At 41.4% G+C, this 285,804-nt stretch overlaps 5 protein-coding genes and 2 long non-coding RNA genes across 8 annotated transcripts in view; 2 read left to right on the plus strand and 5 right to left on the minus strand.

Annotated features, from left to right (window-relative positions):
• Positions 1-28,169: 28,169 nt before the first annotated feature.
• c1qtnf6a (C1q and TNF related 6a) lies at positions 28,170-36,679 on the plus strand. Its single transcript, XM_034190213.1, has 3 exons — positions 28,170-28,474; positions 30,002-30,199; positions 35,172-36,679. Exons 2-3 carry the CDS (start codon positions 30,010-30,012, stop codon positions 35,717-35,719), a joined length of 738 nt encoding a protein of 245 aa, XP_034046104.1. The 5' UTR covers positions 28,170-28,474; positions 30,002-30,009; the 3' UTR covers positions 35,720-36,679.
• An 18,414-nt stretch (positions 36,680-55,093) lies between these two features.
• chst12a (carbohydrate (chondroitin 4) sulfotransferase 12a) lies at positions 55,094-82,305 on the minus strand. Its single transcript, XM_034191042.1, has 5 exons — positions 82,200-82,305; positions 61,823-62,536; positions 61,392-61,544; positions 59,586-59,765; positions 55,094-55,857 (listed from the first exon to the last, which is right to left on the minus strand). Exons 2-5 carry the CDS (start codon positions 62,186-62,188, stop codon positions 55,309-55,311), a joined length of 1,248 nt encoding a protein of 415 aa, XP_034046933.1. The 5' UTR covers positions 62,189-62,536; positions 82,200-82,305; the 3' UTR covers positions 55,094-55,308.
• Positions 82,306-99,936: 17,631 nt separating this feature from the next.
• card11 (caspase recruitment domain family, member 11) lies at positions 99,937-191,804 on the minus strand. The gene is made up of 43 exons (XM_034191349.1): positions 191,582-191,804; positions 155,912-156,120; positions 155,566-155,703; positions 152,889-153,065; positions 151,065-151,213; positions 147,778-147,957; positions 147,462-147,608; positions 143,150-143,275; positions 142,822-143,016; positions 142,502-142,657; positions 142,337-142,406; positions 142,058-142,227; positions 141,841-141,947; positions 141,026-141,066; positions 140,769-140,886; positions 140,445-140,646; positions 138,497-138,623; positions 138,177-138,420; positions 137,363-137,447; positions 136,903-136,998; positions 136,342-136,456; positions 134,335-134,511; positions 133,531-133,652; positions 128,758-128,873; positions 126,657-126,860; positions 116,672-116,828; positions 116,344-116,538; positions 116,026-116,181; positions 115,861-115,930; positions 115,582-115,751; positions 115,365-115,471; positions 114,551-114,591; positions 114,294-114,411; positions 113,970-114,171; positions 112,022-112,148; positions 111,702-111,945; positions 110,887-110,971; positions 110,427-110,522; positions 109,866-109,980; positions 107,853-108,029; positions 107,049-107,170; positions 102,255-102,370; positions 99,937-100,354 (listed from the first exon to the last, which is right to left on the minus strand). The coding sequence occupies exons 2-43, from the start codon at positions 156,108-156,110 to the stop codon at positions 100,150-100,152; spliced, it is 5,964 nt and encodes a 1,987-aa protein (XP_034047240.1). The 5' UTR covers positions 156,111-156,120; positions 191,582-191,804; the 3' UTR covers positions 99,937-100,149.
• A 10,297-nt stretch (positions 191,805-202,101) lies between these two features.
• On the plus strand, positions 202,102-242,184 carry ap5z1 (adaptor related protein complex 5 subunit zeta 1). 2 transcript variants are annotated; one of them, XM_034190864.1, is made up of 18 exons: positions 202,102-202,251; positions 220,425-220,562; positions 221,471-221,651; positions 227,207-227,357; positions 228,356-228,468; positions 228,720-228,885; positions 230,480-230,527; positions 231,518-231,658; positions 231,742-231,779; positions 232,835-232,997; positions 233,491-233,669; positions 235,368-235,510; positions 235,607-235,725; positions 237,467-237,594; positions 240,338-240,435; positions 241,293-241,425; positions 241,573-241,787; positions 241,893-242,184. In XM_034190864.1, exons 1-18 carry the CDS (start codon positions 202,211-202,213, stop codon positions 242,143-242,145), a joined length of 2,448 nt encoding a protein of 815 aa, XP_034046755.1. In that variant the 5' UTR covers positions 202,102-202,210; the 3' UTR covers positions 242,146-242,184. The 2 variants fall into 2 exon arrangements, with proteins under 2 accessions (XP_034046755.1, XP_034046756.1); XM_034190865.1 differs by lacking the exon at positions 230,480-230,527.
• On the minus strand, positions 205,633-222,211 carry LOC117528262. The gene is made up of 3 exons (XR_004565717.1): positions 221,953-222,211; positions 211,902-211,911; positions 205,633-205,643 (listed from the first exon to the last, which is right to left on the minus strand). It is a non-coding gene; the product is annotated as an uncharacterized LOC117528262 (long non-coding RNA).
• Positions 242,185-244,492: 2,308 nt separating the features above from the next.
• Positions 244,493-245,487, minus strand: LOC117528263. Its single transcript, XR_004565718.1, has 2 exons — positions 245,265-245,487; positions 244,493-245,109 (listed from the first exon to the last, which is right to left on the minus strand). It is a non-coding gene; the product is annotated as an uncharacterized LOC117528263 (long non-coding RNA).
• A 547-nt stretch (positions 245,488-246,034) lies between these two features.
• Positions 246,035-285,804, minus strand: part of mmd2a (monocyte to macrophage differentiation-associated 2a) — a 42,030-nt gene continuing 2,260 nt past the window's right edge. The window contains exons 2-7 of the mRNA XM_034190867.1: positions 267,686-267,767; positions 259,233-259,393; positions 259,038-259,112; positions 258,855-258,956; positions 258,656-258,725; positions 246,035-247,147 (exon numbers count right to left, since the gene is read on the minus strand). Coding sequence (XP_034046758.1) covers positions 246,947-247,147; positions 258,656-258,725; positions 258,855-258,956; positions 259,038-259,112; positions 259,233-259,393; positions 267,686-267,767 — 691 coding nt within the window. The 3' untranslated portion in view covers positions 246,035-246,946. The remainder of the gene's footprint in view (positions 247,148-258,655; positions 258,726-258,854; positions 258,957-259,037; positions 259,113-259,232; positions 259,394-267,685; positions 267,768-285,804) is intronic.

Raw genomic sequence — 285,804 nt, forward strand, 5'->3', positions numbered from 1 at the left:
CAAAAGAAACATCTCATCACTTGTGTGCTATTACTCGTTGAGTTGTTCATTAGTGATTGATTGCACTGGTCAACACGATTTTTCTTGCATGGAGTTTTTCAGTGGATTTGGGGTAATTTGGGGGCACTGAATCTGAATCTGGTGTTAGTGTTTGCCAGTCCCATCACATTTTTGAGATATGAAAACATATGTCTCGTATCAAACATTGAAGCAAAAGCTGCAGTCTTGCACACCTCTTTAGTGCCTATAAACGATATTACGTCTCTTGTTCACATTTTGTGAAACTGGTTTAAAAACTATGCTTTTGAAGCTGCATTTGTGCATCAGTCGTGTCAAACTCATGAGTGAATGAGCAACTTTTGCATAATCCATTAATACTGAACATGCAGATTGCAAAAAACGTGATGTGATAGAGGACATCTGAGCTCAGATTCAGATTCAGCACCTCAAAATTACCCTAAATCAGTTCTCAAAGTCCATGTAAGAAACAAAACAAACAAACCATTGACCAGTGTTATTACCCCGTGGTTATCTTTGTGGAATCATGGCTTTGGGCTGCAAACCTACAAAATAATCAGGTTTTTATTAAGCTAAAAAAGACTGACACTTTCTCTAAAATATTTTGGTACAGTACTTTCTTTAACAAACAGACAAAGCTGTAATTCCGCATTCCTGAATTTAAAACAATTCTCTTACTGACAACTAATTAATTAAAAGCACCAAAAACTACATTACATTCATATGACAATCTTTCATTTAAATGTAGGTCATCACAAAATTAGACACAAACTCTATGTCAAGATATGAAATTCAAAGTCGAAAAGGATATTTTGAGTCATGAAACAAGAACAATTTGATTTTGAGTAGTGAATCATGTCAGATTACAGAGGACTTAATGAGTTCTTAAGAAGTGTGAAATGTAGTTTTTTTTTTACATATTAATAATTACATACATTATAGAGAATGTAGTACATCAGTTTTAAATCAGTAACAAGGTAATTAGTTAATAAGTACATTTATTAAAGTTAAAGCAAAATTATTTAAATGCTGCTGACAGCTGTTGGGGACAAAAGCTGCAGTTTATTTAAAGCTGTAAAATTCTTTAATAGAAGTTTTATTGCTTTAGTCACGTTTGCTATTTTTGTGTTTGTTTATTTTCTATAAATTCAGCATACAATGGTACTTTGGTATTTTTTATGGTTAATGATACTTTTGGATGGTAAAATTTGAAATTATCTGACTTTTGTTGTATGAGATTTCAAACCAATAAAATCACATTTTATAGCCAAAAAGAAGAAGAAGAAAAGGTTTTTAAAAAAGGAAGTTGATGTCGCTCAAATTGATACTCAGTGTGTTTTTGCATATTTGTTCATGGATTGTATACATTTTTATTGTGTGCACAGCAGTCAGTTAGTTTGAATAAAGCACTGCTTGCAGCCACTGTGTCTTTGCGTTGTATAATACCTCTTTATCTTTGAGTTCACTTGATTTTGTCTGTGGTCACAGTTGCAGTTGTTCTCACTGTTGCTGTTGGTCTGTATCATTACTTTGGGCTTGGATGATGAAGGAAGTTGCATGCTTCAGGTCACGTTAAGTGACGAGAGCCAAAGATGATGAACACAAAAATGGTAGAGAAGCTTGAATGTTCGACTGGACTGGGTTGCTTGACGCGAGGACGTTTCGCTTCAAATCGCATAAGCTTCCTCAGCTAAAATTCTTGCTCTGGTAGTCTGACTTCTGTCTTGACTCTTGTAGAGAAGAATAACAGAAGCCACAAAAGCTGGAGTTTTAAACCTAACCAGACCCCTCCTACTGAGAGGCAGACTGCTATAGGCTAGTGACTAAACAATAGCTCTAATTAGCACCTATTGTGCTCTAGTTAGCACCCTCCTAATGACAGGGCAGCTGTCCCTCCTAATGATGGGACGGACGCCTCTCCTGACGCCTCTCCTGATGCCTCTTCTGACGCCTCTCCTGACGGCTCCCCTGACGACTCTCCTGATGACGTGAATGACTCATTACCATGAACAAGAGACTGAAACTGCTTTGACTTGAGTACCCCATTGTAAACAGGGGACAAAGTGTGTCTCAGACAAAAATGGGGAATCCCAAATGTAGAATCCTGAATGGTGGAGAAAGCGAAAGTGACATGCAGGCCGGGAATCCCACACTTGAAAGGGAATGATGACATACAACCCCAGTTCCAATGAAGTTGGGACATTGTGCAAAATGTAAATAAAAACAGAATACAATTATTTGCAAATCCTCTTCAACCTATATTCAATTGAATACACCATAAAGACAAGATATTTAATGTTCAAACTGATAAACTTGATTGTTTTTGTGCAAATATTTGCTCATTTTGAAATGGATGCCTGCAACACGTTTCAAAAAAGGTATGTTTACCACTGTTACATCACCTTTCCTTCTAACAACACTCAATAAGTGTTTGGGAACTGAGGACACTCAGTTTAATTGTTGAATCTTTGTAGGTGGAATTCTCTCCCATTCTTGCTTGATGTACGACTTCAGTTGTTCAACAATCCGGGGTCTCCGTTGTTGTATTTTGCGCTTCATAATGCTCCACACATTTTCAATGGGCGACAAGTCTGGACTGCAGGCAGGCCAATCTATAGTACCAGCACTCTTTTACTATGAAGCCACGCTGTTGTAACATGTGCAGAATGTGGCTTGGCATTGTCTTGATGAAATAAGCAGAATACAACGTCCCTGAAAAAGACGTTGCTTGGATGGCAGCATGTGTTGCTCCAAAACCTGGATGTACCTTTCAGCATTGATGATGCCATCACAGATGTGTAAGTTGCCCATGTCATGGGCACTAACACACCCCATACCATCACAGATGCTGGTTTTTGAACTTAGCGCTGGTAACAATCTGGATAGTCTTTTTCCTCTTTTGTCCAGAGGACAAGACGTCCATGATTTCCAAAAACAATTTGAAATGTGGACTCATCAGACCACAGCACACTTTTCCACTTTGTGTCTGTCCATTTCAAATGAGTTTGGGCACAGAGAAGGCGGCGGCGTTTCTGGATGTTGTTGATGTATGGCTTTCGCTTTGCATGGTAGAGTTTTAACCTGCACTTGTAGATGTAGCAATGAACTGTGTTAACTGACAATGGTTTTCTGAAGTGTTCCAGAGTCCACACAGTAAGATCCTTTACACAATGATGTTGGTTTTTAATGCAGTGCCACCTGAGGGATCGAAGGTCACAGGCATTCAATGTTGGTTTTTGGCCTTGCTGCTTACAATGTAGAAAGTTCTCCAGATTCTCTGAAACCTCTGATTATATTATGAACTGTAGATGATGGAATCCCTAAATTCCTTACAATTGAACATTGAGAAACATTGTTCTTAAACTGTTGGACTATTTTTTCATGCAGTTGTTCACAAAGTGGTGATCCTCGGCTCATCTTTGCTTATGAACGGCTGAGCCTTTTGGGGATGCTCCTTTTATACCCAATCATGACACTCACAATTAGTGTCCTCAGTTCCCAAACGCTTATTGAGTGTTGTTAGAAGGAAAGCTGATGTAACACAGTGGTAAACATACCACTATCGCAGCTTTTTTGAAACTTGTTGCAGGCATCCATTTCAAAATGAGCAAATATTTGCAGAAAACAATAAAGATTATCAGTTTGAACATTAAATATCTTGACTTGTGGTGTATTCAATTGAATATAAGTTGAAGAGGATTTGCAAATCATTGTATTCTGTTTTTATTCACATTTCACACAACGTCCAAACTTCATTGGAACTGGGGTTGTACATGCAGAAATTGCAGCGTTGTAAACATTGTGAATTAGCGCCTGAAAAGAAGGGCCTTTATTGTCATTGTACATACATGAATACATATAGTGAAATGTGTCCTCTGCATTTAACCCATTCTGATTACAGTTAAACACAATCCAACAAATGGGAGCAGTGGGTTGCCACAGATCACCGCCCGGGGACCAGCTGCCTTTAGAGAAACAAGCAGAACTGAATGTGCATGTTTTTGAATGTGGGACCTTGATTATAATGACGTTAACTCTTGACCTTTGACCTTCCCTGTGGCACCTGCAGCGTTGTGAACAATGCCTTTAGGAGCCATAAAGATATTGTGTTTTTGTGCTTGATGATGTTTGACTCCAGTGCCCTCAGTTTTGACCAAAATAACTGAAAAATAGAGTGATGCTTTGCTTTGAAAGTGTGGATATAAGTACTTTATTCTGAGAATAGCCAGCACTGATTTTATTAACATCCTGGTGTGAATAAGGTATCACCACATGTGTAGAACTCAAAAAGAATGATAGGTTGAGACATCATGGAGCGGTCCGAAATTTTCATCTTAGGTGCATGTCCACTGTGAGAGACATAATCTAAAAAAAAAAAAAAAAAAAAAAAAAAAAAAAAAAAAAAAAATCCAGAAATCACAATGTATGATTTTTTTTAAAAATAATTTATTTGTATGTTACTGCTGCAAATAAGTATTTGAACACCTACCAACCAGCAAGAATTATGGCTCACACAGACCTGTTAATTTTTCTTTAAGAAGCCCTCTTATTCTCCACTCTTTACCTGTATTAATTGCACCTGTTTGAACTTGTTACCTGTATAAAAGACACCTGTTCACACATTCAATCAATCACACTCCAACCTGTCCACCATAGCCAAGACCAAAGAGCTGTCTAAAGACACCAGGGACAAAACTGTAGACCTGCACAAGGCTGGGATGGACTACAGGACAACAGGCAAGCAGCTGGGTAGAAGACAACAACTGTTATGATTATTTATTAGAAAGTGGAAGAAACACAAGATGACTGTCAATCTCCCTCGGTCTGGGATTCCATGCAAGATCTCATTTTGTGGGGTAAGGATGATTCTGAGAAAGCTCAGAACTACACAGGAGGACCTGGTCAATGACCTGAAGAAAGCTGGGACCACAGTCACAAAGATTACAGGGCAGCAAGGTCTCCCTGTTCAAGCCAGCACATGTCCAGGCCCGTTTGAAGTTCACCAGTGACCATCTGGATGATCCAGAGGAGGCATGGGAGAAGGTCATGTGGTCAGATGAGACCAGAATAGAGCTTTTTGGAATCAACTCCATTTACCATGTTTAGAGGATGAGAACAACCCCAAGAAAACCATCCCAACCGTGAAGCATGGGGGTGGAAACATCATACTCTGGGGGTGCGCTTCTGCAAAGAGGACAGGACAACTGCACCATATTGAAGGGAGGATGGACGGGGTCATGTATTGCGATATTTTGGCAAACAACCTCCTTCCCTCAGTAAGAGCACTGAAGATGGGTCATGGCTGGGTCTTCCAGCATGACAATGACCCCAAACACAGCCAGGGCAACTAAGGAGGGGCTCCGTAAGAAGCAATCCAAGGTCCTGGAGTGGCCTGGCCAGTCTCCAGATCTGAACTTGATAGAAAATCTTTGGAGGGAGCTGAAACTCCAAACCTGAAAGATTTGGAGAAGATCTGTATGGAGGAGTGGACCAAAATCCCTGCTGCAGTGTGTGCAGACCTGGTGAAAAACTACAGGAAACGTTTGACCTCTGTAATTGCAAACAAAGGCTACTGTACCAAATATTAACATTGATTTTCACAGGTGTTCAAATACTTATTTGCAGCAGTAATGTTGTGAAAGTGTAGTGACACGGACCCACAACAGGGGGTGGTAATGAACGGACAATGGATAAAGCCAAAAGTAACAATTTAATGTTGTGAATTGCACAACGGAATACAGACAATTGCAGTTGAGGAGTACAGTCAATCATACACAAGGTGACGTGTGGGCAGGCTCGAGGATAGAAGACGTCTGTCCAGAGAAGAGCCGGATCCCACACGGCTTCCACCGCCAACGGATCTAAAGAACACCGGAGCCGCCAAGTCCTGGATCCCAGGTGGCCACCGTCTCCAGCTGTCAGACCTGGTACTGCTGGCAGAAACAGAAACAGTTAATGGTGGGTGCGTGGATACACACCCAGTAATCTCTCCGTACTCAGTTCCTCCGGGAGGGAGAACCTCCACCTCCAGAAACAGATTCACCCGTGCAGCTCCTGTCAGTCACTTCCCTGGAAGGAGTGAGAGGCGAAGAAGTCGCAACTCCCACTATCCGCCAATCCAGCTACAGACTGTATCCACAGGATGACGGCTGCACACAGAACAATGTTTAGTAAATCACAGCAGAGAAGGTTACCTGAGTGGTAGCTGATTTCTTGGCGGGGAGGTGGAGTCCGGCCTTTATGGTGGTGGTGATGTGGATGAGTGATGGCTGTCACTCCCGGTTGCTATGACGCCCTCTCGTGCTTGAAGCCCGCACTTCAAGTAGGGCGCCATCTGGTGGTGATGGGCCAGCAGTATCTCCTCTTCAGCGGCCCACACAACAGGACCCGCCCTCAATGGGCGCCTCCTGGCGCCCGACCAGGCTTGTCCGGGTGCCGCCGGTAGAAGTCGGCCAGGAGGGCCGGGTCCAGGATGAAGCTCCTCTTCACCCAGGAGCGTTCTTCAGGTCCATACCCCTCCCAGTCCACCAAATACTGGAACCCCCGGCCCTTCCGACGGACGTCCAGGAGCCAGCGTACGGTCCAAGCCGGCTCCCCGTCAATGATGCGGGCAGGAGGTGGCGCCGGTCCGGGGGTACAGAGGGGTGAAACGTGATGAGGTTTGATGCGTGACACATGAAAAACTGGGTGGATCCGCAGCGAAGCTGGCAGCTTCAGCTTCACTGCGGCTGGACTGAGGATTTTGAGTATGGTGAAAGGTCCAATGTATCTGTCCTTCAACTTCTGGGATTCCACTTGCAGGGGAATGTCTTTTGTGGAAAGCCAAACCTCCTGCCCAGGCTGATACGTAGGGGCCGGGGAACGCCGGCAGTCTGCATGGTTCTTGGCCCTCATCCGGGCTTTGAGCAGGGCAGAGTGGGCTGGAAGCCACACCCGATGGCACCTTCTCGGATGGGCCTGGACTGAGGGCACCCCGACCTCTCCCTCCACCAGTGGGAACAATGGGGGCTGGTACCCCAAACACACCTCAAACGGGGAGAGGCCGGTAGCAGACGATACTTGGCTATTATGAGCGTACTCGATCCAGGCCAGATGGTTACTCCAGGCCGTCGGGTGCGCGGAGGTCACGCAGCGGAGGGCCTGCTCCAATTCCTGGTTCGCCTGCTCTGCCTGTCCGTTCGTCTGAGGATGGTACCCGGACGAGAGACTCACGGTGGCCCCCAGTTCCCTGCAGAAACCCCTCCAGACCTGAAAGGAGAACTGAGGACCACGGTCTGAGACAATATCCGATGGAATTCCATGCAGACGCACGACGTGGTGGACCAGGAAGTCTGCAGTCTCCTGGGCCGTCGGGAGCTTCGGGAGGGCCACGAAGTGGGCTGCCTTGGAGAACCGGTCCACTATCGTGACGATGGTAGTCATGCCCTGGGACGGCGGGAGGCCCGTGACAAAGTCCAGGCCGATGTGAGACCAGGGGCGATGAGGCATGGGCAGAGGCTGGAGGAGGCCTTGGGCCTTGTGGTGGTCGGCTTTGCCCCTGGCACAGGTGGTGCAGGCCTGGACATACTCCCGGACATCGGCTTCCATAGACGCCCACCAGAAGCGCTGCCGGACCACTGCCACGGTCCTTCGCACCCCTGGATGACAGGAGAGCTTGGAACCATAACAGAAGTCTAGGACCGCAGCCCTGGCCTCTGGTGGGACGTACAACTTGTCCTTCGGACCTGTCCCCGGGTCCGGGCTCCCGGATGGTCTTCTCCACGTTCCAGGTGAGGGTGGCCACGACAGTGGACTCGGGGATGATGGTTTCCGTCGGGTCTGACAGCTCGGTCTTGACCTCCTCTTCGTGCACCGGTACAGGGCGTCAGATCGTTGGTTCTTCGTCCCGGGGTGGTAGGTGATCCGACATTCAAAATGCCCAAAGAACAGTGATAAGCGGGCTTGCCTGGGGTTCAGACGCCTGGTGGTCCGAATGTACTCCAGGTTCCGATGGTCCGTGAAAATCGTAAATAGTACCGATGCTCCCTCCAACAGGTGTCTCCACTCCTCAAGAGCCTCCTTCACCGCAAGAAGTTCCCGATTGCCGACATCATAGTTCCTTTCAGCCGGGGTCAACCTGCGGGAAAAGTAGGCACATGGATGGAGAACCTTGTCGGACTCCCCGTTCTGGGATAGCACGGCTCCTATCCCTGAGTCAGAGGTGTCCACTTCAACTATAAACTGGCGATTGGGATCGGGCTGCACCAGAACTGGTGCAGTCGAGAACCGGCGTTTCAACTCCCTAAACGCGGCTTCGCACCAATCCGACCAGGTGAAGGGGACTTTTGTGGAGGTCAGGGCTGTCAGGGGGCTAACTACCTGACTGTAGCCCTTGATGAACCTCCGGTAGAAATTTGCAAAACCGAGGAACTGTTGCAGTTTCCTACGGCTTGTTGGTTGGGGCCAATCTCTCACCGCTGCAACCTTGGCCGGATCAGGGGCGACGGAGTTGGAGGAGATTATGAACCCCAGGAAGGACAAAGAAGAGCGGTGGAACTCGCACTTCTCGCCCTTCACAAACAGCCGGTTCTCCAACAACCGCTGCAGGACCTGACGTACATGCTTGACATGGGTCTCAGGATCCGGAGAAAAGATGAGTATATCGTCCAGATATACGAAGACAAACCGATGCAGGAAGTCCCGCAAGACGTCATTAATCAACGCTTGAAACGTCGCAGGTGCATTGGTGAGGCCGAACGGCATGACCAGGTACTCAAAGTGACTTAACGGGGTGTTAAATGCCGTCTTCCACTCGTCTCCCTCCCGGATCCGAACCAGGTGTTAAGCATTCTTAAGATCCAATTTTGTGAAAATTTGGGCTCCATGCAAGGGCGTGAACACTGAATCCAACAGAGGTAACGGGTATTGGTTGCGAACCGTGATCTCGTTCAGCCCTCTGTAATCAATGCATGGACGTAGTCCGCCGTCCTTCTTGCCCACAAAAAAGAAACCAGCACCCATCGGGGAGGTGGAGTTCCGGATCAACCCGGCAGCTAATGAGTCCCGGATGTAGGTCTCCATTGATTCGCGTTCCAGACGTGAGAGGTTGTACAGCCTGCTGGATGGGTACTCAGCGCCTGGTATCAAATCAATGGCACAATCGTACGGACGGTGCGGGGGCAGCGTGAGTGCCAGATCCTTGCTGAAGACGTCAGCAAGGTCATGGTACTCGGCTGGCACCGCGTCCAGATTGGGGGGGACTAAAACCTCCTCCTTAGCCGTCACACCGGGTGGAACCGAGGATCCTAAACATTCCTGGTGGCAGGTTTCGCTCCACTGCGTCACAACCCCAGATGGCCAATCAATCCGGGGATTGTGCTGTAACACCCATGGAAAACCCAAAATCACTTGGGAGGTAGAAGGTGTTACATAAAACACAATCTCCTCCCTGTGATTTCCAGACACAACCATTGTCACTGGCTGTGTCTGATGTGTGATTAGTGGAAGAAGGGTGCCATCTAGTGCCCGTACTGACAATGGTGACGGTAAGGCCACTAGAGGGAGCCCAACCTCCTTTGCCCATCTGCTATCCAGCAGATTCCCCTCTGACCCCGTGTCCACCAGTGCTGGGGCGTGAAGGGTTAGATCCCCACTCAGGATCGTAACTGGGATGCGTGCAGATCGTTGGGGTTTCCCCGCGTGAGTATTATGACCCACCCTTAGCCCAGTCTCTAAGGACGTGTGCTGCTGTTTTGACCGTTTGGGGCAGTTTTTCTGCGTGTGCTCGGTTGAGCTGCAGAGAAAACACTCCCCACGGACCAGCCTCCTTTGTCTCTGATCTGATCTTATTTTGGTCCTGCTCGTTTCCCTAACAACGGCAGCAGGGGGAGCTGTCGTCACGTGGAGTACCTTGGCTGTGGAGCGTGGGGAAGACGGCTCCCTTTCGGACACGGGAGGAAGAGGGACGGCTTGTGCCTGACCACGCCCTTCGTCTCGCTCCCGTCGGTGTTCTGTTAATCAGTTGTCTAACTGTATAACCAGGTCGATAAGCCCGTCTAAATCCCGCGGCTCGTCCTTCGCCACCAGGTGCTCCTTAAGGACCAGAGACAGTCCGTTTACGAAGGCGACGCGGAGAGCAACAGCATTCCAGCCGGCTCGTGCTGCCGCGATGCGGAAGTCGACTGCATGCTTAGCTGCGCTCCGGCACCCCTGTCTTATCGACAGCAGCACGCTTGAAGCAGTCTCGCCTCTATGAGGTGGTCGAACACCTGTCTGAACTCCCTCACAAACCCAGTATATGTCGTTAGGAGTCGTGAATTCTGCTCCCAGAGCGCCGTAGCCCAGGCGCGTGCCTCTCCTCGAAGCAAATTTATTACGTAAGCCACCCGGCTGGCGTCTGACTCATACATGACGGGACGCTGTGAAAAGACGAGCGAGCACTGCATTAAGAAGTCCGCGCATGTCTCGACACAGCCTCCGTATGGCTCCGGAGGGCTTATGTAAGCTTCAGGGGATGGTGGGGGGGGGTCGTTGAACAACCAGCGGAATGTCTGTTTCAGGCCTCCGGTCAGCAGGAGGAGGTGCTGCAGCAGCGCCCTGAGCACGCGCTTCCACCTGGGCGGTGAAATCCTCCATCCTCCGATTGAGAATAACATTCTGCTCAGTGACTAAGTCCAACCGAGCAGTGAAAGCGGTTAAGATTTGCTGCAGCTCACCTAACACGCCTCCTGCTGACGCCTGTTCACCTCGCTCTTCCATTGGCTGTTCAAGCGATGGTTGACGCCCCTCGGGATCCATGACGCTGGCCGAGAAATCCTGTTGTGAAAGTGTAGTGACACGGACCCACAACAGGGGGCGGTAATGAACAAACAATGGATAAAGCCAAAAGTAACAATTTAATGTTGTGAATTGCACAATGGAATACAGACAATTGCAGTTGAGGAGTACAGTCAATCATACACAAGGTGACGTGTGGGCAGGTTCGAGGATAGAAGACGTCTGTCCAGAGAAGAGCCGGATCCCACACGGCTTCCACCGCCAACGGATCTGAAGAACACCGGAGCCGCCAAGTCCTGGGTCCCAGGTGGCCACCGTCTCCAGCTGTCAGACCTGGTACTGCTGGCAGAAACAGAAACAGTTAATGGTGGGTGCGTGGATACACACCCAGTAATCTCTCCGTACTCAGTTCCTCCGGGAGGGAGAACCTCCACCTCCAGAAACAGATTCACCCGTGCAGCTCCTGTCAGTCACTTCCCTGGAAGGAGTGAGAGGCGAAGAAGTCACAACTCCCACTATTCGCCAATCCAGCTACAGACTGTATCCACAGGATGACGGCTGCACACAGAACAATGTTTAGTAAATCACAGCAGAGAAGGTTACCTGAGTGGTAGCTGATTTCTTGGCGGGGAGGTGGAGTTGCAGTCCGGCCTTTATGGTGGTGGTGATGTGGATGAGTGACAGCTGGTGCTGATGACGAGTGACGGCTGTCACTCCCGGTTGCTATGACGCCCTCTCGTACTTGAAGCCCGCACTTCAAGCAGGGCGCCATCTGGTGGTGGTGGGCCAGCAGTACCTCCTCTTCAGCGGCCCACACAACAAGTAACATACAAATAAATTATTAAAAAATCATACATTATGATTTCTGGATTTTTTTTTTTAGATTATGTCTCTCACAGTGGACATGCACCTAAGATGAAAATTTCAGACCCCTCCATGATTTCTAAGTGGGAGAACTTGTAAAACCACAGGGTGTTCAAATAATTATTTTCCTCACTGTATGTCAGAAGGTGGGGGGACATACCATATTCTGTCCCCCCTGGTTGAAAACGTGGGGGGACATGTCCCCCCTATCCCCCACCAAATTGTGCCCATGGCTTTTACTACTACTACTACACTACTACTACTAGTACAGCAGTTTCAAACCAAGTGATACAGAGAGTGTCACATATTCAATAAAATAAAAACAAGCACATGTATAAAACAGAGTTTAAAGCAATCATTAAAATACAAATATACAGAGTATGCAATACAATAATTTAATATTAACCAGTACAGCCTTTAGAACATCATACAATTTAATTACAGTTCCATGATTACAAACCAAGACAAGAATAAATTAATGAATACACCAATTGTACAACTAACTGTATAAGTTTTGCTTCCAGATACAAAAGATTTTGAAACCACAACCTTGAAAAATATTACACAGCTTTCCAACAGGTTATGCATACCAAAACATTATTTAATCATAAAAAACCCTCTTTCAGTCATTGAAACGGTTTTGTACTTGTCACTTTAAATGGAAAGGAACTGCTGCTGCTGCTAGCCACACCCATTTGTCAATAGAGACTACATTAATCCAGTGGGTGTGTCTCACTGTGAGCACAGACTGCCTCAGTGGGTGTGTCTCAAAACCAAGCAAGACTCTAGCTATAGACACCCGTGACATATGTCAAGACATCTAAAACAAGCCGTTTCACATCTGAATTTAATTTATAGCTGGATTCTTTCTGCATGCACACACAAATTACTCTGGGACTTTGAGGATGTTTAACATAAACCCCACTATATTTACATGTACAATATTGACAAAACCACATGTTGCACAGTAGAGCACCTTTAAATTGCCAGGACACCTTTTTACAAAGGTCACCTTTAAAAAAGTAACATGCATGAAGCAGTAATTCTGTTCATGTGTAAAACTGATTTAATCTAATGTTTATTAAATGTCTGCACAAGTCACTGAGGTCAGTAATAAATGTTGATGCTGCTCTCTCTCTCTACACACACACACACACACACACACACACACACACACACACACACACACACACACACACACACACACACACACACACACACACACACACACACACACAGAGACCACATTTCCGTTCTGCTCACACCAAACAAAATAAACGTTCTGGTAGAAATGGGTCACCTTTTGACTTCCTGTGTCGTAGTGGAATTGGGGCTGGTTGTGGCAGAATGTGACAGAAATTCTGAATTGTGTGTGTGTGTGTGTGTGTGTGTGTGTGTCTGCACAGGTCTGACAGTTTACATGTCCTGTCAGGTGGTCCCACTGCTGTGTGTGTGTGTGTGTGTGTGTGTGTGTGTGTGTGTGTGTGTGTGTGTGTGTGTGTGTGTGTGTGTGTGTGTGTGTGTGTGTGTGTGTATTAAAATGTGGCTTGACATTTAAAATCAACACAAACACTGACATCCGCTCACCTCATAGAGAATTATTTAACTGTGTCACAAAGCAGAGCAGGTATGAAGATGAAATAGTTCTTCACTGCAAACAAACAGCACTGGAGTCTGAATTAACTTACCAATCAAAAACAATCATGTTCTGGGGGGCAAAAAAACCCAATAAAACAACAACAACAAAAATTTTATTTTTTAAATTTGCATCTTTTCAGGTCACCTTAAAAAGCATAGAGAGTTATACTCGGACGCATGCGCGCCTGATTTTTTCCTCCTCTTTGTGACCTACAACCCCTGGCAAAAATTATGGAATCACCGGCCTCAGAGGATGTTCATTCAGTTGTTTAATTTTGTAGAAAAAAAACAGATCACAGACATGACACAAAACTAAAGTCATTTCAAATGGCAACTTTCTGGCTTTAAGAAACACTATAAGAAATCAAGAAAAAAAGATTGTGGCAGTCAGTAACGGTTACTTTTTTAGACCAAGCAGAGGAAAAAAATATGGAATCACTCAATTCTGAGGAAAAAATTATGGAATCACCCTGTAAATTTTCATCCCCCAAATTAACACCTGCATCAAATCAGATCTGCTCATTGACATTGACCCTATGTGTCTTTTTGCAAGGAATGTTTTTGCAGTTTTTGCTCTATGGCAAGATGCATTATCATCTTGAAAAATGATTTCATCATCCCCAAACATCCTTTCAATTGTCCAAAATATCAATATAAACTTGTGCATTTATTGATGATGTAATGACAGCCATCTCCCCAGTGCCTTACCTGACATGCAGCCCCATATCATCAATGACTGTGGAAATTTACATGTTCTCTTCAGGCAGTCATCTTTATAAGTCTCATTGGAAAGGCACCAAACAAAAGTTCCAGCATCATCACCTTGCCCAATGCAGATTCAAGATTCATCACTGAATATGACTTTCATCCAGTCATCCACAGTCCACGATTGCTTTTCCTTAGCCCATTGTAACCTTGTTTTTTTTCTGTTTAGGTGTTAATGATGGCTTTCATTTAGCTTTTCTGTATGTAAATCCCATTTCCTTTAGGCGGTTTCTTACAGTTCGGTCACAGATGTTGACTCCAGTTTCCTCCCATTCGTTCCTCATTTGTTTTGTTGTGCATTTTCGATTTTTGAGACATATTGCTTTAAGTTTTCGTCTTGACGCTTTGTCTTCCTTGGTCTACCAGTATGTTTGCCTTTAACAACCTTCCCATGTTGTTTGTATTTGGTCCAGAGTTTAGACACAGTTGACTGTGAACAACCAACATCTTTTGCAACATTGCGTGATGATTTACTCTCTTTTAAGAGTTTGATAATCCTCTCCTTTGTTTCAATTGACATCTCTCGTGTTGGAGCCATGATTCATGTCAGTCCACTTGGTGCAACAGCTCTCCAAGGTGTGTTCACTCCTTTTTAGATGCAGACTAACGAGCAGATCTGACATGATGCAGGTGTTAGTTTTGGGGATGAAAATTTACAGGGTGATTCCATAATTTTTTCCTCAGAATTGAGTGATTCCATATTTTTTTCCTCTGCTTGGTCTAAAAACGTAACCGTTACTGACTGCCACAATCTTTTTTTCTTGATTTCTTATAGTGTTTCTTAAAGCCAGAAAGTTGCCATTTGAAATGACTTTAGTTTTGTGTCATGTCTGTGATCTGCTTTTTTTCTACAAAATTAAACAACTGAATGAACATCCTCCGAGGCCGGTGATTCCATAATTTTTGCCAGGGGTTGTAAATGAGACATTCAGTCTGTTTCACTGGGTCATGTGTTGCAAATCCTTTAAAAAATAACATACTGAACAGACACAAAGGAAAAAAAAAAAAGACAAAAAGGCAACAGAGGGCTGATGCATACCCTGCATGCACTGCACGCATATGTGATGGACAGTTCATGTTGGTAGTACATACATGCTTTTGAGTGTGCAGTGTTTTGATTACAAAAAACCTGTGGTGAAAATTTCCTTCTTAGAATTCTCCAACTTTTTGTTGAAAGGCAGCACAATATCCTATGTTTATTATTCTCTCATTTATAGCAGAGAAGATGGTAACCTCAAAGAGAACAAGATATTAGGAACATTGTATTTTTGAACAAACAATATTACCTTTTATGGATCCATTGTGATTTCATCATAACACTGCTGATACTAATCAATAAATTTGCAGATCAATATAACCTTTAGATTATCTCTCTAACCACAATGGTTGCCAAGATACAGCAGAAAATCTGTTATCCACACAATGCTTTTGTTGACTTTGACCTTGCTCTCCAAAAGTTCATCTTGACACATCTGCCCAAGTAATAATCACACCAAATTTGGTGAAAATCTGTCCTGCTGGAGTTTAGTTATCTTGGTCTCACACACACACACAGGACAGATTAAAATACCCGGCTTCATTGCCGTATCTAGCCAGTCTATGGTGCACAATCTACCATACAACATTTATTTCAGGCATGCACATTAGAAACCACGAGTTTTTACTCTGTTGTACGTCAACAAGTTTGGACAATGTGATGCCGTAGGAATCCTTGTTTGTGTAAGTTGTCCCCTGTTCTGATCTATCAAATCTCTCTCTCTCTCTCTTTCACACACACACACACACACACACACACACACACACACACACACACACACACACACACACACACACACACACACACACACACACACACACACACACACACACGAGAGAGAGAACATTGTGTAAATTCTGTTGAAAAACCACATAGCTTGTTTTTTCTCTAAAGTGGACTGGGAGGAAGTGGGGTTGGGCTAAATGTGTGTTTTACCCTCTTTATGTGGAGTAGAAACAGAAAACCAGACCGTTGCAGTCTGGAGTGGTGGAGACAGAGCAGAACTCGAAACCACCTCAGCAGCCAAACCATGGTGAAAGTGATCATACCAAAGCAATGATCACAAGCAGACTGGAGCTGTGTGAAATTATTTCTGCCTTTACTCTGAGTGATGCTGAATAATCTGGACAAACGGTGATGAATACCACCATGGAAACTTTGTGTTGGGTTCAGAATGTCTGGGAGAACCCCCTGCTGGTCACAAGTAGTCATAATACTAAATTTTGAACAAAATCTTTCCCCTCCAGAGTGGAGGCAGAGTATCTGACTTTCTGTTCAGTTCTGGTGTTCCTCAAAAATGTGTTCTGGGTCCTACTGTCGGTGGTCTCTGTTTTGGATTTGCCTTTCCTGATGGATCTGATGGAGAAATGCGGCAGGGGTGGGGTTTGAACCAGGAACCTTTTGCATTGAAACCAAGTGCACTAACCACTTGGCCACACCGCTTAATTGGATTATTTAAAAAAATGTAAATTTGCCAGACAGTGAGACAAAAGAAATTCTTGTCACGATTTTGGCCGGCTCTGGGCTTCAATCCTCATTTTTCCTCTTTCTTTTACTCTCCGTCTGCCCCAGCTCTGTTTTATTAGCCATGGTCAAGTGCTGTTCTAGTTGTTCAGCCAGGTTGGGTTTTCATTGTTTTTCATTTAGCTTTCATCTGTATGTTTTCTGTTATACTTTTATATCGGGTTTTGCTTTCTGGTAATTAGTCTGTTCCTGTTTAATTCTGCTTTTGCACTGATCAGTTCTAGTTGCTTCTGTATTTATGCTCATGTTTGATTTTGGTTCCTGTTGTATTACATTCTGACCCTGATTTCCTTTTTGCTCGGTTCCGTTTTTGCTGTTTGTTCCACTCTGCTCCTCCCATCATGTCTTCATTCCTGGTCTCACGCCCAGTTGCTTCTGTTCACTCCACGCCCTGCATCTGATATTATGTTTTTTCTCTCACTTTGATGCAGTCTGTTTTGTTTCTGCTCACTTCACATCACTGCACCTGCCCCGTATCTTTCACTCACACTCTTGCCACCTGCTCATGTGTCTTTGTCTTTTACATCACTCCACTCAGTTTCCCTTCCTTCACTATCTTGCACAGTGTTTACTCTTTAGCCAGAAGCCACACCCCTTCTAGATTGTTCCTCACGTGCACCTCGTTTACACCACCTGTCCCTCACTTCTCACTGATTAACCCACAAGTATTTAAGCCTCCACAGTCTCACGGCTCACTGCCAGATTGTAGTCTTGTACTCTTTCCAGCGCCCTTCATTGTCCTGATTTTGTCTTGCTGTGTTACGGACCCTGCTCTGTTGTCTTCGACCATGTCTCTTGCCTCATCCCGGGTGTCGGTGTTTGCTCGTGCTTCTGAATCCTGCTCGTGCTTGACTGCATCTCAGCCTGACCCTTCTTGTACCTCTACCTCGCTGACTGATTACATGTGTACCGAACCTGATGCTGAAATAAAGACCACGCTTTCTCTTACACCCAAGTCCAGTCTGGGAGTCTGTATTGCGAGTCCAACCGCTCCTGACGCCAGGCTGCCGCCCGGCATGACAATACAATCTGGCCAGATTATGGACTCCGCAGACTTCATTCCTGCCATGGACACTGCTGCTGAACTCCCAGACATTGAGGAGATTAAGAGGATTTTTTCGGACCTCTCATTTTTCTTCGTCTGTTTTCGTGACTGTTCCATTCCAGGTGAGAAACTCGATTACCTTGACCAGGCCAGGGATCTTGTGAATTCGAATTCCTGGCTGTTTGACTACTTTCCAGAGCTTGTGAGCCTGGACAGTGTATTCAGTGAACAGAAGCGTCCAGATTGGATGAAGCATCCGGAGGCCTATCTGCCATCCGAGGACGACGAAACCGACTGGACGGACGTGGAAGAAGAAGATTGTGAGTTTGAGCAGGAAGTCCTACAGAATATGGCAACTTCCTTATTCAACATACAGGACTTATTTTTTGAGTATCAGGACTGCTACAGTAAGCAGGACAAAAAGCGCATTTTTTCGGCACTCGACAAGATCTTTTTAGCTGCACCAGAGCTGCTAACCAGATTCCCAGAGCTGAGAGACATAAAGGAAATGTTTGAGCAGGGTGAGGCCCCTTTGTGCATTGAGGACTCCATGGACGTTTTGTTCGAGTCTGAGCTCACCGCCACCTGTAACACGGAGCCGCGCGTCATAACACTTTCAGACACTGCTCTCGCTCCAGCCGGGTACGACACTACACCAGAGAAGGCTGCTTACCTGCTGCCCTTTGTTCCAGAAATACAGTCAGAAGATCCAGCCACACTCCAGATTCCCCCAAAGCCAGCACCACGGAAATTCCATGCAGTGCGCGAGGCCTCGCGGCAGGTTCTGGTTGAGCAGTACGTCCCGGTCGACGGTTCCACAGCGCAGCCACTCCACATTACGCCGGTCCCAGTGCCTCGAAGGATGAAAGCACCACAGCTCGACTCACGAGCTCCAGCTCCAGCATTGCCCGAACCCTTCTTTGCGATTACTCCTTCAGGTTCGGCTGATCACTCGCCACTGAGGTCGCAAATTGAGCCATCGGGAGAGGTCATATCATCATGGAGCTCGGAGGAGCCCAAGTCTGGTGAGCAAGTTAAGCCGCCTTCTGGGTGTCCGGCCTCGGTCACGGCGTGCGGCCCGCCGCTTGAAGAGGAAACAGTCACGGCGCGTTCCGCGTCGTCTTGTTGTCCGATCGGAACACTCGCAGTGGCGCCAGCTGACTCCGTCTCTGCGTTCACTACGATCGTCTTGTCTTTACCTTCGTCATCTATCTGCACCGCCTCTACGTCATCAGAAAGCGACACAGCCTCAGCGTACCCCGCTGTGAGGTTGCTGGAGATGCTGCTGGAGATGCCGCTCCGTCCTGCAGCTCCTGAGATCTCCTTTGAATCATCACCGGTGGTCACCGGTGGCTCCACGCGCCCAGCTCCACGGTCAACAGCGGCAACTAGGAGGGTGAATCCCACGCACACGCAGCCAAACAGGGCCGCCATTCCTGATCTTCATGTGTCTGCTTCAGCACCAGACCTGACCACTACCACAGAGAACCGCTACCGTGGGACGGTTAGTGACTTTTCTTTTTCCATCTGGTTTATGTTACTGTGTTTACTTGCCTGTGACTTCATCAGAAACCTGTTAAAGATACCGCGGCTGACTCTGAAAAGGTTTCCACGTGAAACGGCAAAATGTCTGTTTGACTTACTACATCAGAGTCTGAGAAGTGCTTCATGTAAGCTGCTGATGCAATTAATGTTTTTCATGGGTGTTGTAACGAGCCCCTGTATTTCGTTCTGGGGGCTCACTCAGGGGAAGGGTCATTATTTTAGGAGAGAAATGGTTTTCCAGATACGCTCATTTACTGGGAAGATTTCTTCCTCCCTGCTTTGTTCTCTGTCGTACAATTACATAATTGACTCTGTGTCTTTTTGGATGAAGCAATTTATCGTCTCCTGGAAGTTTTTTGTTGATGCACTCTGTGGCATTCTGACGGCCTGGTTAAGTACTCTACGGCGCATATTGCATTACTGGTTCTCGGTCTTCGTTGACTGGCTTGTTGTCTGGATTCGGAATTTGGAGCCGGGTTGCATATTTCCTGTTAATGGGATTTTTGGGGTGATGTGGGCATTAAACGCACTGTGCTTTTGGGTAGAGCACCTGATTGCCTCGTTTCAACTCTGTCTGGGTGTCCTCTATTACACTCGGATGAAACAAGTTAAGCTCCCATTGAGTACAGTAAGTCTCCGGGTCCCATTTCCAGTTGGATCGATTGATGTCTGGAATGGCATTCTGGAGGGTAATGATGATTCTCTTACTCGTTGGGTTTATGTCAGTTCTGGGGTTCTATTTCTGTATCTGTCTCTGTGGCTTTCCTGTTTTGTATGCTCCGCCTTTACACGTCTGATTCTTTCCCTGTGGGGTTCCCGGGGTTGCAGCCTTACACCTCCTCGTACAAACTTCTCTGACTCCGCCTTAGAGGCCAGTGTTCCCACTAGTCGGCTCCCGCATTCAAGTACTGGTGTTGGTAAGCCTCGTGGCTGCCCCCCGGACCTGGTCTTCCACCATCCTCCCGGCTTATTTAGATGCCAAGTTGTACCGGGTGTCCAGCCACATGCTGGCATTTTTTGTTCTGTTTGTCAGCTAGGGGTTCCCTTCCCCCCTTTTGGTCATGTTGTCCATCATTCTTGGGGTTCACGGTCTTTGGATTGGCCTCTCGCCTCTTTTTGCCCCCGTCCGGGGTCCCCCGCCTCCCTCCCTTTGTCGGGGTTCCAGTGGTCCCTTTCTGCGGCCGCCGGGGTCGCCCGCTTAGCGGGGGGGTTCTGCCACAATTTTGGCCGGCTCTGGGCTTCGATCCTCATTTTTCCTCTTTCATTTACTCTCCGTCTGCCCCAGCTCTGTTTTATTAGCCATGGTCAAGTGCTGTTCTAGTTGTTCAGCCAGGTTGGGTTTTCATTGTTTTTCATTTAGCTTTCATCTGTATGTTTTCTGTTATACTTTTATATCGGGTTTTGCTTTCTGGTAATTAGTCTGTTCCTGTTTAATTCTGCTTTTGTACTGATCAGTTCTAGTTGCTTCTGTATTTATGCTCATGTTTGATTTTGGTTCCTGTTGTATTACATTCTGACCCTGATTTCCTTTTTGCTCGGTTCCGTTTTTGCTGTTTGTTCCACTCTGCACCTCCCATCATGTCTTCATTCCTGGTCTCACGCCCAGTTGCTTCTGTTCACTCCACGCCCTGCATCTGATATTATGTTTTTTTCCTCACTTTGATGCAGTCTGTTTTGTTTCTGCTCACTTCACATCACTGCACCTGCACCGTATCTTTCACTCACACTCTTGCCACCTGCTCATGTGTCTTTGTCTTTTACATCACTCCACTCAGTTTCCCTTCCTTCACTATCTTGCACAGTGTTTACTCTTTAGCCAGAAGCCACACCCCTTCTAGATTGTTCCTCATGTGCACCTCATTTACACCACCTGTCCCTCACTTCTCACTGATTAACCCACAAGTATTTAAGCCTCCACAGTCTCATGGCTCACTGCCAGATTGTAGTCTTGTACTCTTTCCAGCGCCCTTCATTGTCCTGGTTTTGTCTTGCTGTGTTACGGACCCTGCTCTGTTGTCTTCGACCATGTCTCTTGCCTCATCCCGGTTGTTGGTGTTTGCTCGTGCTTCTGAATTCTGCTCGTGCTTGACTGCGTCTCAGCCTGACCCTTCTTGTACCTCTACCTCGCTGACTGATTACATGTGTACCGAACCTGATGCTGAAATAAAGACCACGCTTTCTCTTACACCCAGGTCCAGTCTGGGAGTCTGTATTGCGGGTCCAACCGCTCCTGACGCCAGGCTGCCGCCCGGCATGACAATTCTGTTTAGAAAAAAGATGCATCAAGATGCATTGATGGTTGTTTTATAATGAACACATTCATGAACTAATGATCCAAGATCTGCTGTAGCGACTCCGCGTTAGTGCACTTGGTTTCAGTGCAGATGGTTTCCAGTTCAAACTCCACCCCTGCCACATTTGATGTAATGTGAATGTGCGTAAGGAAGGGCATCCAGTGTAGAATTTGTGCCAAATCAACATGCAGATCCAAACTGGATCTGCTGTGGCAACCTTGAGTGAAAACAAGGGGAACAGCTGAAAAGTTTTACTTTTTATGAATAAAGGCAGACTAAATTCAATGAAAATATTCAATTGATAATTGCTAGTAAATGTTACTTGAGTTATTCTTTTAGGTAAACTAATGCATGCAAGTAAAAGTTACTTCAGAATTCTCCTTGTAAAATTTATTTGGAATTTCTGAGTGGAAAAACTTGCCTAGGTTTTTTCAAGTAAATATCACTCCAAATTTTTTTCATTGTAGGGTCATGGAGTCTTGGCATAGAAAGTCTCATTGACCTTGACTTTGAGGGCAAAGCTGTGATCTTTGTGCAATGAATAAAATTGTAAAGAGTTGGACCATCTGAGTTTGTAGTTGAAAGTCTGGATCTTATCTTTGATCAAACCTTTCAATGACATCCTGGACTCTGCCATCAGAAGTGTCTCTGTTTGTGGTGAAAGTGTCAAACCTGCTGAAAGACTGAGTTTTCCCAGCCATGACACTCGCACTATCATCACACTGCCTTCACTCAGACTGGCAATTGCTTTGTTGCATCGCTCACACATAAACTTCTCATTAATTGTGGAGCTGCCTGGCCAGCAGCATATTGGCCACTTGTCCCTTGTTGCTGTAAAACACCCACCCTGATTGAAAATGAATGGCAGCTGGTCACTTTGCCTCTGTCTCTTGTAGCTAACTTGAAAGTAGGGTTACTGTGTAGTTGTGAGACTTGGATGCTAACCAGTGACTGAAGGTGACTGCTGGATGTCTTTGGTACTTGGTCTCTTTGGAGGATTCTTGTGTACTGCTGGAATGGCTGCGTCAAATGGATGGTTAGTTAGGGAGACTAATGTGAGGCATGCTACTTGTATTGTAAGTTAAGGCCTTTTTATGCTTTTACTGCTCTGTAAGTCCATGGTCATGCAATCACTTCAAAGAGTCAAATATGCAAAACTATATTCACTGTTAAATAAATATAACTAAATGGAATGGGACTGTGCAAAAACAGGTGATTGGAGTACAGATGTACAGTACCTTTCAGTGCAGGGATGACAAATCTGTACTTTGTGATAGTGAGGCAGGCAGGCAGAGTAAGTGGGGGTCTCTGGGTTTTGGTCCTGATGGACCTCAGCCTCCTGCCAGAGGGGAGGGTGACAAAAAGTTTGTGACCTGGGTGAGATGGATCGGCCACAATCTTCCTTGCTCACCTCAGGGCCCTGGAGGCATACAGGTCCTGTAGGGATGGCAGACTGCACTTGATCACCTTCTCTGCTGCATGGATGATACGCTGCAGTCTGCTCCTGTCCTTAGCAGTGGCAGCGAACACAATGTTGGACTCAGTGATGGCAGTTTTGTGACAGTTTTTCTGCAAATTCTAACATATTTTAGCATTGATTAATTAGCTACAATAAAGTTGAACAACAACTCAGAAAATTTGATAATCAATCAACTCAAATAACTAATGTAAAAAAAATGCAGCTGTTTTAAAAAATCGTATAGAATTAACATGCAATTATATCCATGTGGCAGCTTGCAATATTGTAATATTTTAAAAGGAATCGGTGTTTCTAATGCTCTACAAAGTAGTAAAATTACAACCCCAATTACAATGAAGTTGGGACGTTGGGAAAATGTAAACAAAAACAGAATACAATGATATGTAAATCCTCTTCATTGAATACACCACAAAGACAAGATATTTAATGTTCAAACTGATAAACTTTATTGTTTTTGTGCAAATATTTGTTCATTTTGAAATAGATACCTGCAACATGCATCAAAAAAGCTGGTACAGTGGTATGTTTACCATTGTGTTACATCACCTTTCCTTCTAACAACACTCAATAAACGTTTGGCAACTGAGGACACTAATTGTTGAAGCTTTGTAGGTGGAATTCTTTCCCATTCTTGCTTATGTACGACTTCAGTTGTTGAACAGTCTGGGGTCTCCGTTGTATTTTGCGCTTCATAATGTGCCATACATTTTCAATGGGCGACAGGTCTGGACTGCAGGCAGGCCAGTCTAGTACCCGCACTCTTTCACTATGAAGCCACGCTGTTGTAACACGTGCAGAATGTGGCTTGGCATTGTCTTGCTGAAATAAGCAGGGACGTCCCTGAAAAAGACGTTGCTTGGATGGCAGCATGTGTTGCTCAAAAATCTGGATGTACCTTTCAGCATTGATGTTGCCATCACAGATGTGTAAAGTTGTCCATGCCGTGGGCACTAACACACCCCCATACCATCACAGATGCTGGCTTTTGAACTTTGCGCTGGTAACAATCTGGATGGTCTTTTTCCTCTTTTGTCCAGAGGACACGACTTCCATGATTTCCAAAAACAATTTGAAATGTGGACTCATCAGACTTTGCGTCTGTCCATTTCAAATGAGCTCGGGCCCAGAGAAGGCGGCAGTGTTTCTGGATGTTATTGATGTATGGCTTTCACTTTGCATGGTAGAGTTTTAATTTGCACTTGTAGATGTAGCGATGAACTGTGTTAACTGACAATGGTTTTCTGAAGTGTTCCTGCAGCCCACGCGGTAAGATCCTTTACACAATGATGTCTGCAGTGCCACCTGAGGGATTGAAGGTCATGCGCATTCAATGTTGGTTTTCAGCCTTGCCTCTTACATTTCAAACGTTCTCCAGATTTTCTGAATCTTCTGATTATATTATGGACTGTAGATGATGGAAACCCTAAATTCCTTGCAATTGAACATTGAGAAACATTGTTCTTAAACTGTTGGACTATTTTTTCATGCAGTTGTTCACAAAGTGGTGATCCTCGCCCCATCTTTGCTTGTGAATGGCTGAGACTTTTGGGGATGCTCCTTTTTATAACCAATCATGACACTCACCTGTTTCCAATTATACTCAACAAAAATATAAACGCAACACTTTTGGTTTTGCTCCCATTTTGTATGAGACGAACTCAAAGATCTAAAACTTTTTCCACATACACAATATCATCATTTCCCTCAAATATTGTTCACAAACCAGTCTAAATCTGTGATAGTGAGCACTTCTCCTTCACTGAGATATCCATCCACCTCACATGTGTGCCATATCCAGATGCTGATTAGACACCATGATTAGTGCACAGGTGTGCTTAGACTGCCCACAATAAAAGGCCACTCCTGAAAGGGGCAGTTTTGTTTTTTTGGGGGGGGGGGGGGGGGGGGGATACCAGTCAGTATCTGGTGTGACCACCATTTGCCTCATGCAGTGCAACACATCTCCTTTGCCATCCATGAAGAGAACACCTCTCCAATGTGCCACACGCCAGCAAATGTGAGCATTTGCCCACTCAAGTCGGTTACGACGACGAACTGGAGTCAGGTCGAGACCCCGATGAGGACGACGAGCATGCAGATGAGCTTCCCTGAGATGGTTTCTGACAGTTTGTGCAGAAATTCTTTGGTTATGCAAACCGATTGTTTCAGCAGCTGTCCGAGTGGCTGGTCTCAGACGATCTTGGAGGTGAACATGCTGGATGTGGAGGTCCTGGGCTGGTGTGGTTACACGTGGTCTGCGGTTGTGAGGCTGGTTGGATGTACTGCCAAATTCTCTGAAACGCCTTTGGAGACGGCTTATGGTAGAGAAATGAACATTCAATACACGAGCAACAGCTCTGGTTGACATTCCTGCTGTCAGCAAGCCAACTGCACGCTCCCTCAAATCTTGCGACATCTGTGGCATTGTGCTGTGTGATAAAACTGCACCTTTCAGAGTGGCCTTTTATTGTGGGCAGTCTAAGGCACACCTGTGCACTAATCATGGTGTCTAATCAGCATCTTGATATGGCACACCTGTGAGGTGGGATGGATTACCTCTGCAAAGGAGAAGTGCTCACTATCACAGATTTAGACTGGTTTGTGAACAATATTTGAGGGAAATGGTGATATTGTGTATGTGGAAAAAGTTTTAGATCTTTGAGTTCATCTCATACAAAATGGGAGCAAAACCAAAAGTGTTGCATTTATATTTTTGTTGAGTGTAGGTGTTCTTTGAGCATTCATCACCTTTCCCAGTCTTTTGTTGCCCCGTCCCAACTTTTTTGAAACGTGTTGCAGGCATCCATTTCAAAATTAGCAAATATTTGCACAAAAACAATAAAGTTTATCAGTTTGAACATTAAATATCTTGTCTTTGTGGTGTATTCAATTGAATATAGGTTGAAGAGGATTTGCAAATCATTGTATTCTATTTTTATTTACATTTTTCACAACGTCCAAACTTCATTGGAATTGGGGTTGTAGGTTTGATTGTCTGGTGGACACTTTAAACATTTCTGCAGCACAATTAAATCACCAAAACATTTATCAGTTAGAAATGTGAGATCGTTTGATGGGAGGTGTGTTCAGATTTTCCCAGAAATCTCTGCTCAACATTTACTTTTAGCTTTCATTTGACTGATTCAGCATGTTATATTATGAACTGTGCATTTTGGCTGTCAGCACACAGTGGTCAAAGGGCATACTTATTAACATGCTTTCAAGATTATACTGAGTGACAACCTGCAGAGTGACCAATGCTCTTAAAACAAGAAAATTACAAGCTTCAGGGAGACAGCTGTGGTTTTAAGGTTGTGCACTGAGGAATGAAGAGCAGATGGTAAATGTCCACAGGATGACACAATCAACTCTTATCAGGTGGGTTCAGATGAGCCTTAGTGCAACTTACACTGGAAAGAAAAGTACAGGAATAACATTCTGAACCAAGGCAGTAATGTTCAACATCTGTGCTCGTGTTACACATGTGCATGAAGAATGGCTCGGATCGACCCCTGATGTTCTGTGACAGAAAAGCACGTCTTCTAACAGCAATAAAGTTTCTAAAGTGCATTTTCTGCAGACAACAAGGATGATTAATAACATGTTTAAAGCTAAATTATAGGAATTATAGGCAGAATAGAAAAGAACCCAACAGCTTTGTCTAGTTTAATCATCTAAAAATATATAAAAGCCAGATGTATGTGAAAGCATATCCACCTATAACTGTCCTGATGCTTAGCAACAGTTTACTGTGGCAACCCCTCCCACACAAATACATCCCCACCCTTCCTTCCTTCCTTCTTTCCTTCCTATCTGTCTATCCTCGTCCAAATGGTTAGCAAACATTAGCTCAGATGGTAACTTGATAAAAGTATTGCTCAGCAGTGTTGCCAGTTACTTTGAAAAGTTACTTTATTAGTTACTTTTTAGTTACTTTATACAGTTACCTTGTACAGTTTCTTCATTAGCAGCTGCCAACAACTTGTAACTAATACATAATGTAACTAATAAGGTAACTAGTAATCTGACTTGGTTATTCTTAAGATTGAGTAATCAGCAAACAGTGTTGCCACACTTTGAAAAGTTACTTTATTAGTTACGTTTTTAGTTACTTTATACAGTCACTTTATTAGCAGCTGCCAACAACTTGTAACTAATATGCAATGTAACTAATAATGTAACTAGTAATCTTACTTGGTTACTCTTGAGTAATCAGCAAAGTAACTAATAGTTAATAGTTAGTTGTGGTTAATCTTAAAAATAACCACATTAGATTACTAGTTACTTTATTAGTTACTTTTTAGTTACTTTATACAGTCACTTTACTTTGCTGATTACTCAATCTTAAAAATAACCACATTAGATTACTAGTTACTTTATTAGTTACATTCAGTAGCTGCCGATAACTTGTCCTCAGCTACTAATGAAGTAACTGTATGAAGTAATTGTAAAATGTAACTGGAAAAAGTAACTAATAAAGTAACTGTGAAAACACTGTTGATCCGTCAAGATCAAAGGTCAGTGAGAGAAATTAAAAGCGGTTTTAATGTGGCTCAATTCCATCACTGATGCTTTTGATGGTTTTAATCAATGCCAACTACAGCACTGGTTGCCGAGCACCCAGTCACATAATAAGCATACCGGGATGGGCAAATTTCCAAATACTTATGGACTTGATTTTATATCATAGCAGAGTGGAGTAGGGGGAGTTGCCTAGCAACTGTACTGTCAAGTTGAAGCAATCACATCTATCTATGAGATCTGACACCCGGGCAGCATCCAGGTACCCTGCTAGTGTATTTCTGATGGTGAAAAGTGGTTGCACATATGAGATATTTTGCAGCTTGTCCCTATTTTAATTACATTTAATGTGCCTAAAATGTGCCTAAAATGCGTTCACAATGCTATATAATTGTCCAAAAAGATCACTGTTTCTTACATATTCTTTATTCATACATTTTTTTTTTTAGATCTTTCTCTGTAGTCTTCAATCTAAAGTTAGCAATTTTTGAGTTAAAGTAAGGTTGGAGACACATCTGTGTCTCATATAAAAAAACACATGAAACTTTATGTTGTGTTTTTGCACATTACTGGGCCTGTTTCTTTGCAGCTGCACAAAATGAGAGCCAGCAGCAGTGCAGGAATTCAGCCCAGCGGAAAAGCACAACCCTAAGAGGGAATAAGGTGCAGCTTCCTTCATGTTACTGCACCAAACTGGATCACAACATTCTGCAAAAAGGCTTTTCCGAATTACACTTTGTCCCTTTTCTGCTTTGGATAAGTTCTTTTTTTGCAGTAATCGGAGCACCTGCGGATTTTAAGCAGCTATTACATTTTCATACTGGACTGTGAAGCAGACAGTTGTTGCCGGATTTCAAAAAGGATCTGAGGGAAGAGGTCCAACACTATTTTTTTTCTTTGCTGTGTATAAAAACCAACCCATCGCTCAAACAGATTGACTCAGGAATTTTCTATCCTCAGTGGACTGCAGCAGTAAGACGTAAAAAAAGGTGAGATTTATTCAACTACAATCTAGGATTTGTGCACAAACCCTCCCAGACAGTGTGTTTACTGTCTGATCATTTTAGCAGCCACAGAGGAGGGCGGAAGTTATGTGATCGTCCGTGTCTATTTATCTGCTGTTTACGGATGCTAAAAGTCAAACATTCATGGATTACTTTGAAGGAAGGAAGAGTTGAGCTTCTTATCATCTGTCTTCCGTTTCCTGAGAAGTCGCTCTTTAAAGGGGTTGTATTGTGCACAATTCTTTTCCTCTCCTGTACTTTTTCCAGTCACATGTGGTAAGGACTCTAAATATCCCCAAAGTTCCACAGTTTTGTGATTGTGCATGTAGAACCAATCCTGCCATAAGTAAAATTTCAGTCTGGAACAGGTGGTTTTAAACTTCTGTGACATATGTAACAAAATTCTATATCTGGACCCCTGTTTATCAACAGTGATGATAAGCCAGTGTAGTTCTGTAACACACACACACACACATGCACACACACACACACACACACACACACACACACACACACACACACACACACACACACACACACACACACACACACACACACACACACACACACACACACACACACACACATTCTCTCTAGGACAGAGATAGAGGTGGGTAGGATTATTACCTCTGCCCATGTTGCGTTCAGTTTTCTTTATGACATAATGAAACCATAATGTTGGTATTTAATGAAAGTAACAAATAGTATTTTTGAATGTTGCAATGACCATTGTATCACTTTAGTATCCGATGTTGCAGACTGAACGGTCCCCCCTAAAAATCGGACGATTTTGCATCTGCATGTGTCATTAGCTGCGGTTCACAGATTAAAACCTCGTTTCTGCTTCAAACTGCACTCCAGTCATCATCTATCTCAGTGACATATATCTGAAGCTTTAGTACAACAATCATTTGCACATAAATTCAGCATTATTTCATCATAAAAGGCGGGAGAAAGCGATCAGAGTGCTACGGCTAAATGAGCTGCAAGCTGATGCGTTTGCCGTGCATCAGCCATTTCAAAGCGTCACGGAATTTCGCAGAGTTTCTGCTTAAAATGGCCTCGTTTCTGCTTAAAACTGACTTTAGAATGATTTAAGAGGTTTTACCTTGTCAACTGATGGTTAATAATCCCGTTAATCCATTTGATCGCTTTGAGTGAAAATACTCTGTATTAGACGAGCAGCAGAGCTCCAAAATGACACATGCACAGATGCAAAAGGCGGACCAATTTTTAGAGAAGGACCGTTCAGTCTGCGACACCGGCATTAACTTGACTTTTTAAATTTTGAGCACGTTTAACATTCCAGCATTCTTATTTGTAATAATCTCTTTTATGTGTTCGGCATAGCCTCACATTTACACTTCTCTGCTTTGAATCACACTGAGTCAAGCAGAAGGAAATCAGTGATGGATCCATCTGGTCTCACCAATGGGAATGACACCAAAGAGCTAAAACCTCTGAAGCTTTGAGGGGTTCTCTGATCATGTGAATCATTTGCTCTTGCTGCAGGCACAGCTATGTTGGTTATACTTCTCCTCCTCTTCCTCTTCTCCCTGGTGGCCATGGTACCTCCCCCCACTGCTCCTCCTGTTGCCTGCAGACGCTGCTGTGATCATTTGGAGTCAAGCGAGGACACGGCAGCTCCCAGAGGAGGGTTCAGCCGTGCAACTGAGGTCCACACTTACATCAATATGACCATCCTCAAAGGTGCCAGTACACACAGTGCAATTACACCGAACTGCACTCCAGGTCAAATATGGCACAACAACAGAACTGAAAGAGTATTGTGGGAATTTCTCACTAAATAGGGAAGAAAAACCTTCAATATTTACAGAGTTCCTTGTGGTACCAGTTCAGGCTCTGTTGTGTGGGCCGCTGAAGAGGAGGTACTGCTGGCCCGCTACCAAAGGGCGCCCTGCCTGAAGTGCGGGCTTCAGGCACGAGAGAGCGCTGCCGCCTCACAGGAACAGCCGGGAGTGACAGCTGTCACTCATCAACTACGATAGCTGTCACCGATCACCAGGTCATCACCCACACTACAAAAGCCGGACGACATCTCCACCTCGTCGCCGAGATATCGTCTACCTACGAGGTAAAACTCTCAGCCGTATTGTGCCGAACGCACGTAATCTGTGTTTGAAACTTTTGCAGACTTACCTGTTGATTACTCTCAGCCGGAGCTGGGGTTTGCGGATTGTGGAGGAGTCGACGCTATTCACTCCTCACACCAAACCTGATAAGTACTTCTTCAGGCTCTGCACGTACTGTGTACTTGTTTCGAAGGTGGAGGTGTCTTTCCTACCTTAACAGAAACCATTGTTCTAAGCTGACTGTTTACTGGGTGTGTTTTCACACCCTCATTATATCTGTTCCTCTGCTTCCTGCCAGCAGTACCAGATCCGACAGTCGGAGACGGTGACCACCTGGGGGGACTCACGACTTGGCGGCTCCAGTATCCTTCGGGTTCGGTGGCGGTGGAAATCATGTGGGTTCCGGTTCTTCTCGGGACGGACGTCTCCTATCCTCGAGCCTGCCCACTCGTCACCTTGTATATTTTGATTGTAATCCAAATTCTGTGTTTGTCTGTATTCTCGTTGTGCACGTTTCACAACAGTAAAAGTGTTGTATTTTGGCTCATCTATTGTCCGTTCATTTACGCCCCCTGTTGTGGGTCCATGTCATTACACTTTCCCAACAGGCTCAGTTATGCAGAAACAATTATTAACAAATTGTAACAAATAATGTTAAAATAATGTGCATTCAAGTTGCATTTAAAATACTCAAGCAGCCATCTATTGTAGTTCATTAGAATCAAAGCAATCTGGATTTCCTTTGAGCAGACCAGTATTACAGCTTCGTTGTTGTAGTATCCATGGGTATTGTGAAGGCACTTGCACAATCCCCTTGGATGAAGCCACTGTAATCAAGCTGATATTCCTCAAAATAAAAAATACTTAAAATATATATATATATTTTAAATTAATGAAGTATATAAAATATCCTAAATAACAATCGCTAACTATTTTAATAGGTTTATTTCGTTATAGTATTTATGAAATATCAGTTGATAAAATATAGCTTTATGATCACAGCCAATAAATTTAGCTAGAATCTGTTGAATCATTAGTCTTTGTGTGTGTATGTGAGAAATCCAGTTGCAGTTTATAATTGGTAAATGCTGTCATTGCGTTGCAACACTGTTTCCTCATTTTAGTAATGTTATGGTCTTTATCATTTATTACAACAAAAATCTACCCTGTACTCATAAACCAGCCCTCATGAGATACAAGAAAAAATAGGGTTGATAAATCATACACTTTTCCTATCAATTTTACTGCCCTGGAAACTGTGGCACTAAAATCGGGGCAATACAAATCTTAAAACAGGGTGATACAAAAAAAGACTTTGAGAATGCCAGTCTTTGTATCAGGAGCCCCATTTCTCGGTCACACCAATGACACACCCCATTTTGTGTTACCCTGGTGACAAGTGCAGGATCCCGAACTGGCTATATACACCAGAGATATGGATGCACAATATGCACTACATGGTGCATATGAATACAATAACATGTTTTTGGAGGGCGGTATGCATTTTCAGAGTCCCTCCGTCCATGCTCAGTTGCCCAGAATGACCGATATTCGCCCGAGTTAGACGAGGAATCACATTAACAATATTTAATGTCATTTCAAAACGCACGACACCCAACAAACCTGTACATAAAAAGTTGGCTCACTTTAACTTTTGTCGTGTTGGCTGGTACCGCGCTGCTCTCCAAATTCGGCAGGGCATCCTCATCAAGCTGGCTGCTTTGGCTGCTGTTCATTGTCATACTATCCATGATAAAATCATCCAGAATATCCATATTGGGTCCAACACACACTTCTCGCCTTTTCATGTTATCATCTGCAGACAGTTCTTGGGTTGCGCATGATATGACATCATCACAGGTACTGACAGGCAGCGTAAATGTAAATCTATGCTACCAGCCCAGCAACACCTCAGGAAGTGATAATAATGCACGATATGGATGTGTAATTTGCACCACCTGGTGTATATTACGCATCCATATCACGCAATATGCACCACCCGAGGCAGCCATATTGCATTTTGGCATGGTGTGGGCAGTTTATGCGGTAAGAAACTTCAAAATATTGCTAGTTTGGATCAAATATTTTGCAGTGAAATCTGACTTTATCAGAAGGCTTTTCGAATTTGACCCGGTTAAAGCAGAGGCAGTCATATTGCATTTAAAATTATACATTAAATTTGTGTAGATGAGGGTGGTGCAAATAGGAGTGCACTAAATGTTAAATTTACATGTCAGTGGTGTACATAGGTTTTGCTGCAGGCTATTGATACAGCATCCAGATAATTTCATTTAACCAAGATGTCTGATCAAGATGAGAGAGTTTTAGCCTCCCCAGCAGGTAGAATTATACAACTTGAGTCTCATATTGAAGTTGAGACACCAAGAAGTTCGTGAAGAGGACACTCATGACTTTATAGAAAGACAAGAACATTCCATAATTTACATACAGTGAGGAAAATAAGTATTTGAACACCCTGCGATTTTGCAAGTTCTCCCACTTAGAAATCATGGAGGGGTCTGAAATTTTCATCTTAGGTGCATGTCCATTGTGAGAGACATAATCTAAAAAAATAAAAAAAATTTAAAAAAATCCGGAAATCACAATGTATGATTTTTTTTAAATAATTTATTTGTATGTTACTGCTGGAAATAAGTATTTCAACACCTGTGAAAATCAATGATAATATTTGGTACAGTAGCCTTTGTTTGCAATTACAGAGGTCAAACATTTCCTGTAGTTTTTCACCAGGTTTGCTCACACTGCAGCAGGGATTTTGGTCCACTCCTCCATACAGATCTTCTCCAGATCTTTCAGGTTTGGAGTTTCAGCTCCCTCCAAAGATTTTCTATTGAGTTCAGGTCTGGAGACTGGCCAGGCCACTCCAGGACCTTGAAATGCTTCTTATGGAGCCCTTCCTTAGTTGCCCTGGCTGTGTGTTTGGGGTCACTGTCATGCTGAAAGACCCAGCCATGATCCATCTTCAATGCTCTCACTGAGGGAAGGAAGTTGTTTGCCAAAATCTCGCAATACATGACCCGTCCATCCTCCCTTCAATACAGTGCAGTCGTCCTGTCCCCTTTGCAGAAGAGCACCCCCAGAGTATGATGTTTCCACCCCCATGCTTCACAGTTGGGATGGTTTTCTTGGGGTTGTTCTCATCCTCTAAACATGGTAAGTGGAGCTGATTCCAAAAAGCTCTATTCTGGTCTCATCTGACCACATGACCTTCTCCCATGCCTCCTCTGGATCATCCAGATGGTCACTGGTGAACTTCAAACGGGCCTGGACAAGTGCTGGCTTGAGCAGGGGGACCTTGTTGCCCTGCAGGATTTTAAACCATGACAGCATCATGTGTTACTAATGTAATCTTTGTGACTGTGGTCCCAGCTCTCTTCAGGTCATTGACTAGGTCCTCCTGTGTAGTTTTGAGCTTTCTCAGAATCATCCTTACCCCACAAAGTGAGATCTTACATGGAATCCCAGACCGAGGGAGACTGACAGTCATCTTGTGTTTCTTCCACTTTCTAATAAATGATCATAACAGTTGTTGTCTTCTACCCAGCTGCTTGCCTGTTGTCCTGTAGTCCATCCCAGCCTTGTGCAGGTCTACAGTTTTGTCCCTGGTGTCCTTAGACAGCTCTTTGGTCTTGGCTATGGTGGACAGGTTGGCGTGTGATTGATTGAGTGTGTGAACAGGTGTCTTTTATACAGGTAACAAGTTCAAACAGGTGCAATTAAGACAGGTAAAGAGTGCAGAATAAGAGGGTTTCTTAAAGAAAAATTAACAGGTCTGTGTGAGCCAGAATTCTTGCTGATTGGTAGGGGGGTCAAATACTTATTTGCAGCAGTAACATACAAATAAATTATTAAAAAAATCATACATTGTGATTTAAGGATTTTTTTTTAGATTATGTCTCTCACAGTGGACATGCACCTAAGATGAAAATTTCAGGCGCCTCCGTGATTTCTAAGTGGGAGAACTTGCAAAATCGCAGGGTGTTCAAATACTTATTTTCCTCACTGTATTTACATGATTTACCTGTTATTCGTTCTACATGATTCATGTGTATGATTATTCTTTAACTATTTTGATGATTATATAGATCAAATCTCCTGTATTATGCTATTTATTATTAGCACAAGTGTTGAATGAACGTTGTTGGTGTAGTGAGTAAATGAGTTGTTATTAAATGGTGTTGACGATAATAATATGGCTCTTGTTTATTTTTGTTGTAATATGTGATAAATATCTTATTACATGTCTATCATGCCCTGTATCATGCCCTGATGTATCTGTTACTCCTGCAGAGATATCAGTATTGCCAAACACCTCTGCCATCTGACATTAGATTTTTGAGTTCTTGTGGACATAATCCAACAGACCATTCAACCTCTGTCCCTGTTGATTAGTTAAAATCATTTTGCATTTCACTGAAAAAGTAGGAAACAGTATTTTTTTTTTAGTGATCGTGTCCCAGCTTATAGAATAACAGATTATTCTTTCACCTTTTGCTCTTTTGTCTTATGTCAGTGAGCCTATACATGTATTTTTTTTTAACTATCTCATGTTAAATCACATCTCCCAGGTGACAAAGGAGATCGTGGTGAGAGGGGTACGCCAGGCAAAACTGGACAGGAAGGGTTTTCAGGCCCCAGGGGGCCCACTGGCTCCAAAGGCACTAAGGGTGAGGTAGGAATTCCAGGCGACTCCTGCAAAGTCCAGCATTCTGCCTTTTCCGTCGGCCGCCGCAAGTCCCTTCACAGCCTGGAGTACTACCAGGTGCTAGTGTTCGACACAGTGTTCGTCAACCTTCATGATCACTTTGACATGTTCAAGGGGAGATTCCTGTGTCACATCCCAGGTATCTACTTCTTCAACGTCAACATACACACGTGGAATTTCAAGGAGACCTATATGCACATCATGCAAAATGACTTGGAGCAGGCGATCTTGTACGCCCAGCCCAGTGACCGCTCCATCATGCAGAGTCAGAGCGTGATGCTGGAGCTGAGGGTGAGCGATGAGGTGTGGATCCGCCTGTACAAGAGGGAGAGGGAGAACGCCATCTACAGCGATGACATAGATGTCTACATCACCTTCAATGGATACCTCATCAAAGCCAGCATGGAGTGAAGCTGATTTCAAGAAGGATGTTTAGATCTACACACACACACAAATTCAAAGTTGGCTTTTACGGGAATCGAACATTTTAACAATACCTCTGAGAAAAAAATATTATGTACTGCTCAGTTTTTCTTAATTAAGCAAAATATACTGTAGTAGTAGTAGTAGTAGTAGTGGTAGTAGTAGCAGTGGTAGTAGTGGTAGTAGTAATAATAACAACAACAACAATAATAATAATAACAAAAAATTGCTGTCTAATATTTCTGAATAAATATAAATAAAAATTGACATTTCAACTTAAAAACTGCTCTTTATTATATGCCATAAAACTAGAGTTATTTAGATTGTCTCCTGCAGTTTATAATAAAATAGTTGCATTTAATTACATTATTGAGTATTATTATTGAGGGCAACTCATAATACGTGTCTAGCAAAAATAAATAAATAAATAAATAATCTAATCAAATCTGACAGGTGCCTCACATGTCTACACTGTACTATACTTGTTTCCCCAGTTGAAAAGAGTCAGAATTTGTGAGTGTATATTGATGGGTGTCATCGAGCTTTCAGCATGCCTGCAGACAATAATAAAAAATGACATTGGAGCAATTTAATTAAACTAGAGCAAGTTTTCTACAAACCAAAGTGTCCTTGAGCCAGACACTGAACCCTGAAAAACCCCTCAACAACCAACTTGGCACAAACATACAAAATATATACAGTATATAGTCCACGGGCCAAGCAGGTTTTCGGTACCACTTAATGAGACTAAACAACATTTATAATCCAGCCTCAGTGTGTCATGGCCTACTCAAAAATGTATGATATCATGCCAGGGTGGTAGCTATAACCACGTAGAGGTCTATGAAGGGTTACACAGAGGTCAAGATTTAAAAATGCTCCAATCATATTGAAAACTATACCACATTATTTGTCTGAACATTAAGATCCCAAAAAGGTGTAATTTGGACTATCTATGACTAAATGTTATGGCGTTATGGGGTAAAAACAGCAAGAACGGTGATAAAAGACGGTTTCAGTTTGTACAGGGGTCAAAATTTAAAGTTACTTAAATTTTTGTAAAAAATGATGCAAATTACTGGTTGAGTTAACAGGGTTTTAAAAAGGAATAGTTTGCCATGCTTAGTTATCACGTTATGGGATTGGATGAATGTTGATGAGTTCAATGGTACAAATATTTCGGATGGCGCTGGTGGTGGTGGAAGCTCTTCTTTTCTTCTTATTTTTCTTTCGGTATTGCCACAGCAGAAGCATGCAATGGTACCAAACGTATGGAACCAAATTGCACTCTAAATGGAACCAAACTGCACTCTAAATGCGACAATGGGACGAATAATCCATGTCATGTGACATACAAAGCACCAATCAAATGACAAGGATCCACTCAGCCATTGTATGAAATCCAATGGACGTCGACATTGTTTGACCTTTACTTTGGAGACCAAACATTCAGCACAGTCAAAATTACTCCATTTTTAGCCCAAACTGTAAGCCCAATCTTTATGTTCAGACAAATAATGTGGTATAATTTTCAACATGATTGGAGCATATTTATATTTTGACCTCTGTGTAACCCCTCATTGACCCCTACCTGGCTATAACTACCACTATTGGCTATTATACATTTTTGGGTAGGCCATGGTACACTGAGGTTGGATTCTAAGTGTCATTTAGTCCCCTTACTGGTTAGGTCAATATTGATGACTGGCTCATGGACTAATATACAAATGATTAATTTGTATCTGCATGAAGAGTGGAAACTTTCTTATTCTTAATTAAATAAAACTACAACATACAACACAGTGCAATACAACATACATTTTCAGGATTTGCTTTTACTTGAAATACCTCTACTGACTGGGTTAGTTTTTCCACATGCAGGTTAGGTGAACTGGTGAATCCAAATTGGCCACATGTGTGAGTGTGACTGAGTTTGTCTATATGTGTCGACCCTCTCACAGACTGGCGGCCTGTCCAGAATGTACCCCGTTTCTTGCCCAGTGACTACTGACATTGGCTCCGGCATAGAAAATGAATGAATGAAAACAGATGAGATTCAGGTCATTAACTATTGACACTGCAATGGTGGACAGTAGCTTTAGGTGCTAAAACTGAAACTTTGTTTTGTTTTGATTGCAATTAAACAACTGTAAAACGACATATTTATTAAGAACCACATTTCATCCACTATAATTTCATATCTAAGATTAAACAATAAAACTGCAAAGAGAAATAAAGTACTTGAAGGTTTAAGGCTAAATAGTTAGCCGCAGGTGCTAACCCTCTCTGATTTCTTTTCAGTATTTTGTAAACATCAAGCTAAATGTGAATGAAATTTGCATTGCGTACAGAATGAAAACTGGGCTCTGATTATTTTAGCAAACATTAGTGACATCTGGAGTATGCCACAAAGAATTGGTAATAAATTACTTTTTGTGTGCTTAACTATAGCAATATGGTTTTTAAAACTCATTCGTTTTCACATGGTAATTATTTGCCGTCTTACTGTGCATTTTTGTTCTTCACATTTGCTAACGTTGAGTATTATTTTACATAATCCTCCATCTATACGTTGTCTTCTGATTTATCATATTGATGTAATGTTTACTGTGTCATTATATCACATCCTCTGTATGTGATTTTTGATGTGTTTGTTTATGAGTAATGGATGACACTATTAAATTGTTTTTGTAAAGACAGTCTTTGGCACTGGGAGTAAATTATTATATTTTAGTAATAATCCTGGCCAGATCATAACTCTGTGGGAAGAGCTAGTTGTTCTCCCAACCAAAAGGTCACGGGATGAAATCCCACCTACCCCTAATGCTAAACTCAAAATGGTTCTGTCCTGGTTATGGTGTTAATCTGCATCCAGCACTGTGATAGTATGAGCAGTTGTACCACTATAAAGACATACAGCTATCTGTAAACCACCAAGGTGGCGACTGGTGTGGTGTTTAAATCTCATCCTGTAGGGATGTGGGAATATAGAGTGCAGGTTGATCAGGATCCCAGAACTGTATTTTTACCAAAAGGTCAGGTCAGGCCTGGGAACATTCCTCATCCACTGCACTAGGAAATCAATCAATCAATCAATTTTATTTATATAGCGCCAAATCACAACAAACAGTTGCCCCAAGGTGCCTTATATTGTAAGGCAAAGCCATACAATAATTACGTAAAAACCCCAACGGTCAAAACGACCCCCTGTGTGCAAGCACTTGGCGACAGTGGGAAGGAAAAACTCCCTTTTAACAGGAAGAAACCTCCAGCAGAACCAGGCTCAGGGAGGGGCAGTCTTCTGCTGGGACTGGTTGGGGCTGAGGGAGAGAACCAGGAAAAAGACATGCTGTGGAGGGGAGCAGAGATCAATCACTAATGATTAAATGCAGAGTGGTGCATACAGAGCAAAAAGAGAAAGAAACACTAAGTGCATCATGGGAACCCCCCAGCAGTCTAAGTCTATAGCAGCATAACTAAGGGATGGTTCAGGGTCACCTGATCCAGCCCTAACTATAAGCTTTAGCAAAAAGGAAAGTTTTAAGCCTAATCTTAAAAGTAGAGAGGGTGTCTGTCTCCCTGATCTGAATTGGGAGCTGGTTCCACAGGAGAGGAGCCTGAAAGCTGAAGGCTCTGCCTCCCATTCTACTCTTACAAACCCTAGGAACTACAAGTAAGCCTGCAGTCTGAGAGCGAAGCGCTCTATTGGGGTGATATGGTACTATGAGGTCCCTAAGATAAGATGGGACCTGATTATTCAAACCTTATAAGTAAGAAGAAGAATTTTAAATTCTATTCTAGAATTAACAGGAAGCCAATGAAGAGAGGCCAATATGGGTGAGATATGCTCTCTCCTTCTAGTCCCCGTTAGTACTCTAGCTGCAGCATTTTGAATTAACTGAAGGCTTTTCAGGGAACTTTTAGGACAACCTGATAATAATGAATTACAATAGTCCAGCCTAGAGGAAATAAATGCATGAATTAGTTTTTCAGCATCACTCTGAGACAAGACCTTTCTAATTTTAGAGATATTGCGTAAATGCGAAAAAGCAGTCCTACATATTTGTTTAATATGCGCTTTGAATGACATATCCTGATCAAAAATCAGGTACAAATGTGGGTACTAACTGTCAGCCACCCAGACAAGTCCATCCCCACCTTCTGAAAGGAGACATCTATGGACCATCTGGTATTTGTCACAGCCAGTTGACACATGAGTGTTCTCTTGGATTTTTCAAATCCCTAAACACCTTTTGTTTTGTTTACCTTTGTGCTGGATCATGCTTAAAGAAAAACACCACATGGAAATAATGTAAGGGCCCCTTCACACATTAGGTCTCTCTCTTCTAAGTCCCTGTTAGTAAATGATATAATAATTGATCAACATATTGATTTATTCTGCCTTACAGAAACCTGGTAACAGCAGGATGAATATGTTAGTTTAAATGAGTCAACACCCCCGAGTCACACTAACTGCCATAATGCTCGTAGCATGGGCCGAGGCGGAGGATTAGCAGCAATCTTCCATTCCAGCTTATTAATTAATCAAAAACCCAGACAGAGCTTTAATTCATTTGAAAGCTTGACTCTTAGTCTTGTCAATCCAAATCGGAAGTCCCAAAAACCAGTTTTATTTGTTATTATCTATCGTCCACCTGGTCGTTACTGTGAGTTTCTCTGTGAATTTTCAGACCTTTGTCTTAGTGCTTAGCTCAGATAAGATAATTATAGTGGGCAATTTTAACATCCACACAGATGCTGAGAATGACAGCCTCAACACTGCATTTAATCTATTATTAGACTCAATTGGCTTTGCTCAAAATGTAAATGAGTCCACCCACCACTTTAATCATATCTTAGATCTTGTTCTGACTTATGGTATGGAAATTGAAGACTTAACAGTATTCCCTGAAAACTCCCTTCTGTCTGATCATTTCTTAATAACATTTACATTTACTCTGATAGACTACCCAGCAGTGGGGAATAAGTTTCATTACACTAGAAGTCTTTCAGAAAGCACTGTAACTAGGTTTAAGGATATGATTCCTTCTTTATCTTCTCTAATGCCATATACCAACACAGTGCAGAGTAGCTACCTGAACTCTGTAAGTGAGATAGAGTATCTCGTCAATAGTTTTACATCCTCATTGAAGACAACTTTGGATGCTGTAGCTCCTCTGAAAAAGAGAGCTTTAAATCAGAAGTGCCTGACTCTGTGGTATAACTCACAAACTCGCAGCTTAAAGCAGATAACCCGTAAGTTGGAGAGGAAATGGCGTCTCACTAATTTAGAAGATCTTCACTTAGCCTGGAAAAAGAGTCTGTTGCTCTATAAAAAAGCCCACCGTAAAGCTAGGACATCTTACTACTCATCACTAATTGAAGAAAATAAGAACAACCCCAGGTTTCTTTTCAGCACTGTAGCCAGGCTGACAAAGAGTCAGAGCTCTATTGAGCCGAGTATTCCTTTAACTGTAACTAGTAATGACTTCATGACTTTCTTTGCTAATAAAATTTTAACTATTAGAGAAAAAATTACTCATAACCATCCCAAAGACATATTGTTATCTTTGGCTGCTTTCAGTGATGCCGGTATTTGGTTAGACTCTTTCTCTCCGATTGTTCTGTCTGAGTTATTTTCATTAGTTACTTCATCCAAACCATCAACATGTCTATTAGACCCCATTCCTACCAGGCTGCTCAAGGAAGCCCTACCATTATTTAATGCTTCGATCTTAAATATGATCAATCTATCTTTATTAGTTGGCTATGTACCACAGGATTTTAAGGTGGCAGTAATTAAACCATTACTTAAAAAGCCATCACTTGACCCAGCTATCTTAGCTAATTATAGGCCAATCTCCAACCTTCCTTTTCTCTCAAAAATTCTTGAAAGGGTAGTTGTAAAACAGCTAACTGATCATCTGCAGAGGAATGGTCTATTTGAAGAGTTTCAGTCAGGTTTTAGAATTCATCATAGTACAGAAACAGCATTAGTGAAGGTTACAAATGATCTTCTTATGGCCTCAGACAGTGGACTCATCTCTGTGCTTGTTCTGTTAGACCTCAGTGCTGCTTTTGATACTGTTGACCATAAAATTTTATTACAGAGATTAGAGCATGCCATAGGTATTAAAGGCACTGCGCTGCGGTGGTTTGAATCATATTTATCTAATAGATTACAATTTGTTCATGTAAATGGGGAATCTTCTTCACAGACTAAGGTTAATTATGGAGTTCCACAAGGTTCTGTGCTAGGACCAATTTTATTCACTTTATACATGCTTCCCTTAGGCAGTATTATTAGACGGCATTGCTTAAATTTTCATTGTTACGCAGATGATACCCAGCTTTATCTATCCATGAAGCCAGAGGACACATACCAATTAGCTAAACTGCAGGATTGTCTTACAGACATAAAGACATGGATGACCTCTAATTTCCTGCTTTTAAACTCAGATAAAACTGAAGTTATTGTACTTGGCCCCACAAATCTTAGAAACATGGTGTCTAACCAGATCCTTACTCTGGATGGCATTACCCTGACCTCTAGTAATACTGTGAGAAATCTTGGAGTCATTTTTGATCAGGATATGTCATTCAATGCGCATATTAAACAAATATGTAGGACTGCTTTTCTGCATTTACGCAATATCTCTAAAATTAGAAAGGTCTTGTCTCAGAGTGATGCTGAAAAACTAATTCATGCATTTATTTCCTCTAGGCTGGACTATTGTAATTCATTATTATCAGGTTGTCCTAAAAGTATCCTGAAAAGCCTTCAGTTAATTCAAAATGCTGCAGCTAGAGTACTAACGGGGACTAGAAGGAGAGAACATATCTCACCCATATTGGCCTCTCTTCATTGGCTTCCTGTTAATTCTAGAATAGAATTTAAAATTCTTCTTCTTACTTATAAGGTTTTGAATAATGGTCCCATCTTATCTTAGGGACCTCATAGTACCATATCACCCCAATAGAGCGCTTCGCTCTCAGACTGCAAGCATACTTGTAGTTCCTAGGGTTTGTAAGAGTAGAATGGGAGGCAGAGCCTTCAGCTTTCAGGCTCCTCTCCTGTGGAACCAGCTCCCAATTCAGATCAGGGAGATAGACACCCTCTCTACTTTTACGATTAGGCTTAAAACTTTCCTTTTTGCTAAAGCTTATAGTTAGGGCTGGATCAGGAGACCCTGAACTATCCCTTAGTTATGCTGCTATAGACTTAGACTGCTGGGGGGTTCCCATGATTTTCTTTCTCCTTTTGCTCTGTATGCACCACTCTGCATTTAATCATTAGTGATTGATCTCTGCTCCCCTCCACAGCATGTCTTTTTCCTGGTTCTCTCCCTCAGCCCCAACCAGTCCCAGCAGAAGACTGCCCCTCCCTGAGCCTGGTTCTGCTGGAGGTTTCTTCTTGTTAAAAGGGAGTTTTTCCTTCCCACTGTCGCCAAGTGCTTGCTCACAGGGGGTCGTTTTGACCGTTGGGGTTTTTACATAATTATTGTATGGCCTTGCCTTACAATATAAAGCGCCTTGGGGCAACTGTTTGTTGTGATTTGGCACTATATAAATAAAATTGATTGAAATTGATTGATAGTGCGAAGTTTGGACGAAGTGCACACTTAGTGCGCATGACGCAGGAATCGTGTGCAAACCGTGTAATGTTGTCCCTGGGTCATCTACAGAGGAACAGAACAGCTCATATTTGTATTGATTGCTTGATAAATGCGGTGTTTTTATATGGTGTATGATTTTAATTTTTTTTTTTTGTAATACTTCCATGTCCTTCCTGATATGAGGCAGATTTCCACAACTTTCAAAGAACAGCTCTGTAGCTCAGTGGTAAAGTTGCTGACTGGTAATCAGAGATCTTGAAAGGTGAGTTCACGTCCAGTGGGTGGTGTGTTTTTCTATTTTTTTATTCCACATAAGCAGCGCAATGTGGTTCCACAGGTACCGGCTGTTTTTTTTTTTTTTTATTTATACCACATAAGCGGCATGATGTGGTTCCACAGGTACCGGCTAGTTTTATTTTTTTATTTATACCACAGTGGCACCATGTGGTGCACCTGGCACTGTTCCTGCTCGAAAGACATAGGCAAGTGCACAAACTCTCGCACCGGGTTTGTGCACGCCTGCCCGTTGGTGTGATGTTTTGTGCGCTGTTTCGTGCTATTTTGCCATTTTTGTCCAAACTTTGCACTATGTGTAAAAGGGCCATAACTGATGTTCCCTCGTGATGAAAGTAGCATACATCTTCTGAATCTTCCTAAATATCCATTAGATTGTCAAAGCGTAATTCCAGTGGTACCCAAGGATTCTCTAGAAAAGTTTTTGTTCTCTATAAGGCAAGGTCAGGTTGGGCCAATTGTTTAGAAATGGCTCCAAAAGACCTTCCCAACTTGTGTGAATCTAAAATTCACCGTGTTAGATCTTCATGGAGTTCCTTGGACTTTCCCATCGTTCTGAGTATTGGTCAGGTCAATGAGTGCTGTCAAACACATCCTTTTTATATGGACAAAGAGAAAATACCAGTTGTATTCAATCATGATCACTAAGAGTTAATAGTAATAAGCTTTGGCCTTGTCATGTTAAGACATCATGGGACCTTCAGTAGCACTTCCTAAAAGATTTAAGTGAATGTATGTATATATTTGAACCTGTATGCATCATTTTTACCCACTGTGGATTAGAGAAGATCCAGAATTTCAAACTGGTGTACCCAGTTCTTGATTTTTAACGTCATTAATGTTTGCTGCTCAATCATTCCGCCCTGACAATAGGACAGTTCAAAGACATCATTAGAAGCCCAAAATTACACAACATTCATGCCCATGATGAGTGTATGTAAACGTCCGACCTCAACTGAATGCCTAAAGTTGGACGTCAGCAAACTGCATGAGAGGATCCTGACTACAAATTTCTGTGGAAATGGCCCTCCCCCCTCCTAGAGGCATCATACTGTGTTACTGTGACACATGGAAGTGGCACAAAATTAATTAAATAAAGTCCATTTAAGACCAATGATTTACACAAATACCTCTCCCATCATGCCTGGAAACGTTTATTTCTTTTGCACAAAGACCAGATGATGCGTGACATCAAACAGTACGACAAAAGACATATAACATTCACTGCATTAATATTTTGTATGTTCTCCCTTAACAAGAAGCAGCAGTTTGGTCAACCTGCAGATTCTGCTGTGAATTTGTCAAATATACACATTCTAAAAATAATATTGCCACAAAAATAGATTTTCATTGTCATTGTGTGCCTCCGTTTAAGTTACAAATATGTAACACATCAAAATGTAAAGGCTTGCTTCTCATGTTTGGCACTGCAGTTTCAATAAACCTTTTACAAAAAAAGAAGAAAAGAAAGTATAACATTTATTTTGCATTTACAAAAGCAGTAATGTACGTTTTATTCATTCAATAAATAAACTTTCTTTTTGCCTTACAATATTATTCCCTCTTCCATCATCAACTTGGGTAACAAAAGTACACAGATGTTGACATTAACAGTAATATGACAAAAATATAAAAAATAAAACCGTGTGAGTTTTCAGTTGACAGCCGTTTTTTAAAAGCACATATCCATTTGTTTGTGTATATAGTTACTTACATTGCAAAATACTGAGTGATGTCACGGTTTGCTACATAATTCCATTCTGTCAAAGCGTGATTGAAAGAAATCAGTATAATTTTTTGTTGCTTAAAATGCCTCAGACATATACAAAAAACAAAAAAAGAAAAAACATACCCAAAAAGACAGACAACATAGTCAGTGGTGTAAACGTGGACATCTTGTAGCAGTGGTTCTCAAACTTATTGTTTGGTGCCCTCTTTTGGATGCTGAGAAACAGCCAGCACACCTTCCCAAACTCAAAATTAATCATTCAGTAAAAGATAGTTACATTTTCAGGCATTCAAGCAGAAACGGCTGCTTCATTAGGTCACACTCCAGTTTATTAACAGTGCAAAATTGGAAAGATGAGTTTCAGAAGGGTAAAGAGGTTTTTTTTAATACTACAACCCCTGGCAAAAATTATGGAATCATCAGCCTTGGAGGATGTTCATTCAGTTGTTTAATTTTGTAGAAAAAAAAAAAGCAGATCACAGACATGACACAAAACTAAAGTCATTTCAAATGGCAACTTTCTGGCAGGAAAAAAAATTGTGGCAGTCAATAACGGTTACTTTTTTAGACCAAGCAGAGGGAAAAAAAATATGGACTCACTCAATTCTGAGGAATAAATTATGGAATCACCCTGTAATATTTTCATCCCCAAAACTAACACCTGCATCAAATCAGATCTGCTCGTTAGTCTGCATCTAAAAACGAGTGATCACACCTTGGAGAGCTGTTGCACCAAGTGGACTGACATGAATCATGGCTCCAACACGAGAGATATCAATTGAAACAAAGGAGAGGATTATCAAACTCTTAAAAGAGGGTAAATCATCACGCAATATGGCAAAAGATGTTGGTTGTTCACAGTCAGCTGTGTCTAAACTCTGGACCAAACAACATGGGAAGGTTGTTAAAGGCAAACATACTGGTAGACCAAGGAAGACATCAAAGCGTCAAGACAGAAAACTTAAAGCAATATGTCTCAAAAATCGAAAATGCACAACAAAACAAATGAACGAATGGGAGGAAACTGGAGTCAACGTCTGTGACCGAACTGTAAGAAACCGCCTAAAGGAAATGGGATTTACATACAGAAAAACTAAATGAAAGCCATCATTAACACCTAAACAGAAAAATACAAGGTTACAATGGGCTAAGGAAAAGCAATCGTGGACTGTGGATGACTGGATGAAAGTCATATTCAGTGATGAATCTCGAATCTGCATTGGGCAAGGTGATGATGCTGGAACTTTTGTTTGGTGCTGTTCCAATGAGATTTCTAAAGATGACTGCCTGAAGAGAACATGTAAATTTCCACAGTCATTGATGATATGGGGCTGCATGTCAGGTAAAGGCACTGGGGAGATGGCTGTGATTACATCATCAATAAATGCACAAGTTTACGTTGATATTTTGGACACTTTTCTTATCCCATCAATTGAAAGGATGTTTGGGGATGATGAAATCATTTTTCAAGATGATAATGCATCTTGCCATAGAGCAAAAACTGTGAAAACTTTCCTTGCAAAAAGACACATAGGGTCAATGTCATGGCCTGCAAATAGTCCGGATCTTAATCCAATTGAAAATCTTTGGTGGAAGTTGAAGAAAATGGTCCATGACAAGGCTCCAACCTGCAAAGCTGATCTGGCAACAGCAATCAGAGAAAGTTGGAGCCAGATTGATGAAGAGTACTGTTTGTCACTCATTAAGTCCATGCCTCAGAGACTGCAGGCTGTTATAAAAGCCAGAGGTGGTGCAACAAAATACTAGTGATGTGTTGGAGCGTTCTTTTGTTTTTCATGATGCCATAATTTTTCCTCAGAATTGAGTATTTCCATATTTTTTTCCCTCTGCTTGGTCTATAAAAGTAACCGTTACTGACTGCCACAATTTTTTTCCCCTGATTTCTTATAGTGTTTCTTAAAGCCAGAAAGTTGCCATTTGGAATGACTTTGGTTTTGTGTCATGTCTGTGATCTGCTTTTTTTCTACAAAATTAAACAACTGAATGAACATCCTCCGAGGCCGGTGATTCCATAATTTTTGCCAGGGGTTGTAGCTGCTGGATTCAACTAAGTGAGGTATCAAGGCCAAATACCAAGTAAAGCTGACATGGGGGTTTATTTCATCAGGACAATGCCCCAGCTCACAAATCAGTGTTTGCTAGGATTGTAACGTCCAACTGCTTAGGCAAAGTTAAAAAAAAAAAAAAAAAAAAAAAAATTTTTTTATCTCTGACCATGCCCAAAAAGTCACATCGTGGCTGTTTTAAATTTATTTTTAGATTTCCTGCTCAGGCTTGCACAGCGATGTCCACAGTTATCTATTGCTCTGGATCTCAAAGTTAGTGTCCTTGGAATTGCTCTCTCCTTGAAAAGACATGGAACAATTTGGAACAATGCTTTCATTGACCCCCCCCCCCCACAAAAAAAAGCCCAATTACCCTCAGATGAGATTTAATAGTATTTTTAAATTTGCCTGAACCACCTACCACACTACTGATTTGTCACCATCTGACATCATCTGTTCCTCCCAACAGCGCCATGGCTAACCTGTGAAACGTTTAGGTGACCCTTGCAGTCACATCTTCCAGGGTCTGCTTTGGCTGCCATTTTATCAGTGAATTACAAATCATGGTGATTATCAAGAATCCTGAAAACTGTACTAATATTAACTGCCATTTGCTCCCCCCCCCACCTTTCATTTCCTTGCAGATATTTGCCAAAGGTGTATTAAATTTAGTCAAATTCTGAAGAAGAATTGAATGTTAGTTCTTTTTCAGCTACTCTAGATATTTGTTCCAGAAAGTCATCCAGGGCCCGCTCCCGAAAGGTTTGCGACCACTGGGAGAGACTATCCCCACAGTTTGAGAACCACTGTGTTAGGTATTAAGAATTAAAATTGTGGCATGAACCACGCCAATGACATCACATACAGTCCAAAGCACAAAGTTGCCCTATGTGGCAACGCATGAACATTGTGCTCAAAGCAAACCACTGCACAAAACTACCTTAAAAAGTATATAAAAAGAGAAAAAAAAACAAAAAAAAAAACGCAAACCTCAGTTAAATCAGCCTGATCTGTTGTTCCCATTTCCCAAATAATTATACAAGGTAAGCAAGGCCCAACAGAGTGGACAGTGTATCAAATATACCGTAGTGTGGCTTTATACAGATGACACTGTGTTGTTTGAGTAAAAATCAAGTCCTTCTACAAAAATACTTTTTTTTTTTTTGCTGTGTAAACATTTGCAACCAAAGGCACTATCTTTTCTTCCCACATAGTCTGTAACCACAATATAAATAACCACAAGCTAGTGGTGATCAAAGTTTAATTCAGACAACAGACTCACGTTGCTTCAACTTTTAAAAGTTGTTTGTCCTGTGCAAATGCCACCATAAATACCCAAGTTGAGGAGTGATGATTCGTCAAAATAGTAGCATTTTACACAATCAAAAACACTTTGTTGGCTTTGTGTAATGTGCTCCGCTTCTTATCATAAAACACTCATCAAGATGTTTCTAACGCTTAAAAAATAAAGTTCATCCTATATAAGTTGGCAACAACAAGAACTACACACTAGTATCTGTCAGTACGTTGCAATGTTAACAACTGTAGTTTCTGTGCCGAAAGACAAAGATAATCAAGTGTGATGCCCCGTTATTGTACACTGGCATGTGTAAACAGAAAAACATTCCCTTTGAAAAATCATTAAAATATGCATAAGGTCAATATTCATATGCACATACAGTAACTGAGATCAAATAATAAAAACAAGTGTGAAATCAAATCTGTTTACAGAGCTGAGACTAAAGGGAGCTACTGCGCTTTGTGTAAATCCCAATAAATCATCTACTTCGCTATAACAAATTAAGCAAGCCGCTGAAATGTTCTTTTAAATAATTCTACAGTTATCGTATAATGCACATTTCAATGTGAAAACTGGAAAAACGTGGATTTTATGTTAAACAACATAAAACATGTCATCCAAGTCAGTGCATGAGGTATAAACACTCTAGCTAAATCGTTTCACAGAGATGTTCAACAGAAAAATCCCTTTCATGCTTCCACATTGCACTGACATAACACAAATCCAAAAAAATAAATAACTACAACTCGAGCACAACTGCATGTAAAGACTAAATCTACTAGTTACATAAAACTTACAAAGAAGTCTTCCATATCTTGTGCATCCACACGCATTCTGGGACATCATAATCGTGCAGATTTTTGTTCTCCGTGACATCACCTCAGCATATCTCTGCTACAAATCCTGTTTGACAGTCACAGGTTTGGGCATGGCATGACATCAAGGTCAGCGTGCAGGAACACCTGACGTGGAGGTTTCAGTTTATGGCTACAGTGACGTGAGAGCATCTTCCAGTTATTGTGTCGCCGCCTTCTTTTGCACGACCCAGCGGCACCACTTGAATTAGTGTGCTTCTCATGACATCAGCAGAAGATATAGTTTTTGCCTTGTGTTTTTGTTTAAGGGACTGCACAAATACTTTGTTGTCCAGGTTCTACAATACTTGGCAGACAGTTTATTAGCAATAGAAAGATGAAACCATTATGTTTCGGTAACGATCCACGTGTTAACGATCATCTTCATTAAACGGAATCAAATTTATCTTATGCCATCTCAAGTAATACAGGGTATCATAAATGCAAGCCCCCCCCCCCCAACACATACACACACTATAGATTAGAGCCTGTCCAATTATGTTGGCCGATTTGAGTTTTTCACGAACGTATTGCACTGATGTTATTTTTGCCAAAATGAAAATATTTCACCAAATAATGCAGAAAAACACTTTGGGTGTTTGGAAATTGTGTCAATACATCATACATACTGATGACCCCTTGGTCACATTAGCAACAACAATGGTAACATGACCACCAGCCATTCATCTTCAATCAGAGTGTGTGTCTTCACTTGTCTTCAATAAGAGACAAGTGCAGGGCCAAAATAGGCAAGAAGTCTATTTTATGCATGCTGAGTTATGCGACACAGCGACTGGTAATCTTAGTATAGGCTGGTTTTTGGTTACATTTATAATTATTTGTAACTAAATTGATGTTTAAACTGTAAAACATCAAGTCTCAATTACATTTCTTTGTCATAAGGGTTTGATTTAAAAAAAAAAAAGACTTTTTTCTGTGTATATCAGCAGATACACAGTATTCACAACGTTTGACTTTATCCACATTTTAAGTTACAGCTTTGTTCCAAAATGGATGAAATTTTTTTTTCCCCTCAAACGTCTACACACAATATCCCATAAGGACAATGTAAACTTTTTTTTTTTTTTTTTTTTTAGAATTTTTGCAAACAACTAAGAAATCACATGTAAGTATTTATAAAGTTCAAAATTGAGCTCAGGTGCATGCAGTTTCTACAGTTTCTACTGATCGTCCTTGAGATGTTTCTACAGCTTAACTGGAATCCAACTGGGGTAAATTCAGTTGATTGGGAACACACCTGTCTACATATAAGTTCCCATAGTTGACAGTGCATGTCAGAACACAAACCAAGCATGAAGTCAAAGAAATTGTCTGTTGGCCTTCAAGACAGGATTGTCTCGAGGCACAAACCTGGGGAAGGGTACAGAAACATTTCTGCTGCTTTGAAGGTCCCAAATAGCACAGTGGCCTCCATCATCCATAAATGGAAGAAGTTCGGATTCACCGGGACTCTTACTAGAGCTGGCCACCCATCTAAACTGAGCAACCAGGGGAGAAGGGCCTTAGTCAGGGTGACCAAGAACCCGATGGTCACTCTGTCAGAGCTCCAGCATTCCTCTGTGGACAGAGGAGAACCTTCCAGAAGGACATCCATCTCTGCAGCAATCCACTAATCAGGCCTGGTGGTAGCAGCATCGTGCTGTGGGGATGTTTTTCGGTTACAGGAACTGGGAGACTAGTCAGGATTGAGGGAAAGATGAATGCAACAATGTACAGAGACATCCTGGATGATATCTGCTCCAGAGTGCTCTTGACCTCAGACTGGGACGATGGTTCATCTTTCAGCAGGACAGTGACCCTAAGCACACAGCCAAGATATCAAAGGAGTGGCTTCAGGACAACTCTGTGAATGTCCTTGAGTGTCCCAGCCAGAGCCCAGACCTGAATCTGATTTTAATATCTCTGGAGAGATCTGAAAATGGCTCTGCACTGATGCTCCCCATCCAAGGGTGATTCTTAGACTACGGGCACTTATGTCCTTTGATCATATTGTATGAAAAACAGAAAAAAGGGGACATTTCACACTTTTATAGTTATCTTTACAATGAAAGTGTGTTAAGAAATTTGTTCTAGTAGTCTATGATGACTTTTTCACCTTTTTTCAGCATCATTATATGCAAATATTGCCGTTTTGTGCTTGTCCCACACCCAGACTTTTGATCTTCAATGATAAAAATGAATGGTAAAGAAATGTTTTTTCTAATGTTTTAAAATATCTCTGAATAAAATATCAGTAAAATAAAACATAATTGGGGTATTCAATGTCATACAACTGTTGTGATTTTTTTTAAACAAAATGTAGTTGTCCCACACTATTGCCGTAATTTCCATCACAACACTGTAATGTCCCTTTAAACAGTTTGTATGAAAGATTGTTTGGGTAGTTTCTATGGAGATAAACAGTAACATCAGAGCACATGTATATAGCACCAAATCACAACAAACAGTTGCCCCAAGGCGCTTCATATTGTAAGGCAATGGTGTGGTGGAAATTACATTTACAAGGCCAATAGTGCCCGTAGTTAAAGAATCACCCCCAACCTGATGGAGCTAGAAAGGTGCAGCAAAGAAGAATGGGCAAAACTGTCCAAAGATAGGAGCACCAAGCTTGTGGCATCATATTCAAGAAGAGTTGAGGCTGTATTTGCTGCCATAGGTGTATCACCAAAGTATTGAGCAAAGGGTGTGAATACTTAGGTACATGTGATTTCTTAGTTTTGTTTTTAATAAAAAAAAAAATAAATTTTCAAGCTGTCATTATAAGGTGTTTTGAGTAGGATTTTGAGAGAGAAAAATTAATTTAATCCATTTTGGATTAAGGCTATAACATAAAATGTGGAAAAAGTGAAGCACTGCGAATACTTTGTGGATACAATGTATCAGTACCAGAAATTTTAATTTCCTAATATCGGTATGCTCCCTCCCCAAAGAAAATTATTCCCTGTACATTCCTTTCTGAGGTGTTTGTGTGTCCTTCAAGAAGATGTGGCCATTAATCTGTAACGTACTGGGCAAGATTATCACAGAGGCGTTATCAGAATTTTACAGCAGTATTAAGAATATGCAAGTGTTTTTAAAAGGTGTGAATTTCTTTTCTGCTGTTGCAAAAAAAGTTAAACAATTTTGAGTTGCCACGCTTGTTTTGAAGTATTGGGTGGAAGTTCCATTTTTGGACATTATTCTGAATTAACTGAAAGTGCAAAAACAGGACGATGTGACTTAAAAGATGCCATCACTCCACCCAGCAGATCTTTATTTTTATCTTTTTGTGAAAGATCTTTTATTTTTAGTCTGACATGAAAGTAACCCACATCAAAAAGGTTGGTGACCACTGTTTTAAATGACAGGCAGCTACTTCTGCTGGCCACACCCCCTCACCTACTCTCCCTTCAACAGAGAGAGAATCTTTTCCATACAAATAAAAGCCATTTCAGGCTTAAATTTTGCTCTTGGAAGAGGAATTTACAAGTGTAAAAATCTTTTAAGTGTTATTTTTCAAATTTTAATATGACACCATATTTAAGTTTTCAAAGAATTTGACAAATCAGTTTTGGACAATACGACCTCTTTCCAAAGAAAATACTTCTCTATCCACTCCACCTTGAAGCTGTGTAACTGGTGAAGCAAAAGCTTCACTATGTGCAATTTCACTGTGTAGAGTGTCACCCCTTCAGAACTGCCATGAGTGTCTTGGTGGCTTTCCTCACTAGTGTCTGAAAACTACTCACTCGAGACAGCTTTAGTACCAAACAGCACAAAGCTGTTTGTATTTCTTAATGATTGTTTGAAATGATGTTCAAGACATATTTAGTGACTCGGAAATGTTCATGTATTCATTGCCTGCCTTGTCTAAGGAAACCTGGCTGGAAAAGTGATGATTTACTGTAATTAAAGGTTATCAACTTTATTTCACTATATTAAAGCTTTTGTTATACGTTTTGGACACTAATAAAGCTACAGTGTGAAGAATTTCATGCGATCTAGTGGTGAGGTGCCAGATTGCATGGTGACATTGCCCATCATGATTTTGTTTCCTGTTCACATTTTTGCTTTTAACATTTCTGCATGATCCTCCACTCCACAAACATGAGGGTTCTCAAACTTGTTAGCCTGCATGAGTAACCAGCAGTGTATAGGGGAGCAACCGCCGACTCCTTAGGTTTTCTGATTGCACTGGACCAAGCATGTCCCTTTAGGGCTATAGTATTAACAACAAGCAACACGGCGGCCTGCATAAGGGGACCCACTCACATGTAAATATGAAGGGCTCATTCTAAGCTTGAAAACATTGATTAGTTAATTATACACCAATGAAGACATAGGTAAGAATGTTCTATTCCTTAAGCTCCCCTCAATCCTACACACTGTGGCTTTAAGACAGAGCAAATGATACTTCCTTGGCTTTGAGGGGGGGAAAAAAAATTAAAAATCTGCATTGCACATAATTATGCAAAATTGGTTTGTCTGCATGGGTAGCATGGTGACTTAGTGGTTAGCACTGTTGCCTCACAGCAAGAAGGTCATGGAATCGATTTCCACCTGTAGGGTAGCAGGTAACTGAAACAATCCTGCAAATGGTGACAGAAGCAAAACATTTGGGACAAATACTCCTTAGACATTACTCTTTTGAAGAAGAAAAAAAAAAAAAAAACGATTGGCCATTTGAATTTTCAATAGAGAGCCAGGTAGGAATCAATTGAAGAACTACACAGGGGTCAAAATTAAAAGATGCTCCAATCATATTGAAAATTACACCACATTATTTGTCTGAGCATAAAGATTCCAAAAAGGTATAGTTTGGACAATCTGTGATTGAATGATATAGTTATGAGGTAAAAATAACAAAAATGGTGACAAAGGTCAATTTCAGTTTCTTCAGGGGATCAAAAGTTACAATTACTCCAATTTTGGTAAAATGTGGTGCAAATTATTGGTTGAAATAATAGGATTAATAAATGGTATAGTTTTGACTGTTGAATGTTTGGTCTCTAAAGTAAAGGTCAAACAATGTCGACGTGTGACATGCTACCCTGTTACATGATAACTAATCATGACACATGGTTCAAAATATTCCTTTTTAAAACCCTATTAATTCAACCAATAATTTGCATCACTTTTTACCAAACGTAGAGCCATTTTAACTTTTGACCCCTGTACAAACTGATAGACCTTTGTCACTATTCTTGCTGTTTTTAACCACATAACTCCGTAACATTCAGTCACATAGTATTTTTTAATTTTGACCCCTGTGTAATTCTTCAATTGACCTGTACATGGCTGCTTACTGAAAACTCAAGTGGCCAATTGTTTTTTCAAAAGAGTGATGTCTAAAGAGTATTTGTCCCAAATTTGTTGCGTCTATCACCATTTGCAGGATTGTTTCTGGACTTAAAATTCAGCGGCGTCACTAATTCAGAGAAAGACTGTAGATGACAGTGCTCAAATGTAAATTTATGTGATAAACATTTTTAAAACTAGCCTGGGCTTTTCATCTTGGTGATTGATGAATTTGATTAGCAAAACAAAAAAGGTGAGTCACCTCAGTGTGTGATGAGTTAATCATTTCTACAATCAGTGTAGGGCAGTCAAAACTGGAGTGTGCATCTGAAAATCCTACATTCAGGGGAGGCGTTGCTATGGTGTCATTTTATGATTTTTTTTTTCCCCCTTCTTCCTCTTTTTTGTTGCTGGGTCAGTTCATTCATTGAGGATCGAGTCGGGTTTCTCATAGCCAAACAGCCTAAAGTCCGGTTCATACAGCTTGTAGAGTTCCCGCCGGGCTTCAACAGGCACTGTGCTGAACCAATCCACCTCCCAGCTGCTGGTCGTAAGGTTCCTCTGTGAGGTAGGAAACTCTACCACGTTGTCCACCCGCAGTTGGCGCAGCAGGTGCTCGGCGTCTTCCTCAGCCGTCTCCAAGTGGCCCACAAAATCATACTGAATCTGGCAAGGATGGCAAAGTCGGTACACCTGCCGCCAGTGCTCGTTAAAGGGCATCTCCTTCTCAGTCTGCGGGTCCAGTAGGTACTGGATGAAGTGGGAGAAGGAGGGATGGATGCCCACAGCAAATGCCTCATCCACAGCTGCAGGGGGTGTGGGCTGGTTGGCATAGCGACGCAGCATGACTTGTGCAAAACGGCGATAGAAGTCCTCATTGCGCAATTCAAACTTATTCCGGTATGCAGAGATGAGACGCACGAATGGATCCCTCACAAAAAGGAATTTTGTGTACTTCTTCAGCTTCACCTTCAGGAGATTGGGGAGAAAAAAAAAAAATTAATAAATTATATATTATGGCATGTACAGTATGATAAATAACTGAAAAGATGAAAATAATACACATTCTTTTAAACACTGATTAATGAACATTATAATAGCAAGTGGCCTCTGTGTGCGTGTATGGGTTTGATCACAGATCAAGTTGGAAGAGCTGCCATTTGCCGTTTAGTATGCGCATGGGTGGGCGAATAAAATGTTACCACTTTTTGATTGTACACAAGTTTTTGAAATGAGAACTTATTCAAAAATTTTATTTACAGACTTGTAACAGAAGCATCAAATTAATATCTGATACCAAAGGTTTCCCACTTTGTCTCTTGTTTTCCGCACAGTTCAATAATTGATGACATGTTCAAACCACGCTCCTCTTCTTTGGATTACAGCTGCAACACGCGCATTTAAGTTTGTGATGACATTGCCACACATCTCAAGAGGGATTCTATGAATTTTTTTCCTTTTCAGGAATTGATACTCCTGAAAATGAAAACTTTGCTATTTTGGAAATTGTACAAATTAAAAAAGTGGTAACATTTTATTGGCCCACCTTGTATTTTGGATCAAGGATGAACGCCAGCACAACAGAACGTTGATAGGACGAATAGTTTTGGAGGAACTATGGATATTAGCGAACAACACTGAACAAAGGACGTTTCTAATGACATTGTGGATTTACATGCCAGTCCAGCAGGGGGCGGAAAATCATCTTGGTATTAAAAGCGTTATCTAAAGTAACCTATAGATGACCAGCATAACCGAAAACAAAAAACTCTGCCCAAGATGTGCAGAACAAAGAAGGAATGAAACAACTAAAGACTACATTATAAGAAACAGAAAACAAAACTAGAAACAAAAACATAACACAATGGAAAAAACAACTGGACAGAAACTACAACTTAATGCACTACATGACTAAGGTATAATAAACAGAAAACAAAACCAGAGACTACAAAATACTGAACAGAAAATAAATGATGAACTAAGAACAAAAACTAATGACTACAATATTGAACCATAAAAGGGGAAACAAGCGAAACAACACCACCCTGGGGCTGAAACCTGCCACATTGTGGCCCATTTGGGGAAAAAAAAATCAAAAGCAAATGACAACATGCAAGTAATAGTAAAATAATAGATAATAGTGTGTATATGGTACAAGAACCTAAACAATTTATAAATACATTAAGACAGTAAATTAACATAAAAAAATGACGTAATTAACAGGCGAAAAAAAGGGTTGAGTTCTTCTAAAAACTTTTGAGGTCCAAGTTTCTAAAAACATTCTGGAGTCACAGTCCATTCTAACTTATTATAGAAACTTTGCATAATTTATTACCACCCTTGAAAAATGTCAGCTACCTATTTTATAAACACTATCCAATCTACAGCCTGTGGATGTTCATGGGCAATGTGCTACTAATTTCATCTAAGAATGAAATCTCACGGCAAAATTTATCTAAGAATTTTTTTAATTAAGTCCACAAACTCAAATTTGCAAACATAGAAATTATAAAACACAAACTTTTGGAAAACAGTGACCATATATGGCATCACTTTCATAGGTGTTTTTACCATGTACATGATTTTTTATTTTAACTGTACAATCAGACTGTCAAACCATGGTGCCAGTGCCATATCTGATGATACTTTCTAGCACAGCAGAATAAAATATTAGCAAGATGGAGTGCTCAGACCAAACAGACTGAGTCTGTGAAGGAAATGCAACCTGTGAGCCAACCTCCCACACAAGAAGTGCACGTAGGCGCTCCATCTTAAACTACTGCCCCTCTGAACACCCAAATATTTAAAAGTGTCCACCTGCTCAATCGCCTTATCATTAATAATTATTGGGTCATGGACCATCACCTCTCTACAGTCAAATATTAATTTCCTTGGCTTGTTTACATAAACAATAATAAGTGACTGGCAAGTTGAAATTGTTCAGTGGTGTGATAGTTCTTGAGAAACTGGCAGAATAACCTTACATTTATGTGCCTTTGTCTATTTTCATTTTACACTGGCGGTAATGCATGGAGTAGTGTTTCCAAAAGTGTGGGCTGCTGTGAGGTACTGCAGGTGTGCCCTCAGAAGTCAGTAAAAACAAACAAAAAAAAATGGTTTGTATTAAAAAATTAGCCAAAAATATTTACCATTTTAAAAATGCAATCACAACCAATAAAAAACAAAAATCATGGGATTTAAATGATGTTTTATTCATCATTTATATGACCCAGTTCATCATACATGTCTTATACCCCCGTCACACATAGCCAGAATCACGCAGAATGGTGTCGGAATTATGAATCGGCGCACATCCGTTCAGTTTTAAAACGCTGACACCCATCTGCGGAAATCGATACAGTTGGTCAAAATCGGCCTGCGGCTCCAAGTGTAATGGACATGTTCAAAACCCTCCAGCCGCCGTCGAGATGGGACACCTATCTGACGGCGATCCATGTGTAATCTGACGACCATCTGACTGCAGTTTATATATTCCGATGGTGGCAAAACGGGATCAGAAACGATTTGAGCACATATGAGGGAACCTCGAGATGGATGGCATTGCAAATCCTGCTGGTATAACCTGCACGTGCCACATATAATAACGTCCACCCCCGGAGCACAAAGGAACTGTTGAAATGTATGTGGCATGCTTCTTCATGATAATAATTCATGTTCAGTGAACGTGAATGCACGCTACACACTTGCGTGCACGGGCACGTGAGGAACACAGCGCTCCAGTCCCGTGTTTGCCATCCAGACATTGGACAGTCTGCAGCGCCTTTTATGGCCGTCTGAGTCATCCAACTGTTGTCCACATGTGGTTTGGATGCCATCGTGCAGGTGTGGACGAGGTACTCCGGATGCATTCCAACAGGGCTGGCCACGCCTCTTTTCTTCACAACTGCATTGGATTACGGCAATATTTGCCGTATCAGACATGGTTCCTCCACATTTTGCCGTGTATGATGGGGGCTTTAATCTTAGTCTCGTGTCAATCAAAATTGTGTTTCAGTGTTTTGTTTGCAGACTTCAAAGTGGGCTGTGACATTGTTAAGTTTGAGAATGGCTGGTGTAGAGCACTTACTGTGTAAAAAATGCACCTGATTACACACATTTTTGAATTTACAAATAGTTCAACTCAAAATCATAACTAATGGTAAAAGCTTCTTATTTTTACCTTCCCCTATGTACAAGTGAGTGCTGATAAAAGTGACGGTGCGGTCACCATTTGTCCACTTTAAATGTCTACATATCTTGTAGCAAATTTGCTACTGCGCTATACTATCTGAACTTTCCTGACCATGCTTAGTAAAATTAACAACAAAAAAAGAACTGTCTGCTTGACAGAAGGTCAGATTAGATTTTCCCTCCTTTCTTTTCAGCCACAAAAATAATTCCAACCTGAGCAGATTACATCAAACTGCCCAACAAAGTCTGTAAAGAGTTACAGCTATAAATAACCATTAATATTACAGAACATATCTGAGCTGACCACACCTCCTCTCCCACTTTGCAGCTTTTTCCACACAGCAGCCGGCAACAATATCAAACCGATGTAGGTGAGAAGTGCTGCACATGAGGAAGCAGCAGCTTCATGAGGCCCAAGATGTGTAACATTCCTTAAATATATAAACAAACAGCATATTTTAAACACACCCTGCAATGTCTTCTGTCAGCGTATGATGTAAACAAACCTTCATGAGGTGCCTCGCAAACTTGCCATAGCGTTTCCAGAACTTGTTGAATGTAAAGTGCATGCTGCTGTTGTGCACTAGGTCTCTGGGGATGGACAGCGGGTCTCTCTGAGGAACACCATCCTGCAGCAGGCTCTCACTTAGAACTATCATGATCCGCTTCCAGTTACTGCACGCCACCTGAAGGACAGTTACCAATGATATGGTCACAAACATAACACTAATAATATGTAATAATGTTAATAGTGAAATGATCATATATGAGACAAACACATCTTTATAAATCTAGCTTGATTTGGTGGTAGATTCTCCCTTTGGCATGAATTTGAAGAAATCTGAGATGCTCACTGTCACGGACATATAGAAAAAAGTGACTCTTAATAACTTTCAATTCAATTTCAATTTATTTCATTTATATAGTGCCAAATCACAACAACGTTTCACACAAGTAAGGTCTAATCATACCAACCCTTAGAGCAAGCACGCAGGTGACAGTGGTAAGGACAAACTCCTTCTAATGATTTGAGGAAGAAACCTCAAACAGACCAGACTCAAAGGTGTGACCCTCTGCTTGGGCCAACACAGTTGACAATAGAAATATACAGGAAATTTTGAGAGTCCATGCTGGTGTACAGGACGGGAGGCCTGCAGAAGAAGACACCCACTCCCATCTCTGGATGGAGCCACACCTCAAACAGAGAGAGAAAAAACAGAATGAGGTGGCAGAAAGACAACAAATACAGTATAATTTGTCAGCATTAAGCAACAAGAAACTTCACTAAAAGACCCACAGATGTAAAGCAATAAAATCTATTTTTTTTTTTCATTTATTTACCATATTTTCCAGAGCACAAGTCAAACTGGATTATAAACTGTGCCTGTCCAAAAATACATTGTGAGGGGAGGGACCTGTATATAAGTCACCCTAGAGTGTAAGTGGCACCTTTGTTCCATATGTGGAACTCACTTTGTAACAACATTTCTTTGGGGTGAGTTCAACAATGGACATAAATTTAATGTAGCACATGTGCACACCACAGCATGTGCTGTTACTTAACATAAGGACTTTCAATTTCCAAAAATAAGCAAGATAGACATAAGTGTGCAATGGACAGCATACTGTATGTTATTTGATGCAGTTTGGACAAAAGAAATAGTCACTGATCGCTGTCCCACAGTGTTGGAAGCAACAATAAAAACGTGACTCCATCTCTTTTAATCAGCTCTTTAATTTGGGATTTTTTTGTATGGTTGTACTGTATTTCCTTTATTCACAAACTTTTAAAAACAAAGTACTTTCATAACTGGTGTTTATCTTTTTTTAGTGCTTTGATTCCTGGTTAAGTCCTACATAAATAATTATTATGAATGAATGAGTGATTTTTTTTTTGCATGTAATTTGCAATGGAAAATGTCATATACTGTGAAAAAAACTTGAATAACTATACTCCAGAAAATATGGTAAATTAGGTTATGCTGTAGAGTGTTTTACGCACACACAATTTTTATTATTTGATGCCATACAAGTAAAAGCATTAAATGTCCAATACCGCCACTCTATTTTGTTTTTAATGGCACATACAGTCCTAAAATCCCTCTGATCCTCAGATAAGAGAAATACACAAATATAAAATGTGCTAAAGGAAAGGGCCATAATGATGTAAAAAAAAAAATCACACAGTACGAGTGAGGATCAAAGCCTGGAAAACCCTTTAATGTGTCAAACTGCTGTCACAACTGCATCTTGTTAAATCTCAATGAAGCCAACAGTTTCCAACATGGCTTTAAAAAGGTGTGTTTGTGTACCTTCGGCACGTAGCAGTAGATAATACCATGTCTGTCATCCACAATAAGATGATCTAGCTCCTTGTTAGGAATGTCATCAAAGGAACGGTTTTTCCCAGGAAACGACACACTGTCATTGGCACAAACCTCCTGAAGCAACCTCCGGCGCTGCTCCTGGTCACACCATGTGGTATAGCACAGGAAACCATTTTTTAGCAGTGCAAATAATGATTTCAACAGCTGGCATTCTTACTTGCAATGCAAACAAGTGTATGTTAAAAGTTAAAGGCGAAAAAAGATATATTTGCAATACTAACAACAAGTTATCACAAAAACCTGCAATAAAATCTTGTACAGTTAATTAATGTGTAATTAGAATGTCAACACCCGATCTACAATGCTTACAAACAAACAGTTGTGTAACTACAAGACGTATTGATGCAGAATTTAACCTGTCTATCACGGAGCTCCGCTCCCACAGGTGTCAGGTGAATCTTCCACTCCCGCCGTGGCACGTAGCGCTCTTCTGTTCGATCCGACTGGTTACTTGTTTCGACGGGGACAGGGTCTGTGGGCTCGCCAGTTCCAGGCTCTAAGAACTGGTTAACGAAGGCATCGATGTCAGACAGGAAGGATGGGGTTCGGGAGGTTTGGGTTCGTGGCTGTGGAGGCGGGTGGGGGGTTTTGGGACCTGGTGAGACTGGAGTGTGTAAATAGAGGTGAGAGGCCCCGACGTCGTCCCAGTAGATGATGATCAGGAGGATCATGAAAGCTGAGCCCAGGATTACAAAAATGCGGAACATCCTGGACGTTCCCATAGTGAACACCTGGTGCCGTTTGCTACCGGATCACCATAGCAACAGGGTGTCTCTACAACATCACCATGGCAGCGGATTGAAGAAGCTACCTGGATCTTTTTATGGGATCAGCACGGCAACAGACTGAAGTTACAGAGGTCTTACTACAAGGTCACCATGGTAACAGTTTCAAGGTCCAGGAGTGTCTCTCACCATGGTGACACATAGAAAGTTATCGCAGCGTGGGTAGGATTTGGGTTATCATGATGCTGATGCATTGCAGGAGTGTAACTGACCAACTGTGGATTAACTCTCACCTCTGCACCATGACTGCCGCACCCTGCAGCCAGCATGCACACAGATACCAGCCTGAGGGAGGACAGAGAGAAAAAAAAAAGAAAAAAAAAAAAGGATTTTAATATGTCCCACAACTCTCTTTTTCTAAAATGTTACAATGTGCATGATTTAGTCATTTTGCATGAAGCACATATGCAGAAAGAAAGAAATGTTCATCTTCCACAACTACACGGGAAGCATACAGAGTATTAAAGTGCTCATATCCACTTTTTAACCTAGTGGTACATATATTTGGGGGTTGATGATAAACATCCTCAAAGTCCCGCAGTTCTATGATTGTGAATGCAGAAACTACCTTGATATCAGCTAAATTTAAGTCTGAAATGCCTCATTTTAGATCAATCAATCAATTCAATCAATTTTATTTATATAGCGCCAAATCACAACAAACAGTTGCCCCAAGGCGCTTTATATTGTAAGGCAAGGCCATACAATAATTACGTAAAAACCCCAAAGGTCAAAACGACCCCCTGTGAGCAAGCACTTGGCGACAGTGGGAAGGAAAAACTCCCTTTTAACAGGAAGAAACCTCCAGCAGAACCAGGCTCAGGGAGGGGCAGTCTTCTGCTGGGACTGGTTGGGGCTGAGGGAGAGAACCAGGAAAAAGACATGCTGTGGAGGGGAGCAGAGATCAATCACTAATGATTAAATGCAGAGTGGTGCATACAGAGCAAAAAGAGAAAGAAACACTCAGTGCATCATGGGAACCCCCCAGCAGTCTAAGTCTATAGCAGCATAACTAAGGGATGGTTCAGGGTCACCTGATCCAGCCCTAACTATAAGCTTTAGCGAAAAGGAAAGTTTTAAGCCTAATCTTAAAAGTAGAGAGGGTGTCTGTCTCCCTGATCCAAATTGGGAGCTGGTTCCACAGGAGAGGAGCCTGAAAGGTGAAGGCTCTGCCTCCCATTCTACTCTTACAAACCCTAGGAACTACAAGTAAGCCTGCAGTCTGAGAGCGAAGCGCTCTATTGGGGTGATATGGTACTATGAGGTCCCTAAGATAAGATGGGACCTGATTATTCAAAACCTTATAAGTAAGAAGAATCAGCAGAAATATCAGTTCAGAAGAAACCCAGAAGAAGAAGCCCACTGTTGTAAGCACAGTATAAAAAGCAAAAGCACAAGTTTCCAATTGTGAACCAGTATGATCGTATGAACAAACAGGTACATATATCTGTTACACCTCTTACTACAGTTGGACATGCTGACTTTGTTTTTATCTTGCAGGAAAAGTTAAACATTCTTGTGAGAGCGTTGCACCGATCTCTGATCTTAGAGTTTGAAGTGGAGTCTGATATCAGTATCAGCGAGCTGGGGGAGGTGTGTGTGGATTGGGAGGTCTGGGCGGCTTTGCTTGAGCTGCTGCCCCCACGACCCGACTCTAGATAAAGCGGAAGAAAATGGATGGATGGATTTCCATTATTATGAAAACTTATTTTCACTAATAAAATTGAATAATAACTGTTGAAAGCGGTGTCATTACATTGTTTGTCCAGCAGAAGGTGATCTGATGGCATGGTTTACAATGTGGTCGAGCATGGCTGAGACCCCCATCACCCCTTGGTTATATTATCTACAAAAGACTTAGCAAAAGCAACTAGCTGCTGTTAATTTTCAATTAGAGTGGGCATTTTACAGCAACGAGATTCAAGTGATCACTGTGCCACCAGCTAGGTGGGGCCAAAATACACAAAAAGTCTATTTTTTGCCCAGGTTGAGTGATGTGACAGAGTGGCATACATTGGCTGATATTATATATATATTTTAAATGGTAAATGGACTGCATTTATATAGCGCTTTTCCATCTGCATCAGACGCTCAAAGCGCTTTACAATTATGCCTCACATTCACCCCGATGTCAGGGTGCTGCCATACAAGGCGCTCACTCATTATGTATATAATCTATTACTTTAAAAATTGATTTTCAATTTATGTAATAATTTAAACTTTTACTCCCCTACAACATATGAAATCCTGTTCGCCATGACAACAAGAAATAGGGGTCTGTGGTTAGTGTGAAATGTTACACGTACTGTACAAGTGAAAGATGCCTTCTATTTGAAGGCAAAAGGGCAAGTTGCAGATCCTTTCCATTTAAAGCAAGAAACAGGTTATTTAAAACATCACCTTACTATCTGCAGTATTTTTGGTTACACGCTGTTTGCAAATTTAAATATTAAGCCACCTGATGACCTGTAATAGAGTTCTGAAAATGTGTATAATACAGCCCACTTAAAAATCAACCATTAAGTACAACTCATTTAAAGTCTTGCCCTTATTTTCTCATAACTTTTTCAGGCAGGTCATCTTAGGCATGATACAACTAACATGTTGCAAAAGTAATACATTTTTTACAAGCCTAAATAAAATGAGCATTTTAAAATTTAATTATTTTGGATGAACTTTCTTGTCGTTTTACAAGAACATTGTGTTGATCAACTCATTCATTTGATTATTATTCTGTTGTAAGTATCAGTAATCAAATTTTCATTCAAATAAAATTATCTAACCTCTTCATGCACAAACTAGGGTGCTAAAGACTTCTGCAGACTACTGTAGGTGTAAAGATGCAAGCACCTGTAAATGCAAGCAAACAAATTCAAGAACTTTTAGGAAAAGCCATTTGAAGTGAACAAAAGAGGAGTCAGCCTTATTTTGCTGTTCTGTTCACCTCTGACATCAACTCGAGGTGAGCTGGATGCTTAATGAGGCTTTGTTTTTGGCACAGCTGTTCAATGAATTTGTCCTCACCTCTTGATGTCTGCTGTGACTTCCGTTTCCAGCTGCTAAACTAAAAATGGTTGGAATATATCCGTCTTATTGGGGGCTCTGCACAGCTTATTACACAAGCATCGCTGCTGTCCACCTTATAAGCTTCCTACAGACGCTGCAGAAAATTACCCAACACAGTTGTACTTTCCACTGAAATATGTAAGCAAACGCAAATATTTTACACACCTCAACTCGACACCCTCAGCACGCATAAAAACCATAATGAAGCTTTCTGTGCTTGAACGATGCACAAAGAAATACTTTTTGGAGTGCTGCAAGAACAACTGACAGTTTAAGTCAAATATGAAGCATCTCTGGACTGCAAAGCATCACAGTTCTCCATATCACTAGCCTACATTCTTTTTAATTCTTGGTTTAAAAGTCTCAGGGTATCACTTTTCCATTCCAACAGAATTCTAAATTTGGAGCACTTGCGCAACAGTCTTCACATGATTTCCTTTTTCCTGAAGCAAAGCGAAGAGAAATGAAATGGAAAGCCTTCATTCCACTTGCAGCGGGTGCAGGCTGCACTCCTCTTCCTCAGAGTCAGATTAGGAATGCTGTGATTCCAACCACAAATGGGTCAGGATAGCTAATCTGGCCCTGTTTACACACTGAAGTGCCCTGAAACCCAAAATCACTGTCCGTGTCTGCAGGTGGTCCCCAGCCTGCAGGGTTGGTGGCAGAAGCTGCTGTAAAAACCACATGAGGGTAGTAGTTCTTACCTTATCACAATTCGGCACAAACATGCAGATCTGCATTTATCTTTTTGACACTTGTGAAAACCATATGACGAGTAAACCATGATAGTCCATGGAGACTTTGCTGTTACTCCAAAACACCACCAAATGACAGCTTAGACCAGCAGAGTCAGAAAATTTTTCCTCATCTGAGCAAGTCTGCAAATGTAATTTAAAAAATAAATAAATAAAATAAAAAAACAACAAAATAAGTGAATACTACTAAAAACCCAAACAAATATTCATTAAATGAATATGTCCAAACTTCAAAGATCCCACTGGTTACAGTATCTGCCATATTGGGACAGACTGATGTTTATCACATAGGGAGGGTGCAACTCCGGAGTGCACTTGATTTTTATACACTGTATTCGTGAATATTTCAGAGCCGGTTCCATGTGGCAATTTTTTTTTCTAGGTTGGTTCCCTGCAAAAATGTAAAATTTTACCAAGTGCGCATATATTAGGGGTGTCGGGGGGGAAATCGATTCACGTCCAAATCGCAATTCTTATTTATTACGATTCTGAATCGATCCAAAATGTCCAAGAATCGATTTTTAAAAAGCATTTTTTTTTAAACATTTTCTTGCTTACTCGCTGTGTGTACTGTTTGTCAGGCAACAGCTTCCGTACTACAGTGTCCCTGCGAGGGGGGTGGTCCGGTGTGCTTCAAACACTTGTGAGCTGCAGGGTTCAGTGGCTGTAGCTTAGCATGGCGGACGAAGAGCTAATTCAGCCAGCACCGTCTTTGCAGAAGGCAAATGTTTGAGCGCATTTTGGATTTTATTATTTGCTGTGTAAGAAGGAGCTTGACATGACTTATGCAGTGTGCAAAATGAAAGTCAAGTACTTGGGAAACACTTCAAATCCGCAAGCCCACATGCTACGTCATCACCCGGAGCTAAAAGATGGGAGCAGCGGTATCTGCCGACTACTGACCAGAGCTTCGCTAAACTACCAGCCAACTCCGAACGAGCAAAGCAGATAAGCAAATTTACATCTAGAATCACTTGATTAACCTTGTAAAGCTGGATTTTCTTAAACATAAACATTTTTTAAGTAATATACCTATTTCTCAGAGCTCTTTGAATCGAAAATCGATTCTGAATCGAATAGTCACCCCAAGAATCGGAATCAAATTGAATCGTGAGTTGTTGAACGATTCACATCCCTAGCATACATATATATACATAAGGTCTGTTAATAAAGTCTTAGCTTTATTGTCATTTCTACAATACATCACAGACATATTGAGAACTGAAATACCTGATCTCTGGACTCCCTGACCTCACAAAAGAAGGTATTAAAGAAATATAATAACAAAGTATAAGTATCAAGTGTAGAAATATAATAAAGTATAAGTATTCAAGTGTAGAATTGTAAATACTTGTAGTGCAAAGTGGCAGGACAACATTCAGCAGTAATGGATATGTGCAAATTCCATGACCAGAGCAAGACTATATACAGTTGTTGATCATTGTGCAGAGAGTACTGTATGTATAAAGTGCAATATCTTCACAGCAGCTTAGGTTAGGGAGGTTAGGGAATAGACGGGAGTGGAAAGTGAAACAGCCCAGTTTGTGTTTATGTGTGAGTGGAGGGCAACAAGGGGAAAGGGGGCAAAGCAGGGAGGGAGTTGAGTGACCTGACAGCCGTCTCTCAGCCGGCTGGTCTTGGCCTGGAGACTGCGCAGTCTCCTCCCCGACGGCAGCAGGCTGAAGAGACTATGTAATGGATGAGTGGGGTCACTTACGATCTTAGTGGCTTTCCGGGTGAGGCGGGTGTTGTACAGTTCTTGGAGGGGTGGGAGAGAGGTGCCCATGATCTTCTCCGCTGCTCTCACGATGCGTTGAAGGGACCTACGGCAAGTCGCTGTGCAGGCGCCGTACCACACCGTGATGCAGCATGACAGGACACTCTCAATCGTACCCCTGTAGAACATGCGCATGATGTGTGGTGTTGCTCCGACTCTTCGAAGCTTGCGGAGAAAGTAGAGGCGTTGATGAGCCCTCTTGGCCAGTGATGCGGTGTTAGTGGTCCAGGAGAGATCCTCCGACACATGCACACCCAGGAACTTGGTGCTGCTCACCCTCTCCACAGCAGCACCATCGATGGTCAGAGGGGAATGTTGGGTGTGCACTCTCCTGAAGTCCACAACAATCTCCTTCGTCTTCTCCACATTCAAAAGGAGATTGTTGTTCTCGCACCACATGGTCAGCCGGCTGATCTCGCTCCTGTAGTGGGTCTCGTCGTTGTTCCTGATGAGACCCACCACGGTTGTGTCATCCGCAAACTTGACGATGAGATTTGAGCTGTGAAGTGGTGTGCAGTCGTGGGTCGGCAGTGTGAAGAGGAGGGGGCTCAACACACATCCCTGGGGGGCCCCCGTGTTCAGAGTGATGGTGTGGGATGTGTTGCTGCCGACCCGCACTGCCTGAGGTCTCCCGGTCAGGAAGTCCAGCAGCCAGTTGCACAGTGAGGTGTTCAGACCCAGTTGATCGAGTTTGATGACCAGCTGCTGAGGGATGATGGTGTTGAATGCTGAACTGAAATCAATGAACAGCATCCTAACATATGAGTCTTTATTGTCCAAGTGTGTGAGGACTGGATGGAGGACAGCACTGATGGCATCCTCTGTTGAGCGGTTGGACCGGTATGCAAACTGGAAAGGGTCTAGGGAGGGGGGGGGAGTGCAGACTTGATGTGTTTCATGACTAACCGTTCGAAGCACTTCATGATGATGGAGGTGAGTGCGACAGGACGGTAGTCGTTGAAGCTAGATGGTGTGGACTTCTTCGGCACCGGGATGATGACGGTGGCTTTGAGGCACGTGGGAACGACCGACTGGCGCAACGAGGTGTTAAAGATGTCCGAAAAGACATCTGCGAGTTCCTCCGCGCAATCCCTCAGTATGCGGCCAGCAATGTTGTCGGGACCAGATGCTTTCCGGGCATTGATCCTGCTGAATGTTCTCCTCACACTGTCTGCAGTCAGTGTGATCACCTGGTCACCCAGAGGGGGGGGGGACTTGTGCGCCGGTGTGGTGTTAAGGGCCTCAAAGCGGGCGAAGAAGTTATTAAGGTCATTCAGCAGGGAGGTGGAGTTGCCGCAGGTCTGTGGCGGTGGCTTGCAGTCGGTCAAAGACTGCAGTCCTTGCCACATGTTACGTGCATCCCTGCTGTCACTGAAGCGGTGGGCTATTCTCCTGAAGTACTCCTTCTTCGCCATCCTGACGCCACGTGACAGGTTGGCTCTAGCTGTCCTCAGGCCAACTTGATCTCTCGCTTTGAAGGCCACATTCCAGGCCTTCAAAAGCCTGTAGACTTCACCTGTCAGCCACGGCTTCTGGTTGGCTCGGATGGTGATGGTCTTTAAGACTGTTACATCGTCCACACATTTGGAGATGTACGCTGTAACCGAGTCTGTGTACTCCTGGAGGTCGATGGTGGTGGAGTTGTGTAGGGCAGCTTGCTTGAACACCGCCCAGTCTGTGGTGTTGAAGCAATCCTGGAGTGCCTCTACAGCTCCCTCTGGCCACACTCTGACCTGCTTCCGAACTGGTTTAACTACTTTCACCCGTGGTCTGTAAGCAGGCAGCAGCATGATGGTGATGTGGTCAGAGGCGCCAAGGTGGGGAAGGGGTAAAGCTTTGTAGGCTCCTCTCTGGAAGGTGTAAACGTGGTCCAGAGTGTTGTTGCCCCGAGTTGGAAAGTCTATGTGTTGTTGTAGTTTGGGAAACACTGTCTTGGGGTTAGCCTGATTGAAATCCCCAGCCAAGATGAGGAAGGCATCTGGGTGGGCTGTCTGCTGCTCACTAATGTGGTGGTGCAGTTCATTCAGTGCCTCCTTCCTGGTGTTATTGTTGGAGCTAGGGGGAATGTACACCGCAGCTATCATTACGGCACTGAATTCCCTCGGTAGGTAGAATGGCCGACACTTCACGATCATAAGCTCCACAAGCGGCAAGCAGAGTTTAGTAACCACCGCAACGTCCCGACACCAAGCGTCATTGATGTAAACACAGAGCCCCCCCCCCCCCCCTCGCGTTTTACCTCCTTCGATGAGGGCTCTGTCCGCCCGGTAGCAGGTTAGCCGCTCGAGCTGAATGGCGTGGTCCGCTACGTTGTTGTTAAGCCAAGTTTCCGTGAACACAAAAACACAACAGTCTCTCACACTCCTCTGGGTATTCCTCAGGAGCCGTATGTGGTCCAGTTTGTTGTCCAGGGAGCGAACGTTAGCCAGCACGATGGTGGGGATCGCCGGCTTATGTGGGCTAGCTGCTAACCTCGCTCGGATGCCTCCGCGCTTCCCCCTCTTCTGTTTCCTCTCACGCCGCTTGTGGCGCCTCCACTCTGGGTGAGGTGTAGGGGTGGGGAGTCGGTGATAGTCTGAGCCTCCGTAGCAGACCATAGCTCCATAGTGTTTCCGTGACCGCTGGGTGTAGATTGGAGATAAATGACGAGATCCTGAGTAGGAACTCACGGCTGTATGTATGCCTCAGATGGTGTGAGACACGACCCAGTGAAGTTGACGACGAAGACAAACAAAAACAAGGAAAAACTCCTGTGGTCTCGGGAGAGAGAGAAGCCGCAGCGTATGCACGCGCCGCCATCTTGGACTATTTGATCTATTTGAAGTATAGGTCGTTTTTATTTTTTTCAAAAACTATATGGATTTCATTCATATGTTTTTACGTCAGACATGCTTGAACCCTCGTGCGCATGCATGAGCTTTTTCACGCCTGTCTGTGACGTCATTCACCTTTGAGCACTCCTTGTGGGAGGAGTCGTCCAGCCCCTCGTCGCAATTCCTTTGTCTGAGAAGTTACTGAGAGACTGGCGCTTTGTTTGATCAAAATTTTTTCTAAACCCGTGAGACACATCGAAGTGGACACGGTTCGAAAAATTAAGCTGGTTTTCAGTGAAAATTTTAACGGCTGATGAGAGATTTTGAGGTGATACTGTCGCTTTAAGGACTTCCCACGGAGCGAGACGTCATGCAGCGCTCTCAGGCGCCATCGTCAGCCTGTTTCAAGCTGAAAACCTCCACATTTCAGGCTCTATTGATCCAGGACGTCGTGAGAGAACAGAGAAGTTTCAGAAGAGGTCGGTTTCAGCATTTTATCCGGATATTCCACTGTTAAAGGAGATTTTTTTTAATGAAAGACGTGCGGACGGATTGCAGCATCGGCTCGCAGCCGCCGCGATGCTCCGCCACAGGAAAAACACCTCTGTTGGAAGCCTTAAGGACAAGTTGGAACATGTCCAGCTGTTAAACAAGTTCTCATATACTCACTCCACTGAAAGCCATCAAAAGCCGCCTGGATTTTACAAATGGTTATCAACATGGAGGTGTTTTTCCTGTGCCGCCGCACCGCACCGGCTGCATCCCGACGCGCGGACCCGTCCGCACGTCTTTCATTAAAAAAAAAAAAAAAAAAATTTCCTTTAACAGTGGAATATCCGGATAAAATGCTGAAACCGACTTCTTCTGAAACTTCTCTGTTCTCTCACGACGTCCTGGATCAATAGAGCCTGAAATGTGGAGGTTTTCAGCTTGAAACAGGCTGACGACGGCGCCTGAGAGCGCTGCATGACGTCTCGCTCCGTGGGAAGTCCTTAAAGCGACAGTATCACCTCAAAATCTCTCATCAGCCATTAAAATTTTCACCGAAAACCAGCTTAATTTTTCGAACCGTGTCCACTTCGATGTGTCTCACAGGTTTAAAAAAAATTTTGATCAAAGCGCCAGTCTCTCAGCAACTTCTCAGACAAAGGAATTCCGACGAGGGGCTGGACGACTCCTCCCACAAGGAGTGCTCACAGGCGAATGACGTCACCGACAGGCGTGGAAAAACTCACGCATGCGCACGAGGGTTCAAGCATGTCTGACGTAAAAACATATGAAATCCATATAGTTTTTGAAAAAAATAAAAAGGACCTATACTTTGACAGCCCTCATATATATACACACACACACACACACACACACACACACACACACACACACACACACACAGTGAGGAAAATAAGTATTTGAACACCCTACGATTTTGCAAGTTCTCCCACTTAGAAATCATGGAGGGGTCTGAAATTTTCATCTTAGGTGCATGTCCACTGCGAGAGACAATCTTAAAAAAAAAAAAAAAAAAAAAAAAAAAAAAATTCAGGAAAACAATATATGATTTTTTTTAAATAATTTGTATGTTACTGCTACAAATAAATATTTGATCACCTACCAACCAGCAAGAATTCTGGCTCAAACAGACCTGTTAATTTTCTTTAAGAAGCCCTCTTATTCTCCACTCTTTACCTGTATTAACTGCACCTGTTTGAACTTGTTACCTGTATAAAAAAAACACCTGTTCACACACTAAATCACACTCCAACCTATCCACCATAGCCTAGACCAAAGAGCTGTCTAAGGACACCAGGAACAAAACTGTAGACCTGCACAAGGCTGGGATGGACTACAGTACAACAGGCAAGCGGCTGTTGTAGAAAACAACAACTGTTATGATTATTTATTAGAAAGTGGAAGAAACACAAGATGACTGTCAATCTTCTTCGGTCTGGGATTCCATGCAAGATCTCACTTTGTGGGCTAAGGATGATTCTGAGAAAGCTCAGAACTACACAGTAGGACCTAGTCAATGACCTGAAGAGAGCTGGGACCACAGTCACAAAGATTACATAAGTAACACATGATGCTGTCATGGTTTAAAATCCTGCAGGGCAGTAAGGTCCCCCTGCTCAAGCCAGCACATGTCCAGGCCCATTTGAAGTTCACCAGTGACCATCTGGATGATCCAGAGGAGGCATGGGAGAAGGTCATGTGGTCAGATGAGACCAGAATAGAGCTTTTTGGAATCAACTCCATTTACCATGTTTAGAGGATGAGAACAACCCCAAGAAAACCATCCCAACCATGAAGCATGGGGGTGGAAACATCATACTCTGGGGGTGCTCTTCTGCAAAGGGGACAGGACGACTGCACCGTATTGAAGGGCGGATGGATGGGGTCATGTATTGTGAGACTTTGGCAAACAACCTCCTTCCCTCAGTAAGAGCATTAAAGATGGGTCATGGCTAGGTCTTCCAGCATGACAGTGACCCCAAACACACAGCCAGGGCAACTAAGGAGGGGCTCTGTAAGAAGCATTTCAAGGTCCTGGAGTGACCTGGCCAGTCTCCAGACCTGAACTCAATAGAAAATATTTGGAGGGAGCAAAAACTCCAAACCTGAAAGATTTGGAGAAGATCTGTATGGAGGAGTGGACCAAAATCCCTGCTGCAGTGTGTGAAAACCTGGTGAAAAACTACATGAAACATTTGACCTCTAATCACAAACAAAGGCTACTGTACCAAATATTAACACTGATTTTCACAGGTGTTGAAATACTTATTTGCAGCAGTAACATACAAATAAACTATAAAAAAAAGTCATACATTGTGATTTCCGGATGTTTTTTTAGATTATGTCTCTCACAGTGGACCACCTAAGTGGACCTGCACCCATCGCAGGGTGTTCAAATGCTTATTTTCCACTAATATATACACATACATTATATATATATATATATATATATATATATATATATATATATATATATATATATATATATATACACACTCAACAAAAATATAAACGCAACACTTTTGGTTTTGCTCCCATTTTGTATGAGATGAACTCAAAGATCTAAAACTTTTTCCACATACACAATATCACCATTTCCCTCAAATATTGTTCACAAACCAGTCTAAATCTGTGATAGTGAGCACTTCTCCTTTGCTGAGATAATCCATCCCAACTCACAGGTGTGCCATATCAAGATGCTGATTAGACACCATGATTAGTGCACAGGTGTGCCTTAGACTGCCCACAATAAAAGGCCACTCTGAAAGGTGCAGTTTTATCACACAGCACAATGCCACAGATGTCGCAAGATTTGAGGGAGCGTGCATTTGGCATGCTGACAGCAGGAATGTCAACCAGAACTGTTGCTCGTGTATTGAATGTTCATTTCTCTACCATAATCCATCTCCAAAGGCGTTTCAGAGAATTTGGCAGTACATCCAACCAGCCTCACAACCGCAGACCACGTGTAACCACACCAGCCCAGGACCTCCACATCCAGCATGTTAACCTCCAAGATCGTCTGAGACCAGCCACTCGGGCAGCTGCTGAAACAATCGGTTTGCATAACAAAAGAATTTCTGCACAAACTGTCAGAAACCGTCTCAGGGAAGCTCATCTGCATGCTTGTCGTCCTCATCGGGGTCTCGACCTGATTCCAGTTCATCGTCGCAACCGACTTGAGTGGGCAAATGCTCACATTCGCTGGCGTTTGGCACGTTGGAGAGGTGTTCTCTTCATGGATGATGAGAAGGAGATGTGTTGCACTGCATGAGGCAAATGGTGGTCACACCAGATACTGACTGGTATCCCCCCCAGTAAAACAAAACTGCACCTTTCAGAGTGGCCTTTTATTGTGGGCAGTCTAAGGCACATCTGTGCACTAATCATGGTGTCTAATCAGCATCTTGATATGGCACACCTGTGAGGTGGGATGGATTATCTCAGCAAAGGAGAAGTGCTCACTATCACAGATTTAGACTGGTTTGTGAACAATATTTGAGGGAAATGGTGATATTGTGTATGTGGAAAAAGTTTTAGATCTTTGAGTTCATCTCATACAAAATGGGAGCAAAACCAAAAGTGTTGCATTTATATTTTTGTTGAGTATATATATACACACACATACACATACATACACACACGAGGTCTGTGATGAAAAAAGCGGTCCTTTATTTTTTCAAAAAAAATAAATGGATTTGATTCATATGTTTTATGTCAGACATGCTTGAACCCTCGTGCACATGCGTGAGTTTTTTCACGCGTGTTGGTGACATCATTCGCCTGTGGGCAGGCCTTGAGTGAGGAGTGCTCCGCCCGTCGGAATCTTTGTCTGAATAGCCGCTGCGGACGGCGCGCGTTGCTTTATCAACATTTTTTCTGGACCTGTGAGGGATATCCGAGTGGACACTATTCGAGAAATTAAGCTGGTTTACTGTGAAAAGTTTAACGGCTGATGAGAGATTATGGGGTGTTTCTGTCGCTGTAAGGACTTCCCACAGAGCAGGACGTCGTGCAGCGCTTCCAGGCGCCGTCGTCGGCCTGTTTCGACCTGAAAACATCCTAATTTAAGGCTTAATTCACCCAGGACGTCGTGAGAGAACAGAGAAGATTCAGAAGAGGCCGGCATGAGGACTTTATGCGGACATTCCACTGTTTAAGGACATTTTTTAATGAAAGACGTGCGCGCAGATTCGCCGAGTCGTCACGGAAACGACTCGGCGAATCTGTGTGCGCCGCGACAGGAAAAACACCTCCGTGTTGAAAACCATTTGTAAAATTCAGGCGGCTTTTGATGGCTTTCAACAAGTGAGTAACTGAGAAATTGTTTAACAGCTTGGGCATGTTCCAACTTGCCCGTTAAGGTTTCCAGCAGAGGTGTTTTTCCTGTCGCGACCCCCCACGGTCGGGTCCGGCCCGACATGCGACTCTGCCCGCACGTTCTTTCATTACAAAATGTCCGTTAACAATGGAATGTCCGAATAAACTCCTCATGCCGACTTCTTCTGAAAGTTCTCTGATGACTTACTGGGTCAACAGAGCCTGAAATGTGGAAGTTTTCAACTTGAAACGGCGAGACGCTGCCGCCTCGAAGCGCAGATCGCCGTCAGGCGCCGTGGGCCGTCCTTACGGCGAAACTACCAGACCACAATCTCTCATCAGCCGTTAAAATTTTTACCGAAAACCAGCTGAATTTATCAAATGGTGTCCACTCAGTTGTGCCTTACAGTTTTTGAAAAAATTTTTATCAAACAAAGCAGCAGTCTCTGAGCCATTCCTAAACAATAAAAAAACGACGAGAGGGTGGGCGACTCCTCACTCAAAGACTGCCCACAGGCGAATGACATAACCGACAGGCGTGAAAAAACTCTTGCATGCCCATGAGGGTTCAAGCATGTCTGATGTAATCACGTGATTCAAATCCATATGGTTTTTGAAAAAAATAATAAGGTCTGTTACTTTTATCACAGACCTTGTATATATATATATATATATATATATATATATTTTTTTTTTTTTTTTATTTTTTTTTTTCTTTCCCCCCCACAATTTCTCGGATAGTCACACGACTGAAAAGCCACCGAAAGCTGTCTGAATCTTCCAAATGGTGGAAGGAGATTTTTTTTAATGAAAGACGTGCGGACGGATTGGCGCGTCGGCTTGCAGCCGGCGCAGCACGCCCGCCACAGGAAAAACACCTCCTCCACCACCTCCGATGCACCAATCCATCCGCACGTCTTTCGTTAAAAAAAAAAATCTCAGTGGAATGTCCGGATAAACTGCTGATTCTGACCTCTTTTGAAAGTTCTGTTCTCTCACGACGTCCTGGGTCAACAGAGGTTTAAATTTGGAGGTTTTCAGCTTGAAACAGGATGACAACGTCGCCTCGGAGCGCTGCGCGACGTCCCGCTCCGTGGGAAGTCCTTACAGCGATAGAAACAATCCAAAATCTCTCAGCCGTTAAAATTTTCACCGAAAACCAGCTTAATTTGTCGAATGGTATCCACATCGGATGTGCCTCACAGTTTTTGAAAAAAAATTTGATGAAGCACAGCGCTAGTCTTTCAGGAACTTCTCAGACAATGAAAATCCGACGAGGGGGCTGGACCACTTCTCCCACAAGGCGTACTCACAGGCGAATGACGTCACCGACAGGAGTGGAAAAACTCACGCATGCGCATGAAGGTTCAAGCTTGGCTGATGTAAAAACATATGAATCAAATCCATATAGTTTTTAAAAAAAATAAAAAAAGGTAGGATACTTTTCTAATAGACCTCGTAATGAATGTTTTTACATTCATATTGAAATATTCGGTGAAAGCTGGAACATTTCATTCAACGAGGCGAATAAAATATTTGTACCACTGAACTCAAACATTCATTATTTCTATTATATATATACACGAGGGCTGTCAATAAAGTAAGGGTCCTTTTTATTTTTTTCAAAAACTATATGGATTTCATTCATATGTTTTTACGTCAGACATGCTTGAACCCTCGTGCGCATGCGTGAGTTTTTCCACGCCTGTCGATGACGTCATTCGCCTGTGAGCACTCCTTGTGGGAGGAGTCGTCCAGCCCCTCGTCGGAATTCCTTTGTCTGAGAAGTTGCTGAGAGACTGGCGCATTGTTTGATCAAACTTTTTTCTAAACCTGTGAGACACATCGAAGTGGACACGGTTCGAAAAATTAAGCTGGTTTTCAGTGAAAATTTTAACGGCTGATGAGAGACTGAGGTGATTCTGTCGCTTTAAGGACGTCCCACGGTGCGAGACGTCGCTCAGCGCTCTCAGGCGCCGTCGTCAGCCTGTTCAAGCTGAAAACCTCCACATTTCAGGCTCTATTGATCCAGGACGTCGTGAGAGAACAGAGAAGTTTCAGAAGAAGTCGGTTTCAGCATTTTATCCGGATATTCCACTGTTAAAGGAGATTTTTTTAATGAAAGACGTGCGGACGGGTCCGCGCGTCGGGACGCAGCAGACGCGACGCCCTGCCACAGGAAAAACACCTCTGTTGAAAGCCTTAAGGACAAGTTGGAACATGTCCTGCCTGTTAAACAATTTCTCATATACTCACTCCACTGAAAGCCATCAAAAGCCGCCTGGATTTTACAAATGGTTATCAACACGGAGGTGTTTTTCCTGTGCCGCCGCACCGTGTCGGCTGCGTCCCGACGCGCGGATCCGTCTGCACGTCTTTCATTAAAAAAATCTCCTTTAACAGTGGAATATCCGGATAAAATGCTGAAACCGACTTCTTCTGAAACTTCTCTTTTCTCTCACGACGTCCTGGATCAACAGAGCCTGAAATGTGGAGGTTTTCAGCTTGAAACAGGCTGACGACGGCGTCTGAGAGCGCTGAGCGACGTCTCGCACCGTGGGAAGTCCTTAAAGCGACAGAATCACCTCAAAATCTCTCATCAGCCGTTAAAATTTTCACTGAAAACCAGCTTAATTTTTTGAACCGTGTCCACTTCGATGTGTCTCACAGGTTTAGAAAAAATTTTGATCAAACAACGCGCCAGTCTCTCAGCAACTTCTCAGACAAAGGAATTCCGACGAGGGGCTGGACAACTCCTCCCACAAGGAGTGCTCACAGGCGAATGACGTCACCGACAGGCGTGGAAAAACTCACGCATGCGCACGAGCGTTCAAGCATGTCTGACGTAAAAACTTATGAATGAAATCCATATAGTTTTTGAAAAAAAAAAAGGACCCTTACTTTATTGACAGCCCTCGTACACACATACATACTTCAAAAATTCAAACATAAAAATGTTAAATATTTTTTGTCAGTTATTTCAGAAGGTGAAAGTTTCAAGTATTCTAGACTCATTACATGTAAACTAAAAGGTGTAAAGTAATTTTTTTTTTTTTAGAGAGATGCCAGCTGGCATTCTCAGACCAGCAAAGAGATATAATCCCTCCATCATGTCCTGGGGGTCTTCCCTTCTCATTTGGACGTGCCTAGAAAACCTCTCTAGGGAGATCACCGTGTTGCAGCCCCACCAGATGCCTGATTCACCTAAACTGGCCTGCTTTCGACATGAAGGAGCACCAGCTCTAGTCAGAGTCCCTGCTGAATAGTCAAGCTTCTCACCCTGTTCCTGGGTGCCCAGATAGCACCCAACAGAGGAACCTCATTTCTGATGATTGTATCATGAACTTGTTCTTTCAGTATATAGCCAAAGCTCACGACCACAGGTGAGGATAGGAGTGAAAATCAACTGGTAAATCAAGAGCCTCGCGTTCTGGCCTCAGCTCCTTCTTCACTGCAACAATCTGGTACACCGTCCACGGGACATCAGATGCTGTCACAGTCTATTCGTTGATCTCATTCTCCATTTTACCCCCAATTGTGAACAACACCTCAAGATACTTGAATTCTTCCAACTGGGACAAAACCTCTCCCTTGTCCCATCAACCTTTTCCTGACAGATTTGGAGGTGCCGATCCTCATCTCAGATGTTCATACTCTGCCTCAAACCTGACCAAACACCTGAAATTTTAAATGAAGCAATTTTTCAGCTGGCATTTAATGTTTCAAAATGCTCAAAACATAAAATAAAGTTTCAGAAAACATTTAGGCCCCATGTAGCATGATGACCGGCGACAGAGTGGACAAGAGACAGTTTTCCCAAATAAAAACATTTTTTATTTTTCTTCTTTTCCCATTTTCTAAAAGTGCAAATATTTACAGTGCATCCCAAAATGGCCATCAAGAAACAAATGAGCAAGAGTGCCAGACTATATCTATCAAAGACTCTGGGCCACTACTTACATATACGTTCACTGAGACACAACCTTCCCCTCCGACACTCCTCTCACAACTGAGGCTCTGAGCCCTTTACAGAGTAACAGCCCCTCCCACAGGTAAACTCCATTCACAAAATAAATCAATCAACTAAATAACAATAACAACCCAAAGAAATACAAACAAAATATATAAACACCCAACACCATTTCCTTTAACCAAAAACCCCTTCTAAGCATAATAAAATAGAATATGAACATCACCAGATAAAACACCCCTGTCTAAAATAGTTTACTCCGCCCAACCCCTGTATTTACACTGAATGGAACGTTCACTCTGTTTGCCCCAAACAAGGAAGCACCTGCATGCCAGCAACCTTGGTGAGTAAGCCTAAACTGTTACAGAAATGTTTTAAAGATCATTAAAACAGATGAACTTTGGTAATGAGTAACGGTATAAGATGCGCGCTTTGAAACGCGGTGGAAATAAACACATTGCAACATATGAAATGCCAGTAGGCCTTTCCCTGCACTCTTAGTCACAATACTAGGTAAAGGTTATGGCAAATGGTGATTACTGACAGTGAAAAATGAACCAGGAAAATGAAAACAATACATACAGATGGATGAAAAGTGAAACACAGTCGGCGTCAGTGCAGCATAGTTGTTAAATGCCGGCTAATTGCTGCCTACACGCCATTGACTGCGTAAGCGTCACAGCTCAGTCTGTGACAATAAAAAACATAAAAAACACAGTTTATCATCGCCGTCTGCATGCCGAAAGCTAATTGCATCAATTAATTTTTTATTTTGGCTAATTTTATTGATGGTGATACAGATGGCGCAAGAACCAGCACGTCCTTGAGGTGGCAAGTGTGATTTGGCTGAAGACGGCCGAAGTTTACCAAGCTGAACCTGGTACTTAGCGCTTGTCATCACTGACAACTACAGACGCGAAGACGATGCAGTTTCTCATGATACAGATGGTCGACAACGCCAATAAGCTGAAGCCATGGTACGGAGTGAGTGTTCCCCCCTCAGCAACCATGAGCGATATTTACAGCCAGTATTAGGGGTGCCAGGGAGGGGAAGAAGAGAAAAAAAAAAAAAAAAAAAAAATCAATTCACGTTGGAATCGCGATTCTTATTTATTAAGATTCTGAATGGATCCAAAATGTTCAAGAATCGATTTTTAAAAAGCAATTTTTTTTAAACATTTTCTTGCTTACTTGCTGCGTGTACTGTTTGTCAGGCAACGGCCTCCGTACTACAGCGTCCCCGCAAGGGGAGGGTCCGGCGTGCTTCAAACATTCGTGAGTTGCAGCTTAGTATGGCGGATGAAGAGCTATTTCAGCCAGCTCCGTCTTTGCTGAAGGCAAATGTTTGAGCGCATTCTGGATTTTATTATTTGCTGCGTAAGAAGGAGCTTGACATGATTTATGCAGTGTGCAAAATCTGCAAAATGAAAATCAAGTACTTTGGAAACACTTCAAATCCTCGAGCCCACATGCGACACCATCAACCGGAGCTAAAAGAAGCGGACCTGACTACTGACCAGTGCTTCGCTAAACTGCCAGCCAACTCTGAACGAGCAAAGCAGATAAGTAAATTTACATCTTTAGAATCACTTGATTAACCTTGTAAAGCTGCATTTTCTTAAACATAAACATTTTTTAAGTAATATAACTATTTCTCAGAGCTCTTTCAATCAAAAATCGATTCTGAATCGAATCGTCACCCCAAGAATTGGAATCGAATTGAATCGTGAGTTGTTGTAAGATTCACATCCTGAGCCAGTATGCATGTGGTATACTGGACAACGGAGGTGGCTTTGGTTCATACAACGGTTGCAAGGTGAGTTTTTTTCCTCATTTGATTCTTCTACTATGGCGACTCATTAAAGCCAAAAAGTTGTTGGGCCACTTGGTCAGGCCTGCGAGTTTTTTTTTTGTTTGTTTTTTTTGGCGGATACTTGTGGCATTATGGACATATTTTTGTGGATTTTAATCGTCATACTTCTAAATGAAACTTCCCTTTAGCGGAAAGGGGAAGTTTCATTTCCCTGCCTCAAAATTTTATTGTATTGTTTGTTCTCTATATGTAAGAAAAAATAAAAATCCGCCTGTCCTTATCACTTTTTTTCTGGGATAATACACTAATGTTTTTTTTTAATGGGGCCTTAACTCAAAACACTACTACAATGCTCCCCGCCCCATACACACACACACACACACACACACACAAACGTGATTTCGTGGCTACGCCCCTGTCAGAAAGTAGCATCAGAATCTTAGAAAAGAGGGGAAAGTCCACCACTTCTTATGGGGACTCTGCCAAAATTACGTATGAAAGCAAACTTTATTTTTAAACTATGAGGCTGAAAGATCCCCCCTGTCTGTTATGATGTATCGGTGCGGTTTTGGCTGACTTTGGCTGCTGTTTGAAAGCAGCGGGCTCCCGGCGGACAGACATCACAGCGTCCAGCTCCGGACACAATGTGGCCTTTGACGGCGGGCAGCGGAGACCGTCTGCGCCTAGCCGGCACATGGCTCGGCTCCTTAATTAAAGCCTGGCCATATTCGGCAGAGAAAACGAGCAGCTTCATACACGGAGCGCTGTTATCCACACAGCAGCGGTGCAAAGGTGTCAAAAGAGCAGCCGCGCATTTTTTTTTTTTGTTTGTTTGTTTGTTTTAAGCTGCTGCTGAGAAGCGACGTGGCTGTCGACACCTCCTCCTAACAACAAGAGACAGACAGAATGAAAACATGCTCTCACCTCCTATTTTCTGCCCTCCAGCTCCCTTCTCCGCGTCAGCCGCGTCCCCTCTGCGCGATGGAAAATACAAGCAGGATTTTCCTCTTTTTCCTCTCTCTCGCTTTCTGGGAACGAAAACATCGCGAGACTTCGCATCTGGGGCTTCTGCCAGTCGGTTTCTGCAGAGTGAGCTCACGAGAGAGGAGGGAAAGAAAAAAAACAAAACATATTACTTTTCTGGGTCAACTGTGCTGTGGGATGATTTATGTAGACAGCGTGTCTCCCTCCTACAGGAGCAGTGTGCTGAAAATAACCTGCTGTACCTGCAAAAGCAAATGTCATCGTCACTCAGTGTGCAGCAGAATAACGGAGCTGAGGCTGGATCCGCTTTCTTTTCCGTTGCCTCAGGCTGTCATGTGTGAATTCTCTTTATTGCACAATTAAAGGTGCGTTCGTCTCCCCGGAGCTGCTGATTGGCTCCGCAAAAACACCCAGCTGAGAGAATTTAAAGTTATTGAAAAATACATACAACACAAACACTTGAATTAATGTTTCTCATCCTGAGAGAGTTGGATGAAAAAAAGCACAAGTAGTGGTGAAGTCAGTTTTATGCTAGAATCATGTAAATTGATAAAAGCACCAAAATTTGTATGAGTTTTCCCCCCTGAGGGTGTGATTAGCAATGCTGATGAGCCACGTGAAATTCTTTTTTCCCCTCCTGTCTGCATATATAGTGATGGTGAGTGCCACACTGGCAGAACCATTTATGTACATTAATACACATATATGCAATTTATTCTTGCAAGACAGAAGGTATAGTGCATGAGTGAACGTGGTGTGCATGTGTGACCCCCATCCGCCCTTCACGATCAGCCTACATCATCCTACTCAAAGCCGACCGACAACTTCTATCAGGAAGGGCCGACCACCAAAACAACACGAAGACAGACAAGAATGAGAGACAAGTGGTGAAGACAATAACTGTGACGTGAGACACCGAGGAGACAGGGCCCCAACCACACAAATTACCAGGACAAACAACCACACATGAACAAGTAGTGACATCAACATTCTGTTGACTAATTAGTGAATAATATAATGTAATATATAATCTAGGACACCAGAGTCTTGATCCACTTGAGAGCACCCGAAACCGAGTTGTGGTGACGGCCACAAAAACGCAACCATCCACACACAGAGACCCAGATCACAGCTAAATATCCGATCACTACTGTGGCTGGTATGTATGTACAGAACCTTACCATATGACGTGGACCATTCTGGCACATTAGAAGCCATACGGCTGACCGCAAGCAACAGACAGAAATAGACTCAGGATGCAGGGCCCCAGGAGAAACCAGGAGAAAAAGGGCAGCGGAAGGGCACAGGAGCCAGGATGGGCAGGCACCAGAGCCACCGAGGCAGCCCGATGAAACACCAGGGGAGCGGCCCGGCAGCTCTGGAACGCACCTCCCACACGGAGGCATGTGAAGCAACCCCATACCCAAGCGAAGCACACGGGTCGCCGGAATTGGTCCACAAAAACGGGGGCCCCAGAACCACACCACCCGGACCACGGCCCCCAAATGGAGAGGCGAGCGGCGGCAGGGACGGGGGGCAAAGTAGCCATTGCAATCAAACCTAAAGCATGGGCAGGGACCACCAAGCCATACAAGGGCGGGGTCCGACCCCCAGATAAGAGGCAAGATCCAATCCGCCAGGCCAGGAAGCACATGAGGCCCACCCAACACACAAGAGTCCCCCAGCGCAGCCAGCAGAACCCCCCCAACCCCCCCAGCCCTCAATCCAACTCCCCACCCCAAAGCCCAAGATTGGGAGACTGCCCAAGCGAGGCGGGGCAACACCCCACTCCACCCCACCCCACGGAGACCACAGCCCCCATAGTTGTTATAATTAATCTCCCTTGATGTGTGCGACCCCCAAAGTGAGCAAAGATAAAGTGTTGCATTAAAAGCAGGGCACGAGACGGCAGGTGGCAGACTGCCGTGGGAGGCCGTGGCACACTTCTGCACTACAGCCTGCCCTGCAAACCCTCCACCGCCTAGTGACCCCGAGTCTAAATTCGTGAATGTATTTACTAAATGTCTACAAATAAAGTGTGTGCATTAAAATAGCAGGGCAGGAGTGGCGAATGGAGATGCTGTGGTAGGCTGCAGCGCACAGCTGTGCCACAGACTGCCTTGAAAACCCATCCCCAACACCTGACCGCAAATCTATATGAACCCTATAATGTGCTACTTAAACTCAACATGATGTGCGTGCATGTACTGAGCTGGTGAAGTGCATTAAAAGGGTATGATATGTGAGGCCCAACCCCAAGCAGCCAGCGGAAAGGAGCGGGCCACACACACCAGCTCCACCGGGCCCCGTGGCCCACCCCCAGACCCAACGGAGGTGCCAGGGAAACCACGAGATGGGGGGGCAGTCCCGGAGGAGCACCGAAAGCCCAGGTGATTTTGGCTCGTCAAGATAAAATAGGATACACACATAAAGTACTAACATGGTTTTAAAAGTTGAATATTCTATCCTGTGTGTCTTTCCTGTTACCCACAGTGAATGTTTGTCATGTTTTAGTTCAATTTGAGGGCCTCATAATTTGACAGGTTACTGGCCACCATCTTGGTTTTTACATGTGGACAGTGAAGAATAAATAAGCCAGTTTTGGCACCATTAACCACATTGGCAGGGCTGTTACAGGGGAACCCCATAATGTTTCATGTCATTTTGACGGCCTGTTTGAAAAAAGGCTGCCATCTTGGATTTTTTTTAAATGGCTAATGGATCAATGAATGAAATTTATTTCAGCATCAACACAGTACAGACACAACATATCAAAACAAATCAAAACAAAAACCAAAACCAAAATTTGCACTGTGTGTCTGAAAAGGGGTGGGAAGAAGCAAAGCTTATAAGTTACCCACCCCTATACCAAAAATCCAGTCCAACACATTTTACACTTATACTCCAAAAAAACAAAAAAACAAATAGGACTCATAAATACATATCCATTTTTGCTCACACTCCTATATATACATACATTCCCCACAGATACATACCATACATTAACAAATTTATACATCATATTTATACATTAAATTCAATTTCCTTTTCCAATATATCCAGAAATTAATAGGTTTTTATAACGTTTCTTAAAACAAACTAAAGAACTACATAATCTAATTTCAACAGGACATTTATTCCAAATCTTCACCCCCTTAACTGAAACACAAAAACCCTTTATATTAGTGCGTACGGGAGGCCTCTTAAATACAGCACATCCTCGTAAACTATATCCAGAATCCCTTATCTTGAACAGGTTCTGGACATAAAGTGGTAAGGCTCGATTATTTGCTTTGTACAAAGTTTGTATTGTGATATAATCCACTAAATCTCTAAATTTCAATAAATTTAAAATCATAAACAAAGAATGCGTTGACTCAAGATAATGTTTGTTACAAATAATTCTAATGGCATGTTTTTGTAAGAGAAATACTTGATTGGTATTTGATTTATAAGTGTTACCCCAAGACTCCACACAATATGTCATATATGATACTACTAAAGAATGATATAAAGTGAGTAATCCTTCCTGTAACAGTGTGTCCTTGACCCTGTACATGATGGCGATAGATTTTGACATTTTCAATTTTATATAATTTATATGCGGTTTCCAGCTGAGTTTATTATCAATTATAACACCAAGGAATTTATTCTCAGTCACTGTCTCTATTTCCATATTGTTAATGGTTACATTTTTACATTTAGGTACAAATTTATTTCCAAATATAATACATTTAGTTTTTCCAAGGTGAAGTGACAATTTATTAGCGTTAAACCAAGCCTTGAATTTATCCAATTCATTTTCCACAGTATCCAAAAGCTGTTCAAGATTATCACCACTACAAAACACAGTTGTGTCATCTGCAAAAAGGACACACCTCAGTACTCTTGACACCCAACTTATATCATTTATATATAGCATAAATAACAGGGGTCCTAACACCGAACCCTGGGGCACCCCACACGTAATTTCCCGAAGTCCAGAATCAATGTTATTATAATGAACATACTGAAACCGACCATGTAAATAACTATTTATCCAATCATATGCTAATCCTCTAATTCCGTATTTCTGTAATTTGGTTAATAATATTTCATGGTTAACAGTATCAAACGCTTTCTGTAAATCAAAAAAAATACCTACTGTATATTGCTTATTATCTACTGCAGTCGCTATATTTTCGATAAAATCCATCAATGCATGTGATGTAGATCTAGAGTTTCTAAATCCATACTGTTCTTCACAAAGTATCTCATGCTTTTGCAAGTAATTATTCAATCTTTTTACAAAAATTTTTTCTAGTATTTTCGAAAATTGTGGTAAAAGTGAAATAGGTCTGTAATTGGAAAAAGTGTGTTTGTCCCCGGTTTTAAACGTAGGTATTACTTTTGCTATCTTCATCTGAGAAGGAAATTTACCAGAACTTAATGATATATTACAAATATAGCTGAAAGGTTTCGCTATACAATCAATAATTTTTTTCAGAAAAGCCATATCAAAATTATTAAAATCCTTTGTTTTCTTACTTTTGGAATTATGCACCAGATCAATTATCTCTTCTTCATTGGTTGCACCAACAAACATTGACACAGATTTATTAAATGTTATCTTATTTTCAAAAAAATTTGTGCTCGTTGAGTCGATATTACTAGCTAGTTTTTTCCCCACATTGACAAAAAATTCGTTAAAATGGTCAGCAATAGACTCATTGTCTTCAATCACAGTATTATTCAAGAGAAAAAAAGAAGGATAATCTCTAACATTTTTACTCTTTTTTATTATTTCATTTAAAATGTTCCATGTATTTTTTATATTATTCTTGTTTTTAACGAGTAGCTCGCTATAGTATTTTTTCTTACTAAATCTCATAATATAAATTAGTTTATTCTTATAAATTTTATATTTACTTTCAGCTTCCTTTGTTCTTAATTTTATAAATTGTTTATACAATAAATTCTTCTTTTTACATGCTCTCTGAAGTCCCTTAGTTATCCATGGTTTATTGCCGTATCGATTAGTGTATATTTTGTCAACAAGAGGACAATGTTTATCATATAACTTAGAAATAGAGGAAATGAAACCATCATAGGATGCATCAACATCATCAACATAAACTTCATTCCAATTCTGACGTAGTAAATCCTCCCTTAAATTGTCAATGGCTATTGGTGTTACTTTTCTACTCAACCTATTAAAATCCTTTCGAAACACTTGACCATGTAATGCAAAAACAGTGAATACTGGCAGGTGATCCGTAATATCAATCAATCAATCAATCAACTTTTTTTTTATATAGCGCCAAATCACAACAAACAGTTGCCCCAAGGCGCTTTATATTGTAAGGCAAGGCCATACAATAATTATGAAAAACCCCAACGGTCAAAACGACCCCCTGTGAGCAAGCACTTGGCAACAGTGGGAAGGAAAAACTCCCTCTTAACAGGAAGAAACCTCCAGCAGAACCAGGCTCAGGGAGGGGCAGTCTTCTGCTGAGACTGGTTGGGGCTGAGGGAAAGAACCAGGAAAAAGACATGCTGTGGAGGGGGGCAGAGATCGATCACTAATGATTAAATGCGGAGTGATGCATACAGAGCAAAAAGAGAAAGAAACAGTGCATCATGGGAACCTCCCCACAGTCTACGTCTAAAGCAGCATAACCAAGGGATAGTCCAGGGTCACCCGATCCAGCCCTAACTATAAGCCTTAGCGAAAAGGAAAGTTTTAAGCCTAATCTTAAAAGTAGAGAGGGTATCTGTCTCCCTGATCTGAATTGGGAGCTGGTTCCACAGGAGAGGAGCCTGAAAGCTGAAGGCTCTGCCTCCCATTCTACTCTTACAAACCCTAGGAACTACAAGTAAGCCTGCAGTCTGACAGCGAAGCGCTCTATTAGGGTGATATGGTACTACGAGGTCCCTAAGATAAGATGGGACCTGATTATTCAAAACCTTATAAGTAAGAAGAAGAATTTTAAATTCTATTCTAGAATTAACAGGAAGCCAATGAAGAGAGGCCAACACGGGTGAGATATGCTCTCTCCTGCTAGTCCCCGTCAGTACTCTAGCTGCAGCATTTTGAATTAACTGAAGGCTTTTTAGGGAACTTTTAGGACAACCTGATAATAAAGAATTACAATAGTCCAGCCTAGAGGAAATAAATGCATGAATTAGTTTTTCAGCATCACTCTGAGATAAGACCTTTCTGATTTTAAAGATATTGCGTAAATGCAAAAAGGCAGTCCTACATATTTGTTTAATATGCGCTTTGAATGACATATCCTGATCAAAAATGACTCCAAGATTTCTCACAGTATTACTAGAGGTCAGGGAAATGCCATCCAGAGTAAAGATCTGGTTAGACACCATGCTTCTAAGATTTGTGGGGCCAAGTACAATAACTTCAGTTTTATCTGAGTTTAAAAGCAGGAAATTAGCGGTCATCCATGTCTTTATGTCTGTAAGACAATCCTGCAGTTTAGCTAATTGGTGTGTGTCCTCTGGCTTCATGGATAGATAAAGCTGGGTATCATCTGCGTAACAATGAAAATTTAAGCAATACCGTCTAATAATACTGCCTAAGGGAAGCATGTATAAAGTGAATAAAATTGGTCCCAGCACAGAACCTTGTGGAACTCCATAATTAACTTTAGTCTGCGAAGAAGATTCCCCATTTACATGAACAAACTGTAATCTATTAGACAAATATGATTCAAACCACCGCAGCGCAGTGCCTTTAATACCTATGACATGCTCTAATCTCTGTAATAAAATTTTATGGTCAACAGTATCAAAAGCAGCACTGAGGTCCAACAGAACAAGCACAGAGATAAGTCCACTGTCCGAAGCCATAAGAAGATCATTTGTAACCTTCACTAATGCTGTTTCTGTACTATGATGAATTCTAAAACCTGACTGAACCTCTTCAAATAGACCATTCCTCTGCAGGTGATCAGTTAGCTGTTTTACAACTACCCTCTCAAGAATCTTTGAGAGAAAAGGAAGGTTGGAGATTGGCCTATAATTAGCTAAAATAGCTGGGTCAAGTGATGGCTTTTTAAGTAATGGTTTAATTACTGCCACCTTAAAAGCCTGTGGTACATAGCCAACTAACAAAGATAAGTTGATAATATTTAAGATTGAAGCATTAAATAATGGTAGGACTTCCTTGAGCAGCCTGGCAGGAATGGGGTCTAATAAACATGTTGATGGTTTGGATGAAGTAACTAATGAAAATAACTCAGACAGAACAATCGGAGAGAAAGAGTCTAACCAAATACCGGCATCACTGAAAGCAGCCAAAGATAACGATACATCTTTGGGATGGTTATGAGTAATTTTTTCTCTAATAGTCAAAATTTTGTTAGCAAAGAAAGTCATGAAGTCATTACTAGTTAAAGTTAATGGAATACTCAGCTCAATAGAGCTCTGACTCTTTGTCAGCCTGGCTACAGTGCTGAAAAGAAACCTGGGGTTGTTCTTATTTTCTTCAATTAGTGATGAGTAGAAAGATGTCCTAGCTTTACGGAGGGCTTTTTTATAGAGCAACAAACTCTTTTTCCAGGCTAAGTGAAGATCTTCTAAATTAGTGAGACGCCATTTCCTCTCCAACTTACGGGTTATCTGCTTTAAGCTACGAGTTTGTGAGTTATACCACGGAGTCAGACACTTCTGATTTAAAGCTCTCTTTTTCAGAGGAGCTACAGCATCCAAAGTTGTCTTCAATGAGGATGTAAAACTATTGACGAGATACTCTAACTCCCTTACAGAGTTTAGGTAGCTACTCTGCTCTGTGTTGGTATATGACAATAGAGAACATAAAGAAGGAATCATATCCTTAAACCTAGTTACAGCGCTTTCTGAAAGACTTCTAGTGTAATGAAACTTATTCCCCACTGCAGGGTAGTCCATCAGGGTAAATGTAAATGTTATTAAAAAATGATCAGACAGAAGGGAGTTTTCAGGGAATACTGTTAAGTCTTCTATTTCCATACCATAAGTCAAAACAAGATCTAAGATATGATTAAAGTGGTGGGTGGACTCATTTACTTTTTGAGCAAAGCCAATAGAGTCTAATAATAGATTAAATGCAGTGTTGAGGCTGTCATTCTCAGCATCTGTGTGGATGTTAAAATCGCCCACTATAAGTATCTTATCTGAGCTAAGCACTAAGTCAGACAGAAGGTCTGAAAATTTACAGAGAAACTCACAGTAACGACCAGGTGGACAATAGATAATAACAAATAAAACTGGATTTTGGGACTTCCAATTTGGATGGAAAAGACTAAGAGACAAGCTTTCAAATGAATTAAAGCTCTGTCTAGGTTTTTGATTAATTAATAAGCTGGAATGGAAGATTGCTGCTAATCCTCCGCCCCGGCCCGTACTACGAGCATTCTGACAGTTAGTGTGACTCGGGGGTGTTGACTCATTTAAACTAACATATTCATCCTGCTGTAACCAGGTTTCTGTTAGGCAGAATAAATCAATACGTTGATCAATTATTATATCATTTACCAACAGGGACTTAGAAGAGAGAGACCTAATGTTTAATAGACCACATTTAACTGTTTTAGTCTGTGGTGCAGTTGAAGGTGCTATATTATTTTTTCTTTTTGAATTTTTTTGCTTAAATAGATTTTTGCTGGTTATTGGTGGTCTGGAAGCAGGCACCGTCTCTACGGGGATGGGGTAATGAGGGGATGGCAGGGGGAGAGAAGCTGCAGAGAGGTGTATAAGACCACAGCTCTGCCTCCTGGTCCCAACGCTAGACAGTCACAGTTTGGAGGATCCAAGAAAATTGGCCAGATTTTTAGAAATGAGAGCTGCTCCATCTAAAGTGGGATGGATGCCGTCTCTCCTAACAAGACCAGGTTTTCCCCAGAAGCTTTGCCAATTATCAATGAAGCCCACCTCATTTTTTGGACACCACTCAGACAGCCAGCAATTCAAGGAGAACATGCGGCTAAACATGTCACTCCCGGTCTGATTGGGGAGGGGCCCAGAGAAAACAACAGAGTCCGACATTGTTTTTGCAAAGTTACACACCGATTTAATGTTAATTTTAGTGACCTCCGATTGGCGTAACCGAGTGTCATTACTGCCGACGTGAATTACAATCTTACCAAATTTACGCTTAGCCTTAGCCAGCAGTTTCAAATTTCCTTCAATGTCGCCTGCTCTGGCCCCCGGAAGACAATTGACAATGGTTGCTGGTGTCGCTAACTTCACATTTCTCAAAACAGAGTCGCCAATAACCAGAGTTTGATCCTCGGCGAGTGTATCGTCGAGTGGGGAAAAACGGTTAGAGATGTGCACGGGTTGACGGTGTACACGGGGCTTCTGTTTAGCACTACGCTTCCTCCTTACAGTCACCCAGTCAGCCTGCTTTCCTGACTGCCCGGGATCCGCCAGGGGGGAACTAACGGTGGCTAAGCTACCTTGGTCCGCACCGACTACAGGGGCCTGGTTAGCTGTAGAATTTTCCACGGTGCGGAGCCGAGCCTCCAATTCGCCCAGCCTGGCCTCCAAAGCTACGAATAAGCTGCACTTATTACAAGTACCGTTACTGCTAAAGGAGGCTGAGGAATAACTAAACATTTCACAACCAGAGCAGAAAAGTGCGGGAGAGACAGGAGAAGCCGCCATGCTAAATCGGCTAAAAGCTAGTAGCTACGCAACCTAGTGGATTCCTAAAAACACGCAAAGTGAATAATGTGTAAATAATTTAGAGGTGATTCAGCAGAAGGAGTGCTTTAGTGCTACTTACCAGTAGTCCCGCACTGAGCTTACCGGATATAACATTTGTTAGAATATTATCAATAAGGGTTGTTGAGTTCGAAGTTATTCTGCTTGGATGAATAATAGTCGGGAATAACCCCATACAATATATGGAATTTATAAATGAAGTAGTTTGTGGATGATTGTGAGGATTTAGAAAATCAATATTAAAATCACCACAAATAAATAAATGTGCATTCTTATTAATTTTGTTGTACATTCCCATAATTATTTGTTCAAAGGTATCAATATTTGCTCCAGGAGCTCTGTATATGCAACTAACAACCGTATTATTTGAATTTATAGATGTAATTTTGACCATAACACATTCCATGATATTATCAACTGTAAAAGACATATTATTAACTAGTTTACAATTATAATCAGACCTTACATATAATGCCACGCCCCCGCCTCTTCTCATCTGTCTATTAACCAGAAACAATTGATAACCATCCAGTTGTACTAAATCTTGACTGACCTCAGATAACCATGTTTCTGATATTGCAATCACTGAAAAACTTTTTTTAGATGTTTTGATCAGATTTGCAAAGTATGCCATCAAGAATAAATGAGCCTATTTTGGTGCTGTTAGCCACATTGACAGGGAACCCTACAAAGTGCCGTGCCATTTTGGCAGCCATTATGAAAAACAGGATGCCATCTTGGTATTTGAGTGTCTAAATCATCAGATTTGCAAAGTATGCCATAAACATAAATTGTGCCAAATCTGGCACATTTATCAAGATGCCCACACACACACACACACACACACAGACACACACAGAAAAAAAAAATCTCTAACTTCACTGTATTAAACTATATTGGCTATGTTTAACACAAATTCATAAATAATTCAAATTTTTATTGAAATTTATAAGCTAAAACTATAACATACATTAATACATTTTTTGATCAGGTGGCGTTGTGGTGACTTTGAGAGTAGGGCCCTGAGCCAGGTGAGCCGTGCAGTGTGCAGATTCAAAGTATTTAGTAATTGTTGGTCCACATAGTGATTGTTCCTTCTGTGCAATTTATGACAAATATCTGTAATAATATGTTGTAGCAGGATGAAGGTCCTGGTTCCTGATTGAAAAGACATTCCCGCTAGCTTGGCTAATGGGGAATTCCCCTCTGGCTGACCTGGTAGAGGAATGGTCTTTAGTGCAAGCCATCCGGGGTTTGATCCCACCACTGTGCCGGCCACAAAGGTCCTACAGCTACAATTGGCGTTGTCGGCAGGATGTGGGTAATCACAGAACATGCTTAAATGCACCTGTGACTTCGGGACGAAGTCAAAAATGGTGGGGGGATATGTAGCAGGATGAAGGATCCTGGGTCTTGATTGAAAAGACGTTCCTGGGTTTGATCCCACCGCCTTCTCGGCCACAAAGGTCCTACGGTCACAATGTGGTGTTGTGCAATTAATTGTCCTAACAGATGATTTATGAAGACTTTGCTCCAGTTTTTACAGTGACTGCAATTTTTACGTTATTGTATTTTCACACTGGTAACTTCTGTCAGTAGCTTGGTGATATTAGCTCACTAAACTTGTTTCACTGCTGCACCATGTGAAATACACAGTCCACAAAAAAAAAAAAAAACATTCAAGCCAAAGTGAAATGGAGGATCATAGATATTGCTTATCACCAGGCACTGCAAGAGAGCATGAATCCCACTCACCAAAGAAGCAAAAACATGAAATGAAATCATGCAAACATAATGCAATCTGCAGCCTCACCACTAGATGGCACTAAATTCTACACACGGTGTCTTTAAGATAACTTTCATTTGTTCATTTTCTAAACCCACTTATTGCAATTGGGTGGGTGGGTGGGGGAGAGTACACCCTGGACAGGTTGCCTGCTTTATTACAGGGCTGACACACACACACACACACACACACACACACACACACACACACACACACACACACACACACACACACACACACACACACACACTCTCACTCACACCTCCGGCCAATTTTAAGGTTTTCAGTTCATCCAATCTGCTTGTCTGTGGAGGTAAAAGGAGGAAGCCAATGTACCCAGTCAGAAGGCATCCAGGTAAACATGGGCCAAAGATTCAAACTCCATACAGAACGGACCAGGTCAGATTCAAGCCCGGCAACTTCTTGCTGTGAGGCAACAGCACTTATCACTAAGCCACCACGATGCCCAAACTGCATTTATAATTGTTAATTAGAACCAAAGGCAACATCATTCGGTCCAAGTTTCACAACATAGAGTTTGAAGTTCCAGCCAGTTGTAAATTGGGAATACCAGCATTTAACTATTTGTTAAATATTTAATTAAAAGTTTGCTTTATAAGTAGCTATATTGTAATGTCACTAGAAAAGGTTAGGGATGTGCATGTGAATGAGTGGATTCACTTTTGAATTGCAATTTAAAAGGGCTTTATTACAACAAGCAGCAGTGATCTTGGTGGTCACCAGGTCTAGGCTCTGTAAATAATGATAATCATCCATTTTCTGTACCTGCTTGCTCCAATTAAAAGTCACGGGGGCTAGAGCCTATCCCAGCAGTCATAGGGCAAGAGGCGGGGTGCATCCTGCACAGGACACGGGTCTATTGCAGAGCCACACAGACAGACAAACACCCTCACTCTCTTACACCAACGGGCCATTTTAAAGCATACATGCCTGGAAGTCAGAGGAAGCTGGAGAACCCATGCGAACATGCAAACTCCGCACAGAAAGGCCAAGGCGGGAAGCAATCCTGAGTCCTTCTTGCTGTGAGGCAACAGTGCTAACCACTAAGCCACCATGCCGCCCAATAACAATCATAATAATAATAATAATAATAATAAATAATAATAAAACCTGAACAACCAACTTATTTTGGGCTGCACGTGCCACACGTGTTAAGAGGGACTGAAGGATGAAGTGTCTGTTTCAACCACATTAATGCAAAATCCTTTTAGTGGGGTTGTGAGGAGTTAAATAACACCTCTGTTATTTGAGTTGATGAATGTAACCACAGGTTTTACTGTGCAGAAATGAGCTTTCACAATGACACATACACCTGCTCATAATCCATCATCAATCAATCCATCAACCAGCAGATGGCAGACACATCTATGTGGTATTTCATAAGTTGGTTTTTTGATTGATCTGGTGCTTCAGAGTTAACCAGATTTTAATAGGTGTGTCTTCTTTATGTGCCTATTTGATGTGGAGAATTAAAGTATTATTTAATTTAGGTAAACTGAAATCTTTAAATTGACCGTAGGTGTGGGTGTGAGTGTTTGTTTGTCTACAGTATACAACCCCTGGCAAAAATTATGGAATCACCGGCCTCGGAGGATGTTCATTCAGTTGTTTAATTTTGTAGAAAAAAAGCAGATCACAGACATGACACAAAACTAAAGTCATTTCAAATGGCAACTTTCTGGCTTTAAGAAACACTATAAGAAATCAAGAAAAAAAGATTGTGGCAGTCAGTAACGGTTACTTTTTTAGACCAAGCAGAGGAAAAAAATATGGAATCACTCAATTCTGAGGAAAAAATTATGGAATCAGCCTGTAAATTTTCATCCCCAAAACTAACACCTGCATCATATCAGATCTGCTCGTTAGTCTGCATCTAAAAAGGAGTGAACACACCTTGGAGAGCTGTTGCACCAAGTGGACTGACATGAATCATGGCTCCAACATGAGAGATGTCAATTGAAACAAAGGAGAGGATTATCAAACTCTTAAAAGAGAGTAAATCATCACGCAATGTTGCAAAAGATGTTGGTTGTTCACAGTCAGCTGTGTCTAAACTCTGGACCAAATACAAACAACATGGGAAGGTTGTTAAAGGCAAACATACTGGTAGACCAAGGAAGACATCAAAGCGTCAAGACCTTTGTTTCAATTGACATCTCTCGTGTTGGAGCCATGATTCATGTCAGTCCACTTGGTGCAACAGCTCTCCAAGGTGTGTTCACTCCTTTTTAGATGCAGACTAATGAGCAGATCTGATATGATGCAGGTGTTAGTTTTGGGGATGAAAATTTACAGGGTGATTCCATAATTTTTTCCTCAGAATTGAGTGATTCCATATTTGTTTTCCTCTGTTTGGTCTAAAAAAAGTAACCGTTACTGACTGCCACAATCTTTTTTTCTTGATTTCTTATAGTGTTTCTTAAAGCCAGAAAGTTGCCATTTGAAATGACTTTAGTTTTGTGTCATGTCTGTGATCTGCTTTTTTTCTACAAAATTAAACAACTGAATGAACATCCTCTGAGGCCGGTGATTCCATAATTTTTGCCAGGGGTTGTATGTGGCCTTGCACCAGACTGGTGTGCTGTCCAGATTGTACCCCACCTCACGCCCAGTGACTGCTGGATAGCCTCCAGCCCCACCCCCCCCGTGACCCTTAATTGGAGTAAGCAGAGATAAAAAATGGATGGATGGATGTTTTGGAGTTATCATGTTAACAACCTGGGCAGGATTGAGATGGACTCATTCATTTATCAGTCTGTTGACTCACTGCACTTTACAGGCTATTCCTAGGCTTGCCTGGGAATATCATAACGATGCGGGTGGCTGTTTTGCAGAACTGGAGCTCAACAACAGGTGCATTTAACCCGACATCATCATGCATGTTCCATGTGAACTGCCCACAGCAAGTGCACAGGTATCAAAGTGATTTTTTGCTACATATGAAAATACAAGGAGGATAATCATTTGATTTGATCTGTGAACTAGACAAAAAAAAAAAAAAAAAAAAAAAAATCAACTGCAGCCTGATCTCTCATGAGCCTTGAGTTTTACATTTGGGATGTGACACCAAGCAGCTGGCATAAGCTTTTTTTGTGCTTGGGCAATAAACTGCAGCTTTGAATGGATCAACAAGCAGCTGTAGACAGCTAGAAAGGACTGTGTATTACATCTGGGTGCATAGTGGAATTGTATCATAAGTGTTTCTGTGTATTACTGTACACTCCATGAAGCAGAAGTTTGGTCCCTTTACTGCAGTGAGCCTGTTATTGTGTATTGGTGTCCCTATAAACTCCGACACCTTTGTGAGACTATTCGATTTTTGAGTGTGTGCACATCCTTTCCTGCTTATGAAGAGATTATCTGGCACTGCTGTGAAAGTGTTTTTTCTAAATCTCCCTTGAGCCTGTGCACGTTCTCACAGTGCACCATATGGTGGCTTCAAAAATATGTCTATATCCAGGGGTACACATAACTGGTACTCATGGTGCTCGTGTGTGCGAAATACCATTGATGCACAGCAGAGGGAAACACTTTTCCTACAACCAGTCATTGCTTTCCTCTTATGAAGCGCTTCCCTCGTGTTTTCTGCTGTGCATCATTTTTTTTTTACCATGCACAAGCACCATGAGTACCAGTTATGTGCATGCCTGTCTATATCAATATCAACTCCAGGTATTAGAAATGTATAAAAGGACAAGGAAGCGCATTTACTAAGAAAAACTGCAGACACGGTCTCACTCCATGTATGAGAGTTTATGATGTTTTCAGTCAATAATAATTAAAAAAAGCCCTACTTTATATTTAACAGAAGATTGAACACAGTTGACTTACAAAACATAGGCTGCTTACAGGGGTGTAGCAACCTTATGCCAAGCCCCCCCCCCACTCCACCTCTCCAACTACTAGTACAACACACAAACAAAATGAAGTGCAGACTTTGGACAAAAATGAACAATTCTAACTGGATTTTCTGTTGTGGCATGGGGGTCAGTTGTGTCATTGTGTCTAAAACTCTTGTGAATATACATCTAGGTTTTTAGATGTTGTTATTGTGTTTGTTTTATGTTATTTACAATGGGAATTGCCTTGAGCCACGATCTCATCCTGGTCTTGTCATTATGGGGGAAATTGAAGTATGCTTTCTTCACTCCATGTTTATTGTCTCCTTGATTTGGGCAGCACGGTGGCTTAGTGGTCAGCACCATTGCCTTGCAGCAAGGTCATGGGTTCGATTCCCACCTTTCTGTGTGGAGTTTGTGTGTTCTTCCCATGTTTGCATGGGTGTGCTCTGATTTCCTCCCACATTTAAAGACATGCAGGTTCAGTGAACTGGAAACTTTATAATTGTCCAGGTCTCCCTTGCAAAAGAAGTCTTGATCGCTTGACTTTTTGACCAGAGGATCCTTGGGTCAAATCCCAGCCTGGAAAATCACTAAGGGCCCTTGAGCAAGGTCCTTAATCTCCTAGTTGCTCCCGGTGTGTAGTGAGTACCTTGTGTGGCAGCACCCTGACATCGGGGTGAATGTGAGGCATTATGTGTAAAGCGCTTTGAGAGTCTGATGCAGATGGAAAAGCGCTATATAAATGCACTCCATTTAGCATTCTTCAGTGTGGACTTGAAAGTCTCTACAGAATCTGACTGTTTTATTGATGCAGGGAGACTATTCCACAAAGCATATATATATAATTTATAAAATTATCTTCCTTAGACTCAAACTGAAAGTAAATCTCTACAACTTGATGTAAATTAATTAAAAATATAAAAGCCAAGGTGATGGGTTGCATAAGTAATCAGCCCCTTTGGTATACTCATCATCATCATTCACTCATCTTCAACCGCTATTCTGGGTTCGGGTCGCGGGGGCAACAGCTCCAGCAGGGGACCCCAGACTTCCCTTTCTCGTGCCGTGCTGTGGAGGGTTTTCTTTCACCAAAACATTAAATCTAGGTTTGGACCTCAGATGTACCTTTTGGCAGATTGTAGCTGAACTTTCAGGTCTTCTTTTTAATAAAATCCTCCTCTATACCACTTCATCATGAAGCTGTATAACTGGAGATACAAAATCCAAAACATGCACTATGCACAATTTCTCCAATCACAGCCACAGAAGCCTATAACTTCTTCTGGGTTGTCTGGGTGTCTTGGTGGCTTTCCTCACTCTTCTCCTTGCACAGTCACTCAGTTTTTGAGAACTGTCTACTCCACACAGATTAACCATAGAGTGCCATAGTTTGTATTTCTTCATAAGTGATGTAAATAAAGTTCAAGACATATTCAGTGACTTGGAAATGTTCATGTATCCATCCCCTGACTTGTCTGAAGAAAACTGGCAATTAAACTGGTTATTTACAAGTATTATACCAAAGGAGCTGATTACTTATGCAACCCATCATCTTGGCTTTTATATTTTTAATTAATTTATTTCAAGTTGTACAGATTTACTTTCAGTTTTAGTCTACGGAAGATAATTTAGAAACTTTTATATTGAGAAGCCTGATTTACGTTTTGCATTTGAAATGCCATAAACAAATTAAAATGCATGAAATACTGAAATACCAAGGGGTATTATAAGGGTATATATATATATATATATATATATATATATATATATATATATATATATATATATGAGATGTCTGAAATTCGGTTTGCGTTCATGAAGTTCCACATAGGTTGAAGGTAGCAGACACAGAATACTTAGAATATTTGTTTTAAGTGTTTATGCTCATGCATGCAGTCTCTTATGTTATGAAAGGCATAAAAATTTACATTTTGGTAGTTTAATGTTCATTTGAAATTGTCGTTGTGGTTTCTCCATGTTGTTTTGATTGCAGATTGCAACAGATTATGGGATACGTCAGCAGGGTGAACGAAGGGCTCATTCTAAACTTATGAAAAAAACCCCGCATCAATTCAGTATTGCAGTGTGCTAATTAGTAGATGTTATGACTGCTATTTTCCATTTCGACGAAGAAACAACTGCAAATCCTACACACTGTATCTTTAAAGCACACCGTGTAAATGCTGATTTGAATCGTTTTCACAGCGTGAAATCATAACGTTAGCCACTAGAGAACACTGTAATGTAGGTTAAGAGGAATTAGACTGAAGTCAGTCGCTTTAACACATTTTTAAAGCAGAGCACAGAGAGATTACAGAGAACAGCCTTTGTAGGCATCAAGACTGTTTATTTCTCTAAATTCAAGAAAAGGTGCACATTTACATTAAATATAGAAAAGACATTTATCATATTGTATCTACATGTATGTGTTCTCTGATCATAAATGTAGGGGGAGCACATAGTACTTAGTTATTCTGTGTTTTTCTAGATGTGCATGCACTTGTTTTGGTTCAAGCACAGACTGCTGCAGCATGCCGGTCTACAGGAGGTCCTGCTCCACCCACACAGTCTTCTTCTGCTCCTCCAGGATTCGGTCTTTGACGACCTTGATGAGATCTTCTGTTCCCGCCCAGGCCTCGGGCTCCAAGCTGGCATAGAGGCAGGGAATGGCTTCCAGTTCCTTCTCTTTGGCCCGGCACAACTTCACAAACTCCTCCTCTGACTCCACGCGCAGCGGCAGCTTCCTGTGTGGACAGGAAACAGGAAGGAAGCAGTGAGTGCGGTAATATTGGGTACCTGGTGAGATCCTGTTGACAGACTACAGCAGTGATCTGCAGGCTTTGTTGTATTTGTCAGAAAGTTTACAGTGAAAAATAATGTGTTCACATACTGGATGACCTGATTAACAGAGACATCCATCAAAACACCAGGATATATGGAACCAAAAAAACAAAATCTACCTTTTTTAACTCCATATTTAGCAGAGGTATACGAGTACTGTGAAATCAGAAAATAAAGTGTGCCTTCAGCAACCAAACTGAAACACAACACAAAACCATGTCATATTTTAAGAAAATGGCACAATTCACACCTTTACTGAATATGTGTGTGTGTGTGTGTGTGTGTGTGTGTGTGTGTGTGTGTGTGTGTGTGTGTGTGTGTGTGTGTGTGTGTGTGTGTGTGTGTGTGTGTGTGTGTGTGTGTGTGTGTGTGTGGTTCAGTTTTTCCTACAGTTGCCCATTATAACAGCAAAATAAATAAATGAATAAAAAAAGAAATAAATAATAAGCTTTGCTCACATTTTCAAGCTATCATAAATGGTGGCTTAGTGGTTAGTGCTGTTGGGATCGATTCCCACCTGTGGCCTTTCTGTGTGGAGTTTACATGTTCTTCCCATGTTTGCGTGGGTGTGCTCCGGTTTCCTCCCACAATTAAATTGCCCAGGTCTCCCTTACAAAAGAGATCTGGATCTCAATGGGACTAACCTGATTAAACCAAATAAAAAAATAAATAAATAAAAGAAAGTCCCTTCGGCTTTTTCCTTGTTTTTTTTTTTGTTTTGTTTTTTTTGTGCTCCCGTCATGAAATGATTACATTTTTCGTGACAGGGTTTTTTTAAACTCATTATTACTAACCCTACTCCTACCCCCCACCCTAACCTTAACCACCCCGACCCCCTGCTTCGCTTTTAATTTTGTGCAGCCATCACGGAATGAATTAGAATGAATTTGTGCTGCCGTGACGAAAATGAGGCACTTTTTGTCACAATATCACAAACCAATAGATTAATGTATATTTCGTGCTGCTGAATCACGACTTGCCGTGAGACCCGGCTGTGTTTGCACTCTGGGTCACCACAGCAGATCCAAGGGGGATCTGCATGTTTATTTGGCACAAGTTTTACGCCAGATTCACTTCCTGATGCAACTCCACATTATATGGAGAAATGTGGCAGGGGTGGGGTTTGAACCGGTAACCTTCTGCACTGAAACCAATAATCAATAATTAAGTAATATTTCAATATTAGTAATATTTCATAGAGATAGCGACAGATAGAGTGTGATTCTATCTACCTATCTATCTATAGATAGAATAGCATCAGCTCGACTATCTGCTGTTGCTTCTCTGCATCGAAAGGGCCAGCTGAGTTGGTTTGGGTACCTGTGAAGATGCCCCCTGGTCATCTCCCTAGGGATGTCCCACCAGGAGGAGGCCACAGGGAAGACCTAGGACACGCTGGAGAGATTATATTTTCCAGCTGGCTTGGAAACACCTTGGGAAGAGTTACAGAACTTGGGCTGATGATAGGGAAGTGTGGGATGAGCTGCTGACTCAGCTTGACCTGGACCTGGATAAGTGGCTGAACACTGGACACATGCACATTTAACCATGTGGCCACCATCCCACAACAGTTGCAAATGTAAAGGTCATTAAAAATGGAACTAAAATATATAAGCTGCCCCCCCCAAGTCATTATGGCTAAATGTGGTCTCAGTAATGTTGTTGATGATTAAAATGTTTTATAGTAGTTTACAAATGACATTTTACAGTGTTTGAGGTGTGCTTGGACTTGTGGCATTGATGGTGTTTGAAATCAGACTAAATCTCCTGGCTAACAGTCTTGGGGTGCGTGTGTAACCCTACCGCAGCTTCTTGATGTTTTTCTCACAGATCTTGATGTAGATGATGATCGGGTAGATTTCTCTCCTCAACAGGTCTTTGACGCAGCTCAGCTCCGCCTCCAGCAGGCAGTGTTTGCCCTGGTTAAGAATTTAACACAGAATTACAGAAGTGCACTGTCTTGCAAGGACACGTGTCCTGCACACATAAATAATGGTCACATCTCATACAATGCAAAAAAAAAGAAAAAGAAAAAGATTAAGCCTTCTGCTGACTTGTTGAGCTTCAAAGGAACTTGTTTCTAATTTTCACATCATAAAAAATATACAGTAAAACAAATGCATTGCACACACATGCTAAAGTGAAATTTTACATGTAAAGTTTGTGGTCAAAATAGTCTTTTTTACCACTGAGGTGATGTATTTTTATTCTGTGGTATTTCAAACCAGGATTCACCAAGAATATTTTGTGGGGTGGAAATTCTAAACTGTTTCCAGACAGTGTGAATGTTGGCATATTGGCAATTTAATATTATGAATCACTTATGTAAATGCTAAGGAATAAAGTTACATTGGTGCCAAAGAAAAAATGTTTTTAATGAGTTAAACCTTAAAAAGAGGCTGTACAACTTTAAATTAATTGTGCTTAATAAGTCAATGCAATTATTTTCAGTTACTGAGACTTAAAAGTTTTCAATCCCTTTTCCTGTGGGATTAAGTAAACAGAACTTAAAATTAATAACTCCATAAACACAATCTTTTATGTTGACTCAATGCAATATTTATTAGATTCTTTTGTAAAAAGTAAATTGTCAAAACTCTGTTGGCTGCTCCCTTTTCCGCTCATGGTTGCCACAGCAGAGTCCACATGGATCTGCATGTTAGTTTGGTACATTTTACATGGTACATGTACTTCCTCATACAACGCCACATTACAGGGGAATGGGCACGGCTTGATCTTGAACTGGGAACTTTCTGCTTGGGATCCAGGTCCACTGACCGCTCGTCATCCACATTAACTTCCTTTGTATAGTCTTTTGAAGTAAATTTAAGTCATATTAATTCTTTAACTCATGAAACTCAAAATCATGTGACATAACATTCAAAAATGTTGTGGCAATTTATTGCCTCAATTACACAAGTACAGTCTGAGTACTGTGTTACAACTAGTAACACAGTGTGGCGTGAGTACAGTCTATGAGTACAGATCACTTAAAACGTGTAAATGTCTCCTTCACATTAGGCTCGTTACTGCCACCTTCTGCTTGGGAGTGTGGACCAAAGATTAAATCCTACCCATTAATCATGTCTGTCAAATAAATTTTAGCAAATCTCTATGGCTCAAACGATATGGCAGGTTCACTAAAATTTTAATGCAAAGCTCCTGAACTCTGAATTCTTTCTTTATATGTTGTTTTTCCTTGATCATATTTAGCATAATTTGTGATTACATGCGTAATCCTCTCAGCACATAAATCAGTTGGATGCTTTCCTATTAGCTCTGTCCCTCACCACACACTATATTTCCATTACTGATTTTAGATGCGCTGATGTACACAATAGAAATAAGTAACATGATCTCAGAAGCTAAGCAGTGTGGCATCTTTTTAGTAATTGGATGGGAGACCTCTTTGGAACACCAGCGGCTGTGTGTGTTTCTCCACATTAAATTGGAGTTGCGTCAGGAAGGGCATCCAGCATAAACCTGTGGCAAATACCAATGTCGATCTGGCTCTATCCACTGTGGTGACCCCGAACGGAACGGGAGCAGCGAAATGGACAACAACAAACTACACTGTTAATTATAACATAACAATGCCAGACCCCATCACAATTTGTGAAAGGTATTGGAAATGAGGGACTGTCTTGCACAAAGTGGGGCATCTGGTCACCCTACATCCACATACATCACACTGCAACATTAAAGCACAATTTGCAGTGAGAGCTGGTTTCCCTAATGTAATTGGAGCTATTGACTGCACACATGTTGTTATAAAGGTGCTATCACATGATGAATTTGTTTTTGTTAATAGGAAACAATTTCATTCCATCGATCTTCACATCACGTGATGCGAAAATACACATCAGGCTGGAGGCTGGCACGGTGGCTGCTTGCTGTGTAAATAGTTTCTTCGTGTTATCTATGTGTTTTCTTTTTCTTGATAGTGAGATTTGAGCAGCAGAGCTTCTTAACCGAATGTCTCCCTGTGTTCAGTATTTGTCAATAAATGCCTGTGTAAAGTTGTGAATGTCACACACTGTCAGTGTGTAACATTTCCAGGTGATTCTTTAACTATGGGCACTATTGGCCTTGTAAATGTAATTTCCACCACACCATTGCCTTACAATATAAAGTGCCTTGGGGCAACTGTTTGTTGTGATTTGGCGCTATATACATGTGCTCTGATGTTACTGTTTATCTCCATAGAAACTACCCACACAATCTTTCATACAAACTTTTTAAAGGGACATTATTGTTGTGGTGGAAATTACGGCAATAGTGTGGGACAACTACATTTTGTTTAAAAAAATCACAACAGTTGTATAACATTGAATACCCCAGTTATGTTTTGATTATTTTACTGATATTTTATTCAGAGATATTTTAAAACATTAGAAAAAACGTTTGTTTACTATTCATTTTTATCATTGAAGATCATAAGTCTGGGTGTGGGACAAGCACAAAACGGCAATATTTGCATATAATGATGCTGAAAAAAGGTGAAAAAGTCATCATAGACTACTAGGACAAATTTCTTCAAACACTTTCATTGTAAAGATAACTATAAAAGTGTGAAATTTCCCCTTTTTTCTTTTTTTCATAAAATATGATCAAGGGACATAAAAGTGCCCGTAGTCTAAGAATCACCCTTACATTCACATTTTAACGTCAGTGTGTGCGCTGTTCTGAGCCGACAGCATTTATGGCCTTACACACACACACACACACACACACACACACACACACACACACACACACACACACACACACACACACACACACACACACACACACACACACACACACACACACACACACACATATTTTTCCAGTTTCATGATTATTCCATTTTGACCCTCTGGGGTCCGAGGGCATTTTTTGGATAGTTCACTCGCCTGGCATAAATGTTTTATTACTGCTGTTAACAGCTCTCCCTGCATCACACAATCAAGTTTTATATCTCTTTTTTTTCAGGACAACCTGTACTTTCAGAATATATATGCTATAGTGGTGTTTTATAAGTGTAGGTTTATACCATCAGAAATAAGAAAGGAAAAAGTAAAGCGGAAAATAATTTTCCACACATTTATTCAAAACACACAGCAAACTATAATAACAACTGTTTTGACACTTTATAAAGGTAATTTGAGGTCTTGTGTGAAAGACTGTACAACAAAAAGGTTCAAATAATATACACAAATGCACATTTTGAACAATATATACAAAATGGTCTATGCATTTTGTTTGTCTTCATCTCAAAGCAATTTCTGTCTGCTATTACACAAAGGTCACATCACAAACTTCTACTTCTAAGCTGACTGTGTGTTTGTTCACTCCTGCTCTGAAAGCAGCTTTCACACTTCAAGGCTCATTCACAGTTTGAGGAGCGGCCCCTCCCCCCTCGCTCCATTGATATGGTAAACAGTGCTTTATGCCGGAGCGAGAGAGCTGGCCACAGGCTTATCCAATAACATTCACAGGCAAACTGCGTAGTGGAGCAATCCTGATACTTACACACTCTTTGTTTGAGCACGTGAGATTGTATGAGAGGCTCTCTGTCTGCTCCGTGTGCTCACTTTCAGTGATCGCACATTGGAGCCAACAGCCAGGGGGCTATTCAAATGGGCCAACTAGTAATACAGCACTCCTAAAAACAATCTTTGGTTTATCACGTGAGGTAAATCTGCCCTACGAATGGATTTTGGAAAACCATGTGGCGGTGAACCAATTCCGACTGGACACTCACATTGTGCACGTCATCACACAGCTTCTATGAGGAGTACAAAGATGGTGGACGGCTGGCTCAAAAGTCTGCGGAGTTAACTTTTCAGCAAAAAAAGTATGTTTCTATCTCATATCATTAAAAAGTTATTTATAATTTAGTAAAACTTGGTCTCAGCAGTCGTATACGAAGGTGTCAGCCCCAGAGGGTTAATAGGGTACCAAATAAAATATCCCTGCATGTCCCCAAGTAATTTCCAGTCATCTGTAGCACACAACCTGTATAAATTACTTTCTGTGTTCATGTTGTCTGATGTGACGTCATGGGGATTCCCATCTCCAACAGCCTATTTACATGGATTTGCATATTTAAAAAGTGGCGTGGCCAGAGCAGAGTTTGGAGCGTGTGCATGTGCACTCAATTCCACGTTCAGGGGGATGTACAAATGGAAAGTGTGTGGATCCATGCTTGTGCACACTTTGATACATCTGGATATTTTTGTGCATACGCCAGTTTCTGGGTTTTGACATACGCCATGTTTGGTAGAAATCCACACAAAACTTTGTACATGAGGCCCCAGGATATTTAAAAATAAATAAATCCAAAGCATGAAATATCACAGCTTTCACACATTTTGATAGAAATGTGTATTTTGGCCTGGAATGGATCTGGTGAACTTTTGTTGTGGCTTCACATATATAGGGACTTGTATTTTGGGCAATGGGAAAAGTGTGCACTCTGAGTAAACTCTTAATTTGTAATTTATTTTATGAGCATTTGCTCCCATGTTTTACCCTGTCCTCAGTGCTGTTTCTGTCAATGTGCCAAACCTTTGAGCACATAAAATAGGAACACGAGCTGACAACAAACTCTACCTTAGTAGCCACAGCTTCAATGTTTTCTCTGGTGATGCATTCAAATGTGGCGTGTTTTTCTGTGTAGTGAATGAAGGGCTCCACATTCTGTCTCAGATGGAACTCCTCTTTGGACAAGGTGTCTAAAATAGAATAGAATAGAATAGAACATTATCAGAGTAATGAGCCATTTCAAGGGTAATTTTTGCAGTAACATGGCAGCTTCTACAGGGACAAACAGATTTCTAGAACACTGAAAGAGACAGATTTATATCAGTGTTCCACAGTTTTCTCCTTTTAAATTGACCACTACAGGAATTATAGCAAATGAGGAATAGAAAGTTCTGATGGTTTTGGGAACTTCCTCAAAAACTGTTTCTTTACTTCACCTGACACTCCGATGACCCTGGTTTTGGGAGTTTGGGTATTTCTTCTCTGTCAGTTTGGCATCATGAGAAATTGTCTCACAGTCAATAGGGCCTTTTGATTAGCTTGTCATGATGAAAATAACTTTTAATGAAGCTTTAAATCTCTCCATGTGTGTCATTATCATCATTATCATCATAATCATCATCATCACCCCAGTTATGAAGCAGGTCATCTGAGCTCCTCCTGTCCCTGCTGTCTCTCTGATTACACTCCTTAATGTCTATAGCACAATACCTGACCTGAATCCTCTGCCACCCTCCCTTCTTCACTACCTGTGACTCGCTCTTGTGATTTCACTCACAGCAGGAGACTGAATGAGAAGAATTCTGCCAGCTGTGTTAAGTGATTCTTATTTAGCAGCAAGATGTTCTGCAGTGACCACGCTGATGCACTGACCAGGTTTGCAGATATTAAAGTCCATGGCTCCCCCCATGTTAAGTATTTTCTGGATGATGGTTTTGGCCAGAGCGGTGGGAGTGAAGAGGACTGGTCTCCTCCTTTGTGTGCGCTGGGGGGTGACGAGACTGTAGGGAATCAGGCTCCTGCTCAGCTCACTGTCTGGATCTACAGCATCTTTTTACAGCAAAGGATCAAGACAAAGGAAAAGCACAAAAACATGCAATCACAAGCTCCAAAACAGACACATTAATAAAAGCTATGATTTCCATCCTCTGGCCCAGAGACGGGACAAACCCTGGGTATAACATGCTAAATCAAGTCATAATAGTCAGCGGCGCGACTCCAGTTGCAGCGGCTACCACACACTCACATCGCCTCAATTTGGAAAACGGACTGTTTCAAGTTTAGTGCACATAAACAATGTCAAATGTATATGTGTTGTCGTAATTCTGATGTGTGCCATTATTACAGTAAACAAGTAATAATTGTGGATTAATTGCTGTTTGTCTGTGGAATGTGTGTGTGGAAATCAGTGTTGTAATGACAATGATAATAAAGCTATCCATCTATCCATCCATCCATCCATCCATCCATAATAGATCAGTGGGGCTTGCATTGTCAAGATCTGTTGGAGACTTTGTCCCACTCATCATTCTAATATACCAACGCAAACAGAATAATAAAAAAGTCACACTTTGTCTTATGTGAGCGGTGCAAACTTGCTTATTTGATCCCAATGCAGTGTATAAAACCATATCTCATGGGTGCAGTGGAGACGAAGAAGATTAATGGACTGGATCAGAGAATGGTGAAGGTGTTGAGGAATTGGAGCTGAAAATGGCATTGGGGGGGGGGGGGGGGGATTACAGCCAGAGTGCCTTAACTGAGAGAGTGGCATCAACTATGTTTTCAACATTTTTTAAAATCATTTAACCACATACAGCAACACATCCAGGTACAGCTGCAATCAAAATAAATATAAAAATAGTTAAGCTATCAAATTTACAAAAACTTACAATCTATGATTATTTAATTAATTTAAAACCTGATTTATGCTTCTGCAGCTCTGTAACTCCGTGTCATGCAATGACATGCACGACAGTTTTAAAGTTCTCTGTCATTGGATTTGCTTTATTATGGATTAATTTGAGCCTCAACAAGCTTTTCTTTCTACAGTCATCACCTCCAAATCAAAGGTAAACTGTACAATTTACTTTGTGCTGAAAAGTTGCAGACTTTTCTGATCCATTTTTAATCAGCGTGCACACTGCAAAAACTATTATAATATGATGGGAGATGAAGGAGTACAAGCAGAAAAAGTGTCAAATCACAGCCTTTTGCTGTGTCTGATTTAACAGGTGCACGTCAGACTGCGCCTCTGAGTCTGAGCACGGTGTGAAAAAAATAAATGGTGCGCCTTTTAATCATGGAAATGACTCCGGTCCCACATGTGAGGGGTTTTTAAAGGAAATACATTGTGATCGGATGGGATATTTTATTTGATGTGAGTGAAAAATCCGTTGTACAAAATCTGTTATATCCGTTGTTTATTACATGGAAAACAATACAAAAACACTGGGACTTTTTTGTCCAGTGACTGAGAACATCTGGTTTATACGATGAGTTTAGTTGAGCTTCACTGTACATGGGACTGAAAAATAAATTTACCTCTCAAAGCTTTGACGATGAGGTCGCTTCCATCCCACACGGCTGACTTTATTTTCCCAAATTTTTCTTCTGTTTGGATCTGAAGGGAATCTGTACATCTTGAAGCCCTTGTTGTGTCTATTTATGCCTCCAAATGGACAACAACCCACATTAAATAAATAAAATAGCTGGATTTACATGCAGACAGATTAACAACGAACGCTATTTTGGAACCAAGATGGCACCATGAGTCACGTGACTGATTTTTTCCGACCCATCATGTCGCCACTCTCTCAATTAAGGCACGCTAATTACAGCTCCATCAAACTCCTCCCTAGAGCTGCTGATTAATTTTGAGCTCACCTTCAGGTCGAAGCGTCTCCAAGCCTTGTCTGGGTAAAGAGCTGCCTGAGTTGACGATGCGCACACGTTCACTGCTGTTCAGCCGCTTGTACTTGATATCCACCCTGCTGACAAACTGCAAATCAAAACAGAAAGTAGGACGTGAATACGTGGATACCTTCAACTCTCACAGTGTTAAATAAACTGTCATAGTGTAAATTACTGGTGCTGATCAGGTTGACCTGATAGAGTTATTACTATTGACAGATCAAAAATAAACTACTTTAAAAGTCTTATTAAATCTCTTAAGTTGTAACATCATATTCACGTTTAAAATTTGGTTGTCATATTGTGGATATGTACCACTTTGAGACAATATAGAGTCCTAACTATAAGGTTTATGCACATTTAATGTGATTAAAACATTTTAAAATAATGAAGAGCTGTTGAATATGTAATATTTAGAAATAAACATAAACAATAACTTGGAAAAAGTGCACAATTCCTCTTAGATGATAAACCTGCTTTTTTTTTTCTTTTTGAAAATGAGATGTTTGCTTCTTTTATTTTTATTTTTTTTACCTGTAGAATCTGTGTGAGGAAGATGCCGGCTCTCGATAAGCGTGGACTGGTTTTAGGATCAGGTGAAGGGCTCGTCTCCTCGACCATTAAATTGTTCTACACAGAATCATATGCACAATTCATTTCAAGCACATAAAGACAAAGGATGAGAAAATAAGTATTTCAGCAGAGCTCTATGTAGCTATATAACCCACTTTGCTGATAAAATGTTTTAATGAAAAGGAAAAGAGTAAAAGTATAGATAAAATAATGTTTCTTGAAGAATAATTGATGAACAAAGGGGCTCTACTGATCAATCAGTAACTGATCATTAGAGCCCCATCAAACCCCACCCAATGCAGCCTCAGAAAAATTGTAGTGTGGGATGTTGGTAGAGTAACGCTGACAGGAAGGTCTCAAAAAGGTGAAAATGAAATTTTAGCTCAGCAAAAACCAGAGGATGTTTGAGGTGGATACTGACCCTTGTGCTGCCATGGTTTTTGCTGTCGTCTTTCCCCCCTCGACACACTAACTTCTGAATCTTAACCAGGAGCAGCTGCTGGGCCCTACAATCACAAACACATATTCTATCATTTTCTTACTGTAACTCAATGCTATAAACGCTATTGCTTCTGCAAAAATCATACTCTAATTTGAAAAACACATGTCTGTGTGTCTTTCCATCTGTTTGTTTCCCTTTGGCAGAGGTCATGGTCATAAGCCAAAGGTTAAAATTTGGATTTTTGCTCTGATTCATAGCAAACTTGACACACATAGGTGGGTCCTGGAAATACCCAGGTGAGGTCAAATGTGCCACAGATCAACCACTGGTTAAAAGTTAAAATTTAAGTTTTTTAAAATTTAAGTTTTTTCATTCATTTCCAAACTTGTCACACATATGGAGGTGGGTCAAATTTGCCAGAGAACAATCACTGGGGCCAAGGTCATGTCTCTCTCTCTGTTTAGGGGCCTTTCTTCTCAGATCATTTGAAGTTTAACCCCAGATTTGCCCTTAAATAACTCATTTTAACAAAGGTCAAGGCCAAAGAATTTGATTTTCAGCCCATTCTATACTAAATGTGGTGCACACTGAGCTGGATTCCAGAACTGCCCGGCAAGGTCAGCCAGAGGTCAATCATTTGGGTGAAGGTCAAGGTCACTGGGGTGAACTGTCAGATTTACATATCCGTTACTGTTTTCAGTCTTACTATTATCTAGTATAATAAAAGAACACGTACGAGGAGTACATTTTCTTTTTTTATTTGTTTGTTTGTTTTTACAAAAACTGCAGTATACCGTGAGTTGCTGGGTATAGTGCCACGCTCAGCCAGGTCAGAGCCGGTGTAGGAGTCCATGCGTGCACACAACCACTCAGATCGGCCCCGGTGCCTGGTGTCCAGGACGTGCACCACCTCATCACAGCGCACGCTCAGAGAGCAGCTGTCTGATTGGCCGGAGATATTGAGGTTTACACGAATGTAGAAAGAGTCACCAGAAGCCACTGTTCCGTCAGCTACATCCCTCTGAAGATGATGGTAAGCTAGAACATGTTTAAATATGTGTTATATATAAGTTAGTTTGACAAAAATATCCATGACCAGGCAATAATGACTTACCATCTAAGTTGGCTCTGTAGTGCAGCCTGATAGGTCCAGAGCAATGCTGCAGCATCCAGTGAGCTTCTTCTTGAGTGCTGGTGTCCACTGAAATGCTTTGGTTCTCTCCCCGTATACACCCCTCAAGCTGGACATCCAATGACAGCATAGCAGACAGTTGTTGAAACATTTACACTTTAATGCATTATTCACTTTCAGCACAAACCTCACACCCCCATCACACTAGAGCACGAATGAGCATGAATGGACATTTGAATGACATTCATGCAAATTCGAGCTGCATTTGAATGCCTCGAACAGCAGTCGGCACATTCGTGCAGCCAGAGCACATACATTTCACATTCACTGCTGCCCCACTCCGAGTCGACGCATGTCGCAGGCTCGGCGCAGCGTACCACAACACAGCTGAATGATATGTGACAGCCGTAATACACCTATCATGATATGAACACCATGTACCTCTGTAGGAGGAATGACAGGACAACTGGTTCGCCAGGCCTTCACAACATAAATAGAAATAAAACTCACCTTCGGGAACCACTCCAGGTGAGTGTCACAGCACAGGGCGAACACCAGCAGGAGCTGCTGGCTGTGGTGGCCACCCTCTCATCCTGGCAGCGCTGTCAGTTGCCAACATCAGCTCAGAAATGCCTCGTCCACCATGAAATACAGGGTGTCCCAAAAAGTGCCACAAAAACATTTGACTGTAATTCTGCAATGACTAATTTGAATTCTGTTCTTTTTTTTTTCAGACATCAAGATATATGTGAGGAATTTCTCATGATGTAGTTTGAGACTGATCTAATGAGGATGCCGCTTACAATCGAGAAAAAAGGGAAACTGGTGGAATTCTACTTGGAGGCCAAATCGATTGTGCAAACCCAGTGACAATACCAATGTCATTTTGCAGTTAGCAAAGCTCCAGACAGAAAGACAATATAGGATTGTAAAGAAGTTTCAAACTGGTAGAACTGTTCACAGTGTTAACAAAGGGAGATCTGGCCTAACCAGAGGAGCGGTGCACATATTGAGCACATGTTGTGAATGCCAAAACTCTTATAAACTGAGGTGCAATTAGAAATGAACAACAGAGATAAAATTCCCTGAGATATGCTTCAAGATGACATATGACAGATATCAGTATCCAAAAGTGTATTGATTTTCTATGGCTTTATTTTTGGGGCACTTTTTTGGGGCAACCTGTACACATATCACCTGATCGCTTTACCACTTCTGCATGAACCTGTCTGGTCAGCAGGGCGACCGCCTGTCCGCTATACAGTTGATGTCCAGAGAGAAAGAGAGAAGGTGCGAGTGCAACGGGGGAGGAATCCAACCCATGAACTGACATGTAATGAGTTCATGGGTTGGATGTCATTCAACATCCAGCAGTGGGACACAGCAGGTCTTCAGATGTGTGGATTACAGTGCTCGCTCTGTCACGCTCCTCCTCTTACTTGCCTTCCACCCAGACCTCGGGTGGCACATACGGCACTGGAGGTGCATTCTGCATGTTCCTGCTGCTTTCTGTCAGCATTGTGGGGTTTTGTGCTGTGTTCTTTTTTTTCTTTGTCTTTTTATTTTATTTTGTTTTTATTTTTTCATGTTTCATGCTGTGTTGTGTCCACATTCGACCTGCACTCTGGGTAGTCGACTTGATTCAGGAGCTGCTGCACTCCGAATGTGCATGAACCATTCGAGCTGGCTTCGTTCCACATTCTGGGTATTCATACGCCATTTGTACACGCTGTACGAATGTCTGTCCTGCATGAATGTGGCTCAAATTCTGGCTGTTTTTCCATTCGCCTGATTCATACAGCATTTGCGCTCATTCATACTCTAGTGTGACGGGCCCTCAGCTTTGATTTGTAGAGAGATCTGTGCAGACCAAAGCAGCACACAGACAGATCTGAACCTTCATCACTTCATCCCAGTGAAAGTCACATACCAACAGGAGGTGGTGTCCCTCTCGTAGCCCCGCCTTCTCAGCTGCAGAGCCTGACTGGACACACGAGATGAAAATGCCACTGTCGTTGCCGCCAACCAGAGTGACGTCCTTCAGCAAGTTGTCACCTGAAAAAGTCAGGACCTGCACTTGTTTGAGGGAGGAGCTGATCCTAGAAAAGGACGAAAGGGACGGGCGGAAGGGCCTGCACACAGACACACGTACGTCAACCCCCGCCATCACTCGCACAAACGAGATCAGTAAATAAAGACTGTGGAAGGAGTTTTTAAGCATCTACGATTTGCAGAAATGTAGGTGTATTCGTACCTCTCCAGAGAGAGCTTCCTGAAAATATTATTGACCTGCTCCAGATCATAAGTGTCCATCCCTTCTGACTGATGGGAGGAAGAAGATGAATGGACAGACGGAGGGCCATGCTCGTCTTCTGTACACACGAAGGGATAGAACATGATGAGAGCAAAGAGATGTTAAAGAGAAGATAGCTGTTGGCATCAGGATCAAAAACATCAGTTGCACATTTCTGCAAAATGTGAAAAAGATGTTCAGTGCATTTTTTATTTTACCAAATTCCATCTCCATGTAGTCACTGTCAAAGTCCAAAAGGCTGAAAGAGAGCACACACATCACAGTATTCTGAAGCCATTAATACAAACCATCCACTGATTATCCAGTAAGTGAGTTCTTATGACTTTATGCAACATGTGCACAAGTTAGAGCAGACAAAACTTCACAACCTCTGGCGACCCCCTAGGGGGAATTGAACCCCATATTAAGACCCAAGGATCTAATCTGTTTTGCATACAAAATGTTTCTAACAACCTCCGTGTTGATAATGTTTCAATCTGTTTGAAGAAACGTTTTTGGTTGTAAAACCGTCTTAGCTTGCTAACATTAGTGCTTTGCAGTGACGCATCACTTTTTCACAGCAAAGGCCTGCCACTGCTTTGATGCTAACATAGATGGATGGTGATCACTTTCTAAAATTCTGATGTCTTGTGGGCCCCACGTTTAGCCTGTACAATGGTGTCTTGATCGACTGATCACATTTTATGACAGTGCAGATGGACAGATGGATTCAATTTCAATTTATTGAATTTATACAGCACCAAATCACAACACAGCTGCCTCAAGACGCTTCACACAAGTAAGGTCTAACCTTACCAACCCCTAGAGCATGCACACAGGCAACAGTGGTAAGGAAAAACTCCCCTCTGGTGATCTGAGGAAGAAACCTCAAGCAGACCAGACTCACAGGGGTGACCCATTGCTTAGGCCATTCTAACAGTTACAAAGTTTTTACAAAGGTGAATAAACATAAAACAGGATCTTGAATCTTGTTGAGATGATGTTTATAATGTGAAATGAGGCTGTGACTACCTGGATGGGTGGAAGTCATGTTCCTTCTCCCTCTCTCGGCGGTACAGTGAACCTATCTCTGGTGGCTCAGGAAGTATGGACAGGATGCTGTCATTACGGCAGCGCAGCTTTTTAAAGGTGAAAAATGCATTAGGTCAACCATTCCCAGTGTTAGAACCATTTAATTACGATGGCAAAGACATCATAATGTCATAATAGTAACCCACTGAGACCTCACCATATTTGGCCTGTTGGGCTGCTCTGATATGGTGAAGGGGGGTGGGGGGTTGGAGGTGAGTGGACAGTTCAGGGAGTTGAGGGCACTCAAAACCGGAGGGCGGGAGTTGCTGGTTCTGTTTGAGTTTGGCATCTGAACGTGTAAAGAGTCTACTCCATTGGAGGATTGCACTGAAAGTCAAAGTGGAGAAAGTTGAAAAGCTTGCTAATTTAGGATTAAAAACACTTGCATAATGTTATAGTGAAATATAAGATTAAATATGTGAATAAACTGTATTACCAGGAGGCTGAGTGGGCTCTGAATTAACCGGCATCTCTTTGGGTACAGAGACTGGAGACTTAACTCTGTTCTGTAAAACACAGTAAAAAATAAATGTCTTTCCATTGAACATGACAAATATATTACTTAAAACCTCTTTTGATGCAGAAGTAACCATGAGCTGACCGCTGGTTTGATGTTTGGTCTCCGTACAAGGCGGGGTTTTTCAGGTGGGCACTTCTCCTCTGGTGACTCATCGCTGGACCATTCTGATTGGCCCTGGAGAGGTTTAAAGTCCTCTCCCGGAGAGATGATGGCTGGAGGCAGGTCCCTCGGCAGACTCTGAATCAGGAAATTGAATTTGTAGTTTCATCCACATTAATACCAAAATGCAATCAACTATTTCCCACTGCTCTTTGCAGTATATGCACACAATTAAAATGAGGCTGATCACGTAACCTGTGTGAACAGAGCAACATGCAGAAAGGATCAAACGTATCTAACCGAATCCAGAAAATTGTCCTTGGATAGCCGTTGTAGGCGAGACTCCAGGGTCAACAGCTTGGCTTCTTTGCGCGCAATTTCGATTTGGAGCTCATCACTCTTCTCCTCCAGCTCTCTGATCTGTTTGCGGTATTTGTCTTTGTCAATTAGGCTCTGGGAGAACTGGTGCTGGGCCTCATCTCTCGCTCGAAACGCCTGTGGAGATAATGGAGTGGAAACAACACAAGAGGAAACAAAACGTGTGAACATATCATTCCACCGCGTCACAAATATAGAACAGCACATCATCTTTTTCTCTCTGTGTGTGTGTGTGTGTGTGTGTTTGCACCTGGTCCCGCTCCTTCTCCACCTCTTCAAGCTGGATCATGAGGGTGTCCATGCGGTTGCGATACATCTCACAGTCTTTTTGTAGTGTGGAGCACTTCAGCTCCAGATCCTCCTTCTCCTCCAAGTACTGCAGATGAGCAGAGGAGGTTTTTATAATTCTATAATGTGAGAATCTTTTGTGTGTGTGTGTATAGTGTTCATTGGATAGAGCTGGTTTTTTCTATTCAGTAAAGGTGAGAATTGTGTCATTTTCTTAAAATATGATATGGTTTTGTGCAGTGGTGGGCACAGTTCCGATAATCCGATAACTATCAAAGATAATGTTTTCATTATCAGATTATCTTTTTAGATAACTTTAAAAACCATTACCGGACTAATTATCTTGCAATAAATTTTTGTCCGATAATTTTTAGATCGCTCGCTTGTTTTGTTTATTCCACTACTCATCCAATGTGTTTGGGCCAATTACCACCAAACTTGCTGTGTGTGTGTAGGACGACCAAAGATTTGCCCTCAAGGAGCTTGTTTTGGAAAAGGTTAAGGTCATTGGGATCAAAGGTAAAAAAAATTTGGCGTTCTCTGTTTATTCCGCTACTTCTTCCAGGTCCTTTGGCTGATTTCTATCAAATTTTGCATAATAACCCTCTGGAGTCCAGGGTATAATTGGTCATTTTTTTACTACTTTTGGTTTTACCTTTATAAATTACCTTTAAAAAGTGTTTACCCTGGCTTTGTTGGTGTCATTTTTTTTCAGCACAACCTCACCTGTGTGACATTACAGTTTTGCATTCATTCTGACTTACTGTATTAACACAGTGAACCTAAAATCACATAAAAAACATAAAATCCAAGTAGAAAAAAGTTAGTTCTTTTTACTGTGAAAAGCACAAATTTGTTTAACGAACCATTTTCATAACTTAAAATGTAAATATAAATTGTAAATTTCAAAAACATATGTACAAATGTAGCAAAAAAACAAAGTTAAATACAACTATTTACATAAATGCACAAAATGCTTCAGGCATTTTTTGTACAATTATTACAAAACAGTGAGATTTCACAATAAGATTTAGAATTTCAAAAACATATGTACAAATCTAGTGCAAGAAATGCTAATGCTAAACTATTTAGAAAACAATCGGATGTCACAATAAGATTTAGAATGTTAATATAAATGGTAAATTTCAAAAACATATGTACATTGTAGTGCAGGACATGCTAAACTATGTGTGAAATAGTCAGATGTCACAATAAGATTTAGAATGTAAATATAAATTGTACATTTCAAAAATATATAGTGCAGGAAATGCTAATGCTAAACTATTTAGAAAACAATCAGATATAATAAGATTTAGAATGTAATATAAGTGGTAAATTTCAAAAACATATGTACAATGTAATGCAGGACATGCTAAATTATTTGTGCCACTCAAAAAACAATTCCTGTCCAACACAACACAGAGGGGCACATCGCAGTCCTGACACTTCCACGGTGTGTCACTCCTCTTGTTGCCCATGTGAAGGACCCGTTGGCACCTCAGTCTGCCTTTTGTGGCCTTTTGGCAAGGATCTGTGCCTGTCATAATTGGCACAGGAATGCGGTTCTAACTCCTGTTCTGTGGGACACCTGTTTTGTCTGTGCCACACAGTTGACACACACCAGCTCCACCATAAAGTCCTCATGGGCTGCACTTGTTTGACACTGCTGATCTCACGATGCAAGATGAATGCATTTGTGGTTGAAATGTCAAGGAATTGCAGCAACACTGTCCTGTATCAGTGTGCAGTTTTCCAATGGGTGGAGTAGTACTGGATGAGCTGGTCAGCGAGGTCGACTCCACCCATGTTTTTATTATAAGCCAACACTGGGGTAGGACAGGGAATGTCTTTCACCGTCCAGCGTTCATCCTTCGCATCCTTCACCCTTCTCTGCAGTGTCTCACCCGAAAACGCATGATGGATGGTGGAGCTCGCAGACACCTCCCGTGTGTCCATCCACTTTACAAACACCAGAGGCCCCTCTCTTATCCATCTTGTAGATCCTCTTTCAGATTTTTTGTGAGAGCATTCGCCCTCCCTCTGGGGCATCCTCGTCTGTTCTCCTTGTACGTGCCACATGCCCCAAACTTCATGTTAGCCAGGTCATGAACAGTTTGGGACTCGTGTAAAAATTGTCCATGTAAATGTGGTACCCAGTACCAAGCAAGGATGGCTGGATCGGGTTCATGACCACATTGTATGACAGCCCATGCTCACTTGTGGTCACAGTCTTGCCAGTGTAAATGGTGAACTTGAGTGTGTCGCCATTACATGAAACAGCCAACACAAAAAGTTTCATGCCCCATTTTGTTGGCTTATCCTTCAAATATTGAGTCATTCCAGTTTTTGCCTTCGTCGCTACCATCCTTTCATTCACTACCAGCTCCCTCCTCGGGTGGTAATAAGCCTGACAGGCACTGAGGATGTCATCATAAAGAGGCCTGACTCAAAACAGTTTGTCATGACCTGGTGTTCCCTTTTTTCTATCATTTTCTACATCCTCATCTGGATCACTTAGGTGGATGTTCCAGAATATCGATCTAAAGCTGTCTCTGGACATTACTTTCACTGGAAAGGGCACAGACAAAATATGACTTTGTTTCCAGTAGTCCTGGAGACTTGGCAGTGACACCAACAACATGTATATTAGAAGTCCAAAAAATTTGTACAGATCTTCCATTTCAATGTCTGTCAGTTTTTTTTTCCCTAAAACCTTGTTTTTGCAGCAATTTCATTGGTGTTGGTGCATATTGTTCTAATTGTGTCAGTTGCAAAAAACAAAAGAAAAAGGTCTTTTGGACTTTGGGTGGAAAGTATATCAACCTGGACTCCTGGTGTCCTCCGAGGCTGAAATATGCTTATTGCTGGACCTTTGTCTGCATCCTCCTCCATGTTCCAGCAGTCAACGCTGGGGCATGTCTCTGCTGCGCGTCTGAGTGGACATCTGGATCTGGAAACAGAAGCGCGCGCTCCGATCCTCTGTTCAGATCTCCATGCGCATGTTGGTGGATCCACCTGCTTTGGTTGCTCCTCCAGACCACAAGAGGGATCATCTCTTTCATGACCAGAATCCTCACTGTCTGTTTCAGACTCTGACGAGGCACTGCGCGCTCTGTCTTCCTCCAGTTCAAAAAATAACTGAAGCACTTGCTTCACATTCATAAAATGCCTCATTTTTGCCAAAAAAAAAAACCCCAAACAACAACAAAACACTAACCACACATGCTTCCTACCAGTAACAAAGAGAAAACACACACACAATCAGACCCGCGTGGCATGAGTGGGCTGTGATCAAACACATGTAGGGTGAGTGAACACACGTGGGGTTAGTGACTTCTGATTGGTGGAAAATTCAGGAGTCAACCAATGAGGAAGAAGGAGTCATATTTCTTCACACCACTGTTGCTGCTGCAGTAGAGAAGGAAATGATCCTTTTGGTTGTGTGTGTGTACATAAATGCACAGCGAAAAATGACAATAATATTCACGAAAACACATGGCGTAAAAAATACTCATGAGTCAAGTTATACTAGGCCTATTAACAAAATTTTAAAAGTGCTATAAAGGTTGAAGTCTCCACATTCAACATGCATTTAAAGAGAGCCTCAGAGTGCAGCAGATTGAGTTACGTCTGCTTAATTAGGTCATGTGACTTTTTAACGTGATGGCATGTCCATCGACTCCAGAGGGTTAATGAAGGCTGGCCATGAAATTACTGCTAAAAAAAAAGTTGTCAAGCAGCTTGATTTTCAATCTGATTTAACCAAATGTGGCACACACTTATGTGGATTCCCAAAATGCCCTGGCAAAGTCAGCAGAGGTCAATAACTTGGGTGAAAATCAAGGTCATTGGGGTCAAATCCCAGATTGCTGTAGCCACTGCTGTCAATACCCACAGCTACTAATTACATAGTATATTCACCTTAAGAAAAACAGGAGGAAGAGGAACAGAAGCGTGACAGAGAGAAAAGACAAAGTTGCACAAAAGCAGTAGTTGAGGTGGTTTCTGCAAAGGATGTTTGTTTCACACATGGTCTCTTGAGTATTATGTTCTCTGTTGTGTTTCTTGGGTGTGTTTCTACTTTGTGTGGCTGCATCAGACCATATTACAGTTGTTGCCTGCCAAAGTCACACAGTTTCTACACATTCACCAGTATTGTATATCCTCAGTACTGAGTAGCTATGTAGGAGTAGAGAAAGGTTAGGGATGTGCATGTGAATGAGTGGATTCACTTTTGAATTGCAATTTAAAAGGGCTTTATTACAACAAGCAGCAGTGATCTTGGTGGTCACCAGGTCTAGGCTCTGTAAATAATGATAATCATCCATTTCTGTACCTGCTTGCTCCAATTAAACGGGGGCTAGAGCCTATCCCAGCAGTCATAGGGCAAGAGGCGGGGTGCATCCTGCACAGGACACGGGTCTATTGCAGAGCCACACAGACAGACAAACACCCTCACTCTCTTACACCAACGGGCCATTTTAAAGCATACATGCCTGGAAGTCAGAGGAAGCTGGAGAACCCATGCGAACATGCAAACTCCGCACAGAAAGGCCAAGGCGGGAAGCAATCCTGAGTCCTTCTTGCTGTGAGGCAACAGTGCTAACCACTAAGCCACCATGCCGCCCAATAACAATCATAATAATAATAATAATAATAATAAATAATAATAAAACCTGAACAACCAACTTATTTTGGGCTGCACGTGCCACACGTGTTAAGAGGGACTGAAGGATGAAGTGTCTGTTTCAACCACATTAATGCAAAATCCTTTTAGTGGGGTTGTGAGGAGTTAAATAACACCTGTTATTTGAGTTGATGAATGTAACCAAGGTTTACTGTGCAGAAAATGAGCTTTCCACAATGACAACATACACCTGCTCATAATCCATCAATCAATCCATCAACCCGCAGATGGCAGACACATCTATGTGGTATTTCATTAAGTTGGTTTTTTGATTGATCTGTTCTGATTCAGGAGTTAACCAGATTTTAATAGGTTGTGTCTTCTTTAGTGCCTATTTGCTGTGGCAGACTAAGTATTATTTAATTTAGGTAAACTGAAATCTTTAAATTGACCGTAGGTGTGGTGTGAGTGTTTGTTGTCTACAGTATACAACCCCTGGCAAAAATTATGGAATCACCGGCCATCGGGTAGGATGTTCATTCAGTTGTTTAATTTTGTAGAAAAAAAGCAGATCACCAGACATGACACAAAACTAAAGTCATTTCAAATGCCACTTTCTGGCTTTAAGAAACACTATAAGAAATCAAGAAAAAAAGATTGTGGCAGTCAGTAACGGTTACTTTTTTAGGACCAAGCAGTAGGAAAAAAATATGGAATCACTCAATCTGAGGAAACAATTATGGAATCAGCTGTAAATTTTCATCCCCCAAAACTAACACCTGCATCATATCAGATCTGCTCGTTAGTCTGCATCTAAAAAGGATGTGAACACACATTGGAGAGCTGTTGCACCAAGTGGACTGACATGAACTCATGGCTCCAAATGCGAGATGTCAATTGAAACAAGGAGAGGGATTATCAAACTCTTAAAAGAGAGTAAATCATCACGCAATGTTTGCAAAAGATGTGGTTGTGTCACAGTCAGCTGTGTCTAAACTCTTGGACCAAAATACAAACAACATGGAAGGTTGTTTAAAGGCCAACATACTGGTAGACAAGGAAGACATCAAAGCGTCAAGACCTTTGTTTCAATTGACATCTCTCGTGTTGGAGCCATGACTCATGTCAGTCCACTTGGTGCAACAGCTCTCCAAGTGTGTTCACTCCTTTTTAGATGCAGACTAATGAGCAGATCTGATATGATGCAGGTGTTAGTTTTGGGGATGAAAATTTACTAGGGTGATTCCATAATTTTTCCTCAGAATTGAGTGATGCCATATTTGTTTTCCTCTGTTTGGTCTAAAAAAAGTAACCGTTTACTGACTGCCACAATCTTTTTTTCTTGATTTCTTATAGTGTTTCTTAAAGCCAGGAAGTTGCCATTTGAAAATGACTTTAGTTTTGTGTCATGTCTGTGATCTGCTTTTGTTTCTACAAAATTAAACAACTGAATGAACATCCTCTGAGGCCGGTGATTCCATAATTTTTTGCCAGGGGTTGTATGTGGCCTTGCACCAGACTGGTGTGCTGTCCAGATTGTACCCCACCTCACGCCCAGTGACTGATGGATAGCCTCCAGCCCCACCCCCCCGTGACCCTTAATTGGAGTAAGCAGAGATAAAAAATGGTATGGATGGATGTTTTTGGAGTTATCATGTTAACAACCTGGGCAGGATTGAGATGGACTCATTCATTTATCAGTCTGTTGACTCACTGCACTTTACAGGCTATTCCTAGCTTGCCTGGGAATATCATAACGATGCGGGTGGCTGTTTTGCAGAACTGGAGCTCAACAACAGGTGCATTTAACCCGACATCATCATGCATGTTCCATGTGAACTGCCCACAGCAAGTGCACAGGTATCAAAGTGATTTGTTGCTACATATGAAAATACAAGGAGGATAATCATTTGATTGATCTGTGAACTAGACAAAAAAAAAAAAAAAAAAAAAAAAATCAACTGCAGCCTGATCTCTCATGAGCCTGAGTTTTACATTTGGGATGTGACACCAAGCAGCTGGCATAAGCTTTTTTTGTGCTTGGGCAATAAACTGCAGCTTTTGAATGGATCAACAAGCAGCTGTAGACAGCTAGAAGGACTGTGTATTACATCTGGTGCATAGTGGAATTGTATCATAAGTGTTTCTGTGTATTACTGTACACTCCATGAAGCAGAAGTTTGGTCCCTTTACTGCAGTGAGCCTGCTTATTGTGTATTGGTGTCCCTATACACTCCGACACCTTTGTGAGACTATTCGATTTTTGAGTGTGTGCACATCCTTTCCTGCTTATGAAGAGATTATCTGGCACTGCTGTGAAAGTGTTTTTTCTAAATCTCCCTTGAGCCTGTGCACGTTCTCACAGTGCACCATATGGTGGCTTCAAAAATATGTCTATACCAGGGTACACATAACTGGTACTCATGGTGCTCGTTGTGTGCGAATACCATGAGCACAGCAGAGGGAAACACTTTTCCTACAACCAGTCATTGCTTTCCTCTTATGAAGCGCTTCCCTCGTGTTTTCTGCTGTGCATCATTTTTTTTTTTTAGCATGCACAGCACCATGAGTACCAGTTATGTGCATGCCGGTCTATATCAATATCAACTCCCAGGTATTAGAAATGTATAAAGGACAAGGAAAGCGCATTTACTAAGAAAAACTGCAGACACGGCTCACTCCATGTATGAGAGTTTATGATGTTTTCAGTCAATAATAATTAAAAAAGCCCTACTTTATATTTTAACAGAAGATTGAACACAGTTGACTACAAACATAGGCTGCTTACAGGGGTGTAGCAACCTTATGCCAAGCCCCCCCCCCACTCCACCTCTCCAACTACTAGTACAACACACAAACAAACTGAAGTGCAGACTTTGGACAAAAAGAACAATTCTAACTGGATTTTCTGTTGTGGCATGGGGGTCAGTTGTGTCATTGTGTCTAAAACTCTTGTGAATAACATCTAGGTTTTTTAGATGTTGTTATTGTGTTTGTTTATGTTATTTACAATGGGAATTGCCTTGAGCCACGATCTCATCCTGGTCTTGTCATTATGGGGGAAATTGAAGTATGCTTTCTTCACTCCATGTTTATTGTCTCCTTGATTTGGGCAGCACGGTGGCTTAGTGGTCAGCACCATTGCCTTGCAGCAAGGTCATGGGTTCGATTCCCACCTTTCTGTGTGGAGTTTGTGTGTTCTTCCCATGTTTGCATGGGTGTGCTCTGATTTCCTCCCACATTTAAAGACATGCAGGTTCAGTGAACTGGAAACTTTATAATTGTCCAGGTCTCCCTTGCAAAGAAGTCTTGATCGCTTGACTTTTTGACCAGAGGATCCTTGGGTCAAATCCCAGCCTGGAAAATCACTAAGGGCCCTTGAGCAAGGTCCTTAATCTCCTAGTTGCTCCCGGTGTGTAGTGAGTACCTTGTGTGGCAGCACCCTGACATCGGGGTGAATGTGAGGCATTATGTGTAAAGCGCTTTGAGAGTCTGATGCAGATGGAAAAGCGCTATATAAATGCACTCCATTTAGCATTCTTCAGTGTGGACTTGAAAGTCTCTACAGAATCTGACTGTTTTATTGATGCAGGGAGACTATTCCACAAAGCATATATATAATTTATAAAATTATCTTCCTTAGACTCAAACTGAAAGTAAATCTCTACAACTTGATGTAAATTAATTAAAAATATAAAAGCCAAGGTGATGGGTTGCATAAGTAATCAGCCCCTTTGGTATACTCATCATCATCATTCCACTCATCTTCAACCGCTATTCTGGTTCGGGTCGCGGGGGGCAACAGCTCCAGCAAGGGGACCCCAGACTTCCCTTTCTCGTGCCGTGCTGTGGAGGGTTTTCTTTCACCAAAACATTAAATCTAGGTTTGGACCTCAGATGTACCTTTTGGCAGATTGTAGCTGAACTTTCAGGTCTTCTTTTTAATAAAATCCTCCTCTATACCACTTCATCATGAAGCTGTTATAACTGGAGATACAAAATCCAAAACATGCACTATGCACAATTTCTCCAATCACAGCCACAGAAGCCTATAACTTCTTCTGGGTTGTCTGGGTGTCTTGGTGGCTTTCCTCACTCTTCTCCTTGCACAGTCACTCAGTTTTTGAGAACTGTCTACTCCACACAGATTAACCATAGAGTGCCATAGTTTGTATTTCTTCATAAGTGATGTAAATAAAGTTCAAGACATATTCAGTGACTTGGAAATGTTCATGTATCCATCCCCTGACTTGTCTGAAGAAAACTGGCAATTAAACTGGTTATTTACAAGTATTATACCAAAGGAGCTGATTACTTATGCAACCCATCATCTTGGCTTTTATATTTTTAATTAATTTATTTCAAGTTGTACAGATTTACTTTCAGTTTTAGTCTACGGAAGATAATTTAGAAACTTTTATATTGAGAAGCCTGATTTACGTTTTGCATTTGAAATGCCATAAACAAATTAAAATGCATGAAATACTGAAATACCAAGGGGTATTATAAGGGTATATATATATATATATATATATATATATATATATATATATATATATATATATATGAGATGTCTGAAATTCGGTTTGCGTTCATGAAGTTCCACATAGGTTGAAGGTAGCAGACACAGAATACTTAGAATATTTGTTTTAAGTGTTTATGCTCATGCATGCAGTCTCTTATGTTATGAAAGGCATAAAATTTACATTTTGGTAGTTAATGTCATTTGAAATTGTCGTTGTGGTTTCTCCATGTTGTTTTGATTGCAGATTGCAACAGATATGGGATACGTCAGCAGGGTGAACGAAGGGCTCATTCTAAACTTATGAAAAAACCCCGCATCAATTCAGTATTGCAGTGTGCTAATTAGTAGATGTTATGACTGCTATTTTCCATTTCGACGAAGAAACAACTGCAAATTCCTACACACTGTATCTTTAAAGCACACCGTGTAAATGCTGATTTGAATCGTTTTTCACAAGCGTGAAATCATAACGTTAGCCACTAGAGAACACTGTAATGTAGGTTAGAGGAATTAGACTGAAGTCAGTCGCTTTAACACATTTTTAAAGCAGAGCACAGAGAGATTACAGAGAACAAGCCTTTGTAGGCATCAAGACTGTTTTATTTCTCTAAATTCAAGAAAAGGTGCACATTTACATTAAATATAGAAAAGACATTTATCATATTGTATCTACATGTATGTGTTCTCTGATCATAAATGTAGGGGGAGCACATAGTACTTAGTTATTCTGTGTTTTTCTAGATGTGCAGCACTTGTTTTGGTTCAAGCACAGACTGCTGCAGCATGCCGGTCTACAGGAGGTCCTGCTCCAACCCACACAGTCTTCTTTCTGCTCCTCCAGGATTCGGTCTTTGACGACCTTGATGAGATCTTCTGTTCCCGCCCAGGCCTCGGGCTCCAAGCTGGCATAGAGGCAGGGAATGGCTTCCAGTTCCTTCTCTTTGGCCCCGGCACAACTTCACAAACTCCTCCTCTGACTCCACGCGCAGCGGCAGCTTCCTGTGTGGACAGGAAACAGGAAGGAAGCAGTGAGTGCTGTAATATTGGGTACCTGGTGAGATCCTGTTGACAGACTACAGCAGTGATCTGCAGGCTTTGTTGTATTTGTCAGAAGTTTACAGTGAAAAATAATGTGTTCACATACTGGATGACCTGATTAACAGAGACATCCATCAAAACACCAGGATATATTGGAACCAAAAAAAACAAAATCTACCTTTTTTAACTCCATATTTAGCAGAGGTATACGAGTACTGTGAAATCAGAAAATAAAGTGTGCCTTCAGCAACCAAACTGAACACAACACAAAACCATTTCATATTTTAAGAAAATGGCACAATTCACACCTTTACTGAATATTGTGTGTGTGTGGTGTGTGTGTGTGTGTGTGTGTGTGTGTGTGGTGGTGTGTGTGTGTGTGTGTGTGGTGTGTGTGTGTGTGTGTGTGTGTGTGTGTGTGTGTGTGGTTCAGTTTTTCCTACAGTTGCCCATTATAACAGCAAAATAAATAAATGAATAAAAAAGAAATAAATAATAAGCTTTGCTCACATTTTCAAGCTATCATAAATGGTGGCTTAGTGGTTAGTGCTGTTGGGAGCGATTCCCACCTGTGGCCTTTCTGTGTGGAGTTTACATGTTCTTCCCATGTTTGCGTGGGTGTGCTCCGGTTTCCTCCCACAATTAAATTGCCCAGGTCTCCCTTACAAAAGAGATCTGGATCTCAATGGGACTAACCTGATTAAACCAAATAAAAAAATAATAAATAAAAGAAAGTCCCTTCGGCTTTTTCCTTGTTTTTTTTTTGTGTTTGTTTTTTTTTTGTGCTCCCGTCATGAAATGATTACATTTTTCGTGACAGGGTTTTTTTAAACTCATTATTACTAACCCTACTCCTACCCCCCACCCTAACCTTAACCACCCCCGACCCCCTGCTTCGCTTTTAATTTTGTGCAGCCATCACGGAATGAATTAGAATGAATTTGTGCTGCCGTGACGAAAATGAGGCACTTTTTTGTCACAATATCACAAACCAATAGATTAATGTATATTTCGTGCTGCTGAATCACGACTTGCCGTGAGACCCGGCTGTGTTTGCACTCTGGGTCACCACAGCAGATCCAAGGGGGATCTGCATGTTTATTTGGCACAAGTTTTACGCCAGATTCACTTCCTGATGCAACTCCACATTATATGGAGAAATGTGGCAGGGGTGGGGTTTGAAACCGGTAACCTTCTGCACTGAAACCAATAATCAATAATTAAGTAATATTTCAATATTAGTAATATTTCATAGAGATAGCGACAGATAGAGTGTGATTCTATCTACCTATCTATCTATAGATAGAATAGCATCAGCTCGACTATCTGCTGTTGCTTCTCTGCATCGAAAGGGCCAGCTGAGTTGGTTTGGGTACCTGTGAAGATGCCCCCTGGTCATCTCCCTAGGGATGTCCCACCAGGAGGAGGCCACAGGGAAGACCTAGGACACGCTGGAGAGATTATATTTTCCAGCTGGCTTGGAAACACCTTGGGAAGAGTTACAGAACTTGGGCTGATGATAGGGAAGTGTGGGATGAGCTGCTGACTCAGCTTGACCTGGACCTGGATAAGTGGCTGACACTGGACACATGCACATTAACCATGTGGCCACCATCCCACAACAGTTGCAAATGTAAAGGTCATTAAAAATGGAACTAAAATATATAAGCTGCCCCCCCCCAAGTCATTATGGCTAAATGTGGTCTCAGTAATGTTGTTGATGATTAAAATGTTTTATAGTAGTTTACAAATGACATTTTACAGTGTTTGAGGTGTGCTTGGACTTGTGGCATTGATGGTGTTTGAAATCAGACTAAATCTCCTGGCTAACAGTCTTGGGGTGCGTGTGTAACCCTACCGCAGCTTCTTGATGTTTTTCTCACAGATCTTGATGTAGATGATGATCGGGTAGATTTCTCTCCTCAACAGGTCTTTGACGCAGCTCAGCTCCGCCTCCAGCAGGCAGTGTTTGCCCTGGTTAAGAATTTAACACAGAATTACAGAAGTGCACTGTCTTGCAAGGACACGTGTCCTGCACACATAAATAATGGTCACATCTCATACAATGCAAAAAAAAAGAAAAAGAAAAGATTAAGCCTTCTGCTGACTTGTTGAGCTTCAAAGGAACTTGTTTCTAATTTTCACATCATAAAAAATATACAGTAAAACAATGCATTGCACACACATGCTAAAGTGAAATTTTACATGTAAAGTTTGTGGTCAAAATAGTCTTTTTTACCACTGAGGTGATGTATTTTTATTCTGTGGTATTTCAAACCAGGATTCACCAAGAATATTTTGTGGGGTGGAAATTCTAACTGTTTCCAGACAGTGTGAATGTTGGCATATTGGCAATTTAATATTATGAATCACTTATGTAAATGCTAAGGAATAAAGTTACATTGGTGCCAAAGAAAAAATGTTTTTAATGAGTTAAACCTTAAAAAGAGGCTGTACAACTTTAAATTAATTGTGCTTAATAAGTCAATGCAATTATTTTCAGTTACTGAGACTTAAAAGTTTTCAATCCCTTTTCCTGTGGGATTAAGTAAACAGAACTTAAAATTAATAACTCCATAAACACAATCTTTATGTTGACTCAATGCAATATTTATTAGATTCTTTTGTAAAAAGTAAATTGTCAAAACTCTGTTGGCTGCTCCCTTTTTCCGCTCATGGTGCCACAGCAGAGTCCACATGGATCTGCATGTTAGTTTGGTACATTTTAATGGTACATGTACTTCCTCATACAACGCCACATTACAGGGGAATGGGCACGGCTTGATCTTGAACTGGGAACTTTCTGCTTGGGATCCAGGTCCACTGACCGCTCGTCATCCACATTAACTTCCTTTGTATAGTCTTTGAAGTAAATTTAAGTCATATTAATTCTTTAACTCATGAAACTCAAAATCATGTGACATAACATTCAAAAATGTTGTGGCAATTTATTGCCTCAATTACACAAGTACAGTCTGAGTACTGTGTTACAACTAGTAACACAGTGTGGCGGTGAGTACAGTCTATGAGTACAGATCACTTAAAACGTGTAAATGTCTCCTTCACATTAGGCTCGTTACTGCCACCTTCTGCTTGGGAGTGTGGACCAAAGATTAAATCCTACCCATTAATCATGTCTGTCAAATAAATTTTAGCAAATCTCTATGGCTCAAACGATATGGCAGGTTCACTAAAATTTTAATGCAAAGCTCCTGAACTCTGAATTCTTTCTTTATATGTTGTTTTTCCTTGATCATATTTAGCATAATTGTGATTACATGCGTAATCCTCTCAGCACATAAATCAGTTGGATGCTTTCCTATTAGCTCTGTCCCTCACCACACACTATATTTCCATTACTGATTTAGATGCGCTGATGTACACAATAGAAATAAGTAACATGATCTCAGAAGCTAAGCAGTGTGGCATCTTTTTAGTAATTGGATGGGAGACCTCTTTGGAACACCAGCGGCTGTGTGTGTTTCTCCACATTAAATTGGAGTTGCGTCAGGAAGGCATCCAGCATAAACCTGTGGCAAATACCAATGTCGATCTGGCTCTATCCACTGTGGTGCCACCGAACGGAACGGGTAGCAGCGAAATGGACAACAACAAACTACACTGTTAATTATAACATAACAATGCCAGACCCCATCACAATTTGTGAAAGGTATTGGAAATGAGGGACTGTCTTGCACAAAGTGGGGCATCTGGCACCCTACATCCACATACATCACACTGCAACATTAAAGCACAATTTGCAGTGAGAGCTGGTTTCCCTAATGAATTGGAGCTATTGACTGCACACATGTTGTATAAAGGTGCTATCACATGATGAATTTGTTTTTGTAATAGGAACATATTCATTCCATCGATCTTCACATCACGTGATGCGAAAAATACACAATCAGGCTGGAGGCTGGCACGGTGGCTGCTTGCTGTGTAAATAGTTTCTTCGTGTTATCTATGTGTTTTCTTTTTCTTGATAGTGAGATTTGAGCAGCAGAGCTTCTTAACCGAATGTCTCCCTGTGTTCAGTATTTGTCAATAAAGGCCTGTGTAAAGTTGTGAATGTCACACACTGTCAGTGTGTAACATTTCCAGGTGATTCTTTAACTATGGGCACTATTGGCCTTGTAAATGTAATTTCCACCACACCATTGCCTTACAATATAAAGTGCCTTGGGGCAACTGTTTGTTGTGATTTGGCGCTATATACATGTGCTCTGATGTTACTGTTTATCTCCATAGAAACTACCCACACAATCTTTCATACAAACTTTTTAAAGGGACATTATGTTGTGGTGGAAATTACGGCAATAGTGTGGGACAACTACATTTTGTTTAAAAAAATCACAACAGTTGTATAACATTGAATACCCCAGTTATGTTTTGATTATTTTACTGATATTTTATTCAGAGATATTTTAAAACATTAGAAAAACGTTTGTTACTATTCATTTTTATCATTGAAGATCATAAGTCTGGGTGTGGGACAAGCACAAAACGGCAATATTTGCATATAATGATGCTGAAAAAGGTGAAAAGTCATCATAGACTACTAGGACAAATTTCTTCAAACACTTTCATTGTAAAGATAACTATAAAAGTGTGAAATTTCCCCTTTTTTCTTTTTTTCATAAATATGATCAAGGGACATAAAAGTGCCCGTAGTCTAAGAATCACCCTTACATTCACATTTTAACGTCAGTGTGTGCGCTGTTCTGAGCCGACAGCATTTATGGCCTTACACACACACACACACACACACACACACACACACACACACACACACACACACACACACACACACACACACACACACACACACACACACACACACACACACACACACATATTTTTCCAGTTTCATGATTATTCCATTTTGACCCTCTGGGGTCCGAGGGCATTTTTTGGATAGTTCACTCGCCTGGCATAAATGTTTTATTACTGCTGTTAACAGCTCTCCCTGCATCACACAATCAAGTTTTATATCTCTTTTTTTTTCAGGACAACCTGTACTTTCAGATATATATGCTATAGTGGTGTTTTATAAGTGTAGGTTTATACCATCAGAAATAAGAAAGGAAAAAGTAAAGCGGAAAATAATTTTCCACACATTTATTCAAAACACACAGCAAACTATAATAACAACTGTTTTGACACTTTATAAAGGTAATTTGAGGTCTTGTGTGAAAGACTGTACAACAAAAAGGTTCAAATAATATACACAAATGCACATTTTGAACAATATATACAAAATGGTCTATGCATTTTGTTTGTCTTCATCTCAAAGCAATTTCTGTCTGCTATTACACAAAGGTCACATCACAAACTTCTACTTCTAAGCTGACTGTGTGTTTGTTCACTCCTGCTCTGAAAGCAGCTTTCACACTTCAAGGCTCATTCACAGTTTGAGGAGCGGCCCCTCCCCCCTCGCTCCATTGATATGGTAAACAGTGCTTTATGCCGGAGCGAGAGAGCTGGCCACAGGCTTATCCAATAACATTCACAGGCAAACTGCGTAGTGGAGCAATCCTGATACTTACACACTCTTTGTTTGAGCACGTGAGATTGTATGAGAGGCTCTCTGTCTGCTCCGTGTGCTCACTTTCAGTGATCGCACATTGGAGCCAACAGCCAGGGGGCTATTCAAATGGGCCAACTAGTAATACAGCACTCCTAAAAACAATCTTTGGTTTATCACGTGAGGTAAATCTGCCCTACGAATGGATTTTGGAAAACCATGTGGCGGTGAACCAATTCCGACTGGACACTCACATTGTGCACGTCATCACACAGCTTCTATGAGGAGTACAAAGATGGTGGACGGCTGGCTCAAAGTCTGCGGAGTTAACTTTTCAGCAAAAAAAGTATGTTTCTATCTCATATCATTAAAAAGTTATTTATAATTTAGTAAAACTTGGTCTCAGCAGTCGTATACGAAGGTGTCAGCCCCAGAGGGTTAATAGGGTACCAAATAAAATATCCCTGCATGTCCCCAAGTAATTTCCAGTCATCTGTAGCACACAACCTGTATAAATTACTTTCTGTGTTCATGTTGTCTGATGTGACGTCATGGGGATTCCCATCTCCAACAGCCTATTTACATGGATTTGCATATTTAAAAAGTGGCGTGGCCAGAGCAGAGTTTGGAGCGTGTGCATGTGCACTCAATTCCACGTTCAGGGGGATGTACAAATGGAAAGTGTGTGGATCCATGCTTGTGCACACTTTGATACATCTGGATATTTTTGTGCATACGCCAGTTTCTGGGTTTTGACATACGCCATGTTTGGTAGAAATCCACACAAAACTTTGTACATGAGGCCCCAGGATATTTAAAAATAAATAAATCCAAAGCATGAAATATCACAGCTTTCACACATTTTGATAGAAATGTGTATTTTGGCCTGGAATGGATCTGGTGAACTTTTGTTGTGGCTTCACATATATAGGGACTTGTATTTTGGGCAATGGGAAAAGTGTGCACTCTGAGTAAACTCTTAATTTGTAATTTATTTTATGAGCATTTGCTCCCATGTTTTACCCTGTCCTCAGTGCTGTTTCTGTCAATGTGCCAAACCTTTGAGCACATAAAATAGGAACACGAGCTGACAACAAACTCTACCTTAGTAGCCACAGCTTCAATGTTTTCTCTGGTGATGCATTCAAATGTGGCGTGTTTTTCTGTGTAGTGAATGAAGGGCTCCACATTCTGTCTCAGATGGAACTCCTCTTTGGACAAGGTGTCTAAAATAGAATAGAATAGAATAGAACATTATCAGAGTAATGAGCCATTTCAAGGGTAATTTTTGCAGTAACATGGCAGCTTCTACAGGGACAAACAGATTTCTAGAACACTGAAAGAGACAGATTTATATCAGTGTTCCACAGTTTTCTCCTTTTAAATTGACCACTACAGGAATTATAGCAAATGAGGAATAGAAAGTTCTGATGGTTTTGGGAACTTCCTCAAAAACTGTTTCTTTACTTCACCTGACACTCCGATGACCCTGGTTTTGGGAGTTTGGGTATTTCTTCTCTGTCAGTTTGGCATCATGAGAAATTGTCTCACAGTCAATAGGGCCTTTTGATTAGCTTGTCATGATGAAAATAACTTTTAATGAAGCTTTAAATCTCTCCATGTGTGTCATTATCATCATTATCATCATAATCATCATCATCACCCCAGTTATGAAGCAGGTCATCTGAGCTCCTCCTGTCCCTGCTGTCTCTCTGATTACACTCCTTAATGTCTATAGCACAATACCTGACCTGAATCCTCTGCCACCCTCCCTTCTTCACTACCTGTGACTCGCTCTTGTGATTTCACTCACAGCAGGAGACTGAATGAGAAGAATTCTGCCAGCTGTGTTAAGTGATTCTTATTTAGCAGCAAGATGTTCTGCAGTGACCACGCTGATGCACTGACCAGGTTTGCAGATATTAAAGTCCATGGCTCCCCCCATGTTAAGTATTTTCTGGATGATGGTTTTGGCCAGAGCGGTGGGAGTGAAGAGGACTGGTCTCCTCCTTTGTGTGCGCTGGGGGGTGACGAGACTGTAGGGAATCAGGCTCCTGCTCAGCTCACTGTCTGGATCTACAGCATCTTTTTACAGCAAAGGATCAAGACAAAGGAAAAGCACAAAAACATGCAATCACAAGCTCCAAACAGACACATTAATAAAAGCTATGATTTCCATCCTCTGGCCCAGAGACGGGACAAACCCTGGGTATAACATGCTAAATCAAGTCATAATAGTCAGCGGCGCGACTCCAGTTGCAGCGGCTACCACACACTCACATCGCCTCAATTTGGAAAACGGACTGTTTCAAGTTTAGTGCACATAAACAATGTCAATGTATATGTGTTGTCGTAATTCTGATGTGTGCCATTATTACAGTAAACAAGTAATAATTGTGGATTAATTGCTGTTTGTCTGTGGAATGTGTGTGTGGAAATCAGTGTTGTAATGACAATGATAATAAAGCTATCCATCTATCCATCCATCCATCCATCCATCCATAATAGATCAGTGGGGCTTGCATTGTCAAGATCTGTTGGAGACTTTGTCCCACTCATCATTCTAATATACCAACGCAAACAGAATAATAAAAAAGTCACACTTTGTCTTATGTGAGCGGTGCAAACTTGCTTATTTGATCCCAATGCAGTGTATAAAACCATATCTCATGGGTGCAGTGGAGACGAAGAAGATTAATGGACTGGATCAGAGAATGGTGAAGGTGTTGAGGAATTGGAGCTGAAAATGGCATTGGGGGGGGGGGGGGGGATTACAGCCAGAGTGCCTTAACTGAGAGAGTGGCATCAACTATGTTTTCAACATTTTTTTAAAATCATTTAACCACATACAGCAACACATCCAGGTACAGCTGCAATCAAAATAAATATAAAAATAGTTAAGCTATCAAATTTACAAAACTTACAATCTATGATTATTTAATTAATTTAAAACCTGATTTATGCTTCTGCAGCTCTGTAACTCCGTGTCATGCAATGACATGCACGACAGTTTTAAAGTTCTCTGTCATTGGATTTGCTTTATTATGGATTAATTTGAGCCTCAACAAGCTTTTCTTTCTACAGTCATCACCTCCAATCAAAGGTAAACTGTACAATTTACTTTGTGCTGAAAAGTTGCAGACTTTCTGATCCATTTTTAATCAGCGTGCACACTGCAAAACTATTATAATATGATGGGAGATGAAGGAGTACAAGCAGAAAAAGTGTCAAATCACAGCCTTTTGCTGTGTCTGATTTAACAGGTGCACGTCAGACTGCGCCTCTGAGTCTGAGCACGGTGTGAAAAAAATAAATGGTGCGCCTTTTAATCATGGAAATGACTCCGGTCCCACATGTGAGGGGTTTTTAAAGGAAAATACATTGTGATCGGATGGGATATTTTATTTGATGTGAGTGAAAAATCCGTTGTACAAAATCTGTTATATCCGTTGTTTATTACATGGAAAACAATACAAAAACACTGGGACTTTTTTGTCCAGTGACTGAGAACATCTGGTTTATACGATGAGTTTAGTTGAGCTTCACTGTACATGGGACTGAAAATAAATTTACCTCTCAAAGCTTTGACGATGAGGTCGCTTCCATCCCACACGGCTGACTTTATTTTCCCAAATTTTTCTTCTGTTTGGATCTGAAGGGAATCTGTACATCTTGAAGCCCTTGTTGTGTCTATTTATGCCTCCAAATGGACAACAACCCACATTAAATAAATAAAATAGCTGGATTTACATGCAGACAGATTAACAACGAACGCTATTTTGGAACCAAGATGGCACCATGAGTCACGTGACTGATTTTTTCCGACCCATCATGTCGCCACTCTCTCAATTAAGGCACGCTAATTACAGCTCCATCAAACTCCTCCCTAGAGCTGCTGATTAATTTTGAGCTCACCTTCAGGTCGAAGCGTCTCCAAGCCTTGTCTGGGTAAAGAGCTGCCTGAGTTGACGATGCGCACACGTTCACTGCTGTTCAGCCGCTTGTACTTGATATCCACCCTGCTGACAAACTGCAAATCAAAACAGAAAGTAGGACGTGAATACGTGGATACCTTCAACTCTCACAGTGTTAAATAAACTGTCATAGTGTAAATTACTGGTGCTGATCAGGTTGACCTGATAGAGTTATTACTATTGACAGATCAAAAATAAACTACTTTAAAAGTCTTATTAAATCTCTTAAGTTGTAACATCATATTCACGTTTAAAATTTGGTTGTCATATTGTGGATATGTACCACTTTGAGACAATATAGAGTCCTAACTATAAGGTTTATGCACATTTAATGTGATTAAAACATTTTAAAATAATGAAGAGCTGTTGAATATGTAATATTTAGAAATAAACATAAACAATAACTTGGAAAAAGTGCACAATTCCTCTTAGATGATAAACCTGCTTTTTTTTTTCTTTTTGAAAATGAGATGTTTGCTTCTTTTATTTTTATTTTTTTTACCTGTAGAATCTGTGTGAGGAAGATGCCGGCTCTCGATAAGCGTGGACTGGTTTTAGGATCAGGTGAAGGGCTCGTCTCCTCGACCATTAAATTGTTCTACACAGAATCATATGCACAATTCATTTCAAGCACATAAAGACAAAGGATGAGAAAATAAGTATTTCAGCAGAGCTCTATGTAGCTATATAACCCACTTTGCTGATAAAATGTTTTAATGAAAAGGAAAAGAGTAAAAGTATAGATAAAATAATGTTTCTTGAAGAATAATTGATGAACAAAGGGGCTCTACTGATCAATCAGTAACTGATCATTAGAGCCCCATCAAACCCCACCCAATGCAGCCTCAGAAAAATTGTAGTGTGGGATGTTGGTAGAGTAACGCTGACAGGAAGGTCTCAAAAAGGTGAAAATGAAATTTTAGCTCAGCAAAAACCAGAGGATGTTTGAGGTGGATACTGACCCTTGTGCTGCCATGGTTTTTGCTGTCGTCTTTCCCCCCTCGACACACTAACTTCTGAATCTTAACCAGGAGCAGCTGCTGGGCCCTACAATCACAAACACATATTCTATCATTTTCTTACTGTAACTCAATGCTATAAACGCTATTGCTTCTGCAAAAATCATACTCTAATTTGAAAAACACATGTCTGTGTGTCTTTCCATCTGTTTGTTTCCCTTTGGCAGAGGTCATGGTCATAAGCCAAAGGTTAAAATTTGGATTTTTGCTCTGATTCATAGCAAACTTGACACACATAGGTGGGTCCTGGAAATACCCAGGTGAGGTCAAATGTGCCACAGATCAACCACTGGTTAAAAGTTAAAATTTAAGTTTTTTAAAATTTAAGTTTTTCATTCATTTCCAAACTTGTCACACATATGGAGGTGGGTCAAATTTGCCAGAGAACAATCACTGGGGCCAAGGTCATGTCTCTCTCTCTGTTTAGGGGCCTTTCTTCTCAGATCATTTGAAGTTTAACCCCAGATTTGCCCTTAAATAACTCATTTTAACAAAGGTCAAGGCCAAAGAATTTGATTTTCAGCCCATTCTATACTAAATGTGGTGCACACTGAGCTGGATTCCAGAACTGCCCGGCAAGGTCAGCCAGAGGTCAATCATTTGGGTGAAGGTCAAGGTCACTGGGGTGAACTGTCAGATTTACATATCCGTTACTGTTTTCAGTCTTACTATTATCTAGTATAATAAAAGAACACGTACGAGGAGTACATTTTCTTTTTTTATTTGTTTGTTTGTTTTTACAAAAACTGCAGTATACCGTGAGTTGCTGGGTATAGTGCCACGCTCAGCCAGGTCAGAGCCGGTGTAGGAGTCCATGCGTGCACACAACCACTCAGATCGGCCCCGGTGCCTGGTGTCCAGGACGTGCACCACCTCATCACAGCGCACGCTCAGAGAGCAGCTGTCTGATTGGCCGGAGATATTGAGGTTTACACGAATGTAGAAAGAGTCACCAGAAGCCACTGTTCCGTCAGCTACATCCCTCTGAAGATGATGGTAAGCTAGAACATGTTTAAATATGTGTTATATATAAGTTAGTTTGACAAAAATATCCATGACCAGGCAATAATGACTTACCATCTAAGTTGGCTCTGTAGTGCAGCCTGATAGGTCCAGAGCAATGCTGCAGCATCCAGTGAGCTTCTTCTTGAGTGCTGGTGTCCACTGAAATGCTTTGGTTCTCTCCCCGTATACACCCCTCAAGCTGGACATCCAATGACAGCATAGCAGACAGTTGTTGAAACATTTACACTTTAATGCATTATTCACTTTCAGCACAAACCTCACACCCCCATCACACTAGAGCACGAATGAGCATGAATGGACATTTGAATGACATTCATGCAAATTCGAGCTGCATTTGAATGCCTCGAACAGCAGTCGGCACATTCGTGCAGCCAGAGCACATACATTTCACATTCACTGCTGCCCCACTCCGAGTCGACGCATGTCGCAGGCTCGGCGCAGCGTACCACAACACAGCTGAATGATATGTGACAGCCGTAATACACCTATCATGATATGAACACCATGTACCTCTGTAGGAGGAATGACAGGACAACTGGTTCGCCAGGCCTTCACAACATAAATAGAAATAAAACTCACCTTCGGGAACCACTCCAGGTGAGTGTCACAGCACAGGGCGAACACCAGCAGGAGCTGCTGGCTGTGGTGGCCACCCTCTCATCCTGGCAGCGCTGTCAGTTGCCAACATCAGCTCAGAAATGCCTCGTCCACCATGAAATACAGGGTGTCCCAAAAAGTGCCACAAAAACATTTGACTGTAATTCTGCAATGACTAATTTGAATTCTGTTCTTTTTTTTTTCAGACATCAAGATATATGTGAGGAATTTCTCATGATGTAGTTTGAGACTGATCTAATGAGGATGCCGCTTACAATCGAGAAAAAAGGGAAACTGGTGGAATTCTACTTGGAGGCCAAATCGATTGTGCAAACCCAGTGACAATACCAATGTCATTTTGCAGTTAGCAAAGCTCCAGACAGAAAGACAATATAGGATTGTAAAGAAGTTTCAAACTGGTAGAACTGTTCACAGTGTTAACAAAGGGAGATCTGGCCTAACCAGAGGAGCGGTGCACATATTGAGCACATGTTGTGAATGCCAAAACTCTTATAAACTGAGGTGCAATTAGAAATGAACAACAGAGATAAAATTCCCTGAGATATGCTTCAAGATGACATATGACAGATATCAGTATCCAAAAGTGTATTGATTTTCTATGGCTTTATTTTTGGGGCACTTTTTTGGGGCAACCTGTACACATATCACCTGATCGCTTTACCACTTCTGCATGAACCTGTCTGGTCAGCAGGGCGACCGCCTGTCCGCTATACAGTTGATGTCCAGAGAGAAAGAGAGAAGGTGCGAGTGCAACGGGGGAGGAATCCAACCCATGAACTGACATGTAATGAGTTCATGGGTTGGATGTCATTCAACATCCAGCAGTGGGACACAGCAGGTCTTCAGATGTGTGGATTACAGTGCTCGCTCTGTCACGCTCCTCCTCTTACTTGCCTTCCACCCAGACCTCGGGTGGCACATACGGCACTGGAGGTGCATTCTGCATGTTCCTGCTGCTTTCTGTCAGCATTGTGGGGTTTTGTGCTGTGTTCTTTTTTTTCTTTGTCTTTTTATTTTATTTTGTTTTTATTTTTTCATGTTTCATGCTGTGTTGTGTCCACATTCGACCTGCACTCTGGGTAGTCGACTTGATTCAGGAGCTGCTGCACTCCGAATGTGCATGAACCATTCGAGCTGGCTTCGTTCCACATTCTGGGTATTCATACGCCATTTGTACACGCTGTACGAATGTCTGTCCTGCATGAATGTGGCTCAAATTCTGGCTGTTTTTCCATTCGCCTGATTCATACAGCATTTGCGCTCATTCATACTCTAGTGTGACGGGCCCTCAGCTTTGATTTGTAGAGAGATCTGTGCAGACCAAAGCAGCACACAGACAGATCTGAACCTTCATCACTTCATCCCAGTGAAAGTCACATACCAACAGGAGGTGGTGTCCCTCTCGTAGCCCCGCCTTCTCAGCTGCAGAGCCTGACTGGACACACGAGATGAAAATGCCACTGTCGTTGCCGCCAACCAGAGTGACGTCCTTCAGCAAGTTGTCACCTGAAAAAGTCAGGACCTGCACTTGTTTGAGGGAGGAGCTGATCCTAGAAAAGGACGAAAGGGACGGGCGGAAGGGCCTGCACACAGACACACGTACGTCAACCCCCGCCATCACTCGCACAAACGAGATCAGTAAATAAAGACTGTGGAAGGAGTTTTTAAGCATCTACGATTTGCAGAAATGTAGGTGTATTCGTACCTCTCCAGAGAGAGCTTCCTGAAAATATTATTGACCTGCTCCAGATCATAAGTGTCCATCCCTTCTGACTGATGGGAGGAAGAAGATGAATGGACAGACGGAGGGCCATGCTCGTCTTCTGTACACACGAAGGGATAGAACATGATGAGAGCAAAGAGATGTTAAAGAGAAGATAGCTGTTGGCATCAGGATCAAAAACATCAGTTGCACATTTCTGCAAAATGTGAAAAAGATGTTCAGTGCATTTTTTATTTTACCAAATTCCATCTCCATGTAGTCACTGTCAAAGTCCAAAAGGCTGAAAGAGAGCACACACATCACAGTATTCTGAAGCCATTAATACAAACCATCCACTGATTATCCAGTAAGTGAGTTCTTATGACTTTATGCAACATGTGCACAAGTTAGAGCAGACAAAACTTCACAACCTCTGGCGACCCCCTAGGGGGAATTGAACCCCATATTAAGACCCAAGGATCTAATCTGTTTTGCATACAAAATGTTTCTAACAACCTCCGTGTTGATAATGTTTCAATCTGTTTTGAAGAAACGTTTTTGGTTGTAAAACCGTCTTAGCTTGCTAACATTAGTGCTTTGCAGTGACGCATCACTTTTTCACAGCAAAGGCCTGCCACTGCTTTGATGCTAACATAGATGGATGGTGATCACTTTCTAAAATTCTGATGTCTTGTGGGCCCCACGTTTAGCCTGTACAATGGTGTCTTGATCGACTGATCACATTTTATGACAGTGCAGATGGACAGATGGATTCAATTTCAATTTATTGAATTTATACAGCACCAAATCACAACACAGCTGCCTCAAGACGCTTCACACAAGTAAGGTCTAACCTTACCAACCCCTAGAGCATGCACACAGGCAACAGTGGTAAGGAAAAACTCCCCTCTGGTGATCTGAGGAAGAAACCTCAAGCAGACCAGACTCACAGGGGTGACCCATTGCTTAGGCCATTCTAACAGTTACAAAGTTTTTACAAAGGTGAATAAACATAAAACAGGATCTTGAATCTTGTTGAGATGATGTTTATAATGTGAAATGAGGCTGTGACTACCTGGATGGGTGGAAGTCATGTTCCTTCTCCCTCTCTCGGCGGTACAGTGAACCTATCTCTGGTGGCTCAGGAAGTATGGACAGGATGCTGTCATTACGGCAGCGCAGCTTTTTAAAGGTGAAAAATGCATTAGGTCAACCATTCCCAGTGTTAGAACCATTTAATTACGATGGCAAAGACATCATAATGTCATAATAGTAACCCACTGAGACCTCACCATATTTGGCCTGTTGGGCTGCTCTGATATGGTGAAGGGGGGTGGGGGGTTGGAGGTGAGTGGACAGTTCAGGGAGTTGAGGGCACTCAAAACCGGAGGGCGGGAGTTGCTGGTTCTGTTTGAGTTTGGCATCTGAACGTGTAAAGAGTCTACTCCATTGGAGGATTGCACTGAAAGTCAAAGTGGAGAAAGTTGAAAAGCTTGCTAATTTAGGATTAAAAACACTTGCATAATGTTATAGTGAAATATAAGATTAAATATGTGAATAAACTGTATTACCAGGAGGCTGAGTGGGCTCTGAATTAACCGGCATCTCTTTGGGTACAGAGACTGGAGACTTAACTCTGTTCTGTAAAACACAGTAAAAAATAAATGTCTTTCCATTGAACATGACAAATATATTACTTAAAACCTCTTTTGATGCAGAAGTAACCATGAGCTGACCGCTGGTTTGATGTTTGGTCTCCGTACAAGGCGGGGTTTTTCAGGTGGGCACTTCTCCTCTGGTGACTCATCGCTGGACCATTCTGATTGGCCCTGGAGAGGTTTAAAGTCCTCTCCCGGAGAGATGATGGCTGGAGGCAGGTCCCTCGGCAGACTCTGAATCAGGAAATTGAATTTGTAGTTTCATCCACATTAATACCAAAATGCAATCAACTATTTCCCACTGCTCTTTGCAGTATATATGCACACAATTAAAATGAGGCTGATCACGTAACCTGTGTGAACAGAGCAACATGCAGAAAGGATCAAACGTATCTAACCGAATCCAGAAAATTGTCCTTGGATAGCCGTTGTAGGCGAGACTCCAGGGTCAACAGCTTGGCTTCTTTGCGCGCAATTTCGATTTGGAGCTCATCACTCTTCTCCTCCAGCTCTCTGATCTGTTTGCGGTATTTGTCTTTGTCAATTAGGCTCTGGGAGAACTGGTGCTGGGCCTCATCTCTCGCTCGAAACGCCTGTGGAGATAATGGAGTGGAAACAACACAAGAGGAAACAAAACGTGTGAACATATCATTCCACCGCGTCACAAATATAGAACAGCACATCATCTTTTTCTCTCTGTGTGTGTGTGTGTGTGTGTGTTTGCACCTGGTCCCGCTCCTTCTCCACCTCTTCAAGCTGGATCATGAGGGTGTCCATGCGGTTGCGATACATCTCACAGTCTTTTTGTAGTGTGGAGCACTTCAGCTCCAGATCCTCCTTCTCCTCCAAGTACTGCAGATGAGCAGAGGAGGTTTTTATAATTCTATAATGTGAGAATCTTTTGTGTGTGTGTGTATAGTGTTCATTGGATAGAGCTGGTTTTTTCTATTCAGTAAAGGTGAGAATTGTGTCATTTTCTTAAAATATGATATGGTTTTGTGCAGTGGTGGGCACAGTTCCGATAATCCGATAACTATCAAAGATAATGTTTTCATTATCAGATTATCTTTTTAGATAACTTTAAAAACCATTACCGGACTAATTATCTTGCAATAAATTTTTGTCCGATAATTTTTAGATCGCTCGCTTGTTTTGTTTATTCCACTACTCATCCAATGTGTTTGGGCCAATTACCACCAAACTTGCTGTGTGTGTGTAGGACGACCAAAGATTTGCCCTCAAGGAGCTTGTTTTGGAAAAGGTTAAGGTCATTGGGATCAAAGGTAAAAAAAATTTGGCGTTCTCTGTTTATTCCGCTACTTCTTCCAGGTCCTTTGGCTGATTTCTATCAAATTTTGCATAATAACCCTCTGGAGTCCAGGGTATAATTGGTCATTTTTTTTACTACTTTTGGTTTTACCTTTATAAATTACCTTTAAAAAGTGTTTACCTGGCTTTGTTGGTGTCATTTTTTTTCAGCACAACCTCACCTGTGTGACATTACAGTTTTGCATTCATTCTGACTTACTGTATTAACACAGTGAACCTAAAATCACATAAAAAACATAAAATCCAAGTAGAAAAAAGTTAGTTCTTTTTACTGTGAAAAGCACAAATTTGTTTAACGAACCATTTTCATAACTTAAAATGTAAATATAAATTGTAAATTTCAAAAACATATGTACAAATGTAGCAAAAAAACAAAGTTAAATACAACTATTTACATAAATGCACAAAATGCTTCAGGCATTTTTTGTACAATTATTTACAAAACAGTGAGATTTCACAATAAGATTTAGAATTTCAAAAACATATGTACAAATCTAGTGCAAGAAATGCTAATGCTAAACTATTTAGAAAACAATCGGATGTCACAATAAGATTTAGAATGTTAATATAAATGGTAAATTTCAAAAACATATGTACATTGTAGTGCAGGACATGCTAAACTATGTGTGAAATAGTCAGATGTCACAATAAGATTTAGAATGTAAATATAAATTGTACATTTCAAAAATATATAGTGCAGGAAATGCTAATGCTAAACTATTTAGAAAACAATCAGATATAATAAGATTTAGAATGTAAATATAAGTGGTAAATTTCAAAAACATATGTACAATGTAATGCAGGACATGCTAAATTATTTGTGCCACTCAAAAAACAATTCCTGTCCAACACAACACAGAGGGGCACATCGCAGTCCTGACACTTCCACGGTGTGTCACTCCTCTTGTTGCCCATGTGAAGGACCCGTTGGCACCTCAGTCTGCCTTTTGTGGCCTTTTGGCAAGGATCTGTGCCTGTCATAATTGGCACAGGAATGCGGTTCTAACTCCTGTTCTGTGGGACACCTGTTTTGTCTGTGCCACACAGTTGACACACACCAGCTCCACCATAAAGTCCTCATGGGCTGCACTTGTTTGACACTGCTGATCTCACGATGCAAGATGAATGCATTTGTGGTTGAAATGTCAAGGAATTGCAGCAACACTGTCCTGTATCAGTGTGCAGTTTTCCAATGGGTGGAGTAGTACTGGATGAGCTGGTCAGCGAGGTCGACTCCACCCATGTTTTTATTATAAGCCAACACTGGGGTAGGACAGGGAATGTCTTTCACCGTCCAGCGTTCATCCTTCGCATCCTTCACCCTTCTCTGCAGTGTCTCACCCGAAAACGCATGATGGATGGTGGAGCTCGCAGACACCTCCCGTGTGTCCATCCACTTTACAAACACCAGAGGCCCCTCTCTTATCCATCTTGTAGATCCTCTTTCAGATTTTTTGTGAGAGCATTCGCCCTCCCTCTGGGGCATCCTCGTCTGTTCTCCTTGTACGTGCCACATGCCCCAAACTTCATGTTAGCCAGGTCATGAACAGTTTGGGACTCGTGTAAAAATTGTCCATGTAAATGTGGTACCCAGTACCAAGCAAGGATGGCTGGATCGGGTTCATGACCACATTGTATGACAGCCCATGCTCACTTGTGGTCACAGTCTTGCCAGTGTAAATGGTGAACTTGAGTGTGTCGCCATTACATGAAACAGCCAACACAAAAAGTTTCATGCCCCATTTTGTTGGCTTATCCTTCAAATATTGAGTCATTCCAGTTTTTGCCTTCGTCGCTACCATCCTTTCATTCACTACCAGCTCCCTCCTCGGGTGGTAATAAGCCTGACAGGCACTGAGGATGTCATCATAAAGAGGCCTGACTCAAAACAGTTTGTCATGACCTGGTGTTCCCTTTTTTCTATCATTTTCTACATCCTCATCTGGATCACTTAGGTGGATGTTCCAGAATATCGATCTAAAGCTGTCTCTGGACATTACTTTCACTGGAAAGGGCACAGACAAAATATGACTTTGTTTCCAGTAGTCCTGGAGACTTGGCAGTGACACCAACAACATGTATATTAGAAGTCCAAAAAATTTGTACAGATCTTCCATTTCAATGTCTGTCAGTTTTTTTTCCCTAAAACCTTGTTTTTTGCAGCAATTTCATTGGTGTTGGTGCATATTGTTCTAATTGTGTCAGTTGCAAAAAACAAAAGAAAAAGGTCTTTTGGACTTTGGGTGGAAAGTATATCAACCTGGACTCCTGGTGTCCTCCGAGGCTGAAATATGCTTATTGCTGGACCTTTGTCTGCATCCTCCTCCATGTTCCAGCAGTCAACGCTGGGGCATGTCTCTGCTGCGCGTCTGAGTGGACATCTGGATCTGGAAACAGAAGCGCGCGCTCCGATCCTCTGTTCAGATCTCCATGCGCATGTTGGTGGATCCACCTGCTTTGGTTGCTCCTCCAGACCACAAGAGGGATCATCTCTTTCATGACCAGAATCCTCACTGTCTGTTTCAGACTCTGACGAGGCACTGCGCGCTCTGTCTTCCTCCAGTTCAAAAAAATAACTGAAGCACTTGCTTCACATTCATAAAATGCCTCATTTTTGCCAAAAAAAAAAACCCCAAACAACAACAAAACACTAACCACACATGCTTCCTACCAGTAACAAAGAGAAAACACACACACAATCAGACCCGCGTGGCATGAGTGGGCTGTGATCAAACACATGTAGGGTGAGTGAACACACGTGGGGTTAGTGACTTCTGATTGGTGGAAAATTCAGGAGTCAACCAATGAGGAAGAAGGAGTCATATTTCTTCACACCACTGTTGCTGCTGCAGTAGAGAAGGAAATGATCCTTTTGGTTGTGTGTGTGTACATAAATGCACAGCGAAAAATGACAATAATATTCACGAAAACACATGGCGTAAAAAATACTCATGAGTCAAGTTATACTAGGCCTATTAACAAAATTTTAAAAGTGCTATAAAGGTTGAAGTCTCCACATTCAACATGCATTTAAAGAGAGCCTCAGAGTGCAGCAGATTGAGTTACGTCTGCTTAATTAGGTCATGTGACTTTTTACGTGATGGCATGTCATCGACTCCAGAGGGTTAATGAAGGCTGGCCATGAAATTACTGCTAAAAAAAAAGTTGGTCAAGCAGCTTGATTTTCAATCTGATTTAACCAAATGTGGCACACACTTATGTGGATTCCCAAAATGCCCTGGCAAAGTCAGCAGAGGTCAATAACTTGGGTGAAAATCAAGGTCATTGGGGTCAAATCCCAGATTGCTGTAGCCACTGCTGTCAATACCCACAGCTACTAATTACATAGTATATTCACTTAAAGAAAAACAGGAGGAAGAGGAACAGAGCGTGACAGAGAGAAAAGACAAAGTTGCACAAAAGCAGTAGTTGAGGTGGTTTCTGCAAAGGATGTTTGTTTCACACATGGTCTCTTGAGTATTATGTTCTCTGTTGTGTTTCTTGGGTGTGTTTCTACTTTGTGTGGCTGCATCAGACCATATTACAGTTGTTGCCTGCCAAAGTCACACAGTTCTACACATTCACCAGTATTGTATATCCTCAGTACTGAGTAGCTATGTAGGAGTAGAGAAGCATAAAGTGGTTGTGTTGCATGTTCTTCCCCTCACAGCTGAAAACACTGTGCAAATATGTAGGATGCTTTTGTCACCTTGTCTCGTAGCTCTTCTGCTTGTCGGACTTCTTCGTGGAGATTGTACAAGCGGTTGACCAGGTCTTGTCTGTCCTCTAGCGCTTCCTGTCTGTCATGTTCCAAAATGTCCAATATGGCTTTGTCTGATTCAGGCAAGGGGCCGGGCTGGATATCAAGAAACACACATGTTTGGAAATCATGTTTTTTTTTCTAGGTGCAGAGTTCCTTTTAACATCTTTGTAGGCTGTGAGATGATATAAATTCAAGTACTTATTGTGCTGCCACAGCAATTAATAGAGTTCTGTTGCAAAAGGCAAAATGCAAGTTGGGCAACCTGTATGATGGACTGAAGCTCCTGAAGTTTGATCTTCAGCATCTCATTTTCTCTTTCCAACTCAAAGATCTGCTCTCTCTTTGGTCGATTCTCAATATCATTCTTCAGCTTGAGACTCTGCCTCCTCTCCATGTTACACTCTTCCTCCACCTTGTTCAGCCTGTGTTTCAGCTGATCGATCTGCACATAAAGACAGATATTGGCATTGACCATCGCTTAGTTATTTCAGCATTGGAAATTTCTATCTAATTCTCTTGATTTGAAGAACTGAGTATTGGCCAAGAGGTTTGCAAGGTAAACTGAAGCTTTTGATAACTGTTTTTTTTGTAATGTGATTGCCAGTGTGTTTTGTAGAAGATGTTGTCAGCTGCAATACCATCAAATGCCTACAACAAAAGAGTTTAACACCCAGTTACATTCATGGCAACATGCTTGCTAAATTAATGAATGTGAGAGTGTCGTAGATGACCCAAAGTCTGAACAGCTTGTAACTATTACCACAGAGGAAAATTTCATTTGTGTTCATTACATGGTGATGGGCAATAACTAATTATCAATTACATAGCTATTACTGTTGAGAAAGTTGCTCAGTGGGCGTAGCATCTTCTGATCCCTAATAGATTCAGTTTTATCGGATACAAATATTTACTGTTAATAATTTATTCTATTAAGTATATGTTGCATTTAATAAACATATTTAATATTCAGTTTTATTATAAGTAATCTAACATACAGTTGAAGTTCATGGTGGGGGGGGGGGGGCAAATTCATTGACATTTTTGAACATTTAAAAAAGTAAGTTGTCCCACAACAACATTAAAATAGTGTAAACTAGTGTACAATGTTTACTGTTAATAATTTATTCTATTAAGTGTACGTTGCATTTATTAAACATATTTAATATTCAGTTTTATTATAAATAATCTAACATACAGTTGAATTTAAAGTTCATTAAAGGGAGAGGGGGGGTCCAAATTCATTGGCATATTTGAACATTTAAAAAAGGTAAGTTCTCCTGCAGCAACATTAAAATACTGTAGATTAGTGTGCAATGTTTCAGGTTAATTATTGTATTACGTGGACATTTAATTCATTAAATACATTTAATATTCAGTTTTATTATAAATAATTGAACATACGGTTGAATTTGAAGTACCATTAAAAAGGGGGGAGGGGGAGCCAAACATTTGAATATTTTTTTAAAACGTAAGGCAATAGTTACTTTCCATCCATCCATCCATCCATTTTCTTCCGCTTTATCTGGAGTCGGGTCGTGGGACTTTCCCTATTAACTAATAATTTTATAATGCTGTAACACAGTTACTTTTTGGCAGAAGTAACTAGTAACTATAACTAATTAATTTTTATTTAAAGTAACGTGCTCAACACTTTCCAAAGGACTAAACCATAAATGCAGAGTACAATGCCAGCATTCGGAGACAGGTGTGGAAACATAGTTGTTTATAGTTGTGCAAGCTGGCGAAGGTGGTCTTTCTTTCCATCAGGACGATGCCCGGCTCACTGTTATGTCTATGACTGTCTACACTGTTGCATGTCGTTTCTTTATTTGGTAATATTCTCTTTTGTTCTCTGTGTTTTGCAGTGAACAGGTTTCTCTGGTGCACCGTGCAGGTTTCTTCCTTTGACTTAACTTTGGTTTAGCATCCTCTTTCTTACCCCCACTGTTATTTCTGGTTTTTAAGTTGTTTCTCCCCTCACAGTGAACCTACGTTCTCTAAGTTAGTTTTTACATGGAATACTCCTGTGGTTTTTCTCTGTGTTCGGTTTTCCGCTCAGTGCATAAACGCGGTCTTTTTTTCTGATTATTTAGGTTTTAGTGCATGGGGCAATGTACTTGTTATCTCTTCAGTTTTACTTTCGGTTTGATGTGGTCACATTGCTTTCATTTTAATCTCTTGTGTTTGTTTCATTTTCCCTCAACATCTTTTGTGTTCCTTTTCACATCCCTTCTGTGATCATAGTTTATTATTTATCTCATCATGTTCTTTGTTGTAATCAGTTGTTATAGTTTCTGCCAGTATCACTCCTTCCAGGTTTTAATCCTGCGAGCTCTTGTGTCTAGGCGTGTACGCCGTTAATAGACAAACATTCTTAAAGGTCATCTCTTCATGTGTCCTCTGCCAGATCACAGTGAATCTATCCCACATTCTTGCATTCTCCTTGTGTTCCCAGTGTTTTCTACTGAGTTTTATTTCCAGTGTACCTATCTGAATATCATTAGTGTTCTAGTTATTCCTATTTATGACCACAATGGAAATAACTGCCTGCACTTTATTGTGTTATCCTTTCATTATCATGTTATTGTATCTATTTTATACAATGCCATATAATAATGAATAAATAAAATCAAATAAAAAATTCCTGTGTTTGTTATGTACCTCTGAGTTTGCCTAATGTATTTTAGACACAGTTGCTGATATTGGACTGTTTCTGTGTTGCCGACCTACTGTTTGCTTCTTTAGTCCTCCTGCTGTGCCCCTGAAAAGACCACCGCTGAGTAACCTGTTTTAGGGTGAAGCTAACTTTACCTGGACTCTTTTTGTGGCACCTGCCAAATTGGAAACTCTGTTTTCTGTTTTAGCTGCATTGTTATGTTGTGATTTAACCCTGTTCTGGTTGGCTATAAAGTCTGTTTAACACCACATAACGATGTCATTCACTGCAAAGGGCTCACCAGCCTGGTCCATGACAATCTGTTGCGTGGCTTCCATTTAGTTGATCACCCACGTTACTCACGTGATTTGGTAAGCTCAGACTTCCATCTGATCCAAACATTAAAAACAAATTTGTCGAGATAGAAATATTAATGACATCTTATCTGCTTTTAAGGTGTTTTTTCTTTTAAACCATCAAACTGAAAGCTTCCACACGAAGGCAATTCAAATACTCTAAGATGTGTGCAGACTTCAAAAGGCACTATGTTGAGAAACCCTCACATTGCTCTCATCCTACAAGGGCATCCTGAAGAACCTATTCATTTTTCAACTGACTCTTGGCCTGTGCGCTTTTATTCCTATTTGAATGAGAGAAATTTTGGCTGACTTGTGCTTGTATAACAATTTGCATGTGTGACGAAGGCCAGCAGGAGTCACTGTGCATGTGGTAATCAATAGGCCTCACTCCCCCTGACAGCCAAAGGATACTCAGGAGCATCTGCATCCCATGAGTTCATATCCCGAGGGGAGCGAGTGGACAAAGCAGAACAACTTGCTACACATGTCTATATGAGCAACTATGTATGTATGTGTTCATGAGTCCATCAGTACCTCCAGTTGCAGGTCTCTGCTCCTCATTACAGCCATGTTCTTCTCCTCACTCAGTGACGCATACCTCATGGCCAGTTTGTAGTTTTCATCTTTCACTCGCAACAACTCGTCACTGTAGGTGTTTCGCTCTTCTCTCAGTTTGTTGTACCCTGCACACTCAACATCATTATTCATTTACAGCACACAGCCAGTGTTGTTTCACATTTATATATATATATATATATATATATATATATATATATATATATATATATATATATATATATATATATATATATATATATATATATATATATATATATATATATATATATATATTTAAATTTAATTTAATCTTTATTTAAGCATGTTAGTCCCATTGAAATCGAGATCTCTTTTGCAAGGGAGACCTGGACAGTTATAAAGTTTCCAATCCACCTAACCTGTATGTCTTTAAATGTGGGAGGAAACCGGAGCACCCGGATGAAACCCACGCAAACACGGGGAGAACATGCAAACTCCACGCAGAAAGGCCACAGGTGGAAATCAAACCCATGCCATGACCTTCTTGCTGTGAGGCAACAGTACTAATCACTAAACCACCGTACTGCCAAAAATGTATAAAAATGTGTTGCAGTACATGGAACTACACTGTTGAAAAGCTCAATACTATACATTAAGGAGGGTATATTGATAATTATGATGTGGAAATATTGTGTCAGCCATAGTAATTCTTATTTATTAAGATATATGTGTAAGATATTACAAATAGTTAGTAATTAGTGATTTTAAATTATTTGATACAATATAAAAAGTGGTAAGTGAACTGCATTTCTATATACTGTACCCTCTGATGCAGAAGCTCAAGGCGCTTTATGGTGATGCCCCACATTCACCCATACACACACCAATGTTAGTGTGCTGCATGCAAAGCGCCCAAATGCACACCAGGAGCAACTTGGAGGATTAAGGACCCTGCCCAAGGGACTGACAGGAAATCAAGCAGAGTGCTGTGTTGCTCTCTCTCTCTCTCTCTCTCTCTCTCTCTCTCTCTCTCTCTCTCTCTCTCTCTCTCTCTCTCTCTCTCTCTCTCTCTCTTTAACCTGTAGAGCATCACCTACCCAATAAATAACCTGATTACTATCAACAATGTAGTTACATTTTCCTTTGTTGGTTGCTTGGGTGGTTGAATTGTCAGTAAAAATACTCAAAAATTATTGGACCAATTATTGTCAAACATGATTATGACTGGGGCCTGGAATAGAAGCCCTAAAATTCTGACAAAAGAGACAAACCTGGGATACACATACACACACTCCATCAGGGGAACACAGTGTTCCTCTAATTATTTTGAACAGTATACGTGTATACATACCAATTTGAGTCTCAGCACTCTCTAAATCCACAGCATCTTTTACCTTCTACTTCATTTATTAAAAATTGAGGCTAAATTATCAGTCAAAATATAACTGCTGTTACAGATTAAAAGATTACTTAGTTTGTGGATGTGCAAGGATGTTTACTTTCAATGCTGTAATTGTACATTTGTTATTACGTTAATCTATTATGAGCAGTGATGCCGCTCAAAAGATCTAGTTCTGTTTCCTGATATTTCATACTATTCTACACTTTTCTACTATTTGAGGCAGCCTTTAAAAAAATTTGATTGTTTTTAATGCTGAAGTAAAGAAGCCTAACATTGGTAAATGTAAATTACTAAATTATCACTACTCGAGTACTGTTACCAAAAAAAAAAAAAAAAAAAAAAAAAAAAGGAATAAAGAAAGAAATGCGTCAAACAATGAAGCCAAACTTTTCTCCAGAAATGATGGTATTAAAATGTACTCTGTTGAAAAGCCTGTAGTTCCTGGTTGGCCAGCCGTAGTTTCTTCTGCTCATCTTCCAGGGTGCAGTTTTTCCTGCAGAGCTCAGCCTGTTGCAGGGTCTTGACCTTTGACTGCTGCTGCAGCTTCATCACTTCAGTCATCAGGAACTGGGTCAGACCCTCGTGACCCTCCTCCACTGCAAAGAAAAGAGAGGAGAGTAAAATAAGTAAAGAAGGACAACACAGTGGTCTCAAAATATAAAGCAACAAAATTGTCGGGCGGATTTCTTTCATATTTGGTGGGACTATTACTTGTATAAATATCTAGAGGTGATTAGATTTTGGACTCGTTTGGTCAAAGGTTTAGTGAACATGGGCCAATAAACACTTTCTTTTGTATATCTGAACAATTAAATAGCATCCATGGATCCTCTAATGCATACATTGATCAGCAAAATATTTGTGATTAATTGACGTGAAAGACTTAACTGTGTTAGTTGCTTTAGTCTTAGTTTCAGACTTCAGACTTCAGATTTCAGACTACTTTATTGATCCCAAAAAAGGGCAATTATGTTTACACTCCAATTACCTCAGACAAGATACAGCAATTAATCCACAATTACTACTTGTTTACCGTAATAATGGCACACATCAAAATTAAAGACAACACATATACATTTGACATTGTTTATGTGCACTAAACTTGAAGCAGTCCATCATCCAAATGAGGTAAAGTGGGTGAAGGCCGCTGAAACTGTAAGTCGCGCCGCCAAGACCAGCTTGAGAGAGGACGAGGCCTGCCGCAGGGAGGGAGGTGCAGAGAGTGGTCCATTGTCCAGACAGACAGCCCGGAAGGCCGCACGTGAGGCGCCATCGACAGGCCTTATCTGTCCATCCTGGGGGGATCCCAGTCCTGAATCAGTCCACCAGAGTCTCAAGGTCCCACAGTCAACATCTCAGGACTGGGAAGGGAGGGACGGGGGGAGGACAAGGGGGGGGAGACGAGAAGCGAGGCTATCAGGAGTGTTCCTCGGGGGGAGGATTTTATCCCAGTGGCCTTGAAGGACAGCTGGTGTTTGGAAACCAAATAGATATCCAGATTAACAGATGCCTGGCAGATTCCACTGTCTGAAACTTCAGAGTGGCTCCCAGTACCTCTGAATAGAGGAGAGATGTGGTCTTACAGATGATCAAAGCGGTTTTCCAGTGCAGCCATTCTCCCCGAGATGGATTCCATTGTGCAGTTGACACCCGCCGACTGAGCTGACACTGCCCTTCCAATCGAATCAATCATGTGGGGCAGCCTGGACAGGTCGATTAATGCCGCCTCCACCTTCTAGATTTTCCGGTAGACCAGTGCTGTGGCCGCTCCACACAGTTCCAAATAAGTAAACATCTTCAGTGTCCTCCACAGACAACATGTACAGACACATGATTTGCCACCTCTGCCAGCTGTCCATCACGTAACCCGCCACATGTGTCCCGGCAGGACAGGCCGGGTCCTCCGCTCCCGAGTGTCTTGTGGAAAAAATAGTTTCATTCTGTTTATCACATTTATTATATTATGCTTTAGTCACAGGGTTTTGTTATTATTTATCTTCAGTGTTTCTTATCTGATTATGTTCCATTTGTTATTTCTTGCATTTTCTGTTTATCAGTTATCTTGTTTCATTAACTGCATTATTCTGTAGTCATCGGGTTTGGTTATTTTTTGTTTATCAGGAGTTTATTTTGGCTCATCTCATTTGTGATTTCAGTTATGCTTTAATGTTGGGTTTTGTTTTCAGTTCTCATGTTCATGCTCTGTCCTGGTTATAGTGTATTTTATTCTGTCCATGGTTTCTATTTTTGCCTCATCTTCTTTGATTGCCTCTGCACCAGCTCTTGTATCTTCGTCTCTCACTATGACACTTTTTGCTCTGTGTTTTCATCCACTTCCGCTCTTCCATCTGCTCACGTGTCTTTGTCTCTTTCATCTCTCCACTCTGTTTTCCTGCCTTCACTATCTTGCCCCATGCATATCTTTGTTCAGTAGTCACGCCCCCTTCCAGAACTTTCAGTGACACCTGCATCTTGTTTCACTAATTACACCACCAGTTATTTAAGCCCTCACAGTCTCACATCTCACTGCCAGATCGTTTCTTTGTACACTTTCCAGCCCTGTTCCTCGCTTTGTTTTTGGCCTGCATGTATTTTGACTCTGCCTCGTTTTTTGACCTTGACTTTACCTTGCCTTTGATAGCCCATATACCATGTTTTTTGCGCCTGTTTATTGTACCACGTCTCAGCCTCTTGCCTTTTTGCTACCTTCGCCTCGCTGCTGGACCGCCTGTGTACCGAACCCCTGCCTGTTATTAAACCGTCTGAACTTTATCAGTCTAGTGAGCTTGCATTTATGTCCATCTGGTTTGTGCCATGCCTGATAGAGTCATGCCTGATAGAAATGATTGAGTATTTTTTAATAATAATTAAAGCAAAAACAAAAACAACAAAAATTTGAAAAGAGCCACACAATCACAGTTGTGTGGCTGTTTACAGTATTGAGCTTGTGACTCCTCACATTTATCCTGCCTTAAACATTTTAAGGACATATCTATTATTATTATTATTATTATTATTATTATTATTATTTTAATTTGAGAATCATGCAAGTGCCATCCATTTATGTGTAGTTGTCTTCTAAAGCGTGTGTCTTACCGACGATGGTGGAGAAGCGCCGTGTGGGGTCCTTCCCTGTGACCAGCTTGTATAGCTCAGGGTAGTACAACTCCAGGCTTTCCAGAAAGGCCACATAACCCCGCTCTCCTTTACTGTGCAGGATGTCAAGTAAACGGCCTAATGGAAGATGTATTAACATATATTCAACATGCAAATTCACAGGCTTTCTATGAACATCACCTATTTAGTTTGCAGACTCTCAGACCCAAAGGTGCCGTACAGAGCTCCTCCACAATTAACTGGCCTTTATTGTTAATGTTCCTTTCTGAGTGTGACCATGTGCAACATAACTGATACACACACACACACACACTCCTCTCCGTACTTGTGCGGTTTGCTTTTGAGGCCAGCAGCATGGAGCTGAGAATCTCATCCTCGTCCTGTTCATCCAGGGCTTTGCACTGGCGGAGGTACGGCGTGAGCTTTGCTGGGGCAATGGTGCGACTCAGTTCATAACGTTTGCACTCCACCTTCTCCCAAAGTGCCTCCACATCATCAGCCATCCTACATGCTCCATTCTCCATATTTTACACCCTGCAAAGTATTACAACAAGAATTCACTGCATATCAAAATAAATGTGCAAACAAACAAACAAACAAACAAAAAAAACAAATTAAACTACTCAAAAATGACAACTGTCACTGTAATGAAGTTTTTGTTAACTTACAGTAAACTGTCTGCAGGTAGAATTGCCAGTTTTGTACTGTTATTCTGCAGTGTACCTAATATAACATACAGCTGCTTATTACTGTAAAAACTAAGATGCCAAACTGAAGTACTGGTGTCAACCCTGAGCAAAACAGACGGTCAGCCCGTCCAATGGGTGGGGTGAAGGCATTTATATTGATTTACTGTATTATAATGTACAGAATTACTCTGGCAACAACAACTGCTTACTATAACTTAACAGTGGGACAGTACTGTAACTTTTTTGCAGTAACACGCTGTAGTATATGTTACAGTAGGCACACTGTAGAATAACAGTACAAAGCTGATGCCAGTAGTTTACTGTAGATTAACCCAGAAATTTTTGATTGCTGCTTTTAAAAATACTAATGGTTATATATTTTCAATTGTTACAGCTTATAATATTTGATTCAACTGAACGCTGCAATTTTAAGTGCAAAAAACAAAGTATTTAACACAGATTTGCAGATTCAACACAACACTGATTTAATGACTTTTTCCAGGAGTGCATGTGGATTGATCTACTAACTTTCCACTATCACAAGAAGATGCTTCACTAACTGCACCATTGTGCCAAAGCAGTGGACTTCCAAAGAGCTGTACGCCAATACAAATTGTACAGCAGTTTGTGAAAATCCGTGAAGTAGTTTTTCTTTTTTTATGTAATCCTTCAAAGCCTATATAAAGTGAAATCTTAATACAGAATCCAGATGCAGATTCATCTCCAAAATTGCCTAATATGTATCTGTGGTGAAACTTTCATCAAAATCTGTGCAGTAGTTTTGACGTAATCCAGCTAACAGCAGACAGACAAATAAATAAAGGCCAGTGATTTTATTAAGTCCTTGGCAGATGTAATAATCCTTGCAAGCACCTTCCCCTGCACAGAGAGCAGTGTGATACCCCTATAGTTGCTACAATCTATACAAACCCCCTTTTATTTTCAGATTGGGACAACAAGTCTTTTCTTCCAAGCTGTTTTGTGGTCTCTGTGATGTTACCAACATTTGGTGGCTCACAATTGACTGGAGAATCAGTGATAAGTACACTGGCACCAGAAACATCAAACATCCCAGCAGGAGGCTTATTAGCCTCATACAACTGCTCAGAGTTGTACAATTTGAGTTGATGTTGATGATATACTTTGCTAGGTTAGCAAAGTACATCCAGACAAGTGTATTTATAAACAAAATAGTTGTATTAAAACAGGGGAAATGGCTTGGATTGTTATTTGTATTGGCAGGTACTGAAGGTTCCAGTATCTGTATTGTATGAGACATGAAAAAACGTTTCCAACTTTCTGCCCATAAATGTGTATTACCGCCACTAGCTTCCTTTTGTTGTTTGATTTCAGCATACATGGGGAGGTGGTGTCCTGGAGGTTAGAGACACGGGCTTGTGACCTGAGAATCCTATGGTCCCAAGGTAGGGAGCTCTCTGTTGTGCTCGAGTGTTGTTATTATTACTAAATCTGCTTCCTGTGTGCAGGTGAGTGCTTTATCTTCTTTAAAATCATAATGGAAAAATCTCTTCAAAAGAATCATGTCGTGGTTCATGATGCACAGGTTTTCCTCTTGGACCTACCATGCGTTTTTAACAATCTCATGTTCATTTCCTCCTTTTGGAAAGACATATCTACTGTTTATCATCCCCTCACTCCCACCTGGTTTCCTCTGGCTGACATTTCTCACAAACGCACTGTTGCTACATCTCTGGCATTTGCATGCTCCATGGCTGGTGGGCATCTCCCATAATCCAACTTTGTGACGTGCAAGTAACAGTTAGGCAAATCAAGGCCACAGTATCCAAAACCATAAAGCATATAAACACACAGTCACAGTTTGCATATCAATGTCATCTGCTTAGTAAGCCAACGTGGAAATGTCAGCCACTGGATAAATAAACACACAAACAGCTGGGAGAATATATTTTGTTTTGAATCAATACATCCTACAGTTGTTGATTAAACTATTTCCAGTGAACTTTCTGTATTCATGTATTTTGTTTCAGGTTGACAGGCACTATGTCTGAAATGGTGGCAGCTATCATATTATCATATTATTAGTGTTAGCAGAGGGTAGTTATGGCGCAGCGTTCAATGGAAAAACATGAAACACAGCATTCACTTTCTCTTCGTGTCGCGCGCTGAGAAGTGGCACGTCCACACTTTATTAGATTCACGTGTGTCAAATTAGACACGTCACATGAACAGCAAGCCGTGTGATTGGCTGCACAACAAGCCAACAGAAAACTGGATTACAATGATAAATGTGAGCACCAAAATACAAACGTCAACACCCCCACTTGCTCACATTTGAATGAGTCTCTTTTCATCGCATAGACCCATTTACCCCCCACTACAACTTTGCCTACGGGTAGGTTGGTTAGGGTAAAGGTCATATTCTCTTGTAATGAATGCATTTCCTCATCCATTGCTGCAATCCATTCTTTTGCGTTCACTCATGTTACAGCTTCTTTATAAGTTTGGGGCACATTACTCATCAGTCTATAACAATAGTCAATGTTAGTTAAGTCCTCATCAATCCCACAAACATAGTCATCTAGATAAGCTGGTCTTTTTCTCTCTCTGACAGGATATCGCCCCTGTTCACGTTCATCTTTTTGTGTGCAGCTAATACACACCACTGGGTCATCTCCTGTGGGCAGTTCATGGTCAGAATTACCAGGAGTGCTTTCTGAATTGGCCTCAGACAGTGGACTCATCTCTGTGCTTGTTCTGTTATACCTCAGTGCTGCTTTTGATACTGTTGACCATAAAATTTTATTACAGAGATTAGAGCATGCCATAGGTATTAAAGGCACTGCGCTGCGGTGGTTTGAATCATATTTATCTAATAGATTACAATTTGTTCATGTAAATGGGGAATCTTCTTCGCAGACTAAGGTTAATTATGGAGTTCCACAAGGTTCTGTGCTAGGACCAATTTTATTCACTTTATACATGCTTCCCTTAGGCAGTATTATTAGACGGCATTGCTTAAATTTTCATTGTTACGCAGATGATACCCAGCTTTATCTATCCATGAAGCCAGAGGACACACACCAATTAGCTAAACTGCAGGATTGTCTTACAGACATAAGGACATGGATGACCTCTAATTTCCTGCTTTTAAACTCAGATAAAACTGAAGTTATTGTACTTGGCCCCACAAATCTTAGAAACATGGTGTCTAACCAGATCCTTACTCTGGATGGCATTACCCTGACCTCTAGTAATACTGTGAGAAATCTTGGAGTCATTTTTGATCAGGATATGTCATTCAAAGCGCATATTAAACAAATATGTAAGACTGCTTTTTTGCATTTACACAATATCTCTAAAATTAGAAAGGTCTTGTCTCATAGTGATGCTGAAAAACTAATTCATGCATTTATTTCCTCTAGGCTGGACTATTGTAATTCATTATTATCAGGTTGTCCTAAAAGTTCCCTGAAAAGCCTTCAGTTAATTCAAAATGCTGCAGCTAGAGTACTGATGGGGACTAGAAGGAGAGAGCATATCTCACCCATATTGGCCTCTCTTCATTGGCTTCCTGTTAATTCTAGAATAGAATTTAAAATTCTTCTTCTTACTTATAAGGTTTTGAATAGTCAGGTCCCTTCTTATCTTAGGGACCTCATAGTACCATATCACCCCAATAGAGCGCTTTGCTCTCAGACTGCAGGCCTACTTGTAGTTCCTAGGGTTTGTAAGAGTAGAATGGGAGGCAGAGCCTTCAGCTTTCAGGCTCCTCTCCTGTGGAACCAGCTCCCAATTCGGATCAGGGAGACAGACACCCTCTCTACTTTTAAGATTAGGCTTAAAACTTTCCTTTTTGCTAAAGCTTATAGTTAGGGCTGGATCAGGTGACCCTGAACCATCCCTTAGTTATGCTGCTATAGACTTAGACTGCTGGGGGGTTCCCATAATGCATTGAGTGTTTCTTTCTCTTTTTGCTCTGTGATTGATCTCTGCTCCCCTCCACAGCATGTCTTTTTCCCGGTTCTCTCCCTCAGCCCCAACCAGTCCCAGCAGAAGACTGCCCCTCCCTGAGCCTGGTTCTGCTGGAGGTTTCTTCCTGTTAAAAGGGAGTCTTTCCTTCCCACTGTTGCCAAGTGCTTGCTCACAGGGGGTCGTTTTGACCGTTGGGGTTTTTCTGTAATTATTGTATGGCTTTGCCTTACAATATAAAGCGCCTTGGGGCAACTGTTTGTTGTGATTTGGCGCTATATAAATAAAATTGATTTGATTTGATTTGATTTGAATTCACATCTGGCACATTGTTTGCTCTGGGCTTAGTTCCAACTACAAAATCATCATCATCATCCAGAGTCACATTTGTCTCAGTTTTCATTTGAGATACAAATTCCACTAGTCTGTGTTTCTGTATTTTCTTGCTGCTAGGATAGTATACCATGTAGGCTGGACTGTTCTTATCATATCCAACAAAAATACCTTTCTCACACCTTGAGTCCAATTTTCCTTTATCCTGTTTGTAAGCGTAATACACACTTCCAAACTTCTGCATTCTTCAAAAACATAAAAATATAATTTGCAGTCACTTGTAAGACAGTGGGGCAGCATGGTGGATTAGTGGTTAGCACTGTTGCCTCACAGCAAGAAGGTCATGGGATTGATTCCCACCTGTGTCCCTTCTGTGCAAATGTAAGACAGTGCTGAAAAATACACATGCAGGCTTGACATACCATGTTGGTTTAAAGTCTGTGAGCCCTTTGAGATTTTACATGTTTGAAATTTTTTAGGACATCACAAAACAAACCAAAAATTCAGGCTTTTTATGTTAAAATTTCTAAAATTATCATAGAGTACCATACTACTTGTATTTCTTCAGAACTGATGTAAATAAAGTCCAAGATATAATCAGTGTCTTGGAAATGTTCATGTATCCATCCCCTGTTTGAAGAAAACTGGATATATAAGTGATGCTTTATATGTGTTACACTAAACAATGCACTTACTTATTTACGCCATCATTTTAGGTTTTAGAGTTTTATTTCTTTTAATTCCTGATGCAGATATTACATTTTCACTGTGTGTTTAAAGGGCATCATTTTAGATATTTTAATATAAAAAGCCTGTTTTGTTTTGATGTTTTAAAAAATTTCAAATGAGAGATAACTTATTTGGTGTTTTGTATAGCCTGTGATTCAGTGTGGCAGAAGCAATATACAGTTTACAGCAAAGTGTCATTCACCAGTAATAGACAAAAAAAAAAAAAAAAACACGACACTAGTAATTACTGTGATGCACCAAGTCGTCTGGCAAAGACAAACTGCTAGGGTATAAAAGATTGTTCCTATGGTTTCCTGATAAATGACCAAAAACCTCTTGCTTGATGGAAGAAAATTATTCCATGTGAGAAATAAGAACCACACACAGAGAAAATGCAAGATTAAAATCTGCAAATATTACGACTGCTTTAATTGCAGTTACGCTGCATATTTATTTGTCAATCAGTGGTAAAATTAATGAACTGCATTTATATAGTGCTTTTCCATCTACATCAGACGCTCAAAGCGCTTTACAATAATGCCTCACATTCACCCCAATGCCAGGGTGCTGCCACACAAGGTGCTCACTACACACTGGGAGCAACTAGGGGATTAAGGGCCTTGCCCAAGGGCCCTTAGTGATTTTCTGGTCAAGCTGGGATTTGTCTCAAGCCCAATGCTTTAACCACTAGACCATCACCTCCCCTGTGGTAATCAAAGATGTAGAATCTAGCTAGCAGGCTGTGATAGATAGCCGTTAGCGGGCTAAACTATATTTGAATTCCATGTCCCTTTCTTCCACAGGCAATTGTGATTCCATATTATATACTCAACAAAAATATAAACGCAACACTTTTGGTTTTGCTCCCATTTTGTATGAGATGAACTCAAAGATCTAAAACTTTTTCCACATACACAATATCACCATTTCCCTCAAATATTGTTCACAAACCAGTCGAAATCTGTGATAGTGAGCACTTCTCCTTTGCTGAGATAATCCATCCCACCTCACAGGTGTGCCATATCAAGATGCTGATTAGACACCATGATTAGTGCACAGGTGTGCCTTAGACTGCCCACAATAAAAGGCCACTCTGAAAGGTGCAGTTTTGTTTTATTGGGGGGGGGATACCAGTCAGTATCTGGTGTGACCACCATTTGCCTCATGCAGTGCAACACATCTCCTTCACATCATCCGTGAAGAGAACACCTCTCCAACGTGCCAAACGCCAGCGAATGTGAGCATTTGCCCACTCAAGTCGGTTACGACGACGAACTGGAGTCAGGTCGAGACCCCGATGAGGACGACGAGTATGCAGATGAGCTTCCCTGAGACGGTTTCTGACAGTTTGTGCAGAAATTCTTTGGTTATGCAAACCGATTGTTTCAGCAGCGGTCCGAGTGGCTGGTCTCAGACGATCTTGGAGGTGAACATGCTGGATGTGGAGGTCCTGGGCTGGTGTGGTTACACGTGGTCTGCGGTTGTGAGGCTGGTTGGATGTACTGCCAAATTCTCTGAAACGACTTTGGAGATGGCTTATGGTAGAGACATGAACATTCAATACACGAGCAACAGGTCTGGTTGACATTCCTGCTGTCAGCATGCCAACTGCACGCTCCCTCAAATCTTGCGACATCTGTGGCATTGTGCTGTGTGATAAAACTGCACCTTTCAGAGTGGCCTTTTATTGTGGGCAGTCTAAGGCACACCTGTGCACTAATCATGGTGTCTAATCAGCATCTTGGTATGGCACACCTGTGAGGTGGGATGGATTATCTCAGCAAAGGAGAAGTGCTCACTATCACAGATTTAGACTGGTTTGTGAACAATATTTGAGAGAAATGGTGATATTGTTTATGTGGAAAAAGTTTTAGATCTTTGAGTTCATCTCATACAAAATGGGAGCAAAACCAAAAGTGTTGCGTTTATATTTTTGTTGAGTATAGTTTGTGTTTTCTGTCAGATATAAAAATTGTAAATGGTGACTAAAAATGCCAGTTTCAATTGAAATTCAGTTGTTGCTTTTGTTTGCGTAGCTAATGGTGCAGAGCTAAGCAGCTCCCATTTGACGACAGTAGCCAGCTGTTATTACGAACAAAACAGATAAGTGGTGGTTATATGCTCTTTTTTAATCTAATCATTTAATGTAAACAAGAACAAAACTGATGTATGAACCAGACAGAATGATTTAAAATCAGTGAATGAATTTTGTTGTGACTGTTATTATTAGGGAAAGCAACCTGCTGTAACACAGTATCGAGTTTGATGGGCCACAAACTAGAACCTGCTTGTGAGAGTGCAAAATTCTGGCATGTTGGATACTAAATAACTGTGAGTATGGTGCATGTTACAGCAAAATAATCACAGAAAAAGGAGAGTATTCCATGTTGTTGACATTTTTGCCAGTGAGATTTTATGGGCTATGTCAGGACAATATATTGTCAGGATCCGCTCTCATTCTTACTAATTAACCAACTCTGTTACTAGATTTCCCAACTTTTTGACTTTCCCTACCAACTAAAAAAGTTATCGAGCCACTAACAACAAATCTGGTGATTTTTTGTGACTTGGGCAACGTGCATTCAGCTACGTTTCTGAGCAACAGTAAAAATCACCTTTCATCAAGTTTGAGAATGGTTTTGTGTGTGCTTATAGTGCCCTAACCAGTTTAGCAAACATTCTACATCTTTAATTACCACAGGGGAGGTGATGGTCTAGCGGTTAAAGCACTGGGCTAGAGACCAGAGGATCCTCGGTTCAAATCCCAGTCAGACTGGAAAATCACTAAGGACCCTTGGGCAAGGTCCTTAATCCCCTAGTTAAGAGTACCTTGTATGGCAGGACCCTCATATCAGGGAGTGAGGCATTATTTGTAAAGCACTTTGAGTGTGTGATACAGATGGAAAAGTGCTATATAAATGCAGACCATTTACATTCTCCTTTTATAAAAGTAACGACAGGTTTATGCATAATCTGTCACCATAACTACAGGGAGGTAGATGATCATTAGTATAGATCTAACACTGAGCACAGTAGAGGACTGGCAGACAGACTGTTGAAAGTAGGCCTATTTGTATGTTTTTTGTTTGTGTATAAGATAAGATAAGAAAAGCCTTAAAGGTAGGCTGGGATTTTTACCCGAGACCAAAATATGGCCACCAAGTATTGTGAAGACATTGCGTCTGTCCGTGCTCAGCATAAGTCCATTCCGACTACTGCCAGGGTTTTTAAATTCACAGGGAGCATTCTTGGGACACAGACCTTGGACAAGTTCAAAGATGGAAAACCTTGACCTATTTTAAGGGGTCAAAAGGTCACATTCTTTCTACACATTCTTTCATTGATTAAATGCTCATATAGCAGTGAGTATTTTAGCATTGTATTATATGTAAGATTTATAAAAATAATCTTCTTTGGCACCACCACTATTTTATTCCTTAGCCTTGAAATAAGGGATTCATAATATGACATTGTCAATATGATCACACTTCATGCTGTCTGAAAAAAAAAACCATAGAATTATTTCAGCTGAATTGAAATATTTCAGATAAACAGACAGCAATGAACTACTTTTCGGTAGCAACCATACAAATAGACAAGGTTGGATAGGATTACTTTGAAAGAATACATGTGGATTACATGTATGTATGTACATACATTTGGATTACTTGGAATCTGATTACTTTTGGATTACATTTCAAAGTAATCCTACCCAACCTTGCAAATAGATCACGTGGGGGCTTCCCTCGACGTGCATGAGAGATACTAGAAAACACATCAGAGCCAGAGCAGAGAAAGGCACAGCGATGGCAGCAGGCTGCTCGCTCAAACAAAATGAACCAAGATGGTGGAAAATGCTCCGTAACAGCTTATTTTGATCTGTATAAATCTAACATATTTCTTATACAGTATATTTTATAAACGTTAGTGAGGAATAAAGTTGTCTAAATCTAAAAACACTGGTTTTGAAACCAGGTAACACCTCTGAAGTGATCTCTCTAAGACATTGCATCACGCCTAGTCAAGGTAATTCCAGGTAATTTCAGATCCTCATGCATGTCCACACATGCTTCCTCCTGCAGACACCATTAACAGGAAAATATAATATTCATTATGGAATGTTTTCTTCATTAAATGATAATGCTTGGATTTCAGTAGAAACAACATTTTGTCAGTTTTGTGAAATTTGAAAAGCCATGTAGCTTTAACAGAATCAGCTGATGAGAGCTCTTCTGCACAAACTGGTTAGTTTGTAAAGAGTGACTATAATAAAATTACAAGAACAGAAAAGATAAACATTTAAAAACAACAAAATTGCTGGTACATCGTCTCCACCCATCTTACTGACCCTCACTCCACCAACAAACAAGCAAAATAAATAAATAAATAAATAATCCAACTTTCAAGAGAATACAATGGCATTCAGCTTCCTGCCATATGCGAATATGGTGCAATTATGTCATCACAGAATCTACCGATGTTTAGTGACATTTCAGAGAGCCAATTGTGATTTCTGGTGAGATTTTTTTGCCAACACTGTTCGTTTTATGTTCTAGCCATCAGGGTTTTCACATATCCCATAATCCCTTGCGTGCCAGAGAGTCGCTGCCATCAAAACAACATAGAGAATCCACATGATGACAGTTGTAAATGAATATCATACTACAAAAATGTAATTTTTTTTATGCTTTTCATCACGTTAATAAGAGACTGCTGCATGATACCCTGAAAACTTGCTAAAACAATTATAACAAATAATCTGTGTCTGCTACGTTTAATCTGCGTGGAATTTAATAAATGCCAACTGAATTTCAGACATATTATATATATTAGTCTGGAACAAAGAGGACAAACAGTGTTGTAAAGAACAATAATCAAGACGTTAAAGAGCAAACTTCACTTTCCCCCAGAACGACATGAACAGGGAGCAACTCCCATTGAAAATAACGGAGAGACAGCCTGTGATTCTCGAATGTTTACATAAAACAAACGCAATAACAACGTCTACAAACCCAGACAATATATTCATGAGAGTTTTACACACAATATAAAAATAGTTTTATGTTGCGATGTTAATGGTGTTGTCTGTGTGCAGCTGTTAAAGTGGAGCCCTATCAGAGCGTCTCAATGCAGATCTCAGTGTTACTGAGATCTCGCAGCGCGGCGAACTCTCTGAGATTTTGTGGGATTTGAAACCTGAAAAGGGTGGATGACCTCTTCACCACAATGTTCTCCAGTATAGCTTGTGGCAACAGTTATATTAACCAGCCATATCACTTGTATTTTATAAAATTCTGCCCTGCCAATCTGTGTGAACTGCAGGCAAGGGAAACAAAATATTGAATATTCCATTAAATTGTCTTTGTATGATTGTTAATTCCTCATCTTGATAGTGAGAGCAGCTAGCTAGCCTAGCTAGCCTAGCTAGCCTAGCTGCTCTCACTACAGTGTTCTAGCATATCTGGGTATTTTTAAATTTTATATAACGGCTGAGTGGATTCTAGTCATGTGATTGGTGCTTTGTGTGTTACGTGACATGGATTATTCATTCCATTTATGTTGCATTGCATTTAGAGTGTGATTTGGTTCCATTTAGAGTCCTAATTTGGTTCCATACCTTTGGTAAGTCAAGTAAGTCTGGCTTAATTGTCGAAACTTTCCAAAAGCAACTCTAAAAACTACTGCATATTAAGCTCTGAAATTTTAGAAGTTGATGTATCCGGATGAGGACCAGTGAACCTCCTATTCTGGGCCATGTTGGCATCTTTCAATGTGCAAAATAAAGGCTGACAGGTTTGTCATGTTGCTTGTGGAACATGTGGCTAATCACGGGATCCCAGTGGACACTAAGGGCACTTAACCTATTTCTGCATTTGTGTACTTTTATAACCACACTGACAACACAGAAAAACCACAGCAACGAGCTTCCAGCTGCTCCCATTTCAGTAAGCCAACTGAATAAAATTTGCATTGCTAAACATTAACCTGATTGGAATATTGCTGAAATGCTAAACGCAGTGAAAGAAAAATTATAAAAATGTTAAGAAAACAAAATTAATACACTTGCTTTCAGTTTGTGTTCTTCCCTTGAAATGTTAATATGTTCAACTTAAATGCATAAAATCTTTCTCAATAGATAAATTCTTTCTAATCCAAATATGATCTCACAGATAATGTTACAAAGGCTTTTAGGAGTGTCATCAATTAAAAAATATGCAATGAATATAGTTAGTTGGCCCTTTGGGGTAAACACCCAAGTGCTTCCAACATAATGACTTAATTTACACCGGTTTCAGAAATGTTGTCTCACATGCATACGTGTGAGCAATAGTCTACGCACTTGAAAGAAACACCATAACCTCTCTACACTAGTGTTTGTGTCTGCAGTTAAACACTCACAGCAGATCATGAAACCGCAAGCACTCAGACCAACATACAGCCATGCACATGCACAAGTACACATTGCATGTCGACACTGAACTCACACAGACCACTGTAGCAACCACATGCATGCTTCCTTTTCTCTGTTCTCTTATTTTGGAGTTCATTACAGAGAAACTTTATTACGCTTCCTCCTTTTCAAGCCAGATGTGACTGAGTTATTTTCCTCTACTGTGTGTTCATCTGTTCGTTGCTTTTTTGGTGTCATCACAGTCACAGGAGTTGAGTGTGTACTTTCACAGTGCATGTGTGCACTCAGTTATTCTGGTTTCAGCAAGTGGAAGGTTTCACAGCAAATTTTCTTAGATTACATTCAAAGAGTTCAGATTCCAAACCCCAGCCAACATGCACTTGGCTGCCGATTTAACTATCAGCGTGCAAAATATTAAAGCATTCAAACATACATTTTCATTTTATTTGTGGAAATCTGTATGTTTTCTAATGTGTTTTCTATTAAATTCCCATTTTAAATTGCATTTTTCTCCACTGAAAGAAAATGGACTTACAGGGTTTTGCATCTGATCTCTTCATTTGCAGAAGTCATACAAACGTTTTCACTTCAGTATTTCTAAAATAGTAACCATTTTTACCCCATCACACGAGAAGCTGAATGAGTCCGAATCCCATCTGAATGAAAATTCAACCCACATTCGGGTGTTGAGGTGCATTCATGGCCGTCAGACAGCATTCTGAGTGGAGTCTAAACAGTCTGGCGCAGCCAATTGTTTTGCACATGTTCAAAACAATTGTGGCACAGCTGAAGTGGAAAAACTATCAAACGACAGTCAAGTGCCGTCTGACCACAGTCTGACTGCATTCTAAACAATAAGACGCCGTGAAAACAGCATTCCTGACATTATGATCGCATTCGGGGGGACGTTCAGCATGTTTCCACCACGGTCGAATGTTCCAAATGCGCCTGAATGCACCATGCACCTCTCAGTGCTGCTGGATTATATTTCCTCGACTCGCAATTGGACCTCATTCGTACTGCAATGCAAGTACATTCATCATATTCTCACTGCATTCTGACAGCTGTCTGGGTAATCCTAATGTACATTTGTACCATGTTTCATTTTTCATTTTCATTTTATTTAAGGATCCCCATTAGTCTTTACCAAAGTAGAGACTATTCTTCCTGGTGTCCATTCTCAAATAAAAGTATTACAATTACATCAAAGTGTTACAATTTATACAACATGTTCTGAGGCTCATGCACACGGCACGTGCACAAATCAGTCTGGGCAGGTCGGAGTGCAGTCTGGGTGTTCGGATGGCTGTCCTCCGCAATTCTTATTGTGGCACAAATATTATTGTGGCACGAATCCTGTTTTTTTTTTTTTTACATTCTGGCTCATGTTCATTCGTACTAATAAGTGTGACTGGGGTCTTAGTGATCCTGCTTCTGAACAAGACATAGAACCCCGCATGGTTGAAACAAATGAAGGTAACACTGCTTATTTATAGGTTTGATAAAACATCATCACTGTTGCTGCCAAATGCAAAATTCCTCTTGACATAATGAAAAATGTAAATGTGAATCTATAACCATGATTGCTTTGATCTGTGTGTTTGTAGATATCTTTGGTAAGGAAAATCTCAAATATCTAGACACACATGGATTTATATATATATACGAGGTCTATTAGAAAAGTATCCGACCTTATTATTTTTTCAAAAACCATATGGATTTGAATCACGTGTGATTACATCAGACATGCTTGAACCCTCGTGGGCATGCGAGAGTTTTTTCACGCCTGTCGGTTACGTCATTCGCCTGTGGGCAGTCTTTGAGTGAGGAGTCGTCCACCCGCTCGTCGATTTTTTTCATTGTTTAGGAATGGCTCAGAGACTTGCTTTGTTTGATAAAATTTTTTCAAAACTGTAAGGCACAACTGAGTGGACACCATTCAATAAATTCAGCTGGTTTTCGGTAAAAATTTTAACGGCTGATGAGAGATTTTGGTCTGGTAGTGTCGCTTTAAGGACGGTCCACGGCGCCTGACGCCGATCTGCGCTTCGAGGCGGCAGCGTCTCGCCGTTTCAAGTTGAAAACTTCCACATTTCAGGCTCTGTTGACCCAGGAAGTCGTCAGAGAACAGAGAACTTTCAGAAGAAGTCGGCATGAGGAGTTTATTCGGACATTCCATTGTTAACGGTCATTTTGTAATGAAAGAACGTGCGGGCAGAGTCGCATGTCGGGCTGGAACCGACCGCGGGGGGGTCGCGGCAGGAAAAACACCTCCGTTGGAAATCTTAACGGGCAAGTTGGAACATGCCCAAGCTGTTAAACAATTTCTCAGTTACTCACTTGTTGAAAGCCATTAAAAGCCGCCTGAATTCTACAAATGGTTTTCAACACGGAGGTGTTTTTCCTGTCGCGGCGCACACAGATTTGCCGAGTCGTCATGGAAACAACTCGGCGAATTTGCGCGTACGTCTTTCATTAAAAAATGTCCTTAAACAGTGGAATGTCCGCATAAATTTTTCATGCCGGCCTCTTCTGAATCTTCTCTGTTCTCTCACGATGTCCTGGGTGAATTAAGCCTTAAATTAGGATGTTTTCAGCTCTAAACAGGCCGACGACAGCGCCTGGAAGCGCTGCAGGACGTCCCGCTCCGTGGGAAGTCCTTACACCGACAGAAAGACCCCATAATCTCTCATCAGCCGTTAAACTTTTCACAGAAAACCAGCTTAATTTCTCGAATAGTGTCCACTCGGATATTCCTCACAGGTCCAGAAAAAATTTTGATAAAGCAACGCGCGCCGTCTCAAGCAGCGTGTGAAACAAAGGAATTCAGCCGAGAGGGCGGGACCACATCTCACTCAAGGCCTGCCCACAGGGAAATGACGTCACCGACACACGTGAAAAAACTCACGCATGCGCACGAGGGTTCAAGCATGATTGGTGTAATCGCATGTCATTCAAATCCATATATTTAAAAAAAATAATAAAAGGGTCGGTTTATTATCTAAGAGACTTCGTATACATATATATATATATCGTAGAGAAGCTTGAATCTTTGACTGAACTGGGTTGCTTGACGCGAGGACGTTTCGCTTCAAATCGCAGAAGCTCCTCAGCTAAAATTCTTGCTCTGGTAGTCTGACTTCTGTCTTGACTCTTGTAGAGAAGAAAATACAGAAGCCAACAAAAGCTGGAGTTTTTTAAACCTAACCAGACCCCTCCTACCGAGAGGCCGACTGCTATAAGCTAGTGACTAAACAATAGCTCTAATTAGCACCTATTGTGCTCTAGTTAGCACCCTCCTAATGACAGGGCAGCTGTCCCTCCTAATGATGGGACGGAAGCCTCTCCTAATGGCTCCCTTGACGACTCTCCTGATGACGTGAACGACTCATTACCATGAACAAAAGACTGAAACTCCTTTGACCTGAGTACCCCATTGTAAACAGGGGACAAAGCGTGTCTCCGACCCCCTCCCCGGTTAAGGCTGGGTTTCAAGTTCATCATCATCATCATCATCATCATCATCATCATCACACACCAATTAAATGTTGCTGCCTGTCTGTCAGAAGGTCCTCTTTTTAAGGTTGTAGCCGCCTCACCCACCTCTGTGTGTTGTATGCTAATGCTGGCATGCCTTCTTTGAATGTAAGGTGATATACACATTGGATAACTCGGGTTTAAATCAAATCAAATCAAATCAATTTTATTTATATAGCACCAAATCACAACAAACAGTTGCCCCAAGGCGCTTTATATTGTAAGGCAAAGCCATACAATAATTACGGAAAAACCCCAACGGTCAAAACGACCCCCTGTGAGCAAGCACTTGGCGACAGTGGGAAGGAAAAACTCCCTTTTAACAGGAAGAAACCTCCAGCAGAACCAGGCTCAGGGAGGGGCAGTCTTCTGCTGGGACTGGTTGGGGCTGAGGGAGAGAACCAGGAAAAAGACATGCTGTGGAAGAGAGCAGAGATCAATCACTAATGATTAAATGCAGAGTGGTGCATACAGAGCAAAAAGAGAAAGAAACACTCAGTGCATCATGGGAACCCCCCAGCAGTCTAAGTCTATAGCAGCATAACTAAGGGATGGTTCAGGGTCACCTGATCCAGCCCTAACTATAAGCTTTAGCAAAAAGGAAAGTTTTAAGCCTAATCTTAAAAGTAGAGAGGGTGTCTGTCTCCCTGATCCGAATTGGGAGCTGGTTCCACAGGAGAGGAGCCTGAAAGCTGAAGGCTCTGCCTCCCATTCTACTCTTACAAACCCTAGGAACTACAAGTAAGCCTGCAGTCTGAGAGCGAAGCGCTCTATTGGGGTGATATGGTACTATGAGGTCCCTAATATAAGGTGGGACCTGATTATTCAAAACCTTATAAGTACTCAACAAAAATATAAACGCAACACTTTTGGTTTTGCTCCCATTTTGTATGAGATGAACTCAAAGATCTAAAACTTTTTCCACATACACAATATCACCATTTCCCTCAAATATTGTTCACAAACCAGTCTAAATCTGTGATAGTGAGCACTTCTCCTTTGCTGAGATAATCCATCCCACCTCACAGGTGTGCCATATCAAGATGCTGATTAGACACCATGATTAGTACACAGGTGTGCCTTAGACTGTCCACAATAAAAGGCCACTCTGAAAGGTGCAGTTTTGTTTTATTGGGGGGGATACCAGTCAGTATCTGGTGTGACCAGGTTGATCAGGTTGTCAATTGTGGCCTGTGGAATGTTGGTCCACTCCTCTTCAATGGCTGTGCGAAGTTGCTGGATATTGGCAGGAACTGGTACGCGCTGTTGTATACACCGGTCCAGAGCATCCCAAGCATGCTCAATGGGTGACATGTCCGGTGAGTATGCCAGCCATGCAGGAACTGGGACATTTTCAGCTTCCAAGAATTGTGTACAGATCCTTGCAACATGGGGCCGTGCATTATCCTGCTGCAACATGAGGTGATGTTCTTGGATGTATGGCACAACAATGGGCCTCAGGATCTCGTCACAGTATCTTTGTGCATTCAAAATGCCATCAATAAAATGCACCTGTGTTCTTCGTCCATAACAGACGCCTGCCCATACCATAACCCCACCGCCACCATGGGCCACTCGATCCACAACATTGACATCAGAAAACCACTCACCCACACGATGCCACACACGCTGTCTGCCATCTGCCCTGAACAGTGTGAACCGGGATTCATCCGTGAAGAGAACACCTCTCCAACGTGTCAAACGCCAGCGAATGTGAGCATTTGTCCACTCAAGTCGGTTACGACGACGAACTGGAGTCAGGTCGAGACCCTGATGATGACGACGAGCATGCAGATGAGCTTCCCTGAGACGGTTTCTGACAGTTTGTGCAGAAATTCTTTGGTTATGCAAACCGATTGTTTCAGCAGCTGTCCGAGTGGCTGGTTTCAGACGATCTTGGAGGTGAACATGCTGGATGTGGAGGTCCTGGGCTGGTGTGGTTACACGTGGTCTGCGGTTGTGAGGCTGGTTGGATGTACTGCCAAATTCTCTGAAACGCCTTTGGAGACGGCTTATGGTAGAGAAATGAACATTCAATACACGAGCAACAGTTCTGGTTGACATTCCTGCTGTCAGCATGCCAATTGCATGCTCCCTCAAATCTTGTGACATCTGTGGCATTGTGCTGTGTGATAAAACTGCACCTTTCAGAGTGGCCTTTTATTGTGGGCAGTCTAAGGCACACCTGTGCACTAATCATGGTGTCTAATCAGCATCTTGATATGGCACACCTGTGAGGTGGGATGGATTATCTCAGCAAAGGAGAAGTGCTCACTATCACAGATTTAGACTGGTTTGTGAACAATATTTGAGGGAAATGGTGATATTGTGTATGTGGAAAAAGTTTTAGATCTTTGAGTTCATCTCATACAAAATGGGAGCAAAACCAAAAATGTTGCGTTTATATTTTTGTTGAGTGTAAGAAGAAGAATTTTAAATTCTATTCTAGAATTAACACACACACAATTTATCCAGTTTACTTTGGAGATCTGAAAGCCGCTATGGGAAAGAAAGATTTTAGTTTTTCTGCGCCCTCTGCTTGGAATGTCCTGCATTCTGAATTGAAACTGTCGTGGTTAATTCTCTGAACATTTTCTATTTTAAGAGACTGTAAAATGGAATTCTTTGGCACAATGCCTGTGTTTTTAAATTTTAAATTGTTTTAACTTATCTATTGCTTGTATTTTATTTATTTTAACGTTATCTTGATGTTGTTAACTTGTTTCTTGTGACGTGTGCTGCTGCCTTTCTTGGCCAAGTCACCCTTGTAAAAAAAAAGGTTTTCATCACAATGGGCTTTTATCTGGTTAAATAAAGGCTAATATAATATAAAATGATAGCATCCAACCTCTTAAAAAGCAAGAAAAGAATTTCAGTTACCTTTTAAGACATATTTTGGATTTAAAACTATCTCATTCTTTACTGGGAAACATTAGTGTGACAGGATCTGTCCCTTCTGTCACTGTTACTTTATTCAAATGATTCAGCCTTAAAGGTCTGTTGAACACATTTTATGTGTTATTTTGTATATATGTGATGGGACATAATGAAAATATAGTGACACAAAGTATTATTTTTAATCAAGTAATGTAAATGATAAAAGATCTGTTAAGAGTATGTTTTTTGAAATTAACAGTTTTATTATAACAAAACTATTAAATATGCAACTCAAATTTTGCTGTCCATTTTTCATCATTCATCATTTCATCATTTATCATTTGCTATTCAAAAAATAAATGAACAAAAATAGTGGTGTGTTGATGACCCGAAATTATTGCAGAAGTAATAATTTCAGGTCATCAACACACCACTATGTCTTGCGTTTCATTTTCCCCACATCTGGTTTTTGTTTTTTTGTTTTTGTTTACCTGCAGTTTTATTTAAACAGTGATGTCTGATTTTGACCACAGTTAATGTCAAAGTTGGGGTAATAAGATAGAAACTGAGAATCTAGGAAACAATTTTGGCAAAAATTACGAGTTAGTGCAAGTTTAATACAACAGCATTTTATGAAATTTCATGAAGTTTTTGAAAATCCTGAACAAAAAGAATTTCTGAAATTTATGTTGGATCAAGATAAAGCGGTGAGAATTCATAAGTGAACCGAACTACATAACTCTTTCTTCAACATAGCATTAAGAAGAATTACGTTTATTGGCAGAAAAAGGAACAAAATGAAGAATGATTGACAGAACACTGTGTGTTAGAGTCAGAAAAAAATTGGAAACTTTGAAAAAAATCACTGGCATGAAGCCAAAGGAAAGTCAAAAAGCGAAGCATGCGATCACTAGACAACCAGCCGTCCCAATATATTGTGACTTTGCATGACCTATAAAAAAGGCGGGGTTGATTTTTGTACATTTGATAGAGAATATTACGAGAAATGTTCAATTTCTTTTCACATGCAGTAACTGGATACCTTAATGATTTAAATTTTTTTATTCATTGTTTATATGTTAAAAAATACCCGCTAAATCTCGAACGGAATTAACCATTCCATTAATTACAAGCAATTGGCCAATGACAATTGCCGTAACACAGCGAGTCATTGACATGTGGTGACAGTATGGCTGCCTACAGTGAACAGTATGTGTTGTCTTTGGACAAAGAAAAAGCGTATTTTATGTGTATCTTCCAGTCCAAAAGTGCAAAGTAGTACTTTTTTCAGAGAAGAAGTGCGTGTTTTTAGAATACATACCAAAATGGAAGACTTTGGAAGGTGTGCAAGCAGAAATTGCAAGGAGCTGCATCGCTGGCCATGTCGGCAAATTTCAGTAATAATAATAACAACAGTAATAATGGTAAATCTCCAATACCCAATGATGGTGAATTACTCAAGACATGCTACTCATGTTTTACTAACAGAAAGAACTACAAAGAGCATGAAAAGTCAAGCAGAAGCTGCAGCTTCTAAGGTTAATATTTAATTACATGTAAGCTTAAATTTTATATATGATGAATCAAATTCTGTGACCCTGACTGTGTATCACTACTTGGGTGGCTGTTTTTGAAGATTGTCAAGTATTACTGTAGCATGTTGGTCATGGTGATACAAAATAACCCACTCCAGATGTAATTCATAGTCTCAAAAATCCAAAGGGATACTGACGACACTGTCCCGGATGGGTCCGTGGTCTATATGGTAACATACGGACAGTAACTTTAGTGTGGTAAGATGACATAAGCGATCCAGCAGGAACCAGCATGAGTCCGATAATATACAAATAATGAATGTTTGAGCTCAATGGTATGAATATTTCACCTCGTGGAATGGTTCATTGCAGCTTTCACCGAACTAAATATTCGTACCATTGAAAGAATGTAAAAACATTAATTATTTGTTTTATATGATGGCTAAAATAGATCCTTGTCACTTGATATTATATTAACTTACAAACAACAGAAAAGGGATTTATATTTTGGTGCGTCACTGCACTGACTTTGTGTACTTCCAAAAAAAAAGACTGTGTACTTCCTCACTCCAGCGAAAAATCACATAAGAAATTTGTCCAGCTTTTGTGCATTACTGCTTTGACATCAACAATCCAACACTTTAAATAATTCTGACGATGAAGTCTGCAATGCCATGCACCGACTTTGTGTGCTTCCAAAAAATAAACAAACAGTGTACCTCCTCAGTGCAAGGAAAAAAAATCACATCAGAAATTAGTCCAGCTTTTCATTCTAACTTCCTCCTAACAGCTCTTCATGCCTCCATACGGCCTACAGTGCAGTGGATTTGTTTGTTTGTTTGTGTGTGTGTGTTTGAAGAATTAGCACCGTCAATCAGCTCCTTCAAATCGTTGTCCGTCAGCAAAACAAACTCAGAATGTTTAGCTAAACTCTGTCCCCACTAGTGGGCAGGGTTCGCAGCGTGCAATGGTACCAAACGTATGGAACCAAAATACACTCTAAATGGAACCAAACTGCATTCTAAATGCAACGCAACACAAATGGGACGAATAATCCACGTAACATGACATACAAAGCACCAATCAAACGACAAGGATCCACTCAGCCGCTATATAATTATTACCAATTTGATGCAGGTGACCAAAATAAACACCAGGGAGGATGACGACAAACAGATAAGCACTTTTTTCATTAAAATTTGGTGAAAATGTTTTGTTCTGCCTGGTACCGTTCTGTTCTGTTGCAAAATCTGCACAAAGACATTAGGCAGGAAATGAAAAATAGAGTTTGTTGTAGTCTGACACAGAACGTTTTTACGAGCTCCAGTTCACAAAACTGTGATGCAAACACCTGGTCAAACCAGCAATGGAAACATTGCATTTTTCATCTTTTCTTCTTCTCATGACAGTAATGAGCACTCTAATTAGTGTCCTACCAGTTGGCAAATGCACTTTATGGCTGCAGAATTTTCAAACATGGGTTGTTAAATCTGTTTAATTTCAAGATAAAGTTAATCATACACCATGTATGCAGTGACAAGTACCTTAATTAAGTTACTAGAATAATCTGAAATTCACTGATTAGCTTTCAGTGCATAGTCTGATATGACATGCAGGCATTCCCAAAGTCTCGGAATAGTAGGAAAGACTATGATACTTTGAAAATCTTTAGTTAGCACTTAAAAGAATGGAGATAACTTTTATCTAAAGATTTGGCCTCTATTTTTCAAATTGTTTTTATTTATTAATTGGGCAGGGGTGGTGGCCAAGTGGTTAATGCGCTTGGTTTCAGTGCAGAAGGTTCTGGGTTCAAATCCCACCCCTGCCACGTTTCTCCATGTAATGTGGAGTTGTGTCAGGAAGGGCATCCGGCATAAAACCTGTGCCAATTCAACATGCAGATCAACCTTGGATTTGCTGTGGCAACCCTGAGTGCAAACAAGGGAGCAGCCAAAGGGACTTACATTTATTTATTAATTGATTAGTTTATCATTTTGTAATCAAAAAGGGGAACCAGAGTTGATAAGAAGACATGGTATTATTACTGTAAAAAACTGCAACCAGTGGGGAAAATGTGACAACAGGGGTCAGAAAATTTAATACATCGTGTGTGCCAAAATGATCTATGCATGAAAGTTTTAACTGAGCTACATCATTAATGCCCCTCCCATTGTTTAATTTCTTACAGCATAATGATGTGTGATTGCTGCTTCAAGGCGACATTATGTGAACTAATCACTGTTCCAGGTCGTTTGTTCCTTCTTTTATTAGGCTGCTCATCACCAACAATACTCATTTTAAATTATTATTTTAAAGATCCATTGGACTTGTTTACATGTATGTTGGTTTATTTACTTATTTATTACATTATTTATTGTCTATATTTGTTCTGACTTGTCACTTTTTTGGTGTCTTTAATTTGATGTTCCAGCTCTCTGTGTGGTTGGTGTTGTTTGCTGAGGCTTGAAGTGCGAACTGGGAAGCTGCAAACAAATTGCTCACTGGAATAAAAAATAATGTTGTCTGAACTAAACTGAACAAGAAAATTTGTGATGTTTTGTCTCCACTGGTGCATCAGTCAAAGATCACATTTGACATTTCAAAATCTTAATTTTAAAAAACAATTTAAATGTCACATTTCAGAGACATGGCCCTGTGACAGACTGGTGTCCTGTCCAGTGTGTCCCCTACCTCACACCCTATGGCTGCTGGGATAGGCTCCAGCGCCCCCCCCACCCCCCCATGGCCCATAATTGGAGTAAGCAGGTATAGAAAACAGATGGATTTTAGAGACATGTCTGTTTTATGAAGGAAAATTGTATATACTTTAGAAAAACCTGCATTCAGTGTGCATTCACAAAGACAACAAACAGGATACTCAATACATCATGAATTGATCAACATGATGTTCTGGTAAAATCATGAGCTTGTTCACCCAAAGTAAAAAAAAGTAAAGGGTAATTTGTTTTATTTGTGTAGTATTGCACTAAAAAAAAAAAAAAAAAAAAAAAACACTTTCTGTTGTTGATCCAAATGTATGTATTTTTTTGTTGCAAATTTAACATGTTTGATTGTGTTTCTTTTCTTTTTGCACTTATATTTTTTAAATTATCAATTTATTCTAATTAGAATCAAAGTTCTGGGGAGCAGAACTGAATTTAAGGATAAATGTGCTGACATGACAATAAACATCTTTAAATCCTGGACTCAAACCAGGTGTTTCTTTACGTAGTTTCATCTTTAATGCTGGGCGCTCTTTGGTGCAAATTATTTTCATTATTTTTGCAAAATCGTTGTTTCATGTTTTTTTAAACATCATACCTAGAGACATCATTTGCATGTTATGTCAAAATCATTCCTTGTCTCTCATTACTTGTTTTATAACTTTGTCACTTTTTACAGTTTTCTCCTTTTATTTGTTTTGGTGTTACTGTAACAAGTAACAAACAAAACAACTCTAATTGATGTTTGACTGTTTTAGTGTTTAGTAGATTTTAAAATACTCTGTCATTGATGAATACAGAAGCATCTAATTCTGCTCATATTGTTTAATGGAAAGTTAAATTTAGATTTAATTTAGATTAAATTTAATTAATTTAGAAAATACAAACCAAGATGTGTTTTTATACAGATCATTCAAAATCTGATCATCTGCTCTTTAAAATGAGTGTAAACCTTCTATATGAATGTAAAAACAGTTTGTGCATACAAGTTGGTTAATAAAAAAATAAGAATGAAACCAAGGAGATTTATGTGTGTGCATGAGCCGTGGTTGAGCATGCACAGTTTGTCTACTACTGTTACGAAGAAGAATATGAAGCAGTTTTTATTGTTATTAATTTTGAGTAAGCTCCGGTGATCAAAATGAGGATCCAAATTGTAACAACAGCTTTCAAAATGGATGCAAACTGGTTGGGGAACATCTGTTGTATTAGTTTTCTATTCATCACTTTGTGTACCCAGAAAGTATTCACAGCACTTCACTTTTTCCACTTGTGTGTTATGTTACATCCTTATTCCAAAATGGAGTAAATTCATTTTTCCTTCAAAATTCTACTCACAACACCCCATAATGACAACATGAATTTTTTTTTTTTGCAAATGTATTAAAAATAAAAACTAAGAAATCATATGTTCATAGGTATTCACAGTCTTTGCTCAATACTTTGTTGATGCACCTTTGGCAGCAATTACAGCCTCAAGTCTTCTTGAATGATGAAGCCACAAGCTTGGTGCTCCTACCTTTGGGCAATTTGTCCACTCCTCTTTGTAGCACCTCTTAAGCTCCATCAGGTTGGATGGGGAGTGTCGGTGCACAGACATTTTCAGATCTCTCCAGAGATTTTCAATTCGATTCAGGTCTGGGCTCTGGCTGAGCCACTCAAGAACATTCACAGAGTTGTCCTGAAGCCACTCCTTTGATATCTTGGCTGTGTGTTTAGGGTCATTGTCCTGCTGAAAGATGAACCATTGCTCCAGTCTGAGGTCAAGAGCACTTTCATCCAGGATGCCTCTGTATTACTGCATTAATCTTTCCCTTAATCCTGACTAGTCACCCAGATCCTGCTGTTGAAAAACATCCCCACAGCATGATGCTGCCACCACCATGCTTCACTGTAGAGATGGTGCCTGGTTTCCTCCAAACATGGCGCCTGTCATTCACACCAAAGAGTTCAATCTTCAGATCAGAGAATTTTATTTCTCATGGTCTGAAAGTCCTTCAGGTGCCTTTTGGCAAACTCCAGGTGGGCTGCCATGTGCCTTTTATTAAGGAGTGGCTTCCATCTGGCCACTCTGGAAGGTTCTCCTCTCTCCACACTGGAGCTCCGACAGAGTGACCATCGGGACCTTCTCCCCCAATCAGTCAGTTTAGACGGGTGACCAGCTCTAGGAAGAGTCCTGGTGGATCCGAACATCTTCCATTTACAGATGATGGAGGCCACTGTGCTCATTGGCACCTTCAAAGCAGCAGAAATGCTTCTGTATACGGTACAGGAAATTTTGCTGAGTAAAATTTACTCTGCTGGGATAGCATTTGATCCCAGTCTAAACAGACTAAATTAAATTCTATCATAGAGTCAATCAGCTTGACACTGTCGCAGACTGAACGGTCCGCCCCCTAAACATTGGTCCGTCCTGTCTCCACTGTGCATGTGTCATGCTGTAGCCCAGCCACCTGTGTGACACAGAGTCTCTCCACCCAAAGTGATCAAATGGATTAATGGGATTATTAGCCATCAGACGACAAGGCAAAACCTCTTGAATCATTTTAATGTGACCAGATGACTTATTTTTGTGGCAGGGATGGCGGTGGGATTCGAACACCAGATTGCTCGCACTCGAGACCAAGACTCTACCAGGTCAGCCAAAGGGGAATTCCCCGCTAGCCAAGCTTTTCAATCTGGACTTCACCTTACTACACTAAAGTCAGTTTTAAGCAGAAATGAGGCTGTTTTAAGCAGAAATGAGGCTTTAAACGTTGATGCATGGAAATGTCCAACATGCAGTGAACGCATCAGCTAACAGCTTGTGCAGCCGTGCCGCTGTGATCGCTTCCTCTGTCTGTTATTATGGAATAATGTTGAATTTATGCAGACAGGACTGTTGTACAAAAGCTTCAGATATCTGTCGCTGAGACAGATGATGACTGGAGTGCAGTTTGAAGCAGAAACAAAGTGATTATCAGTGAACCGCGGCTGATGACGTAAGCGCAGTGAAGGCAAAGCGGACGGAGGACCGTTCAGTCTGCGATACCGTCTGTTCAATGTAAGTGGTTTTACACCAATAAGAGTTGATTTTACACTGTTTTGAGGTGATTTACTGTAGCTCTGTGATAGAGTATAATTCACTCTATTTAGACTGGGATGTTATCCCAGTCTAAATAGAGTGAATTATGTTATCCCATTAAATGTTATCCCAGCAGAGTACAATTTACTCAGCAAAATTTCCTGTGTACCCTTCCCCAGGTTTGTGCATCAAGACATTTCTTTCTCGGGGGTCTACAGACAATTCCTTTGACTTCATGCTTGGTTTGTGCTCTGACATGCACGGTCAACTGTGGGACCTTATATGTAGACAGGTGTGTGTCTTTCCAAATCATGTCCAATCAACTGAATTTACCCCAGGTGGACTCCAATTAAGCTGTAGAAACATCTCAAGGATGATCAGTGGAAACAGGATACACCTGAGCTCAATTTTGAGCTTCATGGCAAAGACTTTGAATACTTATGTACATGTGATTTCTTAGGTGTTTTTTTTACTAAATTTGCAAAAATCTTTTCTTTTTTAAATTTTTTCATGTTATTATTATGGGGTTATTGTGTGTAGAAATTTGAAGAAAAAATAACACTTTCATCCATTTTTGGAATAAGGCTGTAACAAAAAAATGTTGAAAAAGTGAAGCACTGTGAATACTTTCTGGATGCACTGTATGTCAATCAGCTTTTATATGGTGTCATAAAGGTTCTGAAAATTAAGATTACAAATATATTCTTCAGTATTTCCCCTGATCTCTTTTGCTGTGTTTGAGACGGGACACAGTGGTCCTGAAGGGGCCGGGTGTGGGTCTGGAGTTTACCTGACCAGGGTCTGGTGACCGCAGACGGGCTGATGAGCAGATATGATGGCTCAGGTGTTCATCATAAAGGCTCTATTGTCTGGCAGATTAGCTGCAGTCTAGGAATTTGATATTTGTCCAGAGAAGATAGAGACTGGCTAAAGGAGAAGAGATTATCTTCATTTCCATGTGCATGGTGTATAATTTGTATTATTAAAAAATCACAATGTGATGTCTCCTGGTAGGTAATCAAACACTCTTTTCATTTTAATCTCACAGAAATTTTAATCATACTGCACGTAAACAAAACAAAAGCACCTGTTAAAATGAACTAATAAAAGATCCAAAAATTAGGGCATTAAAATATGGCAAGCATGCGTCCACATTACCATCTGAAGTGACCTGAATCAGATTTCTTATTATTATTATTTATTATTGTCATTATTAGTAGTAGTACGTAGTAGTAGTAGTAGTAGTAGTAGTAGTACTAGTAGTTGTTGTTGTTGTTGTTATAGTTTCCCAGATTTTATGTAAATCTGGAGAGTTCACATTCATAATTATAAACAGCCATAGTTTCATCTTCTTACAGTGGGCACCCCAGCAAAGATTAGCTATTAGACAATACATCAACCACATGGTAAAACCTCCAGCAAAATGGGTCCAGACAAGTATCATGATTAGTAAACAGATAATGAGAAAATGGAACAATGCTGCAGACTCATTATTCCAGGAGTGGGCTTCAGAACCGGGTAAAGTCGCCTCCATTATTCATGAAGATCAAACTTGCTTTATCCGTGGATGATTCTCTTTTTTCAACGTTAGAAGATTAATGAACATAATCTACCATAATTATGAGGATCAGAAGGTGGGTGTTCTCTGCTTAGATGCAGAGAATACTTTTGGTCAGCTAGAATGGGCATAGGGGACACTGGGGCACTGTGAATCAGTAGCAAAACTACATATATATATTTGCAGCAGTTATGCCATTTTTTATGCATAAAGACATCCCCCTTATAAATTAGTGTTTTGTTTTTTGATACATTAAGGGTAAAACTAAGTGGCAAGTGAACTCAGTTTTTTCCTAGCAAAAGTAAATTTTGTGGCTCTTTCTATTGATTTCTTACAACAGAGGAAAGGTGGCCCAAGAAATTGTTATTAGTTAGAAGACTACCCCGTCCAACTGATGAGCATGTGTTATGTCTTCTCCAGACTATCAGCTATTTGATAACATGACTCGTGTGTCACATGCACCTGGGGCACAGTGAAACAGTCTAGAAAGTGATTTACTAAGCCCCAGTATCAATTCCCTCAAATACTGTTCACAAACCAGTCTAAATCTGTGATAGTGAGGACTTCTCCTTTGCTGAGATAATCCATCCCACCTCACAGGTGTGCCATACCAAGATGCTGATTAGACACCATGATTAGTGCACAGGTGTGCCTTAGACTGTCCACAATAAAAGGCCACTCTGAAAGGTGCAGTTTTGTTTTATTGGGGGGGGGGATACCAGTCAGTATCTGGTGTGACCACCATTTGCCTCATGCAGTGCAACACATCTCCTTCGCATCATCCGTGAAGAGAACACCTCTCCAATGTGCCAAACGGCAGCGAATGTGAGCATTTGCCCACTCAAATCGGTTACGACGACGAACTGGAGTCAGGTGGAGACCCCGATGAGGAAGACGAGCATGCAGATGAGCTTCCCTGAGACAGTTTCTGACAGTTTGTGCAGAAGTTCTTTGGTTATGCAAACCGATTGTTCCAGCAGCTGTCCGAGTGGCTGGTCTCAGATGATCTTGGAGGTGAACATGCTGGATGTGGAGGTCCTGGGCTGGTGTGGTTACACGTGGTCTGCGGTTGTGAGGCTGGTTGGATGTACTGCCAAATTCTCTGAAACACCTTTGGAGACGGCTTATGGTAGAGAAATGAACATTCAATACACGAGCAACAGTTCTGGTTGACATTCCTGCTGTCAGCATGCCAATTGCACGCTCCTTCAAATCTTGCGATATCTGTGGCATTGTGCTGTGTGATAAAACTGCACCTTTCAGAGTGGCCTTTTATTGTGGGCAGTCTAAGGCACACCTGTGCACTAATCATGGTGTCTAATCAGCATCTTGGTATGGCACACCTGTGAGGTGGGATGGATTATCTCAACAAAGGAGAAGTGCTCACTATCACAGATTTAGACTGGTTTGTGAACAATATTTGAGAGAAATGGTAATATTGTATATGTGGAAAAAGTTTTAGATCTTTGAGTTCATCTCATACAAAATGGGAGCAAAACCAAAAGTGTTGCGTTTATATTTTTGTTGAGTATATAATTAGAATAAAATAAAAAGGACTTATATCACTATATAGGACTCTCACATATTACATAGCTGGTTTGCTGGATTATAGTTTGTATATGCATCAGGATTGTTGTGCAAAAGCTTAATCATTTTGAAGAAATCTTTATAATCATGTGTTTTTTCATTATATTCTAAGTTGATTCACTGTGCCCCGTGAATTAGTGTCCGGGGCCCAGTGATCAAAAATTTTAAAATTGATTTTAAACACATGTAAATTACAGCTGGGGAGAAATAAATAACACAGCCTTATAAACAATAACTTGCTGTATTAAATCCACAATAGAATGATCTAAACCTTTGCATAATGTGTTTATGCTGCCACAAAACAACATTTCTGATCCATTGTGCCCCAGCTTCCCCTATATGTGGAGGGTATTGGAGGATTTTGGATTTGGTAGCTGATTGTCTCATGGATTAAAACACTTTATGCCTATGTACCCCTCTTCTTCCATTGTCACAAATCAAGAAAGGTCAGTTCCATTCTCATTACATCATGGGACAAACTAGGGCTGCCCCCTCAGCCCACTTCCTTGCAATTTGTATTGAGCCTCTTGCTTTTAGTATCAGGCAGCATTCCTCTGGGACCCTTCACACATAGTACAAATAAGTACAAATCAGGGCAAATCACGGCAGAACAGCTCGAATGAGTGAACCACAAAAATATCGAGCAGACAGGCAGGTGTGAACAATGCCACTGTGAAGGTTTTGTGCTTGACAGTTGCGTGCACGAAACCGTGCTCGCAAAGATGTTGTGCATGTTCATGCACGACACCGTCACAGCAGGAACACACTGCGAGCAGCTGGAGCATGTGTAACCACATTGTGCAGCTGCTGTTAAAAAAGAAATATACATGCCACCCACAGGATTCGAACCTGCAATTTACGAAAGCTCTGATTGCCAACCAGAAACTTTACCACTGCTCTACCATCGCTGGCCTGTAAATGGCGTGGGAAAATGCCTGAAATCAACAAGGACATGGACAAGGTGTGTTGTGTGCAGCTGCTGCAGCCTAGCGCAAAGGCGAAAGTTGTTTCATGTATTTCCACGTGAGGACAGCAGGCAGAGACGCGCCTCACAGAGGAATGTTGTATGTTCATGTCCTTCAAAACAAGGTACGTTCAAGTCCATCCAACTAGAAGACTTAGACCACCATACCATATATCTTTGTATGCAGATGATGCAGCAATCTTTACATCCCAACCTCAGCAGTCCATTTCCATTCTACTAGACCTCATAAAGTCATTGGTGAAGTTTCTGGGTATACAAATAATTGGCAAAAAAAAAGGTGAATTAATGCCTCTTGGTAACACCTTGCATCAGGATTCTTGCATAATCTAACCTGTTAAAGGTAGTAGTTTAAAGGTCCCAAAATTAATCTTTAAATTAAACTTTCTTGAGACAGTGGAAGGGGTGAAAGGCAATACTGGCAAATGGCACTCCCACTTTCTATGATGGGTGTTAACCCCCAAAACGTGAGTCAAAGTTTGGAAAAAATGTCATTGTGAAAAACTTTGGACATTTTTTTATTGTTTAAATTTTCAGTAGCATCAGTGTTATACGGTGTAGTGACACAAATGTTTCTGCACACATCAGTGCGGTCCTGTTGGTTATACTACAGCAGTTTGGAAAAATGTGCAAAAATTGAATTTATATTATTATATTATATTATTTTAATAATTAAAATATGTCATAAAATGAACAATAAAATTCACTAATTCACTAAAATTCAATTTTTGCACATTCTTTCAAATTGAGTTTACCAAAATTGGAGCAACTTTAACTTAAACTGTACTCCAGATTTAAAAATGACTGCCTTATCTTCGCCAGCAAATAATCCACCACCCGTTGATTTCTTCCTAACCTTCAGGACACGTAGCAGGCCAGCCTCCTGTGATTGCAGGGCACGCACTGGCACATATAGCTGAATCAAATCAGCTGAGTAGGATGGTGTACAGCCATTTAAAATCCTAAAAGTCAACAACAAAACCTTTATAATCTGCCTTCACATGGACGGGTAGCCAATGAAGAGATGCCAGCACTGAAATTATGAGATTAGTGTTTGAATCAAAACTCGAGCTGTTGCATTTTTGATCATCTGCAGACCTCTAATGCTTTTAAGTGGCAAACTTGAAAATACCTTAATACCAAAATCAATTCTGGATGGCACTAAAGCATAGATCAATACCTCGGCATCAGCTGAGGACAAAATTGATCTGATCTTTGTAATATTTCACAAATGATAAAGTGTCACTCTTATCGCCTGTTTGATATGTGCATCAAATGAGAGACTCATCAAAATTGACACCAAGGTTTCCTGACAGTCTCGTTACACTGAATCACACAATCACACAGTGAGATTGTGAAATGTTTAAACGCATTTCTCAATTCTGGTTTCTCAGTGTGATGATGAACAAGAAATTTTACAGGACTTGGCAGCCATTCTGAGACCATCTTGCTCGATTTGATGGAGTCGGAGACCTTGGCCAGAAATGGGATCCATTATAGGCACTAGTGATGCAGCAACATTTTCTATTGTTTTGAATCATACACCCTTTTTTGTTTTTTTGTATTACCTACTCTTTTCTTTTTCACTGGTATTTATTTTGCTCTAAATCTTTGCATTTTTGTATATTACTGTATTACTAAAACCTAATAAACATATTCAAAAAAGAACTGGGTAAAGGGGCAGCTTTTGAAAAATTATCAAACAGCCTGATGACTGAGCTTGTACTACTACTACTAATGCTGTTGTTTCAGCATGTTATTTGCATTTGTACGCAGGGCAGGTATGAACGCGAGATAGTTGTGGTGATGGCACAACACAAATGACCATATGGGTAATTTTATATGGACAGCATTTCATATGTACTCTGCAAAGACCATGATCCCTCGAGTAACACCAGTACAGTGAACACTGGATAAGCTTACTGGACATTTCAGTTTTTCATGTTGATGTTTCTACTTCAATTGCAGCAAAATTGCCCTGGGGTCCCTTGTGTTGTGTTTGTTTTTCCTCTTCTCCTATGCGTTTTGATGGTTGGAGATAGTGTGCTTTGTGTTGTAATATTAATCCTCTCCCTCCCAACTCTTCTGTACTTTGCTGCACGGTGAAACCGTCTGATAAGACCAATGACTAAGTTGTGCACATATCATTCATTACAGAACCTACTGTGGACAAACTGTATCTGCATGAATTACCGACCAATTCCCATTTAAGTCAAAATGGAAGCCTTGCTACTGTCAAGACATGAAGATTGTAAAATGTGTAAAAAAAAAAAAACATTATAATTTTGCCTGGGCTGAAGAGGATTAATAATAAAAGTAATAAAAGCAACAAATGTTCTTAAGAAAAAAAAAGAGATATTAGATATGAATACAATTTATGAAAGCATATTCAAGTTGCTCAAATCTCTTATTTGAAGAAAAATATGTATTTGGCATGTTTATGCTACATTAAAAAAATGTATAATAAATCTGTGCCCTACCTATATATTCTTCCCATTTGCAATTTGTCACTAAAACTGGTAATGTGGTAAAATGATTAATTAAAAATTGGTCTACTTTTTATGTATTGCTGTAAAATCAATGTCTGTTCTTTCACAGCCATAAAAATGGCGTAAATTAACAAGGCCATATGGTTACACAGCTTCTGTTACAACAGCACCCGGTTTGCCACACTTTCTGAACTACGGACATTTCTGCACATTTGCTGCAGATCCATGGGAAGCAGGGGTGCTGGAGGTGCTGGAGCAACAAGAAAAAAACAGGCGTCATAGAACCCCCTTACAGATGACAAAAATATAATAATAAAATAAATCATGAAATGTATCAAAACATTTATAATTGTTTTCTTGTTATATTCACACAATGTTTTATGTTTGATGAAGTTTATGAGAATAATAAGCAATTCTGTATAAATATTCTTCAACATTATAAAATGTTATGGAATGTTAGTTGCAAGTGCTTTGTCTGTCATGACTGATTTATTTTATGCTGATCTTGTATGTCTGTACCCTGTCACAGAGTAGGTGGTTTAAATGAAACATAGTAAATTTTGTACCATTTAAATATTGATTGCAGCCTTTTTGAGTGTGTTCTTTTCATCTTAGTGGGACATGGAGGGTCCACCAGTCCGAACATCTTCATATTATTTGATGGTGTATATTTCAAACCCCAAACTGACTTTAAAGTTCACAAATAAATGTAATCCTTTCAAAGAGCTAATAAACCACATCCAATTTTTTTTTTTTTTTAATTTACAAAAATAAAGCATACACAGTAAATTTTGCTGAGTAAAATTTACTCTGGTGAGATAACATTTGGTCCCAGTCTAAATAGAGTAAAATACACGCTATTATAGAGTGAAATCAGCTCTACCGGTACAGTCTGCCCCTAAAAATTGGTCCACCCTGCCTCCATTGCGCATGCGTCATTTACAACCACAGCAGCTCCTGTGAGACGGAGTCTCTTCACCCAAAGCAATCAAATGGATTAATGGGATTATTAACCATCAGATGACAAGGTAAGACCTCTTAAATCATTCTAAAGTCAGTTTTAAGCAGAAATTAGGCCGTTTTGAGCTGAAACAAGGCGATAGTCATTGATGCTTTGAAATGACCGACACGCATTGAACACAACAGCTAGCATCCCGTGTGGCTGTGGCGTTCTGATCACTTCCTGCGTCTTTTATGATGAAATAATGCTGCATTTATGTGGAAATGATTGTTGTACAAAAGCTTCAGATATCTGTCGCTGAGATAGATGATATCTGGAGTGCAGTTTGAAGCAGAAACAAGGCGATAATCCGTGAACCACAACTGATGACACATGCGCAGTGAAGGCAGGGCAAACCATTCGGTCTGTGACACAGTTGATTTTACACTGTGTTGAGTTGTTTTAGCCCTGTGGTAGAGTATATTTAACTCTATTTAGACTGGGACCAAATGTTATCCCAGCAGAGTCAATTTTACTCTGCAAAATTTACTGTGTATGATTCTGTTGACATACACCATTAATCACCTTTAAATGTACGGTTGTGTATAAATCTGTTGAAATGAAAATCAACAAATAATGGTAATTCATTATAATTAAATGTTTTTGTTTTATTGTTATTATTATTGTCACACTTTTGTAATATTACTTAGTGCAACATATAGCTTGCTAGGTACCGCTGGCTTATTAACAGCTAATTTAGCTCTTCTAACTATAACTAGCTTATTTTCATTATTTACAATTTTATTTTACATGGTGTAGATTTTTAATTATTCATCAGTTTATGCATTGTTTTAAAGATATCAACATATAGTACCTAAGTTCTTAGGTTTCCATTTGATAGCATATAGACTGTGCTTTTTATTTTCCTATAGTATGCTAACAGAGTTACTTTAGATACCAATACACATTACATCATAGCTTCTGTTTCTATAATAAAATACCATATTTATAGCTTAGCCTACTAACTATAATTTAATTTTACTACTAGTCTACATACTAAATTACCTATACTACAATCTTCTCCTGTATTAATATTTAGATTTTAATACCTACTCCTGTATATTATATAGTACCATATTTATTGTATATGTTGTTTATTACCCTTAATGTTTAAATATTAGTTATATATATATGATGTCTTATCTTTCTTATGTCTTATTATTTATTATTATATATACCTTTTTTTCTTGAGCCACTTAGATGGGCAGGGAGAGTTCCCATGGGATAAAAAAGCTTTTTGACCTACCATCCCTGGTTCTCAAGACCAGGCACCTAAGTGGCTCTACTCTACTCTTTTCTACTCTTCTATTTTACTCTTCCTTTTTAGATATTTAAATATACCTTAGTATACTAGCATAGTTCCACCTTAGAATTGTAATATAATATTATCAGTTATCAAGTTGTTCACCAATGAATATGGCTTTATACACCCTTCAGAAAACCAGTATGGTTTTCTGAAGGGTGTATAAAGCCAGAAAACCAGTATGGTTTTCTGAAGGGTGTATAAAGCCATATTCATTGGTGAACAACTTGATAAAGATTTTATCATATACATGTACACTAAAGGCAATAGTAATAAATGCTGTGTCAATTGTAATCAGAATTTTATTAAATAGAACATTTCTAAACAGTTGTAATAAGACAATGAAAATATGTACAACAAACACATTCAATTGATAATGTCATTGAATAGAACAGAAACAACGACAACAATCGCACGTGCCGTGACATCACAACATATGTATGGATTGGCTGATTACCAAGGCGACATTCATTTTGTGGATTTTACTCGGGTGGTATGAAAAATATTGCCGGTCCGCGAAAAATATCACAAGGGTTTATTGCTATTTATTCTTTAGTGTTTTATCCAATCATATTGGCGTATCATTTATATGTATATGATAAATAAGATGTACGTTACTGAATTTGCATATATCTTACCATAAATGTAAAAACAACTTCAACATGCTCTCCTTAATACTAAGACTAGTGAACCCTAGAATAGTGGGAAGTTCCCTAGTGGGACACCAACACAGGACCACAAATCCCCTTCCTGCGGCCATGTGCGGAGTAAAGCAGCTTTTGCTGCTTAAAACACAGAAGAAACAAATAAAATCGAATGAAAAAAAAAAAAAACAGAAGTGCAGCAGTTTATGAATGACTAAACAGAATGTGCAAATCAACACCCCCCGATTGAAGCCAAAACATTTGGATAATTCCAGGTAATGACTCCATGCTGACAGAGGCTCGGGGGCTTTAGTGCGCGCGCGCGTGCCTGCGTGTCGTCCCCAAGAACTTTGAAAAGGATTTCTGTAAATTTTGCAGTATACACGCGGCTCTAGATTTTACTTAGAAACACAAAAAACCTGAGCAGGTGAGACTCACATATTATTAATGTGACTGTTATTGTAGGTGTTTTGCGCAGAGTTTATATTCTGCTCAGATCGACAAAGTTTCCAAAAGTTTCTAACAGATTTCAAAAAGAAATCAAGTGTCGGCCGCGAAAACAAGAATCCTTTCTGTGCCTACCTGAGCGGAGGTGGATGATTTCTGAGTCGGAAGAACTTCACACTTGTCCGATACGTGGATTCTGCTTTCATATGTGTGTCTGCGTGTTTTTGTTTTTTTTTTTGTTTTTGTTTTTTTCACAGTGAAAACGAGCTTTTTTTTTCATTCAAACTCGGAGAAAGTTCAGGTCGTCTCCATTAATCCAAAAGACGTTTAAAGAGTCCGGACAGCGCGCGGCGTGGGAAGTGCGTGTGTGTATGAGAGAGAGAGAGAGAGAGAGAGAGAGCGAGAGAGAGAGAGAGAGAGAGAGAGAGAGAGCGAGAGAGAGAGAGAGAGAGAGAGAGAGAGAGAGAGAGAGAGAGAGAGAGAGATGTGGTGGGCGTAGTGAGTTTTGATGGAAATAATTCATTCTGTGTGCTGTTTGTCGTTAAACACCGTCACATCTGTTGGCCCCAGATTTCTTCAGTACTTAATAATTATGTAATTAATTATTTATTTTACTGGCAATGACAGCACAATTTCATCAATTCAACTACTGCAACTAAATACATAAATAAATAAAAAGAAAGGATAAGAAAAAAAAGAAACATTTTTAAACTCATGCTTCTCTGTAGATGCAAACCTGACTATTCCAGGGGCGTAGCTAGATTTTCCAAACAAGCTGGGGGGCTGATCAGCCGAGCACCATTTTATTTACATGCACAAAGTGCCACAGGTTGTCAAACAAGAAAGGAAATTGCATTGATTTCAATTTTTCAATTTATTTTCATTTATATAGCGCCAAATCACAACAGAGTTGCCTCAAAGCGCTTCACACAGGTAAGGTCTAACCTTACCAACCCCCAGAGCAACAGTGGTAAGGAAAAACTCCCTCTGAGGAAGAAACCTCAAGCAGACCAGACTCAAAGGGGTGACCCTCTGCTTGGGCCATGCTGCAAAACATAAATTACAGAACAAATGATAGAACAATTCACGGACAAATATACAAGAAATGCTGTTGGCGCACAGGACAGGAGGGTCGCCAACACAAATACAACTCCCATCTCTGGATGGAGCTGCACCTTAAACAGAGAGAAAAAAACAGAATCAGGCATCAGAAAGACAAAAAATGCTGTATAATTTGCCAGCATTAAACAACAAGAAAAAAAGAAGAAATACTAAGGTGATCGCCGGCCACTAGCCCTAAACTTCACTAAAAGACCCAGAATTTAGGTAAAGTTTAGGCTGCGGCCCGCTCCAATGACTAATAAAATGAATTAAAACAGTGAAAGTGGCATGTTTTCTCTGCACTTATCTGTACCCGCCGCTGCAGATACCAGTGCTTTCTGTACCTGCCGCAACAGATGCCAGTGTTTTCTGTATCAGCAAGGTGATCAGACCAATATTTTTGAGAAATCAGTCATTTTTGTTTTGAATTCACACCTGTTTATGTCACACTTCCACAATAAGAGCCTATATTTCAAAATAAAAGCCTGTGAGGTTGCTGCAGACCTGACAGAATTCATCAGTTTGTCCATCTTCTGACATCCCAGACAGCAGATTCAAATCTGGACGTTTTCTGTGTGCGTGTGACCCCAACCCAGAATTAGCATGTTCACACTCCGGACAAAAAAGCAGAATTATGTCGCAACAGTGTCTCACACAGGTCAGAGGAAAAAAAGAAGAAAAAAGGAAATTTGATCTAATGTGAACACTGTCACAGTGCAAATATAAAACTTCACTTATTCGTAACACATTAGTAATATAGAACATTGTCTATGGTAAATGGTAAATGGACTGCATTTATATAGCGCTTTTCCATCAGCATCAGACGCTCAAAGCACTTTACAATTATGTCTCACATTCACCCCAATGTCAGGGTGCTGCCATACAAGGCGCTCACTACACACCGGGAGCAATAGGGGATTAAAGACCTTGCCCAAGGGCCCTTAGTGATTTTCCAGTCAGGCGGGGATATTAACTGAAGATCTTCTGGTTTCAAGTCATACCAGCAACAGAAAACTGTTCACAGCAGGAAGCACTAAAACAGGACACATTAACACGTTCATGCTGTTTAGCCTTTCACATAAAATGTGTGATCTTGCTTTATCATGAGGAAATATTGTATCACTTCACTGCTGTGAGCAGTGGTAGACTACTTGATGAAGATTTGATAAATCTATGGTTTGTTTCAAGTATTAATTTACATTTACAATTTAAGTAAAATGGGTTATGTACTGGCATCTATTCTGAAAGGCTGTCAATGAATCCCACTGTTCTATCTGCAGTGGTGGGCACAGCTAACCAAAACATTAGCTTCAATAACCGTTAATTTAAAGTTTAAACACCAATGTTTTTGATTAGAATCAAAGACAACCACAAACCCAACCCAACCCAACGCTTCAGTTTTTGTGCGCCCTGCCCACTGCTGTAAGGAAACATCATTTCCATTCACAGGATACAGCAGTATAGTTGTGAGGCCGAAGTCCTCAAAAGGAAAGCGGGTTTGACTTATGGTTTTGATTTATAAACCAAATTAATCTGGATAGTTTAGCTACATTAATGTCAAGTCTGTCATTTGTACCAAGTGAAAATATAACACATATCTTTTAATTTAAAATAATGCACTAATTCTGAAGTTTTGAACAGTAACACACAGATGCCAAACTGCATTATGGGTAAACTGAGCCTCAATTTCAAAGTTTACACCAGATCTGAAGGCTGACTTTTACACTGCTAAATACTGTTTTGTATTTTTATTTATTTTTTAATTTATAATTTATTTACATAATATATTTATTTTGTTCCTATGTGAATCAGACAGTCATGTATGTATGTATGTATATACAGTTGTATGCAAAAGTTTGGGTACCCCTGATAATTTTCCTGATTTTCCTTTATAAATAATTGGTTGTCTGGATCAGAAATTTCAGTTAAATATATTTTAATTTCTCTTTACATAATTTACTGCCCCTTTCCAAGAACCAACCATTGTAATCCTCATTTTGGATTTATTAAAGGGCACAATGAAAACCGGACTGGGACCCTCATAGACAGTGTCCATCTTGTGAAAGGCCCCTAAAATGAGTCATACAACACTTTTTATACCATGTGGATGTCACAGTGGGTGTGGTTTAGGCTCACATTTCTAATCTTACTGGCTCTCACCAACAGGGGGAGATCTCCCTGTATCTGACACTTGCACATGCGTGTTGAAAGTGAAACTTAACTCATACTTAACTCGTGGTTTAAACTTTAAACCAGGTCTCAAAAAAATTTCAAACAGATAACACAGACAAACACTTGATAACTAGCATAAAATAAGGACTTAGCACAGATATTATCTAACAATATCATATAGCAGATGAAAACACTGATATTTCAGAAGTAAAATGAAGTTTCTCGTACAGGCACAGTACTAACTAAGGTCTGAAGTGGCAGGCCAAGAATTATCTCAGATAAGCTGAAGCAAAGGATGGTGAGAACAGTCATAGTCAACCCACAGACCTGCTCCAAAGACCTACAACATGATCTTGCTGCAGATATAGTGTCTCTGTGCATTGTTCAGCTTTATAGCGCTTTGCACAAGGAGATGCTGGATGAGAGAGTAATGCAGAGGAAGCCTTTTCTACATACACACCACAAACAGTTGCTTGAGGTATGCTAAAGCACATCTGGACAAGCCAGCTTCATTTTGGAATAACGTTCTGTGGACTGATGAAGCTAAAATTGAGTTATTTGGACATAACAAGGGGCGGTATGCATGGCTGAAATAGAACACAGCATTCCAAGAAAAACACTTGCTACCTACAGTAAAATTTGGAGGTGGTTCCATCATGCTGTGTGGCTGTGTGGCCGTGTGGCCAGTGCAGGTTCTGGGAATCTTGTTAAAGTTGAGGGTCACATGGATTCCAGTCAATATCAGCAAATTCTTAAATGGACTACATTTATATAGCGCTTTTCCATCTGCATCAGACGCTCAAAGCACTTTACAAATAATGCCTCACATTCACCCCAATGTGAGGGTGCTGCCATACAGGCCGCTCACTACACACTGGGAGCAATTCTGCTAATTCTTGAGAACAATGTTCATGAATCAGTGAGAAAGTTAAAGTTACGCTGGGGCTGGATCTTTCAACAAGACAACAACCCTAAACACTGCTCAAAATCTACTAAGGCATTCATGCAGAGAAACAGTTACAATGTTCTGGAATGGCCATCTCAGTATTATTGGTGAATCTGTGGTTGTTGTGTGTCGGGGGGTGTGGCTGGAGGTTTTGGTGTTGTTTTCTTTTCTTTGCTCCTCAGGTGGCATGGAAGCTGATTTGTCTGTGGAAAAGAAGGTGCTGGCTGAAGAATCCTCACCCTCGTCAATATCATGTGAGGCACCTGGGACTGGTGCTCACGTGCAGCCCTAAAGACTTTCAGCTGTAGCAGATAATTGGATGGCGTTCTGCTTTTAAGGCAGGTGTGAGCCAAGCAGAACTGCCGGGAACTCGACCTTGTGATGTTCGTTTGTGAGACGCTGAGGACCGCACCTGGGTTTGACACAATAAGCCTGTGAAGCAAGGAAGGGTGAGGACACATGCTGTCAGCACACAGTAAAGGTAATTAACTGTTGGATTAATTGTAGATAATAACTTGAGGTTTTGCTACATAGTATACGTGAAATTGTGATGAGAATGGTGTGGCTTGCTTCTCACTGTTGTGGCGTGCAGGATAAGTGATCCTCCACTTATTGTGAGAAGCTGCTCATGTGCATAAAGATAAAAAGTATAAACCTTGATGTGTTGCTGATAGCATGTGTTCTGTGAAAGAAATTGCTATAATAGCTAACATGCCTCACATCTTCTGTGCTTCAACAGAGAATCAGTTTGTCGTGTCCACCTGGGGGGTGTCTGTTTGTTGGTAGTGAGTCCAGGAGCATCGGACTTCTCTCCCCGTGAACACTGGAGAGCGTGCCAGCAGTCACTCCTCCTGAAGGACATTGGGTTGGGGTTTTTTTTGTATGATTTATTTAGGCACAGGTGAAAAATAAATTGTTTTTTGTTGATGGAACCGCTTCTTGGTTATTTTTAGTGCTGGGTCCTGTCTGACGCAGGTTCGCTCCTCAATCTGCGTCGACACATAACAGTGGTGTGATTTTAAGCAGGCTGTCCATGCTCGGAAACCAACAAACCTGAGATGTTTTGTAAAGAATGGTGGAAAAATACCTTCAACCAGAATCCAGACTTTTATTTTAAGCTACAGGAAGCATTTAGATGCTGTTATTTCTGCAAAAGGATGATCTACTAAATATTGATGTATTTTTACTGTTGGGGTAGCGAAATTTATGCACCTGCCTAATTTTGTTTAAAGAATTATTGCACACTTTCTGTAAATCCTATAAACTTCATTTCACTTCTCAAATATGACCATGTTTGTCTGCTATATGATATATTTAACTGAAATTGCAGATCCAAACAACCAATGATTTATAAAGGAAAATCATGGAAATCATCAGAGGAGCCCAAACTTTGCCATACCACTGTATATAGCGTGTTGCCTGTGTGGATCCTAGCTCTAGATTGGGTAGTGTTCATAAAATAGGTAGCCGATATTTTTCAAGGGTGGCAATTAAATGAAGCAAAGCTGTAATGAGTTGGAATGGCATGTGAGTCCAGAATGTTTTTAGAACCTTAGACCGCAAGAATTTTTAAAAGAGGAACTCATCACTTTTATTTCTGGTTTAATTATATAATTAACAGGAAAATTCAACTTGTTTTTCAGATCATTATAAGTAGTCAGGTACCTTGTGTAATTTTGTTAGTTGTTTTTTTTTTGGGGGGGGGGGGGGGGGGGAGGTTTGTTGTTTTTAAGGTATTCATTTTTAGAAAAATTATGAAAGGACGTATGCAAACAACGTTTCCATTTTTTCCAAAGGTTGTTATGGTGGCCATCTTAGTTTCTAAAAATGGAAACCTTTGAAAACTAACTTTTTACTTTCCGGACTTCTGGTTAACTTAGGATCATGACTGGAGTGACTAAATAAGAATTTTGGAAGGCATGGATCCAGAGATACTAATTATAATTTACTGAAGCTGACGAATAGTAACGGTGTGTGCCGTCATTTTGGATTTTTATTGCACGTAACTAATATGACATCAGTGATTTATGGGGCATAGGAACCTGGTCCACGTGGGTGTCTTTTCCTTACGAATCAGATCTTGATATTTATAACTGTCTATTATTTCAAAATGCATTCAATCTTTCTTGGAATTTGTAATAAAGGTTATGAACCCTTAAACCAATAATGGTGCTGTTTTTTTTAACTTCATACCACAAAGTTGACTCACAAATAACGTGAAGTCGAGAAAGTGAAAAGTTAGTTTCCAAAGGTCACCAGTTTTGGAAATCCAACAATCTTTGAAAAAAATGGAAAGATTGGGTTTTGGATTCCTCATTTCATAAGCTTTCTAAATCTCCCAAAAACTTTGCAGAAATTACACAAGGATCCTGACTATAGGCTCTAACATTGTTTCACTTGAGACAAAAACTAAATTAACTGGCAAGTTATTGGATAAGTGGTTAGTGTGCTTGGTTTCAGTGCAGAAGGTTCCCAGTTCAAACCCTACCCCTGCCACATTGTTATGTGTCGGACGCAGCTCGGAGAACCGACCAGCGTTTGAAGGACCCAGTATGAAATAAGCAGAGCACGGTACAAAGGCTAACTGAATTTAATACATAACAGTGAAAATGTAATAACAGAAAGGTGCGGTCTGGCGTGGTGCGCTCCCAGCAGCGCTAATGGTCCGGAGCCAGAAGCTGTTTCGGACCCAAGGACCCCGCCGACACCCCCCAGGTGGCCGCAACAACCGAGTCTGTGAAAGAAGGAACCATTATGTGAGTCCACACTCTACACACAGAACACTTAAAGGTGTACAAACAGCAAACACTTCCTGGCTTGATTGCTGATCAGCTTCCAACCTGCAGGCATGGAACATCCAGTTCACAAAACTCCACCGCAGTGGAAGCTGATACATGACTAACAAACAGCTCAATACAATAAGGTGTGAGGGACACCACATTTACTGACTGTATAACTGTTAGTCACAAAATCTAACGTACCTCAGGAAGTGTGCTGACGAGCGTGAGACCTCACCCCCTCCTCTTTCACAGACTGTGCATCAAACCTGGACGTTTCTCAGCATCCGCTGCTGATGAGATGGCTCCCGAGACGACGATCTCACCCGTCTGGTCACAAGGTCGAGTCTCTGGCAAATACACACTGTGCACTCCAGTCTTAAATGCCAACATGCTCCAATCCATCCAGATGCACCTCAGCTGTGAGTCCTGACGAGTCGCAGGTGATCAGGGTGAGGTCCTGACAGCCTCAGCAACACAGCCACTCAGTCCCAAATGCACGCCACCTGGGAGGAAAACAAACAGACAAACAAACCGGCAGCCAGGCCCCCCCCAGCCATATAACACACATTTCTCCATGTAATTGTGGAGTTCTACCAGGAAGGGCATCTGGTGTAAAATATGTGCCAGATCAACATACAGATCCACCTTGGATCTGCTGGCTACCCTGAGAAAAAACAAGGGAGCAGCTGAAGAGACTTTTACTGATTTTAAACACAATTTGGTCATGGGCTAACTGCCTCATTAATGTAGAGCCATGGGTCTAGTTAATGACACGCTCAGTAAACCACTTATTATCATCACTAATCAGGCACTAACATCATTAGAAGTGTCCTGTAGCATGGAGAGGATTGTAGCTCAGATATTTTTTTCTTATCTGTGCTGGTTTGCATGTTTTTCTTAGTTTTTATGGTCAGTTTTATTTATTCTTATGAATGTGTAAAGTTTTATTGTTCTGTCTGATGATGTGTGTATGTTGAATGATTGATTGATTGATTTTCACAAACATGCATGTACAATAATACATATACATACATAAGCAGGGATGACACAGTAAAGTCTTAAAGACTTATTTCCATTGTGGTCCCTCAACAAATCAAAGATACACATTCACATGGTTACCTCACTAAATGTAAAGGAACTTTTTTTAAATGGCTGTTTTACAGTTAGCCACTTACCTTAGCCTACTATTCCTCTCCCTACACTGCATCCCCCTAAGTGATTATAAGTCAACTGCCAATAAGTGGCTGTGTCTTACTGAATGCATATCATTGATGATTCATATTATCAGCTAAACCATTAAGCTTTTACAGAGAAATTCAAATTGTAATGAGTAGCTTAAAAAGTATTTAAACATCTTAAACTGTCAAGCAATGTATCTGCTAAAGCTAGTGCAAGTGGACAGACCTGCTGCTGACTTTAGTTTTTAAATATCAAATTCATAATAATCTGCTGTCAGTGTGACCTGGACACTGATGTGTCAGAAAATGAATGAATGAATGAATGACATGGAAGCATGGAGAGTGGAACACTGATGGCAGCCATTTATGTAACCATCATTTACATGATATGTTGTTGACTGGGGGGCTTCATTTTTGTCTGTTTGACAAAGACAACACTTGTTCCAATTAGTTTGCCTCTTGACTGTAGCTGGATTTGCATTTTCCATATTTAGAGGAGGTGATGGTCTAGTGGTTAAGGTGTTGGGCTTGAGTTCAGAAGATCATGGGTTCAAATCCACACCTGACTGGAAAATCACTAAGGGCCCTTGGGCAAGGCCTTTAATCCCCTATTGCTCCCGGTGTGGCAGCACCCTGACATCGGGGTGAGGCATGAATGTGAGGCATAATTGTTAAGTGCTTTGAGCATCTGATGCACTATATAAATGCAGTCCATTTATCATTTACCATTTTAGCCCGATAGAGAGACAAGAAGCTATTTGGAATGAATGCCCACTGATCTCTATATATTACTGGATCGCTCATTGCCGATATTTGTGAAGCAAACCAGCCGCCATATTACCACTCCGATGCCCTGCTCCTGAACGCTCTTTTCTATTGATCTTTAATGAGGCGCACAAAACTTTATTCTTTGTAATTTTGATAAAAAAATAACTTCATGTGCAGCTATAAACTGCGCAAATCACCAGTTCAAAGGCTGTGGATGAACATTTCACCTGTGAGTATGATTGAAATGGGAAGTAATGAACAATAATTTGAAGAGTTTGCGCCCTTATTCCAGCATAAAGACAAAGATAAGAATAAGAATAAGAATAAGTGGCTCATTAACTCAACATGTGTAGCCACATGTGTTTTGTGTTGGATGAACTATTTTAAGACATTTATTTGGTCTACTTGTGCATAGTTTTGGAGCTTTATATATATATATATATATATATATATATATATATATAAAGCTTGCTGATGATTCCACAAAACTTGTATGAACTTTGATTAAAGAATAATAATGAATCCAAATTTGGATTCATTCTACACATTGAAAAATGTATGATTTGACACCAAGATCAGTCTAATAGGAAATATATTTGCAATATGTTTGTGGAAAATCAAAATTTAGTCTATTTATTGGTGGCCAGCTTGAAAAATGGCTGCCATGTTGAATTTTTGCCACACTCTCACGAGCGCCACTAGCTTAGCTTATGACAAGCTAAAAGTTTCTGGGGATTCTGTGTTAGTACGTGCCTGCGGCCGATGTGCTTGATGAATTCCTGCGCAAAAAGTAGTTCCCAAATGATTGTGATATATTCCGGTGAGATAGAGTACATCTCATCTAAATGAATTCTAAAATTTACCAGTAATAAAATTATAAAGAGAACTGAAGTTTTAACAGTGGCCATAATAAATATTTAAGAAACTTAAAACTTTCTGAGCATTGTAAACAATGACACGATGGCGTTTGATGTGGAAGAGTTCAGAAAGATACGATTGGAATGTTTTGATTACCATTTACAGCTGGCGATGAAAGACTTGGGTGTTAACTTCGTGTTAAAGTCAGAACAAGAAGCTGCACTGAACAAGATCTATCTGGGAAAAGACATTCTGTGTGTTGTCACTCCAACGAGAGCGGCACTCTGAGCAGGGTGGCGAAAGTAGTCCGGCGAGCTCAATCTGTGGGCGAGCTATCCTACAATGCTAAAATAGCAGAGATGTCGGGCCAATGAGAGCGGCACTCTGAGCAGGGTGGACTTTTTGCGCTTCACGGACCATTTTCCAAAAGAGTGGCCGCAAGAGAGCATCTTCTTTCATACTTGTTTCACAAAGTGAACGATTTTCTATTGAAAAGGTCTTGTATCCGCTGGACTACCAGCATGTGTGAGCAGGTCTGTCTTTTGACAAGGACTCCCAAACAATCTTCTGAACTATGAGTACGACAATTGTTCCAAAATGTTGCAAAACAGTGTTTTGAGGTTGCTAACACTCATTTGCAGAACCAGTGAAAATTTCTAGTGTCATCCACAGCTAGTATCATCTACAAATGTAGTGGTGGCATAGTGGGCATTTTGTTTCTCCCCGCGTCTGTACAATTTATACAATCAAATATATATATATATATATATATATATTTTTTTTTTTTTTATGGGAGTTCATGGCCTTGCTCCGCCCTGCAGCAAAAGCGGAACTGAAGTCCCTGTCATGTGATCCCAAACCGGACAGGATTAGCGAACGCAATGTTTACATTTGGCTACAAGCGGATGCGGTTCAGAAAAGTTTGATGTTCTGACAAAAACAGAAACAAAAACAAAAAAAAATGTATTCGCACGGTTCGGAGGGTTTAATTATACAAGCAAGGTAAGAAATATCCTGAAATATGAAGTTGTGTTTCTCTGACGACTTCATCTTTTTGTTTTGTTTTTGACGTCTTTGTTATGGATAACTAACGCAGTCAAACCTGTCAGCCTGTTGAACCATTAGTTAAATGACATGACATTAATAAATAATCAAAGACGTCAACAGTTAGGTTTCACGTTGCTTTGCCCATTGAATGGGTTTCATTTTAATCAGTTGTTACTGCTAAACGCAAAAATAAATAACAATAATAATGGTAAGCTCCCACAAATTGACAAAGAACATTGACAGATTTCTCGAACGTTTTTGTCGTGATGTCTCACCACCGTCTGTGACAGCCTTTGTCAAAGAGTGGTTCGCGGACCACTGCTGTTCCGTGAGCAATCCCGAGTGATCCGTGGTAAAATCACATTTTATATTATAACGTGGCTATCTGTACGTAGCTGTATTAACAATTGCAAATTCTATTCGTATGTAGTGCAGCCATGTTAGGGTTAGGGTTTGTGGTGTAGGAATGTGCATATTAATAGTAAATACATACAAGTACTTCACCTTATAATCACATCACTTATACTGTCCAATGAGAGATGTTACGTATGAATAGAATTTCACTAGCCACTGCCTTTATATTAATATCATTCTATCATATAAGTGTTTCTCAAGCTGTTTCAAAAGGGCTACAAAGTCTAATAGTAACACATATGTGACTGAGTAAACAAAGTCACTTGTAAAGCTGTCAATATTAGGTTGTAATTTGGAATGTACTGGAGTGGTAAGCAGACCTATAGTTTTTGGCTAGTTGGGGAGTTAGGTGGTGCACAAGATTTATTACCCGAGGCCAAAATATGGTAGGGACAAGACCAAAAAAATGAAAGTCCATAAATTATTCTTTTTACAGGTGCAGTTGATAGAGCATGAAAAAACAAAGAAATTGACACCAAGGTTGGTTAAGAAATAAGGACGTTATAGTCCAGCAGCTTAACTCCAATATGTATAAGAATCGTTCAGTTTGTGATAAAAGCATGAAATTTGGTACACATATAGCCAAAGGCATATCGAAAGGATTTGGAAATGGAGGCATCATGAATTTTCAGCATGGCGCCCATGGCAGCTAGTTTTCAAAATGGCCACCAGAAACAACAGTTTTCTTATGAGTGATGGATATAATGTGACATTGTACACAGAATTCAATTAATTAATTACCATAAGTGCTTGCTAATGTGTTTTTTTTTTTTTTTGGATTAGACATTTTCATTAAAAATTCAAAATGGTCACCATTGTTTCCAGACTGATTAGATACGGATAAACTCTGTGACGAATTATACATTTTTCGTGATGCATAATTTGAATTAGCAAATGTAGAATTTCTGAAAAGCTTTGTTCTATCTCACAAGACATATATTAAGTGAGGCCAAATCTAGGGTCTATCATAAGGAAGACTATTCACACTCGCCTTCGCAGAAGCAGAGGGCAGTGCATTGTAACTGAGCTTTTTTGCACTTGCAATGCCCAACACAAACCTTCTTACATTTGCAAGAGACAAGTTCATAACTGGACTGGCCTTCATCTGGTAGGCATGTCCAGAAGGGTTCATAGTCTCCCTCAGATGTCTTTGACCAACCCTATTTGCACGGTGAAGGTAGTTCTGGTATTGACACCAACACTTGACCGCATACGTGACCTCGTTGGTATACTGCTCTCTTGACATGCTCTTCCAGGGCATCCTTGGTCAGAGGGATTGATTCTGCATTGTGCGTCTTGGCGAATAACTTCCTTCTTGCCGTATCTATTTCTGTGCATGTGCTGGTTAACAAACCTCTCAATTGTGGCCATTACCTCTTGTGGTATCTCAGTTGGGGCTGAAGACGGTTTCAACAGGGCATGCGTAAGCTCAGGAAACAGTCCATACAGCCCACGCAGTCTTTTTCCCATGGCCAACAAAGCTTGACACAGTGTCGCAACCTGTCACTGCATGGAACAGTGGTAGTGCACATGCTTTCTCAGGTCCTAGCCCTGCTGCAATTTCATGGGCTGCTAAGTATCGGAAACTCTTTCCAGTTCTGAAAGCCAACCAAAGCTCATCTTCTGGTTGTAGAGTCTGAGCCACTGCCACAGCTAGCACCACAACATCAGTATCTACTGTTTTAATTATGATCTTATGATGGCCATTTCTGGCTGCATGGGCTGTATGTAATAACATGCGACTATCGGCTTCCTCATGTGAACAAGGAGCAATTGAAGACCTATCTGGGAGTGGTGGCTTGCTAAGGACTTCTATGTCACTAGTGATAACAAGCTGTTTGTCCTCCTGCAGTAACGATGTGAGAAGAGCTTTTGAGAGAAAGGCAAACAATTCTGTCTTATTGCTGTCAACTCTGAGAAAGTTTGGCCAGTTCCTGGGAATGGCTGCATCACCTACCACACATCTCTGAATCCCAGTTCCGCGCTTTGCTCTTGTAGCAGCTTTCAGAGAATCAGACAAGTAGCGGTCCCACACCAGATCAAGCCTGGACACACTTTCAAGTTTTCTGGTCAGACATGGAATGAAGGTCACATGGGCATAGTCATTGAAGGTTTTTACTGAACTTGGTTTCAGCATCTGGATGATGGCTGCCCCATCTACAATGGTACAAGTAACCTTTGGACTTTCTGAGTATGCACTGTGAACTTTTTCCAGGCATGGAAGCAGATCACTCTTCTGTCCCAGGTGGAGACCTCCCCCATCAGACAGCGCTGGTGGACATGGTTGTTCTCGTGTTGAAAGAATTCATCTAAGTTTCCATCCCTGGTCTAACAAGCAATAAATAGTCTTGAAAAGAGCGCCATATCCTGTTTGAGAGAAACCTATTTCTGTTTTGGTTTTGATACTGTCCTCCTGGTTGAAGTACCGAACACATGCAGCTTATTTCTTGGTATGGTGTCATCCACTGGTTTTATTCTCTCAACAATGCGTTCTTTTGTGAAAGCATCAAATTGTTGTCCAGCAAGTTCCTTTGAGTGGAGAACAACCAAGTCCTTGCTTTCCTCTTCAAATGGATTTCCAAAATGTTCCATTGCGCTGACCAAAGACCGTACATCTTTGATGAATGAGATCTGGGCGCTTGTTGTTTGATCATGGTGAAGTGTGTTATCTGATTTTTTTTTTTGAACTAATCTCAAATTCCTGTATGGATCGGGCTACTTCTGGTCCTGCTATCATCCATCGCAATAGTGCAGATGGGTTATCAATGAGGCCCACAGCACCACCATCTCCTTTGATGCAAGCATTCATCTGCTTATGAGCCTGGTCGATGGCCATGGAGGAAAACACATTATTGGTCTTCTGGACAGTGAACTTGCCTTCCCTGAACGCTTGAGCTACGCTCGGGTGTGTCCTTGGTAGTTCAGCCATGTCCCTCAGGTGAACTGGAATCCATCTTGCATAATGGGTATGATCCATTGCATGAAACCACTTGACTAGTGCATCAAGGTACATGGAGAAACATCCCTCTCGCAATGACTGCACAAATACTAGCACGAGCAGCTCTAATTCAAGAACAATAGACCAGTACTGAAATTGTGGGATGTTTTCTGCTCTCCTGCTGCACCAAACTTCAAATGTAAGCGGCACTTGATCTGATTGTGTTTGACAATAGTTGTCATAAGCCCGGTGCTGCAGAACATACAGAGCCTTTGTTGTAATTTGATGGGCTCTCCTGGTGCGAGTTACATGGGCTGCTTTAAGGAAGGAGTCAGCTTTCCCTGGAGATGAGATGTCAGCTTGCACTAGTGCTTCAACCCAACCGCTTCCTTGTAACCAGTTCCCCAACATCTTCAATGCTGCCATCTCAATATGCAGTCCACCAAACATAACCACCAGCTTGTCTTCACCATATTTTTCCAGCCATTTGAACTGGATTTGTTTTGCCAGGGTCTTTAATGGTTGGTCAAATGTGACCACTGGACTTTGGCCAGGATTCAGGTGTTCCACAGCCTTACTTATGACATCAAGTGAATGCTTAATCATGGCCACAGTGTGAGCATTCTCCTGAAACAGTGGAAGGAGAGCAATGGAACATGTGGCAGGAATCCCTGGTGTCTGACGGCTAGCATGGAAAGCAGCCCAAGAGGTATCTAAGGAGTCTGCAGTGCTTTCGTTTTCAATGACCTCACTTGCATTGCCCAGCCACTGGTACTCTTCCTTGGTATACTGGCTAATTCCATCTCTAGTGAGTCATTCTAGCCTGGTTTCTGGAACCTGTGAAACTTTGATATTGCTAGCAACAGGGGGAACCTCAGTGTAGTATGCTGGCAAGCGGTCAATGGTCTTGGAACATCCTCCTGCAGGTCCACTGGGTGCCAGGAGGCTTCGGTCAGTCCCTTCACCAACAAAAGATGGATGCTGGATCAAAGAGATTGCTGTGCCATGGAAAGAATCCCTAGCTGTTGTGGAACTGGGATTATGATCAATATTGTCAACTGCAGCAGTGGTAAACACATGACTGCGCAACTGTGGGGGGCACACCACTTGTTCTCTATGAAACTGCTGACAGACTTGGTTCCCCATCTGAGTTGAAATCTGAAAAACACGATCATAGGATACGCTCAGGCCCAGATGTGCCATTTTATCAAGTTCCCTTTTACGTGTGTGGGCATGCAGCATCAGTCCCACGTATAATGGAACTGGTGTCTCCTGTGCAGTACTGTCGGACAAAAGCAGTTCTGTCTGGTGCCCGCTTGTGCTTAACACTGTTGAATTTTAGCAACTGAGCAATTGTAAGTGCTGCAGGAGATGTTGCTTCTTCCATCTGGTCTTTGATACTGGGTCCCTCTAGTACCATGTTAACAAGGGTAAGCAACAGCTGTGGCACAGAGTCCTCTTGGCAGTGTTCAGGAAAACCATTAAATGGTTTTGCCTCACCAAACATGTGACGGCGGACTATCTGTGCATCACGTGCAATGTGCATAGTATCTTCGTTGTTATCCTGCTCACAGGCTTTGACAAGAGCAGTGCTGATGTCATCTTCAAAGGTCATCAGGACATCTCTTCCCTTCGTGTAAGCTTGCATCTCTGGGAACTCAGCAAGAAGTTTCTCTTTCAGCCGTGTAGAGTTAATTCTGCTCTCAACCTCAACTCCTAACTGTTCCATTCGTGACTTGTAGAGCTGGGAAAGTTCCGCTAGTTTGAATACCGGTGCTGACCCATCATGTCTGGTCTCCTCGATGTAAAGCACCAACTCAGCAAAAACAACACCAGAGGTTGATGCTGCATGTCCCTTGCTGTTACCTTCAAGACCTTCCAGGTTAACCTTTCTGGCACGATTATAGAGACCTGCTAGGCATCTGGACTGATACTTAGCTTCAATTGCCACCACGTCCCCAGCACTAAGTTGTCCAAGTAATTCTGTGTCTTAAAGCAGGGTTGCAGCAGCACGCACCCGATTGTCTACTTGAAATGTTGCAGCCTCGTGAAGGCCTTCATTGCCAGCAGGCTGTCTGCAGAAGAAACAGATGTCCTGTCTCATTTCAGGAGTCCGACTTGGTTGGGATCTTCTGAGTTTGGATTCTGACTGTTGATCAGGACTTTCACTGCATGCTCGCTTTTTTGCCCTTTTCAACATGGTTTCATTGTACTTCAGCCTGCATGTATGATGATATTGAGCTTTGTTCACAACCATGGCTGCTTCAATACCATGACCCTCATCCAGTCTTCCAATAGGAAATGTTGAAGGAAGCTGGCCAAGTTCATTGAACTGGATTAAATGCTCTGCAAGTAAAGTATATCCACTCCCCTTGTCTTCTTGCTTAGACTGCAAAGGACATCTCAATGCCTCTGTTGTGTGCTCTTGGAAAATAATACAGAGCTTCCAGTCAGTCTTGGCTGCGCAAGAAGTTGATGGTCCTTGACCATCAAAATCCACAAGTTGTAATTTCTTTGACATTTTCTCAACAAAAAAAAAAAAAATGTTTGCAGTAAAGGCCGAGGGTTTATCCTTTTACCACCGTTTACTACCAGGGACAACAGTAACACATTTGTGTATGGGATACAACTAGGTTCGGACAAGAAAATTGCCCTACACCTAGCCCGATCGTTCATCCAATGCCATTTCATTCCTGTGCGATCTGTACACCATCCGGGTAACAATATGAAAGTCATATAAAGCCCCATTACCCTTGGCTCGGTTCTCCCGCGCTGGCACATCCTGTCCATTCAGGTGCGGCTATCTAACTATATCTAAATTAATAAACTATTAAGTAGATGTGGGGCTAACATTAGATAGCATTTAGGAAACTAAACTACACTACCACTAAACTGTCACCATCACCAGCATATTACAGAAAATATGGCATTATTAAGACTAGAGGAGTGTATTTAGCTGGCACTGAACCCTGGAGGTGGAACCTGGAAGGAAACATAAAAAACACAAAAAGCCAACCCCCGGCGGACTTCAGAAAACCACCCCGGGGACAAATAAAACAACCGGGAAACCCTGTTACCCCCCCCAGCACACCGAAAGACCCAGATCACTCCCAGAGCCTATCGTTAGCCCTATTTTGGCGAACGGCACAAAACTACTAAGCTGGGGAAGGAAACAGGAAAAACTAACCCGGTCCCATCCCCGAAGCGCAGCGGAAAACCGGAAAGACGTCCGGTGCCCCAACCCGACCATACCACCAGCCTATCGGGAGGGGTGGAACTACCGAAATGGCGAACGGCAACACATCGGCCCACCACTCCGACTGAGGTATGTTCCCGCTGCACCATACCCCGGTAACACCAATGACGAACGGTCAAAGGCCCACCGGGGCTGGAGAGGAACCGGGCCCTAACCGAACCCAAAAAAAACGCCCCTGACAATGCCCCCCCTGGGTGCAGAGGTCTTCTGAGAAACGCTCAGCGTGACCAACCTGCACCACCCCACAACCCAAAAGACAAAACGGTCTCAGAGCAATGTGAGGTTGGGGTTAGGGAAGCAGGGAAATAAAAAACAACAAAACAAAACGACCCAATCCTCAAACAAAAATTACCTAACTTCAAATAATGATTACCTGAGTCCAGCCGAGCTCTGAACTGCCAGTCGTTCACTCCACCAGAACCGCCTCTAAATCCCCAAACAATTTATAACCCCTTACATGAAAACAAAAACAGCCCAAATAACTAAACAACCAAAGATCTGCCTTTTTTTTTTTTTTGTCCATTATTATGCCTGTCTAAGAACACCTGGAGATACGTCACTGTTCTCTTTCTTGATGCTTATGTGACCGGGGCAATATGGCGGCTTCAGCTCGTCCGAGCTGCATGGGCTCATCCGCAAGAGGAGCCAGAGGTCCCGTCGGAGGAGTCTCAGTGGGGCGAAGAAGAGGCAGCCCTGATCTGTGTCGGGGAAAACCCCGAGATGAAAAGACCCACTCTGATGTCCGCCCTCTCTCGCGTTCACGCTCCTTTATCCGATCATCTAGACGAATAGCCAAAGATATCAGCTCATCTAAATCTTTTGGTTCGTCACGGACTGCTAGCTCGTCTTTTAATGAATCATTCAAACCATCCACAAACACTCCTCTCAAAGCTGCGGCATTCCAACCGGACTGAGCAGAAAAAATTCGGAAATCCACGGAATAATCCGCCGCACTCCGCCTCCCCTTGGGTGATGGAGTTATCTGCACCGGTATCGATAGTGTCGCAGCTGGAGCAGCAGGAAGCAGAACGGCTTGCGCTGCAAGCTCCGTAATGCAAGCATCTGTTTGTTTAATTTGATTTGCGAGAGGCCGTAATTGCTCCCATATCTTCTCCAAGTATTCTTGAACTTTTTCAGCAAAAGGAACCGCTTCTGCCGCTGGGTCCATTTTGGAATGGCCTGGAACTACTGTTATGTGCAGACGCGAGTTGAGGAGCGGACCAGCGTCTGACTGAACCCAGCGCTAAAATAACCAGAAAGCGGTTCCAAAAACAAAACAAATTTATTTCCCTTCTGTGCAATAATTTGTGTACAACATAAATGTGCGGTTGTCTGGCGAGGTGAAGGACGGCGCGCTCTCCAGCACCCAAATGGATCGAAGCCCGACGCTTCTGGACCCAGACTCACCGCCGAACACCCCCCAGGTGGATACGACAAACTGACTCTGTGAAGGATGGAAAAGGTGAGGTAAGTCAACAGCTACAACAAATATCCTTCAAAGGCACACACTATTAGCAACACATTCAGGTCTGAATTTAAGCTTTATGTAAATGAGCAGCTTCTCACAACAGGTGGAGGATCATCATTCCGTACGCCATGGCAGTGAGAAGCGAGCTGCACAATTCTCATCAATGTTCAAATATACTGCGTAACAAAATACCAAATTACTGTTAACACTTATTCAGACAATCATCACCTCTGATGTGTGCTGACAGCATGTGTCCCTCACCCGTCCTCCTTCACAGGCACGATGTGTCAAACCCAGGCGCGGTCCTCAGCGTCTCACAAACGAACGTCACAAGGTCGAGTTCCCGGCAATTCTGCTCGAATCACTCATGGCTTAAATGCAGAATGCCATCTCATTATCTGCTTCAGCTGAAAGTCTTTAAGTTTGCACGTGAGCATCATCCACAGGTGCTGCACGTCATTAGGCCTGCACGTGAACATCCTCCACAAGTGCAGCCAATAATGCTGATGAGGGTGAAGGACTCTTCTGCCAGCACCTTCTCCACAGATAAAAAACCAGTTTGCATACCACCTGGAGAGCAAAGAAAAGAAAACAACACCAAAATGTCCAGCCAGACCCCCCAACACACAACAGAATTCCACAGGAAACACCCCAGCGAGACAATGAAAAAAGTGATCTTTCTGGGGAATCCCTAGTTTTGCAAAGGCCTTGTGTCTGTCTATCTGTCTGTCTGTCCAGTCATCAGTCTGTCTGTCTGTCTGTCTGTCCTTTTGTCTGTGCTCAGAATAAGTCCAGTCCTGTAGTCCATCCCAGCCTTGTGCACGTCTACAGTTTTGTCCCTGGTGTCCTTAGACAGCTCTTTGGTCTTGGCTTTGGTGGACAGGTTGGAGTGTGATTGATTGAGTGTGTGAACAGGTGTCTTTTATACAGGTAACAAGTTCACACAGGTGCAATTAATACAGGTAAAGAGTGCAGAATATGAGGGCTTCTTAAAGAAAAATTAACAGGTCTGTGTGAGCCAGAATTCTTGCTGGTTGGTAGGTGTTCAAATACAACAGGCAAGCAGCTTGGTAGAAGACCACAACTGCTATGATTATTTATTAGAAAGTGAAAGAAACACAAGATGACTGTCAATCTCCCTCGGTCTGGGATTCCATGCAAGATCTCACTTTGTGGGGTAAGGATGATTCTGAGAAAGCTCAGAACTACACAGGAGGACCTGGTCAATGACCTGAAGAGAGCTGGGACCACAGTCACAAAGATTACATTAGTAACACATGATGCTGTCATGGTTTAAAATCCTGCAGGGCATCAAGGTCCCCCTGCTCAAGCCAGCACATGTCCAGGCCCGTTAGAAGTTCACCAGTGGCCATCTGGATGATCCAGAGGAGGCATGGGAGAAGGTCATGTGGTCAGATGAGACCAGAATAGAGCTTTTTGGAATCAACTCCACTTACCATGTTTAGAGGATGAGAACAACCCCAAGAAAACCATCCCAACCGTGAAGCATGGGGGTGGAAACATCATACTCTGGGGGTGCTCTTCTGTAAAGGGGACAGGACAACTGCACCGTATTGAAGGGAGGATGGATGGGGTCACGTATTGTGAGATTTTGGCAAACAGCCTCCTTCCCTCAGTAAGAGCATTGAAGATTGGTCATGGCTGGGTCTTCCAGCATGACAATGACCCCAAACACACAGCCAGGGCAACTAAGGAGGGGCTCCGTAAGAAGCATTTCAAGGTCCTGGAGTGGCCTGGCCAGTCTCCAGACCTGAACTCAATAGAAAATCTTTGGAAGGAGCTGAAACTCCAAACCTGAAAGATTTGAAGAAGATCTGTATGGAGGAGTGGACCAAAATCCCTGCTGCAGTGTGAGCAATCCTGGTGAAAAACTCCATGAAACATTTGACCTCTGTAATTGCAAACAAAGGCTACTGTACCAAATATTAACACTGATTTCCACAGGTGTTCAAATACTTATTTGCAGCAGTAACATACAAATAAATTATTAAAAATTCATACATTGTGATTTCCGGATTTTTTTTTTTTTTAGATTATGTCTCTCACAGTGGACATGCACCTAAGATGAAAATTTCAGACTCCTCCATGATTTCTAAGTGTGAGAACTTGCAAAATCGCAGGGTGTTCAAATACTTATTTTCCTCACTGTATGTACACACAACAAATCTAGCACGGCAATCAGGACTAGAGAAACAATGGACTAGAAGATAGGCTAAACATTTGAACTAAAATTCACATTATACTAACAAATTAAAGGGTTGAGTTCCTCTTCCCTTAATTGACAAAATAAAAATGACCTTCCTCTGTCACATCAACCACCTGCATGTCCTCCCTCAGCACATCCATAAACCTCCTCTTTGGCCTCCCTCTTCTCCTCCTGCCTGGTGGCTCCATCCTCATACCCTGGGTCCCTTCTCTGCACATGTCCAAACCATCTCAATCTTGCCTCTCTGACCTTGTCTCCAAACTGTCCCACCTGAGCTGTCCCTCTGATATGTTCATTCCTAATCTTGTTCAGTCTTGTCACTCCCAAAAAGAATCTCAACATCTTCAGCTGTGCCACCAATTGCCACCGTTGTTAGTGCGCCTGCGTGAATGGGCAGCACGTCTGTCGCTCCTCGTTCTGTCTTCTTTTTCATCCTGCTACCACCTCTATTGATATGCACTGCACTAAAATTAGATATGCAAGGAAGGACTTGCTGAAACTCCAGACAAATGCCGTTGCTGGGGAAAGGCATGCGATTCCTGAGAGCTAAGGCGGGTATACCGGGGAAGACGTGCTGGATACCAACCTAGGGCCAAAGCTGCGGCTAGAGTCACCAAACGGAGGATTTTTAAACTACCAGTCCCCTCCGTGGTAATGGGTAATGTCAATGCACTGTCAAATAAGATGGATGAACTTACCACGCTGATCCGGTGCTAATCGAGCTACATGGAGAGTAGTCTACTTCTGTTTACAGAGACGTGGCTAACCAGCTACGTACCGAATACTAACGTGGACCTACCCGGCTTTTCCATCGTGCGCGCTGACCGGGATCCCAGGACCAGCGGGAAGAGCAAAGGTGGGGACCTTATTCTGTACGCCAATAAGCAATGGTGTCATCCTAACCATCTGACTGTCAAAACGGTGATATGTAGCCGGGACTTGGAGCTGCTAGCTGTTAGCATCAGACCGTACTACATACCACATGAGTTTTCCCACGTCATCGCACTTTGTGTTTACATTCCTCCAAGTGCCAATGCGGAGACAGCGCTAGAGTCCATCTACAACATCACTACAGCGCTTCAGTCACAACATTCGAATGCTTTCTTCATTATTTCTGGTGATTTTAATCATGTCCCATTGGACACTACTCTGCCCTCCTTCCACCAATATGTCACCTGTCCCACAAGAAAAACTAAGACTATTGACCTGTTGTATGCAAACACCATCAATGCATATTCGGCTTCCCCCCTACCTCCACTAGGCAAATCTGATCACATCCTGGTTCACTTACGACCCACTTACACTCCTCTGGTTAAAAGGCAAACAATTATAACCAGGCCTGTTCGAAAATGGTCACCTGAAGCAGAGGATGCTCTCAGGGACTGTTTTGCTACCACAGACTGGAGTGTTTTGGTTGACGCTCATGGAGAGGACCTCAAGGGGGCGGTGGGCTGTCTGTCGGATTATCTGAACTTTTGTATGGACCAGGTGGTACCAGTCAGAACTGTCAGATGTTTTGACAATAACAAGCCGTGAATCACAGCTGAAGTGAAGGGGCTCCTGAACAGGAAGAAGCGGGTGTTTAGGAGCAGGGATTAGGAGGGGGTGAGGGCAGTGCAGGGGGAGCTCAAACTTTGTTTAAAGCAGGCTAAAGAGGAGTACGGTAAAAAGCTGGAGAGGACAATGTCTATTAAAAACATGCGGGAGGTCTGGAGAGGAATGAAAACCATCACTGGCTGTGGCAGTAAGGGCAATCTGGGTTGCATAGACATCCAGAGAGCTGAGGAGCTGAACACCTTTTTTAATCGGTTCAGCTCACCCCTGACCAACCCCCCACAGCCTACGGTCAGCCCCCCAGACCACCCCCATCCTGCCTCTCCCCTATGTGCCTCTTTCTCTCCCTCACTAGTCCCCACCTCACCCACCTCAACTCACCCCTTCATTACTGCAAACCAGGTGACTACAGCACTACGATGGCTCCACCCTAGGAAGGCTGCGGGACCTGACTTGGTTTGTCCGAGGCTCTTGAAGGCCTGTGCTGTGGAGCTGGGAGAACTGCTGCAACGGGTCTTCAACCTGAGTCTGCAGCTGGAGAAGGTTCCCTTACTATGGAAAGCATCCTGTATTGTGCCAGTTCCCAAGATCAGTTGCCCTCGGGAGCTCAATGACTACATGCCAGTCGCTCTCACGTCATACGTGATGAAAACATTGGAGCGACTGGTTCTGCAGTTCATGCAGCCCCAGGTGCAGGCAGTGAGGGATCCTCTCCAATTTGCCTACCGGGAGAGGGTGGGTGTTGAGGATGCGGTCCTCTACCTCCTACACCGTGCTCTTAAGTACCTGGATGGGGGGGCGATGCACTGTGAGAATGCTATTTTTTGACTTCTCCAGTGCTTTTAATCAGGGGCGGATCTAGCCATTTTGGGGCCCTAGGCAAAATATAGACATGGGGCCCTCATTCTTGAAACACACACATAAACCAAATAACCATCCCAATACCCTTGCTTTAAATTGAGATTAAAGAATCACAATAAACCAGTAGTGAGTGCACTGCCACTAACAATGGTCTCAACACAATGGTCTTAACTCTCCACATTAAAAACAGTTTCAGATTACTCCAGCATTTGCCAAAATGATGTTTATTATTCAGATCAAACCAGAGAGAGAGAGACAGAAAGAGAGAGCTCACAATCTCCATGTGTTAATGAAACAAATACATGTGAAATCAAATAATATTTCCACTGCCAGAGATACAAAATGATCTTACGCTTAACAGAACTAGAATACAAAATGGATATGAGTCCATGAAAACCACTATTTACATTTAAACAGGATTGAAGAAAAGATTTTGTGTGTGGACAGGAATAACAGTGGCTGTGTGGCTGTGAGAGACAGGCAAAGCAGTGGTTGAGTGAGTGAGTGAGTGAGTGAGTGAGTGAGTGAGTGAGTAACAGGCAAGAGAGAGAGAGAGACAGAGAGAGAGAGAGATTGGGTTTGCAGCTAGTTAAATTCTCAATCTTCAAGTGTTGAGTGAGTGAGTGAGTGAGTGGCAAAACAGTGTGTGTGTGTGTGTGTGTGTGTGTGTGTGTGTGTGTGTGTGTGTGTGTGTGTGTGTGTGTGTGTGTGTGTGTGTGTGTGTGTGTGTGTGTGTGTGTGTGTGTGTGTGTGTGTGTGTGAGTGAGAGAGCGAGACAGAGAGCACACAAGCATTTGTAAACGCAAAGTCCTACTGTTGTCGTCTTCTCAAAGTCTTCATATCATAGAAAAGTGGTGAGCAGCAGTATGGAACCCACATTATCTATGGTTTACCTGTTTGAAGCCGTTGATAAAGAGTTCGCCAAGCAGCCATATTCGCAAGATGATTGGCAGACTTCTCGTGATCTTTTAGGAAGGCTGATAAATTTTTCCAATCGTTTGTGCCATCGGAGCTGATCCGCTGTTTGTTGCAATCTCCAAACAGCCGACAACAAAAGCAAATAGCGCGGTCTTTCGTCTTGCTGTACACAAGCCAGGACCTTTTTGATTTTTTCGTCATTCTTCATGTTCAAATAGTAGTACGTGTTTGTAAATCGTCTGCCCTGTTTGTTCTGGGGGAAATCTCCTCATATTTGCACTGGTCCTTTCTGTACAATTGAACAACGCTCGGAGTCTGTCAACTTTTCTGGCCCAATGTGCAGGGTCGTCGCCTAATATTATTAAATTGTCTCCACTGCTGCTGGTGGTTAACGGCTGAGGTGGCGTATACCTACTCACCACCAAATCATCTTTGTCTTCTTCTGCATCATCCAGAGTCACCTGTTCCTCTGCTTCGGCTTCCATAGCCACCTCTCCTTCCTCCTCCACTTCAACATTTTCCTCAACAGCGGAGCCTGAGCATGTCGCAAGTTCAAGAGCTACAGCGGATGCTGTAGCAGCAGGAGGTGTAAAAAAGGACGTTAATTTCGGCAGTGCATCGGCAATTCTTTTGATTTCTGCCCGTTTCTTTCTTTTAGCATAATCGCTTTCATAATTCCGCTTCATTTTCACCTAGTCGCATACAGTTCCCTCTGCTTTGGTTTGAAGTCACGTCATGTCGCATATTGCTACGTCATCATATTATGGACTAGTCCAATGCACAGCAACGGAGGGGGGTATGTGTGCTTAGACAACTATTATTTAGACATTAATTCAGTATTGTGCTGATATTTCGTGTTTTTTTAATATAAATATGTTTTGTTACTTTACATCAGTAACAAATTAAGATTAGTTTTTTTGTGTATTTACTGTGGCTGGGATGGTCAGATTTGGGGGCCCCTATGGAGGGCAGATTTGGTTGAGGCCCTAGGCAAATGCCTAGGTTTGCCTAGTTAAAGAACCGCCTATGCTTTTAATACCATCTACCCCAGCCTTCTCCAGGATAAACTTAGCATCATGGCTGTGGACCCCCATCTAGTGAGCTGAATCTCAGACTACCTTACCAATAGTTGTAAAACAGCTAACTGATCATCTGCAGAGGAATGGTCTATTTGAAGAGTTTCAGTCAGGTTTCAGAATTCATCATAGTACAGAAACAGCATTAGTGAAGGTTACAAATGATCTTCTTATGGCCTCAGACAGTGGACTCATCTCTGTGCTTGTTCTGTTAGACCTCAGTGCTGCTTTTGATACTGTTGACCATAAAATTTTATTACAGAGATTAGAGCATGCCATAGGTATTAAAGGCACTGCGCTGCGGTGGTTTGAATCATATTTATCTAATAGATTACAATTTGTTCATTTAAATGGGGAATCTTCTTCACAGACTAAGGTTAATTATGGAGTTCCACAAGGTTCTGTGCTAGGACCAATTTTATTCACTTTATACATGTTTCCCTTAGGCAGTATTATTAGACGGCATTGCTTAAATTTTCATTGTTACGCAGATGATACCCAGCTTTATTTATCCATGAAGCCAGAGGACACACACCAATTAGCTAAACTGCAGGATTGTCTTACAGACATAAAGACATGGATGACCTCTAATTTCCTGCTTTTAAACTCAGATAAAACTGAAGTTATTGTACTTGGCCCCACAAATCTTAGAAACATGGTGTCTAACCAGATCCTTACTCTGGATGGCATTACCCTGACCTCTAGTAATACTGTGAGAAATCTTGGAGTCATTTTTGATCAGGATATGTCATTCAATGCGCATATTAAACAAATATGTAGGACTGCTTTTTTGCATTTGCGCAATATCTCTAAAATTAGAACGGTCTTGTCTCAGAGTGATGCTGAAAAACTTAATTCATGCATTTATTTCCTCTAGGCTGGACTATTGTAATTCATTATTATCAGGTTGTCCTAAAAGTTCCCTGAAAAGCCTTCAGTTAATTCAAAATGCTGCAGCTAGAGTGCTAACAGGGACTAGAGAGAGCATATCTCACCCATATTGGCCTCTCTTCATTGGCTTCCTGTTAATTCTAGAATAGAATTTAAAATTCTTCTTCTTACTTATAAGGTTTTGAATAATCAGGTCCCATCTTATCTTAGGGACCTCATAGTACCATATCACCCCAATAGAGCACTTCGCTCTCAGACTGCAGGCTTACTTGTAGTTCCTAGGGTTTGTAAGAGTAGAATGGGAGGCAGAGCCTTCAGCTTTCAGGCTCCTCTCCTGTGGAACCAGCTCCCAATTCAGATCAGGGAGACAGACACCCTCTCTACTTTTAAGATTAGGCTTAAAACTTTCCTTTTTGCTAAAGCTTATAGTTAGGGCTGGATCAGGTGACCCTGAACCATTCCTTAGTTATGCTGCTATAGACTTAGACTGCTGGGGGGTTCTCATGATGCACTGAGTGTTTCTTTCTCTTTTTGCTCTGTATGCACCACTCTGCATTTAATCATTAGTGATTGATCCCTGCTCCCCTCCACAGCATGTCTTTTTCCTGGTTCTCTCCCTCAGCCCCAACCAGTCCCAGCAGAAGACTGCCCCTCCCTGAGCCTGGTTCTGCTGGAGGTTTCTTCCTGTTAAAAGGGAGTCTTTCCTTCCCACTGTTGCCAAGTGCTTGCTCACAGGGGGTCGTTTTGACCGTTGGGGTTTTTCCGTAATTATTGTATGGCCTTACCTTACAATATAAGGTGCCTTGGGGCAACTGTTTGTTGTGATTTTGTGCTATATAAATAAAATTGATTTGATCTGATTCTTTACCTCTAAAGTCATCCTACAAACAACCCTCCTATGCTGTCTAACGACACTCTCTCTTGCCACCACCTTACAGTCTGATTTCTTTTAACTTGCATTTCCTATAAACAATGTAGTCCACCTGTGTGCACCTTCCTCCACTCTTATATGTTACCCTGTGCTCGTCCCTTTTCTTAAAGTAGGTATTCACCACAGCCATTTCCATCCTTTTTGCAAAATCAACTACCATCTGTCCTTCCACATTCCTGTCCTTGATACCATATCTACCCATTATTTCCTTATCATCTCTGTTCCCTTCACCAACATGCCCATTGAAGTCTGCTCCTATCACCACTCTTTCATGCTTGGGCACACTCTTCATCACCTCATCTAACACACTCCAGAAATCTTCTTTCTCCTTCATCTCACAATCTACCTGTGGGGCATATGCACTGATGATATTCATCATCACCCCTTCAATTTCCAACTTCACACTCATCACACTGTCCAACACACTTTTAACATACTCTTCCTTTAAAATGACCCCAACACCATTTCTCTTCTTGTTCTCACCATGGTACAACAACTTGTACCCATGGCCGATGCTTCTGCTCTTACTTCCCTTCCACTTGGTCTCTTGCACACACAATATGTCTGCCTTTCTCCTCTCCATCATATCAGCCAGCTCTCTCCCTTTACCAGTCATACTACCAACATTCAAAGTCCCCACTCTCATTTCCACCCTTCTAGTTTTCTTCTTTTCCTGCTGTTTGTGGAAACGTTCTCCTCCTCTTCTTCATCGTCTTCGCCCAGCAGTAGCCCAATTTCCACCGGCACCCTGTTGGGCAGCAGCACCGGTGGCGGACGTTGTTAACCCGGGCCGCGACCAATCCGGTATGGAAATTCGATTCTTAGTCTGCATAGTTGGGTTGGCTTGTTTTACGCCGGATGCCCTTCCTGACGCAACCCTCCTCATTTATCCGGGCTTGGGACCGGCACTCAGAATGTACTGGCTGCACACCCCATATGGCTGAGTTAAGTTATTAAGTTGTTTTTTTTTTCTCTGTCCTGTGCTTCAGGAGGTGGAGAATGTACTTGGACCAAAATGTTCTCAACAGCCAGCTCTGAGAGAAAATGATTAATCCGCTACAAAATAATTATTTTATATACGCAGTGTCCAGCGCACAAAGCACCGCATCCAGTTGGGAACACAGTGGATGGCATTGTCACAACGAAGTGCGCGAGAGTGTGGAGCCAAAATGCGTGCAAGTGTCAAGGCACCTTTCCTTTGTATCAAAGGAGAATGTTACTTAGGGAGTAGCAGAGAAGCTTGAATCTTCGACTGGACTGGGTTGCTTGATGCGAGGACGTTTCGCTTCAAATCGCAGAAGCTTCCTCAGCTAAAATTCTTACTCTGGTAGTCTGACTTCGGTCTTGACTCTTGTAGAGAAGAATAAACAGAAGCCACAAAAGCTGGAGTTTTAAACCTAACCAGACCCCTCCTACTGAGAGGCAGACTGCTATAGGCTAGTGACAGTCACTAGCCTATAGCAGTATACACTAGAAAGTACAGGAATGTTTTACTGGAATACATGACAGAATGTTTTAGAATAATCATGTCATTTGTGTAAAATGACTTTATAGAAGGAGTATACTGTGTGTGTGCGTGTGTGTGTGTTTTCAGAGAAATTCAGGAATCTGAGCTGCAGAACTTTTACAACAAATTAATGAAGCTCCTGCAGGGAAAGGAGGGTGGTCATGAGACATTGGACTCCCTGCAGAGGCTGCGCCTCATCCTTTCTGCCAGCAAGTTCACCAGAACGTAAGAACACCAACTGAAGCCTCTAACATAATTGGGAAAAGACACAGTGAAGTGTGTTTATTTCAGTTTGGATTTTTCAATATCTTCACATACTTGTTGGTTCAGTCAGATAATGCTGGAGTCTGTCTCAGATTAGTTTTTGTCAGTAAACTCTTTAACCCTCAAGTGACCAAACTATTTTAGTAACTAATGAGACTGAGTGGGGTTATTTATGACCCCGTTGACTTTGTATTGGAATACTATATAAATGATTGTTTTAGGGTTCTTCATATTTATTTCACTCTGTAATATATTTGTCCATCAAACGTTTCATCCTCAGTCTCGGCATCAAGAATCAGTCACAGTGCTTGTGCAGCTGTAAATCTTGGTATTCTAGATCTGTTGGCCATGCTTCCTTGTAAAACAGTAAAATATAATGAGCAGAGTTGGTAAATTATAATACCATCTGAAGATATAATATTGAAAATCTCATAAATCTTTCTGGGGTCATAAGTGACGCTACACTGGTTTGTATTATACTTGCCACACGGATTGGCCGATCCTTGCAGGACAAACAGATAGACAAATTCATGGTAGGAAACTTTTTTTACGATTAAAATTAGAAACATGGTGCACAAAAATATATGCCCGGGGTCATAAATGACCCCACTTGGTTGCTTGAGGGTTACACAATCAAGCCATGGTTCTATCAGGTGTTTTTGAACTCACAACCTACCCTGTAATAATTGACTGGCTCTTAACCTATTAATGATTAATAATTGATAAACCAAACTCAACAATGCTGTTTTGGGACCAATATGAAGATAATCTCTGTCTTGTTTATAATCAAAACAGTTGAAGTGATTTTTATGCTAAACCTTGATATTCCAGTCACAGTTTTCTGTCTCTTCTGTTGTTGTGAACTGAAGGTTGCCTACAGAACTCCAGAAGAGGCTGTTGTCACTCATCCATTCTTCTTCTGAGCAGCTTCAGGTTCTGAGCTCAGCTGTGCTAAGAGAAACGATGTTCCCCTCTGCTCAGGAACTGAACTGTGACCAGGATTTCGACAACCAGCTGAACACTCACGTTGCTGGCTTACTGCTTGCTCAGGTGTGCAGTAATGTATTGTGTTTGGTGTCATTCATCAGAAGGCTTGTAGACATTAAAAAGACATTGAAAGGACATCAGTTGAAGTGAAAATCAATGCAGTTGTTTTTGCAAGAATAAATAAGTGATGAGCAGTAATGTTACATACAGCTACATATACAACCCCAAATCAGAAAAAGTTAGGACAATATGGAAAAGGAAGGAAACAAAAAAAGGGGGGCAGGCCAGTCCACTATCTGTACTTACTTCTTCCACAACCATGCCGCGGTAATCTGTGCAGAATGTGGTTTTGTATTGTCTTGACAAAAAAGCATGGACGTCCCTAGAAAAGATGTCATCTTAAAGCAGCATATGTTGCTTTAAAATCTCAATGTACATTTCTACATTAATGCTGCCATCACAGGAGTGTAAATTACCTTTGCCAAGGGCACTGACACAACCTCATACAATGACAGACCTTGGCTTTTGGATTTATTGCTAATAACATTCTGGATGGTTCTTTTCATCTTTGGCCTGGAGCACATGGCATGCAATTCTTCCAAAAGAGATCTGGAATACTGATTCAATTCCACTCTGTGATGTCCAACCCAGATGCCTCAGAGCCCAGAGAATTCAATGCTGCTAAGTAAAGTTTTAAGTGTCATTTGTGAATGTAAGTCTGTATTGTTCATGGGAGTTTGCCCAACCAGTCCACATGTGTTTTGTGGATCTGGAGAAGGCGTTCTACCGTGTCCCCCGGGGCACCCTGTGGGGAGTGCTCCGGGAGTACGGGGTCCGGGGTCCTTTGTTAAGGGCTATCCGGTCCCTGTATGACCGCAGCAGGAGCTTGGTTCGCATTGCCAGTAGTAAGTCAAACCTGTTTCCAGTGCATGTTGGTCTCCGCCAAGGCAGCCCTTTGTCACCGGTTCTGTTCATTATTTTTATGGACAGAATTTCTAGACGCAGCCAGGGTGTAGAGGGGGTCTGGTTTGGGAACCACAGAATCTCGTCTCTGCTGTTTGCGGACGATGTGGTTCTGTTGGCTTCGTCAAATCAGGACCTTCAACGTGCACTGGGGCGGTTTGCAGCCGAGTGTGAAGCGTCCGGGATGAAAATCAGCACTTCCAAATCCGAGGCCATGGTTCTCGACCAGAAAAAGGTGCTTTGCCCTCTTCAGGTCGGTGGAGTGTCCTTGCCTCAAGTGGAGGAGTTTAAGTATCTCGGGGTCTTGTTCACGAGTGAGGGACGGATGGAACATGAGATCGATAGACGGTGCAGCATCTGCAGTGATGCGGTCGCTGTATCGGACCGTCGTGGTGAAGAGATAGCTGAGTAGGGGGGCAAAGCTCTCGATTTACCGATCGATCTACGTTCCGATCCTCACCTATGGTCATGAGATTTTTCTCATGACCGAAAGAACGAGATCGCGAGTACAAGCGGCCGAGATGAGTTTCCTCCGCAGGGTGGCTGGGCGCTGCCTTAGAGATAGGGTGAGGAGCTCGATCACTCCGGAGGAGCTTGGAGTCGAGCCGCTGCTCCTCCACGTCAAAAGGAGTCAGTTGAGGTGGCTTGGGCATCTTTTCCAGATGCCCCCTGGACGCCTCGCTGGAGAGGTGTTCTGGGCACGTCCCATTGGGAGGAGGCCCCGGGGAAGACCCAGGACACGCTGGAGGGACTACATCTCTCGGCTGGCTTGGGAACGCCTTTGGGTTCCCCCAGAGGAACTGGGGGAGGTGTGTGTGGATCGGGAGGTCTGGGAGGCTTTGCTTGAGCTGCTGCCCCCACAACCTGACTCCGGATAAAGCGGAAGAAAATGAATGGATGGATGGAAATCTGTATTGTTGTGCTTGAGATAAGGTTTCACAAAGTAGTCTCCTTCCTGTGTGGCTATATACAGATACAGATACTTTGTCATTGTAACAAAATACAACAAAAGGTAAGGTGCAAGCCTTTCAGTGCAAATGTAAACCTGAGTAAACCGCGCACCGACTTTAAAGGTCAGGAGAAGAAAAGAAAATAAACATAAAATTTAACCGAATGAAAGAGGTATGCCCAGAGCGCAAATTAAAAAAGAAAAAAAATAAGAATGTACCAGCATATAAGATTTTAAATATAAAAAAGAGAAAAGTATATACAAAACTGTGGATGTTGCGCAAAAACAAATATTGCACTCAAGTGTGGCATGTGACATGGCTGTTTGGTTCCAGTGGCATTCAAAGCTCTAACAGCAGTTGAGTAGAAACTATTCTTCAGTCTATTTTCACTTGCTTTAATGGTCCTGTACCATCTGTCTGATGGCAGTAGCTCAAACAGAGAGTAGGATGTGATGGGGTGAGGGTGGGATGAGTCCTTTAGGATGGTGTTAGCTCTCCTGAGACAGTAAGAGCCATGAAGGTCCCCCAGTATGGGTAGAGGGCACCCAATGATCTGTGCTATTTTGGTAACCCTCTGGAGCTCTTTCCTGTTTGCCCCCATGCAGCTGGCAAATCAAGTACAGAGGCAGTATATGATGATGCTCTCCATGGTAGAGTGGTAAAAAGACACAAGTAATCTCTGGTTTATGTTATTTTTTCTGACGATTCTCAGGAAGTGGAGTCTGGTGGTTATATCAACTATTGATGAATGATGGTCCTTGATGAAGTGCTCTCTGAGGAATCGGGGATCATAGGTGTTCAGCTTTAAGTTTGTGCTGTTGCTCTTTAAGTGCTAAAATTCCTCATTTAATAATATTGTGCACTGTAGAGGGAAGAATGTACAAATCTCTTCCAATCTTTCTTTGAGGAACATTGTTTTTAAACATTCCAATAATTTTGGCAAACTGGAAATCTTCTATCCATCTTTGCTTCTTAAAGACTCAGCCTTTTTTGTACCGAATCATGATCGCAATCACCTGTTGACAGCACCTGTTTGAAATAACATCAATATTTAATTTGTTTTACTTCAATATCAGCCATAAATTGCCCCCATAACAACACTTTTTTGAAAGCTGAAATGGAAGAATGGATGTATATATCAACAAATGAAATCAAGTTGACCACATAGAACATGAAATATCTTGGGTGCATACTGTCCGCAATGAAACAGATGTCAAAGGAAATTTAAAGGTCGCTGGGTTTTTTCCTTGCATTTTCCACATCATCCCCACGTTTTCTGATTTTGGGTTGTATGTTTTCTTCCCTCACATACAATCCTCTAACGTCCTTTAGGGCAGCTTCACACATAACATGATTGAAGCCGACTAGCGCACGAAGGAGGAATTGCATGCCAGTCATGAAAAATCAGAGCCGCCTCTAACGCCTTGTACACCTGTTACTACAACTATTCGCACACACCAGCGGCCAAGAGTGCCCTGTGAGAGCCCATTTGATCCCTCTCACGGCAGGTGTCGGACAAATTCCAGCTGACACACACAAACATCTAACACCGCTTGCTGGACACTTAGAAAATGTGGTGCCATTTGCGCTGTCAGCACAAAATTAGTGAGCAGACAATCACCTTTGAGCTGCCTATGGAATTTGTCTAAGTGCCCTCACGACTTTGGAGTTGCCAAGCAAAACACAGATAGCATGGCAGAGTGTCTGCTCCCCCCTCAATACGTGCTGTGCATGTATATTGTGCGTGTTTTGCACCCCCCCCCCCACAACACGTGGCGTGCGTGTGTTTCGTGCCTCCCCCCACAACACATGTGGCATGCGGGGGGGTGCCTCCCTGGTGATCATTGGCTAGAGATTCACTGACAGCTGGAAATGACAGCTCAGTGCACACGAAGTGCCACATTAAAAACACAGAGACCACAGCCAGGACAGGTATAGAAATAATTACTACAATAACTACATACACAATTACATGCCAAAATAACTAAACAAAAATGATCACATAACACAGAAACAGAGAGTGACACTTTGGTCTTTGCGCTGAACAGACAGGGAGCGTGGCTGGCTGCCAACAGCTGCAGCTGTTGAGATCTCCGGTCGTGGACATCACAGCTGTAGAACACGTACCGTGTTTTGACAGACATGACCTTACAACTGTCCACTGTGACACGCGTGTGTGCGCTTGCTGTACTTATTTGTGCTTTGTGTGAAGGGACCCTTAAGAATGTGTGTGATTTTAAGATGTGATGTCTGACGTCTGAGACTGCAACAACAGCACACCAATAATGGGAAAAAACATTAACTTGCTTCAGTCATAACATAGGTCAAATTCTTGTAATATTGAGCAAGAAAAAAAGGCAGTCTTTGTCTTCTCTGATGCAAATCAAAAGATATGTTTGAGGCAAATATAACATGAATTTTTGTAACGGAAGCATGCAGTGAAGATGTCAGCTGATCATACACATACCGTACTGTCTAGGGCCAACCTCAGTATTAGTCTTCCGTGCATTCACCAACAAAAAGTTGTCTGAGAGTTTTACCCAACCAAGTCTCCAAAGTCACAAATTAGCAACCATATCAGTTTTCAATTTCAGTTTATTTTCATTTATATAGCACCAAATCACAACAAAGTTGCCTCAAGGTGCTTCACACAAGTAAGGTCTAAACTTACCAACCAATCCCTAGAGCAAGCACACAGGTGACAGTGGTAAGGAAAAACTCCCTCTGATGATTTGAGGAAGAAACCTCAAGCAGACCAGACTCAAAGGGTTGACCCTCGGCTTGGGCCATGCTACCAACACAATTTACAGTACGAATATACATATATCGTATACACATGTTTTGCCCCATATCTGAATTGACAGGCTTGTGTAGTTGTGTATCATTAGCATTGCAACTGAAAATAATCATATAACTGCAAAAGCTGTACCACTGGTGCTGTATAAAGTGAGAAAAACAGTGGATCTAAAACAGAACCTTGAGACATTCTATACCTCACCTCAGAAAATTCAGTTGTAGTGCCCTCATAAGAGATCAGCTGTGATCGATCTGACGATGTCAACCATAAGAGAGTCCAACCAGCAATATCCAATATTTTTCAAGTTCCTACAGCAATACAGATTGAGCAACAGTGTCAAAAGCAACAATAAGGTCAACAGCAACAGCACTAATGTGAAATCATCATCCATGGTGAGTGCCGCTTCTGTTGAATGAGAAACCTTAAATGTTGACCAGAATGGATCAAAGAGACTGTTCACCATATATATATACTTGCATCGATACCACTTTCTTGAGAGTTTTTGAAAAGAAGGATACATTTGAAACTGATCAGTATTTTGCCATTTAACCCTTTCTTAAGAAGGGGTTTGACCATTGCAGTGTGAAAACTCATAAACTGACAGTCTATAACACAGTGGGCCCCAGTCATAACCACTGATCCTGGACCTTGACAAACCTAGTTGGCAGCTATTCAAGGACACATACGTAATATGGCATAAAAATTCATTCTGTTTTCTGAAATTGCTTCAACCGAGATCAAGTATCTGAATATACAAAGATAACAGGTTGCTTTAGTTTGAGTCTGCAAATGTGGTAACAGAAAAACACACCATTAGCCATCACGTTTTAGTACACGATAGTATAACACATCTTATTTAGCTTTCAACCATACAGTACATTCATTCTGCTCTCTGTCCCACCCAACAGGCAGGTTCCAAGGCAGATGTGTCAACTCTGTGCGCTCAGCTCCTTGGCAGTCTAGACGTCCGACCATCTGAAGGACCAGCTTATTCACTCACACATATTCTGCCAATCATCAGCTCCATCCTCACACATACCCCCGAATGTCTCACTGAAGGTAATAAACAGTCTGTCAAATCATCCGGCATTTTCACTAACAGCCAAATAGTCCGTTTGTATAGTTAAGAACACTGGGTGTTTCACACAGCAGGCTTGTAAATAAATCAGCAGTGGGCAGTGCCTATGGTCTTCACTTAAAATGATCGTTTTGCTCAAGAATGCACATGCAGAAAATCCAGATAGTGACTTTGACATGTCAGGATGTGGCTTTGAAGAATTAGTCTCATGATATCAAGTCGTCTCCCATCTGACATTCAGAAAGCATTGAGTGCAGAACATTTGAAAGTATAAGCAGTATCTTTCAAAAAAGACCTCCACGTGGAGGCAAGTTATTTAGTTTGTTTAGTCAAATGTTTAAAGGGGTAATATTATACACCTTTTCAATAAGTTAATATAGGTCATCACGAATCTCAGTTGCAGATAGGAGTCATAGACAAAAACACACTGTAAGCAATAACTTGTTATCAAGTAACAGACCACTCAGGAAAAGGCCACTCATTCGCCAAAAATACAATTTAATCAACATCCAAACCGAGGTTATCATGTTAGCTTAGCTTGTTTGATAACTCAGATTTGGGGTCATGGTTGGGGGTTGACAAATGAAGCCCAGCACCCAGTATGGTTTGTCTTACCATAATATGACCCCTTTAAGGTTCTACTTTGCATACTGCCCTGCAGTCACAGTCCAGTGTCTGGATTTTGTTGGTGCAGCACTGTGTCTTCAAAAATCCCTTTGTTTGCTTTGCAAGATGGTGGATTTATGATGTCAAAAGAATATTATCTCCAGCTGGAAATTCAGCTATAAAATTTAGTCAGTGGCCAAGTGATCCTACAAACACATTATTGCATTGTGAGGATACTATGTTTTACTATGCATTATGTTTTGATTTGTTTTCCCAAATCAAAACATAAGGATTATGTTTTGATTTGGGAACTCTTGTGTGTGTGCAAGCTCAGCTTTAATTCATCTGTTTTTCCACATTTGTCTGGCTAAAGATCATGTGATACTTCTGAGTAAGAAGTTTGTTGATTGGCTGCGTTATGCCAGTACCACGCAGGGAGGTGGAGCATCTTCAGGAGGATTTTTCGCAGGGCCCAGGTCACGACAGGTAAGCTTTTTAATTTTACGGTTTTAAAAGTGATCAGTAACACATTATCTAAACCTTTTGAATGGTACTTTACAGTAACAATGACAGCTTAACTGTAAGTGTGTGTGTGTGTGTGTGTGTGTGTGTGTGTGTGTGTGTGTGTGTGTGTGTGTGTGTGTGTGTGTGTGTGTGTGTGTGCGCGTGCGTGCGTGCGTGCGTGCGTGCGTGCGTGCGTGCGTGCGTGCGTGCGTGCGTGCGTGTGTGTGTGTCAGCCTGGCCCCGTAGCAGAGCTGGATGGAACCGTGTCTGGGGACTTCTTCACTGTGCTGTGTGTAGGGCAGGGATTCACTGAAGACCAGTGGATGAATGTCTATTCCTTTTCCATGCTGCACCATTGGCTTCTCACCTACCGCTCCAGCAACACTACAGCAGACACTGGTACCTCAGCAGACACGGTTTTGACAACTGGCACTCGTACCACAGCTGGTGCCGTTATTACAGCAGGCACTGTTACCACAGTAGACATTACAGCACCCACAGTTATGACATCAGGCACAGATACAACAGGAGACACTAGTATGACAAAAGGCACCGGCACAGCAGTCTGGGGGGGGGGGGGGGTTCTATCCTTTCATCATTTATTAAATGTGTTCCTTGTCAGCTGATGTCTGGCACAGCAAAAAAAAAAAAAAAGGTGTCATTTTTCAATCTTAACCACACAGACAACAATTTACTTCACTGAAACATTTTGCCTCACTTTCATATTAAAGCAAAAAACTAATGGAACCTTTAAAAAAAAACTCAGATCTGTTTAAATCCAGGAGACTCTGCAGTTAAATAATCAGTTTGCTGCTGTATGTGATTCCTGCTCATTAAGATAAAAAAAATCCATCATTTTCCCATCAGCCTCTCAGTGAAAGCAGCAGAACATCCAGTCTATTGCTGACTGTTAACACATGAATCCAGTTTTCAGAGTTTTCACATCCAGAAGGTTCAAAGTGCTCCTCGCCGCACAATGTCACACTCTGATTGACAAAGTATTTAAATATTTTGTCCATTGGCAAATTTGGCGGTCTCCCGTGGATTTGGATTGCTAAGGGTCAGATCATGTCACATTTCCACAGAGAATCTGCAATAAGCAGAAGGATTTTCCCAGTTTATTGAAATTCTGCATTTCATAAGTTTGGTCTGAAAGCACAACGTCATGTTTCTTCACTGTTTGTGCATCCTGCGCTGCCTCACAGAAAGAGAGTGAGAAGGGGCAGAAAAAGAGAGAGAGTGCTCTCCTGTGCTGGTCTTTTCTGGGCTGGTGCTGGAGTTTTGGTCAATCAGAATGCCAGAATGATCCATCAGACAGCTGCAGGAAAATAAAAAACAAGCAGAGCACAAACCGGCAAACAAAGGAGCAGGCAGCGTTAAAGGTTGCCGCGTCATCTCCACTCAAAGTTTTGAAAATGCACAAAAGTTGGTGTCGAACTTGGCGGGCATCAGCTGACAAGGAATGGATGATGTCAGCACAAGTCAGATGTAGAAGAGATGGGAAAAACATAGTGAAACCTTTTTTTGCTCTTTACAATGTGCTGGGGGTCATGGGATTAATTTATTTTAGGTGGGTGTTTAATAAAGTTTAATGAAAAAATAACCATTTCGGGTGGCATTTAACCAACTTTCTTCAGAAAGGGGGTGGGCTGATCCTCGGCCCTGGGCCCTCATACGCACGAATACGGTACCTTCCATACCCCACTTAAAATCATTTGTCTTCAAGCATGATTCTGGCCGTCTATCTTACAATAGTGAATGATGCCACACGTGTGTTCATCGTCTCACATTATGTGTTTAGACTTAAACCAGCGTGCACTCATTGTCACATGAGAAATGAAGATTAAAACGCTTGTGAGAAAAAAGGGAGCAAAATTGTTTTGCTTTTTGTTTTGTTTGTACTTGTGAGACCCATCTGTCTCAAAGTAACAAACACAAAGGTATCAGTGGCTCATATCACAGATTATGTGCTCTGTATTTTCATGATCTCCAGCTAACAGGCCACAGCTAAGTCTGTCCCACTCCCAGTCCTTTTCTAATGGTAAGAAACTGTAAGTCCCATTCTCGAGTTTCCCTGCATGTATGTTTATTTCAGACGTTATAATCTGACAAATTACTCTATCAACTCAAACACTCCTAACCAACTAACATAAAACCATCATCTTTGCCTTCCTACTAGTTCTTGACTGGTTTGTGCACCATTTTGTCTGCCTTCATATCTTTTAATTGTTACATAGACAAGGATTTCTGTGATGAATAACTAGAAAGCTTCTTTAAAACAGGGCACATTTGGAGGTGATGCTACCATACTAAACTATTCTGCATACTGTATACATACTACAATACACTACTTGTGTTATGTATTGCTTGTATAATGTGAATACTAGTGTAGGGCCTGCATGTTGCATTCATATAAAATGTATTTTATATTTTGTCCATGCAAACTTTTTTTTTCTTAATTATAGCACATTATTATTTTTTCATTGATCTCCACCCTTGTTGGATGGAGCCAGACATCTTGATAAAATTCACATAAAAAAACATTTTTGGGTTTTTATTAACAGTTTAACAGAAAATTCTTTAGTTTTGCTAAAATTAGTAAACTCTGTCTGTGCCAAATAATCATCAAAACCTTGGTGCTAAACTCATTAAGAGAGTGGTAGCCATTCTAAAACAGTTCCTTATGGTTCTTTCACCTCTCTCGTCTGCAGAGTTGGGAGAATAAATTTGACTCTAAGATGTGTAAATATGTTGCAAAGTCATAGTTTTAAATCATCTCTTGTACCTTCTGGTTACATAAATAGGCTAAATATCAGATTTTCTAATTAGTTTCTCTTGATAGTGGAGGAGCAATACTGCACAAGTAGTTTCACATGTGAAGCAAATCCAGACTTTGCTAAAATCAAAGGTCTCTGATTGTCTCTTGGAACTCCTGAACTCTATCCCTTCTGGCACTGAGTGATCATATATTGTCCTTGATTTGAAAGCTTTCTAGTCACGATCTCCCTATCCCTTACCTGTGATGTTGCAGATGACCATTCAACAGTGGATGGATCAGTCGTTTCTATGGTTTCAGCAACTTCCTCTTCTAGTCGATTATTGCCACCAAAGGAGCGTCTGAGAGAGAAGGCCTTCCAGTACTGCCAGCGACTCATTGAGCAGAGCGACCGCAGTAAGTGGGTTGTCTATTTTGTGTTTCTCTAGTTAAATTGAAAGTGTGATCAGCTGTGGTTTTAATTCTGGTCTTTGTTGCAGAGGCACAGAAAAAAACAGATGTGGAACTCCAGAAAGCAGTAAGCAGCTGTTTATATCTATAATTTGGAACATAAAGTGCATCCATTCATAATCAGGTTGTACAGAAGACTGCCTAACAGTGAAGCTCTTCTTGATGTTAATAAGTCTCCAAAATGCAATGCCTCTTTATATCATTCTTGGGAGGTCCTGTGACTTGTGTGGAAAAATACTGCATTGTCATCTATGGCCACAAGCTGGCACTGTCCACACGCATGACAAGCTACTCCTGCATACTGATTCACACTCCTGATTAGAAGCTGGCAGTAACACATCAACATTCTGTGTCTTAAAGAATGAATAAACTTAAGAAATCATGCTCTCAAACTGAAAGACTGTGTTCTGTTAAAAAAGAGAGGAGGGAATATATCTTTTGTACTTCTCAGCACAACACTTGTTTGGACTGTGATAAAATGGAGCTTCTATGTCTATTAATGAACCTAAGCAGTGTGACACATCACATCCTGTGCAAATTGACATTTTTACTTGATCTGCATCATTGATTATGTTGATGTGTCAATGCGCTTATCAGACTGAAGTCTGTGTTCCTGTCACATACATAATTTTAAGAAGCACGAACCAAAACTCACTCATACGTGTTTGCCTGTATCCTCTCTGATCTGCCTATGAGTGACATCTGGTGTTGTTACTTCAGCATGACTGAAAGTCTCAGGCTGAACTCTTCCCCTTTTTCCACTGGTAGATTGATCAGACTCCATTCAATGTGCAAAGTACTCACTTTGAAAATGGTCCAAACTGCTAAAATTTCTCCTTTAGACATAATACATCCAACACCAATTTTTCTACGCTGATGCTTCCTCTGATGTTTATCTCCACCTCAACTGAATCGTATGTTTTCTGCACAGTGTGAATGAGTTTTTGGATAAAATCATCTGACAAATGCACCAACGCAAGTGAAAAATAAAAAGCAGAAGCTTGAAGGAAAGTTGTAAGACAAAAACAAAGTTTGTTTTAGATGCAAGCAACACTGTAAAGCTGCACAGGCATCCTGAAGGTCTCACTGTGTCCATCCTGTTTCCTGTGTGTTTGTGTTCAGTGCCTGGTGGAGGCGGTGTCTATCCTGGATTGTGTTTGTATGGAAGACACCTCACTGGTGTTCCGAGCGTTCCCATGTGTGAAGGCGCTGTATGGGAGGCTTAGCTCCGACCTGACGTTTGCCAGGGTTCTGCTGCCCATAGCACAGTTCTACCTCAACCACGGTGTGCTTTTACATTTTGTGAGACAAATTATTTCATTAGGCTTGTGAGTACACTGCATGCACAATTATTAGACAGGTTATATTCAAGAGGATTAATTTTGTTGTTGAACAAATCATGATTTTTGAGTCTGCAGTAATGGCCAGCTGATACAGGCTTTTCAATTGTTATTGTTGATTTTTCGAGAAGAGGGTGGCACACATACACACACAAACACACTTATTAGGCATGTTGTATTCCTAAGGGTTAATTTTATTGTTGAACAAATACAGTGCTCTTAATCCAAAACGTTAATAAACCTCAACCCTAAATGTTTAACAAAAGAAAAGTGAGTTTTGGCTTCTTTAGGGGAATATGAATATGTGTGTGTGTGTGTGTATGTGCACAATTATTAAGCAACTATGAGTGTGCAGAATCATTAGGCAGCTAAAAGGAAAACAGTCCACAGCTGCAGACAGAATATTTACAACTACAACATCTGTGCTTGAACCTTCAGGCGAGACAGCAGCAGTGGACTGTGAGACTGTGTGGAAGCAGGTGTTTGGTCAGTTCCCTGCAGAGCTGTTTAACAATGTCTTCCTGGCACATGAACTTCTGCGCTTCATTCGTTTGAATCTGGAGAACCTGCAGCTCCGGGTTCCAGAGTACACCCGCTCCTTCCCAAACCTGCTGAAGGTAAGAAGCAGACAAAATACTTCCACATGCAAAATCACACACCTAGTTACCTGTTAAGGAAAGAGTGGGCTTCAAAACAGACGCAGACATGCACAATAACATACATTATATTATATTAGTTAAAAAGTAAGTAAGTAAATAAGTCCCTTCGGCTGCTCCCTTGTTTGCACTAGGGGTCGCCACAGCAAATCCAAGGTGGATCTGCATGTTGATTTGGCACAGGTTTTACGCCGGATGCCCTTCCTGACGCAACTCCACATTACATGGAGAAATGTGGCAGGGGTGGGATTTGAACCCAGAACCTTCCGAACTGAAACCAAGCGCATTAACCACTTGGCCACCACCCCTGCTATTCATTATATTATATTAGTTAGAACTTCATTAATCCCTTGGGAAGACTCCCTCAGGGAAATTAAGGTTCCAGCAGCTTTTTATAGCAGCACAGAGGGTAATAAGCACACAGAGTATCAAAACAAGCATTAGCAAATATAAATACCAGAAATACTGCTCGCTACTGGTTTGCTAGCTACTACTGTTCCTCTCCTTCCCGTCCTCTGTCTTCCTGTTACTCCTCCTCCCCCTGAGTGAGGAGTTGTACAGTCTGATGACCTGAGGGACAAAGGAGTTTTTCAGTCTGTTGGTCCTGCACTTGGGAAGGAGCAGACTGTGGCTGAAGAGGCTCCTCTGGTTGCTGATAACGGTGTGCAGAGGGTGACCGACATTATCCATAATGTCCAGCAGTTTGTCCAGTGTTCTCTCGTCCATGGGTGGACCTTATATAAACTCAACAGAAGAATCCATGAGTGATATTTTAATACAGACAGAGCTGCTCTGCAGAGAAATGAAAGTGGAAATGCACACATTCCTGCTTACTGCATCACGTTTTACCCTCAGGCTTCTTCACTTCATTAATCCGTCTGGCAGATGCAGCATTTCCACTGGCAGTTTTGTCTCATTCCACTGCCTGAGTGATTTTAAATTTAAAGTAATTGGTGCTGCAATGGTAAAGCAACAAAGCATGTACAATATTTTTATAATATTAACAAAACAAGCCACTGTGGCCTCTGTGGTCATCAGGCCTCGGCTTTGGAAATAAAAGAAACAAACAAGTAACTTCAAGTGACATGCAACTTCAGGGGCACCTGCTCCTAATTTCTATCATCCATCCAGAATCCATCAACCATCCAGCAGGTGGCAGGCCTGTGGGATATTAAATAAGCCAAACACTGTTGCCTTTTGGATTGATCTGCTGGATCAAAGTTTACCACTTTTAATTGTTTTTTCTGCTTATGTACACTTTTGCCTTTTTAATTTGGAGCCATACAGGATGATGCCAGTTACTGTTTTTGAGTTATTGTGCTAACAAACTGGAGGAGGTGGACACCTTTATTTGTCAGTATGTTCGTTCATTTTTCAAAAGCCTAGGCATGAAAATAATCCAGCAGTATTTATTATTTATTGATACACTTGTTTCTTTTTAAATCCTTGTCCTGCTGAGCAGGTAGGTTAATGGGACAAGGATGTAGACCTGGATTTGATTCCCGGTCACACTACCGGCCTGTGCTGCCGGAGTAAACTGAGTCAGCGGGAGTCATAGACTCTCAACCACTTCACACTGCAGAGTCTGGGTTTAAGCACGTGCACTAATGGACCTCAGAGCCTACACAGGACTTAACTTTTTCACACCGCTCTCTCCAGTTCTTGGCATGGGACAGTCCAGCAGTCATAGATGACTTTGTAGATCTGCTGCCCTCAGTGGTGACACCTGGTACCGCGGTGGAGCTGCTGCACACGCTGCTTGATCTGCCATGTCTCTCTGCTACGCTCGCCTTACAGCTCAGGTTAACACACAAAACCAAATTACATCACTGGTTAACTGATTTCATGTAAATGATTACAATATTTATAATCTGTGTTTCTACATGCATGTGTTACAGGTCGACTTGTTTACCTATCTCTGAGGGGGGTGGGCGTGGTCTTATGTCACTGGATGCATTTCGAAGCCCCACCTACCGTGGGCTTTTTTTATTTCTGCTCCGAAGGGAAGCAGGTTCAGGTAATTGCATAAACAATTTGAAACAGTGCTTTCAACACGTTGCACATTCATTGAATACGGATAAAAGGGAACTTGAATTTCAGATAAATTATTGTGTGAGCAGTGATGGGCACAGCTAACCAAAAAATTTGTTTCAATAACAGATAATCAGCTAACTGAAAAAAATTGGTTATCTTTTATAAAGCTAAACCGATAAACCATCCAAAAATTTATCGGAAGCTACAGATAACTGATAAGTTCCAGTAATGTCTCCGGTCCACTTGCAACTACTAACAAGCTGATTTAGAGTTTTAACACCACGATCTGGTAGCATCAAAGGCGACTACAAACCCAAACAATGAGTCAGCACTTCTGTCTTTGAGGGTCCTGCCCCCTGCTGGAAGCTCCTGTTTATTACATGGCTCCTGTTTAGTACATGGCTTCCAGCAATGAAGCAACTGAGAGGAGCAGCAAAGTTCAACTCTCTACTCAATAACAGCGTTGCCGTGAGGCGGAGGTCTTGGAAAATAAAGGCGTGCTGACTTATGGTTTGGTTTATAAATAAAATTAATACTGATAGAATAACTCCATTAATGTCAGTTCTGTCATTTGTACAAAGTTAAAATATAACATATGTCTTTTAATGTTGAATAATGCACTAATTCTGAAGTTTTTGTAACAAACACTGACAGATGGCAAAGGATTATGGGTAAACTGTGCCTTCGCTAACACTGATTGGTTGACTCATTCATTCTATGTAAACCAGCACATTAATGTGAGGTGTATTGTATGTTGATGTTTACAGATAAATGTGCTTTTGTAAAATATGCCATTTTTTATTTGTCAAAAAAAGGCATTTTCAAAAAAAAAGCCAAGTTGTAATTGGATAACCGTCTGATATAACCAATGTGAAAATAAATAGAACACTGACATCTACTGGATGCTCAGTACTAGGGCGAATACTGGCATGAATGCTACTGGCCAGTAGATGGCAGTAGAGACCGTGAAAACTTGCCAAAACAAAATTCCAGATAATCCGTCTCTGCTACGTTTAAGATGCGTGGAATTGAATAAACACAAAGTGAATTTCAGACATCTTATATATATTACTCTGGTACACAGGCAACAGACTGTGTTTGACATAAGCAGGACTCTAGTAGCAAACAGGAAGTGATTGCAATGATTCCAATTGAAAATAATGAAGCAACCTGAGCTTCTGGCATTTTTTACATAAAACAAAAACAATAACAATGTCTATAAACCCAGAGAACATATTCACAAGAGTTTTTTTGTGACCAGTTCTCCTTTGCCTGCAGAGGATAGAGCGGTTTCTTCTGGAGCCAGCTCTACTCTGTTTACAGAGGACAGAACTGCGCATCTACTATAAAACATTTAACAGGTAGGTACTCAACTTATTTTAGATTTCATAGGTGTTTGTAACTATTCAGCTTTGTTTAGCACTTCTGCAAAAATACATTAGCAGTCTAAAAATTATCGGTCCAAAACTTAATGGAAGATAATTAGTCCGATGATGGTTTTCAAAGTTATCTGAAAAGCTAATCCAATAATGAAAACATTATCTTCGATAATTAGCAGTTAGCGGATTAGCGGAACTGCGCCCACCACTCCATGTGACATATATCCCGGTATATAAAATTGAGCACTGTTTAATCGAGGTGGGGCCACTGTCTGTAAAATTTGATATTTTTTCTGTAATATATATCCACCCACTGTTTTTTTTTTTTTTTGTGTTCGTCCACAGGTGACACCATGGATCGACTTAGTATACTGCACGAGCTGCTGGCTGAAGCTGCTGATTGGCCGAGAGTGGTTCAGTGTGCGCAAACAGTACCTGTGTTGTTGCACATTTATTTCAACACAGTCATTAAGGTACTCAGACCATGCGCTTTATTCATTCACTTATTTCTGTTTATTTTTTTTATTTTTTATTTTTTTAGATGCTGTCATATGAGTATTAGTAGCACCAGAGTGTAAGTCACATTGGTCTGTAAGTTGCATTGATTTTTGAAAGCTGGTGCTACTTCTTTATGCAACAAGAAGCAAAATAAATTTATCAGTTTATTAATCAATGTATTATTTATTTATTTATAACACAAGCACCAATTTAGCAAGCAGAAGCTAATGGGCTACTTAATGTTATTGTACCAGACACAAAGAACTCAAGAGAAAATGGCTTCTTGTCAAAAATATAATGTAATTAAACATTTTAAAACAATATATTTGCCTTACCTTCACCTAACTGCCCTCCTTGTTGGTGTTCTGGCTGTCCCACATAATGCAAACAAGTGGAGTGCCACATAGTATAAAAGTTATTCCCTCACTTTAGTCAACAGAATGTAATTTCTTTTCAAGAGTATGATTTATTTTTCAGTCATTCTCCAAAATCTAGCCCATCCTCCTCATTCAGTGTTGTTCCTGCTTCTTCCTTTTCTTCTTGTTATACACTGGTTGGCATCCCACTTAATTGTGCATTAGTGCCACCTTCTGCTCTGGAGTGTAGATCAGATACAATACAAGATCAGATCAGTACATAGACATGTACTAGGGGAGCTACGCCCACTGCCTTTGCACCCCCCCCCCCCCCCCCAGGACTAAACCAAACCAACATTTTTAGGTTCCTTAGATGACCCCAAAACACAATCAGGATGTTCTCAAAAATAAAAACTGGCCTCACGCCAGTTATCCAAGATGGCCGTCAAAATAGGGTTTTTTTTTTCACTTAAACACCAATGATTTCTGTCATTATTAAGTCTATTGTTTATTCCTACTATGTATTTTAATGATAAGGGTCTATTGACGGCCATTTTTGACGCCATTTTGAATCTTAAACCCATGAATGAATTTAGTTTAGGCACAGATGAGTTTGCTGTGACCTGCAATGGTCTTCCCATTGAATCTGTGTGATATTTATGTTGTTTATATGTTGAGTAAAGGTTTTAGTGAAAAAACCCTATTGTGGTGGCCATCTTGGATAAATGGTTTGAGGCCAGTTTTAATTTTTGGGAACATCCTAATTGTGTTTTGGGGTCATCTAAGGAACCTAAAAAAGTTGGTTTAGTTTAGTCCTGGGGGGGGGGGTTTGCAAAGATAGTGGTCGCAGATCCCATAGTAATGTATACTGTCTTAGACAGGTATACTACACATATAGACTGAATAAACCCTCCATGATGTCATACATAGGTTTTCTGAAGAGCAGGTCTGAACCTCAAAAAGTGGTACTCTGGGTGTCGCCATGATGGCAGTGCTTACGTCACCTAAGTCCCATCCAATGGGGAAAGAGGTGGAGCGTGGACAAGACCTGTGTAAAGACCCTGTGTGTGAACTGGGGGGGGGGGCAAATGAAGCCGATCACACCCCCATCTTGAACAAGCTAAAGCTAGCAGGCAAACCTTAGTTTGGTTTAGTGAAAGCATATTTTTTGTGGACTGGGCAGTGGTTTTCATAATGAGTGGCTTGGGTACAACTTTTCATAATTAATGACCCACTTACTGCCTCAGTAATCATTGTTTAACAGTGGTGCAAATGTCACCAAGCTACCAATAAATGCTAGCAGTGTTAATGTGCAAATGAAATTACACAAATATTTCATTCAACGGAAATACTGGTGCACAAACTGCTTTGGTCCATTAGGACAATTAACCGCACAGCAAGCCATATTATTTGAGATATTTGATATAAAACACTCATAAAGGACAGACATCATCTGTTCAAAACAACTAGGAGCCTCTGCTTGCAGGTCTCTGGACTCGACACATTACCTATCACACAAATAGACCACTACACCCTTAATCTACTACTATAAGCAAAAGGTTTGTTGTTGCTTCCTGCAGCAGGCTGTACACATGGTTCTTGAAATGGAGCAATATCACCACTTGGTGGACATTTACTATTAATGCAGGTACAATAGAATTTCACCAAGAGCTCTAGTTATTCCCTATTGGAGCCAGCCTCAAATGGCCATTCAAGGAACTGCAAGATTTTCCACTTTGATCTGCAGACAGTAGTGTATCACACATGTTGACAGATAAAATGCCTTAAAATCATAGGTGCTTGTAATGAACTGGCAGTGGATTTGGGCTTCACTCAACAGGTAACTGATTCAACAACACAACAATCATAGTGTTCAATTTCAATTTATTTTCATTTATATAGCGCCAAATCACAACAGAGTTGCCTCAAAGCGCTTCACACAGGTAAGGTCTAACCTTACTAACCCCCAGAGCAACAGTGGTAAGGAAAAACTCCCTCTGAGGAAGAAACCTCAAGCAGACCAGTGTTAATGTTAGTGTTAATATCATTAAGGATTTTGTGTAATTACACATTAAATATCTGATACTGCTGGGGGAAATACTTCTGGAATTTTGGAGATCTCTAGTGAGATTCTCCCTAGAGGTCAAGATGCTTTGTTGCTAGTGAGCAAAGATTATCTTAATTTTGACCAGTTATAAATGTGTTTGTGATACCTGCGACATGAATCGCGTTAGTCTGATAAACTGGTCACCAACACTGACCATGTACAGCAAGGAGGGTAAACATTTGTATTTTTACATCAGTATATTGGTTCATCATTTAATTTTGCTTTGTATAACTATTTTAATGTGTGTACCTCTAGGTAGGTGATGAGAAGCTTTTATCCCATTTGGTACTGGTGCAGTTGGAGAGGAGCAGCCTCCTCCTGAACAACCGTAAATACATCAAAGAGGTACACAGGTAACCGTGCACACACTCGTACAGTGGAAATGTGTCGTTCTCAGAGGCTGTAATGTTTGTCAGGCTGAGGACGCTGCAGCACTTCTGCACGTCGCCGTAACTTTTGGCCCAAGGACTCAAAAAGAGATCTGAGTATTCAACCAGTGTAGATGGTTTTTGACAGATTGATGTGCATCTATCTGCACTCTCAAGCTTGTGTTGTGTCATGCTTCACGGCGCCTAAAACTTTCATTTATTGCTTTAACAACAAACATAAAAAAAATGATGATTATAGCACACAGCTGGCGTTCACATTCCTATCTGACGTGACCTGATTCTAAATTTCTTGCAAGATCAGAATTGTATTTCTTTGTATGTTTATAAATGCTAATCTGGTAGTTCAGATAGAAATCAGATCTAGTTTCACATGTTCAGAGGTCCAGAAATGAAAGTTTTCTAGGAATTAACAGATTTCTGGATCTGCAGTTCATAATGGACTTTAGTGCGTTGACACTTAATGTTTCAGAATGTTTCAGTCAGATGGCGACCTTACAGACGTTTGAAGCGCCTGCCGACTGCGGTTAGCGTGACCACATTATTATACTGCTCACTGCAGTTAGTTGTTTTCTTGTTTTTTTTTCCGTTAGTGGTCAAATGTGTAAGTTCAAAGTAACAATGTTCATTATAAATAGTAGTGTGCTGCACATGTAAAATCAAATGATTTCAGAAAATGTTTTACCCTCACAAAAAATCTGATTTAATCTTAACTTGTCTTAGAAAAGATCAATTAATTATGTATAAGATGAAAAAAGAAGCGCTCTTAGCGCTCTTCAGCCTGTAATGTGAACGCAGCCTTTGTCACGCTTCACCTTGTGCAGAGTGTTCAGCTGCCACCTGCTGAGGATGTGCAGGCTCCGCCCCTCCATCATAGTTGATCAGTATCAAGAGCTGCTGGACTTCGCTGGAACGACCGCCAACGTGTACAGCAAAGAAGAGATCTACACACACGTGGTAAACAAACTGAGTGTGAGACAGAAAGAGGAGAACGAGTGGAGGATTTTGTTTTTGGTTGTTTTTTGTTTTGTTTTGTTTTTTATCTCAGCATCGCTTCCTGTAATAATAACAAATGCTGATGTTCTTCCTTCTTGTGGATTTCAGGTGTGGGTGCTGGGCGAGTACCTCTCTCTGTCATGTGACTCTCGCTGCTCAGTGAAGCTCATCACTTGCTGTTTTGAGTCACTGGAGGCTGTGCTGTTTGAAATAACTTCATCTGCTCTGACCCCTGAAGCAGAATGCCCCGCCCCAAGGGTCATCACCAGTCTAATGAGTGCGCTTGCTAAACTGGCATCACGATCACATGACCTCATACCCAGGTGACACGCCATGTGATGAATGTGTTTACAGGTTACAGGCTGTGTTTTAAAAAAAAAAAAAGAAAAATGTAACCCAAGTTACATCAGCTTTTTTTTGTATTTCAGGGTTTCTCTGTTCCTGTCCAAGCTGAGGACAGTGGCCAGAAGCGGCTCAGTTCCCTGGTGTTCTGATGAGGATGACCTTGTTGCTATAGTAACACGGGGGGAGGAGTTGTGGTTGCTGCTGAAAACTCCTGGCGTGGCTCAGAGTGTTCTGACTCCGCCTCCTCATGTGGCCTCACCACATTGGCACCGGGACACTAACGTGGCCATGCCACTGCGACTGCGCGCGCTCAGCAGCCTTGCACAGTCACGCTGAATAAATGCACACAGCTGCATCCTGCAGCCACGCATAATAAATAACTGTTGGGTTTTTGTTGTTGTTTTTTTTTTTTGTAAATAAACATTTTTGATCATCATTAAGCATCCATCACTGAGTGTCAGTCCATGTGGGCATGTTCCCCCGTCCACTGTCTGTAGAACAGCATACCAGACCCGTTACTTTCTCTTTGTGGGTGGTGAGCCCACATGGACGTGACTCTTGTAAATCCGGTTACCAGTTCACCACTCACCCCCCACCCCCGCCCCGGTTTCCCTAATCCCGGTGAAGTGAATCCATCCTTACATGTGTGCATCATAGAGGGCTTTCCGGACCACCCTTTGTCTGTCTTCTCACCTGGAGCCAATTTCCCAAAGGTAGCCCTACCAGGAGCTAATCATCTCTCTAGGGAGGTCTTCACACCAGCCATGTCCAACTGGGAGGAGTCCCCAGGAAGACCCAGGACATGTTGGAGGGATTATATCTCCCAGCTGGTTTGGGAGCACTCTGGGATCCCTCAGGAAGGGTTAGAGAAGTTGGTCGACCATAAGGAAGTGTGGGATGAGCTACTACTGCCACTGCAACCCAGAACTGGATCAGCAGAAGAGAACAAATAAAATAAAATTAATCATTAAGCACTGTTTACACACAAAATGACACAGATCCCTCAGTGTGTTTCTGTATAGTCATTTCTTTAATTCAGTGATTTCTCAAAAAATTACATCTTGCAAAATAGAACATTTGATTTGCTTTACTTTCAATAAACTGAACCAGCATAACTCAGTGGTTGTCGATTTTTCTATTGCTCTTCCCCTTACCAAAACAATTACATTCGCATTAGTCAGAGGAAAAATAAAATAAAATAAGAACAAAAGATAACTGCAATTTATTTGATTGAAATACAATGATCAGTCTTTGTTTTTAACTTCAGTTTGTAGGGTAAACGTCATCATGCTTACTTGAATCTTGACAGGTTGGAAGAATCAGGTGAATCATTTTCATTTGGCTACATCAGTGGTTTTTGGCTTTTCATTCCTCACAAACATAAAGTGAAAAAGTGAAACTTCCAACATTAGTAACGTTTCCTGAAAGTGATAGCAAAAGCAACATGATCATTGATTTTACTGATATAATACAAACAAACTTGTTACTCGAACTTTGACAACCGCTGGGTTAAGAGTGTAGGCAAAATCTGATTGTACAGTGCTGGAAGAAATGTAAAAATAAAAACTATAAAAATAGATCTTTCGGTATTTATTGAAAAGTACATTTTAAACTGCTCTGAACAGAAAAGTGCATTAGGATAAAAGTTTTTTCTTTTTTTCCTACATTGATAAATCCACTTTTAATTGGAGTTACAATAAACATTTGTGACGCTACTTTGATTTTAACGCTCCTCAAATATCGTTATTAATATCGACTCATTAGTTGATTACCTGCAACAACAACTGAATGTGTGTTCATAGATTTAGAATAAAGTCCCATATTGCTCCACCAAAAGGGACTTATTTACGCCGTCTTTTGCTTTTTGCAGCGCAGCTCGAAGAGTGAAGAAAAAGAAGAGGAATCTGTGTTTGGTGCCCTCTGTGCTCTGTTCACTGATTGCAGCTGCAGGCTAAGTTTGAAACTCCTCATTTTTGTGAAATGGAAGATCACATATGTTTATCACAGCAGAAGGCGATGGAGCATAAATCCCTGCTGTGAAGGGAAATCGTGACTGGTGAAGGGATAATGCAGTTTGTCATGTCACCACTAGATGATGCTAAGTCCAACGAAGTGTAGCTTTAAGATAAGCTATGTTCAACATCTGGCAGCAGAAGTTTGACACCAAACTTCTATTTGTGAAAGGAAGTGTTGCTTCCTGGTGGTGAAGAATATTAAAATCAAACTGGACCGCAGGTTTCACTATTTAAATGTAGTTGGTGGTTACAAGGTGGATTAGTGGTTAGCACTGTTGCTTCACAATGAGAAGGTCATGGGATCGATTTCCACCTGTGGTGTTTGCGTGGGTTCCTCCCACATCCAAAGATATGCAGGTTAGGTGAATTGGAAACTTTAAATTGTCTGTAGGTGTGCATGCAGGTGTGAATCTGTTTGTCTGTATGTGGCCCTGCAACAGACTGGCGTCCTGCCCACGGTGTAACCGCCTCACGCTCTATGACTGCTGATATAGGTTCCATCCCCCTGCAACCTGATCTTGGATAAGCGGTTGAAGATGTGTGTGTGTGTGTTGGTTTGAATACAAAGGAATGCCTGTGTGGAAAGAGCTGTATCCTTTGGTCTAGCAGTTTTGCAAGTCATTTGTATATGAACAAACAAAAGGGTACAGACAGAGAGCATGTTTTCATTTTCACTGAATAGGTTTTTCAAGTATATGCTGTCCAAGCGTGTAATCATCAGTGTTTTGATGGGCTCAACTGAAAATTCATGCAATGTGTCACAAGATAACACAAGTCACCAGGTGTCGTAAATACAGCTTCAGACCAGCTGATCCATTAATGTGCCTGGAAAGGGGCTGCTGGTTGCCTCGCCCCCTCACTAGAATGCCCACTGTAAGGATCTGTACCGCCTGCCAGATCTGCTCTGCACATGCACACATTTGAAAAATTTAACAGCCAGTTGAAACAACTACATACTTTATGTTTAAGTGGTTTACAGCAAGATTCTGTTTTGCTAAGAAATACTCATTAAGGCAACGTTGCTAATCCAAAACCATCTGTGCGCACACGTAGAACTGATCTGGCAGGTGGTATGGATCTGGTACTAGTACTGACAGCCACCTCTCCAGGTCAGAGTATATGAAAGTCCAGATATGGTTTCCTCTGGCAGTATGGAGAACCAAACATGAATTAAGACAAATAAATACATAAATGTATAAATGCATTTATGTTTTACCTTTTTATATATTTGTTTATACTTTAATACGTGTATGACTTGCATTCAAAAAATATCTGACCTTATTTTCTCCCACTCAAACACCTGATGCGTGCGATTTGTCGTTTGTTAGGGAGATGTAGGAAACCAACTACCGCATGCATAAATTTTTTTCCCACCTGCACCAGTCAGCCTTAGAGTGAAAACGTGCACTGAGCAGCCATCAGATTCTCTTTTGTTATAACATGACGTTATGACTTGAGCAAAGGTATTGCATCAAGTTTGGCCAAAAGCTTGGTGATACCCAAGATTCAGCAGGCTTTGGGCGATGATGTCATAAGCATAACACAAATAAACGAGTGGCATAACCACTTCAAAAATGAGCGACCCATCAGTGGAGAGTGAAGCAAGTTCTGGTAGGCCATCCACAAGCCGAAATGACCAAGTGATTGACAGAATACGCACTTTGGTCACCTGTGGACGAGGTGGGGATAAGCACAGGTTCGGTACACTGACGGAGGATTTGGGCATGCAGAGAGCGTCAGCCAAATTTGTACTGAAGCTTCTAATGGTGGAGCAGAAGCAACTGTGTCTGCAAGTCTTCCAGGACATGCTGAAATGTGCAAATAGCGACCCCGACTTCCTGAACACGTCATCACTGGTGATGAGACATGGGTTTATGGGTACTACCCGGAAACCAAATTTCAATCCCCGCAATGGAAACATCCAACATCACAGAGACCAAAGAAAGCACGGCACGTGCACAACAATATCAAAGCCATGCTGACCGTTTTCTGTGACTCCTGTGGGATGATGCATCATGAGTTTGCACTAGAAGGCAAAGATATTAATAGTATTATCAGGAGGTCCTACATTGACTTGGTGATGCTGTGTGCCGCAAATGACCAGATCTGTAGCCAGCAAAAAGTTATCAGCTCCATTGTGACAATGAACCTGCCCATTCTGCTCAGCTGATTCAGACTATCCTGGCCAAATAACACTCCTGTGATTTGTTAGGTTCCCTACTCCAATGACATGGCTCCCTCTGATTTTTGGCTGTTCCCCAACATCAAAATAACACTAAAAGGGACTCAGTTTGAGTCATGAGAAGACATCATACAGAACACTACAGCCCAGCTGGACACCATTCCAAAAGAGAACCTTCAGAAATACTTCCATTAATGGCAGAATTGCTGGGAGAAGTATGTGCAGTCCCAAGGAGACTGCTTCAAAAGAGGATTTGGATTTCAGACCTCCAGGTGAGTAACTGTATTTTTCACTGCCAAATGTTGGATACTCTTTGAACGCACATCACATTTATATTTTTATTCTTGTATTTATATACATGTAGTTATACTTTTGTGCCTTTATTTAGACTTAATTCATGTTTGGTCCTCTGAAGGATATATAAATAAATGAATAAATACAAAAATGTGTGAGGTGGGCAGTGCTACTAGCAGCCTGGAATTTGATTGTCGACATACTGTAGTAATGTCCAGCACAAAAAGTAAACAGAATACGTTTGACCACTTGGACAGAACTTTAGGATCATCTAACATGAAATCTTAGCTATTCCACTATTAAACAGTAGATTACGATTGTTCACAACATGACCCCTTTAAATGTGATTTATTTGTTGAAGTTTGAAACGCTTAATGATAGTAAGCCTCTTTTACAACCAATTCAGAATCCTATTTTGCATATTTGTGGTTCTATCTCTGTAGAATTATCAGTCAGTGTACATTTGGTCCAGTCAGACAGTGGTTGGTCTCAGGATTTTAGGTTTCATTCGATCCAGATCTGCCATCGTCAAACCAGCTCATTATTCAATATTCAACTCGGACAGTCAGTTAACTGGTGATCATCTCCTGCAGACGTTTCTGAGTGGTGTCAGATACCAAGTGTGGATCTGTGTGACAGCGGTTAGTCACCTTGATGTCTGCAGCAGTGGCCCCGGGAGGTACAGATACCTCCATATGGCGTAATAATGAATTCCTGCTCCAAATGCAACGAAAAGATGCCAGATAGCATGAGCAAATGGGACGAGGCCATCACTCTTGAAGAAGACCACGCCCACCATGTAGAAGACCCCTCCGACTGCCAGCTCACACACACCTGTACGTTCCACCTGGAACGTAAGTTCAATACAACATGATTACAAAGCTTTAGAATTCATATGTACTGGTGCAAACATTTTCCTGAGAAGAATCCCTAAGAAGTTACTAGAGATCTTAACCAGCCTGTACATTCGTAGATACTGTGAAAGCTGCATGGAGCGGAGGGAGGGACTGAGTTTTTTGCAGTGGAAACTGGCGTTCATGTGGGATGTGTTCTGTTCAGTGACTGCATGGACTGGGTGTTGGATAGAGTTGTGGAAACCAGTGACTTAGGTGCTTTTGTTGGAGAGGAATGGTTTACTGAGTTTGACTTCAAGGATGAAGCTATGATCAATGAATACCCTCTGATTCCAGCACTTGAAAACCTGAGTTTGGGATTGTGCTGGATCAAAACAAAGATCTAGGCTTTTAACGACTTCATGGGCTGACTCGCCCATCAAAAATGTATCTGTATGTAGTGAAAGTGTCGAACTTGCAGAAATATTCACTTATCTCGGCAGTAACATTGATTAGATTAGATAGAACTTTATTGATACTTGGGAAGACTCCCTCAGGGAAACAGAAGCTCCAGCAGCATTGTATAGCAGCACACAGGGTAAGAAGCACACAGAGTATCAAAAGTGAAAGTACACAAAGACATACATGTCTTTGTGTCCTCTGCCTTTGACGCTGGGAGGTGCCTAGGAAGAGCTTTTGGAGTCATGAGGCTGCTAGACAAAGGTGTTTGGCGATGCAGATTAAAGCCCGACCAATATATCAGCCGGCCGATATCATCAGCCGATATAAACCCTTTTCAAAGTACTCACTATCGGCCGCAATTTTGCAGATAGAATGCCGGTAATTTCTCATAAACAGAACAGTTACTGAAATAATGTTTGTGTCGGCAATGTAAAATGTCCTTGCACCGTTTGTCCAGTAGATGGAGCTCTGACTCCATTCAACTGAGAGCTGCTTACACCCCTGCTTAAATGTGTTCATCACCGGTCCCTGTAGTTCGCCGTCACACTGCACTGATCGTCTGACAAAAGCGTACAAGTAAATTTATAAGGATGTTGTTTGTAATAACTTTGCGATTACATTCACCCCACATTTCTCCCATTTCAGTTCAACTCAGTTTGATTAACTCAGTTTATGTATAATGTGTCAAATGTGCTTCATTGAGTCGGTCATGCTTTTTATTAAGCTCACGTTGTGTAGACCTTATGTCTAGCATGAAAAACTTTCTTTTACTCCTAAGAGGTTGAAACATTCAGATTCACTGGCTGTCTGGAAGGATTCTGGGAATTACTGCCGTTCGCCATTAAACCTTTGGGGCCGACGCCGTCGTATATGACGGCTGGGGCCAAGCTTTACTAAATTGTAAATAACTTCTTAATGATATGAGATAGAAACTTACTCTTTTTTTGCTGAAAAGTTAACTCCGTGGACTTTCAATCCACCGTCTGCCATCTTGGTACTCCTCATAGAAGATGTGTGGTGACGTGCACAATGTGAGTGTCCAATCGGAATTGGTTCTCCGTCACAGGGTTTTCCAAAATCCAACTGTAAGGCAGATTTACCTCACGTGATATGGCAAAGATCGTTTTCAGGAGTAATATCTTACTAGTTGGCCTGTTTGAATAGCCCCCTAACTGCTGCAATTGCATTTTTGCATTTTTTGAACTTGAAAATTCTTCTCTGTTATAAAGTTAATCAATATGAGGACAAAGCTTCAGCTTTTAGCTCATACCTTTTTTGTTAAGGGTCCAAAAAAGAACATTTTATTCATTTTATTCAAACATATCGGCTGATTGGGGCGCTAGCGAGCCTGTGATGGAGTAAGCTGTGTTTCTTGGAGGCTCCCGCTAATTACTGCTAAAAAGTTCCAAACATTAATTTTCCGATCTACAATCGCGTATTTCTCTGTATCAGAGAAATTTGAGAGGTCGTCGTTACATCAGTCCTTTTTTTTACGACTGAAATGGCACACAGTTTAAGAAAATACAAGTACACCGGATCCGCTGGTTCCAGGCCTGAGCCGGCCTCGGGAAAAAGTGCTGAGGCCACACCGCTAACCATGCCTGCTAATCTGGCTGAAACTGCTAGCCTGGCCATGGCTCCAGACCCGGGTGAAGAACAGATCATTATCAGTGATTTGAAATCCCAACTTCTTGTGTCACTCAAATAGGACATTTCCGCTGTGATTAAAGAGGAACTTAGAAAGGTACTCGCGGAAGATTTTGGCGCTATAAGAGAAGAACTGCAAACGATAAGGAGCGAGATTGTTAACTGTAAGGAGACGACGAGCAGGGAAGTGGCCCAGGTGAAAATGCAGGTGAAGGATATTGAGGATGGGCTTTCTACCTGGAGCGATGAAGTGTCCACCCTGCAAACTACAGTAGAGGGCCTGAAAAAGGAACTGAACGATCTGAGAGGCAAATGTGACGGACTTGAGGGGAGAATGAGGAGATGTAATATCCGCATAGTGGAGATTCAAGAATCCCCAGACTCCAGTACCACCACAGCTGTGTCCAAGTTACTGAATGAAGTGCTGAACATGGGAAAGAATATTGTCATCGATCGCTCACACAGAACCAGTGGGCCAAGACAGCCTGGTGGAAGGCCGCGAGCCATCATCGCAAAGTTGCATTACTATCAGGACTGCGTGGAAGTGTTACGTCGCGCTCGCACACAAGCCCCACTGCATCATCAGGGAAAACCTGTTGCCATCTTCCCCGACTTCACCGCGGCAGTATCTCGGGCCCGTGCAGCCTTCACTGAGGCCCGGAAACTTCTTAGTGATCAACCAGGTGTCCGGTTCGGCATCCTGTTTCCAGCTCGGCTCCGCATTACGCACAACGGGGAGGAGCAGGAGTTTGTAGATGCCGCACTCGCCATGGAGTACATCAAGAAACATGTGATTAAAGCCTGAGCACCAGAGAATTTGCTACGGGAGCGACGTGATTTCACCACTTCTTAATTTGCTATACCAAGACTGAGTGACAACGCTGTAACACGGTAATATCCGTAACTTGTATTTTCTAGAGATTTCATTTACAACGGAGATGTGATTGGATGTTAAATTGACCTGCTCTGATCTTTATACCCATAAGTTGCAGTATTCCTTTTATTCATTTACAGATTTAAAATTCCCTTTACTGCATAAAGTACTGTAGGTTGAATTGTAGATTTAGCAGGAGCCTTCTCTTTTCCTGGCTTGAAGTCTGCCAAATAAGCACCAGATGTGTGGATTTATATTGTGTAAGTGGTTCTGTAGTCATCATGTTCTGTTTGATGACAGAGTTCTGAAGGTGGGAGGGTTGGGGTTGTACCAGACAGGTTTATTTTGTTTTTGTTTTGAGATGAATGTTTGTTTCCCTTTGTTTTTGTCACTTTTATGCATATTACAAACATGGCCTGCTTAAATACTGGTCTCTCCGTTAACATTGTAAGCTGGAACGTGAAATCTATGAACCACCCAATTAAACGAAGCAAGGTTCTTACTCATTTATATAAACTCAAGGTTGATATAGGGTTTCGTAAGGAAACACATCTGCGAATTTCTGACCACTGTAAAATAAAAAAAAGATGGGTGGGGCAAGTATTCCACTCTAAATTTAATTCTAAGGCGAGGGGGGCTGCAATTATCGTAAATAAATCATTACCTCTAGTGGTATCAAGGGTTGATGCAGATGCAGGCGGGTGTTATATTATTGTTGTAGGCCAATTGTACAGGTTCCCTCTAGTTTTGGCAAATGTTTACGCTCCTAACTGGGATGATGCGAACTTTTTCAATAATCTCTTTTCACGACTTCCAAATATGGCATCTCATAATATTATCTTTGGGGGGGATCTAAACTGTGTTTTATTAACTCTGGATTGCAGCACTCAGACGGTGGGACAAATGTCAAAATCAGCACGTGCAGTTCACTCTTTCCTTGATACCTATGAGCTTGTAGATGTTAGGAGATTTAAAAATCCCACCTCAAAAAAAATACTCCTTTTTTTCTAATGTTCATAAATCTTTTTCTCGAATTGACTATATATTTTTGGACAAAAAACTACTACCTTTAGTCAAGGACTGTGACTACAAGGCTATGGTTATCTCTGATCACTCCCCTATGGTTCTTTCAGTGCAGTTTCCGAATGCCCACTCTAACTATCGGCCATGGCGATTAAACCCACTGCTGCTTGCAGATGAAGAATTCACAAACTTTATACAAACTCAAATCCAATTATTTGGTGACGTAAATCAAACTCCAGATGTGTCTCACTCAACTGTTTTGGAGTCACTCAAAGCATATTTGAGGGGCCAAATAATTTCGTTCTGAGCGAAACAAAGACACATCGCAAATGAGCGCCTCAATAAAATTGCTGATCAAATTGTTAAACTGGATCAAGCATATACCCATTCACCTACCCCCACATTATATAAAAACAGGCTAGAGCTGCAAACAGAATATAATCTTCTATGGTAAATGGACTGCATTTATATAGCGCTTTTCCATCTGCATCAGATGCTCAAAGCCTTTACAATTATCCCTCACATTCATACAAGGCACTCACTACACACCGGGAGCAATAGGGGATTAAAGGCCTTGCCCAAGGGCCCTTAGTGATTTTCCAGTCAGGCGGGGATTTGAACCCATGATCTTCTGGACTCAAGCCCAACACCTTAACGACTAGACCATCACCTCCCCTTCTATCCACAAAACAGGCTGAATTTCTTCTATAAACGAGCTCTGTTAGAAAAGTATCGAACCTTTTTATTTTTTGCAATAACCTTATGGATTTGAATCACGTGTGCTTGCTTGAACCTTCGTGCGCATGCATGAGTTTTTTCACGCCTGTCGGTTGCGTCGTTCGCCTGTGAGCACGCTTTGAGTGAGCACTTGTCCTCCCCCCTCGTCGGATTTTCATTGTGAGGAAAATGTCTGAACGGCTGGAGCAGCGCTGCATCAAATTTTTCCATAAACTGTGAGAGACAGCCAGGTGGACACCATTCAGAAAATTCAGATGGCTTTCAGGGACGATTTTATGGGCATCACACAGATTAAGGAGTGGTACAGCCGGTTTAAAGACGGCGCACAATGGCAGAGGGCGTGCTGCGCTCCGAGCGGTGATCGATAGGCTGCGGCCGTCTTTAATCTGGTTGTAATGCTCCTTAATCTGTGTGATGCCCATAAGATCTTCACCGAAAGCCATCTGAAGTTTCCGAATGGTTTCCACCTGGCTGTCTCTCACAGTTTCTGAAAAAATTTTGATGCAGTAAAGCGGCAGTCGCTCAGCCATTTTCCTGACAATAAAAATCCGCTGAGGGGGCTGGACCACTCCTCCCACAAAGCGTGCTCACAGGCGAATGACGCAACTGACAGGCGTGAAAAAACTCACGCATGCGCACGAAGGTTCAAGCTTGGCTGATGCAATCACACATGATTCAAATCCATAAGGTTATTGCAAAAAATAAAAAGGTCCAATACTTTTCTAACAGACCTCGTAAATCACAAAGTTGCCCATATGAACATGGAGAGAGGACAGGTTGACTATTGGCTCAACAGTTACGACAGAGAACAGCCAATCAAACCATACCAGAAATAAAACATGATCAAAAATGATCAAATGATCAAGGGTTAAGGTATTATATTCCTCTCCCCTAGCGGCAGTTTGCACTAATAACAATTTATCCCAGTATTTTCAACTTCAGCGTGGGACAAGGCAGGGATGCCCGCTGTCACCACTTCTTTTTGCTCTGGTGATTGAACCGCTTGCCATTGCGTTGAGACAGCGTACTGATATTTTAGGCATACATTGTGGAGTCACAGAACATAAGGTCTCGCTATATGCTGATGATATGCTCCTGTTTATTTCTAATCCATCCGAATGTCTTCCAAAAGTTTTAGATTTACTTGAGGACTTTGGAGCAATATCTGGGTATAAAGTGAACTACGAAAAAAGTGAAGTGATGCCGTGTGGTAAAAAGACTGGGAACATGTCAGCAATATTTGCCCCTTTTAAACCTAGTTACAATAAGTTCAAATATCTAGGAATATGGATTACACAGAATCATAAAGAGTTGTATAAATGCAATTATCAAGTGCTGCTTTCAAAGATGAAACAGGATTTTGAAAGATGGGAGTTGTTTTCCCTCTCGCTCGGTGGTAGAATAAACATTATTAAAATGACAGTCGTTCCCAAATTTTTATATTTATCCCAAAGTTTACCTATTTTTCTAACAAAATCTTTTTTCACTAATATAAATCGCCTAATATCCTCTTTTATTTGGAATAAGAAACCGCCAAGACTAAAGCAAAGTGTATTACAAAAACCTCGGAGCGCGGGTGGCATGGCGCTCCCAAACTTCTTATTTTATTATTGGGCCTCCAATATCAGGGCAATGTTGCACTGGATTCAAGGTAATGATGACCTACCATCATGGGCAGTATTGGAGAAAATGTCTGTTAAACATGTCATTATGGTCCTTACTTTGTACGAGATTGCCGCTTTCAAGACCTATTTCCCACTTTACATCTAATCCACTTGTTATTCATTCACTCAAACTGTGGTACCAATTCAGAAGGCACTTTGAATTGTCTGAACTTTCTCTACTGGTGCCTCCTCAAAGACATTGCATGTTTCCAGCATCATTGACAGATGACGCATTCAACATATGGATGAACTGTGGAATAACCTCAATGTACAAACTCCACAGTGACAATGTCTTCAGCTCTTTTGAACAACTGGTCTTTAAATTTGGCCTACCAAGGCCACATTTTTACAGGTACCTGCAGCTTAGAAATTTCATTTCATGTAATACAGCCTCCTTCCCATCCTGCCCTGCACCAACCCTTTTGGATGACATATTTAAGCTAAAACCAAATGCCAAACGCATCATAAGTACTTCATATAAACTGCTTAACAGATACAAGATGACTACATTACAGTCACTTAAGTGCAAATGGGAGGAAGAGTTAACTAAACAGATTTCTGACGAGACCTGGGGAAGCATTATTGAGAGAATTTTCTCTTCATCCATTTGTCTTAGGCATATTGTGATTCAATTCAAAGTGGTGCACCGCCTCCACTGGTCTAAAACCAGACTAAGTAAGATTAGAGTCGGGCTTGACCCTACTTGCGATCGCTGTAAGCAAGAACCTGCCTCTCTATTGCACATGTTTTGGACTTGTTCAAAAATACAAAATTTTTGGAGCTGTATATTTGATGTATTCTCCAAGATAAGTGGTAAACCACTGGCTCCTTGCCCATTTGTTGGAATCTTCGGAGTAACTAATAGTTTACGGCTCACTGAGGCACAGACTAATCTAGTGGCCTTCTGCACACTATTAGCCCGAATGAGAATTTTGTTAAATTGGAAAGAGCCATAACCTCCTGTATTTGGACTTTGGGTTAAGGATATCTTGTATTACATTCAACTGAAGAAGATCAGATATACAACAAGAGGTTCATTCCAAAAATTTTATAAAATCTGGAATCCCTTTATTACAGTTTTTCAAGCGATGGAAGCAAACCAAATTGCATGAAATGTAACGGGGGAATGACATGTCTGTGTGCTACATATGACATATGAATCGGTGGTATGGTTGTATTTCACTCCATTAATGTATCTTATTTCTGTGATTTAACTGTGTGGTTTTCTTTTTTTAAACTTCTTCATTTTATTATTTATATATGCATATATACTATTATTATTTCATTTATTTATTTGTTTATACCATTCTTATACCTGTCTGGCACGGGGTTATATGTTGCGGGGTTTGTTTGGGGTGAGTTGTTTAGGGGAAAAAAAGAACAAATGTCTGAAAAATTTTGTGTGGCATTGTTGTAAAAATATTTCCAATAAATAAACTTTGTTTAAAAAAAAAAAATATCGGCTGATTTATCGGCTATCGGCAAATCAGCCGATTTAAATATTGTTATCGGCATCGGCCTCACAAAATCCATATCGGTCGGGCTCTAATGCAGATATCTTCACCGGAGAATGAAGGACCAAGTCTTTAGGGTCCTGGCACTGCCTGACACTAGCCAGTGACCAAAAGTGACGTCTGGATGTCAAACGAGTATTTATTTAGAGAGACTTAGATGAGGAGTATCACTTGCATTATGACAGAGCGTCTACTACGATATTTTGTCCATGTGGAGTGTTTCCTGTGCATGATCCAGTACATAGGTCGAAAGGACACCCACGTTTCACCTGGCTGTAGCAGATAGATGGTTATTTTAGATACGTGGGGATGGACTGGTTGACTGCCTGGGTGTTTGCCATCCAGGACCAAAGACGGTTTTGTAGTGTTGTGGATGTGGTGAAGTGCAGCACCAGTGCATGCTCTCAGACATAACTTGCCACATTTTGCAAACTGCTGCCTCACAGTGAGAAGGTCCAAGGTTCGAATCAGACCTGGGCCTTTCTTTGTGGAGTTTGCATGTTGTCACCATGTTTGCGTGGTTTCCCTCTGGGTGCTCTGGCTTCCTCTCACCTCCAAAGGTTAGGTGATGCAGGTTAGGTGAGCCTGTCTGTATGTGGTGGCGCTGTGATAGACTAACAGCCTGTCAAGGGTGGAATCCACCTCTCACCCAGTGACAGCTAGGACAGGCTCCAGCCCCCTGCCTGCCACCCTCACATAAAATACATACTGCAACATGTAAATATATTACAGTATATATGGATTTCAGGATAAAAGATGCATGAAAGGAAGAATAGCTGTATGGGAGAGTGGAAATGTGTGAAAGGAACAAAATTTGAATGGGAGAAAATGAATATGTATATAATAGGAACCAAATATGCTTGAGAGAGGGATTATACATGTGATATAGACAAAATATGTGCAAGATGAAAAATTTATGTGAGAGGTACAAAATGTGTTTGTCAGAAAGACAATGTGTATGCAACATGCACAAAATATGTAGTTGAGAGGGAGAGGTAAATAAAAATGAAGAGGTACAAAATTTGTATGTGAGAGGTAGAGTATATGTATGTATGTATGCCACTGAGTGAAAATGTGTATTTCAGAGGTACAAATTTGTTGTGGAAAAGATGGAACGTGTACAGTAGTGTTCAGAATAATAGTAGTGCTATGTGACTAAAAAGATTAATCCAGGTTTTGAGTATATTTCTTATTGTTACATGGGAAACAAGGTACCAGTAGATTCAGTAGATTCTCACAAATCCAACAAGACCAAGCATTCATGATATGCACACTCTTAAGGCTATGAAACTGGGCTATTAGTAAAAAAAAAAAAAAAGTAGAAAAGGGGGTGTTCACAATAATAGTAGGCATTCAGTCAGTGAGTTCGTCAATTTTGTGGAACAGGTGTGAATCAGGTGTCCCCTATTTATGGATGAAGCCAGCACCTGTTGAACATGCTTTTCTCTTTGAAAGCCTGAGGAAAATGGGACGTTCAAGACATTGTTCAGAGGAACAGCATAGTTTGATTAAAAAGCTGATTGGAGACAACAACAAACGAAATCTGATTGATTGACTGATTGATTGGAGAGGGGAAAACTTACGCATGTGCAAAAAATTATAGGCTGTTCATCTACAATGATCTCCAATGCTTTAAAATGGACAAAAAACCAGGGACGTGTGGAAGAAAACGGAAAACAACCATCAAAACTGATAGAAGAATAACCAGAATGGCAAAGGCTCACCCATTGATCAGCTCCAGGATGATCAAAGACAGTCTGGAGTTACCTGTAAGTGCTGTGACAGTTAGAAGACGCCTGTGTGAAGCTAATTTATTTGCAAGAATCCCCCGCAAAGTCCCTTTGTTAAATAAAAGACATGCAGAAGAGGTTACAATTTGCCAAAGAACACATCAACTGGCCTAAAGAGAAATGGAGGAATATTTTGTGGACTGATGAGAGTAAAATTGTTCTTTTTGGGTCCAAGGGCCGCAGACAGTTTGTGAGATGACCCCCAAACTCTGAATTCAAGCCACAGTTCACAGTGAAGACAGTGAAGCATGGTGGTGCAAGCATCATGATATGGGCATGTTTCTCCTACTATGGTGTTGGGCCTATATATCGCATACCAGGTATCATGGATCAGTCTGGATATGTCAAAATACTTGAAGAGGTCATGTTGCCTTATGCTGAAGAGGACATGCCCTTGAAATGGGTGTTTCAACAAGACAATGACCCCAAACACACTAGTAAATGAGCAAAATCTTGGTTCCAAATCAACAAAATTAATGCCTCGCAGATGTGAAGAAATCATGAAAAACTGTGGTTAAACAACTAAATACTAGTTTAGTGATTCACAGGATTGCTAAAAAAAAAAGCAGTATGAACATAATAGTTTTGAGTTTGTAGTGTCAACAGCAGATGCTACTATTATTGTGAACACCCCCTTTTCTACTTTTCTTTACTAATAGCCCAATTTCATAGCCTTAAGAGTGTGCATATCATGAATGCTTGGTCTTGTTGGATTTGTGAGAAACTACTGAATCTACTGGTACCTTGTTTCCCATGTAACAATAAGAAATATACTCAAAACCTGGATTAATCTTTTTAGTCACATAGCACTACTATTATTCTGAACACTACTGTATGTGACAGACAAATATATGTATGTGAGACTGCCAAAATTTGTATGTCAGGAGAACAATATATGCATTTGACAGGGACATATTTTGTAACTGAGAGAGGAAGCACTTATGTTTGTGATATGGATAAAATTTGTATGTGAGAAGACAAATTTACGTATGTGACAAGACAAATATACGTATATATGTATGTGAGACTGCCAAAATATGTATGTCAGAAGAATAATGTATGCATTTGACAGGGACAAATTTGTACGTGAGAGAGGAGGTACTTATGTGTGTGATATGGATAAAATTTGTACGTGAGAAGACAAATATATGTATGTATGTGAGACTGCCAAAATATGTATGTGTGAAGAAAAATATATGCATTTGACAGAGACAAAGTTTGTACGTGAGAGAGGAAGTACTTATGTGTGATATGGAAAAAATTTGTATGTGAGAAGACAAATATACGTATACATGTATGTGAGACTGCCAAAATATGTATGTCAGAAGAATAATGTATGCATTTGACAGGGACAAAGTTTGTAACAGAGAGGAAATTCTTGTGTGTGTGATATGGATAAAATTTGTATGTGAGAAGACAAATATATGTATGTATGTGAGACTGCCAAAATATGTATGTGTGAAGAACAATATATGCATTTGACAGGGACAAAGTTTGTAACTGAGAGAGGAAATACTTGTGTGTGTGATATGGATCAAATTTGTATGTGTGAAGAATAATATATGCATTTGAAAGGGAAAAAGTTTGTAAGTGACAGAGGAAATCCTTATGTGTGTGATACGGACAGAATTTGTATGTAAGAAGACAAATATGTATATTAGTTATACATTTGACAGGGACAAAGTTTGTATGTGACAGAAGAAATACTTATGTGTGATATGGATAATAATGAATGTGAGAGAAAGAACATGTGCAACCAAAAATGAATGATGTTTTGCATATCCTGTCATATGTTGTGTTTGATTCTCACCATAGAGAGAATAGCCAGTGCAGGCACAGCGCCCATGGTCATGTAGCCCAGCAGCTCCACCAGCTTATACCTGCAGGTAGAAAACTGGGACATGAAGAGAGAACACCTCAAATTTTATTTGTTCAATCTGATGCTGTGTGATTGTTTGTTTCTGCATCAAAGCCTTTGGAAGAGGAGGTAAGAATCCAGATTGTGTTACCTCTCGTGGTAAAAGAAGACATACATGGATCCAACACATGCCATGACCCAGATCAGCCAGCGCATGTGACTCGCCCACGGCCCTAGTTCCCTCAGCATCAACCTGGAGAAACACACCAACTGTGAATCACTGCAGTATATTTACTACAGCCACAGTGTGGGACTCAAACATACAACCACCCACCAGGGAGAGTAGGATGAAGCAATGAAGAAGTAAATGGCCATTCTGTCACACATGTGGAAACTCTGCTCCACCTTTCTGTACACAGAAGAAACATGTCCGATTCAGAAGTACGGGCCAGCGCTCCACTGAGTACCATTCTAGATGACATACTGTATTAAACAGCACACACACACACACACACACACACACACACACCGGAGGTGGCTGATTTTCCACGTGGCAGTGTGGAAGAGTGTTGAGGTGACAAATAGTCCAGTGAGGCCAATCCCATAGAGCCACGCGGCGACACAATGCCATTGGTCCACAGACAGGAAGTAAAGCACAGACCCGCCCACCAGACTCGGGAGGATCCAGAACTACAAAATCAGGAGAGATATACACAAAATACAAATATTAAAAAGGAAGGGCACTCAGTGGAGTGCACACACCCACCTTCTACAGGCAAGTGGATTAGAAGTTTAAAATAATTCACTTGTTTGAAACATTAAATTCAACAACTGTTTCAGAAACAGGGTACTTTCAAAACACTAAATGAAGCAATGAATTCATAAAACACAAAATGCAACAATTGCTTCAAAAATGAGGCACTGTTTCCAAACACTGGAAAACACCAAATCAAAAACTGCTCTAGAAAACAAATCAATGTTTCGAAACACTACATAGAAACATTATTTCATAAAAGGGTGACTACTGCACAAATTTATTCAAATATGATTAACTGTTTCGAAAATACTAAATGAAGCAAGGGCTTCATACAATGACACAGTTTCAAAACACTTGAAACACTAAATGATACAATTGCTTCAAAAATGAGGCACTGTTTCTAAACACTGGAAAACACCAAATCAAAAACTGCTCTAGAAAACAAATCAATGCTTCGAAACACTACATAGAAACATTATTTCATAAAAGGGTGACTATTGCACAAATTTATTCAAATATGATTAACTGTTTCGAAAATACTAAATGAAGCAAAGGCTTCGTACAATGACTCACAGTTTCAAAACACTTGAAACACTAAATTATACAATTGCTTCAAAAATGAGGCACTGTTTCCAAACACTGGAAAACACCAAATCATAAACTGCTCTAGAAAACAAATCAATGTTTCGAAACACTACATAGAAACATTATTTCATAAAAGGGTGACTATTGCACAAATGTATTCAAAAATGATTAACTGTTTTGAAAATACTAAATGAGGCAAAGACTTCATATAAAGACTCACAGTTTCAAAACACTTGAAACACTAAATGATACAATTGCTTCAGAAATGAATCACTGTTTGTGAACAATTTAAACATGAAATGAAACGATTGCATCAGAAAATGAGCAACTGTTTTGAAATGTTTGAAACACTACATGATGCAGTTACCTTAGAAAAATAATTATTGTTTTGAAACACTAATAATGTGTTTCAGAAGATGACTGCTGCTTTGAAACACAACAATGGTGAAATTTAATGAACATACGTTTCAGCTTCTCCCTTTTTGCTCAAGATCGCCACAGTGGTTACAATTTAGATCTGAATGTTGATTCGGCACAAGATTTACACCGGCTGCCCTTCCTGATGCAACTCTACATTACATGGAAAAAGGGTGCAGATGATCTTAAACAGAAAGCTATCTGTAAGCCTGAAAGTCTGTAAGCACCATGCTGCCCAGTTAAAAATTAATTCCACGCTAGGCTCCTGCCTTCAAGCATATTAACTCTGGTTGGATTCATCATTCAACATCTACAGTAAAATACTCACAACCCCTCAACTTTGTCTCAGTGTCAAAATCTGCACACTTCTACCCATTCTCCAGCAAATGTGGACCTGTGGCAGGAAGGACATCTGCTCTGGTGACCTCAAGCAAAAAAAAAAAGGGGGAGAAGCCAAAATAACTTATGACTTTACAACGTGGCTTTCCATTTGGTTATTTTTTATCTTTTTCAGACACTTGTAGGAAATGAATCTGCAATTGTTCTTCTAAAAGTAGCTTCCTGACATTGTGAATGTTCCTTCTGAAAACAGGAGATGCAGATGTTAAACGTTCAGTTCAAAAAGTGGCATGAAATGAACAAATCAATCAGTAATCCAAAGTAAACATTGAATGGATGGATCTGGAATTTAAATTGGCCATAGGTGTGTGTGAGAGTGTGAATGTCTTTGTCCGGTTATACGTGGCCCTGCGGTAGACTGGCGTCCTTCAAGCCTTATGACTGCTATAGGCTCTGGCCCCCCACCCCACCCCCAAAATTACCTTTGATTGGAGTAAGCACATGTAAAAAGTGAATGAATGAATGGATCTGTGTAATCACTGACAAAGCCTGCTGGCTGTTATGAGGTTGTAAACTCCCCCCCCCCCCCCCACACACACACACACAAGAATTTCAGTGGCTCCACCTTGACCCCACTGGAAACTTGACTTTTGACATTTAAAACCCTGTTTTTAGCCTGTTTTTCACATCGTCTGACTGGTACTACAACCCTCCCTCACACTCCCCTCTAGTTTCCATCACACCAAAGATGTATTGTTTGTGCACATGCACCAAGATCAAGTGAGCAAAAGTTCACGACACGTAATTCAAGATGTATTTTTATTATTACTGTTACCCTGCAAGTCGGCAAGGCAGCTATAGCAGGGTATTGTTTTCACTAACGTGTGTGTGTGTGTGTGTGTGCGTGTGTGTGTGTGTGTGTGTGTGTGTGTGTGTGTGTGTGTGTGTGTGTGTGTGTGTGTGTGTGTGTGTGTGTGTGTGTGTGTACAAGATAACTCAAAAACAGCTGGACATATTTCCTTCAAACTTAGTGGGAACATTATCTGAAAAGATACAGGACATCCAGAAAGTATTTAGCACTTTAATTTTTCCACATTTTGTTATGTTACAGCCTTATTCCAAAATAAAGTAAATTAATTTTTTTCCCTCAAAATTCTACTCACAACACCCCATAATGACAACATAAAATAATTTTTTTCAAATGTATTAAACAAACAAGAAATCACTTAAGTATTCACACTCTTTGCTCAATACTTTGTTGATGCACCTTTGGCAGCAATTACAGCTTCAAGTCTTCTTGAATATGATGCCACAAGCTTGGTGCACCTATCTTTGCCCATTTCTCTTTGCAGTAAATGGACTGCATTTATATAGCGCTTTTCCATCTGCATCAGATGCTCAAAGTGCCCAAGGGCCCTTAATGATTTTCCGGGCAGGCTGGGGTTTGAACAGAGGATCCTCTGGTCTCAAGCCCAGCGCTTTACCACTAGTACGCAGTACCTCTCAAGCTCCATTCAGGTTAGATGGGGAGCGTCGGTTCACAGCCATTTTCAGATCTCTCCAGAGACGTTCAAGCAAATTCAGGTCTGGGCTCTGGCTGGGCCACTCAAGGACATTCACAGAGTTGTCTTGAAGCCACTCCTTTGATATCTTGGCTGTATGCTTAGGGTCATTGTCCTGCTGAAAGATGAACCATCGCCCCAGTCTGAGGTCAAGAGCGCTCTGGAGCAGGTTTTCATCCAGGATGTCTCTGTACATTACTGCATTCATCTTTCCCTCAATCCTGACTAGTCTCCCAGTTCTTGCTATTGAAAAACATCCCCACAGCATGATGCTGCCACCACCATGCTTCACTGTAGGGATGGTGCCTGGTTTCCTCCAAAAATGACACCTGGCATTCACACCAAAGAGTTCAATCTTTGTCTCATCAGACCAGAGAATTTTGTTTCTTATGGTCTGAGAGTCCTTCAGGTGCCTTTTGGCAAACTCCAGGTGGGCTGCCATGTGCCTTTTACTAAGGAGTGGCTTCCGTCTGGCCACTCTATCATACAGGCCTGATTGGTGGATTGCTGCAGAGATGGTTGTCCTTCTGGAAGGTTCTCCTCTCTCCACAGAGGAATGCTGGAGCTCTGATAGAGTGACCGTTGGGTTCTTGGTCACCTCCATGACTAAGGTCCTTCTCACCTGATAGCTCAGTTTAGACTTGCGACCAGCTCTAGGAAGAGTCCTGGTGGATTTGAACTTCTTCCATTTATGGATGATGGAGGCCACTGAGCTCATTGGGAAGAAATGTTTCTGTAACCTTCCACAGATTTGTGGTTCCAGACAATCCTGCCTCGGACATCTACAGACAATTACTTTGACTTCATGTTTGGTTTGTGCTCTGACATGAACTGTCAACTGTGGGACCTTAAATGGAAATAAATGGACTGCATTTATATAGCACTTTTCCATCTGCATCAGACGCTCAAAGCGCTTTACAATTATGCCTCACACTGACCCTGATATCAGGGTGCTGCCATACATGGCACTCACTACACACCTGGAGCAATAGGGGATTAAAGGCCTTGTCCAAGGGACCTTAGTGATTTTCTAGTCAGGCAGGGTGTTGTGAAAGTGACGTGACACGGACCCACAACAGGGGGCGTTAATGAACAGACAATGGATAAGCCAAAAAGTAACAATTTAATGTTGTGAATCGCACAACAACGTACAGACAATAATAATATGGTGGACTGTCAATCATACACCAGGTGACGTGTGGGCAGGCTCGACGATAGAAGACGCCTGGAGAGAGAAGAGCCGGATCCCCACACAGCTTCCACCACCAACGGAGCTGAAGAACACCGGAGCTGCCAAGCCCTGCGCCCCAGGTGGTCGCTGTCTTCAGCAGTCAGACCCGGTACTGCTGGCAGAGAACAGAGACAGTCCTGATGAGCGCGAGTTCGCACACTCAGTAATCCCACAGTCTGTATTAAGTAAAGGAGGGAAAACCTCCACCTCCAATCACACACACTCGTGCAGCTCCTGGTCAACCACTTATCTGAGTTGGGGTGTGAGGCGAAGCCGTCGCTGTCACACCAAACGCCAATCCTCCAGATAAGGAAACACTCCAGGAAAACGGCTGCAAATAGAAGTTCAGGTTAAACACACACAGTGTCAGGCAGCAGAGAAATTACCTGAATGGTAGTTGATTTCTCGGCGAGGAGGTGGAGTTGCAGTCCGGTCTTTGTAGTGGTGGTGATGGGTGACAGCTTGTGTTGATTGATGACAGCTGTCACCTCCAGCAAAGCCGACGCCCTCTCGTGCTTGAAGCCCGCACTTCAAGCAGGGCGCCATCTTGTGGTGGTGGGCCAGCAGTACCTCCTCTTCAGCGGCCCACACAACACAGGGATTTGAATCCATGATCTTCTGGACTCAAGCCCAACACCTTAACCACTAGACCATCACCTCCCCCTTATATGTAGACAGGTGTGTGTCTTTCCAAATCATGTCCAGTCAGCTTAATTTACCCCAGGTGGACTCCAATTAAGCTGTAAAAACATCTCAAGGATGATCAGTGGAAACAGGATGCACCTGAGCTCAATTCTGAGCTTCATGGCAAAGGCTGTGAATACTTATGTACGTGTGATTTCTTAGTTTTTATTATTATTATTATTATTATTATTATTATTATTGTTGTTGTTGTTGTTGTTTTTACTTAATTGGCAAAAATCTAAAAAAAATTAAAAAAGCTTTTTTCACTGTCATTATGGGGTATTGTGTGTAGAATTTTGAGAGGAAAAAAAAAATTTAATCTATCTTGGAATAAGTAACATAACAAAATGTGGAAAACGTGAAGCACTGTGAATACTTTCTGGATGAACCATATATTGTGGTGTGTCGAGCGTGCAGGGTGTGCATCAACCCTCAAATGTCTTTCATTATTATTATAACATTTTATTTGTTTTGGTGTGCTTGCTTCATAAAAACATGGAGAAGAATATTACCACCTACAGGACAGCAGTCTCTGTCCTGCTCCCTACTGTCGAGGATTTTTGTAATTATTCTATACGTCTGCCTGTAAAGTTTTTGGTTTGACCGTGTTAGTGCCACTCAGTCCCACTCCCCCTCGCTCTCTTGGACTCAAACACTCTCAAAGATTAAAAGAGATTATAGGAGGCTCCGGGATGAATCACGTGATTCTATGTAACATACAAAAATCCTCTTCACTCCCCATCCCTGCAGCCATCCATCTTTTCAGTAAATGCACTGAACTGAAAGTCATCAAACATGGAGACAGGCGGCGACGGACAGAGGAATGGAAAACTGACCGGTTCTGTGCTGCATTTTGAGATTATCCCAAAACGCAACATCATATCATAGGCAGTCTGTTGTGATGTGTTGACTCACACCTGGAAGCAAACATTTATAAAAACACTGATGAGGAATGTTGCAGGACATTCTTCAAGAATGTTTTTCAACTTATTCTGTGATCACATTGTTCCCAGACATACAAAACCATTTCTCTTCTGCATCATGTCACTGCAACATCGTATCCTCATGTTGAATAAATTCAGCACACACTAAATTATTTCACTGAGAGGACAAAGGAAAAAACATCCGTTGCTGCTGCTGATTGTGAGAGCAGAAGGGCCACAGCGATGAATGCTGTCTAAATTTTTTAATTTCCAACTTTCTTTGCTCTCCTTTCTTTGCACATCAGGCAGGCTGATTCTCTCTCTGCTTTTAAATCCTCTCTTAAAACACATTTCTTCTCTTTGGTTTTTAACTCAGCTTGAGATGTTGGTTCTTATTATTTATTGTTTTAACTGTGGTTTATTATTTTTGTATACAATGTATTTTAACTTGCTTGTTCTTATTTGTGTACAGCACTTTGGTCACTGGCATTGATTTTAATGTGCTGTATAAATAAACTGAGATTGAGATTGAAATACTCAATGCAAGGGGCGCTCGGCGTGGAGTTCAGCGTGTAGTTCGACATGGCGTTCAGCGTGGCGCTCGCTGTGGCATCTGGCATGGTGTTTGGCGTGGTACTCGCCGTGGCGCTAGCTGTGGCACTCAGCACAACTCAGGAAACATCAGTTAAACTCATACCAGTTTTGAACATGTTCAAAAATTTTGGAAGCTCAGTTGAACTCCTGGCTACTTCAGCTCTGGGTGGCTCAATGTAGGTTTTGGGGCAACTCTATGTCCAGCTATCACACAGAGCACAAAAAGAGCTACCACAACGTCTGGTATCCCAAGTTGAGTACGACTGCAGACCAACTTCACAGGCCTTGTCCCAGACTGTCACCAGTTGAGTTCAGGTTGGGCTGTGATAGCTGGAAGTTTGAATGTGTTCCAGGAAAATATATGAGGAAAATATGTGAACGTTGCTAAAACAGGTGTTCAGTATGTTCATTTGGACCAAAGAGAAATTTGTGGTTTCTGAGTCATTTCCGATGAAGTTCTGCTCTGTACCCTTGGCGCTAAATAAGATCCAAGAAGTGTGTGAATTTTAGTTTTGGCTGTTACCATGGTAATACAGCCTGTAGATACGAGTATGTTCTTCCAGCTTCTCCCTCTTTCACGTGGGGTCACCACAGCAGATCTGATATGGACCTGCATGTTGATTTGGCACAGGTTTTATGCCGGATGCCTTTCTCCACTTTACATGGAGAATTGGCACAGGTGGTCTTGAACCAGCAACATTCTGGTTTGGAAGCAAGCACACTAATGTCTTGGCCATCATGCTGTCCTCCAGAGCCTATAAATAGTCAGGTAATTACTCAGGTTGTCAGTCTGCGCCCGTTGTTACGCAGATTTCAATAATGGCACTGTCAGCTGAGAGCGAGAGGTTACCAACCGCCATTAAACATAACGAAGAAAAAGAAGAAGAAAGAAAAAAACTGGCGGAGCAACGACACAGAAATGAATTAATTTAAGATATCATACGAAAGTAGTGATGTGGATTTTGCTCACAGAATTTCCAGTTTGGCATGAAGACACTGTTGCCACAGTAAGCTTTGATGAGCTGACTACACCGTTTGTTTGCGTAACATTTTTACTGAACAATATTATTATGCAGAATAAGATGTAGCCTTCAGTGGTGGACACAGATCTGTGCAAACATTGGAATTGGATTAGAATGGGAATAACCCCCTTGTGTTTGATGATTTGCAGACGTTAATGCAGGATTTCACGGATACAAATTGGGTTTTACCTGCGACGCATTAGCAGAGCCAGAAGAACAGCTATTTTTGACCATTCTACCGGCTCTGCTAATGCGTCGCCGGTAAAACTCAATTTGCAACCGTGGAATCCCACATTAACGTCCGCAAATCATCAAACACAAGGGGGTTATTCCCATTCTAATCCAATTTCATCGTTTGCACAGTTTATTTTTCTGTAAGTAATTTGGTCAGCAAACCTTACCGTAGCAACAGCATCATCACTCCAGTACCATTATTAACATCTGCTTAGCAAAGCAGTCAGGGCACGGAGTAATAAATCAAATGTGAAACAGTCAATATTAAAAAACAATATTTTGCCACCATCAAATCGATATTTTATGGTCTGAAATATTACACAATTAACCAATCAGATTTGCAGAACAAATGTAGTTGGATTACAATCTCGTTTGAACAGTTCTGAAGCCTGAAGTTCTGAAGCCCTCAGTTTGAGTCTGACTCAAGAAACTCCAGAAGAAAAGGTACTTTGTGTGTGTGTGTGTGTGTGTGTGTGTGTGTGTGTGTGTGTGTGTGTGTGTGTGTGTGTGTGTGTGTGTGTGTGTGTGTGTGTGTGTGTGTGTGTGTGTGTGTGTGTGTGTGTGTGTGTGTGTGCGCGCGTGTGTGTAAATATGTGCATGTCTGCGTGTGTGTGTGTGTGTCTGCTGAACTCACCCCGTGTGTGGCACAGTTAGCCGCATGTTCGTATTCAGTGGGCTGGTAACGCCTACTGGCCGGGACCCTGCAGTTCATAAACCTGGTAGTCGGGGGGTATGTTGGGGGACAAGACAAAACAGTGATTTTACAGTTAATAACTAATTGTGCTGAAGCTATGGAGGCCATCGAACCATTTCAACACTCGGTTGTAGAGACTAGTTTCTTTTGTGGGCCTCACAAAGGTCGACTTCCAGGTTCAGGCTTTTCTGAGAACAAGTTCTATGATCAGCTAGATCACGACAACATGCACAAATGAATGCTTACCGGTATATTAGAGATGCAGCTAAGAATTATTTTCATGGCTGATTAATCTGTCAATCAAGACAGACCTTTTTGGCTCAACAGAAAAACTGTGATTTAAGAAGTGAGGAAAAAGCTCACTGACAAAATGCTTTATTTTCTCCTTATTAATAACTAAAGCTGGTCTCTAGCTGACACCCAATTGGAAACCCAGCTGGGGCATAAAAAATGTGTAATCTGTTGTTTAATATTATAACCAATCAAGATGGGAACATGTTCAAAAAAATTTGTGATGTCCGGATGAATCGTGTTCCACAAAACTAAATAATTGGATTAATTTGTGTAGATAGTGGCTAATATGTGTCTTTCGCTGTAATTCTAAAGATGACTTTGCTTCATATTTTATTTGTACTTCTTGAAATAAATAATATTTTCTTACGTGCGTATTTGACTGCTCGGTTATTTGATGCCAGGCTACAATGCAAACAAAAAGGAAAATACAATGCAGATTATGTTAATTGTGATGTGAATAATAGGCGATTTCTTTGCAGCTGGATGAAAATTACCGGACCAGGCAATAGATTGCAGCACAGTGTGTGTGTGTGTGTGTGTGTTCAAAGACTTATTGTTTCCTGACCTCCTTAAATCTCTAGAGATATAATATACACCAATAATCCTGTGGAAAGACATGCTGCATTCTTCAGCAGAAGGCAGTTTTGAGTTGTTAGCAGATTCATTTTAGTTATGTGGAAAGGTGTTGTTATAGCCACAGACATTCGTGTATAGACTGTACACATTACTGTTATAAGCATGCCCAGTAGCTCCTGTGTCATGGGGCTGGATTCAGTATTGCTTGTAATCAGCACTAACCTAGTGTATTATAATAATATAACATACAACTTTAAACTGCTGTTGTGATTAATCCTGTCTTTTTTTTTTTTTTTTTGGAACTGGCAAGTCACCCAAAGGCACATTGCAAGAGTAAGGTTTAACCTTACCCACCCCCCAGAGCAAGCACATTGGCAGCAGTGATAAAGAAAAACTCAATCTGGCATTTTTACTTCTGCATCACAGCACAAGTTGGCCGAATACAAGAGACATAAGTCCAATGTGAGGAAGAAACCTCCAGCGGACTACACTAAACTTTGATCCTGATTACACATCTTTGAACGCGAACTAATAAATGCCCTTTGATCCTGATTTTAATCACTGACATTTCATCTTGATTGATGAATGCTACAGTTCCTTAAGGTTATGTTTTTGTTGTCACTTGTCTGGCTGCGTGTGATTTTGCTTTGATCCTGTAATCAGGATCAAAGGAATCAGGATCAAGGGGCAGATTCAATATGAAGTTATTAGAAGAGACAGAATTACTCAGATGATAAAAAAAATCTTGAAATATTTTCATCCAAAGCATGCAGTAATCCAGCACTATAATTTTTACAAGTCAAAATTTGGTGATGGGGTGCTGAAGAGTCCCTCTGGCTACACCCCTGTGCACAGTGAGGTACTGGGGAAGGTTAAGGGTTTAGGGAATCATGGTATGTCAGTGCGTGACCCTCTGAAGCGACAAAACACGAAACAGAGTGCGTGTGTGTCTGCATGCGTGTGCTCTGGTTATTCTTAGAGGATATATCGCTAATCTTAATCATGCTGTCTGCATTTTAGTGTGTCTCACTGTTTCCCCAGCAACTGCATCACTATGACCACCGGTGACTTCACTGTCTGTAATGGAACAACAGGATATGTCTGACCACTAACCATTAACTACATTTGCATTATTTGTGGTTCTTGTTGCCAAGGGAAAATTAGTGCACGTGTGTGGTTGTTTGCACTGTGCAGCCTGTTGAATAAGCAGTAAATCTCCCAATTCCGGTTTATGGGGGAATAAACACATCTGGAGATGTTACAAAACCACGTTTTACATCACAGCACAGACGGACACAAACAAACTGATGCAAATGCACGGACACAGGTGTGCGGTCAGCTGTCTTATGTAATTCATCATGTCATATTTGTTGCATACTAATTTTGTATGTATAAGAGAGGAGAACAACTGAAAGAGAGTGATGAACCTCATTAATAAAAAACAGTTCAAAATTGCCTCCACTTAAAAAGGATTCACTAATTTGAGCTAAGACATTAAATGTCTGATATTAAATTTATACAAATTTTAAAGAAAACTTTGAAAAATGCTGAAACCCCCACACAACACGTAGAATTGATTACTTACAGCTTTGCTCTAATCACTTTGCCAACTAATAACATATAACAACAACATCAATAATAACAATAATAATAATTGTTATTATTATTATTATTATTATTATTATTATTGTCCATCCATCCATCCATCCATTTTCTTCCGCTTTATCCGGAGTCGGGTCGCGGGGGCAGCAGCTCAAGCAAAGTCACCCAGACCTCCCAATCCACACACACCTCCTCCAGCTCCTCCGGGGGAACCCCAAGGCGTTCCCAAGCCAGCCAAGAGATGTAGTCCCTCCAGCGTGTCCTGGGTCTTCCCCGGGGCCTCCTCCCAATGGGACGTGCCCAGAACACCTCTCCAGCAAGGCGTCCAGGGGGCATCCGGAAAAGATGCCCGAGCCACCTCAACTGACTCCTTTCGATGTGGAGGAGCAGCGGCTCGACTCCGAGCTCCTCCCGAGTGACCGAGCTCCTCACCCTATCTCTAAGGGAGCGCCCAGCCACCCTGCGGACGAAACTCATCTTGGCCGCTTGTAATTGCGATCTTGTTCTTTCGTTTATGAGCCAAATCTCATAACCATAGGTGAGGATCGGAACGTAGATCAATCTGTAAATCGAGAGCTTTGCCCCCCTACTCAGCTCTCTCTTCACCACGACGGTCCGATACAGCAACCGCATCACTGCAGATGCTGCACCGATTGTTGTGTGGGCCGCCAGAAGAGGAGGTACTGCTGGCCCACCACCAGAGGACGCCCTGCCTGAAGTGCGGGCTTCAGGCACGAGAGGGCGCTGCCGCCACGGACACAGCCGGGAGTGACAGCTGTCACTCAGTAATTCCTGACAGCTGTCACTCATTCTTCATCATCGCACTCCATAAAACCCAGACGTCATCTCCACCTCATCGCCGAGATATCGTACTTCATTGGAGGTAATATCCTCAGCCATTTGTGTTTACTTATAAGCTGTATATTGTGAGTGTTTGCAGGAGTACCGGTCCCTTTTCCTGTGGTGCTGAGTGAGTGCAGGACGGCACTCTTTTCCTCTGAGGGATCACTGTAAATTCATCAGCATATTGAGTGAGAGGTGGAGGTGGCATTCCCACCGTTGTTGTTACTGGATGTACACACACCTACACTTGACTGTCTTTGTTCTCGCCAGCAGTACCAGATCCGACAGTCGGGGACGGTGATCACCTGGGAATTCGGGACTTGGCGGCTCCAGTATTCACCAGGTTCAGTGGCGGCGGAAATCGTGTGGTTCCGGCTCTTCTCAGGACAGACGTCTTCTATCCTCGAGCCTGCCCACACGTCACCTCTGTGGATTGACTGTAATCTTATTCTGAGATTGTCTGTATGTTCGTTGTGCTCCTTCACAACATTAAATTGTTAATTTTTGGCTCATCTATTGACCGTTCATTTGCGCCCCCTGCTGTGGGTCCGTGTCACTACACTTTCACAACACCGATCCGTCTATCGATCTCACGCTCCATCCGTCCCTCACTCGTGAACAAGACCCCGAGATACTTAAACTCCTCCACTTGAGGCAAGGACACTCCACCGACCTGAAGAGGGCAAAGCACCTTTTTCCGGTCGAGAACCATGGCCTCGGATTTGGAGGTGCTGATTTTCATCCCGGATGCTTCACACTCGGCTGCAAACCACCCCAGTGCATGCTGAAGGTCCTGATTTGATGAAGCCAACAGAATCACATCGTCCGCAAACAGCAGAGACGAGATTCTGTGTGTCTGTGGTATTATTATTGTTATTATTATTATTATCAGTTTTATTCTGTTCATTTTTAAGTGTTATTACACCAGCGTGTGGTAGCATGTGAAGAAAATAATCAAAGCATTTAAACCTTGAGCTGTTTCTGAGAAAATAACACAAACTGTCTAAACACATATTAAAGTTTACAGCCAAAAATACTCCAACTCCATGGAAAGGAGCTGCTGCTTGCCACACCCCTACTATAAGTATCTCTTCAGCAGACCATGCAGGTGCCAGAGCTCTTGGTGAAATTCTATTGTACCTGCATTCATGGTAAATGTCCACCAGGTAGAGATATTGGTCCATTTCAAGAACCTTGAGTACAGGCCGCTGTGGGACACGATGACAAACCTGTTGCTTATAGGAGTGAGTGAGTGAGTGAGTGAGTGAGTGAGTGAGTGAGTGAGTGAGTGAGTGAGTGAGTGAGTGAGTGAGTGAGTGAGTGAGTGAGTGAGTGAGTGAGTGAGTGAGTGAGTGGAGTGGAGTGGAGTGGAGTGGAGTGGAGCGGAGTGGAGCAGAGCAAAGTGAAGCAGGTGAATGGGCCCTTGCTGTGAGCACCCATTGTTCCCACATAAGGTTGCAACATTGTGCATGGACTGCACCCACATTCCCACACATTTCACCCTTTCTCCCCAATCTTGGGGACCTGACACTATAAATAGCTCTGTCAGCATGGTTCCATACCACAACTGATCAAGACAGCAAAGTGATTCTCTGTTTAGGCTGCCTTACAGTTGATATTGGAAGAGACAGGGTTTTGATGGTGATGCAGAGGAAGAAGTTTCAGAATGTGAGGATCACATTTCTAAACATTCAGAGTCTGACACTGAGTTTGTAGAGGAGGGTGAGCATCAGCCAGCTCCGAAGCATGAAAGAGCCTCAGGACCAGCCCTTCAGCAGCCAGGACTAGTCTGTGAAGTGTGTGGACCCAAGATGGACAGAAAAACACTATATAGATGCACCCAGTGGAAGACATATGCAATACACACACAGTGAAACTCTGCCCCGCATGTGTGGTATAGACTTGTATGAAAATGGCCGAGTTCAATGGAGCTAATGTGTTGTTCAGATAGGTGTTATGTGTAAACTGACCTGAGTAGGTTAAATTTGTAATGAAATTCAAATAAATAATGCACTATAGTTTTTGGGAAAACTTGCTTCATTTGTTAATTATTTTCCAGTTATGCCTGTTTTATTATGCATTTCATTATCTTCTTACATTTTAATTAAAAATGAACAAAAACAAGTTGCCTTTCTATTCATAAATGTGATTTAACAAAGGTAAAAGGAACAAGCGTAACATATGTGTTGTTTGTATTACTTGCAATTGGGATGAAGTTAACATCTGCTGAGTATTATACAAAAAAAAAAAAGTGTGATTATGTTGAATTAAAACCCCAAAATGCAATGGGTCCACCAGACCCAGCAGGACTCCCTGTGTAACAAAAAAATGAAGACCCTGTGAAGTTTAACAGACTTTTTGTCTTTTTTCTTGCATCAAATCTCTTCATAATTGTCACACAGACTCATAATTTTGTAATTCTGCTGTTGGATTTCTTCATGACTCATCGTATGTGCAGATGGTTTCAGTGTTTAGAACTGAGCTTGTATCATGTCTTCCTGCAGATCAGAGAAAGAAAATGTTTAGTGAGGCTTTGTGTGGCTGTCATTCTTTCATGCACATCAAACCAGAAGAGAAGAGCCTTGTTCTGCAGCACCATCAATGGACCTGAAAGCAGCACTCTGATGTCCACTAATCATTTATGACAGATCAGAGCATGTGGATGAATGTGGGGATCTGAAAGTAAAGGATGTGGAGCCAAAGGCTTTGATTAGAGCACGCCGCTGACGTCATGACAACACTATTCTCTCTTTCCAAGTGGCCATGTCAACTGGACTTGTTTAGTTCCTTGAAGATGCATTGCTCTTCACCCAGAAAAGCTACATCAGTTCTAACTGGAGCAGTGAGAGACTCAAATATTTGTCTGTAATGACATCAGTGACCCCACCAAGGATAAATATTTGAATTTCTCGCTACTCCAATTAGAACTGTTGTAGCTTTTCTGGAAGAAGAGCAAAACATCTTCAAGGAACTAAAAAAGATGAGTACACCTGACTCAACTTACCTATTTTCCAGAATACAATTCACTCTGGAGCACGATGCATGTGTCAAAAAAAAAAAAAAAAAAAACATGTTGTGAAGAAAAAAAAAACATACAGCAAAACTCGCCTAAACCTTCATCGTATAAACCAGATACTCACACTCACCAGACCCAATGTCCCAGTGTTTTTATGTGGTTTTCCATGTAATAAACAGTTTTTATGTATTATGGAACTCACTTTGTAACACAGCGTTTCTCTTGGGGGCAGGTTTATCAACAGACAGGAACCTAATACATGTGCATGCCACAGTCTGTGTTGTTACTTAAGATTTAAGAAATAAGCAAGCTGGACAAATAAATATGCATTATACATCATATCGGATGTTATTTGATGCAATTTGGGCAAAAGAAATCTTCAGATAGACACAGATTGCTTGCCCACAGCTTTGGAAACACTACAATAAAATTGTGACTTTATTAGAATGTTTTTTAAAACAACTCTTTATTTTGGGATTTTTATGCAATATTGTCAGGGGTGGCCAAGTTCGGTCCTCGAAAGCCACCTTCCTGACACTCTTAGTTGTCTCCCTGCTCCAACACACCTGAATCCAATGAAAGACTCGTTAAAAGTCTGCTAACGAGTCTCTTCATTGGATTCAGGTGTGTTGGAGCAGGGAGACAACTAAGAGTGTCAGGAAGGTGGCTCTCAAGGACCGAACTTGGCCACCCCTGAATATTGTAATGTACTTTTATTGTTAGCATTGATTATTTTATTACTGGAGTTTATTTTGTTTAGAGCTTTGATTGTTTCCAGTATATACAGTAGTGTTCAGAATAATAGTGCTATGTGGCTAAAAAGATTAATCCAGGTTTTGAGTATATTTCTTATTGTTACATGGGAAACAAGGTACCAGTAGATTCTCACAAATCCAACAAGACCAAGCATTCATGATATGCACACTCTTAAGGCTATGAAATCGGGCTATTAGAAAAAAAAAGTAGAAAAGGGAGTGTTCACAATAATAGTAGTGTGGCATTCAGTCAGTGAGTTTGTCAGTTTTGTGGAACAAACAGGTGTTCCCTAGGGTGTCCCCAGATAGGGTGTCCCCTATTTAAGGATGAAGCCAGCACCTGTTGAACATGCTTTTGTCTTTGAAAGCCTGAGGAAAATGGGACTTTCAAGACATTGTTCAGAAGAACAGCATAGTTTGATTAAAAAGTTGATTGGAGAGGGGAAAACTTATACGCAAGTGCAAAAAATTATAGGCTGTTCATATACAAAGATCTCCAATGCTTTAAAATGAAAAAAATAAAAAAAAAACAGATGCATGGAAGAAAAAGGAAAACAACCATTAAAATGGATAGAAGAATAACCAGAATGGCAAAGGCTCACCCATTAATCAGCTCCAGGATGATCAAAGACAGTCTGGAGTTACCTGTAAGTGCTGTGACAGTTACAAGACGCCTGTGTGAAGCTAATTTATTTGCAAGAATCCCCCGCAAAGTCCCTTTGTTAAATAAAAGACATGTGCAGAAGAGGTTACAATTTGCCAAAGAACACATCAACTGGCCTAAGGAGAAATGGAGGAATATTTTGTGGACTGATGAGAGTAAAATTGTTCTTTTTGGGTCCAAGGGCTGCAGACAGTTTGTGAGATGACCCCCAAACTCTGAATTCAAGCTACAGTTCACAATGAAGATAGTGAAGCATGGTGGTGCAAGCATCATGATATGGGCATGTTTCTCCTACTATGGTGTTGGGCCTATATATCGCATACCCGGTATCATGGATCAGTTTGGATATGTCAAAATACTTGAAGAGGTCATGTTGCCTTATGCTGAAGAGGACATGCCCTTGAAATGGGTGTTTTAACAAGACAATGACCCCAAGCACACTAGTAAATGAGCAAAATCTTGGTTCCAAACCAACAAAATTAATGCCTCGCAGATGAGAGGAAATCATGAAAAACTGTGGTTATACAACTAAATACTAGTTTAGTGATTCACGGGATTGCTAAAAAAAAAGCAGTTTGGACATAATAGTTTTGAGTTTGTAACATCAACAGCAGATGCTACTATTATTGTGAACACCCCCTTTTCTACTTTTTTTTACTAATAGACCAATTTCATAGCCTTAACAGTGTGCATATCATGAATGCTTGGTCTTGTTGGATTTGTGAGAATCTACTGAATCTACTGGTACCTTGTTTCCCATGTAACAATAAGAAATATCTCAAAACCTGGATTAATCTTTTTAGTCACATAGCACTACTTTATTCTGAACACTAATGTAAGTTGCAGAAGTTACAGGATCTCAGGCTTTTATTCTGGAAAATACTGTACTTTTCTCTCTCTTTCATATATTTATATTCTCTCCAGCCAGAAACTTGTATCTTCTTTCTTGACTCGTTCTGCTACACGTATGTGTGCATGTGAAAGCCATGTTTCATGACACTTAACTGGTTGTAAAAGTCCACTGCAGCACATTCCAGGCATTAATGAGGCTACTTAGAGAAGATTGGAACCTTTTGTTCTTGGTAAAAACCATTTGGGTTTAACCCCCTCTGGAAATATCCCACACAGTGAGGGCAGAAATTTTTAGACCATCTGAATCAAATACAGACTCCTCCAAGTCAAGCAGCCCATTTCCACCACAGAAACTTAGGGCATTTTAGAGATCCGACAACTTTATACTTGTTTCCCCTCCAGGTACTGACCTGAAAGGTGATTTTTGGGGGTGAAATAAGTCCGTCCTCCGGGTTGGTACTTCTGAGCAGTCCTGAAAAACTGCTGGAGGGGGCTGAGTGCTGATACTGATACTGAGACTGCTTTGGAAAAAGATTATTTTGAAATGTACAAAATTCAAAATAAAACTATTACTTTTGAAAATAATTCTGTTTTTAAAAGCTCAAAATGCTAAATGAAGCAACTTTTTACAACATGTACACTTTCAGATGACTGATTTGCAAAGTTGCAAGATGCCGAGACATCAGGTTAGAGTCTCATTCTGATTCCATAAGTTGCTACAACTATTTGCGCACACCTGCGGCTGAAAGACAGAGTGTGCCCTATGAGAGCCCACTGAACCCTCTTGCGGCAGGTGTTGGTCAAATTCCAGGTGACACACACGAATATTTAACACCACTCACTTGGCAATGTGTGGCCATTTGTGCTGTTAGCACGACAACAGTCAGCAGACAATCACTTTTGAGCTGGCTGTGAAATTTGTCTAAGTGCCCCCACGAGTGTGGCGTTGCAAAACAATGCACATGTCGCATGCCACAATTTCGGCTCCCCCCGCAACACGTGCCATGCGTGTGAATCGCGTGTCCGCCATGTGTCTGCAACACATGGTGGATGTGTTGCAGATGGGAGGATAACTAAATAGCAATAAAAATAACTAAAAAGAAATAATCACATAACACAGACACAGAGTGACACATTGGTGTGTGCTGAACTGACAAGGGCTGTGGCTGCCAACAGCTGCAGCTGTTCTCTCTGGTTCTGGATGTCACGGTTGGGGAACATGTACTGTGTTTGGATGGACATAAACTTACAACTGTCCACTGTGACGTGCTTGTGTCTGCTTGCTGTCCTCACATGGAAATACATAAAAACATACATCGCTGTTGCGACAGGCTGCAGTGAGCAAGCACATGGCACGCACATTGACAGGCTGTCCCAGGTGAAACGGACCATCAAATCATAACACGTAGCAGGCAAACTGAATGTCACGTCACCCATGTGAGCTCTGTTCCACATGATGCAGTGTCTGTTCTGCAGCACGCCGTCCACAGGACATGCTGCAGGCCAGTAAATGTGGACATGATCAGAGTGCACTGCTCCATTCATATCATTTCATGACTGTACATCTGTGACCATGGGTCATCTACAGCGGAACAGATGGTTCATACTTGTACTGTTCACTCGATAAGAGGGATTCGATAAAATGCAGTGTTGTTTTTATGGTATGTGGTTTTATTTATTGCTTTATTTATTTTAATACATCTACAACCCCAATTCCAATGAAGTTGGGAAATTGTGTGAAATAAGATAAGATAAACTTTATTGATCTCACAGAGGAGAAATTCACGTTACGACAGCGCTTAAAAAAACAGACAAGGTGGGTTCAAGTAGAGGAAAATGTTCATCAAACAGCGTGTGCAAGGATAAGCAATAATAATACAGTACAAGACATAAGAAATAAGGTAGAAATAGAATATGTATGTATGTATGTATATATATATATATATATATATATATATATATATATATATATATATATATATATATATATATATATATACACTCAACAAAAATATAAATGCAACACTTTTGGTTTTGCTCCCATTTTGTATGAGATGAACTCAAAGTTCTAAAACTTTTTCCACATACACAATATCACCATTTTCCTCAAATATTGTTCACAAACCAGTCTAAATCTGTGACAGTGTACACTTCTCCTTTGCTGAGATAATCCATCCCACCTCACAGGTGTGCCATATCAAGATGCTGATTAGACACCATGATTAGTGCACAGGTGTGCCTTAGACTGTCCACAATAAAAGGCCACTCTGAAAGGTGCAGTTTTATCACACAGCACAATGCCACAGATGTCGCAAGATTTGAGGGAGCGTGCAATTGGCATGCTGACAGCAGGAATGTCAACCAGAGCTGTTGCTCGTGTATTCAATGTTCATTTCTCTACCATAAGCCGTCTCCAAAGGCGTTTCAGAGAATTTGGCAGTACATCCAACCAGCCTCACAACCGCAGACCACGTGTAACCACACCAGCCCAGGACCTCCACATGCATCCAGCATGTTCACCTCCAAGATCATCTGAGACCAGCCACTCGGACAGCTGCTGAAACAATCGGTTTGCATAACCAAAGAATTTCCACACAAACTGTCAGAAACAGTCTCAGGGAAGCTCATCTGCATGCTCGTAGTCCTCATCGGGGTCTTGACCTGACTCCAGTTCGTCGTCGTAACCGACTTGAGTGGGCAAATGCTCACATTCGCTGGCGTTTGGCACGTTGGAGAGGTGTTCTCTTCACGGATGAATCCCGGTTCACACTGTTCAGGGCAGATGGCAGACAGCGTGTGTGGCATCAGGTGGGTGAGCGGTTTTCTGATGTCAATGTTGTGGATCGAGTGGCCCATGGTGGCGGTGGGGTTATGGTATGGGCAGGCGTCTGTTATGGATGAAGAACACAGGTGCATTTTATTGATGGCATTTTGAATGCACAGAGATACTGTGACGAGATCCTGAGGCCCATTGTTGTGCCATACATCCAAGAACATCACCTCATGTTGCAAAAGGATAATGCACGGCCCCATGTTGCAAGGATCTCTACACAATTCTTGGAAGCTGAAAATGTCCCAGTTCTTGCATGGCCGGCATACTCACCAGACATGTCACCCATTGAGCATGTTTGGGATGCTCTGGACTGGCGTATACGACAGCGTGTACCAGTTCCTGCCAATATCCAGCAACTTCGCACAGCCACTGAAGACGAGTGGACCAACATTCCACAGGCCACAATTGACAACCTGATCAACTCTATGCGAAGGAGATGTGTTGCACTGCATGAGGCAAATGGTGGTCACACCAGATACTGACTGGTATCCCCCCCAGTAAAACAAAACTGCACCTTTCAGAGTGGCCTTTTATTGTGGGCAGTCTAAGGCACACCTGTGCACTAATCATGGTGTCTAATCAGCATCTTGATTGTTATGTGCCAACGCGGGTTGAGGAGCGGACCTGCGTCTGACTGAACCCAGCGCTAAATAACCAGAAAGCGGTTCCAAAAACAAAACATTTATTCCCCTTTCTGTGCAATAATTGTGTACAACATAATATATAGCTTGTCTGGCGGAGTGAAGGACGGCGCGCTCTCCAGCACCCAAAGGGATTGAAGCCCGGCGCTTCTGGACTCACATTCACCGCCAAACACCCCCCAGGTGGACACGACAAACTGACTCTGTGAAGGATAGAAGAGGTGAGGTAAGTCAACAGCTACAACTAATATCCTTCAAAGGCACACACTATCAGCAACACATTCAGGTCTGAATTTAAGCTTTATGTAAATGAGCAGCTTCTCACAACAGGTGGAGGATCATCAATCCGCACGCCACGGCCGTGAGAAGCGAGCTGCACAATTCTCATCAATGTTCAAATATACTGCGTAACAAAATACCAAATTACTATTAACACTTATTCAGACAATCAATCACCTCTGATGTGTGCTGACAGCATGTGTCCCTCACCCGTCCTCCTTCACAGGCACGATGTGTCAAACCCAGGCGCGGTCCTCAGCGTCTCACAAACGAACGTCACAAGGTCGAGTTCCCGGCAATTCTGCTTGAACCACTCATGGCTTAAATGCAGAACGCCATCTAATTATCTGCTTCAGCTGAAAGTCCTTAAGTCTGCACGTGAGCATCATCCACAGGTGCTGCGAGTCATTAGGCCTGCACGTGGACATCCTCCACAAGTGCAGCCAATAATGTTGATGAGGGTGAAGGATTCCTCTGCCAACACCTTCTCCACAGACAAAAACCAGTTTGCATACCACCTGGAGAGCAAAGAAAAGAAAACAACACAAAAACATCCAGCCAAACCCCCCAACACACAACACTTGATATGGCACACCTGTGAGGTGGGATGGATTATCTCAGCAAAGGAGAAGTGCTCACTATCACAGATTTAGACTGGTTTGTGAACAATATTTGAGAGAAATGGTGATATTGTATATGTGGAAAAAGTTTTAGATCTTTGAGTTCATCTCATACACAATGGGAGCAAAACCAAAAGTGTTGCGTTTATATTTTTGTTGAGTGTATATATATACACACACACACACATACATCCGTATGTATATATATATATATACATATATATATATATATATATATATACAGTTACTTTGAAAAAGTAATCCAATTACTGATTACTCCTTGAAAAAGTAACTTAGTTACTTTAATCAATCAATCAATCAATTTTTTTTATATAGCGCCAAATCACAACAAACAGTTGCCCCAAGGCGCTTTATATTGTAAGGCAAGGCCATACAATAATTATGTAAAACCCCAACGGTCAAAACGACCCCCCTGTGAGCAAGCACTTGGCTACAGTGGGAAGGAAAAACTCCCTTTTAACAGGAAGAAACCTCCAGCAGAACCAGGCTCAGGGAGGGGCAGTCTTCTGCTGGGACTGGTTGGGGCTGAGGGAGAGAACCAGGAAAAAGACATGCTGTGGAGGGGAGCAGAGATCGATCACTAATGATTAAATGCAGAGTGGTGCATACAGAGCAAAAAGAGAAAGAAACAGTGCATCATGGGAACCCCCCAGCAGTCTACGTCTATAGCAGCATAACTAAGGGATGGTTCAGGGTCACCTGATCCAGCCCTAACTATAAGCTTTAGGAAAAAGGAAAGTTTTAAGCCTAATCTTAAAAGTAGAGAGGGTGTCTGTCTCCCTGATCTGAATTGGGAGCTGGTTCCACAGGAGAGGAGCCTGAAAGAAAAAACTTTACTGATTACTCAATTGGAAAAGTAACTAAGTTAGATTAGTTAGTAGTTAGTTAGTAGTAGTTAGACTAGTTACTTTTTTAGTTAATTTCCCCAGCTGCCGACAACAACCCTCTGCCACCTCAACATGACAATGATACCTGTTTTGCCAAAACTCACTTTATAGTCACTCTTTCTTGGCTTCAATGAAAATAAATACTTGTTTTATAAAAAGTAAAATAAAGACCTCTTTCTTGACCTCATATTTAACTGTTGACAGCACTGTAACAGTAAAACTTGCAATTTCTAACCTACATTGTTTATAAATGTAACTATTAAATTCATTCTAACATTTTTCTAACATTTAAATTCTCTCTAAACATTTTACTTGTCGAAATTATTATTATTTTAAGTAGTATTAGTAGTTGTAGTAAAAAAAGGCTTCAAAACTGGACCTTTAATCTAGAGGTGTTGTGGGGGGCACATCCTTGCCCCACACCCCCATTCCATCTGGATTCGCCCCTGCTTTGGCGTTTGAGCAGAAAACATGACCAGATTTACAGGTAAGAAGGTTTTATTGCGTTTTCACATCATATGGTCCTCAGAAAGCGAGTTTATGTGCATTTGAGTGGAAAATAGTGTTAGTTGTTGACACGTCGCGGAGGATCAGCTGTTTTTAGCAGCAGATACGGAGCGGCTCGGAGAAAAAAAAGCATAAAAATGTCTGTAAAGCTCAGTGCAGGTGTGCTGTTGTCACTGTGCTTTAAGAGGTGAGGACAAGTCGTAGCTGTTGCAGAAAACCGCGGATGAAAAGCTCACAGCTCGCTTAAAGTGTGTAGTTCAGTCGAACCCTGACCTCCTGCCCACGGACCAAGTTTAATGCTGCTATTGACCCACAATGCAAAAATAATAGTAACGCACAGTGACTTGGAGAAGTAACTTTAATCTGATTACTGATTTGGAAAGATTAACATGTTAGATTACTCGTTACTAAAAAAAAGTGGTCAGATTAGAGTAACGCGTTACTAAGTAACATGTTACCGGCATCACTGACCCATACACGCATACACATATGCACTCACATACAGTGAGGAAAATAAGTATTTGAACACCCTGCGATTTTGCAAGTTCTCCCACTTAGAAATCATGGAGGGGTCTGAAATTGTCATCTTAGGTGCATGTCCACTGTGAGAGACATCATCTAAAAAAAAAAGGTGATGATGCTGGAACTTTTGTTTGGTGCCGTTCCAATGAGATTTATAATGATGACTGCATGAAGAGAACATGTAAATTTCCACAGTCATTGATGATATGGGGCTGCATGTCAGGTAAAGGCACTGGGGAGATGGCTGTCATTACATCATCAATAAATGCACAAGTTTACGTTGATATTTTGGACAATTGAAAGGATGTTTGGGGATGTTTCAAGATGATAATGCATCTTGCCATAGAGCAAAAACTGCGAAAACATTCCTTGTAAAAAGACACATAGGGTCAATGTCAACGAGTAGATCTGATTTGATGCAAGTGTTAGTTTGGGGGATGAAAATTTACAGGGTGATTCCGTAATTTTTTCCTCAGAATTGAGTGATTCCATATTTTTTTCCTCTGCTTGGTCTAAAAAAGTAACTGTTACTGACTGCCACAATCTTTTTTTCTTGATTTCTTATAGTGTTTCTTAAAGCCAGAAAGTTGCCATTTGAAATGACTTTAGTTTTGTGTCATGTCTGTGATCTGCTTTTTTTCTACAAAATTAAACAACTGAATGAACATCCTCTGAGGCCGGTGATTCCATAATTTTTGCCAGGGGTTGTATATATGAGGAGCGATTGAGAAACTATTTCTCAATTGTACCCGATGAGTTGAAAATGGGTGCATTGTTGAGAAATTTTGGTTTCTCAATGTAAAAGATGGAAAACCATTATCTACATTTTTCTGGGTCGTGCTCAAAACTTCTCAACCACCCCTTGTATGTGTGTGTGTGTGTGTGTGTGTGTGTGTGTGTGTGTGTGTGTGTGTGTGTGTGTGTGTGTGTGTGTATATATATATATATATAGATATATACGAGGGCTGTCAATAAAGTTACGGTCCTTTTTATTTTTTTCAAAAACTATATGGATTTCATTCATATGTTTTTACGTCAGACATGCTTGAACCCTCGTGCGCGTGCGTGAGTTTTTCCACGCCTGTCGGTGACGTCATTCGCCTGTGAGCACTCCTTGTGGGAGGAGTCGTCCAGCCCCTCGTCGGAATTCCTTTGTCTGAGAAGTTGCTGAGAGACTGGCGCGTTGTTTGATCAAAATTTTTTCTAAACCTGTGAGACACATCGAAGTGGACACGGTTCGAAAAATTAAGCTGGTTTTCAGTGAAAATTTTAACGGCTGATGAGAGATTTTGAGGTGATTCTGTCGCTTTAAGGACTTTTCACGGTGCGAGACGTCGCGCTGCGCTCTCAGGCGGCGTCGTCAGCCTGTTCAAGCTGAAAACATCCACATTTCAGGCTCTATTGATCCAGGACGTCGTGAGAGAACAGAGAAGTTTCAGAAGAAGTCGGTTTCAGCATTTTATCCGGATATTCCACTGTTAAAGGAGATTTTTTTAATGAAAGACGTGCGGACGGGTCCGCGCGTCGGGACGCAGCCGCCGCGACGCTCCGCCACAGGAAAAACACCTCTGTTGAAAGCCTTAAGGACAAGTTGGAACATGTCCTGCCTGTTAAACAATTTCTCATATACTCACTCCACTGAAAGCCATCAAAAGCCGCCTGGATTTTACAAATGGTTATCAACACGGAGGTGTTTTTCCTGTGCCGCCGCACCGCGTCGGCTGCGTCCGACGCGCGGACCCGCCCGCACGTCTTTCATTAAAAAAATCTCCTTTAACAGTGGAATATCCGGATAAAATGCTGAAACCGACTTCTTCTGAAACTTCTCTGTTCTCTCACGACGTCCTGGATCAATAGAGCCTGAAATGTGGAGGTTTTCAGCTTGAACAGGCTGATGACGCCGCCTGAGAGCGCTGCACGACATCTCGCACCGTGAAAAGTCCTTAAAGCGACAGAATCACCTCAAAATCTCTCATCAGCTGTTAAAATTTTCACTGAAAACCAGCTTAATTTTTCGAACCGTGTCCACTTCGATGTGTCTCACAGGTTTAGAAAAAATTCTAATCAAACAACGCGCCAGTCTCTCAGCAACTTCTCAGACAAAGGAATTCCGACGAGGGGCTGGACGACTCCTCCCACAAGGAGTGCTCACAGGCGAATGACGTCACCGACAGGCGTGGAAAAACTCACGCATGCGCACGAGGGTTCAAGCATGTCTGACGTAAAAACATATGAATGAAATCCATATAGTTTTTGAAAAAAATAAAAAGGACCGTAACTTTATTGACAGCCCTCGTATATATATATATATATATATATATATATATATATATATATATATATATATATATATATATATATATATATATATATACCCCCTGCGGTTTTGCAAGTTCTCCCACTTAGAAATCATGGAGGGGTCTGAAATTTTCATCTTAGGTGCATGTCCACTGTGAGAGACATAATCTAAAAAAAAAAAAAAATCAGAAATCATAATGTATGATTTTTTTTAATAATTTATTTGTATGTTACTGCTGCAAATACGTATTTGAACACCTACCATCAGCAAGAATTCTAGCTCTCACAGACCTGTTAATTTTTCTTTAAGAAGCCCTCTTATTCTGCACTCTTTACCTGTATTAACTGCACCTGTTAAAACTTGTTACCTGTATAAAAGACACCTGTTCACACACTCAATCAATCACACGCCAACCTGTCCACCATAGCCAAGACCAAAGAGCTGTCTAAGGACACCAGGGACAAAATTGTAGACCTGCACAAGGCTGGGATGGACTACAGGACAACAGGCAAACAGCTTGGTAGAAGACAACAACTGTTATGATTATTTATTAGAAAGTGGAAGAAACACAAGATGACTGTCAGTCTCCTTCGGTCTGGGATTCCATGCAAGATCTCACTTTGTGGGGTAAGGATGATTCTGAGAAAGCTCAGAACTACACAGGAGGACCTGGTCAACGACCTGAAGAGAGCTGGGACCACAGTCACAAAGATTACATTAGTAACACATGATGCTGTCATGGTTTAAAATCCTGCAGGGCAGCAAGGTCCCCCTGCTCAAGCCAGCACATGTCCAGGCCCGTTTGAAGTTCACCAGTGACCATCTGGATGATCCAGAGGAGGCATGGG

The sequence above is a fragment of the Thalassophryne amazonica genome, chromosome 16 (assembly GCF_902500255.1).
Source record: "Thalassophryne amazonica chromosome 16, fThaAma1.1, whole genome shotgun sequence".
NCBI lineage: Eukaryota > Metazoa > Chordata > Actinopteri > Batrachoidiformes > Batrachoididae > Thalassophryne > Thalassophryne amazonica.

Excerpts from the sequence above, each read along its gene's own strand:
- c1qtnf6a (XM_034190213.1), top strand. The coding sequence starts at position 30,010 with ATGTTGGTTATACTTCTCCTCCTCTTCCTCTTCTCCCTGGTGGCCATG. Across the intron at positions 30,200-35,171 it reads CAATATGACCATCCTCAAAG|GTGACAAAGGAGATCGTGGT; the intron begins GTGCCAGTACAC and ends CACATCTCCCAG.
- card11 (XM_034191349.1), bottom strand. The coding sequence starts at position 156,110 with ATGGAGAATGGAGCATGTAGGATGGCTGATGATGTGGAGGCACTTTGG. Across the intron at positions 153,066-155,565 it reads GCGCTTCTCCACCATCGTCG|TGGAGGAGGGTCACGAGGGT; the intron begins GTAAGACACACG and ends TTTTCTTTGCAG. Across the intron at positions 142,407-142,501 it reads GACCAAACATCAAACCAGCG|AACAGAGTTAAGTCTCCAGT; the intron begins GTCAGCTCATGG and ends TGTGTTTTACAG.
- ap5z1 (XM_034190864.1), top strand. The coding sequence starts at position 202,211 with ATGTATTCGCACGGTTCGGAGGGTTTAATTATACAAGCAAG. Across the intron at positions 202,252-220,424 it reads GGTTTAATTATACAAGCAAG|AGAAATTCAGGAATCTGAGC; the intron begins GTAAGAAATATC and ends GTGTGTTTTCAG. Across the intron at positions 227,358-228,355 it reads CCCCGAATGTCTCACTGAAG|ATCATGTGATACTTCTGAGT; the intron begins GTAATAAACAGT and ends GTCTGGCTAAAG.
- chst12a (XM_034191042.1), bottom strand. The coding sequence starts at position 62,188 with ATGGGAACGTCCAGGATGTTCCGCATTTTTGTAATCCTGGGCTCAGCT. Across the intron at positions 59,766-61,391 it reads TCTACTGCTACGTGCCGAAG|GTGGCGTGCAGTAACTGGAA; the intron begins GTACACAAACAC and ends ACTGTCCTTCAG. Across the intron at positions 55,858-59,585 it reads TTGCGAGGCACCTCATGAAG|GTGAAGCTGAAGAAGTACAC; the intron begins GTTTGTTTACAT and ends AATCTCCTGAAG.